The sequence below is a fragment of the Crotalus tigris genome, unplaced genomic scaffold (genome assembly GCF_016545835.1).
Source record: "Crotalus tigris isolate CLP2741 ecotype Arizona unplaced genomic scaffold, ASM1654583v1 scf7180000024455.1231707, whole genome shotgun sequence".
Lineage (NCBI taxonomy): Eukaryota > Metazoa > Chordata > Lepidosauria > Squamata > Viperidae > Crotalus > Crotalus tigris.
The window spans coordinates 390,512-678,869 of NW_024100624.1; positions in this window are offsets into that span (position 1 = coordinate 390,512).

The following is a 288,358-nucleotide window of genomic DNA, read 5'->3' on the forward strand; positions in this document are numbered from 1 at the left end:
TCTTCTTCTCCATTCCTTTAGTTGCTTTTCATATAGGGCAGAATTGCACAGCCAGCAATAGGCCTTGATGTGTTCTCGGAAGTTCTTCATATATTTTTTTTAATATATGGTAAAACTTTGAAGTAAACATGACAGAATTTTTTTTTTTCTGTAGTCTTCCAAGTAATATTATAACCAGAGAAAATTCTGATATCTTGACAATTCTAACTTTGGGAAGTATCCACTCTACCTTCAAAAACAATCTTTTCAAAATAGTGTTCTCTGTTATGGACTCTGTATAATCTGCTGAATATCCCAGCTATTCATTGCAGGTCCTTAAGATATAGTTCTGTCAACAGGCTTTGGGATAGTTTACAAAAAAATGGGGATAGCTTACAAAAAAGCCTACAAAATGGTTGCACTGTAAGTAGAGTTCTGATTTTTTTTATCCTGATAGTTTTGATTATTCTAATTGTGTAAAGGGATTATTTTAATTGTTTTAATTGTTCCTGGTTTCTTTTCTAACTGTGCATTCTGCCCAGCATCACATACATGAGATGGGTGAGTGTATATAAATGTAATGAATAAATAAACAAAACTGGTTAAAACCTAAATTTTCCAGCTTCTACAGTAGCTTTGCAGGAATATATATTTTGAGAATAGCATACTTCCCTTCTTTCCAAATGAGTTGAGAAAAAAGAGAGCAAAGCAGATTTTTTTTATGCATGAGAATAAGTGGAATGCTTAGTAAACAGTTCAACATTCAGCAAGAAATAAGACAAAGATGTATGATATCCCCTTCCTTGCTTAATGTGCTTATAGACAAATGTAAAAGGAATTTTTTTAGATGTTAGAGTAGTGTTGATTGGGGATATGAATGAGCAGATTTTTTTAAAATACAAGCAATGATACATTGTTAGCTAAAAAGCTGAATAATTTGCAGCAAATATTAGATCAATTATATAAAACATTGAGGATCAAGGATCTGAAAATCAATGTATCAAAGACCAAAATAGTTGTGTTTGACAGGGAAAATTGAATGAAGAATTGCAAGTTATATATAAATGATGAAAAAAAGAACAAGTAGATGAATTGTGTATTTTGGTAAAATGTTTACCAAAGATGGGAAAATAGATGAACAAAATGTTAAGTTGTACAAATGCTAGTAAGAAGATAGTTGGACGGAAGAGAATTCCTCTATTTGAAAGTTGGAATTTACTATATAAGGAAAAATGTGAAAGTAAGTTGAATTCATGGAATGGAGCACTCAAAAGTGGATCTATGGTAAAACAAAATGGGGTCAAGAATACTGCAGTATTTCCATGCAACAACACTGCTCTATGAACTACAACAGGTTCCTGGGTGCAATTCAAGATGCTAGTTATCACTTTTACAGACCAACATGATACAGTTTATTGTGGCCCACCTCTTCCCTGTTTCTTCCTGCCCCACCAGATTTGGCAAAGTGGGAGTACTCTGAATGATACTGGTAAAAAATTGTCATCTACCAGGTCTCTAATATTAGGCCTCCTCTGTTGTGTAATCTATCTATCTATCTATCTATCTATCTATCTATCTATCTATCTATCTATCTATCTATCATCTATCTATCTATCTATCTATCTATCTATCTATCTATCTATCTATCTATCCATCCAGTGCTTTTTTTTGTAAAAAAAAAAAAAAAAGGTGCCGGAACTCACACATGTCATACAAACAACCTGCCTTGTCTACCCTACAAGGTTACATCCAAAAAAAGTGCCAGAACTCTGTTCTGGGAGTTCTATAACAAAAAAAAGCCCTGTATATATCTATCTATCCATCCATCCATCCATCTATCCCACTGCTGAAAGTGACCATACATTGGATGTTAGCATGGAAACTTTGTCATGGATGTATGGCTCTAATGTTTGGTATTTTTACTGAAGCTTGAAATATTTTTGTGAGTTTTAATGAAATTCTTTGTTGTTATTTTGTTTATTACCCAGATAAGCAGCCATATAAATTGGATCAATAAATAAAAGCAAAATTAAAAAATATATACAAAATAAAATAATAAAAAATGTAGAGATATAAATAGTGTTGCTATAAATTGGTGTTATCTGTATTTGTTTTTCTCTGATTTTTAATTTCTTTGGCCTATTTCTTAGTCATATTGTGCTAGCGTACATAATATTTCTTATTCCAAAGTGATTGATTTGATAAATAAATATGTATGTTATTTCAGACAATGTTAATAACAAGGTGTTTAAAATTCTGTGAAGTGGGTATCTTCTTTCTATTTTTTTTTTTTTTTAGCATGGAATTAAGTCAGTAGTTATCTGTTCTTAGAGTAATTTTAGTTCTGGCTCCTAAGGTACTTTATCATTGGAACTGCTGCTTTTAAAGACAAATACTGAATTTTAGAAGAATCATGAATGTTGGGACAGTTTGCCAAAATGTCACTGGCAAGATATGTTAACTTTCCATGACAACATACTAAGGCATTTTTCAATTTTATGATCAATAAGCCATGCATATTGTATCAATATGCCACACATTTTAGGGAATGATAAATTGGTGCTTCAGATAAAAACTTGTGCACAACAGCTCCATAAAATGTGTGCATTTTTTCCTGCTCTTCCCCTTCTATTTTCTGGGAAGAATCTCTGTGAGGGAGAGGTGATTAAGACACCAGGCTAGAAACTGGGAGATGTGAGTTCTAGCCCCACTTTAAGCACAAAGCCAGTTGAGTGACTTTGGGTCAATCACTCTCTGTCAATCCTAGGAAGAAGAAGGCAAGGGAAAAATTGAAAACCCTTGTCACAAAACAAACAAACAAACAAACAACAACAACAACAACAAAAAAAAACAATGCTGCAGGGATTTGTCCAGGCAGTCTCTGAATCAGACACAGTTGAATGGAAGGGAAAAGAAACTAAAAGAAGAACAGTTACAAGTTATGGAATTATTTTTTTGTATTTTATTCTGCTAATAGAAGAGAATATTTGTAACTCAGGATTGAACTGTGGACCCTTGGTGCTCTCTGAGCTTGGTTGTTTTCTTGCAGACATTTCATTACTAAACTAGGTAATATCATCAATGCTAGCAGGCAGTGTGGAATGCTTTCATTTTGTATACAAGTGGCTTGCCCTGTAAGTGTTGGTGGGATTCAGCCAGTTTGCACAATTTCGGCAGAACTGGTAACTATTTTTTTTCTTGCCCAGGCCCAGAATAGAGAACTGTTTGTTCACAGAGAACCGTTTGTTCACATATTTGAATCCCACTACTTGTGGGAGTGGTCTTGGTGGTTCCTTGATTTTGCTGTTGCTTACTGTTAGCATGATTGTCTGAGTTGCTAGTTCCTTGCTTGGGGTATTGTTTACTTCTTGATTGTTGGTCTAGTGTTAATCTTTATGTTTGTCTCTGCATCTCTGTAAACAATAGCAATCGTATTAACTCTCTTTTAAAAAACCTGTTCCTTATCATCTGATGTTATAGAGCACAGAATAATGGGTTTAAATTATAGGATAGCAAATTCTAACTGAATGATGGGCGAAGGGTGGAAGAGCTTTTTGTCAGTAAGAACAGAGTAAAAATGCAGCCAGTTCATCAAATTAGTGGTAGGTTCCCTTCACTGGATGTATTCAAGCAAAAGCTCAACTGCCATCTGTTAGGGTTGTTTTAATTCTGATTTTTGCTTTGAGCAGGTGGTTGGGACCGATGTCTAAAGATTCTTTCAGCTGGAAGATTCTCTGTCTTAGAAAACTCATTTATTCTTGAAGCACATCAAAAATGGTCAGGGCCCTATAGACCTGATGGCAGAAAAGAATTTTCCTTCCCAGAAGAACAAAAAAAAAAAAAAAAAAAAAAATGAGGTAGCCTTTTATATTTAAATAGCACATAAACCTAATACATAGCTCATCAGGCAAAGATGCTGTATTATAAATATGTAGAAGCAGATTCTTTTTCCTGCATCAATTTTACATGCTGATACATTTACTCAGTAATGTAGTTGACAAGTGATATTGATAACTGTAGTTGACAACTGATATATAGTTGACAACGTGCCCAGTATATTCTCAGGATTTTCCAAAACAGGATCATTACTAGTGGCTTATACTCTATTGTTATTGATACCATGCTGATTGTTTTTTTTTTTTGTAGCTGTCTTATAACATAGCTCCTTAGGCAGGTCATAAAAATGCCGAAATATTCAAGCAAAACTATCTATGCAATGCAATCTTAAGAACTGAAACCCCAAAGTAAAAGATCAAGAGCCAAATCTTCATTCTATAGCCTGATTTTCCATGGGATAACATTCTGTAATTCAAATGTCATATGAGGCCAGAACATCATGGTTGATGCAGAATACAAACCTCCATGCAGAACATACACTAAACAAATATGTAAGTCAGCTGCCCTCCAAATACAATTCCTTCTATGTGATCTGGTATCCACACAGGTTGACATAATTCCTGAAAATAGCTGGCTATAGTCCTACCTTCTCCAATGTGGTAGACTGTATAGTAGTCCTATAATTTGCTTACTCCATTTTTGACACCACCGATCTATCATTATAATGATCATATTTGGAAACCCATGTGTATTAAAATGGTGCACACGGGACATAAAATGGTTCCATAGTTATAATTTTAATTAATACATATTTCTCCTTTGTATTGTGTCTTTTTTTAAAAAAAATAGCCTATTGTAAATCTTCAGAAAAGGCATGTCAAACTCAAGGCCCATGGGCCATATCTGGCTTATGGGGCCACCCCAGAGATGGTGAGCGAAAGCCTCCGACACCCCGGCCCTGGCCTACCACAGAACGGCATCCCCCTGGGGATGTACATAGGAGCAGCAAGCATGTGGGGGCTGGCAGTGTCTAATAGCAACCTCAGCCCACTGGCCCTTTGGCTGCCCAACACAGGTGGGGCTGAGCATCATGGCCACCAGGCTGGCTCTCAAAGTGATAGGTGGAAGCAGAGGCACAGGGGGGAAGGCACATGATCCAGCCCACTGGAAGCACCAGGTGGCTGGCTGGTTGGCTGCTTCCCCACTGCAGCAGGCACGGGGAAAGATGGAGACATGGGGGGGAGGCAAGCAATCCAGCCTGCTGGATGCACCGCCCCCCCGGGAAGTGATACTGGGCCGGGTCACAGAGTCCCATTGCCCCAGGAGCTTAAGGGCTGGGCCATGACCTCTCTCCCACCACCCAGGACCTTGGGCAGCCTGCACCACCATCCAGGGACCCCTACACAGCCCAAGAGGGACAGCAAGGCTCCTCTGGTGGACCAGGTCCTGGAGCCTGTCCTGATCCTTCTCCCTCTTCCAGATACCCCCAGACCCCCCCTTAATGGCCCCACCTGGCCACCCACAGGTGCCCCCAAACACAAGCAACACTGAGCCAGCCATACTTACTCAACCACACCCACCAAGTCAGCCATGCCCACCTGGCCTCCCAAGGGCAATCACAATGCTGATGCGGCCCACAATGAAATCAAGTTGGCTAACACAATAGTAAATAAGCTTGGAAGTGTTCCTGTGAGTTTATTGCTAAAAACTTCTTTTTTTATATAATATTTTATTAATTTTCTCATTTTACAATTGAGTATTTAAAAAGCAACATGATGACTGGGTTAATCAATAGTTCAATAGCATACATAAGTCTTTAGTATAAATCTCATGTTACAACACCAGATATTTCCTCTCTTTTCCCCTTAATATCTACTATGGGCTAATACAGTTCTTATTATTATCAACTAAATAAAAACATCTTTGTTGCAATTATCAATAATTTTTAGGTTATACTATCTTAATTGCATTTGCATTCAATCCTTATATACAATCAAGGTCCTATTATTGTTTTTTCCCTAAGCTTTAATTTTCCATCAATATTCAAATTGACATTTGCTATTTATGATTTCCAAGTATCTTATATTTAGGTGACCAAAGTTTCCCTTATCTCAACAACTTCTAATAACTTCTGATAAGTGTTCAGGTTAAGTTTCTTGGGTGGAAAAACACATTTTTATTTTCTCTTTGATTTAGTTTTACAAACAATGGAGCATTATACTGCATCCTTAATAATTTTTAATGCTGCATGGCTGTTGCATTTTAAATGATTTGTTTATTTGAATTTATTAGCCACCCAACTCCAATAGACTCTGGACAATCCAATATTGTCATTAGACTGATAAAGACAGAACTATGACATTCATATAGAAGAATTAGCATTTATCATATGGATCTTAGAACAAAATGTTACAATATGATGTAGTAACAGGTGAACAATAAGAGCAGCAGACATTAGGGGTTGGTCAATTAGATCGGAAAATGCAGCTAGCTACTTAGCTACTAAGGTGTTCTTTCAGTGGATGGTTATTATGTCAACTTGGGCTTCTTTGGTAAGATAAGCAAGTACCTAAAGGGTGGAGTTTATGTCACAACATCATGACATTATATTTCATTCTTTCCTTCCCCTACCCATTCATCACATATGCTTGTGGTGTCATCCTGATGAGATGCTGTAGAAGCAGCAGCCCTGAATACATTTTTCATTAATTAATCAGATAGTCTTATGGACTCTTAAGACTGTAGATAACCTGCACATTCATATATGTATTATGTGAACATAATGTGTCATGAATATATTCTTAAATCAAAGTATCCATCCTTTAATTTAAGAATATATTTGTCGATCTGGGTACTGTGGTTTGGTGTGATACAGTAGTTAAGGGTATGGGTGTGGAAGACTAGGGTGAAGATCCAGATTCAACCCACCCTTTTAGTCCAATCCTACCTCACAGGATTACTGTTGTAAGGAAAAAATGTGGGGGAGGGAGGGGGAGCAGAGTGATAGAATGCTAAACTTGTTGCCCTGAGCTCTTAAACGAAAGATATCTTTTAAATTTAATTTGTATTAAATTCAATATAAATGGTCAGTTGCATTCTAGTTCTTGGAGACACTTATCTTGACATAGTATTTTTCAAGGATGGTGGACCTCTTGAATTTCTAACATACTTCTTTATGTAGTATATTTGCCTATATATATATGGGAGAAAGAAAGCAACTAATGAAGTTTTAAACCCTACCAAAATATTTTCATGCATCCAAATACTGGATTAAGCAATTAAGTGTTTAGTCATGGATCTGAAAGGAAGTTTAAATCATCTTTGGGTAGATACATTTAGAACTGTACTACCAATCAGAAATTCAGCTGAATTGGGTTTTCTAATGAAATACAATATAAGATCGTTTGGATGATTATACATACAAATGCATTTCAGATCTTCATGAAAATATCTACCAGCACTATACACATAAGAGATATTAGAATTTTGACTTAGAGTAACGCTTGTGTTCTACGGCTTCCTTGATTCCATCTACAGATGATATTTATTTATTAAATTTATAAAGCTGGACAACTAAAAAAATAGTGAAAAACCCAAAGTCTTCCAGAACAATTAAAAACACTGATTCTAAAAACCAGATCCACCACTTAAGGCCTGGGGAAGAACAATATAGGATTATAGATTTCTGCAGGAAGCTAATGAGATCACTGGTCTTTTCCATCTTTATGATGCTTTACCCTGATACTATTCACTTTTGCAAAAAAGAAAAAAAAACACCTTATTTTGAGGAAAGGCAACTTTAATTGCTAAATGAAGTTATATGCATAGACTAGTAGAAAACCCTGAGGGCTTGATAAATCTTTGTTTGGTTGGCTACCTGCCTGGAAGTTCATGCATACACATATACACATACAAGGTGAGTTCTGAAGCACTGCATAGTTTATCATAAATGGGTATTTGCTTGCACTTGGCTCAGTGGTTCCCAGTTGTGCCAAGCAGTTACAAATGAATATTGAAAGAATGCCCTGCACAGAGCCATTCTAACCTCAGGTCAAGATGTAGAAGCTAATTTGTTCCATGACAGTCTCCAAACAGAGAGAGACAGGGAATAAGCTGAACAAATGGCCTGCTTTAAAGGACTAAATGAAAGCTTTCTTGAGTGTAAGGAAACTTGCTACAAAGTTCTGATTAATTAAGCCTATAGCAATTAATGAACTCACTGTGTGCCAGTGAGAAGGTGCAACTTTATTAGCAGTTAATGCATACAGTTGGAAGAAAAGCTTGAAATTGCATGCTTTTCTCAGCTATTAACACTTCTCCTCTATGTTCCTATAGGAATAATCCCAGTAACTGAAAATGCTATTGTCCGAATTTAACCCAACAGTGTCATCTTCTGACTCAGAAACCATTCCTAAAGAATGCTGTCAGTTCTTACATCAGCCTCATTTCTCCTCTTGCAAACCTGTAATCACTCTGCAAGATTCCTTTCCTACATTTTCCATTTTTACTCACTACTGAAGACCACAGAGTGCTGCTCTGTAATCATTACGTGCATCAGAATTGATAGCTGTATTTGCACAGTGCATATAAACAGGCCTATGAATATAGAGGCGTCTGAATTTTTAGAGGAAAAAAACAACACTTTCCATTGTAGAATTTATTTTATGCAGTCTGTTGAAAATGTGTTGTGTGGGTGAAGTGATATCCATAAGTCAAAACTGTAGAATTTCTATCCCATAACTGTATAAATTACCAATGTAACATATGATCTACAATACAGAATATTTTGTAATACAATTCTGCTGTCTTCTCATGGTCTTTTCATGTCTTTCTCTAATTTCTCTCTTCCAACAATGAATATCCCTCTAGACTATACTTCAACTTACATTTGAAATCATGACACTGTGTTCAATTTATCCCCTATGTCACAGGTGTCAAACTCACCGCATCACGTGACATGTTGTGACATATCACGACTTATTTTGCATTGCCGGAGTAGGGAGGGTGCAGCCTCTGCATGATGCAACCAGCCCGCCGGCCGGCAGTTTGACACCCCTGCCCTATGTTATTGCTGCATAGCATTTTTTCCCCTACTCTTACTTTTGGAAAAAATTAATACTACCTAAAGAACAGCAATAATTCATACAAATCCAGCATTAACCTATTTGAAGAATTTACAATTTACAATCTTTCAGTTGTGCTGAATCTCTCCATCCTATTGTCATTCTGTATTCTTTCATATATGTTTTTGAAAGATACAGCATTTAAACAGATATCTGGAAATTGGGGTGGGGAAAACCTACTTGATCTTGGAAAATAAATATTTCTATTCCAAAAGTACATAAGAGGTTTTTGAACTACCTAGGAAAATAAGGGAAACAAAACAAGAACAAAATTAATTGCCTTTCCATTGAATAATTGGTAGAATTTTGAAATTCCCATGGCCTTGTTAGAGGATTGAAAACAAGCTGAATACACATTTCCTTTACAAATTAATTGTTTGGTTTGGTTCATGGGAACTCTTAGAGCTCTTTGCTCCAAGACATCATTTCTGTCATATCAGTTACATGCCAGTTAAATAACAACAACAGCAATAACATCATTGGTCTGCCACAGATACTGTAAATATGCTAATAATTAGCTTGAGGGCATATTCATTACCGTCCAGCTAATCATATGCAAAATCCTCTCGATAAGCTTTATTAGTTTAATTGAGAGATGCTGGTAAATATCGGATAAATGTCACTGTTTCTGTCTTTCTCTCCTCCTTTCCCTACTATCTCCTCTCTGGATGATAGAAGGAAATAGGGGAAAAAAAAACCTTCCTGGTCTTAAATTGTTCGTCTCCTTCTGAGCTGAGCAATTTTAAAAAAAAGTCTTCTCAGACTTATGGGTAGCACATGTCTTCTTTAATCTTGGTCCTCTACTAGATTTTGCACAATATCTTAGCTGTTCCTAGTATTGCATTCTTCTGGACATGTAGCTCTGATGTTATTCTTGGGATTTATTGTACCCACTCTTCCAGCTTAGGAGTCACAGCTCCAAGTGCTCCTACCACCACTGCCTTTTCAGATTGTCCTTGACTTACAACCACAATTGAGCCCCAAATTTCAATTGCTAAGCAAGACAGTTGTGAAGTGAGTTTTGTCTGATTTTATGACCTTACCTGCCACTGTTGTTAAGTGAATCACTGCAATTGTTGGATTAGTAACACAGCTGTTAAGTAATTTTGGCATCCCCATTGAGTTTGCTTGTCTGAAGGTTGCAAAAGGTGAGCACATGACCCTGGGACACTGCAACCATCATAAATATGAACCCGTTGGCAAGCATCCAAATTTTGATCACTTGACCATGGGGAGGCTGCAATCATTGTAAATTTTAAAAAATGGTATAAGTCACTTGTTTCAGTGCCATTGTAACTTCAATCAGTCACTAAACAAATGTTGGTAAGTTAAAGACTAGCTGTACTTTTCACATACACTTTAGTTCAGAGGTCCCCAACCCCCTGGTCCATGGAACAGGACTGGTATGCCATAAACTGGGCCATGCAAACAAGTGAAGCCCCATCCATGGGATGCAGGCAGCATACAAAACCACCCCCCTCCTGTCCATGGAAAAACCTTTCCCTACAGAACTGGACCCTGGTGCCTAAAAGGTTGGGGGCTCTGCTCTAGTTCTTTCTTCAGGCCCTGTTACATCTCCAGTTTCTCATAATATTTTTCCTGATGTTGCTGTCACTTGGCACCAATAGATCTATCACCACTGCTGTTTTCTGTTCCTTGTCTACTATGATTCCGTTTGATTGGCCAGTACCTACCTGTCCATATGGACCTGGAAGTCCCACAGGATCTTAGCCCTTTTATTCTCCACAATCTTCTGTGGAATCTTCTGTCTGGACTTGGGAGGGTCTTGTCCATATACTGTGCAGATGTTGCCGTACATGATTCCAGCTACCTGGTTATGCCATTCCATGAGTATGCTGTTCTTGCCTTCATCTTACACCCTGCCACTATATGTTGGACTGTCTCTGAGGCCTCTCTGCATAGTCTGCCTCTAGTGTGTTAGATCCCTGCTGGTGTTTAGTGCCTGCTATTGTGTGCTTTTAATCCCACCTTTTCCAGCCAATGGTAGGATTTCCCAATGTCTGCCATCAGAATTCTGTTGATGGTATATATTAATGACATATGATACAATATGATCTATGATCTATGATCTATGATCTATAATCTATGATATCATAACAATTCTATTTCCATTGTGTAATTGGTTTGTTACCATATATACTTCCTTGCACCTTTTCTGATTTTCCATTGAAATTTTGCAAATGCAAATGCCGGCCTTTAAGAAAGCCGTTAAAACTCTCCTGTTCCGGCAGGCCTGGGGCTGATGTCCTCGGCGGGCCGGGATATGATCGGACTCGCGGTATGACTGGATTATTTTATTTTATTGTTTTATGACTGTTTTTAATTTTGTACGCCGCCCTGAGTCCTTTGGGATTGGGCGGCATATAAATATTTGTAAATAAATAAATAAATAAATAAATAAATAAATAAATACACTTGCTCGCTTCCTTATTGTTTTCTACAATATTTCTACATTTTCTACTCCACCCAAGACACTGTGTTATAGTCTGGGGAAAGGATATATGATCCTAAAACATGGATTATAGTGGGCTATTAAAGGGAATATAATGGAAACCAACCAAAATAAAACTAGAGGGATGACAAGAATGATGTTATCTATAGACATGTCATAATAGGGATCTCAGACTACTCTTCTAGCCAGGTCAGAAGCAATTCTGTGTCATTGATTAAAAAAAAGTAGTTGGTCAGTTTTGAGAAGCTAATTTGCTTGAAAAAGTTCTTCCAACAGAAGATGTTTCTGAAATGTATTTATTTATGAGGTCACCAAAGGCTGTTTGAATATCCTACTTTTCAACTGCATAATCAGTTCTAGCAAAGCTTGCACCCTTCTTGGCTTCCCACACTTCCAATATATTCAAAGGGAAAGCATCACTTAAGAAATATTCTTATGAGTAGGGTTTTTTCTGTTTGGGAATTGTGTAGAGTTCGATAAGCTTTCCAATAATAGTGGGATCATAAACAAAAAGAGCAGTTGCACCATCAAGCCAAGAATAAACAAGCTCAGAAAAACCTCTAACAGAAATGGGGGGAAAAGTCTCATTCACACTGAGAATATGGTACACCAAGAGAAGCTGGAATTGTGGAGAAAGACAATTGAAAAATCGGAAAACAATTCTTGCCACAGCATTATCTACTGCATTTCAACAGCATCTTTCTGTTTTAATAGAATAGTTCAAGATGTAATCATACATGGGTTACAACCCTTGCCTTGTTGAAATAGATGTTTATTTTGAACATGGAACAAAAATGTTTTGAGTTCACTGTCCATTCTGTTTATGAACAGACTATAAAGCTTCAGATATTTTGTTTCAGAAACACTATTTATCCCTCTTCTCTTTTCAGCAGTACCAAAGTCTAGAAAAAATAATAATCACAGTTAACTGGCACTGCATTAACATAATGAAGGTGTCAGGAAATGGATAAGAATAACTTAGCATCTTAAAGATGACATGGGGACATGATTTTAAATGTCAGGCTTCAAGTGGGTGAGTAGCAATCACACCATTAATCATCTGTTCAGAACTATAGAATCCCCCCCCCCATAATATTGCTCAGATAAAAAGAGTAAATTCCAGAGAATGCGGAAGTTAGCAGTAGCACATAATTCTCACAGAGAAGGCATGTTCTAAAAGCTAGAGACTTTTTCAAATCTCTAACTTTTCAACTTGGGCTCAACTCTAGGAGTGTCTACTCATGGACATATCAGAATAGTTTTCCTGGCATTAGTACAGAAATGGGTTGTTATTGTTGTCCCAAAGATGCTTTTTCAAATGTCAACTAGACTTTCTTTTTTTTCCTTGAAGATATTTTGTTTCTCATCCAAGAGGTTTTTTCCAGTTCTGATTGAATGGTGGAGTATGGAAGGATTTATATTCATTGCAGTCATCTGGTCATTAGTACTCTCTCTGAGAGTTGCTGAGGCCACTTAGAGGTTTATCTGTGCCGTTAGGGTCACCTGATTAGTGCAAATGGGTGTGGAACCTTCTTGGAACTGCTGAACGTTCCTAAATCCCATGAGGGATTTAATACCATCAAACAGCAACATTTTCTTATCATAGATCTTTGAGAAGGTAGACAAGTATAAAAATCTGATTGACTGTGTGATGAACCGTAATAGAAAACATTATTAGGGTTTGTTGCATTTTGATGGATTGGTTGAAATATTTCTGATTCAGTTGAAATAGGAGATTCTGCCTAGATTATGCATTTCAAGCTTCATATATGCTGATCTTATCTATAGCTGTTATTTGCTGCTTTATTATTTCCAGTGCTTCCTTATTATTATAATAAAATGCATATCATACAAAACAAATTGGTTGTGACATCCTAAAAGATGTGGCTTTTTTTTTACTGTCTTTCCACAAGGCAGACTCATGGGAGACCTGCTCTTTGCCAGGCTGAGCAGGTAAAAAAATAACATGGACCTGCATTTGTATTAGTTCAAATGCATTCGTGTTTGTCTGAGTGGAGGTGGGTCTGAAACATCAGGATGGCAGACACAACCAAATCATTGTAGCTCTGCCCTTTTTTAGGACCATTGTTTTCAAATGCAAGATGGGATGGGATTTTGGTTGCATGATTGAGGATGCCATTTTGACTTCTTTAACTCCTTCTTGCAGACACCCCTGCCAGGATCCATCTGACTTTACATAAAGTCACTTTGCTAACTATAGAATTTGATAGGTGGGGCATCAAGGGGACAGTTTTACACTTATGACAAATTTACTGTGGGTAATTATCAGCTATGTAGTAATGATATTGGCCAGATGACTTGAATGGCCACCAAGAGTTTGATACAATATGAATGCTGGTAACATGGAAGAATCAGAGGCAATTTTCATTTGAGCCCTTATCTATGTATTTTAGAAACTAGAAATAAAAGAATCTCAGCTTAGCATAAGTTACTTATACTTATGTTTCATCCCTTAGAATGTTGTCTAACAGCCTGATCATTATTACTCTTATCTATTGTGTGGGAGAAAGAATTAATTGAATTAATGGTTTTAAAATGATTACACTCTAATTCATGAAAATGAAAGCACATCCCCTTCCCAATTAATTTAAATGTTCTGATACCCAAGCAGGAAAATATCTAATTCTATATATACTTCAGTGAATAATGTTTCTGTCAAGCAATTCAAGATGTAAAAATCTTTTCCTTATACCCAGGAAAAGAAAAATACTCTTGGGCCAAGATTAAATATTCTTTACTTAATATATACTGCGTGTTTTGTTTTGTTTTCAGTCTAGCTTGGAAGTGTTCCAGATGTTATCCTTGTTTGCTTCAAGGTGTGGTATCTTAGTAAAATTCCAGTATTGACAGCTTTCCCTGAGGTGCTATTTTTTTTCCTTAAGCCTGATCATCATTCTTTATGTTTGCAGATTTCCTTGGCAAAACTCAGGGGACCCTGCAATTTTTAATAGCCGTAAGGTGAATGCATCCCTTTTCAGCTTATCTGAGCTTGTCAATCGCTTTGTTTTCTGTAGCCGACTGGAGAGACAGGCTAATCAGTTTTCAGCTTGGGGCTAAGACCTATTTCTTTGTCTCTTCAGCTTGCCATACGATTATGCCTCCACATGTCTACAGCACCTCCAGACCTCCCATATAGTAGAACATACAGTAGTTACAATAATCTGCTGTTACTTAAATAACATATCACAGAATTAAACTAATTGCATTTCTAAACTGTCAACTTCTCAAGATGTTTCCAGCAGGTAAATAGGTATTCTTCCCCATTCACAGGATCTCTGAAGTCATTTCAGGAGAATTATCCTGATGTTTTGCATTTTGCCTACCTATCAAACTGTAGTTTACTGGTCCAGTATTGTGGCTTGATAGTTTTATAGTCTGAAGCAAGCAATGGCATTAGGAAGTTAATTAAATATCTGGTGAGTTCCATCAATTCAGTCTGAAGAATGTGTATCAAAAATTTGTCTTAAGCTTCCTAAACCACTTCCAAGTGTAGCTTTAAAATAAAATACATTCCCATTTTAAATTTCAGAATAGTAGTTATGTTGCATCAAAAACGTATGCTGGTTTCTTAATTATGAATGCATTCAAACTACCTTTCTCCTGTCTATTATGGGGGAAGGAAATCACATCCTCCCATCATACAACCTTCCCACCATTTATCAAGGATAAAAATTACAATCACGATCACAGGTGTGAAATTGCAGCCAGCTAAACACAAAGATTAAGTTGCAGCAGAAGGCACCAGATTATCCAGGTGAATGTTCCTTCCAGCAGATCTTAGCCAGAGCCCTTCCCTAATTAAATAAGAAAAGATCCTTTCCTCTACCAGCAATGCTAAATAGGTGGAAATTGCTGGGTGCCTGACTACACAGTGCTCCCTTCTGGATTGCTGGCTAAGTGCACTTTCATATATAGACTAGACTAGAGGGTGCACTTTTGAGGAAAAAAAATAAAGATTTTCCTATATATGGGAAGAGGGCTCAACATTGAGCTCTTGGAAATAAACCTCACCCTTTGTTCAATCTATTATTTGTGTATTTTATTCCCTACTCATAAACAAACCTGGTAAGATTGCTCCCTAATAGTTTCCACACCATGCATCAGCAGGGTGTCTCCACACCATGCATCAATAGGGCACCTCCACTGAGAAATCTGACCTGAAAGAAGTTTTTCAGCCCTCCAATCATTTTATTATAGTAATGAATATTTGATAGTTCTTGAATATTATCTTTGATAAACAGTTATGAGAACTGCTCAGGGTTGCCTAAGTCAACTTGCTCGATCTATCTTAGAGCAGTTGTGTTCCTCACTGAGGACAAAGTCCAAATGTAGAACAGTTCAAGATAATATAATCATATTTTTACTCATTTGAGCTTGGTGGACAGCTTCAACTTGTCCTAGTCAAATTCAACAACTTTCTAGTCTTGATTTGTTAATTCAGAATTGGGGTAGGGATGAGGGGTGGGGAGAATAGGAAAGGAGATCAATATTTTTATCCCCAAATTAAAAAGATATTCTAATAACTCATTTGAATTGTAGTCTATGGGTGGGCATTTTTTTTACTGGCCAGTCTGAAAACTCAGGGTAGACTGGAGTGGGAATGAATATCAAATTATGATCCCCAGGATTATAGGGACATCAGACTTTGAGAATAACATGGAAATACACTGAGGAAATGGTTCCTGAAGTCAACAGACAAAAATATAGGACAGGATACTTAGAATGAATTGTCACCGACTTGGCCATGTTGCCAGAAAGAATGGCTGAGCAAGCATCAAGGCTGAACTTGAGAGACCTGTAGCAATCTTCTGTTCTTCATATAAATTGTTGATGTGTTTCACCTCTGAGCATTTGGAGCTATTAGTCACATAGAAGGGTCTCTTAAGGGAGGGGGTAAGCCAGTAGTGGCGAACCTATGGCACGGGTGCCAGAAGCGGCACTCAGAGCCCTCTCTGTGGGCACGTGTGCCGTCGCCCCAGTCCTAGGCCTTCAGCTGGGTTTTATAAAACCTTTTCGCTTTAGGCCTCCACCGCCATGTGCAAAAAAAAAAAAAAATAAGGTTCAATCAGTCAATTTCAATTTCTTTCAGGGAAAAAAAAGATCTTGCAAAGTTGGAATTGATTGATTGAACTTTTTAGTCTCACCCAGTCTGCCGTTACCACTGCAGCCATGCCCGCCCAATGGGCCACTTCCACCCAGTTGGCCACACCCAGTCAATGGGCCACACCCACCCGGCACTCGACGGTGCATAAGTGGGTTTTGGGTTGCAGTTTGGGCACTCGGTCTCTAAAGGGTTCGCCATCACTGAGATAAGCAGTTAAAGAATTGAGAGGACTGCTACCTAAAGCACACCAAATAGTCAAACTTAATGATCCTGAATCAGTTGTGGGAAAACCAGGAAAGCTCAGGATAATGAACTAGTTTAAGATGTCAAATAACAGCAAATGACTTAGGCCCCTTCCAACTCTGTTATTCTATGTTCTATGTTCTAAATATTATTACCAAGAGAGCTATATGGGTACATCTGTATAGTCACTAGGGGTTGAGCTTAGCTCAAAAGAATCTAGGTGGAATCAGTCCAAGAAGAAATCAGATCATATGTTACAACTATGAACTAGTTGACAGTCCTGGCTAGACTGAAATGGATTGTTTGAAGATCAATTAGATTAAGTTGACAGAGGATAGGTAGGCTCTCCATAGGGCTAGTAATGAAGGTAGTATGAAAATGATAGTTTTGGTCTCAATTACTTTCCTAATGATACCCAATAGTGAATTTGCTTCTTCTATACCAGTCACATGCTGGGATTAGCTTTTTTTTTGACCTAATCACATAACCCAACATGTCAGTACAGGATCTTGATGATTTTAATAGTTTTATTATTAATTACATAAACTGTCTTTTTATGAGTATTTTCTTGCATTGCTTACCAATCCATTCTTCAATATCATCAATAAGCATACAATACTTTTTGTCACTTCTACTTCCAAAAAGGTGGAAGTTTTTTTTTTAAAAAAATCATTAATGATTGCATGAAGTATATATCTATCTGCTTAAATTCTCATCTGTGTTTCACATTACACTAGACAAAATGGTGAAGCAGTTAAACAAGATTGTGCCACTTACAAAATTCAGTTCTGTGACTTCTAAACTTCTTTATAGTCCTGAACATTGGCATAATTACAGACTATAATTTGAAGGAATTATTCCTCCTGGCTACAGAAGGATATGAGAGTTAGTAGATAAAATCATTCCAAATTTACTAAATATACTTTGAAATGTGTTTGTTTTATATACCACCATAGTCAACAAGGTCTCCTGGCAGTTAATACCAACAGATATTGGTATTATGTATAATACCAACAGATACTGGTATTATGTATAATGTTATATAAAAATAACATTAAAAAGACCATATAAACCCACAACATAAGTATACTGAGACAACTAATAGCATGGCCCCAGCACTTTCTAAATATTCTCCAGAGCATTTCCACCTTCGGAATTTTATCAAGGTTGATGCTAACAACATGGAGAAACTGTTCCATAAAAGAGGAATTGTAACTGAGAACATTGCTTGCCTGTTCCAAGTCCAAATTCCAGAAAGTGGGAGACCACTACCAATATCTCTCAGAAAATCTGCATTGGTTGAATTGGTTCTTGTTGGGAAGGTGATTCTGAAGGTAGGTACTGTAGGATCAAGATGTACAGGAACTTTATAGGTTAAGGTACAGCAAATTCTCAATTGACAATAAACAAAGTACTACATTCTGAAGAAATTTGCAGAAATCTAGGGGCAAAACCATCCTAATACTATTTATAATAACTGCCAAAGTCTGGTTATATTGTTGAAAACAAACTAGTAACTCCAGAAAAGTTAACATTTTTTTTTACATTTTCTTTATTTTTTTCCCCAAGGAAAATTTGTGAGTAATCTTTATAGACTATTTCCCATTTAACAGCTTGTCAGCTCTTCACTCTCTCTACTTTCCATATTAGGTGTTTCAAGTTCAGATAAACTTCATACTGAATATCGAATGAATATGAGATTTCACAAATAAAAATAAAAGTAGCTTCCAGTGTGGGTGCCTCTTGTTACCCTCTTCCTGGAGGCCCTGTCCTTCTCTTATCTGACTTTATGCACTTTGTTATGGACAAATCAGAAAAATGGGACTATATTTAGGAAGCAGTTTAAGGAAGCAGTTTAAGGAAGCAGTTTAAGAGGACCAGGACATTTTGATGCCTGAGGCAGGAAACCTAAAGGGTAGCTCAACTAATAAGAATAAAATAATAAATGGAATGATTGACAATGTGCTGCTAAAATATGCTGCTTGAGGCAAACTATGTCATCATATCTAATGGTAGGATTGGCTCTTTCCAATACTAGTCAGTCATAAAAATTCTTTTACTTTGTCAAGTCTGAACACCATGATTATACTATGTATAATTGGTCAGTTGTTAATATATTTAGAACAGATCCACTGAAATAAATGGAATTTAAATAAGTTACAATGGAAAGTAAATTCTGCTAATTTTAATAGATCTACTCTGAGTACGTTCAAGTACGGACAGGACTTAGTAATAAGAACACATCATTTTTGGCCCATGCATTTGAGAGTCATTAGAGGCAAATGTCCAATTTCTGTTCACAGATGGTAAGAGGATATATATAACAATGTAGGAGCTTGGAACCTTTCCAGAAATGATACACAATACAATCCAATTCCTTCTAGACAAGCTTAGAGAGTCCACAGAATTAAAATGAATGTAAGACAATTTAAGTTCAGAAGGAAGCCATCTGCTAAGCCTGGTATAGAGGGACTACGGAATCACTACCACTAAAATAAAGGTTCTATCATAGCTCAGCGTGTAGCCTTTCCATTTTTTACGAAGTATGATCATTGTTCTTTTATGTTATAATAGCATAATCTTCATTTTGATTTGTCTTCTAAGGTTTATTTTATTTTCATCTTTTTAAAAAGAAATTAGAAATCTTATTGTTTATATAATTTACAGAACAGATTATAGTATCACCTTGAGGTAAGATGGGCAGCTTATAAATTTTATATATAATAACATTAAAAATAAAAGTGTGATTCCTGGGTATATTCATCTTCTAAGCAACCAAAAAAACAAAAACAAAAACAAATGAGCACCAGGAATATTATAAAACTATAACAGTTTAATACAATAAATCACCTAGCTTTCATTGGCAGCTGCCGACATCGTCAGGATACTATGTTAGTTGATGGGAGAGTTTATTTATAGGTAAACCGCTGCTTGCACTCGGCTCCTAGATCTCGTCACCGTTCCTCATTGGCCAAGTTGCATTCTAGTCGTAACTTTCGTATCAGTGACTGTACTTTTCTTGCATCTTCTACCTATGTGTGTGTTGTTATGCTTTCTTCCCTCATGTGATCCTAAGTTAGGGAAACTTCCCCCCCTTTTCTGGTTAGTCAGGAACTCTGTATCTCTCAGCTGCCCTCTCTCCTCACACTTCTCCCCCCTTGTCCGGGTTGTCTCAACTCGCACTTTCTCCCCCCTTTTTCTTGTCCTGCTATGATACATTCTCTTTCCCCTTTCTGCTTTCCATACCTCCCATCCACATCCCAGTTGTCATCCTTTCTCTTCTGGGGTTGCGCCCTTAACACCTCCCATTGACTCCTGCTCTCCAATCCCCCCTTCCATTCACATGGTTGTCATTCTTGTGGCTGCTGTCCCGTCTATCATCTGCTTTCTCCTCTCCCCCGTTTCTAATACTGTTGGTCTCCATATCCACGAAATCTAGGAGCCGAGTGCAAGCAGCGGTTTACCTATAAATAAACTCTCCCATCGACTAACATAGTACCCTGATGATGTCGGCAGACGCCGACGAAAGCTAGGTGATTTATTGTATTAATTTTTTATAATGTTATAATATTCCTGTTGCTCATTTTTTTTTTGTTTTTTGTTTGGTTGCTTAGAAGATATATATATATATATATATATATATATATATATATATATATATATATATATATGATTAGAAATATGAGTAAAAATTCGACTCTTGGGTATGTCCATATTGCTAAAATAACGATCACCAAGAGAATGAGTAAGAAAATAGAATTTAATCAACCTAGCTTTCGTTGATAACTCTCGACATCATCAGAGTTAAAAGGCAAACACTGAGAGAAAACCTATATATGATCGCTAAACGCCTGTTTCCGGCTCCTGGAGTGCGTCACTGGCCCCACCTGCCCCGGGGGGCAGACGGGACGTAATGAGATCTGAAGATGGTGACAAAGATGAGCCGTCTACAAGTGATGCTGCCAGACACATAATGGTAACTCGGTCACAAGCGGACGAAGAGAGACACCCCCCTCCGGTACATTTGACATGGTGACACGTGGTGGAACAACAACTGCGGCTATGACAGAGGAACTCTGTAAAGAGCAAACACGGGGGATTAGGGTCGAACGAGAATGGTGCTCACCAACATCAGACCAAATGGCAAAGTACTACCAATGGAACGATGGTGAAGAATGTTTTAGGTGTATGCAGGGAACGAGACACTGGATCGAACAACAGGCCAACTAGGATGGTGCACGGGAATGAGGACAAGAGGGAGAATGTCACGGGGTGGGGTAAGAGACTCACATTGCAGTCCTGAAGAAAAAGTAGGGCAGATCAAGACGGGATTGGGGCATGCGGAGGTATTGATAGAGACTCGAACACCCCTCCCCCTTACCCTACAGAAGGAGGGATATGCGAAGTAATGGAGGAATTGCATACAAGGAAGGAGGGGGGATTCTGACCCTATCCAACCCTGGGGTTAATGGTGGAATGGTTCGTGATGGAGTGCAGGAAAGGAATAGGAAAGGAACACGCATTGCCAAAAGGGGTGCATTTAGAGTGCAATTCGATCAGCTGGGGCCGGTGACGCGCTCCAGGAGCCAGAAACAGGCATTTAGCGATCATATATAGGTTCTCTCCAGCGTTTGCCTTTTAACCCTGATGATGTCGAGAGTTATCGACAAAAGCTAGCTTGATTAAATTCTATTTTTTTACTCATTCTCTTGGTGATCGTTATTTCAGGAATATATATATATATATATATATATATATATATATATATATATATATATATTAATTGCATAAATAAATAAAATATTAATGGGACTAGAAATAGGGAGAGTGCAAATGCCAATCCCACTTTGAGCATGAAACCAGCTGGACGAGCCAGTCACTTTCTCTCAACCCTAGGAAGGAGGCAATGGTAAACCATTTCAGTATCTTGGCAAACCTTGCCAAGAAAACTGCAGGGACTTGTCCAAGCAACCTGCAAGAATCAGAAATAATTGAACAGAAGAAGCAAAACATTATAGAAATAATAGTATTATAAGGACAGTAAAGAACCAAATCCATGCTTCTCTAATAACTGTATTATTTCTATATTTCAGGTAAAAAGTAAGACAGATTTCTCAAAAATTAATCTCTTGGGGCATTATGATACACATATTCACTGTGCTCTTTTTATATTTTCAGTTAATATGATGTTCTCTGATTATGTAAACAGATTGGTTCCGTCACCCTCAATTCTTCTGTATTCTCATTTTGAATCAGCAGAACAGAGCTGGACATGGTCCTGTAGCCTTCAAGTTCCCTTTCTGAGCTCTTCATAAATAACTGATTACAGGTAGTCCTTGATTTACGACCACAACTGATCCAAAAATTTATGTTGCTAAGTGAAACATGTGTTTAATGAGTTTTGCTCCGTTTTACAATATTTTTTGTCACAATTGTTAAGTTTGTGACATGGTTGTTAAGTGAATCTCGCTTCCTGTTGACTCCACTTGTCAGAAAGTCATAAAATGTGATCACATGATGTCAAGACATTGAAACTGTAATAAATGTGAACCAGTTGCTAAGCATCCAAAATCTGATCATGTCACCATGGAGTTGCTGCAATAGTTGTACTGGTGAAAAATGATCATCAGTCACTTTTTTCAGTGCTATTATAACTTTGAATGGTCACTAAATGAACTGTTATAAGTTGAGGACTACCTCTACTTACATTTGATTTAGAAGATTGCTCTTTAATTCTGGTTATTGAAATCTGGGTAGTAAATTTCTCTCCATTTCAATTTAGAAAACAGGAAAACTATAATGTGAGCTCTAAAACAAATATATCAATTCAAAAGGAATCACGTTTCCAAATTCTGGCTCCATGCATGTTGTGAAGTGGATTTAATCTATTTTACGTCATGGCCATTCTATTGCTTTCCTGAGCTGTCTGCTGAAATCCTAAATGTGCCCCTTAAAATGTTGCTCTTTTGTATTTGACCTTCTGTAGATTTTTTCCCCCTATGAACTGGACTCTTCACTTTGCTTGATACACATATCACGGTAAAGGCAATTTGGCTATGTGTGTCTTGCACTGCAACTCATTTTTCCCCTTTCTTCTTTCCAATGTTAAGGGGGGTTGTCTTACCTGAACGCCTTTTCTCAGCATGATGATGGAGAATCCACGAATGGGTTGTCTTAATCTTCCTGCTCCAATAAGACTAAGTCTGAAGTGTAGATACGCCTCTGCTGTGCCTCTGCACCCCAGTTTAGACTAAGGTGATACACAGACTTTAGTCCGACGTGTCTGCTTTCCTAATATCGGAACCAGGGCCAACTGACCCTAATGGGAGGGAGTGGATTCTCCATCATCATGCTGAGAAAAGGCATTCAGGTAAGACAACGCCCCTTCTCCAGCATGATTGGATGGAGAATCCATGAATGGGACATACCAAAGCCCTGTGTCCCTAAGGGGGGGAATCAGTCTGGGCCTGGGTCCCGTTAGACAACAATGCGTGTTCCAATACCTTGCGACCAAATGAGGCATCGGCGGAGGCATATTTGTCAATCTTATAGTGACAGACAAAGGATGAGGGCGAGGACCATGTCGCTGCCCTACAAATCTCCTCTATGGATATCTGGGTCGCCCAAGCTGCCGAAGTAGCATGCCCCGGGTGGAATGGGCAATGATATGTCTAGGAACTGTCAGTGATTGAGTTTGGTATGCTAGGGTGATGCAAGCCCTAATCCATCTCCCTATTATCGAGGAGGAAACTTTCTGGCCCATGGATGAAGGCTGAAAGGACACGAAGAGTGCCTCAGACCTACAGAAGGTCGAAGTTCTCTTTATGTAATGTTGCAGAGCCCTGCGAACATCCAGTGTGTTCCACTGCATCTCTATGTCATTGGTCGGGTTAGGACAGAAGTCCAATAAGATCACCTTATGGTACAAGGAATTTATCGTGGGCATAAAGAAAGGATCTAGTCTGAGAGTTACCCTGTCATCGTGGAAAACACACAAGTCCTCCCTGACTGAAAGAGTGGCCAGTTCCGAGATTCGCCTGGCCGACATTATTGCAACAAGGAATGCCACTTTCATAGATAACAGCTTAAATGAACATGTGGCAATAGGCTCAAAGGGGGATGAACGAGAGCCTGTAAGACCTGGTGAAGGTCCCATGAGGGGTATCGGTGTACCGTCGGTGGCTTGGCGTTGGTTGCTCCCTTTAAGAAGGAACGAACCATGGGTTGATGTGCCGGGGGAACGGCATTATCACATGTGATTACCGTAGCAAGAGCTGCAACCTGTCTATGGATGGTGTTTAGGGATAGCCCTTTGTCCAACCCATCCATCAGAAATTCCAAAACAATCGGCATGGAGATAGCCGAGAGTTCAACCTTATGACCTGAGCACCAAGTGCAGAAGCTCCTCCAAGTGGCATCATATATTCTATTCATCGAGGGGTGCCTGGATTGTTGAATCATGGCTATCCCCCTCGATGAATATGAGTCTCAGCTTAAGGCCCGCCACTCAAGTGCCAAATGGTTAGCTGGAGTCACTGTGAGTCCGGGTGCTGTAGTTCCCCCTTAGTGAGTGAGATACATCCTGCTGGGATCCTCCATGGAGTGGAGACAGAGAGCTCCATCAGGTCGGCAAACCACGGACGTCTCGGCTAATGTGGTGCAACCAGGAGGACCTCTGCCCGTTCGTGTAAAGCAGTGGTGGCGAACCTACGGCATGGGTGCCAGAGGGGCATTCAGAGCCCTCTCTGTGGGCATGCGTGCCATCACCCCAGTCCTAGGCCTTCAGCTGGGTTTTATAAAACCTTTTCACTTTAGGCATCCGCTGCCGTGTGAAAAAAAAAGGTTCAATCAATCAGTCAATTTCAATTTCTCGCAGGAAAAAAAAGATCTAGCAAAATTGGAATTGATTGATTGAACTTTTTAGTCCCACCCAGTCTGCTGTTACCACCACAGCCACACCCAGCCAATGGGCCACACCCACCAATGGGCCACATCCAGCCAATGGGCCACACCCACCCGGCACCCAACGATGCATAAGTGCATTTTGAGTTTCAGTTTGGGCACTCAGTCTCTAAAAGGTTCGCCATCACTAGTGTAGAGTCTTGGATCATGGCGGGAAGAAGTGGCAAGGGAGGAAAGGCATAAAGCAGTTCCCTGGGCCAGCATCTATCCCTTTTGCTGTCGGAGACAGGAACCTGGAAAAGAATCTTGGGAGTTGGGAGTTGGCTGGGGAAGCAAAAGGTCTAAGGTTGGGGAACCAAACCTGTCCACGATCTCCTTGAATACTCCCGGGTCCAGTTGGCATTCGGCATGGTCCACAGTGGCTCTGCTTAGTGAATCCGCCTGTTGATTGGTCACTCTGGATATGTGCTCTGCCCTGATGAAGGCAAGATTCAATTCTGCCCCAGATCCCAACAACCTGGCCTCCTAGTACCTAGTACCCCCTGTCTGTGACATGGGCCTTGGCAGCAATGTTGTTGGTAAGAACCAGGACATGCTGATCTGCTACTATGCTGCTGAAATTTTCTAGAGCCAGATGTATGGCTCTGAGCTCCAGCCAGTTTATATTGTTTTTCAAATCCTCCTGGGACCACTGACCCTGAGCCCAATGCGACTGGAGATGTGCTCCCCAGCCAATTAGGCTGGCGACCATGGTGAGGGTGATCCTGGCTGGTTCTCTGAATTCTGTGCCCCGTGACAGTGCTGGGGAACCCCACCAATGAAGGGAGTTCAACGCCGGCCGCGGAACTCGACCTTCTGTTTGGAGGTGCTGAAGTGAAGCCTCTGAAATGGACGAGGTCTGACTGGACACTCTGGAAGGAGGAGGACAGTATTAATATATCGTCCAGATAGCACTGGACTCTGATTGGAGATTATCTCAAGTGGGCAGCCAGTGCTGCCAGTACCTTTGTGAACACTCTAAGTGCTGAAGAGAGGCCAAATGGTAAGGCCCTGTACTGGTAGTGCTGTTGGGCATAACTAAATCTGAGGAATTTGCGATGTCCGGGAAGAATAGGGATATGCAAATATGCCTCAGTCAGGTCTATTGATGTAAGGAAGTCCCTTTGTCTGATGCTGGCCAAGATCAACTGTAGTGACTGCATCTGAACTTCCTATACATCAGATAATAATTTAGACCCTTTAAGTCTAAGATTGCCCTCCAGCCCCCCAAAGACTTGGGAACAACAAAAAGATTTGAGTAGAACCCTCGTCTTTCCTGGTCCTGCGGTACCAGCTCTATGGCCTTTATCTGTAAAGGTGAGCTATGGCATCTGACATGAGGGCTGTTCTAATCTTGTTCATGAGAATAGGGCAAGACTGGAACCGGTCCAGTGGACTGGACCAAAACTCCATCATCAGACCTTGAATGTAACTTTCAATTCTAGTTTTGCAGCCAGTTATCATTCTAGAAACCACAGCTCTTCCTGTGCACATGTAACTATAAAATATAGCACCTGATGTGAATGTGAAAGAATCAGGTAGAGGGAATAATAAAAAGAATAGGTGATATTCTCTGGCAATTTTATATGAATCAAACCATTTTCACTGAGGCCGCTTCCTTGACTATCCTTAATATATAATTCCCTGTATATATTCTCAGCTGAACTTTTAGAGCAGGAAGCTCTGTATTTAATGCAGTCTCTTTAGCAGAATCAATCCTTTCAGATAGATGTCTCTTGTTTGACATAAAGGGGACAAGTTACTACAATAAAGTATAGGTATTCTGGCTCATCTGTGTTGCTTCTCGCTTCTGGCCAAACAAAAAAAATGCAAGATAAAGCTTCTGGGAGGTTCTTCATCTTCCCTTAAACCATTGCTGCAATAAACCACCATCAGGTCAGGGTCCAAAAGGAAAACAAGAACACCAGCAAACACAATTTGCAAAAGCTTCTGGTAGCATCTGCCTTCTGCTGATTATCTTGCTTGTCCTTACAGGTTACTATGCAGAGAAATCTTCTGCATGTTATCTTGCTTTTCCTCACAGGTTACTATGCGAAACATATTTTGATGGCTTGTGGTTGATGTTGTTGCTGCTTGGATGAACACACTCCAATTCCCAAAGTCATTCACTAAGTAGCTTGCATTATTTAAACAATTTTTTTTTACAGTCTCTGCACATGAGTAACCCTAAGGACAAACATGAGTTAGTAGCTCAGGTATCTTTTAAACCATCTGCCATCAAATCAAACATATTCTGCATGCTGTGCCTTTGAATTGGTCTCCCACAAGGCCGTCTCAAAACTACAAGCTTTAGGCTAGCTTGGTTTATAAGTTGTATTGTCATACTTATTAAAAAGACAGCAGAGATATTTGAAAAGGGATAGATGAGCAAATGGGGAAAAGATTTAAAATATAGGGTTTTAACGATTTAGCAAATTATTCCAACTTTATAGCCTAGGGTACAGGAGGTTAGTGTTGTCTTGGTTTGTGAGAAGGAAAAACACTGGAGGTCAGACACTGTTTTATATTAATTTTTTTATGTTAAGTTATTGAATTTCATAGTGATGGAGTGGAATTACAAATGATCGACAGCCTAGCTGGCAGTGGGATACTGTTTGAGGATTAATATGTTCAGAAACTTCAGAAGAAAGAACTCTAGTAAACTATGTTAAATCTTGTCCCACATTGTCCGTATAAATAATTCCTTTGTTAGAAGTACCATATGATAAGGAACCAGGAAGCATTTATTTTAGATTCTGATCAACTTTAATGGTCAATTTTTTTGAAACAAGTATACAAATATAGAACTCACACGCATCATTAAATTTATATCTTATTTTCTTCTGAGATCTCAAGGTTGCAAAAATAACTATTTTCCAACCATCACAACAACTCTTTATAAATGGCCAAGAGTCATGCAGTGAGCTCCATGATCAAACTGGAGATGAACATGAATCTAGGCTTTTCTGATCCAACTTCTTAATCATCACACAAATGTAGATGACTGTATGCTTAAATTTGAAAGTGGCAGAATATAGTCCACAAATCTCTAAAGTCATAATGATTAGTGAGCAATTAAAAGAGAAAAAGCAATCCATAAAGCAAATCATGATTAGAGTTGGTGACAGAGGCTCCCTATTAAGAAAGCCATCTATATGTTCTGACAAGTTATAATATTAAAGATCAAAACCGCAACAATTCTACAACGTCAGTACAGGTTCCCAGCCAACAAAGCTCTGAAATCAGAGAACTACAAGTTCATTCTACCCATGACTTGCCCAATATTTACATTTAAACTAGACAACCCTGTGATTTATTGGGTCGTCCTTTGAAAACATGGAACTCCAGTTTGATTTGACCAAAAGGAACATTTAATTTTCCTGAATGGTATTGCTAAGATAATGGAAAGAGGAATGATTCTAATATAGTACCAGAAGCATTGGAACCAAAGGCCATTTTGCTTTATTTGTTTTAGAAAGATATCTACTTTTGTCAGATAGCTGTTTCAATAACAACATTTGAAAGGCACTCAGATGTATTTTATGTGAATTATGTTATTATCTAACAGGAATGAATTCATTTCCCTAAACATTGGAAAATTTTGCTTTATAGGCTGTGAAATTTAGCAAGCTTAATGAGCTAACATCAGAATATCTATTATTGCTCTATTGTCTACTTTATGCTTTGCTGTTTTATATCAATTGGTCAAACATAACAATAAAGAATATTTATCAAGTCATTTGCCACTGAATTTTAATAGGATAATTTCAGACATTTGGGGGATTTTTTTCCCATAGTGACTGGAAATGGAAATTGCCTTCCCAAAGTTTCTTGCTCCTCTTTTTATCCACCGAAGCTCTGAATAACAGGCTTAAAAATATCTGTCTATCCATTTATAGTGAATTAACTCATTTCAGGTGTTAACGGAATAACCTATAGTTATGAAGAAGCAAATTACAGTTCCCAAACCTGGAAAATTTTGGGTAGAATTTTTTTTTTCTATCAAGAGCAAGGTGTTGAGGTCACCAATACTGGCAGACCTCGCACTCATGAATATTGTTGATGTTTCCTAGTTACCTACTGGTTCATTGCCTATTGGGTAATGAAACATCTGTAAGCAAGCAACCAAGTTGAGGGAGCACCAAGCTCTCTCTCTCTCTCTCTCTGTGTGTGTGTGTGTGTGTGTGTGTTTGAAATATCCATTCTTGGACTATATTAACTGTACTATGCCTAAAAATTAGATGATAGATAGATAGATAGATAGATAGATAGATAGATAGATAGATAGGAAGGAAGAAAAGGAAAGAAGGAGAAAGAAAGAAAGAAAGAAAGAAAGAAAGAAAGAAAGAAAGAAAGAAAGAAAGAATAGAATGAAGGAAGGAAGGAAGGAAGGAAGGAAGAAAGAAAGAAAGAAAGAAAGAAAGAAAGAAAGAAAGAAAGAAAGAAAGAAAGAAAGAAAGAAAGAAAGAAAGAAAGAAAGATTCTCTCACACAGAGCCCACTGGAATTCTCTCAGGATTGTACAATTGTAAAACATGTTTTGGAATGATTTCAGGTACTGTGATAAACCCATCTTTGTATCTTTCTCTATTCTAAAGTAGCCTTCCAACTTAAGGAAAGTAGGTACACTTTGGTAGTTTCCTGTCAAAACTGGAACAATTAGTTTAGTTACCTAAGCAAAAGAGGAACTGAGGTAGTGAGGGCAGGAAAGGGCAGTAAAATAAATTAGATGCCTGACTTTGCAGGTGATTAACCATAGTAGAGAAGAAAAGCTGACAAAATTAGAAAATTGGTTTAGTAAAGAATTTTGCATTACTGGAGACAAAAACTTGTCATGCAGGAATATATTGAAATACATTGACTTTCATGAGAAAATTGTGCTGCTAATCTATATTTGTAGGTGTCAGAATCAGAATAGGTTAACCATATATAACCTCATTAAATAAAGAACCTGTGTCAGTATATTAGGGTTGCTCTCCTGTCACTGGTATATAATGTTAATCATTAAATAAAACCATGATATAAAGACATGTAATTTTATGCTATGACTTTGTGTGAATCGAAAGACACTTTGGTCTAATGATTAAGTCACCAGGCTAGAAATCGGGACATTGTGTCTTCTAGTCCAACCTTAGGGACAAGCTCAGGTGGGTAATTCTGGGCCAGTCACTCTGTCCCAGCCCTAGGAAAAAGGCAAGGGCAAAACACTTCTGAAAATGCTGCCAAGAAATCTGCATGGGTTTCTCAAAGGCACACACATACAAGCACACAAAAAGTTTGAATAAGTGCATGCATGGAACATTACAGATCCACTCTGAGCAGAAGGATTTGTTCTGGAAAATTTCGGTCTAAATAGTATGTGAAAAAGAATCAGAATGAAGATTCTGAAGAATCTTGATAGCTTTCATCTGAACTAAGCCTAGAGTGTGAGAAAAGTGCTAAAGTTGTTCTGGGCAAGTCTTGCTGTATGAGAATGTATGAGAAATATTATGCAGAATGACAGTTGACTGTAGGCATTCTGGCTCAATTCTTATGGAACTCTAAGCTCAGTTTGGCTAGTTTTAGAGTTCAAAAGGAATGCTTGCTTGTATAAATGTGGAACTATAGGTTTTAAAAGAGTTTGAAAGAAAAATCTTCATCAGGGTCCAGTCCAAGCCATGGATATGAAAATGGAGACTGCTTTAGGAAAAAAGGTCCAGTTTATTGAGTTGCCAGAAACACAGCATGTGTTTCTGGGATGGCTGACTACATGGAGCTGGGAGTAGTGGGTTTTTATACCTTCTTGGGCTTTTGTGTTTGGAATTGTTCCTGTTCCTGTGACATGAACTTTGACCTGAGGTTCAGTGTGCCCTTTTGGTATTCTAAAGGTGCTGGATTAATTCTATTATGACCTAAAGGTCATGTCCTGTTTCCCTGGGGCTGTGGCTGATGGCTATGTTCTGTGTTGGATTTTTGGGTGAGGGGTTGCTGGTTCTATCAACCTGCTATTGTTAGCTATCAGGTTTGCTGCAAGGTATTTCAAAATATTTTGTCTTGAATTGGCTTATGCCAATTATACTATTTGCTCATGATTGTGGCCTCAGTCTTTCTGAATGAGATTATCAAATCTGCATTTCTACAGAGCTGGTTTCTGCTTGGGGCAGAGAGACTTAGGGGGTGGTGGTTTTTGCCTAAGATTTTCTATTATTTCTTTGGGGAAATATATTCTGCTTTTTTTACTATTCCCCCAAAATATTTCCTTCTCTGGGGAGGGGACTGACTTCCCACAGGAGAATAATAAAGGTTGAGACCTGCATTTATTTCAGTTAGTCTGTGTCCCTGACTGAGAGAGAGAGAGAGAGAGAGAGAGAGAGAGAGAGAGAGAGAGAGAGAGAGAGAGAGAGAGAGAGAGAGAGAGAGAGAGAGAATCAGAATAGAACTGGAAAGGACCTTCAAGGTCTTCTAATCCAATCCCCTGCTCAATACTATTTTAAACAAGTCTCTTCTTAAAAAGCTCCAGATGAAGCACCCACAACTTCTGATCACAAGCTGTTCCATTGTTAATTGTTCTCCCTTTCCTTAATTCAAGGTTGCTTCTGTCATTGATTAGTTTCCATCCATTGTTTCTTGTCCTGCTCTCTGGTGCTTTGGAAAATAAGTCCCCCCCCTTCTTTGTGGCATCCTCTCAAATACTGGAATACTGCTATCATGTCCCCCCCCCCAGTCCTTCTTTTCTCTAGACTAACCAAATCCAAATTCTGCAACCATTCTTCATATTTTTTTTCTTCAGGACTTTAATCATCTTAGTTGCTCTTCTTTGCACTTTTTCCAAAGTCTCAATCTATATTTTTTTAATACTGGATGAGTATTCCAGGTGTGGCCTTACTAAGGTGTGAATAGAATAGAATAGAATGGAATGGAATGGAATAGAATAGAATAGAATAGAATAGAATAGAATAGAATAGAATAGAATAGAATAGAATAGAATAGAAGCTGGAAGGGATCTTGAAGGTCTTCTAGTCCAGCCCCCTGCTCAAGCAGGAAAGACCTATAACATCTCAGACAAGTGACTGTCTAGCCTCTTTTTTAAAAAAATCTCCAGTGATGGGGCAGCTATTCCACTGATTAATTGTCCTCACTGTTAGGAAGTTTCTCCTTAATTCCTTAATTGTTTTATAAAATGATACTAATGATTCATGGAGAGAACATACTGAGAGTCCTTTCTGACCCTAACTGTAGAGAACTGACATAATCAAGGGGATACAACATTAGACATTTCAACTATTTAAGGAGGGAATAATGTTTATAATGACAACCAGTTTAGTATAATGGTTAAGACATCAGGAAGAAATTGGGAGGTTATGAGTTCTAGTTCCTCCAGCATAAATCTAGCTAAATGACCCTGGGCCAATCACTCTCTCTCAGCCCTAAGAAGGACACACTGGTAAACCACTTCTAAAATCTTGCCAAGAAAACTGAAAGAAATCAGTTCTGATTCAAGGGAACATGCATGTAATATGTATGGTAAAAGGGGTTAAGCAAATCTCCATATAAATCAGTTACCAAGACAAAGTTTGGGCAAGATTTTGGCATAGAGCAAATAAATACCTAACTGATAAGGGATGCCTTCAGCTATGAAAAGAAGAAAAATGGTCCATGCTTTGCCAGGCAGTCACTGAGCATTACAATGTAAAACAAATGGATCAATTGTTTGCAGATAATTGTGAAGTGTACTGCATGAATCTGTGGTGAGTTTGCAGGATTCACAGGAGGACCAGTAGCTTTCTGCACAATAGATTGGACGCCTCTCAAAGCACTCAGAAAGATGGCCTGAAGCAGCTCTGTGGAAGATAAAGAGATTTGCAAGATGAATTAATTGCAGCCAGATGGCAGGCCTGCCGTTAAGAAACCCTGATTGCTGTCCAGCATCATGGGGATCAGGAGAAAGACAAAATGCTGTCTGTCACAATGTAATAGCTGGTTGAAATGAAGTAGGGAAAAAGGGGGGAGGTGAACTGGGGGAGGCAACTGGTGGTACTGTCTGAGTTAATAGATTTGAGTAGCCCTGAATGAATGGCACCTAAATGGGACAAAACCATCACTGTTTTTTTTTTTTTTTCCTTTTGGGGAATTGGCCAGCCATGAGGACATTTCTGAAAAAAAAAAACTAGGAAAAAGTTCCTTGTGATCCATAATAAAACAAATGACACTATCAAAAACCCAATGATATCAGGCCCCGGCAACCAAGAAAGATATACAGGGTTACTTCTGAGCAATTTCCTTTAATGCTCCTGACCTGACTTGTTCCCGATCAAACTAAAACAATTATTTGCATCATTATAGATATACTCTGAGAACTGCTGGGGAGGAGACTGCTTAACTATCTTTCTCCCAACCAAACTATCTAAGTTTCATTGCTTTATTGATCTATAGCAGTGGTTCTCAATCTTTTCTTCATCAAAAAATATTGGGTGAACAAGTTGATTTTAAACCTGAACTTTTTTTACTAGGTATTATGCCTGAAAAGACTAATAAGCAGAAATTATATTTAATCTTACACATCACCACAGCAGCGAAAATAATTTTTGCACAATACTGGAAGAATGAAGGATTGCCATCAGAAGAAGAAATGATCAGGAAAATATTGGAATGTGCAGAGATGGACAGATTAACTACGAGGTTGAAAGATAAAAAAGATACAGACTATTATCAAATTTGGGACTTATTTTATTGTTGGCTAGAGGAAAGAATGAAGGATTAGGAATTGAACATGTATTAGCATAGCAAACTCCAGACAACTCGTTGATTGGAAAAATTAACACATGTTTATGGAAAAAAAACCCAATAAAATCTTTATTAAAACAAATCTTTTCTTCACCAGAGAACCCCCTCTTTAAATACCTTTTGTGGCCACGGACCATGACCCCTAAGATTTAAGATTTAAATCATAACATTTCTTCAAGCCTTTGTGGACCCTCTGTGATATCATTGCAGCCCCCGTAGGGGTCCATGGACCACAGGTTGAAAACCACTGCCCTATGGAAAGCAGCCCATCCCTCCTGAGGATCCAGACTATATTCAATCACAATAAGGACCATTGAAGATTTCCCATAATCTAAATTCACTGCATCGACTAACACTAAATAGCTTAGTACCATGGATCTTTTAAAATTATTGGAGACACTGACAATTTTCTCTATCCAGTAGCAACCTATTTTAAATAGATAGTTGCAGCCATGAGAGCATGTTAGCATATTGATTGAGCCTATAGTTGGCAATAACCAAGGAGGCATTTTATGCTCAAGGGTTCAAAGGGCCATAAATTGATAAATTTAGTGTTAATACAGTAGCACTCTGAATAATCTGATGAGAAAACCCTGTCCCTAGTCTTGTCAGCACTACTATTCACAAAATTGGTAGCTTAGCTAAGGAAACTTTGGTGAGAAAGTTGGTTTTATTGCTGGGGCAATCAGGAGAGAGATGAATGGGAACTAACAAATGTGACTTTCCTATTCCTTTCCAAAAGAGAAGAGGGAAGCAGAAGATTGCTTAGAAAATTGATTGGAGAAACAGAGACATCCATGGGCAACTAGGTATAAAAAGGCAAGGTGGTGACTGCACAATTAAAGTCACACCCATTTTTACATACATCAGTTATGACATATGTAAGAAAAAGGGTGAGGCTTTGATTGCAAGATTGTGGCCATCATGTTGACTTTTTCAGTACCCCTACTCATAGACATGATTATGTGCCATCAGTGATCTTAGCCATCACATATATTTTCTTCATGACAATCTAAACTGGTCTTTCAATCTTCTATAGGTGCACACTTGCTAACATAACTGAGTCCATCTACCAGGTGACTGGTCATCCTCTTCTTTTCTTTCCTTTGTCCTTTACCCTGCATTAATCTTCTGCAGGGAATTAATGGGATTACTGTGGGCAAAATAACCCCAAGGAAAATGTGTGCTTTGGATAGAGAAAAAAGAGATAGGTGAAACTTCCTGAGAAATAAGATAAAACTTCCTGAAAGTCCATAGCATGTGGCCATACACACATGCATATATTCCACCCTCTTGTTTCCAAGGGAACAGCCAATAGAAACAACAAAGAAATTGAGTTCTTTTTCTGATTTTTTTAAAAGTCTCTACAGATTTTTTGGCAGCATTTTCAGAAGTGATTTGCCATTATCTCCTTCTAGACTGAGAGAGAATGACTGGCCTGAAGACATCCAGGTGGCATCTTACAGGTGTCATAATAGTTTGCTGCAGGTGATACAGAATTCACATCTTCTGATCCAACTGGTGGAATTGCACATGGAAATTTGCACCTTTCAGTGTCCTGCAGGGCAATGTTCAGTGCACCTAAAAATAAATCTTGACATTAGTTTCTTGAAAAAAATGCATACAAAAACATGTACATAGAAAGTATGCACAAAAATATTACATTAAAAGAAAGGTATATCCTTCCTCTACCCCCTCCCCAAAAGTGAATTATGTTTATTAGAAATATGGAATAAACATATGCAAATGAATTTCATCCATCTTTTTCCTTGGTAGATTTCTAAATGGATGTAGAAATAGACCAGTATGAATCTCCAATGTGGACAATAGGAAAGAATACAAAGATGAATATTAATTGGTTTTTATTCTTCTTCTATCTAGTTTAAAAGGGAAGTGTGAAGACTTGGATTCTTTCTTGCTAGTCATCTGGAAGCCACTGGGGGGAGTTAGGTGAAGAATGAAATATAAATAAAAAGCTGGCATGCTGGCTCATAATGCCCAGTGGTGTCTCTGCATAAAAAATTCCCTATCTCATTATTGTGTATTTTGTTAACCATGAATTTAGAATGGCTGCATTCTCATTAAAATACCCACCACATAAAAATTATCAGGAGAATGATATTTTCTCTCTTTTTAAAAAAGAAAACATGATACTGGCAAATGTGTAATATCAAGTCTATCAAGCTTTTCAGTTTTCAGATAGATTTAGCAGCATGCCTAGATTTAGTAATGCTCTAAATCCTGCTTCTTAATTTAGGGATCATGTTAGGATTTTTTTTTTTTAATTGGCACTCTGAACATTTTGTGCTGCCAGTTTCCATCACCCTCTTCTGTGCATCTGTCAGAGCCAGAGAGAGAGTCAGCAGAAGATTGGTTAAATCTTTCTCTGCCAGATGTGTTAAGTATTATATGAAGTAGTTATGAGCCTTGGTGTGAGTTTTCAACTTCACGCTTTGGCTCATCAACACTACAAATGGCCATCTTGAGAGTAGCAGTACGAAGTATGAAGCAACTATGATGTTGCTAATCATATTGGAATTCTGTAAAGTTCCTGTGAAATTTTGAGGGAAACATAACTTTTCAGTCTGATGTTAGAGTTCATTTTAGGAGGATTTAACAAAAAGGGTGCATGTGTAATGCTCTAGGAGAGCTATACTCTAAAAAGGGAAGAAGAGACAGAACAATGAAGTCAACAGTGTTTAGTTGAACCATCTTTTTCTAAAAGGATGTGATTGCATAGCTGTGTTTTCTTTAATTGATGTAATACTCCCAAATCTTCTATAAAATGCATGTCATTTGTTTAACACATTTTGAGCACTTTATAATGGTATTCTAGGAAAACAGAGCAATATTTTTCATTTTCATTCAGAAAATCCTCCAGTGACTTCACCAAAGCATTGTTTTCATATAAAATGTCTAATGTTCTGATTAGAAGAGAATACATGTAGCTCAAAGTTGAACTGTGAAGTCCTTGGTGCTCACAGAGCTTGGTTCCAATTGCATGATTCCAACATTAAGATTGGACAATACCAAGGATTCTACAAATTTCTAATGTATTTTTACCTTACTGATTCAAATGTTTGCAGTTACACCCAGAAACCCTGAGACTGGGTCGCTAGTTGTGATAGGCCAATTATCAGTACTGTACCAAGTAAGGCTAAAAAATGGTTTGGATTAAAGTCAACACATTGGTTATGGAATTAAGCCTCATTGTAAATTTACATATTACACTCAGCCATAAATTAATGAAACAAGATAATATTAACATGTACATACATTCCCCCCAAAAACTTGACCTAGGTTAAAACAAACCAAGCTTGGGTTATGCAAATATAACTAGACATTTAATTGCTTTAGTTAAGCCTACAGATTCATACTTCTCAAATAAAATATTACATTTCTACTTCCATTCAAATTGGCCAAAATTTCTTGTAAGTTATTAAATATCATTCAATTATTTATAACTTTTTAAATACACCTTATTAATATCATTAAATTATTCATAATTTTTCTTGCAACATTGAAAGTATTTTGGTAATCCCAAGATTGGAATGAGAAAAAAAGATTTAGTTTTCCCACTGAGATGATGGAATTGAAGGCTTTTATTCTGTACAGTATCTAATCTTCTTGCCCAAACTATTTAATCATTTTCTATTTATTTTGGTAATAAAGCAAAAAAAAAATACTTGCCCCCAACTGTCATCATAAGTATAATAACATAAATATACATAGCATGCAAAACTATAATCTTATAAAAGCATAAAAGAAACTCTGATCAGGACATTAACATGTCGGGAGCTTAAGTGTTATATTTTCTTTAACTTTAACTTTCAAATGACTGTATCTTTAGCTGTTTTTATATGTGTTGGCATCTGGAATGAAAAGTAAAAAGAAAGCAAGCGATGTTTCAAAGTAATCAGAATCAGATGAAAGTGGGAAATTAGAGAATATGTGAAATATCTCTAATTAAGGTTAAGAGTATGTGATCCTTTGATTCAGCTGCTCAGGAAGCAGAAGGGAAGAATTTCTTGGTATATAGAAATGTTACTGAATTTTCCATATAGCACTGTGGCAGGAAAGCCTTACTTTTTTTTATGTAGACATTAAGTTATAAAGAGATTTAGTTGGTTTAAATGAGCAATTTATTCTATCCAGATTGAAAATAGCCAGGGAAGAAGATAGATCAATTTAATGTTCCAAATCATTAAGTCTATCTTTAATGCTCACTTTAGCATATCAAGTCCTAAAGCCAAGAGTGATCCCGGTGAAAAGCCATATGAAGAGAATTTAACCATTGGATGTTGGCACTATGGAAATTAGTTGGAATCAGTCAATGCTAAAGGACCAGGACTGAAAGGAGCTAGATATCATTTTCATCCAAAATGAAACTTAGCAGCCCAAATTATTTCCCTAACTCTCAATAGTCTCGTCTACAAGTCTAGATATTATTTACATACCAAAATAACACTTGGTATATAAACTGCATGTAAATGATATGTAAATTATATAAATTTGTACATTTATTTATTTATTTATTTATTTATTTATTTATGAGACTTATATACCACTTTTAAGTGCAAGCACTCTCTAAGCGGTGTACACCAGTAAGCAATGTATATATATATTTACATTGCCCCAACAATCTGGGTCCTCATTTTACCTACCTCGGAAGGATGGAAGGCTGAGTCAACCTTGAGCTGGTGAGATTTGAACCGCTGACCTGCTGAACACAGTCAGCTAAAGTGGCCTGCAGTACTGCACTCTAACTGCTGTGCCACCTCGGCTCTACCACATGATCACTTGTGGTAGTATAAAATATAATGTTAGGTGTCACATAGTAAATGAACATGGTTATTAACCCCAAAGAACCTTAAAGCTCTAAGTATTACATCATCATCCACTGGTTGTTATTTTCCAAGGTTTTATGCTAGAAGGATAGGGAGTAACTCCTTGAAGAGGTGACTATGTTGAGAAATTTTGAAGTTGCCCCCAGAGCTGGCCATAATCTTTCTGATTAGAAAGACCCCTGGTTTTAGGACTGGACTGGCTCAGGAAGTAAAATTATGTGAACTGGAGGAGAGGACTGTTGAAAATCCGGTGGACCGGCCCTTTGGAGGGCCTAGATAACAAGCAAGGAACAGTGAAACCAAGATGTGAGGTGGGGGCAGCAGTGCATGAACAGGGGAAGTCTCCCTCCCTAATCTCCAAAGAATATAAGGACTTAAGGGATGTGTTCAGTGAGAAGGGATCGCACGAGCTCCCACCCTACTGGCCGACAGATTCCTCCATAGAAATATTGTTAAGGGCTAAACTATCTAAGCCCAAAATTTATTTTGATGACTCCAAAAGAATTGAAGGAACTGCACTCTTTATAGACAAAAACCTCAAATGGGGGTTTATTCAGCCAGCAAAATAAATATATTTATTTTCCAGAAGGCTAGTGGAATAACTAAGTGGGAAGAGGTAAGCTAAAAACTAAAATAAAAAAAAGAGATGAGGAAGACATTTGTGCATGAATATGGCTTATACAATGTCAAGGCTATAATAATAATAATAATAATAATAATAATAGTAGTAAAGTTGGAAGAAACCTTGGAGGTCATCTAGTCCAACCCCCTGCTCGGGCAGGAAACCCTACACCATTTCGGACAAGTGGCTGTCCAGTCTCTTCTTAAAAACTTCCAGTGTTGGAGCATTTACTGCTTCTGGAGGCAAGCTGTTCCACTGATTAATTGTTCTCACTGTCAGGAAGTTTCTCATTAGTTCTAGGTTGCTTCTCTCCTTGATTAGTTTCCACCCGTTGCTTCTTGTCCTGCCTTCAGGTGCTTTGGAAAATAGCTTAATTCCCTCTTCTTTATGGCAGCCCCTGAGATATTGGAATACTGCTATCATGTCCCCCCTTGTCCTTCTCTTCGTTAAACTAGACATAACCAATTCTCGCAACCGTTCCTTATATGTTTTAGCCTCCAGTCCCCTAATCATCTTTGTTGCTCTTCTCTGTACTCTTTCTAGAGTCTCAACATCTTTTTTACATCGTGGTGACCAAAACTGGATGCAGTATTCCAAGTGTGGCCTTACCAAGGCATTGAAGAGTGGTATCAATACTTCACGTGATCTTGATTCTATCCCTCTGTTAATGCAGCCTAGCACTGTGTTGGCCATTTTGGCAGCTGCAGCACACTGCTGGCTCATAATTAAGTGATTGTCTACTAGGACTCCGAGGTCCCTCTCACAGTTACTACTATTGAGCATGGTGCCACCTATGCTGTACTTGTGCATTTGGTTTTTCTTGCATAAATGTAGAACCTTGCTTTTTTCACCATTGAATTTCATTTTGTTAGTTAGTGCCCAGTGTTCAAGTCTGTCCAGATCCTTCTGTACCTGAAGCCTGTCTTCTGGAGTGTTGGCTATTCCTGCCAGCTTGGTGTCATCTGCAAATTTGATGAGTTCCCCATCTATCCCTTCATCCAAATCGTTGATGAAGATGTTGAAGAGTACTGGGCCCAGAACAGAGCCATGGGGCACCCCACTACACACTTCCCTCCATATAGATGCAGTTCCATTGAGGACCACTTGCTGAGTACGGCCGATCAGCCAGCTCCGGATCCATCTGGTGGTGGTTCTGTCTACCCCACATTTTTCTATCTTGTCAAGTAGTAGGTTGTGATCTACTTTATCAAATGCCTTACTGAAGTCCAAGTAAATTATGTCCACAGCATTCCTCTGATCCACTAATTTTGTCACTTGGTCAAAGAACGCAATAAGATTTGTCTGGCATGATCTATTTTTGACAAACCCATGTTGGCTTTTAGTAATGACTTTGTTTGCCTCTAGGTGTTCGTTGATTCGTTGTTTGATTATCTTTTCCAGGATCTTCCCAGGTATTTAGGTCAGGCTGATAGGTCTGTAATTTCCTGGATCCATTTTTTTTTCCTTTTTTGAGGATATTCTATGTTGAGCTTTTCATTAAAAACATTTTTTTCATTAAAAACATGTTTTTCATTAAAAACACCACTACCACCATCATTACATGTTAGAAATTAAAGATGGAATAATTCCACTACAGATTTAATGTGGGATACTTTCAGGACAATAGTGAATGGATTTCTCACCTATTTGCACTCTTCTTGTGCAGAATCCTTAAAAACCTCAGTATATATTAAGTCTATCACTAATCCTCAAGGCTGTTTATTTAGTTGGGAATTTTAAATGCTACATCCCCACTGATTGCTATTACTTTGCATTGCTTTTTCCCATTCCCATTCCTAAAAATGTGGGGGGAAATGTGTAAAACATTTCCAGGGTCTTTGCTCTGGTGATGTTAACTAGGAGTACAGCAGCAGCCTTAAAGGTTGAAGAAAGTGGGGTCTTTGGTGTTCTCTGAGCTTGGTTGTTTTCTTACAGTTGTTTCATTACCAAACTAGGTAATGATGTCCTGATAATGTTACCTAGTTTGGCAGTGAAACTTCTGCAAGAAAACAACCAAGCTCAGAGAACAAGAAAAACCCTGAGCTATAAATGTTATCTTCTATTGTTGAAGAGATTATGTCCAGTGAAAGAAAAAAGTCCCTAATCCCTCTTGCAAACAATGAAAATATTTCGAACCACCACCCCAAAATTGATTCAGCCCAAATATAAACATGGCCCTGTTTGCTAACGTCCTCCAAATGTTTTTGTTTTCAAAAGTAGCTATTTGAAGGTTTGAGAAGTTAAGAGAGGAGTTGGATGCAAACATTTCCATGGGGCAGAGTTAAAAAAAAGTCAAGCCCCATAGAAATCAAGACTCTATGCCTAAACATCCCTGGTGAATCCAGTCTGTTTCCCAGAAGCAAATCTTCAAGAGATACTACTGTTTCTTTGCTAATGGTCTGCTTTAGATCCCCATTAAAAAAAAAAAACAAATTCACAAGCAAAAGTCCACTGTGCAGTCATACCTCTTAGATCTAAGTATGGAGATGAAGAGCTGGATTTTTGCTCAGGGCTACCTTTAGCTGAGCAGAAGAGTTTTCTTTTCTCTTGCCTTTGTAATAGAATGTCTTTGATGAAAATACGACAAAAAGACACCGTGCTGTGTGGAAAATACCTGTATGTCTATGCTGTGTCCTTAATGGGAGAATGGATGTGATTCTTCCCTAGCCCAGAGCTTGTTTCAAAGGGCAAGTAAACCAAGCATTCTTTGAACAGCCTCTAATATCCCAGTTCCATTGATAGAAACATTACCACCAGCAGCATAAGTACATTTCTAGACACTTCCAATGGTTTGTATTTTGAAGTTAGCAGGACAGAAAAGTGTTTCCTTGGAAAAGAGAAAAAGCAGCAAATGAAATTCAAAGCATCCCTTGCAATCAATAATAACACTTCAAAAAAAGGGGGACGGGGAAATTTCAGAAGTTAGATGGGGATGTGCTAACATGTTTTCAGGATTTTTTTTTTAAAAGAGCAGTGAAATCTAATGCAAGCAGAGAAATAGCAAGCATTTCTTTTCAGAGGCCAACACAGAAATACAGCATCCCACAGTGAGAAGTATTTCTAGCAGAGATTTGGTAAAGGATACATCGGCATGACAAATCCATTTCATGTAATGGCTTTTTTGTGTGTGTGTCTTGAAAATGAAAAAAAAAAAATCACTTATCCTTAACACATTTCAGTGTTAACATCTCAGATTTTAATTTTGATATCTAGAAAATAACTCTTCCATGAGATTAAAAATATCTATTTTGATATCTAGAAAATAACTCTTCCATGAGATTAAAAAACTGGAAAGAGATAAGTAATGTACATCAATTTAGTATAGTATATTTCTCAATCATAGAGAGCCAGTTGGTCTAGCAACTAGGATACTGTGAGTTCTAGCGTTGCCTTAGCCATTAAAGCTGGCTGGGTGACTTTAGGCCTGTCACTCTCAGCCCATAATGTCAGGCTTGGGTGACAAGATGGTTAGTCAATTCCAATCACAACCACTCAGTTGATCCTCCAAAAGTGGATGATGCTCTTGTAGGAAAATACTAGGAAGGAAAAAAATACATTTCTGCATTCTATACTATCAAGTAATTGGGAAGTTTGTAAGTCAAATGTGGTGCCTACAGTGATATCATACTGTTCTGGATTATCCCTTTATTTTCTAAAAAATACACTACTCTATTCATAAAATTCAATTAACTCATGGCATTTACACTTAAATATATATTGTGAACCTGTATAGACAGCCAGTCTGGTGTAGTGGTTAAGCTCTAGAACAGGGATTCCCAACCCCCTGGCTGTGGTCTATTTGGAACCAGGCCACATGTGCACCAGCACACCCTCTCCACACCCAGCCAGGCCGCCAAGCTGCAAAGGTTGGGAACCACTGCTCAAAAAACAGTAGACCATCAGTTCTAGTCCTGTCTCAGGCACAAAGCCAGCCGGGTGACCCCTATCAGTCACTCTCTGGGAAGTAGGAAAGGGCATGATGGGTGGCATATAAATTTAATAAATAAAACAAAAAAAAAACCTGGATGGATTGCTGGATGAATGGAAAGCCAACTTTGAAAACCCTTACTAAGAAAACTTCAGGGGCCTGTCCAGGCAAACTCTAAGAATCAGACATCATTGAACAGAAACTACTACTACTACTACTACTACTACTACTACTAATAATAATAATAATAATAATAATAATAATAATAATAATAATAATAACAACTTAAACTAAATACCATTGTACACAATAGAATGAATTTCAGAATAGATGTTTTACACGCATGTAACCATTAATCTCATTTACCTAAGGACTTTGGGGAACCATAACTGCTTGAAGACAAAAGAATTATAGTCCTTTCAGGTGGGGGCATTGCACACCCTGCAAGAAATAGCTCCATGTTTCTTTGTATATACGGCATCATCCTCCACATCAACCACTGCAGCAACATCCAACTATGGTTACAGCTCTAAGAAAAAAGCACCAGGATGCAAAATTTCTAGCATTCTATCCCTTCAACATGATTGCTAGCAAGTATAACATTATCATCTTTGCAGCTAAATCTTTACAGAAATTCATCAGATTTTGGATGGAAATGATCAAATAAATGCACACCAGATGTTCAAGAAATAGAAGTGGGACCTATGGACATTAGCATTTTATTTATTTATTTTGCACTGAATTCTGAGATGGATAGTTGAGGATTTTTTTTTTCTTCAAGAACTTGCAATAACTGGGGAAGAACATGTCCCTTCAAGTAGTTCACATTGTTGTTGTTGTTGTTGTTGTTGTTTAAATAGTATTATAAGGCTTCCTATCTTCCCTACCTATAGAATTATTCTTTGAGTTAAATAATGCCAAAATGAATTTAAATAAATAGAAAAATGATAGGGAGATTAAAATGATATAAGACAAGTCAACCGTGTAAATAAAAATACAGTCTATCTATACAGTCTATACAGTCTACAGTTTTTCAATCTTGGCAAGTTGAAGATGAGTGGATTTCAATTCCCAAAATTCCAGTGATGCTGGAAGCAATGTGTTCATTTCCTAGCTGTGTGTTTTCTGATCATTGTGATTCTTGCCTTGCTTTGGATTGACACTGTGCCTTGACTTGGACTGGGCCTTGTGAAATCTGGACTTTTAATTTTGCCTGGTGGTTTTATTTTGATTGGGAAACTTTCAAGCACTTTGTGTACTCATTGGTCATTGCTCTGTGGACTAGCATTGGTTTGCTTGTGGCTGGATTTAATTGGGACAGTTCTGGTTTTTTGGTGAAGGCAGCTGCAGGGATTATTAATGAACTTACTAAACCATAGTTATGTTTGTGTGTGTGTGAGCTGGATAGCACATGCTAATACAACATATAGATAATTCCCAAAAACATTCTTTGAAAGATACAACATGACAAGATGGCATGGTTTTTCATCTTTATTTCAAAAAAAAAAAAATCATTTCACCAGAAAGAAAAGTTGGAACACATCTCATGTTCAAATGTTCACCAAATGAATATAAAAAATTAACAAGGTTGAATTTACATCCTGCTTATATCATTAATCCACTTTTTCTCTTTTTGCCATCAGTTACAACATTCATGCTAAAAAAATAAGGTGTCACATTCTTTCCCTCCTGCCAACAGATCATTGGAATAAACAGGTATGTGGGAAATAAAACATGTATTCTCAGGACAAAATAAGATGACCCATGGAGAAGTTGTGTTATGGGTTACTTGCTTTGGCATTTTGTCCATGTGGTGAAAATGTTCAGGATGGTACTGAGAAAAATAATGTCAGCTGCCAAAGGCAAAAAAGTGATATGCTGATGAAATTATTAGGTGAGAAAATAAAAGTATTTGACCTTGTAGTTATGGGGGCAGGTAAGAATTAGGCAATGCTTTCAACATTTTCTTTTAGCTGATTTACCCTCTGGAGGGTGTCCTGGACATTCTGCTTACATTTTAAGCCAGTCTTTTTCACTGCCATTTTATTATGTTCCCTGTGCTGGCAGTACTCATCATTATTTCTATCAACAATGGAATTCTTTTTGCCCTGCTTACTAGGAGGTGTAGCTTTGGCCCCAACTCCAGGACTAATAGACACCAACCCACTTGTGTGCATTTGAATATAGATGACACTTACTTCATTAGTTTCTGCAGCTGGGTTCTGTTGTGATAGTCTTGGTCATTTGTACAAGCTTTTTTGGAGACCCAGTGTGATTTATAAGAAAAGAAGTTCTGGAATTTCAAGATATTCCACAGACTGTCATGCTAAATCTGGCCCAGGAGGAAGGCGTGGGCCCCACCAGTCCTGACTCGGCTCACCACCACCATCCTTTCTCTGGAGAAGCGGGAGGCAACCATTTATTGATGTTCTTTGTAACTCACACTGTTCAATAAATATATTAATGGTGCTTAAATAAGAATAATGTTTAGTTAATTCTAATTGCTCTTGCCCTATAATTTGCAATATGATGCATTCAGATTTCTGGTCACAATCCACAATATGGAGATCAGAACAATTGGAATTATGTTTAGTGTCTCAATAGTTCAAACCAATCAACTCTATTACAGTATCACTTCCCTATGAATTCCTAATACAATCCTGGGTGGCATCAACAAAGGTATAGCATCAAAATCACAAGAAGTGATAATACTACTTTATACTGCACTAGTAAGGTCATACTTGGAATACTGAGTACAGTTCTGGTTGCCATGATATTAAAAAAAAAAAAGACACCAAGACCCTGGAAAGTGTGCAAAGAAGAGCAACAAAGATGATAAAGGGTCTGGAGAATGAATCATATGATGATCAATTGAAGGAGCTAGGTATCTTACCAAATAGAAGGATTGGGGGGACATGATAACTGTCTTCCAGGTCTTGAGAGTCCACTTGTCACAGAGAAGAGGGGGTCAACTTATTCTCCAAAGCACCTTAGAAGTAATGGGTGAAAGTATACTGAAAAGAGATACAACCTAAAACTAAGGAGAAATGTTCTTACAGTGAGAACAATCAATGGAATAGTTTGCATCCTAGATTTATGTGTTCTCCATCACTGGAAGTTTTCAAGAACAGACTGGATAGGTATTTGTCCAGGATGTTATAAGGTCTCTTCCCCTGAGCAGGAGTTGGACTAGAAGACTGCTGATCTCCCTTCAATATAATACTATGTCTATGTTCTAGCAACATAGACCAGATTCCTTTAATAAAAATAATGATTTTTATTAAAATACTTTCCCAGATACAAAACAAACACATATATAACAAGCATTATAATTAAAGGAAAAAAAGGAAATGAGAAAGTGAGAAAAAGTATAAGAGCAAAAGTACAAATAGAAAAAATAAAAATGAAAATATATAAAGAAGTGACTCTTGATCTTATTTACAACAACAACAACAAAAACCTTCATAACTCCCTCTTTAAAATTCAGCCCCAGCTAGAATCAACCACACCAGCTAGAATCTACCACACAGAAAGGAGGAAAACCACCACACCACCTTGACTCACAATCCTATTGCCTTTAGGCAGTCCAGACAGATAGGATGCTTGATGGTATCAAAAGCTGTCAAGAGATCAAGGAGCACCAGGATGCTTGCACCACACATTCAATGCTTTCCTTCCTAATATTATATAGTATACTATAAATATATATATACAAGGTGTGCAGATGCATACAGTCTACAGCAGTTTCAATCTTGCAACTTAAAAATGTATGGACTTCAATTCCCAGAATTCCTCAGCCAGCATGGAATCCATATCTCTTAAAGTTGCCAAGTAAAAAAAAAAAGCTGCTCTAGAGACATGCATAAGTTTATATTTATTTGGACTTCCAGTTTTGTGCCCGCAGCACATGGCCGCGCAAGAGCGGACCTCTGCTTCCCACGGCTAGTTTCTTCCTGCTTGGGGGCCCTAAATGGGTCCGAAGGTGCCCCGGAGAGGTGATCATGAAGAAAGGGTGCCCCATTGATCATGAAGTGATGGCAATCGCTTCATTTGATCTGGGGAAAGCTCTTCGAATCCAACAGGAGAAAGGCTAGCGTGAGATCAGCATCTAATCCAAGCTGGTTGCAGCCAAAGTCCCAGAGAATGAACCTAAACATCAGTGAACAGTGAAGGATTTAAAGTGGCTCGAAGCACGAAGCTGAAAACACCAGCCTGAAGATGACGAATGGGACTTCGTCGAAACGTCGCCAAGACACTTCCAATTTTACGCGGGAGAAAACCCGAACAACCAAAGACCTACATACAAACACTCGCGAAAACCTTAGAAAACACACACACACATATATATTATTATTATTATTATTATTATTATTATTATTATTATTATTATTATTATTATTATTATTATTATTATTATTATTAAATATTGGGAGGATGTACCTAAATGGGAAAATTTGTTAGATGACTAATATGAAGAAATTATGACTGATAAGAATTGGATTGAATATAATGGAATTTAAATGAACAAAAATTATAAAAATAGGATGTATGCTGAACTAATGAGATGACGGTTATGAGAATAATATAAGCTGAAAAAATGTTATATATAGAGAGATTATTATTATTTGTATAAATATAAAAATGCTTATATTTAATCATTTATATATTGAAAATATTAAGAATTACATTTTGACTAAGGTTGAAGAAGGAGAATACAAACGGGAGAAGGGAAGATCAAAGAAATATATCATTAATTAATATGTTAATTATGGAACTATGAAATTTAATTATTATTGGTTGTTAATTAATTATTGTCCTTTTTTCTTGTTTAAATATAAACTAAGAGAACACGCTGTACACCAGGCACTGGAGATTGTTTTAGTTAAAAACTAATAAAATATCTATTAAAAAAGATTATATTTATTTGCAAAGTGAGATAATCATATTTTATTAGACCAACACAACTCTCACCAACCTAATATTCTCTGCATATATTGGTATTATGCGTTACAAAATCTTAACCATGCCACCTACAAATTCTGGAAGGTACAGTCCATTTATGGCATTGGTCACACTTTTTGATTATCTCAGGCTGGAACCTGATAGGGGTAGTGTGTCTGTCCTTGCTCTATTTGACTTCTCAGTGTCTTTTGATACCATCAACCATGGTTCCCTCTGGAATGGCTTTGGAGGCTTATGCATGTTATGCACGTTTACTTCTTTAGGTTACTTACAAAGTAATAAAAACAGGAGGATAAAAAACTAATTAACTGCTGAACAATATAGCAGAATGCAGAAAAATGATGTTACATGAGGGGCTACAAACATATGAAAGCGCTAGCAAGTCCTTGATTAATGAAGTACTTGACAATATGCTAGGAAAGGTTTATCCAGCTTTACCATAACTGAATGTAGCCATATTTTTTTTCTCCTTAGAAAATAACTCTGAACTTCCTTCTTTTATTTTCAACCGTTCAGAAGCCACATTTACTAAAATGTATCTAGCCAAGGGCCAAATGACTGTAGAAAAATAGCATCACTGTGACCTGCATAATGTTATTCTTGTGGATGGAACCTCTGGACTTAAAAAAAAAAAAACTCTTTCAAACGTTAAAAACTGGTAGCCTTATTTAGCCTTCCTTTATCCAGTTTCTTTCCGAAGTTTCTACCTGAGTTTCTGTCTTATAGTAGTAAATTCCAAAATTTAACCATCTGCTGAATGGGGAATTTTTTTTATATGTCCCAGATCTCCTACCATAAAAGTTCACTGAATAGTTCAGGATTCTCAGAATATTTTATCTATGCCGTATATGATACTGTAACATTATATCCAATCCCATTTTGCTCATTACTTTCCTAAAAGAAGAGCACAAGACTTCTGTAAAGATTTCATTTAGAGGTTTGTTGTAAAGGCAATTTAACTGGATCTCTGAACGAAACTGGTTTTCCCAATTAGATTTGGGATTCAGATATGAATTGTAGAATTGGATGGTGACAAATTAATTGTACAATTTGAAAGATGATTAAACATCAATTTGGAGATAATTATCAGTTTGACCTGTCAATGGATTTGAAGCATTCAAGCAAAGTGAGTTGATTTCCTGAATTGAATCAATAGTTTAAATTCATTCAGAATAATTAGCACAACCTAATTCCCACTCACCCTTCATTATTGTGCTCTTTCATTGTAAGGAATTGTTTCAGCCCTCTTGATAGATGTTGATGTGGTTTTTTTTTTTACACTTTTCCAGTTCGACAATATACATTTTTGCTACATTTTTTTTCAAAAAAAGAAACTAAAATTAGATCAAAATTTGCAATTTCTTATTAGGATGATAAAGATTAGTTACTGATTTTACATTTATTTTTTAAGCTTACCATTTAAAAATATAGCACTTCAGCTCCTTAAACCATTCTTTAAAAGTCTAATGAAAATTAAAAAAGAAAAATGTATTGATGCATAAATGTATATCATATACAAGCAAAACAAATCCTTCAAGAAGCTGATCCAAAATCCTAAAAAATAAAAACAATTGTTCCATTGAAGAACCAGGTATCAGTAATTTGATTTCTGGTATACAATACATATCAAAAATTATGCTGGATACAAACCTATTGCTTTTCTCACAATCGTCTAAGAAGTAGTTATTTTGGTCAAGTTAATCAAGCCATGGGAAATGAACATTACAAAAATTCATAACCTCGGACAAATCTTGACATTTTGTTCAAGATATGGTATGGAAACATCTCCTGTAGAGTTGGTTCTCTAGTGATACTGTTCTCATTCTTAAGAGTTTTTGTTTTAGGAAATTAGAAATTTTAAGGAAATCCAGAAAACTCATCTGTCCAATATATAGTTTTGAGGTCACTTGAGTCCTACTAGATTTGGATATGCATTAGAATATCAAGGATATCTTTTCTGGTAGAAGATGGTAAGGAGTTTATCTGCAGAACTCATGTGTTGAGTTTGCATGATTTCATAATGCCTAAATAGGACTTAAAATGGAAAAGGGATAGAGAGAACTGAACTAGCATTCTGTTTCCAAGGCAACTGGGCCATGTTCCTGGTCTTTCTGCACTATGAGGGAACACAATGAAATGCAGCACAGTGTGGGAAATTAGGGAGCAAAAACTTAGTTTCCTCAGCAACAAGCAGAACCTTTTTGTTGCCACTCAAACTTTCTCACCTTTTGCTTTCTAAAACATAGAAACAAAATTGCTTTGTGGGTGGGGAGTTCTTGAAGTATATAAAGATAGTTTAAACAAAATCAAATTTGAAGAAAGATTGATAGCCCTAGAATAAATATGATTATCAAGGGTGAGTGGCTGAAGAAGTGGAGTAAGGAGAGAACAGTAAGAAGGATGGATAGGTCTTGGAGAAATTACAAATTATCACTAGAGAAAATTTGAATTGGTCTGTTCAATAATCAGGATTTGAGCCATTGATGGTTTCTATCTAATATGTATCAGATAATTACTAAATGTACTAAATAATAATAATAATAATAATAACTGATTACAAGCAGCGGCATGACAAAGTAGCAACAATAGTGCGTTGGAAGATCTGCAAAAAATATCATTTGCTTGTAAGCAAAAACTGGTGGGATCATAAAATAGAGAAAGTCATAGAAAATGATAAAATTAAACTGCTCTGGGACTTCAGAATTCAAACAGACAAGCACCTGCAACATAACACCCCAGACTTAACAATTGTCGATAAGAAAGACAAAAAAGTCTGGATAGTGGACGTGGCAGTGCCTGGAGATAGCAGAATAGAAGAGAAAGAACTGGAGAAGATAACAAAATACAAAGACCTACAAATAGAAATAGAAAGACTGTGGCAAAAGCAAGCAAGGGTAGTACCAATAGTCATAGGCTCCTTGGGTGCAATCCCAAAACAACTGGAGCACCACTTGAACACCATTGGCATTGACAAATTCGCTATTAGTCAATTGCAAAAGGCGGCCTTATTAGGAACTGCTTCCATCCTGCGACGATATCTGTAATACCATCAAACATCCACATCTGCCTATGCCAGGTCTTGGGTAAGGACTCGATAGGTAGACAAATGCCAAATCCAGTCTGAACATCTGGCTGACTGTGCGATGATCAATAATAATAATAATAAAGTTGGAAGGGACCTTGGAGGTCATCTAGTCCAACCCCCTGCTCAGGCAGGAAATCCTATACCATTTCAGACAAATGGCTGTCCAGCTCTTCTTAAAAACTTCCAGTGTTGGAGCATTCACCACTTCTGGAGGCAGGTTGTTCCACTGGTTAATTGTTCTAACTGTCAGGTAGTTTCTCCTTAGTTCTAGGTTGCTTCTCTTCTTAGTCAATCTGTGCTGTTCACTTTTTACATGGAAATCGAAGGAAATAAATTGCAAAAGAGATCCCTGACAATATCTAAGTGTGTAGTTCAGGGGTGTCCTGTTCTGCACATTCTACATTAGCCCTTATGGTGCAGTGATTAGAATGTAGTATTGCATACTAACTCTGCCCACAATCTGGACTTCGATCCTGATGGGCTCAAGGTTGACTCAACCTTTCATCCTTCTGAGGTTGGTAAAATGAGGAGCCAGATTGCTGGGGCAATATGCTGATGTTTTAAACCAACCAGAGAATGCTATAAAGCACTGTGGGGCAGTATATATGTTTAAGTGCTATTGCTATTTCTATACTTACAAAGCAGATAGTCATATGCACTTAAGTAAATCACAAAAGAGAGGGATCTGAACACATTTGTAACCCTGGTGTTCCAGCTTACCTCTATATATTAGAACCTACTATATATTAGATTTTTGCACATTTGCGAAGTTCCTACAACAAAATTATATAAAGCCGTCTGTTAAAAGTGCTTTAAAATCTTCCTTGATCAAAAATTCTGTTAAGTAGGCATCTTAGGTATAGGGGAATCTCTTAGCATTTGAGCCAAAAGTACACTTTAAAGAAGTATGGGAAGATTGCAAAGGAAGTTGATTGCATAAGTATACTGCAGAATGAGGCTTACATGAACATGTATCTCTCCATTTTAGCTTTATTTATAGACAAGGAAATATCTGTACTGATAAAGATTAGATCTGATGCTTATCTTCATATCTGCATTCTACAGAAGGCTGAAGCTTCACATTCCTCACTCAGAAGTGTATCTATATCATCTGTATTTTGCATCTTTTAGGCAAAGACACTTGAAACACCTTGGGTATTCTTTAGACATTGTCATGCCTTAGTCATGTTTGCTTTCTGGGAAAATTAAAGTTGGAAGTTGGGTAAGTAACACAATGCCAATTTTGCATGAAATGTCTTAAAAATAAATTCAATAAAACCAAGGCAACACCCAGATGCAGAATTGCTAGACCTCAGGTAATTAAAATTTCATGTTCAATCCATATGATTTTGCCCTATAAAATTATGCACATACAAAAAAATCTAAGTCCTGGATGTATGTCCTATGTGGGAAGGGTGTGGAGGGGATACAACGTTATTATAATCTTAAAACAACCAAAGCTTTAAAAGTTTTCAAGAGAACCTTGCTTCAACTACTCCATAATTCAGAAGAGTCTCAGCATCCTATACTTATATTTAATCTTGAAATTTGTATTGAATTAATCACCCATCTGCTAACATATCTTAGTATAACACCTGCTGATGCTGTTTGCCTACAGTCTATCCACACAAAAGCATACTATACATTATTATTAGTTTAATATTCAATCATCCTTGGAGTATCAGTTCTGTACCCTCACTTAATTACATGAGCCATCAAAAGAACAGATGATTATTTCTTTGTGACTTTAGATGACTTCAAGAAAACATTTGACATCTTGAAAGGGGGAAATTGCACTTTCCTCCTTCACTAATATGGAATAGCTCCAGGAGTAGTTAAGGTTATCAAAGCTCTTTATAGCACTTTTAAGAGCTCAGGGCTCACTGAGGGATGCCAATCTGGAGAATTCAATGTGACTAGTGAGGTGTCACATTGAAATATTCTATCCTGATTTTTTCTTGCAATTGTCATGTAGATGAAACTTTGAAAAGAACTTTGTGTAGATGAAACAGAACTTCAGTTTCATTATTCAGCCCCAGTGAGTCCCACAAGCATTGTAATAAAGTCTCAAACAACTAAAGTTTGCTACTGCAGATACTTTTATAAAGGACACCTCTAACCGCCTGCATAATTTTTCCAATGCTTAACCGTGATGTGACATGGAAAGCACCGTAGTGAGCAATTTTGAGAGACAGGCTTCATTGTGAATAGCCACACTCATGGCTTTTTGTCTGGCACCTATTATGTACTTCCACATTACAATATTTGTGAGCAAGGGAATGCAGCTAAGTTAGCTTTATTTATTAATGCTTGAATGACTGAGTTGCAAAACTAGAGCAGTTCAGTTTACTGACAAATTCTAGAAGATTTGTCATAAAGGACAAAATAAGACATCCATTAAATGCACCAAGTTTTAAGCAGATGCATATACATAAAAATTGATGTGAGTACCCCAAATCTTTTCTGAACTGATATGAAAAGATTTAGTCTTAAAAAAACCCCTCTGTTAAATTAATGGCATAATAATTGTGGCAAAAAAATATGGAAAAAATGTAGATTTTGGATTCAGCTTGCAATAACTTTTAATGTACATTCATCCTTACTTTCTTTAAATATCTAAATGCATTCCTTCTTTCCTGCTTCATCATTGGTAGCACCACCTTTAAACAACCAAAATAATGCCAGGTGAAGTGAATGGAAATCAAATTGACTACATTACTGCTTAGTGACAGATTTTATCTTCCTGGGCTCCAAGATCACCACAGATGGGGACTGCAGCCAAAAAATTAAAAGACACTTGCTCCTGGGGAGGAAAGCTATGGCAAATCAAGACAGCATACTATAAAGCAGAGACATCACCCTACCAACAAAAATACATATAATCAAGGCCATGGTTTTCCCAGTTGCAATGTATGGCTGTGAAAGTTGGACCATAAGAAAGGCTGAGTGCAAAAGAATTGAGGCCTTTGAACTATGGTGCTGGAGAAGACTCCTGCAAGTCCCCTGGACTACAAGGCGATCCAACCAGTCAGCCCTAGAGGAGATCAACCCTGACTGCGCTTTAGAAGGCCAGATCCTGAAGTTGAAACTCAAGTTAGACTAGATGACCTCCAAGGTCCCTTCCAACTATTATTATTATTACTATTATTACTATTATTATTATTATTTACTTTGGCCACCTAATGAGAAGGAAGGACTCACTGGAGAAGAGCCTAATGCTGGGAAAGATTGAGGGCAATAGAAGAAGGGGACGAAAGAGAATGAGGTGGCTGGATGGAGTCACTGAAGCAGTAGGCGTGAGTTTAAATGGACTCCAGAAGATGGTAGAGGACAGGAAGGCCATGGGGTCACAATGGGTCGGACATGACTTTGCAACTAACAACAACAACGTTACTGCTAAAATAGATAGAAAAGTTCAACTATGCCTCGGGTTGGCAACCCACGGCTCTGGAGCCGCATGTGGCTCTTTGAGCTTTTTCCTGTGGCTCCCAGCCTCCTTTGCCATTTGCAGAGAGAGAGACAGAGACAGAGAGAGGCACTTGCACTTTTCTCTCTTTCTCTCTCTGTCTCTCTCTGTGTGTAAAACAGAGTGGCCTCACACAGTTCTCCGATGAGCTGACAAGCTTATTGGGTGGGGCCCTTCCCTTTGCTGTGTCTCTGCAGGAAGCATGAAACAGGAAGGGCAGGAGAGAGCCAGCCCAATAAGCTTGTTGGAGAAGAGCCTGAAGCCAGCTTGCCAGATGAGCAGAAGATTGGAGAGAGGGAGGGGGGGGGAGAGAGAAAAAAAGATAGAGGGAGAGAGAGAGAGGGAGAGGAAAGAGAGAGAAAGAGAGAGTGGGAGAGAGAGAAAGAGAAGGAGAGAGGGAAATAGGGAGAGGAGAGAGAAAAAAGAGAAAAAGAGAGAGAGGGAGAGAGGGAGAGGAAAGAGAGAGGGAGAGGAAAGAGAGAGGAAAGAGAAAAGAGAGAGAGAGAGAGAGAGGGAGAGGAAAGAGAGAGAGGGAGAGGAAAGAGAGAGGAAAGAGAGAAAAAGAGAGAGAGGGAGAGAGGGAGAGGAAAGAGAGAGGAAGAGAGAGAAAGAGAGAGGGAGAGGAAAGAGAGAGGGAGAGGAAAGAGAGAAGAAGAAAGAGAAAGAGGGAGAGAGAGAGAGAGAGAGAGAGAGAGAGAACGAACTCCTGCACAGCAGCCTCTATTTCTTTTTAATTAAACTGTGTGTGTGCATGTTTTGTGGATCCTTGTGTGTGTGCATGTTTTGCGGATCCCAGTGTTTTCTTTTCTCTGGGAAAACAAGTGGTCCAAGTGGCTTTTTGAGTGTTTAAGGTTGCAGACCCCTGAACTATACTATCAAAGATATGCTTAGGTACTGACAGAACAGATCACAAATTGCTCCTGTATATGTTAAAAGAAGCTAAAGAAGAAAACTTTCTTTGTAGCACCATCCTTTTTCTGCTCAAACTTATTTTGATTACTGAGCATGAAAACCAAAAGCTATATATGTAACTCAATGAGTATTGTGCCTATATTACAGGTGTCTTCAAACTTGGCCCTTTTATGACTTGTGGACTTCAACTCCCAGAATTCCTCAGCCAGGCACGCTAGCTGAGGAATTCTGGGAGTTGAAGTCCACAAGTCATAAAAGGGCCAAGTTTGAAGACCCCTGCTATATTATATGTGTGTTTCTGGAGAATTAGAATCTGAAAAACTGGAGAAAGATAATTCTAAAAAAGTTCTGAAGAAAGTTAAGACAGAAGGACAAAGAGGAGATTCTGAAAAATATTGATGACTGAAGAGAGGAAAAAAAGAAAACGAGAGTTCAGGAAGGAATTATCCAGATAAACTGCTGAGTTTGCATGGATGCATCTAGCATAAAAGGACACAAGTTTGTCAAGCTTGTTTGTATTAAAGGAATCCATTGATTTCTGCCGAGATGAATAAATCTTTGACATAAGTGTGTAAAATTGCAGAAAAGAATTTCATAGAAACAAATAATCATTGGACTGAATTACAAAAGGTTGAGAATAAACCATCACAAAACGTCTTTCCCAAATTATTATTTTTTAAATTAAACAAATTCTTATTTAAAATTAAGATGAGAGATGATGATGAGTATATTGAACAGAATAGATATACGAACAATGTTTATTTAAAAATGGAAAAAAATTAATTGAAACAGCAGTGTTTTGTTGGTTTAAACTTTGACTCCTTAAAATCTCCCAACAACAAATAGAGAGAAATATAAGGTTGGCTTTAAGGAAAAAGATCTAAAGATAATATCCTATTTTGCAACTGGAACTATCTTTGTATGATGTATGTAACCTTACTGCTTTATTCAATAGTACAAACTAGAAAGAGAAATTTCAGTCAACATGAATGTGCTAATATAAGTCTTATACCTACTCATTAAACAGTGAGTAGCAATTGGACTTAGTCAAACCCCCAACCTTTATTACCAGAATACCCAATAACTACTCTGCCTCCCTTCCCTTTGGTGTAATTAGCTAATCTTGAAGTAGCTAATCAATGGAGAGCTTTTATTTCAGCACGATGTCATGCCCTCCATCATCTGTTGTTGAAAGTCAATATAGAAAAATTCCCTACACAGAAAGATAATATGTCAGGTCCACCATGCTGGTGTTCTGCTATTCTGTTGTAGGGGGAGGGGGAGGAAGGTTTTCCTCATGCTTTCGCTTTTGCTGTAACTGCTTGGGAATTAGCAAGGGGGATTGTCTTCAGAGAAGAAACATACTCCTTCTCAACCAGTTCCAGTCCAGTTCCAAGGCTGTCAAGCCATGAGAGTGACCTGTTATCTACCCAGCACCTCAGCGTTTTCATAACATCCCTACAGCATCACGTTGGCTGCTGGTGGACTGGTTAGGGGGATTGGGTTTGGGGAAAATGAAAGAATTGCTTTGTGCTTTGTGCTGGACCTTCAGATTCCACCTGACTTCTCTTCAACCATTATCTCTCAGTAAAAGTTCTTTTGATTAACTTCAATGGAATCAAGAGTTTTACTTTCCTGATGGACCAGTTGGGGCAGGTCCTTACATAATGCCACTATGACTTTGGACATGTAGAAAAACAGAACATGTACAGTGCTTATCTAGTACCTGTATTACAAGACAATTGTACTATACTCATCTTGCCATTATTGCATGATTACCAAGGCACACGGGACAATCTTACATTTCCATGCAGCTTTCAGATACTAGCCCTGTATAAGATATTATATTGTCAAGTTTTGTGCAGCTGCTCTTAAAATCCATCAGATGATGACCTGTGACATAAACCAGCTCTGATGAGCACCCAATTCATTATTCTAGAGTGCTCTGTATTATGATAGATCTAGTATGCCATGCTTTCCTATATCCATATATAATTGTTTGTTTGATGTATCCTTTATGCTTTTTAACTGTTTGTACCATATTCTCATTATTACCTGCCTTTGACCATAATAAAGATTTGATTTTGATATTTTTTTAAAGTTCTATTGATTTTTAAGAATTACAATCTCTAGGCTTAGTAAACAAAATGTCTGGGTTCACTTATTTAACATTAAGGTTCTTCAATATAAATCTATTCAATATTGCACAATCCAGAATATTTTCCCCGATCTTCCTTTCTTCCCATATTTTTTCCATTTGCCCCTCATTACACAATTACAATTCTTGGTACTATTGATGTATGCAAAGTAAGATATAAACATTTTCATCATATTTTACTAATATTATACAAATAACAATAATATCAATTCATAAATCAATATCCTGTTTTTCATGCTCTTGATAAAGTTTGATTTCCCATCAATATTTAAAGTATCTTTGTCAGTTATGATTTTCTCAATATTAATTACATTTATGTAGTTAAAATTTTATTCATACCAGTCCTCTTATTTTCATATTTCCCATATCAAAAGAAGAAAAAATGCTATTTTAATTCTAAATCATATCTTTCATTATAAAATTCTAATTATATCTAAGGGTCATCCATTCTTTTAATCATATTGAAACAAGTATTTAAACACATGATGCCCCCTCTAATAGGTCAAATCTTCTATTTTTTAAAATCTAACTCTCAGTTCTTTCTTTGCCAAGTAGCTTTCCAAGCCAACACAATTAAATTGCTTAGGAATTTTCTTTCTATTTTTATGAAAGTTGCTTGGTATGAGGAAGACAATTTAAATAGGATATTTTTGGGGAGGGGGAGGAATTCCGTCCATTTATGTTCCTTAAACAACTCCCACTTTTCTTCTCCCTCAATTTCTTCCCTCATCTTTTGTCTCTCAAAATGTAGCATTTACCCTGACAGCTCTATGTTCCATTCCTCAAAATCTTCCTTGTCATCAGGTGCATCTTATTTCTTAACATTTTGAAAATGAATTTTCCAATGCATTTTAAAAACTTATACTGTTTCTTAATCACTTTCATATAGTCCCTATATACTATAAACTAGAACTGCAAAAATTGTTACTATTTATTGAGGACTTACTGTATAGTAAGAAGACTGGATCAAGCAGAAGACTGATCCTAGGAACCAGTTTGGGAAATAAAGAGCACTTGGTGCTGTGTCCACTGCTTTCCACAACAGCAAGAAGAACCCAAGAAGAACAAGCAAAGTGTGATTTCCAAATTGTTCTGAAAGCACAAAACTTTACTTAAAACATTCAACTTTTCTTTTTGCTGTCTAGATCATTATGACACCTCAATCTAAGGAATATTTCAGATAAGGATCTTTGCCTATTGTTTAAAGATAAATCTGTTCTTTTAATGCAGATTTTAGTATTTCAGTTTAATTTGGAAGGAATCAAACAATATCTAAAAGGCAATCTTACCCCTTACTCCATTTGTATTGTCTCATTAAATGGGCAACTTTGATATGGATATATTTTTAGGAACTCCAAGACATCTACAGTATGGTAAATTAGTAAAAAGGATGTCTTTGCTCAATAACTTTACAATAATATTGGTTGTCTTTCCTCCATTCAAGTAACACCGCCATTGTTTTATTTTGCATTTTCCATTTTTAAAAATCCTTCCTTCTGCAATTTATAATATAATATACTGCATATCACTATTTTACCATAAACATTAATGCTGTAAACTTCTCAAGATTTTCTGCTAGTGCTAGTTAGCAATGAAGGCTGGCAAACCTCTATTTTATTACTGTGCTGATCTCTTTTCCTCCCCATCTTAAATTGGCTACAAGGCTTGGCCTCAACTGTACTCCTGGGCCCCATTTCTTTAGTTTAGAGGACATGATAGAGACTGTAGAACCTCTGAGAGGCCTCAGAGTTCATTGCTTAATTCATTAACTCATTTTTATTTCCTTTTACTTATTTGTAACCTGGGTTTGATCAGCATCTGTTGTCTTAGTGATTATTTTCCCCCTCCATACAACTGCCAGCTCCTCACGCCCACATCTTTTCACAAAGTGGGAAGCAACCCAACACAGAGAAACATTAAACTTTCATGAGATTCTTTGTTTAAAAAAATAGCAGTAGGCATTAATACTTATCCTCAGCTTCATCTTTTGAAAGAAATGACATTTTAAAGATTTTTAACCTCTAATGAGGCATTATGAAGAACTTTTCCATTCCTGGGTGATTTGGATGACTTTGAACCTGCTCAGCTGAAGAAACATTTCAGTGTTTACAATGATTGTGGAAGGGATCAATGAGTAAAACAAAAGTCTCTGCCAAAAGGCAGTAAAATCCATGAAGAATTGTGTGACAGAGGTCTCTAAGCAGGCATAAAATGGATGTTGTTTAGAAGGCAATTTTTCAGTTGTTTGTATTCAATTTTACTGCACCAGGAAGGAACCCTGAACTTCGGATTTGATCCTTTTCAGGACTACAGACCCAAACATCAGACAACTATTTATATATATATATATATATAAATGTTATTAATGTTTTTCATATCACATAAAAACAATAGAACTAATAGAGCAAAAGAAAGAAAGAAAGAAAGAAAGAAAGAAAGAAAGAAAGAAAGAAGGAAGGAAGGAGGGAGGGAAGGAAAAAGCAAAAGTGCAGGATGAAAGAAGAAAAATAAAAACTTAAAGACCAACTATTGATTTCCCTCAAAATATCTTTTCACAATTTGTCATGTCAATTTAAAAATGGTTGTTTATTTCCTTGCAGTCTCTACCCTTTAGGCAGAGTTACCAGATTAAGAATTAAGCAGAACTATACCCTACCCTTTAAGCAGAATTCACAGGCTATCTTCAAAACTAAACCAATAACAATTCAACTTTCACAAAACAGAATTGTAATTAGATAGCCTAAAGCTTTAATCCAGAAACACATCAGTTTAAAAGAATGAAAACAAAACAAAACTAGACCCCAAATAACCTCCTATCTTTTCATTTGAAATGGTTGTAGGGGACACTTTTTATCCACCATAATTCATGTGTACAAATTCTCTCATAAATAGATATATTCTTCTCCCAAATTGATATTGCAGAGGAATGTAGGGCAATGAAGCCAGATGGTGACAGGTGAGGTGGTGAAATAGTTGGTGTTATTTGATGTTACCATTTGAATTTGAATTCATGCCCATGAAAAATGTTTGGTCTCCTCTACCTGCCTTTCATTGCTGCTGTCTCTCATACTCTAAACTTCTTTTTCTAAAATAGTTCCTATTCTTTAAGTTGGTCTGTGCATAAAGGGAAAAGGTGAAAAGAAGCAATACAGATTAAGTGGTGATCCAATTTCTATTTCTTTCTTATTGTTCTTTTATATGGAAGCCTTAAACTGTTTGCTTGAATCTGGCTTAAAGCAATGCTATCAAGACTTTAATTCATTCTTTAGCTTTGGACATGAGCTTGGCCAGGTCCTCAGTTACCATGACCCTGGTTGGTGAATTCTCCCCTCTTTTCCCCTTCTCCCCCAACCACTTTCTTTTCACAGGCTAGTCTTTCAAGTCACCTGGTTTTCATTAATATTTTTTTTTATTTATGCCTTGTACTTGATATTCATACATTCACTATGTCCATCAGTGCAGTGGAACACCAGTTGGTGGGGGCTAGAAGACATACCTTCTGTTATGGTGGTGCCCAATGGAACATTCTCCCTGTGGAGATGGTCTGGAACCTGCTAGCTTTTTATAAGTTCTTAAAAACCTGAATTTCTACCTGGATCCAGGGCACCAAATGTGTGCAAGTAATTTTTTTTATTATTATTATTATGTTACTGATTATGGTGAAATAGTAACAGAGAAGCTTGCTGTGTTTATATTTATTTTGTACATTCATACTTGTGATGCTCTAGAAGACAAGCTTGGTTGCTATGTATTTTAATTTTTATTTATTTATTTGTTGATCAAATTTCTACACTGTTCATCCCATTTAAGTGATTCTGGGAGGTTTACAACATTTTATTTTTTTATATTGTAATTATTATTTTTCCTTTTCCTTTTAATCTTGTTTGCCACCCAGAATCACTTGTTGAGATGGTGACCATACAAATTGCCTAAATATTCATCTATTGCATTTTGTATTTTATTGTATTACATATTTTGAATATTATATTGAATATTTATCAAATTTCTATGTCATTGCTCTCACTTAAGGGACTTTGTGTGGTTTACAAACAACATGTCAAGTTTTGCATTATTGTAATTGTTTTTATTTTATTTTTAATCTTGTTTGCCAACCAGAGTCACTTATTGAGATGGGCATCCATACAAATTGGATGAATGAATGAATGAATGAATGAATGAATGAGCAGGAAGAGAAAAGATTTAACATCACCTAGGAATTCTAATCTAAAAAAAAAACTCCACTTCACAAGGCCTCTTCCTATTCATTAATTTTCACTGGTGCCATTCAGACTAGGACATTTGCAAAGGGGAAGAAGGTTTAAAAAATCAAATTCAGAACCACACATTGCTTTCTTACATATGTTTCATTGCAAAGTTAGGAATGGGCTTTGATCATGCAATCACAGCCATCATCACATTTTTTGTAAAATTCTCCTTGTGATTTTTTTTCTACTTTTTTTTCTTACTGTTCTTCATTTTAACTTTGCAAATTGCTTCACAAATTCTTTTCACCAAAAAGAATATTGGTGAAATTATCATCAATGAAGGGTGTTTTCATGCACTGATTTTGCTAAAAGGTAGTTCAGGGCTGCATGTAAATCCTCTCTCCATCAGTTTGCGGTCTCCCTGGATTTCCACACTTTCATTCAATTGCCAATTGGAGATAATCAGGAGAAATTTAGAAAACATTCTCAAGCATCCTCAGATTAAAGTTGAATGAATAGAAGAAAGAAACTTTTCCAAAATAGAAAGCAGAATGCAAAGCTTAAGCTTCTTCCCCCCCCCCCCCAAATTGTATTGGATTACTAGCGCAGAGAAGAGCCTTTTCTTTCCAGGAATTCTGATTTGGAATTAATCCATTTCATCCTGATGTAGCACTAAAATCTGTAGGTGGTGACGGGAGTTTTTCTACTGCAATTAGCTGTTATCTTCTATTAATTGCAATTATTTTCTTTTCTCAATTAAGTTATATGGCTCTTTGGACCTTAAGGGGCGAGCCAACTTTATAGATTTCCCATATATGCTTTATATCTTCTTCTGTTTTTTAAAACTGAAATAGTAACAGAGAGGCTTGCTGTGTTTATATTTGTCTATTTTGTACATTCATTCTTGCGATGCTCTAGAAGAGAAGCTTAACAATGCTTTTAGCAAAACAAAAAAGATATCCCAGCTGGTAGAAGCCTGTGGAAGTAAATGTTTGTATATCAGTATGTTCACTTAAGAGCAGACAGAAGAATCCATGTGGTGATTTCAAATAGTAGAATTTCCATTTTGCTTTGTAAATAAATTAGATCATATCCAAGTTGCCACTTATTTTTGCAACTGCATACTTCATTAAGGAAGAGATTTTATGCTCACCATATTCCCCCCTTTCTTTTTTGCACCAAAGTACTATATCAACATCATTCAGAGAACAAACCTGAAACCTACCCCATTCAGCATAATGTGGTAGTCAGGTAGTCAGAGATGGTCAGCAATTACTGCCAACAATTGCTGCTTTAGTCAATCAAATACAAATAGCAACTACTATACTTAAAATAATTGTAATACCACATACAGTGAATAAAGTAATAGTTATGCCACATACAGCACATACTATGCTGTTTGGATATTTGTGTTTATGGTTTCACGATAATATTGATTCATCCCAACCATGTATTTTTTTTAAAAAATGCACTACTATAAATATTTCTTTGCACCTTCCTTCCTTTCCTCCTTCCTTCCTTCCTTCCTTTTTCCCTTCCTTCTTGATTTCTTTAGACAATACCTTATAGTCTTCTTTGTTGATTTAAAAATAACTTCCTCACAGAAAAAAATAATAAATGGACCAAAAAGGAGTTGTCAGATTTCAATAATGATTGTTTCTTTGTCTGCTTCAGCAAGATACAGTTCTAGAGCAGGAATAAAGATTTTATTGAAGGTGGAAGTATCCTATCTCCCAAATGTGCCACTTTGCATTGAGAGGTTATCATTTGACTGCTCTTCCCATTCCTCAGGTTTACTCTCATATAAATACTGACAGTACATACAAGCAGTAATTTACCCATTGATATTGACTTGCTAGAAGAGATTGGCCTGACATAGATCAGCAAAAAACACCTATCATTCCCTATCTGAAGACTGATATAGAACACCAATATACCTAGTCCTGTGTGCCAGTATTCTTCTAAATCTGGATGGATATAGATAAATATTGTTCATATATTCCAGGGGTGTCAAACTCAATTTCATTGAGGGCCGCATCAGCATTGCAGTTGCCCTCAGGGGGCCAGGTGGGTGTGGCCAGGGTGGGTGCAGCCTACTGGGTGGGTGTGGATGGAGTAGGTGTGGCCTATTGGGTGGGCATGGCCAACTCTACGTCGTTCGCGTCAAGGGTGCCTGTGGGGGCCTGGGCAGGAGTGAGACAGATCTGAGGGTCTCTGGCAGGGCAAGTGCCAAGGCATGGTCCACTGGAGGAGCCTCACTGTTCCTCTCAAGCCATGCGGCGGGGGCTGGATAATGGTGCAGGCTGCCCAGAACCCTGGGCAGCAGAGGTCAAATGCCCAGCATCCTCGGCACCAAGCCCAGTCTCACTTGCCTAAGGGGGTGCCCAGGTGCTCTTACCTCCTCCTCAAGGCTGCTGCTGCTGTTCTTGCTCTCCTTAACCAGGTTGCTCATGATGGGTACAAGGGCAGAGGGAGGCCCATTCCCTCTCCATGGGAGGAGACCCGGCTTTGTATACAAAACTTCCTTAGCAATAGGATGGGAGACCCCCAGGATAGGCCAGGAGGAGGGGGCAAGGGGATGGTGAAAGGGCAGCAGGGCAGGACTAACGTAAGAATTCCCTTAGACCCTCCCTCTCCTTTCCTTCTTTCATTCCTTCTTTCCTAAGTACAAAGTGGTGGGAAAATATTTGAGATGAGGGAGGAAGAAAAATAGACAAGAAACACAGCTGGGGAGGTTTCACCCTTTGTGAGGAATGAAGAAATGCACCATTGCCTGGAAGTGGCCAGCACGATGGTGCATTTCTTCATTCCTCACAAAGGTGACACCTCCCCAGCATGCACCCAGGGGGCAGGGCCGATGTGGTAGGAGCTGGTTCCTCGCTGTTTCCAGACGGCCTTGTGGAGCCAAGACTGAATGCATTTCAGCATAGATGGCCACCATAAAATTGTACATTGGCTTCTGGCCAGCCTGGGCCAGAGCCAAGGCAATGGGGGCCATTCCCTCACTGTTTCCAGGATGGCTTCGCAGGCCACATGAAACCACTTTGCTGGCCGCATCCGGTCCCCGGGCCTTGTGTTTGACATGTCTGATATATTCCAATATTTTACTTAACACTTTACACTTATTGAACATTTTATTGATTCAACTCTTAATTTTTCATTGCATCTAGAGTGCACAAAACATGTGCTTGTCAGAAAATCACTCAAGTATTGCAAATAGTTTCATTCACTTTTGAAAAATAAATAGCCAAAAGTATTAAATCATTTTAGCTTTAATTAGTGAGAATGTATAAGATAGGAAGACATGGTGTATTGACCACTCTTTCCCAGCTTGGTAGTTTATTTATTTGCACAGTGAAGAAACAAGAAGAAGAATAAAGAGTAAGGACAACAGTGTGATGGTTATCAGTATCCTATACACAGTGGTGGGATTCAGCCGGTTTGCACCGGTTCGGCAGAACCGATACCTAATTTTTTGTTGAGTTCAGCGAACTGGTTACCATAATTCTGTGAGGCGTGTTGCACTGGTGATGCTGCCACCACCATGAGGCATGTCACTCTGGTGATAATGTCAATGCAATGCTTGTCACATCGGTGATGACAAATATGTGATGCATGTCGCACTGGTAATAACAATTGGTGGTGACGAATATGCAAGGCATGTCATGCCAGTGATGACAACAAACAGAACCAGTTGTTAAATTATTTGAATCCCACCACTGCCTATATAGAACTATGATGGAAAAGGGATATATAGTCCAATATTATGCTGTTACAAGTTGAGAAAGAAAAAGTTTTGTCTTCTTCTTATATGTTCTCTTAGGCCATTCAGTTTGGAGGGGAAAAAAAGAATGTAAACATAATCATGGAATTCTACCTAAAACATTACTTCATATTTCTTTGGTTCATTTATTTTCCTGACAGTGGCCAAACTAAAGTGATCAAATATATTAACACATGTTATTCAAGTCAGAACTTGCTGTGAATGTAAGCCAAAGTGACATAACTGTCAACCCTAAGGCTATTTATTAAATCTGAACACCAGTGCTGTCATTTATCATCCTGCATGCAAGGTGGCAAATTGCCTTTTAACCTGAAACGGAAATATTGCTGATCATACAAAAGCATGAAAAAAAAAAGATCCACAAGTAGAACAATCTTTTTTTGCTTTCATAAGTTGGCAATATTTCCAGAATGTTTCTGGAATAGCACACATACACACATGTTTTGTCTCTCACATACCAAATAAATCAGGTCATTCCATGGAAAAAGAATGACTGTGATACAGAGACCAGAGACATAACATGGTGTAAAACAGCCAATGATCTAATTTCACACCAAGCCTTTTAATAGCATGCTTTGACTGCATTTGGCTAGTTGTATCATCACCCAAGGAGATTGGTTAAAAGGAGCAGATATTGCCTTCTTAAAAGATAACTAAATATTGTTTGAAAGGAAAATGACATTCAAGATGATGGAGCAAGAATCGAAACAATACATTAAGTAACAGGAAGTGCCATTAGAGAACTCTTTTCATATTCTCTGTAAGTATCAATTTATAGAGGAGGAGGAGGAGGAGGAGGAGGAGGAGGAGGGGAAGGGGAAGAAGAAGTCACCTAGTTTTTAATGATGAACTCTACATTTTTCCAATCCTAGATTTAAATGCATATTATTAATGGAAAGTTCAGAATAGAAGCTAAACTGAAGAATAATTTCAACATATGAGTATATTTCTTTGCTCCAAAATTACTTCCTTCCCCAGTTATCAGGTTGAGGTATGCTTGATTTCCACCTCTACCTCATGCAAATGAATTTTGCAAATATCTGGCATAAATGCTTCTGGAAGGCCAGGCAACTTATTTAAAATTGCTGTCATCTATTTTATAGATTTACTATTTGGTCAATGTGGCAGGGAATGAAGCAGGCAATGTTAGTCACTATGGGGCCAAGTAGAAATGTTTTAGCAGTGCTTCCCTGCTTTCAATTTCATGTGCCAGATTAATTCAGCACCTCAAACCAGTCAGTGTTTAACAACAGGGAAAGATATTGCTGGTAATGACTGCACAGTTGAAAGATTCTTAATTTTACACTGCTTTCCTCTTAGTCTCTTTCAAATTAAAACAAGAGCCTTCTCCTCTCTCTTTTCCCCCCATGAGTTCAGGCATTATACAAATTGGAGTACTGTGGATTTATGTAATTTGTGTAAGAAATATGGTGCACTTCACTTCTGCAAATATTCTTCTATGACATCTATAAGAAACTCTTCCATATTCAGTGGTGAATTACATGGCTTCTGATTTATCCACAGAATAATCCTTAGGTTAAAGATCAGTCATTATCAAAATTTGCTCAACAGTCTTCATTACTGAGTGAAAATCAAAACCTGAATCTCATTCATACTTCAGCACTCCACTAGGACATTCTACTCATTTACAACAGTAAACTAAGAGCCATGGTGGCACAGTGGTTAAAATGCAGTATTACAGGCTGAGTCTGCCCATTGTCAAAAGTTTGATCATGACCAAATCAAGGTTGACTCTGCTTTCCATCCTTTCAAGGTTGGTAGAATGAGGACCAAGATTTCTGGGGGCAATATGCTGATTCTGTAAACCACTTAGAGAGTGCTGTAAAGTCCCTTGAAGTGGTATGTAACTCTAAGTGCTTTTGCTATTGCTAACGCTATTACATTAAAGTAATAAGCTAGTCATTGCCCAGAATTTGGCCTTTTTGATTCAAAGTAATGATTTGGACCTGATTTTTCAAACTTAGACATACTTTAGTGAGACCATAATTAATTAATGTCAGTTAAAATGAAACCAAGCTCTTAGGAAGTTTAACTTCCTTTCTATATAAAGGAAGAGACTCAAGTTCCTAAGGCACCATATTGGAACCATTAAAGATAACTCAACTCATAAAGAAAGGGAGTGGGAAGAAACCTCCCACATGTTATTCTGAAGCCTCCAAACTAAAGTAATAAAAGGAGCATAAAGTTTATGTTTCTCTCCAAGCCCTGCTGTTTTATGATTTTTATTGCTTCACTCATGCATAAAGATTTCTGTGGATGGTTCTCATTGGGTAAAGAGTAACCAGTGGGAACCCTTTGCTGCCAAAACATTCTCACTATGCGCTAGTCAGTGTTTAACAACAGGGACAAATATAGCAGATAATGATTGCATACTTGAAAGACTCTTAATTTTTATGCTGGTTTACTTTTAGTCACCCTAACATTAAGACAAGGGCCTCCTCATCTCTCTTACTCCACAAATCCGATATCTTCATAAGCCCTGTTCAGTCTTTGAACAAATTGAATCACTCCAGATTTTTATAATTTGTCATTTGTGTAATAAAAATGACTACACTCCACACCTGCCAATGTTCCACTGATGATATCTACAAGAGAAGCAGCTTGGGTTTTTCCATCAGAGAGGCTCTTATAATACAGATTTCTGACTCACACAGATGTTAATGCACCTACGCCTATACAGATGTGTAGAAACCTAAGTAGAAATGAAGTCTAACATTCAGATAGTGAATGCATGGATAGGCCTAAATCTATTCTAAATAAGCCATTTAAATAGTCTTTCAAAATGGATAGAACTTGATTTCAAATAGAGATATTGTCTATGTAGGGGTCTCCAGTCCTGGGCCATGGACCAGGGCCTGTTAGGAACTGGTTAACATAGTTGGAGATGAGTGAGCAAAACTGCAACTACCCCCCGCCCCATCCATAAAAAAATGTCCTCCATGAAACCAGTCCTTGGTGCCAAAAAAGTTGGGGACCAGTGGTCTATGCAGTCATATATTACTTAGAAGTCAAAAGCATCTGAATATTTTATCAAAATGATGAAAGCTGCACTGAAGCATAATATATTACAGCTAATCCATAATAGTCTTTCAAAATTCTCCTCAATTTCTGGGAAAGAGAAATTGTGTGGATAATTTCTCTGAAATTCTGCCGGGAAAGAAAAACTCACCAACTGTTGATCAAAATCAGGTCATCTCATCACTGGAGGCACCAGAAATGAAGAAAAGCTCATTTCTGGCTTGCAGAAACATGAGAAACTAAAGAGGAAACAAGCCAGTCAAGAGAGGGTTGTATAGTAATCCAGCAAGGTCTCTCTCACACAAACACATCATTTGGCCATTTTGTACTGTTCTCAACAGGGCATAAATCAATCAGGTAGCTTTACACATTACAGCATTTTAATGCATCTATTCAAAGGAGTGATTTGCTTCAACAAACCCTTGTACATAACAGAAAACTTTTTTGTCAAGGGGAATCCAGTCTGCCTCATTCATGTCCACTGTACAAGGTAAAATGCAATTATCTTCAGAAATTTAGACTAAGAAGGATATTTATTTATTTGATTTTTATCCTGCCTTTATTACTTTATAACTAACTCAGGGATTGTAAATACCTAATACTTCTCCTTTCTATTTTCCCCTCAACAACAACCTTATGAAGTAAATTGGACTGAGAGAGAGTGACCAGTCCAAAATCACCCAGCCAGCTTTCCTGCGTAAGGCAGGACTAGAACTCATAGTCTCCAGGTTGTTCAGTCCAAAATCACCCAACCAGTTTGTATGCCTAAGGTACCACTAAAACTCACAGTATCCTGGTGATTGGCCCAAAGTCACCCAACTGACTTTCACATAATTGTCATAGGATATAAAAACACAATAAGTGACTGTTAATTAAAGAAATGAGATAAATAGAATTTTACATCTACAAAGTAATTATCAGATTTATCCATCTCTAAAGTAATGTTGCGTACTATCAGCACAATCAACCATGGACCCCAAGATGGACAAATTTTGGTGAATGTAGTATTCTATCCTATGAAAGAGCTGACAGTTTCTTTGCATGGTGTCACACAGAAATGGAGAGGATAGTAATAGTAGTAAAGTTGGAAGGGACCTTGGAGGTCATCTAGTCCAACCCCCTGCTCGGGCAGGAAACCCTACGCTATTTCGGACAAATGGCTGTCCAGTCTCTTCTTAAAAACTTCCAGTGTTGGAGCATTTACTGCTTCTGGAGGCAAGCTGTTCCACTGATTAATTGTTCTCACTGTCAGGAAGTTTCTCCTTAGTTCTAGGTTGCTTCTCTCCTTGATTAGTTTCCACCCGTTGCTTCTTGTCCTGCCTTCAGGTGCTTTGGAAAATAGCTTAATTCCCTCTTCTTTATGGCAGCCCCTGAGATATTGGAATACTGCTATCATGTCCCCCCTTGTCCTTCTCTTCGTTAAACTAGACATACCCAATTCTAGCAACCGTTCCTTATATGTTTTAGCCTCCAGTCCCCTAATCATCTTTGTTGCTCTTCTCTGTACTCTTTCTAGAGTCTCAACATCTTTTTTACATCGTGGTGACCAAAACTGGATGCAGTATTCCAAGTGTGGCCTTACCAAGGCATTGAAGAGTGGTATTAATACTTCACGTGATCTTGATTCTATCCCTCTGTTAATGCAGCCTAGCACTGTGTTGGCCTTTTTTGGCAGCTGCAGCACACTGCTGGCTCATATTTAAGTGATTGTCTACTAGGACTCCGAGGTCCCTCTCACAGTTACTACTATTGAGCATGGTGCCACCTATGCTGTACTTGTGCATTTGGTTTTTCTTGCCTAAATGTAGAACCTTGCTTTTTTCACCATTGAATTTCATTTTGTTAGTTAGTGCCCAGTGTTCAAGTCTGTCCAGATCCTTCTGTATCTGAAGCCTGTCTTCTGGAGTGTTGGCTATTCCTGCCAGCTTGGTGTCATCTGCAAATTTGATGAGTTCCCCATCTATCCCTTCCTCCAAATCGTTGATGAAGATGTTGAAGAGTACTGGGCCCAGAACAGAGCCCTGGGGCACCCCACTACACACTTCCCTCCATATAGATGCAGTTCCATTGAGAACCACTCGCTGAGTACGGCCGGTCAGCCAGCTACGGATCCATCTGGTGGTGGTTCTGTCTACCCCACATTTTTCTATCTTGTCAAGTAGTAGGTTGTGATCTACTTTATCAAATGCCTTACTGAAGTCCAAGTAAATTATGTCCACAGCATTCCTCTGATCCACTAATTTTGTCACTTGGTCAAAGAATGCAATAAGATTTGTCTGGCATGATCTATTTTTGACAAACCCATGTTGGCTTTTAGTAATGACTTTGTTTGCCTCTAGGTGTTCGTTGATTCGTTGTTTGATTATCTTTTCCAGGATCTTCCCAGGTATTGAGGTCAGGCTGATAGGTCTGTAATTTCCTGGATCCATTTTTTTTCCTTTTTTGAGGATAGATTGTCAGTGTCAGGGAATACAAGTAAAAGAAGCAGCTAAGAACAGCCTACAGCAATGTTTTTGTTCTTGGATGTATTCCAAAATGTAAGACATCAAGATGTAAGCAATACCACAGTTAACATTGTTAGAAACAGACATTCCTTTCTCAGTATGGACAAAACAAATGTTTTCACACTGAATTTCTGTGAAGTTTATAGGATTCTAGTCTTAGCAAGTTTTAATAACACTTGCTCTTTCCTTGTAAGTTGTCATCTGTTCATTCACCTTCATGAAATCAACATGGACCTTTTTTTCAATCCCACAAAATTGTACACATGTAGATAATTTAACATTTCACTTAACTGCCCAGCCCTAGCCTATATTTTTTATTTGTAAGTGATACTATACTGAAGGGTAAGGGGTCCTGTTTGACTGGAGACAGCCTTTGATCAATTAAAATTGTCAGCAGTTAAAACAAGAAAAGGTGTAGCTGAGATGTAGATCATAGGCTTTTCATGCATAAAATAAAATAGAATAGAATAGATCTGGAAGAAATCTTGGAGGTCTTCTAGTCCATCCCCCTGCTCGAGCAGGAGAACCTATATTGTCTCAGACAGGTGGATGTCCAGTCTCTTCTTTAAAATCTCCAGTGATGGAGCACCCACCATTTCTAGGGGTAAGCTGTTCCACTGGATGATTGTCTTCACTGTCAGGAAATTTCTCCTTAGTTCCAGGTTGCTTCTCTCTTTGGTCAGTTTCCAACTTTTGTTTCTCGTCCTTCCATCTGGTGCTTTGGTGCTTTGGCAGCCCCTCAGATACTGGAACACTGCTATCATGTCTTCCCTATTTCTTCTTTTCCTTAAACTAGCTGGACCCAAATCCCTAGCTGTTCTTCATATGTTTTAGTCTCCAGGCCCCTGATCATCTTAGTTGCTCTTCTTTGAATTTTTTCCAAACTCTCAACATCTTTTTTGTGGTATGGTGACCAAAACTGGCTGCAGGTGTAGTCTTACTAGGGCTTTATAAAGTGGTAATAGTACTTCTCGTGATCTTGATTCTATGCCTCTGTTTATACAACCCAGGATTTCGTTAGCTTTTTTGGTATCATCTGCAAATTTGATGAGCTCCCCTTCTATTCTGTTATCTGTCATTGATGAAGATATTGAAGAGTACTGGGCCTTGTGGTATCCCACTACTTCTTCTCTCCATGTGGATGTAGTGCCATTGAGGACTTCTTGTTGAGTACGGTTTGTTAGCCAGTTACAAATCCATCTGGTAGTGATGTTGTCTATCCCACCTTTTCTTAGTTTATGAAGGAGTAGGTTGTGGTCTACCTTGTCAAATGCCTTACTGAAGTCCAAGTATACTATGTCTACTGAGTTTTGCTGGCCTACTAGTTTAGTCACTTTATCGAAGAATGAGATGAAATACAAATTCAGTTCTGTTCTCCCCCCTTCCTCCCCACCTTTCCAACTAGAGTTGATTTTTCTCTTTGAAATGTTGGATTATTGCTAATCAATGGCTGAATGTGTACAACATGTTAATTCTTTTTAGCCGTAACCTTGATTTTTCATTTCCAATATACCATGTACTGAAAATTCTGCTTGGCTTCTTTGTGAATGAGGTAGAATAGATTAATTCAGTAACCAAATTAAGGGTTTTATAGGATTCAGTTATAGTACATTAAGGCCTTTTGGGGGGATGGGGTAAATGATTTGTCTTTGCATACAGAAGCATCAAAGTATGACTATTTGAAAATGATAAATGGGTCAATACTTTACATTCAAGGATAATAAGTTTAGCAGTTAAAATAAGATTACATTATTTATTGCAGTAGTCAGGTTTCCTGCATGGTGCAATTTACTAGACCACTGATTTCAGGAAAGAAAAAAAGAAAGAAAAAAAGAAAGAAAGAAAGAAAGAAAGAAAGAAAGAGAAGGAAGGAAGGAAGGAAGGAAGGAAGGAAGAAAGAAAGAAAGAAAGAAAGAAAGAAAGAAAGAAAGAAAGAAAGAAAGAAAGAAAAAAGAAAGAAAAAAAGAAATGATAAAGCAGTTACAAAATTAGATAATGTTACCTTTAGATAAATTCTGGGGGTTTTTTTAGAATGAAAATATATTGTTGTCTGAAATGGGTGCAACACATATGAAATTTCTGAGTTGTTATAGCCATGATGTGTGAACTTTTGTACAGGTACCAAACATTTTGGTATTTATTTTATGCCTAAGTTATGTTACAAAAAATAAATAAATCTTGATAGTATTATATGAATGAATTTGTGCCATCAAGTTAATCATAAGTAAACTTTCTCTGGGATGATCTCTGTCCAATCTTGCCCTTACAGATTACTATAAAGTAATTATATGGATAATTGCATTAAAGTACTTTTTGTATTGTGTTTTGTCATTTCTCATACAGGCACTGATAAAAAAGTTGCAAAGACTAACAAAAATATAATGGATTGTATGTATACAACTACAGACGGACTCCTAAAGCATGGTATTTTGCCAATTTTCAGCAATGGACATGGACACAAATAAGCAGTAATGCATCTCAAAGTTGCATATTTGCTGCTAAAAATATAGGAATTGGATTGCTGTGGACTTGTTAATGAGTTAATGTATTTGTGTTTGGCTCCCAATTCTGGACAAATCATCTAAGTGCTGCCATCTATTGACTGTATTCAAAAGCAACACCCTCCCTTGACAAACTGTTTTTCTATGCAAGGAAGAAGAAGAAGAAGAAGAAGAAGAAGAAGAAGAAGAAGAAGAAGAAGAAGAAGAAGAAGAAGAAGAAGAAGAAGAAGAAGAAGAAGAAGAAGAAGAAGAAGAAGAAGAAGAAGAAGAAGAAGAAGAAGAAGAAGAAGAAGACTCAATGAATTCAGTAGAATTTTCTTCTAAGTTTGCAGGTATAATATTTCAGTTATGAAACATTTTTTAGAAATCAATCAAAAATATAATTGATTGATATAATTGGAAAAAGGGGAAACTTGAAAGGTCAAGTACCTTCTCTTTCTCTCTTACTCTCTGTATGTGTTGGGTATGTGTATCTAGTCACAAATATATGTTTAGGAGAAGGAAAGAGTGTCAATGAATTATTTCATGGTTTGGAATGAACTATGGAGCGATTCTATGCATTTTCTTTGGGAAAAGAATGACTTCACAATTGTAGGACTAATTTTCTATATTATGTATTCTCAGAGGTAGTCTAAAGTTGTAAAAACAAAAAATTGGGAGAAAATACACTCTTATTTATCCCATTTCTAAACTGTACAGATTTTCAAAGCTCACATACTTTCAATGATTAAGAGGAGGTTAGAACATTGGTATAGTGCAGTCAAAATAAAGACCAGAGATAGTTCTAAAGCAGTGGTTCCCCCCCCCCCTTTTTTTTTTGCACGACTACATCAACAGCATTAATGAATAGCAGTGCATCTCAACTGTTGACAGTAATGGAACTAATTGGAGACAAAAATGCTTCAAGGAAATGTTTAATTTTTTCTTATTGTTATGTTGACTACCAGAATGGAATTCATAGCTCACTTTTCCTGAATTTCAAAGCTTCTTTTAGTACTTTTTAGATTGAATCTCAGGTTTTACCTAGTGACACTTCTCAATAAAAAAAATTGAACTTACTGTATTCAACAACATTTTTACTTTGATAGATAGTGGAGGTTCATATTGTCAGCTTTACAGGAAAAAATAATTTTATTGATTTTGGTTAATGTACAGAACTGTGTATTAATAAAATAGAGAAGGAAGGGAAGGGAAGGGAAGGGAAGGGAAGGGAAGGGAAGAAACATACATTTCTGAAGTAGTAAACAAAACTATTCTTGAATATGAATATATTTAGTTCTGAGATACCACCTTGGCCTCAGATCATATTCCAATTTTGCTAATGGTGCTGCATCGCCAATTAGAGTGCTACTGAGCATAACTTTGGAAGACTTTGAAAGAACAAGTTAGGGATAGATCACCATGGAGAAAATCTATGGTGTCACTAGAATTTAAAATGATTTGATAGCACATAATAAATCGATCAGTCAATCAATCAACAATTAATATATTTAAAGATTTTTTAAAGTTCCTTCATGGCAAAAATCAAACTAATAATACTGTCTGCTTCTATACAAATTCAATGTTTTGAAATGTCCATGAAGTTCTCTATACATTGGTAGCTACTAGGGGGGATCAAACAGGAGGGAAGTAGCATGCAATTCAAGCCCCACTCCCTTTGTTTATTTGACTTTTTTTACACCTAGTCTCCATAGCTGCAGATGCATAACCACATTATTGTGGTTGCTAGTAAGAGTGGAAATTAAAGTGTTTCACTATAAACAACCTTGTTAATGTATAGAAATAATGTATCTGCTTTGCTCTGACTTTTCCCCTAAGTCTTGAAAACCAGGACGTTCTTTAGCTGCTTATTGAGTATAAGCAGTACCTCATGGATAAGATCAAGATGATTATAAATTAATGATAAATTAGTGATAAACATTACAGATTTGTGATAAAGTTTTCTGATCAATTTACAAACGTCTAAATTCAGAAAAAAATGCAGTGAAAGTAGATATAGTTTCTAAAAATAATAATTAGAAAGGCACCCTAGGATATTTTCTGATGTAATCTGAGAAAACAGTGTCAATATTTTATCAAATGAAAACTTCTACTTCAACACAGTGAGAGCTCTTATTGCTTACAGCAAAACCTAGTGATTTTTGTTTTCTTTGCATTCACAAAACAACCCAGGAAGGAGGGGAGGATACAAGACCCTTGATGTGTCTTTTAGGTTTAAGCTTCTAATGATTTCCATCTTTAGCAGATAAAGATAATAAAAGATGATTAAAGAAGCTCATGGAATGATGCACAGAACAGATGTCATATAATTATTGTTGACTAGTTTTATAAGGTTTCTCCATTAGTTGTAAAGTTAATGCTGTAGAGATCTAGTTTGGAGTTTGCCTATGCCTTATAAGTTTATGTATTGTCTTTTTCTATTTCTTGAGTCCATGAAAGTTCAGGTGAGATGTTTGGTTGAATCTATAGTCATCTGTAGAGAAATATACTATATGGTTGGGCATTTTAATCCAACTTTACATGTAGATATCTGTAGGTCTTATTTGTAATATTATATTGTTGATAAATATATTAGCTTATTGATAAATTTTATTTATTTATCTTGCTGATAAATGTTGATGATCATGCCCATTCATGATATATCTGCATCAAGAACGAAATGTTTATAATCTCTCATGAGTTAGTTTTCTTCTTTAGAAAAATAATCTGTTCAAAAAGTTGGTTTGTGCAGAGATGAAAAAATCAGTTCAGAATATTGCTGGGCATGTTAATAATCACCAGAAACTTCACCATATCTTACTATCTGTACAGTTAAACTTTATAATCAATTGAATATGATAGTTATTTAAGCTAATTAGCTTTTTTTAGTGCAATGGGGAAGGGAAGAATATTAGAAAATAAATATCTTAGTGTGATTATGTGACTTAAGAAGAGGATCAACTATATAGAATCTATTTTAAGTCCCGGAACCCTAGTGCATTACAACATTTGATGTAGCAGACAACCTGTTTCACAGTGACAAAGCATGGTGTTTGACAGACCTTGCTGTTTGACAGAAGCTATCAGCTATAACTACTATTAGGCAGTCTTTGATATTGCTTAAGAATTCTTGAACTGTTGGAGCTTTTTTGCCCATGGGTCTACACAGCCAAACTGAAAGTATCATTGAAATAATTATGGTATAAGCTAGTGCTTGTATTACCCATCACTATGCATCAACAATTCAGTGAATTGTTTCCATATTCAGTAAATATTTTCCATATATTGGGATGACTCCTGACACTGCAAAATTATTTCTCTGCTTGCTTTACTGATTTGTAATCTTTCTATCAATAAAAAATAATATTATTCTGATTTATTATCCTGTCCTATCCATAGGAAAAAGTCTTATTAAAACTTCTCCTCTTTTTTTCTCCCAGAATGTCCACATGAAAAAAGATTAAAAAATGAAAGAAAATTATGGGAAATAGTTATTTTTTTTAAATACCACTTTGATAATTGACCAGGCTTACTAAATGCTTTGTCTGGACAGTCAAAACACAATTAACATGAAATTTAAAACATACAAAGAAAGGCAAATAATAAAGACTGCATCAATTAGGTAAAACCAAATTAAGTAACCAATCTTGCACTTTAAAAGAATTAGAATGTCTTTCAATAAAAGTAAAATAGTAACTAAGTATAATTTTACTTATCTTAGCAGGAGGTTCTATGCCCTGAAAGAATTTGATAAGGTTGCTTCTTCAGTTTCCAACAACTGTTGTTATCAAAATTAATAACAGGAGCAGGAAGGTACTTCTTACAAAGAAATTAAAGTCATGAGCAAAGTTATCAAAGAACAAACAGCCTTTCAAATAATCTAATTCTGAATTAGCTAAAGCTCTATGCATCATAACAAACATTTCTATATCTGGTAAATAAATATCTGAAGCCAGGGCTTTTTTTGTCATAGAATGCCCAGAACGGAGTTCCGGCACCTTTTTTTGGATGGAACCTTATAGGGTAGGCAAGGCGGGTTGTATGACGTGTGAGTTCTGGCACCTTCCACACTTACTATCAAAGCACTGCCTGAAGCTGTGATTACAGTAGAACATAGAACCTGACCTCAGTCAATTGTCCAGTCACAAGTGAAAATACTTTAAAATATGTATTTAAATTTAAATTAGTGTATAGAGATATACCTTTTATGCCACAGGATCATGTCATGAGTGAAAGGGAAACAATAGGAAATGGACAAATGTTATTTTAAAGGTCCATATAGATGAGAAAGTGTTTTGGAAATAAGATGTCATCACCAGAAAGACCTTTCTTAAAAGTCACTGACTTCATCTGATTTTTGGTGACATTTAGCAGTAGAAAAAGGGGAGATATTTTAAAAGTGTGATTGCAAGATTGAACAAGTGACAGATGAAAGTAAAACCTGCTCAGGTAAAGGATTGTTATAGAACAAGACTGGATAGCTAAATAGTTGATAATGAGTTAACCTGGTCATCTCATGGATACATACATCCCAAATCCATCTTTAAGACATGTGTTCACATTTAAATATATCTGAAATTGTATATTCTTTCTAGGACACATTTTACCTGTTTCTCTAAATATGCATATTCCAGCAAGGTCTGAATGGGCTTTAGGAATTATGCATTATACTTATGAAAATGATACTGGTAGAATAATTCCTCAGAAGAAGAAAAAACAAATCTAAACAACTTCTCAAAGGCAGAATGCCTATACACACACATATAAAACTATAAGACTCAATTAATTAAAGCATTAAAACAACAAAACTGGCACCAATCAGTTCTATTGATCATCTAATTTTCTCCCAATGCTTAGTCTTCCTCTTTATGGGAGTCCCTGGTAAAGGCACCCATTCTAGTTCCCATCAGATGACAATATTTAAGGGAAGGGACTAGGACTGTGCCCATCCTAGATGAATTGGAAGGATGGGTAGATATCAGTGGTGGAATTCAGCCGGTTTGCACCACTTCGACAGAACCAGTAGCTAATTTTTTGTTGCCCAGTCCTAGAATGGACTTCCGGAAGTGGCATCCACACAGAGAACCGGTTGTTCACATATTTGAATCCCACCACTGGTAGATATTTGCAGGAAAGATGATCCTGCAGAAAGCCTGGCCTGTGCCATATAGGCTTTAAAGGTGATGTGACGCAGGCCAGGCTTTCTGCAGGATCATCTTTCCTGTGAATATCTACCAGTGGTGGGATTCATATATGTGAACAACCGGTGATGATGGAAATGGATGGAAATGTGACATTTCCATGACTTTCACCTTTTCACATGCAGAAGTTACAAGTCAATGAACAAACTGGTTTCAAGTACATCAAATAATGAATTGAAACATGATTTAGTGCAATTCCATAGGGCAACCTTTGTACCAGTTATACTCATTTGGCATAAAATACCACACTTTCTGATAGTTTTTCTAAAATCCTTACAGTTGCATCAGTGTCACTTCATTGTGATATTAAACAAGAAATCATATACAATTTAATTTATTTGCATTAGTAAGTTTCATAGTCAGCTATGTGGCACAGAGTGTTTATCATAAATGTAAAGCAATTCTAGGGAAACGTTTTAGGTTTGAGGCAGATCTGAAATTTTTAGACCAATTGTAGGAACTTTCATCAAATGTCTGTCATGGGATTAGAGGTTTGCTTAGTTACAAAATGGCTGCCATATGGAACATAGCCAGTCACAAAATAACTACTCATCAATAGGTGAACTAACCTCCTGTCTCTTTATCATTCCAAAGGGATCTCTCTGGAGTCCAAAGGCATTCGAAGGTTGACATATTTCTTATTACAAAGAAATAAAATGATTGTATGCATTTTATAGAACGAGGAGGGGTATAGAACCAAGAGCTATGACTGGAAATATAGCATTGCCTATAGGGATCATGTTGCTTCCTCTCAGTAAAGCCCTTTATTTACTCATTTGAAAAAGAAACAAAACACATCTGAAGATGAAGAGAAAAAAATTGAAATGCCTACAAATAAATTTCCTAGTATCTATCATTTTTCAGCTAACAGTTTAGGATTAATAATTAACAGTTTATGATAAAAGGACCACTTATTCAAAAATGAGTGAAAAGAGCCTCACAAATTCTGATTTCTGCATTTATTTTATCAGCAATTAAACCTACTTTCCTGTCTCCCTCCCTCCCTCCTTCCCTCCCTCCCTTCCTTCCTTTCCTTCTGTTTTGAAATTGGTTACAGGAAAAGTTAGAGATGCATTTTTATGCTATGTTTATTTATATATCAAATGTAGAGACTACCCATCAAGCAACTCTAGGTGGTGGATTTGGGATTTGCACTGATCATGATTAACTTCACTTCTATTGAAAAGCATCTCAAAAAAAACCATATGATACTTTGAAACCTATTTACCCATGATGGAAAAAAGCACTCAGATTTGAGGAGATAAATTGTTGTCCTCTCAGATACTCTGAATTAAATTGACAATAGCAGTCAGATATTGGAAAGACCCAACAAAATGGAAGCTGATGATGGAAGCACAGAATGCCAGAAAAAGTTATGGTTTTACTGAGTCCAATGGTATCATTGTGCCCTAACTTTGCTTTATATCAGCAGGTTATCGATGTCAACACATCAACTTGCGGCTGTTCCAATCTGCACATTGCATGACTAAATTCCGCCCCCTTGATTTCCACTGCAGAAAATCAGCTAAAGAAAGAAAAAAAACCCAGCAAGGAAAGGAAAAGTGGCAATGGCACTCCTCACTCCCTTCTGCTTTGTTAATCGGTTGCCAGCAGGGTTTTGAAATTGTTGGAAGCTCTGATGTTGGAGCTCTTTACAACATGTGGTAGGATTGTCCTGCCCATCTGTTTCCAGCCCTGTGGTTGGGTTTCTCATCATATTTTGTATGCAGAACTTGCCAAAATAGCAACCACAAATAAATCATCAAGGAATGGAGGGGGGGGGAAGAGAAACAAACAAGCAGATGGATATATCTATAAAATTTTCTAAGAGGTTTTCACTGATGCATTAATAGAAGAAAATTCTTCAAAAACAAGGCTGACTCCAAATCCAGAATTTATTTAGGATGTGAAAAGAGCTCTTTTTAAAAAAAATCATTTAAGGAAAAAAATGCTGTTAAGAGTGTGGAAAGCGTTGAAAAATTGTAAGCAATTTTTGTGCACTTACTCTTTCGGTTTCCTTTCTAATCCATTTGGTCAACATCTGTGGCAGAGATGAACCTTTTTTTCCCTTTCCTTTTTGCTGTGTCATTTCTTCATTGTCTTAAGAATCTTGGTTAAAATGCTGTAGCAGCAACAACTGTAATTTGATCCTATAATTAGTTTTTCAATAGGCTTTGCCTCCAAACTTTGAATTCAATTGACTGTTGGGGGGGGGACTTCAGTCCTTGTTACTGTTTATATGATATGCCTAACTCAATCCTGTATATGTGGCAGGAAAGCAGCATGTTTTGATTGAACTCCAGAAGTGAATATCAGCTAATTTCCCTATCATGTGAATTGTTTTCAGGTGGGTTAACTGTTACTTTCTATGTTTATGATTGAAATAAAATCCTAGGAACACCCTAGAAAAATAGAGATTTTGTAGGCAATACATTTCTTGGAAGATTTCAATTTCTTCCTTTCTGTTTGTCTTTCACACACATAGAAAAAGAAAGGGAAGAAAAGGGAAGAAACAGGAAGGGAGAAGCGTGAAAAGGGGATAGTGGAGAGTGGAGTGGAGTGGAGTGGAAAGGAGAGGAGAGGAGAGGAGAGGAGAGAAGAGAAGAGAAGAGAAGAGAAGAGAAGAGAAGAGAAGAGAAGAGAAGAGATACTGTTTGGCCAAGCCAGCTATATCTTACTGGCTCCCAACACCTTAGTCTAAAGCAGAAGAATGGATTCCCAAAGCTAACAACTTGGTCATTGTCTGTAGAATATGAACTAAGTAGAATGCCATCATGGCTTTACAGCAGTGGTTCTCAACCTGTGGGTCGTGACCCCATTTGGGGTCGAACGACCATTTCATGGGGGTCGCCAAACAATGCGATCCGCCATTTTTTTCGTCAGCCGGTGCAGGGGTGGCACATGGGGGCAGCGCCGTGCCAGCACGATGCACAGGGGGTGGCACAGGGGACGGCGCTGCGCATGCACGCCGCGCAGGGGCGGCGCATGGGGGCACCGCTGTGTATGCACACCGCGCGGGGGCAGCCCTGCGCATGCATGCCACGCAGGGGGCAGCCCCGCGCATGCGCGCCGCCTGCTTATGACCGGGGTCGTCATATAAAAAGGTTGAGAACCACTGCTTTACAGGAATACAAGATTATAGCTTATTTTCACAGAGATAATAAAACTGTGTCGGAATTAGAATAGATTAGAGCTGGAAGGGACCCTGGAGGTCTTCTAGTCCAGCCCCCTGCTCAAGCAGGAGAACCTATATCATTTCAGACAAGTGGCTGTCTAGTCTCTTCTTAAAAACCTCCAGTGATGGAGTGCCCACAACTATTTTTTCTTTTGTTTAGACTGGCTAAACCCAAGTCCTGCAGCCGTTGTTCATATGTTTTAATCTCCAGGCCTTTGATCATTTTAGTTGCTCTTCTCTGAATTTTTTCCAAGATCTCAACATCTTTTTTTTGTAGTATGGTAACCAAAATTAGTTGCAGTATTTCAGGTGTGGTGTTACTATGGTTTTGTAAGGCGATACTAATACTTCACATGATCTTGATTCTATGCCTCTGTTTTTACAGCCCAGGATTGTATTAGCTTTTTTGGTTGCTGCTGCACACTGCTGGCTCATAGTCAAGTGATCATCCACTAGGACTCCAAGGTCCCTCTCACAGTTACTGTTTTTGAGCCAGGTCTTGCCTAATCTTTACTTATACCTTTGATTTTTCCTGCCTAAATGTAAGACTACTTTTCTCCACATTAAAACTCATTTTGTTGGATAGGGCCCATTGTTCAAGTTTTTCGAGATTTTTTTGGATTCTAGGTTCCTGCCAGTTAAGTGTGATCTACAAATTTGATGAGTTCCCTTCTATTCCCTCATCTAAGTCATTAATGAAGATACTGGAGTCTTGTGGTATCCCACTGCATACTTATCTCCATGTGGATATTGTAACATACTTGTTGAGTATGTTTTGTCAGCCAGCTACAAATCCATCTGGTGGTGATGTTGTCTATTCCACCTTTTTCTAGCTTACCAAGCAGTAGGTTGTGGTCTACTTTGTCAACTGCTTTACTGAAATCTAAATATACTATGTCCACAGCATTTTGCTGGTCTACTAATTTAGAGATATGTAGAAAGCAATACATCCCAAGAAACAGAAATAACATCATTTTCAGCAACAAATGTAATTTACATTGTCTTCTTATCACAGAAGAGCAATTATGTTTGCAATTTTAGATAGAGAATTATTTATTTGATCTTCACCACTTTCTAGATTTAGTTGAAAATGTAAGACCAGTAAACTATATAATACTCTCCCGCAACAGTTAATACAATGCTTGATAATCTTACAATATATGTATATTTTTTAAAATACTGCGAGGAAATAATGCTTTTATTTAAAAAAAATCTTAGCAGCATCTACCATCTACAATTCCTACAGAGAATAGTCATATTGTGACAGCCCATCTACTATTAAGATATGCTTAAAAGTACTTAGAAAAGAAAAGAATTATAAACCCACATTCCAATGAAGTGGTTTTCTGAAATGGGAAAAAAAAAAAAACTGCAAAAAGATAATGTGTCTCCTTTCATGACTGGTACAAAGATTATGGTTTTTAAGCTCAGTGGGAATTGAAAGAGTCTTGGAACTTATTCTTAAAAACAATATTAAAATAAAAAGCTTTACAATGTCTCAGCAATGCTGCCTATAGACAGTATACATACATATATATATATATATATATATATATATATATATATATATACATACATACATACATACATACATACATACATACATACATACATACATACATACATACTTTTTTAGGTTGCTAACAAAGAATAAAGAGAGAACTGGTATAGCTATTTTGAGTTCCATTAACTCTCTTCAGCCAGACTTACTCTTCTGAGATTCGAACCTGGGCTTATCTGCATGTTAGGCAGAAAAAGAAAAAGAAAGAAGATTTCTTTCTCCCATATTTGGGCTGACAGGGTGTACATTCAAGGTAAAAAAAATACATACATACATACATACACATACAGTCTAGGGGAAAACATATAAATGGTATAGTAAAAATATTCTGCAAAAAGTATCAAAATTAAAAGAAAAAAGAGTTATTAGAAATAAATCATTTAGCTAACTGACATATACACAATAAAAAAATAAAGGGCTATTAATAGCAGGAATTTTCTCATGCCTGAAAGCAACATAATGCCAATTCTATATCTAAAACTGCTTTAATTGTATCTTTAAACAGAAGTCCTAAAAGGCAATGCAATTACCACTAAAGGCCAAAGGTCTTCATTTCCCTTTATCTACATCTATTGTTTTAAAATTCACTGCATAATATAAAGTGGTAAACTTTTGCAGAAAAAGAAAATGCCTCCAAAGACTAATATACAAATGTCAGAGATGGGGCGGTACCTATTCCAGTTCCTGAATGTGTCTCATAACTTTAAGTTATAGGTAGTTCTCTATTTATAACCTCAAGTGGGACCAGAAATTCCATTGCTAAGCAAAGTGAGTCAAGCCTGATTTTATGATTTCCCTCCATGGATGTTAAGTGAATCACAGCACTTGTAAAATGAATCACACAATCAATAAGCAAATCCAGCTTTTCCTTTGTTTGTTGGATGTTGCAGGGGAAGGTTGCAAATAGGGATGACATGACCCCTGCATACTGCAGCCATTGTAAATACATGCCGGTTGATAATTGTTTGAATTTTGATTATGTGACAATGGAGATGTTGCCATGGTCATAACTTGAAGAACTGGCCATAAATCACTTTTTTCAGTGCTGAATGATTGCTTTAAAAAAATGCTTGTAAATTAAGAATTACTTGTATTGTGGCAGTGTTTCTCAATTTTGGTGATATTTAGAAATGTGGACTTCAACTCCCAGAATTTCCTACCTACCCATGTGTTGGGGAATTCTGAGAGTTGAAGCCTACAAATCTTAAAAATGACAAGGCTAAAAAACACTATATTAGGGATTAAGATTTAATTCAGCAGGACCACTTCCAAACAAGAGGCCCAGAAATTCTAGAAACAAGTTAGTATATGAATGCTTTTCTACAATTTCAAACATCTTTTTGCTAAATATTTGATGTTCCTGCATCAAATAATCAAGCTAATTAAATACCAATATTTTATATTTGAAATAGATATCTCATATCAAGACTAGTCATTTGATACTGTTAGATATAATAATAATAATAATAATAATAATAATAATAATAATAATAATAATACATTAAAAGATGCAAATACTGCAATAGCAAGTATAAGCACCAATTCACTGCAAGAAACAAACCAATTAATGTACAGCACAGCTGCAGTTATAACAGAATACCTGGGATGTAAAATCAACAAAAAAGAAAAACAAACAAACAGTGCACCAGAAAAATGGAAGGTTAGACTAGAAAATAAGATCAGCAAGTTAAGATCACATGCAAGCAAGCTAGAACAGATGAAAGAAAAGAAGCTGAAGAACAAGAAGACCAAAGAATACCTAATCAAGAAATACCACTTAGAAACAAGGAAGATCAAGGAAGCACTGGAAATAATAAAGCAACAAATAACAGCTATAGCCAGGAAAATCAGTAGATATGAAGCTCGAATTGCAAACTATAGGCAGAACCTCCAATTTCAATCCAATCAGAAACGTTTCTACCAATCCATCAATGGAGAAACTGCAAAGGAATCAGTCAGTACCTGACAAGGAAGAAACAGTGCAGTTCTGGAAGCAGATATGGGATAACCCAAAGAAATACAACAAGGATGCGGCTTGGTTAAAAGAGGTGGATGCAAATAAAACAGAAGTTGAAATGAAAGAACTAGTAATAACAACAAAAATGGTAGAAAAAAGAGCAAAGAAAATCAAAAATTGGTCAGCACCAGGTGAAGATGAACTGCATGGGTTTTGGTTGAAACATCTAACTGTTATACACCCACTCATTGCCAAGCAATTCAACAATATACTACAAGGAGGAGAAATTGAAAAGTGGCTAACAACTGGGGAAACCTACCTAATAATGAAAAATCCAACAAGAGGGGCAACACCAGGTAACTACAGGCCAATTACCTGCTTACCAACAACTTTCAAATTACTAACTGGTGTGGTAGCTGATGCAGTACAACAGCATCTAGTTGAAAACAATCTCTTTCCACCTGAGCAGAAAGGAAACCGCCCCAATAGCAGAGGAACAAAAGATCAACTCCTAATAGACAAAATGATCTTGAAAAACTGCAAGAGAAGGAAGACCAACTGAATGTGGCATGGATTGACTACAAATAGGCATTTGACTCTCTGCCACATGATTGGATAATAAAGTGCCTAGAAATAACAGGAGTCAGTAGAAACATCAGAAAATTTGTGCAAAGATCGATGGCACAATGGAAGACACAGTTGCAGATCAATGGTGAGAAGCTGGGAGAGGTTAATATCAAGAGAGGAATATTTCAAGGAGATTCATTATCACCATTACTATTTGTTATTGCACTGTTTCCTCTGTCAACAATACTGAATAACTCAGGACATGGCTATCAAACATCAAAAACATCTGCTAGACTATCCCACCTCCTTTACATGGATGATCTGAAGCTGTATGGAAAAACATCATCTGAAATAGAATCGCTGCTCAACACTGTCCGTATATATAGCCAAGATATTGTAATGGAGTTTGGCTTGGACAAATGTGCCACACTTACTATCAAACAAGGAAAAATAGTGAAAACTGAAGGAATCAAGATGCCCCACGAAAATAACATTAAGAGTCTGGATGAGGGTATACTACAAATACTTGGGTATCCTTCAAGCTGACAACATCAAGCACACTGAAGTCAAGAAAAAGATTAGAGGTGAATACATCAAGAGAGTGAAGAAGATCTTAAAATCCAAACTCAATGGAGGAAATACCATAAAGGCAATCAACACCTGGGCAATCCCAGTCATTAGGTACACAGCTGGAATAGTGGACTGGACTCAAGCAGAACTAAAAGCAATGGATAGGCAGACCAGAAAAATAATGACAATGAATCATGCCCTTCATCCACGCAGTGACATTGATAGACTTTATCTACCAAGGCAAATAGGTGGGCGTGGAATGCTACAAGTACATCAGATGGTTGAAGAAGAAAAAATGGCTTTGGAAGAATATCTGAAGAACAATGATGAAGATGCACTGAAATTAGTATATCAGGAAGGCTTACTAACTACTGGAGAGACCAAACTGGCCTACAAGAAAGACCAAATGAAGAACAGAATAGAGGCATGGGAAGACAAAGCACTACATGGCCAATACATGAAAAAAATAGCTGGGAAAGCAGATAATAATAAACCTGGCAATGGCTAAGAGCAGGAAAATTGAAGAAAGAGACCGAGGGACTAATTCTGGCTGCACAAGACCAAGCCTTAAGGACAAATGCATACAAAGTCAAAATTGAGAAGACAGCAACAGACAGTAAGTGCCGCCTATGCAAAGAAGCTGAAGAAACAGTGGACCACTTGGTAAGCTGTTGCAAGAAGATTGCACAGACTGATTACAAGCAGCGGCATGACAAAGTAGCAACAATGGTGCATTGGAAGATCTGCAAAAAATATCATTTGCCTGTAAGCAAAAACTGGTGGGATCATAAAATAGAGAAAGTCATAGAAAATGATAAAATTAAACTGCTCTGGGACTTCAGAATTCAAACAGACAAGCACCTGCAACATAACACCCCAGACTTAACAATTGTCGATAAGAAAGACAAAAAAGTCTGGATAGTGGACGTGGCAGTGCCTGGAGACAGCAGAATAGAAGAGAAAGAACTGGAGAAGATAACAAAATACAAAGACCTACAAATAGAAATAGAAAGACTGTGGCAAAAGCAAGCAAGGGTAGTACCAATAGTCATAGGCTCCTTGGGTGCAATCCCAAAACAACTGGAGCACCACTTGAACACCATTGGCATTGACAAATTTGCTATTAGTCAATTGCAAAAGGCGGCCTTATTAGGAACTGCTTCCATCCTGCGACGATACCTGTAATACCATCAAACATCCACATCTGCCTATCCCAGGTCCTGGGTAAGGACTCGATAGGTAGACAAAATGCCAAATCCAGTCTGAACATCTGGCTGACTGTGCGATGATCGATAATAATAATAATAGTGACAAATTCGCTATTAGTCAATTGCAAAAGGCGGCCTTACTAGGAACTGCTTCAATCCTGCGATGATATCTGTAATACCATCAAACATCCACATCTGCCTATCCCAGGTCCTGGGTAAGGACTCGATAGATAGACAAAATGCCAAATCCAGTCTGAACATCTGGCTGACTGTGCGATGAGCCATAATAATAATAATAATAATGTTGGAAGGGACCTTGGAGGTTATCTAGTCCAATCCCCTGCTCAGACAAGAAACCCTATACCATTTCAGACAAATGGCTGTCCAGTCTCTTCTTAAAAACTTTCAGTGTTGGAGCATTTACCACTTCTGGAGGCAAGTTGTTCCACTGGTTAATTGTTCTAACTGTCAGGAAGTTTCTCCTTAATTCTAGGTTGCTTCTCTCCTTGATTAGTTTCCATCCGTTGCTTCTTGTTCTGCCTTCAGAAGCCTTGGAAAATAGCTTGACTCCCTCTTCTTTGTGGCAGCCCCTGAGATATTGGAACACTGCTATCATGTCCCCCCTCGTCCTTCTCTTCATTAAACTAGACATACCCTATTCCAGCAGCCGTTCCTTATATATTTTGGCCTCCAGTCTCCTAATCATCTCTTCTCTGTACTCTTTCTAGAGTCTCAACTTCTTTTTTACATTGTGTGACCAAAACTGGATGCAGTATTCCAAGTGTGGCCTTACCAAGGCATTGTAAAGTGGTATTAATACTTCACATGATCTTGATTCTATCCCTCTGTTAATGCAGCCCAGCACTGTGTTGGCTTTTTGGGCAGCTGCAGCACACTGCTGGCTCATATTTAAGTGATTATCCACTAGGACTCCGAGGTACCTCTCACAGTTACTACTATTGAGCAAGGTACCCCCTATACTATACCTGTACATTTGGTTTTTCTTGCCTAAATGTAGAACCTTACTTTTTTCATCATTGAATTTTATTTTGTTAGATAGTGCTCAGTGTTCAAATCTGTCTAGATCCTCCTGTATCCTAAGCCTGTCTTCTGGAGGGTTGGCTATTCCTGCCAGCTTGGTGTCATCTGCAAATTTGATGAGTTCCCATCTATCTCCTCATCCAATCGTTGATGAAGATGTTGAAGAGCACTGGGCCCAGAACAGAGCCCTGGGGCACCCTACTACACACTTTCCTCCATGTAGATGTGGTTCCATTGAGGATCACACGCTGAGTACGGCCGGTCAGCCAGCTATGGATCCATCTGGTGGTGATGTTGTCTAACCCACATTTTTCTATCTTATCAAATAGTAGGTTGTGAGCTACTTTATAAAATGCCTTACTGAAGTCCAAGTAAATTATATCCACAGCATTCCTCTGGTCCACTAATTTTGTCACTTGGTCAAAGAATGAGATAAGATTTGTCTGGCATGATCTGTTTTTGACAAACTCTTGTTGGCTTTTAGTAATGACTTTGTTTGCCTCTAGGTGTTCGCTGATTCATTGTTTGATTATCTTTTCCAGAATCTTCCCAAGTATTGAGGTCAGGCTGATAGGTCTGTAATTTCCTGGATCCATTTTTTCCCCTTTTTTGAAATGGGAACTACATCAGCTCTTTTCCAGTCCTCTGGTAGTTCCCCAGTGCTCCAGGATCTTTGAAAAATATAGTTTAGTGGTTCTGAGCTTGCATCTGCCAGTTCCTTAAGGACCTTGGGGTGTAATCCATCTGGTCCTGGTGATTTGAACTCTTCTAGGCTGGAAAGGTGCTCACTTACCATTTTCTTGCCTATCTTAACTTGCATTTCTATTCTGTTTTTTATGGCACTATTTTTGGTAGGTTGGTCTGTTTTTTCCCTTTATGTAAAGACAGATGCAAAAAATGAGTTAAATAGTTCTGCTTTCTCCCTGTTGCTTTTCACCTTCTTGCCACTTTCACCCACTAATGAACCAATCATTTTCTTCACTTTTTTCTTGTTTTTTACATGTTGAAAGAAGCTTTTTTTGTTATTTTTGACTTTGGTCGCAAGCCTTAGTTCATTTTGAGCCTTAGCTTTCCTCACTTCATCTTTGCAGGCTCAGGCTATTTGCTGATATTCTGACTTAGTTATGTGCTCTTCTTTCCACTTTCTATACTTGTCCTTTTTATCTTTCAATTTATCAGAGATTTCTTTATGCAGCCATGCTGGTTTCTTTTGAGAGATGTTATTTTTCCTCTTTGTTGGTATTGTGCTGGACTGGGCTTTTATTATCTCACTTTTCAAAATTTCCAAAGCTTCTTGAGTTGTTTTCCCCTTGAGGATTCTCATACATGGAATCCTTCCCAAGCTATTGAAATTAGCTCTCTTAAAGTCCAAGACTCTAGTTTGACTGTGTTCTATTGCTTCTGCTTCCATAATGTTGAATTCCAACATTGCATGATCACTTCCTCCCAAGGTTCCTGTGGCTTCAACACCTTCTATCATTTCATCTCTGTTAGTGAGAATTAGATCCAACATGGCTAATCCCCTAGTTCCCTTCTCTACTTTTTGGGAGACAAAAATGTCTGCTAGGTTTGCAAGGAATCTATTTGATCTTCCACTTGGTGTAGAGTTTGTCTCCCAGTTGATATCAGGGTAGTTAAAGTCCCCCATTACTATTGTGATGTGCTTCCTACCTACCTTAGTTAGCTGACTAGCAAAAAGTTCATCTATTTCCTTTGTTTGGTTGGGTTTTCTGTAGTATACACCTATGGCAATGTCATTTTTTCCCCCTTTTATATTGACCCAAATGCATTCAAGGCAGTTTCTATTTCTGTAGAGATGTAGTTATTTCTTACATATAGAGCAACTCTACCTCCTCTTTTATTTGGTCTGTCTCTTTTAAATAATTTAAATCCCTCTAGCTGTGTGTTCCATGTGTGGGTTTCATCCCACCATGTTTTCGTAATGGCAACAATATCATATCTGTCCTCATTAACCTGAATTTCTAGTTTGCTGCTCATACTCTGTGCATTGGTGTATAGATATTTGAGTCCTTATGACTGACCCTGTGTTTTCTTTCTACGTAACCTGTGTGGTGCCTGAGTTCCCCTATTGTCTTACTACCTATTTCATTAGTGCACTTTGTGTGACACTTGCTATTAGAAGATTGATTTTGCTTGACAGCAAATATGCTGTCAAGCAAAAAATGCATGAAATGCAATTTTAGTTAATATATAGCAGGGATGCTCAACTGTCAATTCATGGACCAGCACTGAGCCACGGCATACCAGAAATTGGGATGTGTAAACAAGCGAAGCCCCATCCACAGGATGCAGGCAGCACACAAAACCTCCCCCTCCAGGAAAAACCTCTCTCCAGAGAACTGGTCCCTGGTGCCCAAAAGTTTGGGGGCTGTTTGATAACAAACATGAAGTCATTCTTAATATGTCACAGCATTAAGCGAACAGAAGAAATTCATCAGCTGACATCAATATCTCATATTGCTTGTTCACAGTTAATGTAGCCAATAATTATTTTCAGTTGCTTAATTGTTAAAAAGTGAGTTACATCCTGCTTGCTTTTACACTCTTTATTAGGATTGTGTAATTCTAAAGCAGTTCTTCACATTGCTGAAGCTACAAGTGAAGCCTCCTTCAAAACAAAATGACCCATCTCTTCTTATCAGTAGAATTATTTTTATTATAAAGAAATAGGCTTTGAGCCTGCAGACCCATTTAAAGTTACAAACTCTACAGTTTAAGAAGAACAGTGACAAATTACAGCAAGTTCATATAAGGCCTAGTAAGACGGTGAAAGGTCTGGAAATCAAGCCCCGTAGAAACAGTTAAAGGACACAGATACATTTAATGACTGAGGGGGATATGACAGCATTCTTTAAAATATGAAGGACTATCACATGAGAGAAAGTCTGGACTTGTTCCTATTATTCCAGAGGGCAGGTCAGAATTTAAATTTCAAGGAAGCAGGTTCAGATGCAACTTCCTGATTGATCAAGCTGTCACCCAGTGAAAGAGGCCACCTTATGATGTGATGAGTTGTTCTTCAATAGAGATCTTCAGAAAGAAGCTGGATATATATTTTTTTCTAACTCATTTTTCTAGCCATTGATAGAAATTATCCCATGTTTTAAAATACACTGAGTCTTCTTTCTCTTTTATCTTTAAAGTCAATCTATCCATTTCTACACACTCTAGAATTTTCTTAATTAGTACTTCTTCAGCTGGTAAATTTTCATTTTTCCAATGTTGGAAAATACAATTCTTGCTGCCGTTAGTATATGTAGTATTAAATATCTGCAATCTTTCTCATAATTAGCTCCTATTTTTCCTAACAAAAATAATTCTGGCTTAAAGTCTATTTGTTTTTTAGTCATTTTCTCCAGCCATAAATGTATTTTAACCCAAATTCTTTTTGCTTTAGGGCACGTCCATCAGATATGATAATAAGTACCTGGTATTTGTTTGTATTTCCAGCAGTTGTTTGAAGTATTTTTTTTTTTTTTGCTAATCTCACTGGTGTCATATGCCATCTGTAAAACATTTTATATAAGTGTTCTTTATATGCCACTGCTTTAGTTAATTTAATATTTCTTTCCCATACCTTTTGCCGGTCTTTTAATTCTATATTATATCCAAAGTTCTTTGCCCATGTTATCATTGTTTCTTTTACTTGTTCTTCCTCCATATTTAAGTTTAACAGAAATCTATACAGTTTCTTAATCAACTTTTCATCTGTTTTTAGCAATATCTAATCAAATTCTGTCTGTTCTTTATAAAAATCCATTGTTTAAACATCTTTTTCATCTCTCGTTTGAATTTACAGATATGGCCACCATGCTAGATACCTTGTTCTTGTAAATCTTGTCTGTCTTTCAATTTTCCTTCATTGTCCAAAATATTTTTATAAGTCACAACTTTATCATAGTTAATTAAATTTGGGTAAGCAAAAGCTTCCATTGTTGAAAGCCATTCAGGTAACAATATAATTTTTCTCTCCCCCCCCCATTCTGAAAGAAGTGCATTCCTTATAAAATGATTTTGAAAGTATTTATGTATTTTATTCTTCCCATACCACAGAAAGGCATGCCAAGCAATTTGTAGGTCATGCCCCTTTAGGTACAATAGTCTTTTGTCTCTAAGCATTATCCATTCTTTAAGGCATGTTAAAATAGTTGCTTGGTAGTATAACCTCCAGTCCGGCAGTCCAAATGCTCCACTTTCTTTCACTTCTTATAGCATTTTCACTCTAATTTATCCTTGCCAGATAAATTTCCATATTGTTGTATTCAGTTCATCAAAAAAGGCTTTCCCCAGCCTTACAGGAATCATTTGAAATAAAAAGAGTATTTTTGGTAAGATACTCATTTTCACTGCTACTATTCTCCCCAACATTGAAAGTTGGAAGTTTCCACTTTTCCAAATCCAATTTTATTTGTTTTAGCAGGCTTACATAGTTATCTTCTTTTATTGTTACACATTTTGCTGTTAGATAAATTCCCAAATATTTAACTTTTTCAACTATTTGCAGATTTTTTTTTTTTTGTTAGTTGATTTTTTGTTTTTCTGTTAGATTCTTTGTTAGCACTTTAGTCTTTTCTCTGTTTATTGTCTACCCTGCCACTTCTCTAAATTTTATTTTCTCCAGAAGTTTAGTGCTTGTTTCCAATGGATCTTCCAATATAAAAACCAAATCATCTGCAAATGCTTGTAGTTAATATTTTTCATGTAATATTGAATATATAATAGCAAGAAGAAGGCTATTGAGCAATTAATTAACATATTGTTTATGATAGTTAACTATTATCTATTATTGTTTGTTAAACACATGAACCCAGACATTATGCTGTTTTGCTAAATATTGAAAATGTTATTTGGAAAAACCCCAACCCCAACCCTAATTCTAACCCTAACTCAAATCCCAACCCCAACCCCGAGCCCATCTTATTCCTAACCCTATAAAAACTAATAAAATCTATACAAAAAAGAAAGGAAGGAAGGAAGGAAGGAAGGAAGGAAGGAAGGAAGGAAGGAAGGAAGGAAGGAAAAAAGGAAGGAAGGAAGGAAGGAAGGAAGGAAGGAAGGAAGGAAGGAAGAAAGGAAGGAAGGAAGAAAGAAAGAAAGAAAGAAAGAAAGAAAGAAAGAAAGAAAGAAAGAAAGAATTATTCCTCTTCAGTTTTATGTAAGGAACTATTACAGAGATTATGGTTTATATAGTTTCAAATATCCTAAACATGCAATATTAAGATAAAAAATATGAGTTCTTGAATTTTCAGTTCTAGTTTACCATTTTGGAACCAGTACATGAATTCACACATTATCAAGCTGTTCTTCAAAATTCAGATGTCCTAATTTTGTGATGTAGTTCTTCAATTAAAAAAAAAAAAGATTACACATCTGAACATCAAGAAAAGTGTGCAGTCACACATACATAAGAAAAAATGTCTTATAAATATCATCAAGACAATTGCTTGCTCATTTTAAAAAGTTGTTTGCTTATAATATACACTCAAAGAAATGTACAAAGAAAAATCCAAATGTGATTTTTTTAAAATGCAAATTAACAGGACAATTCCACCTCAACAATGGCAAAGGGGGAGATGGTGAGAAAACTATTTATATATGTCAGTTCATCAGCATTGTTCTCCAGGAATCTGCTGTAATGATTATGGCATTCTTTCATGGCTAACATCTAGTTCCAGCAATGTGGTTCAAAGTCCTAACTTGGTAGAGCACAGTCTATGCCTACTGTAACTAAAGTAGTTAGAATTTCTGGACAGTTAAACTTGGCTCAGCTCCCTGCATAAAGATATATATAGAGAGAGAGAGCTGTGGTGGCACAGTGGTTAGAATTGCAGGCTAACTCTGCCAACTGCCAGGAGTTCGATCCACACTGGCTCAAGGGTGACTCAGCCTTTCATCCTTCCAAGGTCAGTAAAATGAGGATCCAATTGTTGGGGGGCAATATGCTGATTATGTAAACCACTTAGAAAGTGCTGTAAAGCACTATGAAGTGGTATATAAGTGCTATTGCTATATGGAAGCAACATGGAAGAGTTGGTTGGGATCTGTGTCCTCTCAGTAATCTAAGCTTATGCTATTGACATCCAACAGCCCAGTGGAAGCCCATATCATATGCAGGTAAAAAGGAATGGGGTTTCTATCATAAAGCTGTCTTCACCATCTTGACTTCTCTTTGGCTTTAAACCACAATGGAAGATAGCATAAGTGAACTCTGGGTCTGATCTAAGAAATGCGGGAAGCTAGGGAAATCAGAGTACCAATAAAATGTGCAACAGAAGGCAAAACCATTGGCCATCTTCTTCCAGCCTGCAATATTATTGATAGAATGATAGAAGCTGTGCTCTACTGAAGCTTATACAATAATTTTGTTTTATGTAAAGGGGCTACAATACATTTTTGTTTTGTTTTTTCTATTTTTGCAAAATAGTATCACAGCTCTGAAAGGTCTTCTACATTTTTATTTCATAGTATGAACAGAGTTCACATCAGTACTTATTTATAAGTACTGCTTCAGACCTGGGAAATTTGGCTTTCTGGTAAGTGCCCTCAGTCTGAGATGCTTGTATAGTAGGGAATAATTGTCAGGGAAAGTTAAGGCCAACCTTATCACAGTTAGGATGTTGAAGTGCTAGTATCTTTTCACCCTTATTGTATCTGCAAGTTGCCACTGCACAAGCCTGTTTTGTTCCACAAAAAGGGATCCACATGGAAAAAACCCCTTTTCTTGGTCCCACTAGATGGACCTTCTTAATTGGGGAGGAGACCTATAATATTCTTGGTCTCTGGTGGGTTGGATAGATGTAGCTGGGAAAAGATGGTCCTTCAAATAATACATTACAAATAATATAATGTAACATAATATAATGTAAGCCTAACCTCAATACAATATAACATATTATTTCCCTATCATTAAGGAATTACTAGTGAGAGACATATATCTGTTTTCTATGCCTGGTCCTAAATCATAGTGTAAAAGAACTGTTCCCAATCTTGTACAAAAATATGTGAGTCTTCTAATGTGGATGTATAATGTAGCTGTACTGGCAAAAGATATAATAGAAAAAAAGGGGAGAGAGAGAGAGAGAGAGAGAGAGAGAGAGAGAGAGAGAGAGAGAGAGAGAGAGAATATTGAAGTAAAAAGGATGTAAAATGGAAAAAAGAAAAGCTGGCTTGAGGCTGTCTTTGACTTTACTTATTTATGTGATCAAAATAAGATTTCTGATATGGAAACAACCCGAGCCTATTTCATATTACTATGACAAGTTTAAGATGTCTTTCTGGCTGAAAATCACCTGGCTGATTAAATTTGATAGCCTTGTAATAGAATTTTATAAAACTTCTGCAGAGATGTACAGCTTAAAAAGAAAAAAAGAAAAAATTCTACATGCTGGATAAGTTCTTTTCTTCTAGGTTTATTAACACCCACTTCCCTTAAAACCACACTTACAATTTTTTTCTCCTGCTAAATATAATGTGTAGAGAAGGAACAGCAAATAGGCACCCAAATGGTTCTGATACCTGAAGAAGCAAACTAATAAAAATGAATTCTACAAACCTAAAATATACATATATGCATATATACATGTATGCATATGTATGTATACACACACACACATACACATACACATATACATACATGTATCCATGCATTCTGTGTGTGTGTCTGTGCGCACGTGTGCGTGTAAAATCTTATCTGTAGAATAGTGCTTGCAGATAGAAAACTCTATCACAGCAGTTGGTTTCCCAGGCAATGGTTTTGATCAGTGTTAACATCTTCCCCTGCAGTTGCTGAGAAGCATATCAAATCTGCATGCATAAACAAATGACAGAGTTCATTTGCAAGCTAAATAGCCCTGGGAAAGACACCCATACATTTTCATTTACCTCTGAAAACAAAAGATGTTTTCTGTTTCCTGCCATTAAACTTAAAATAATTTTATTTTCACATTGTTATTTTCTGCTGTGTGTAATCTCCCTCCCCATCTCTCTCCCTACCCTCTCTACCTGTCCAGTAGAAATCTCGCTGCAGAGAAAGTTAATGTACAAATACATTTAGCATGAATTTAATAAGCAACTGAAAGTTTGGGGTATCAATTTTTTGTATGATAATGTAGTATAGAAGGAGAATTTAGAGGCAACTGCACAATTACGAAGATGTTTTGGGGAAACTGGGCATTTGTTCAGATATAAGATTTAAATAAAATAAATGTTTTTTATCACCCCCAATGTGATTTCTTCTTTAGAAAAAAGTGGAAGACTACATAGTATGCAAATACTTTTCTTTATTTTCTTTACAATCTATTTTGGGTTAAACAGATGAAGCTAATATGGATATCAGTATATTCCCTCCCCCTGGCTGAGCTTTTGTTTAAAAACTGGAACTCAATCACACAAACACTTTAAAAAGAATAGAAAAATAATGAGTTATTGCAGCCAGGGTTTTGTTTACACGTAGGCCAGCTTGCTCAAAAGAAGAAATAATAGTAGAACCATCCCAAGATGCTAATATCCCAAAACCATGATTTCACTGCTTCACTAGATCTCAAAATCAAACCATAGTGCAATTGTTCTCCTTAGATTGAGGCTGCTGGCCTCTCAGCTGATGTATCTATCCTTGGAATTCCAAAGTCCATCCTTCAGACAATTCCTGGTTTGCTTTTCTAAGACAGCTGGCTTCTTTCAAAGGCCTCTATCTTGGAGATGGAAGCATATTTTGGTCTCAGTAACTGGGACATGTCACGCCCCAAATCTGAAGGACTACTTTGCTGGTATCATTCCTGGCCATCTTTGTTTCCCATTTTCTTTGGCTCCATTAGTTCAGATTAGTCCCTCAGTAAATGATTGTCTCTCTTCTTTTATCTTCTTTATTGTAATTGTTCTGCAGTCTTCCATTTTATTCATATAATGGTATTCATTCTTCTTTGATTCAATAATTGCAAATTAACAGGTGTTATTTTACTTGGACATGACTTTTTTTAGGTGTGTGGGAGAGGGAGAGAAATGGAGAGGGAGAGAAATGGAGAGGGAGAGAAAAACTTACAAAGATCTGTTTGCAGCAGGTTTGAAGTAGGACAAGAATGGAAAAAGTGCTGTGTTGAATGGCATGGAGCACCAGGCATAGTGGGATTCTGATGGAACTGGGAAACTGTAACCATACTAGACCAAGCCAACTCCAAAAACTTTAGGGAATATCTAGAAGCCTGGCATTCTGACAAATTAGCCATCAATAGACTCATAAACATAAACAAAATCTACATACTACGCAAAAGAGATAATCAACCAGCCAAAAAGGAACAAAAAGACCAAAACATCTCCCCACCAACAATCAGTACCCAGATAAGCATAGATTAACTCCAAGATCAGACCAACAATCAAGAAGTAAGCAATAAAGGAATATACCCCAATCAAGGAACTATAAAACAGACTAACAGTAAGCAGTTGAACTAAAAAACCTCCAAGATCACTCCCACCAACACTGACAAGGCAAGCCATTAGAATATAAACCCCACTACTTTCTAGCACTGATGATGTTACCTAGTTTGGGTAATGAAACATTGGCAAGAAAACAGCAGCACCAAGGACCTTTTACTATGGGAACCTAAATCCTTGCTAAGAATCCTATTGTCATGGTTCTGACAGACAGAGACAAATAAAGCAGAACTCTGAGGCTTGCAAGTTCCTCAAAGAACATGTTTATTGATACAAAGTACAATAAATAGACACGTAACAATTCCCAATACAAAGTTAAGAAATCCCACCTCTAAAGCTATGCAAGCTACTACATTCCCCAATACATCTTCTTGGCGGGCTTTTCATGAAACGTCCAGTCTGCAGTCCCGGGAGCAGCTGATGACTTTGGTTCCCACGGGAAAAAATCTGTTTAGTCTAGTGAAGCACCTGGTGAACCCCCTCCCTCTGTGCTATGTGTCAATTGAAAATGAGTAGAGAAAATGGCTGCAACCACGCTCATTTTCAAAGTTGACACCTATGTTTTGAAGAATGACCCTGATTTTATTTCCATTTCATTTTTTATTGAATGTTTTTACAATAAACTTCTTATCTGAGAATTCCTTCCTTCCTTCCTTCCTTCCTTCCTTCCTTCCTTCCTTCCTTCCTTCCTTCCTTCCTTCCTTCCTTCCTTCCTTCCTCACTTAATGGAAGTACAAAGACTTTATGGCTAATTTTTAAGTCATACCATCCATATTCCCTGCTGAAGTTTCTGTCTTTAAGAAAATAAAGAGCTGGGTTGACTTCATTGGTAGCTGCCCCTTCATATTTCTCCATGTACATTTTTCATAGGAAAGGTTGGAAAACAGCATCTTGTTTGTAGTTAAGGGTGAAGAGTCTGTCAGTTTTGTTTTATCCTTCATTTGAGTTTTCAATATCTCAAGTTTTTTCCATCTCATTTATGAGGAAACTAGTTAATTGCTTCAATGCGCTTGGAACACCTTGAAGCATCTTGTTTGTGAAGAAGCAGCTTCCTTTTAATTGCAACAATAACAACAAAGGAAAAATTATTTGTGTTTATGAATAATGAGCTGGACCTAACTACCATATTTGCAACATCTCAAGTTCTTTTCATCTCATTTAGGAAGGTAGTTGTGAGTTGCTTCACTGTAACTGGAAAAACTTAAGGCAGCTGTTTCTCAGGAAAAAGCTTCCTACTCATCACAGCATCAGGAACAAAGAAAAATGTATATGGACAACCTACAATATATATGAAAAAGAGGGAGGTAGACCTGTCTATTTGTTGAATGCAACCCATATTATCACTCTCTGCAGTCCCTAATTCTGCAGGAAACTAATATTTTTTTAGGGAATCTTTACTTCTTTGCGCATACTCTGAGACTCTTGAAACTTCAAGCAATTAAGAAAATAATTATCTAAATTAAACCTACTTTTTTCATTTTGTTTGAAAGCATAAGCATTTTATTTTTTTGCTAGTTTTACTATGTTCAGCTATTCTTTACGTGAATTCTTATTTTTAAAAGGAATTTCCTCGAAATATTCTAGCATATATTCCATACTTTGTGAAATGCACAGTTATGATGTATCATACGATATAAGTGGTACTGTATTTACATCATTCTGAGGAATTTTGCATCCTTTCAGCTTGGAGGTATGAAATAAAAGCTCTTTCTTTTTAAATGGGTAGGGAATTTCAAATATCTGGAGTGACACTGTTTTTAACACTATACTCATCTTATGAGACGACAATTCTTATGACTATTTTTGGTAGCCATTCCAAAGTAGGAAGTCCCATTCAGACCCTTGGAGCATCTGTGGGGGAGAGAAGGTCAAAATGTCCAAGATGGTACTTCTGACCATGTGATCAAAATCCTGCACCATTTTATCTGAGTTGTGAGACTCCATGACCTCTCCCCCATGGCTCTATCAGGCACTCCTGCAGCTGAATGGTCATAAAAATACTTTAATTCACACAAGTGTCCTTATCACAAGTGTGATATGTTCATTTGTATAGGAGATGATCATGCTGAGTCCAAGGGAGGAGTCAAATGCATTACAAGTCCCTGCATGCCTGCAAGAGATATAAGTCCAGCCTGCTTTGAATGCCTCTTAATTCCCACTCATTTCTCTTGACCATAAGTAGTTCAGATTTTGTAGAGAGCTCAGGCTTACAATCTTCATACTCATTTGAACTGCCTGAATCTCCTGATTTCCCTGGCACTTGACAATTCTGTTAGACAGCTTCAGCACTTACACTCCTCAAGCTTGCTTTTAATAGCACTAGCATTTAGACTTACACTCACTGGGATTTACAGCCGTCTCTAAACAGTTTATAAAGTTAGCATATGGCCCCCAACAACCTGGGTCCTCATTTTACTGACATCAGAAAGAAAGAAAGCTGAGTCAACCTTGAACTGGTCAGAATCAAACTCCTGGAGTGAACAGTGAGTTAGCCTGCAATAGTGCATTCTAAAGGAAAGTCTGATGCTGTAAAGATTTTTTCTCCATAGGAACCTGGAATGTAAGATCCATGAATCAAGGCAAGCTAGACGTAGTCAAAAAAGAGATGACAAGATTGAACATCGACATCTTAGGAATCAGCGAACTAAAATGGACAGGAATGGGTGAATTTAACTCAGATGACCATCAGGTATACTACTGTGGGCAAGAATCCCTCAGAAGAAATGGAGTAGCCTTCATAGTCAATAAAAGAATAGGAAAAGCAATACTGGGATACAATCCCCAAAATAACAGAATGATCTCAATTCGAATCCAAGGCAAACCATTCAATATCACAGTAGTCCAAATCTATGCCCCAACCACTGGTGCTGAAGAGGATGAAATTGACCGGTTCTATGAAGCCCTACAGCACCTTATAGAATTAACACCAAAAAATGATGTCCTTATCATCATGGGGGATTGGAATGCTAAGGTAGGAAGCCAAAAGATAATCGGAATAACAGGCAAGTTTGGCCTTGGAGAACAAAATGAAGCAGGGCACAGGCTAATAGAATTTTGTCAAGAGAATACGATGGTCATAACAAACACTCTTTTCCAACAACCCAAGAGACGGCTCTACACATGGACATCACCAGACGGTCAACATAGAAATCAGATTGACTATGTACTCTGCAGCCAAAGATGGAGAAGCTCTATACAGTCAGTAAAAACAAGACCAGGAGCTGACTGTGGCTCAGATCATGAGCTTCTCGTTGCAAAATTTAGGCTTAAATTGAAAAAAGTAGGGAAAAGCACTAGGCCACTCAGGTATGAACTAAATCATATTCCTGATGAATATACAGTAGAGGTGACAAATAGATTTAAGGAATTAGATCTGATAGACAGAGTGCCTGAAGAACTATGGATGGAAGTTCGCAACATTGTACAAGAGGTAGCAACTAAAACCATCCCAAAGAAAAAGAAATGCAAGAAAGCAAAATGGCTGTCTGAGGAAGCTTTGCAAATAGCTGAGGAAAGAAGGGAAGTGAAAGGCAAGGGAGAAAGAGAAAGATATACCCAATTGAATGCAGAATTCCAGAGAGTAGCTAGAAGAGATAAGAATGCCTTCTTAAATGAACAGTGCAAAGAAATAGAAGAAAACAACAGAATAGGGAGGACCAGAGATCTCTTCAAGAAAATTGGAGATATGAAGGGAACGTTTCATGCAAAGATGGGCATGATAAAGGACCAAAATGGCAGAGACCTAACAGAGGCAGAAGAGATTAAGAAGAGATGGCAAAACTACACAGAAGAACTATACAAGAATGAGCTTAACATCCCAGATAACCACAATGAGATGGTCATTGACCTCGAACCAGGCATCCTAGAATGTGAAGTGAAATGGGCCTTAGAAAATCTGAGCAACAACAAAGCTAGTGGAGGTGACAGTATTCCAGCTGAGCTATTCAAAATCTTAAAAGACGATGCAGTAAAAGTGCTACACTCAATTTGCCAGCAAATTTGGAAAACTCAACAGTGGCCTCAGGATTGGAAAAGGTCAGTTTATATTCCAATTCCAAAGAAAGGCAATGCCAAAGAATGTTCAAACTATCGCACCATTGCACTCATTTCACATGCTAGTAAAGTTATGCTTAAAATCCTACAAGCTAGACTCCAGCAGTATGTGGATCGAGAACTACCAGAAGTACAGGAAGGATTTCGAAGAGGCAGAGGAACTAGAGATCAAATTGCCAACATACGCTGGATCATGGAGAAAGCTAGGGAGTTCCAGAAAAACATCTACTTCTGCTTCATTGACTATGCAAAAGCCTTTGATTGTGTGGATCACAACAAATTGTGGCAAGTTCTTAAAGAGATGGGAGTACCAGACCATCTCATTTGTCTCTTGAGAAACTTATATGTGGGTCAAGAACCAACAGTGAGAACTGGACACGGAACCACTGATTGGTTCAAAATTGGAAAAGGAGTCCGGCAAGGCTGTATACTGTCGCTCTGCCTATTTAACTTATATGCAGAGCACATCATGAGTAAGACAGGGCTAGATGAATCAAAAGTTGGAATTAAGATTGCCAGGAGAAATATCAACAACCTAAGATATGCAGATGATACCACTCTAATGGCAGAAAGAGAAGAGGAACTAAAGAGCCTCTTGATGCGGGTAAAGGAGTAGAGTGCAAAAGTTGGCTTGAAACTCAACATTAAGAAAACCAAAATCATGGCATCCGGCCCTCTCAATTCCTGGCAAATAGATGGGGAAGAAATGGAGGTAGTGACAGATTTTATTTTTCTGGGCTCACCTCAGATGGGGACTGCAGCCAAGAAATTAAAAGACGCTTGCTCCTGGGGAGGAAAGCTAGAGCAAATCTAGACAGCATACTAAAAAAGCAGAGACATCACCCTGCCAACAAAAGTGCGTATAGTCCAGGCCATGGTTTTCCCAGTTGCAATGTATGGCTATGAAAGTTGGACCATAAGAAAGGCTGAGCGTAAAAGAATTGAGGCCTTTGAACTATGATGCTGGAGAAGACTCCTGCGAGTCCCTTGGACTGAAAGGCGTTCAAACTGGTCAGTCCTAGAAGAGATCAACCCTGACTGCTCTTTAGAAGGCCAGATCCTGAAGTTGAAACTCAAATACTTTGGCCACCTAATAAGAAGGAAGGACTCACTGGAAAAGGGCCTAATGCTGGGAAAGATTGAGGGCAATAGAAGAAGGGGACGACAGAGAATGAGATGGCTGGATGGAGTCACTGAGGCAGTAGGTGTGAACTTAAATTGAATCCAGAAGATGGTAGAGGACAGGAAGACCTGGAGGAACGTTGTCCACGGGGTTGCGATGGGTCGGACATGAGTTCGCAATTAACAACAAGTGCATTCTAACCACTGCACCACCATGACTCTTTAAGCCAGGAGTGTCAAAATTGCCATGACGTGTCATGATGTATCATGACTTTTTTCTCCTTGCCAGAGCTGGGGTGGGCACAGCTTCTGTGTGATGCATCCAGCCTGCAGGTGGGCAGTTTGACACCTCTTCTTTAAGCATAGAGAACAGAATGGATAGAAGAAAAACAACTCTTTTCTGAGCTTCTTGGAGTTCCAACCCCTTCCTCAAACTGTCCTCAGTGATGTCTGGTCTGTCCTTTCAAAATGCTGCAGGCTGTTTCCACTGGCCTGATGGCTCAGCAAATCCCGCTGGGTCTTCAGCTGCAGATTCCTCCTCTAGCTGTGATTCTCCTTTGATTCTTTGGAGAAGATTCCTTCTCCAGCTGTGCCTGGATTTATACAGCATCTGCAATTAGCACAACACAGACAGTCTACTGGTAATTTCCAACTATCTCCTCCTTTGCCTAAGTCACCTGCTCTTTTATTTATTTTCATCAAAAAGCAGGCAAGTCTTAATTAAGAAGAGAGTTTTTAAGTGTCTATATTACAGTTTGCCTGATGCCAGCATGAAGAGAAAGAAAGAAAAACATAACCCTTTTAACCATTTTGTAATGTGTGAGCCCATCACTTCATCACATCTTGCCACATGAGCTGAAGTTCTAAGAGCTAAAGTTTTAAATTTCTCAAAAGGAATATTTTGCAACTTTTCACTGAAAAACATATATAAAGGTATCATAGTAAAAGAGGCTTCCCTAATTTCTAGATCATGCTTTAAGATATTAAGACACAAATTCTAGATAACTGCTATTATATTGCAGTGTTTCTGAACCCAGCCAGCAAGGGGAATACAGGGAGTTGAAGTCTTCAAGTTGCCAAGGTTGAGAAACATCGTGTCATAGAATAATACAGAATCTGCATTATAGATTAATACAGGTAAAAAAATATATATAGAATAGTATAGATTTTGTTGGAAAAAAGAAAAAGCCAGTGAGGAAACAATAAACCAGGTAACTCCCATTTTATAGCTCAGTGCATTTTATTCACCTTCTGCTGAAGAGAAATATGTTCCTCATCTGATATTTGATTTTGTGTCTGTTTTTTCATGGGGTAATAAACAACGCTGTCAGGCCTTTTCTTTTTCCCATGTATATTTTCAATGCCTTTGGTCAAACTGTTGGTAGTTAATATAGTTCTGTCTGTAAGAGCAAAGACTTGTATGGGTTCTTTTTTCACCTCATGCTTTCAGTATAACAGCTAAATAAATGTACTTTTCTAAATAGAATCTCTTCTGGCCTCAAACTTCTGCTGTAAACTTGTCCTTAGAGCCTAGGAGAATCCAATTTTCTCCACAGAGCTGATTCTTCTCTTCCAAGTTGTCCAGTTAACTCTTTGAGAAAGAGGTGTCACTCCCAGTTTAGTCTGAAGAATAGCAAAGTTATTTCCTCCATTGATAAAAGAGTTGATGACCAACTACAGTTAAAGGAGAAGAGTAAATGCATGTATTTCAATCAGCTGTGGTTAATCCAAAGGTTAATTTTGAGGTAACCCAAAGTATCATTCCAGTATTTGTCCTATTCATTTACATTGGTCTGGGTAGAAATATGTAAGGCTGAAATCTCTCTCCCCATTTCTCTATTTTTTTAGAAGGGGAATTGTTTTGTTTTGTTTTTATTAAGATTCATTAATATTCATTGTAATTTCAGTACTTACCAGAAGCTGAAAAAGACTAGACATCCTAGATTTTCCAACAGTTCTGTAATTGTAAATCTTTTTCTTGGGAGACTAAGTAGGAAGGGCTGAATAATTGTTTCACATTTCGCTGGATTCTAGAGTTTTAAGGGATCCAACTGGCCAGTACAGTACTTTGATCAAAAACAAGATTATACATGATTTGGGATTAGAGCTGTCTCCCAGCATACAGCTGACTTCTCATGATCAATATTCTTAATGCTATGGGATTGAAATACTAACTATAAATAGAAATTATTGTTATATTAAACTCAGAGATATACTATATACAAGTCCCTTGTAAAGACTAGAAAAATCATTGGTGTTTATATACTATCTACCAACCTATCTATCTACCATCTCTCATCTCCCATCTCTCATCTCCCATCTCCCATTTCTCTTTCTCTCTCTCTCTCTCTCTCTCTCTCTCTGTCACTTTCTGTTTCATGTGTCTGCCTATTTATATAATCTTCTGTCTGTCAATCTATCATCTATCTATCTATCAGTCTATTTATATATCTATCTGTCTATCCCATCTATATCTCATCTTTCTATCTCACCTATATTTCATCTTTCTATCTCTCTATCCATCCATCTAGCTTTACTCATTCTTTGCAAGATGGAATACCAATTTGAAGTGCCTCAGAGCCAAAACAAAAACAAAATAATACAAGCATATATCTGAAAGAGAATAAGGGAATAGCTTTCTCCAATGTTTTATGATGACAACAACACATAGAAATTATGCTTGACTGGAAAGGTTTGTTCCCAATACACTTAGCAGCCACCTGGTGGGAAATGGAGTCAGTAATAATGAGAGGTAGGTTTTTCTAAGAGTCCCAAGAAATATTTTCCTTTGATTAACATCCATGCATGACAGGCAAGAATTTAGACTTAACAAAGCACTAGAAACTGTATTTCATTTTTGTAACAATATTTTTTCTTCAAACATTATGACCCATAAATCTAAAACATATTGCTTCTAAATTAAAAAAGAGGGGGATGGTGGGAGACAAAGTTCTTTATGGTCTGTAGGAGTAATGTGTCACTTCAAGTGAAAATTGGGCTGGTTATAAACTCTTAATGTCAGTCACAGCTTCTTCCTTCCTTCTTTTCTATTTTCACCTGGAAAGACAAAATGTATTGCAAGTGGCTTCAATTTCTGTTCAAAACTCGACTGGAGAAATATCTAGCAGAGATAGCCAGAAGTTATAGTTTTCCTCACCATGATTTAATTTTATTTTTCATTGTCAATCATTGTCAAAAAGGAACATATTACTTATATTAACTTGCTTATGTCATGGTTCCGACAAATGAATCTCTTCAAAAGAACTTCAAGATATTGTTTTCCTTAAAGAATCTTTTATTCGACAAATAAAGTACTACATAGTTGTAGGCAAAAACTGAATTCCTCTCCCCTGGCACAAAGTAGCAAAGCACAATTCCCTCCTCCAATTAACAGTCATATTCCCCAATTAACTTGAAGCATGGGCTTTCTCCCCAGCTCTCCAGCCTGCCAAATCTTTATCAACTCTGTACCTAATAACCTTGGGTTCCCACGGCTGAGTTATTATTGTTATGACTCTCATCCACATCCCCCCTCCCAGCATCAATGAACTCTAAAAGCGATAGAGAAAAAATGGCTACATTTCTATCTGTTGTCAAAGCAAGAACATCCACTGTTAGCAGCATTGACATCTTACTGAAAAAGAGGAATGTATATTGGTATATCATTGTACAGTTTTCTTTTAAATGTTAATAAAATGACTTAAACAGCAAGCAAGGGGGAAAGAGCAACATATTTCATCAGATTTCTCTGCAAACATGTTTGTCAAATTCAGGAGATGGAAAATGAAGACTTGAAAGATGATTTGAAATTATGTTCTGCATTAAAATAGGAAAAAAGAAGATTTTGAAAGTTGCTGAGAAATGAAACAGATTCTTGCCAGCATCTCGAGAATCACTTGTTGCTGTGTCAAATTATTTTTAATGGTTTACTGCATGTTGAATGCTCAACTTCATTTTTAAATCTCTTGGCTCATTATTAAAAAGTAAAGGAAGGATAAAAGGTTCCTGATATGATGTTTTGTTACTATTTTCAGTTATTCTATTGGGTATAACTATTGGGACTTACTGAAAATTTTGATCTTTTTCTACACTGCCAAGTAATGCACAAAAATAAGACAACATGCATAAATATGGTCCTTGGGACACAGATTGTCCATCAGAATTCCTTTGATACCTTCAGAGCATCCTGGAAATAATATGTTGAAAAAATATAAAAAACCTGTGGGTATTTGATATTTGTCATGATTTCAAGAGACCAAATAGGTAAGTGGAGTTATTCATGGGCTTAAAGTATTCATTTCATGTCTTAAAAACTCCAAACTGGATCCACTTAAGGTGTTGGCCCCATCTACTGAAATATAACATTCAATATTCTGCACACAACTGCATGCAGTGCCAGACCAAGAGCAGTTGTATGCATCTAATTTAGGCTTTAGGGGTGAATTAATATATGACTATTTCATATATTAGGAAAAAGGGAAATGCAAGGCTAATGAAGAGATTGTTAGAAATATAGAACATAAACAAAATCAATTTCTAAAAATCAATTAAAAAATTAGTGAATGCAGAAGAAATTTTGAATTGCCAAACAGATTTCCTTCTGACTTTCATTTCTTATGGCAGATTAAAAGTGACAACAAAGTTTCTCCTTGGTGTTTTGTTTTGCTTCTTTAAAACATTACACAACAAAATCTTTTCTGAAAGCATTTAAAATTAAAAGATAACTTACCATGATCGATTCTCCTCTTTCCTATTTTCCAATGCAGAATATATCACCCAGAAGCTATTTGGATATTCTGGTGTATTTAATTCAGTATACGAATAGTTCTCGGAAGTAAATCTTGAAAGAGAAAAATCCATTAATCTACAATATATATATATTTCATATATATATGCAGGTCTTGGTACGAAAACACACACACACACACACACACATATACTTTTGCTTGATTATTATTTTTTAGCTTATCACTTACAGATTGTTTTTGACCTCTGAGGTCCTAAATTATTACTGCTGGAGGTGGTGAACGCCAACAGGAGTGAATGCAATATTTTTGACTGATAGTCCATTTCTAGCATAAATATTACCATAATGCTTCATGCTTTGAAGGATTAGCTATTTTCAATTATATTAAAAGGTAATGGAAACTTTGCTTACAGTTGCTTCAGTTATTAGGAATAAAGTGTACTAAAGTATTTTTGTAGGCAGCACATGAAGCTGCAGCTGCAAAGACCCTTCTCAATATAATGGTCAGGTATGAAGAATCAGGATTACATATAAATTCCATAAATAAATAAAAATATAAATAAAGAGCAAAAGATTATTGCTCAAGCCCATACATAAGACTCCAGTCTGGAAGAAGTACTATTATAGGTTAAATTATAAAATACCAATTTGGGGGATTCCTGGACATGCTATAGAAGGGGTATCTAGGGGTGTGAATTTGGACAGGATCTCTTATAAGGAATTACTTCAATTGGTAGGGAGTGATTGGCAATTAAAATCTTTAGTTGAGCTAAAGCAAGAAAATATTATACAGTCTTGGTTTCAGTATAATCAATTAGTGGTTTGGTGGAGTTTAGATCAAAAGGTTGGTATTACTTTAGGGGATAAGATCTTTAATCTGGTAAAACAGATTAAAGATCAAAATCGGGCCCATATAAAAAGAATTTATAATGTTTTAATAGAATTGGATTCTGAAATGGATCTAATTAAAGATGGTATGGTAAAGTGGGCTCAAAATATTCAGGAACCGATCCCGTTGGATACATGGGAGATAATTTGGGTTAGAAATGTAAAATTTACACAGGCTCAAAATTTAAGAGAAAATTTTTATAAAATGTTTTACAGGTGGCATTTGGATCCCAGAAAGCTGTCTTGTATGTATTCTAATTTACAGCCCAAATGTTGGAGATGTGGTAGCTTGGATGCAACCTATTTTCATATTTGGTGGACTTGTAGAAATATAAAAGCTTTTTGGATTAAAATTTGGTAGAACATTCAAAAGATTTTTAAAAGAAAGATAAAGTTTACCTCTCAGTTATTTTTGTTGGGTATTATTGTAGATTTTGATGTTAAAGAAACTAATTTGATGTTGAATTTAATAACAGCAGCAAGGTTATCGGTAGGGCAATATTGGAAGAGAGAGTCCTTGCCTACTATAGAAGAATGGATGTTTAAGGTGTCAAATTTAGCAGAAATGGCAAAAATTTCTGCCTATTTGAAGGATCATACACAAGAAAGATATATTTCGGTTTGGAGAAGATGGATAGATTATATTCAGAATAAATATGGGATTAAAAAATTTCATCTAGTTTATGAGTAAATTTTAGATTAGTATTGATAGTATAATAACTCATTTTAGATTTGGTATTACTATGGTTTAATTAATATTGACTTGTTTATATTATTCTTTTTGTTTTAATTTGCTTATATTTAACTTAAATGGGAGTTAAAGTATTTTATGGATTTGGTTACTTATATAGTTGGGTAATGTTAATTAGAATTTGATTATTAATTTGTAACCCTGTACTCAGTTCTGGGAAGTGGGGGGAGGGTTAGGGTTGGGTGGGTTTTTGGATATTGTATACTGTATAAAACTTTTTAATTAAAAAAAAGACTCCAGTCAACTAACGGTCACCAGTAAATTGATACTAGATAAAAGTTAGTGGAATTTAAGGGGTGGGGGCTGATTTGGAGCCTTTGTGGACAGATAACAATTCTAGGCTGAGTTCTCTTTTGACTCCATCCCCAGGTTTTCTCTGCTCTTCTCCTACATTAACAGTGGAATATTGATGGTGGTACCACTGGCATCATGCATAATCATGTCACTCTACCTACTCTACTGCATGGCAGAACACAGAAACTTATTCCTTGGCAGACTCTATAAAAAGCAAGAGAAAATAATAAAGACAAGCAATTTAATTTCAATAACTTACTTTCAAATACATAATAATAATAATAAGTCCAAACAGTAAAACTTAAGGAGCTACAAACCTGGTCAAGCTATCAATTTCAAATTCTAAATGCATTTTTTTAAAATAATAATATTAAAAAGGAGAACATTTGACTTTTCAGGGAAGGGCTATCTCAAGGGTTGTAAACCATTCATGATGGTTAATTTAAAAAAAAACTCTGAAAATAGTATCTTGGCAAACTGTGATTTTGTTTTAGGATTAGGTTTAATGTAAACTTTGATAACTGATCTGCAGGGTGCACTTGATAAGTTGTCCTCAATGGCAGAACCGTATAGAATGTGCTACAGTACTCTAAACAAGGTGATCCCAGAACATTCATTACTATGGCCTGATGACATCCATCTATGAAATTTCAGAAGCATGTACTCTGGGAACTATTAGGGAGGGGTTGACAAACTATCTGAACTGAGTTGTCTCCTACTTGTCTGAAATATATCCCTCCCTCCTGGGAACCCAGCCCAATACATTCCATTAGAGCAGTGGTTCTCAACCTTTTTAATGCCGTGACCCCCCAACCGGTCGTAAGTCGAGGACTACTCAACTGGTGCAGCACCGTTTGCAGAATGGGACTTTTGGCGGGCTCAGCAGGGCAGAGACAGCCTGGACAATTCCTATTGGCTTTTGAAAGCCAATAGAATTAGACTCTATTCAAGAGAGTCTATTCTATTGGCTTTCAAAAGCCAATAGAATAAAAGGGCACAGCTAAGGAAAAGGGAAAAAAATGGCAGACTGCGTTGTTTGGCGACCCCCGTGAAATGGTCGTTCGACCCCAAATGGGGTCCCGACCCACAGGTTGAGAACCACTGCATTAGAGAGATGAAATATAGGAAAAACTATTTTGCTGTATTTTCAAAGAAAGTGATCAGTTACTGTGTTAAAAGGAAAGAAAAAGAAATCTAAAGATGGTTTATTTGATTAAGGTTAAAATATGTATGTATTATTTCTGGTAGCTCTTAATGGACTTTTTTATTAGGACTGATTAGCTTTGAAGTATCTGTTTATAGATGAGAGATGAAATATGGGAAGAAGAAATCTTTTGTGATAGTATCAAAGGTGATAAATTATTGAAATTGTACTTCTTTATATATTTCTATCTCTTTTCTTTTTTCTCCACTATTATCATTCTTTTCCTTTTTTTACTTTTTTCACTGCACTTTTTGTGTTTTATTTTTACTCTTTTATTTTTTTCATACTTTGCATTAGTTCTTTTTACTTTTTGTATATACGTTTTAATAAAATTACTATTTTTAAAAAGAGACAGCAATGATTAAGGGACTAAAACTGAAGTCCTGAAAATATTTAGTGTTGAAAAGAGTGAAGGAAGATAAAATAACACCATTCTGTGTTATTTGAAAGGATATTATCCAGGGAATCAAGACTCATTCACGATCATTCTAGAAGACCAAATAATGGATTTAAGCTGCAGAAAAGCAGATTTTGATAGAAAATTAGAAAAAGGACAAAACTTTCATCTGTTAAAGGAGTTTGATAGTAGAACTAAATATCCAGAGGATATTTATTTTATGTTCAAGATTTTTTATCCTCCTTTTAATATGTTACAAGTAACTCAAGGTGGAAAATATATATAATAGTCAATTTTCCCTTCAACAACAATCCTGTGAGGTGGGTTGGGCTGAGAAAGAGTAACTGGACCAAAGTCACCCAGCCAGCTTTCATGTCTAAGGAAGGACTAAAACTCACAGTCTCTTGATTTCTAGGTCAGCAGCTTAACCACTACACCAAAACTAGCTATTATTTAATGGATGTGTTCACATTGAAGTAGAATCATTTATAAAGAAAAAGGGTGCTTTAGTTTAGATTTTCTCAATGGACTAAATGCCCTGTTCCAACTCAATGGCATTACAATACATCAACAATCCCAGGGCTGAGTTAACTATGAAGTAAAATAAGGACACATTTAGGGTACCAAAAGAATTAGAAGGTTTTTTTGCTATCTGGCCTTTCACTACCACACTTAATTTTAGTTGCATTTTTTTTGTAATTGTCTTTATCTGCCATGTTCCACTTTATCTGGGTTGTTAAAAACAATGTCTTTGCATAGTGAGTGGTTGAAGAATTTTCAGAATTAAAAAGTATGCTTTTAAGGTCAGATAATTTCAATAGAGATAATATCAGCCATTATTTTGCCTTATAATCTTTAGGACGATGATTTAAAATAGTTTTCAGTAAGCTGAACAACTTTGACCTATCTTTCTGGCCTAAGACCAAGCCAGTGGTATCTGTGGGCTCTGAATACTTTAATCAGAATGTTGAAAAGATTTTTCAACCAGAATATTTTAAGGTGTCATGCCAGAAACATTTCCTCTTTAGGACATGCATGCAATAGTGTGATACACGTTAGGAGTAGGATGGGAGACAAGGATTGTATGGTGATGCTGCAATGCTGTTTTCATCACTCTGAAGGATGCTGGTAGATAGTCTTCATGCTGTTCTCTTTTGTGTGTGCACATAAGCTTCCCAAAGAACAGAAACATGGTCTAAACAATGATTAGAGAAGCAAATTACAGATTTTGTGCTCCAGTGTGTTGGGGAAAATATAACTAATTACTACTACGTGGACCAGCAGTCCCCAACTTTTCTGGCTCTATAGACAAGCAGTGGTGGCAATGGCAGGAGGGGGAGGGAAATTTTGCACACGTGCATCATTTGTGTAAATGCATCTTCATGTGCTTAGATGCCACTTGCATGGCCCAGTATCAGGCCATGGCCCAGGAGTTAGGGACTCCTGACTTAGACTACAATTAGAAACCTCTTAGATAAAGAAAAGGCAGAATGACAGGCAAAAAAGAAACATACAGTACATCTGTAAGTCTTCTATCTCCACCTCATTCTCCTTGTTGTCAGTAGGTTATGAGATGCCCAAGAATCAATGTCATTGGAAATTCTCCTCCAATGCTAGCAAATATTGGAGATTTAGAGAACCAATGCAAACAAAAGTTATGGGTTATGAGGTACTAGAGACTGTGGTCCAGTGTTTGGATAGGCACCGTTACTTTAAGAGGACTGTTGTGTTTCAGATACTTTATTTTAATTGAAATGGACATTGCTTCATTATATTATTTCAGGGAGAGATGTCATTTTATTTTGTCTGATTGAAGCAAACATTGCTTTATTATGTACTCCAGAATGCAGAGAGATTTGATTTGCCGGTTAGCTGTCTTTCCCTCAGATGTTATTTGGATGTGTGTGCAGTTAAGATTAGGCTTAAAAAGCAGATAAAATCAAATAATATTTTGAAAACAGGCTCTGTTTTTTGTAACATCTTCCCATTGGTTGAAAACATTTTATTTAGGTCATTGTAAAAAGATAAAATTTGATAAATTCTCCTTTTAACATACAACTTTCTTTGATAAATATATTCAAGAATGCATCATTTATTTTATTTTATTCAGCCGACTATGCCTCTAGACTCAGTCTGTGGACCAGGACCAGTCCATGGTATGCCAGCAACTGGGCTGCACAAATAAGCAAAGCCCCATCCATGTGACGCAGGCAGCACACAAAACTACGCACCTCCAGTCCATGGAAAAAACTCTCTCCACAGGACCGGTCCCTGATGCCCAAGACTTTAGGAAGAGTTCATTAACCATTTACCTTACCTGGAATGATACACATTAATACAGATCTTTGTGTCCACCCCCCTAATAATTTGAGTTAAAATCCAATCAGCCCCAGGTAGCAGGAGCAGAGATCAAAGATTATAGCAGTTAGAACTCATACATGCAGTTTACCAAACCTTGATTTAAACTCTTCAAGTTTGAAGTTTTGAACTTCAAATACCCATCCACCCCTCTATAAAACCACAAATACTGCAAAACATGTCCGTAGCACTGAAGTTTTTTTTTCTATTTGGGTATATATTGCATAAGGCAGGGAAAGAAAAAAAATTTACACTCTTTTCAGCCTAATTTTTTTTCTTTCTTTCTTTCCAGCAAACACCAAGCTCCTACTAACTAAATCAAGAAGTCAGTAATGGCTTATCACTGCTAGGAAAACCACAAAGTTGCAATTATAAAAAACTAGAAGTTCATCTTCTCACTTTGAATAAGTCTTTTCATTAGCTAAATGTGAAAGTGTGAAACAGTCTTTGCGGTCCTTCTTAGCATAGTGAGGCTTTTTAATATACACATTAAATAAGATTATTAAATTATTTGTGTTAATTAGATGATAGAAATACTGCATAGTAGTAAATATGAAAGTATTTTCAGAAATGCATAAATATTAGGGCTATACAGTGCTTCAGATCCCACTGCAAAAAAAGATCCAAATGGCATATGGCAATGCGTGCCTGAGACTCTTAAAAATAATTGTGTCTTAATCAGGGATTACACAACAGCTGAAAAGCCTGGGTAGTCACATGATCCTAGAAAAAGCTACAAATGCTTTAAAGAGTTTCAGGTGGGTATAAGATGCCTTTTCCTGAATGCCCCAAATCACTGCATGGTTCAAAAGCATTTAGTGCAAATAATACATAAACATAAAAGAATACAACAACCAATTAAGCAGAAAAAAAGAAGACTGAAGCATAAAAATGAATATAGCAAATTAAAAAAAGCCACATATCCAACCATTTCTGGAGTATTTGTATCATATGGGGTATCCATATCATCTTACTATCACTTTGAAATCATACCTTTATTTAAACATCTGCACAATAACATAACACCCTGTAATTCACTCTGAGCTGTTAAAATTCAATCCTTGCTGAACACACACACAAAAAATACAAGATATAGAACTGTTTTTCACAGCTGGTGAAGGCACAGGATTAAGTTACATTCAAGTGCTCTTCCTACAGAAATTGAGTAACTGGCATTAATGTTACACCTTAGTTAAACTTGGCTTTCTGTATTTTGAAAAACAGACTGGCTATGTTGAAGTAACCACAGTAGAATGTTTTTAATGACATAATATGAATACATTTCTGTTCTTAATCAATAGATTGCATTAGGGATCTTAGGAAATTTTATGTTTGTGAATCCCACCAGAAACAATCTTTGCAAACCTCAAATTTGGAATTTTGAAAGAATGTTGGAAACACCAAATGACGGCGATCTGAGGATTCATTTTCACAAAATTCCTGATGATTACAAAATATCAGATTTTGTATGTCATACCATATCAAAAGGCTACCTTGCTGGGATTGCTCCCTTCCTTTCATTGGTCCTTTCAGTTTTTTCCGCCATAAAAAGGTCACAGAGCATATTCTTGAACAAAACAAGTAGGTATCCATTTAAATATACTAAGGATGCCTGTAATACAACTATTTTGCCATAGGCGGGTAAAGGTGGAAGACACATTTTTGTAAATAACAGTGATTTTTTTTCCTTTTAGCATGCAAGTTTCTGTTCAATTCTTTCTTTTAAAATAACAAAATGTTTATTAAAAATAGATGTTGAGGAAAAGGAACTATGCAGATATCTTGATAAATTTATGAATGCACACTTGTTAAAGCTCTTTTTCTTAAATACACAAACCCACAAATACTAGCTATATTTGACCTCCCATTTTACAATTTTTTCCCACCCATGGTTTAAATAGCTTTTCCAAAGAAAAGGGTAAAATATTTTGTGTGATGGGTGGATGAGTTTATTCATAAGTAGGATAATTAATAAAAGGATCAAGTCACTTTATATTAAATAGCATATGTCTATATGTCTAAATACGCACATACAGATTATATATATATATATATATATATATATATATATATATATATATATGCATGTCAATGTCTGTAATTTTTTTAATATTGGTAAACTATTCTTTGAACAATATGATAGATTATAGAATTGATAGAAACTCTGCCTTTTTCTGCAAAAAAATCCCATCATTTCATTGATTCTAATCTTGCTTAGGAAGATGGCACATAGGATCTGGATGTAACTTAATGTTAGTGTGAAGGCCAATGTGAAAATATATCATTTATAACTTATAATTCTAGTCTTTGTTGTCATCTGTCCACTTCTTTTGCTAATGCTCATGTATGCAATTCCTGAAAGGAGTCCTCTAGAGATAGCTAACCAATACATTTAAATAAATAAAAGCTTGAATTGGAATCTTAAAGTTTGTATAAAATACAAATCTTGCATTGAACTCCAGATAGCACCAGTTACCTTGAAGCAACCAAATTGATTAAGCTTTTCTGGATTGATAATTTATTTTGCTTTGCAAATAGGCTATTTGAATGCAGCAAAATGATCATTGCTCAGATTATCTGATTCAACATATCCAAAATTCAATATATGGAATTCAGCCAGAGATAGATTTTTGCCCCTGGAATTTCATATCTGCTCATTCAAACTAGAAGGTGTAGAATCTTACTTTATGTCCTACTAACGTGGATTATGGATCCATTTGTCTTAATGCTGGATGAACATATTAAAAAGGTATAAAGCTCTGAAGGGTTTTTCCCTTCAAACAAGGATTGAGTGAAGCATCAGAGTAAATGGTATAGCCTTGAAGCATATTCCTGTTACTCTTAAGAAAATGGAGAAGTTATTTTCCATGTAAAGTCATGCTGAAATCTGTCTTCTTTTCCCTTCTGTGAAAAAGTGTTCTGTGTTTGATATGCTTCTCAGTGTGATGGAGGACTTTTGTTTTCTGAAATTCTCCTAGTCATTTTTCTAAACTTACCTTACTTTGGAAGGGTGGCTGTTAATAATGTGAATTTTATATAATTTTTTTGTTTTTCATGGTAAAGTGTCCCTGTTTTCTCTTTCTTCACACACAGAGTAAGTCAAAGGGAATGAATTGTGAAATTCTTTGGGGTTTACTGAGAACCTATAAACTGGAGAGGCCACATACTCTAGAGAAGTAATTATCCTGTGAAATGCAGGACATTCATGTACAGCCTTTGTCCATGAAATATAATAGCCATAGGTTTTCTCTCTGATTTAGAAGAAAAAGTTATTTCCACAATTTAGATCCTATGCAGATACTTCACTTATACTTGTTTATGCCTCTGATCCCTTAAATTAGATGGAGATCAGTGCATGAATTATTAATGTTTCAAGTTCTAATTTGAACTTTCCCTCCTATTAGAGAATTGAAAGAAAATCATTTATGAACCAAAATTGTCTCACTGGGAATGAGTGGGAGGTTGATATACAGTACAAAAAAAATGATATGAAGGCTGTGGGAGGACATTTTTCAACATTAAGGGTATTAACATATAGCGATAAAAATGACTAATGCTTTAATAGCTGAAAAGAGATATTGTTGTTGAGTCATTTAAGAAGTACCAGAAGTGTTTGATAGTTAGCTGGGAGATGCATGAAAATGTATTCTCTTTAGTATCATCTAGAGTTAGCTGACAGCAAAGAGTTGTTTCACTTATATACCATGATTCCATATCTATTTGTTAATTGCATCGTGATCATTAAATCTTCCAGTTAGAAAGGGCCATGGGTCCAATCACTTCCTCAGTGCAAGGATCCAAATTTAACCAACCCAGGCAGATGACTTTCTAGTTGAGGCTACTCTTTCTGAGTAATTGATTTCATCAACACTTGATTTTCTAATCCAATTTGGGATGATTAACCACAAGCTATAAGTAAAGGAAGAGTATAAAATGCTTCAGGGTCAATGCAAAACATTTTAATGTCTGAGAAAAATTACAGGATAGCGTTTCTCACCCTATTCCTTATACACTAGGCAATTTAACTGGCAGTTCAAACATAATTCATCATTATTAATTATGGGGCAGCATCTCCACTGCATCAAAAGGCATCAGGGAAATTTAGCAAGCTGCATATATGAAGCTTTCTCCTCTATCACTTTATTTCTATATCCCAAAATCTGGTGCCTGAAACAGTTACATTGCTTTAGTCAGTGATAAGGTTAGAAATGAGATGGATTAGAATTAAGGATAAATTCCAAGGTTAAATATGGAACCAGAGCCGCAGGACAAGCAACAAAGGAAGTAGATGGACTTCAACTGCAAAACTTCAGAGTGGAGTTACATTTGTTTCTCTGAAACAGTTAGAATTATGAGTATGCTGCACTGTCGTGTGATACAGAGTGAAGTTTTAGGTGCATTTTGTTAAAATTATTTATGCCTACATGCACTTTTGTACTCCTGGTGACAGTAAAGACATTTTGCACAACCCCGAAGTGGCAAAGGGTCACTGGGAGAAGGTGGATGAATAAATTATCTAGTGGATGGAAGGGAGATGAGTGGGTGGGAGCTTAAGTGCTTTGAATTCTATAATTTGAACAGAATAAAATTATACAAAATAAGACTTGTGCAGATTTTTATGGAATGGCAAATTCTGATGTTCTTGGCAACATAGTGGATCACCTTGTGGCTTTGACAATAGCATATTCCCTGGTATACTGTCTCTGTGTTGCTAAGTGGTTAGAGAAGATGAAAGACTAGCTTTATATTTTTGATGAACAAGTATTCCTCTATAGGAAAAGTGGCAGTCTGAAGTCAAAACTACTGAATTATCTATAATAGAAAAGGAAAGAGATGAAAAATGTGAAGTCATAAATCATGCTTTCCTTATGCTAACATTTATAAATTAAATGAGAAACTATAAATACAAAAAATCCAAAGCAGAAATATTTTCAATAGGACTGTAACATCCACAAAAGGTAACACAGTCACTTCCCAAATGAACTTTTCACCTCTTTCTTTGCTTTGGTACTATTGTTGAATCTTACATTTTGTTCTCTTTTGTAGTGTTAAGAATTATCTAAAGACTAGGATAATGGCTACAACTCATTCCTTAGTGCTCTGGTGGAATGCTTTTTTCTTTCTTTTGTAGGAAAGAATTTCATTTCAGCTGCTGGATTTAAATGTAAAGCAACAAAGACAAAATCCTATCTTATTAAAAAATGAGAAGCAAAAAAAGCATATATGCCAGAGACAAAAAAAAAAAAAAAAGCTTAGGAAGAATAAATACACTTCCATCTCCCAGAGATAACAAAGTAAGTAGGGAGTAAGAAACCAAGGAGAAAGAGGCATCTTAATTTTAACCCATAATAAGTAAATGATAGAAACATGTTATCAGATTTGTATGCAAGCTGTTCAGGATGTCTATATTGATTTTATTGTACATCTGGATTCTAAATAGGGTTATACATAAAATCCAGTTTGAATCCATATTAACTAGAATCTGAATATTATCTGAATGAACAAGTTAAACTGGATCAGAACTAAGTCTGACCCATCAGCTATGGAATGCCCACTGTTGTCCTAAAATAATATTACATTAGAGACATTATTGAAAATCTAAAAAAAAAAAAAAAAAGTTCCCAAGCTCTATTGTTCAAAGACCAACAACTGAAAATAGCTCCATCAGAGAGCATACTGAAAACTCACCCTATTTCATCCTGTGTGACATCCTACCCCAAATGAGGTCTGCAGGGAATTAGAAAGTAAATTTTAAAAAAAGATAAAATGACCAAAATCGTGTGTTAACATCAAATCTCATCAGACTTTTTCGTTCTTAAAAATTGGAAAAATCAAATAAAGATTTGTTAATCTCTTTATATTTGGGGCATAAAAAAGGAATGTTATCTTGCCAACTGCAGCTAGGTCCATTTGAAGGGTTGTCACAGACCACTAATGCTCCCAAGTTTAAAAACATATGTGTCATTTACAGTATTGAGCATGTTCATAATAGTCTAGGACAGAGGTCCCCAATCTTGGCAACTTTAAGACTTGTGGACTTCAACTCCCAGAATTCCTCAGCCAGGAATTCTGGCAGTTGAAGTTCACAAGTCTTAAAGTTGCCAAGGTTGGAGACCCCTGGTCTAGGAAATAAGTAGGATTTATACAATGAATTAAAAAGTTGTATCCATTAGGCCAGGATCAATATATCATCTCACTTTTAGTTAAGGTTATCACGGCATGGAAGATAGGCATTTAGGGAGGAAATTGAGTGAGACATTCATGAGAGAGGATATCCAGAGTTGTTTCCTATCTTTGGTGCTCTCTGAGCCTGGTTGTTTTTTAACAGACATTTCATTACCCAAATTAGGTAACATCATCAGTGGGTAATGAAATGTCTGCAAGAAAACTACTCAGCTTAGAGATCAAGGACACTAATTTCAACCCTGAGCTACAAATATTGGTTTTTCAATATCTTTTTAATATCCTCTTTTCAAGTGGGATTCTCTAGAGATAATCTCTCTCTCTCTCTTTTATTCTATTCTTTTCTCCTTATTCAAAGGAGGCAGCCACTTCACATTTACCCCAAACTTGTCTGCCATGTTAGCTTCTCCCATCCCATACTTTCAAGATATTTTTAGTTTAGAAATGAGACCAAATGCTTCAAGCAACTGTCAGTGTCCAAAATTATATATCAGAGTACTGTAGAGTATTAAGGGCATTCTCAAAGGTTTGCTAAAAATACTGATAATTGTGGATCGATGATGAGTAAGAACTTAGGATAATTTCTATCATTATTAAGACCTCCTCCATAGACTTTAAGACAGTGGTGGGCACCATTTCAGCAGAACCGGTAGTTATTTTTTTGTTGCCCAGGCCCAGAATGGACTTCCAGAAGCAGCATCCACACAGAGAACCGGTTGTTCACATATTTGAATCCCAACACTGCTTTAGGAGAATCTTCTGACCCACAAAATAGTTAAACATGGCCAAGTCACAGTAATTGGTTAGGAAGGTGATTCTGAATTTAAGATGAAAACATTCCCACGCTTCCCCTCCAACCAAAAAATAATAGACAAAAGAAAAAAATGTAACATGGAAAAAATGTATACTGCTCAGCTTTCCTACTTGGATTTCCAACTCTTAATATTAATTATCCAGGCAGTCCCTCTCTAATAAAAAGTATATAACACCGTTGTATTATAGATAGATAGATAGATAGATAGATAGATAGATAGATAGATAGATAGATAGATAGATAAAGAGATTATAAATATACGCAAATGTGTATAGTCTATCACATACATAGAAACATAAACATATGTTGATCAGAGGTCACATTATAGAAAGAACACCCCCAAACAATACACTTGAATGAATGAATGGTTAAAAATTCATTGCCAGTAAAACTAGGCATTACATTCATGAAATGAAGTCATTTCCCCATCTGCAAATGCATATATTCTGTGGTGTAAACTAAGTAGCCACATGCTGAGAAGAAGAGACTAGAAATCTCAGCTCAGCAAGCATAAACTTATTGCTTACTGGAATAGATCCAATTGACTTCAATGGCTTTTATTCTCAGTTGTATCTATGGGCTACTGTTTATTCTTGGATTTATTTAGCCCAGCTTATTCTGTGTAAATTATAGTGGAAACTAGAGGAAAAAAATCCTTGATCAACTGAGCTGCTTCTGCTATCCTACTTACCATGTGAGAACAGACAGAGACATTGTGACAGAGACATTGACAGAAACATTGTGATTGCTAGCAGATGAAAGACAGTGAAAGAAGGACAGGGCTGTGTACTCATCTCAGAGCCTTTTGAAGTTACAGTGGAGGCTTCCTCTCTCCTGCCTTTGTTTCAACCATTTGCTTTCATGATTTGTGCAAGCTACCTATTTACTCCTTTCAAAAGCATTTTCTCTGGCTGCATTCTCAGAAAATGAGGAAAAAAGCATAACTGGCATCTTTGGTCCCTTGAAACAGTGGTTCATTTTCTACAACATCTTCCTCTGTTACTGTTTTATGAGAGAACCCAAAATGTGCTATTAGATTCAATTGCCCCCAGTAGTTTCTATCTGAATTGGCTCAGATTATGCGATAATCTGAAATTGTGGTAAAATTACAGACTGGTGATTTGGAGACTGCCCAGATGTCTTGATATGCCAGCCTGGAGTCCCTCAGCATTCATTGAAAGTATTCCAGGCTGGTACCTTCTGCAAAGACTGGAGGCCATCCTGACATTACCCAACATTGGCCAATGCTGTGGGAGAACCCTTCTTCTGCATCAATGGTCAAAACAATTCCAGATAACACAATCTGTTTCATGGAGGCAAAGTGGATGACCTCTATGTTTCAACAAAGTGAACTGGACCACTTCCATGGCTCAGATCATTTCATTTAAATGAAACTGTGTTATTGTCACTGGCCTGGTTGTCAGCACTGGATGGTTTTACATTTGTATCTCTGACAAGTACATTTATTCCAGTTGCTTTGCTATTCAGTCATATCATGATTTGAATAATGTTTGACTTCAAAGCTTGGCTTGTTGTAGTTGAGAAACTATTCGTTCAAAGAAGCTTTTCAAAAGGTGAGGTTGCAGTTGGAAATCAGGAAGAAATAAAACATCTCTCTGTTGAATAGCAAAACAGTCACAAAATGTAAGAGAACCACTGTAAATTGGATAAACATAAATATTAGATTTAATATGAGTATTAGAACATAGGGATGTAGGCAAGAAATTACCTGAAACTCTATAAAGCAAATAAATCTTTTCAAGGGATTACTAAAGTCGTTAAGATCCTCTGATGAAGTCTTAATCTAGATTCAATTATATAATGCTTAGATGCTAAATAAATTTTCCACCCACTGTCATAGAAATCTCTATTAGTTTAGCTTTCTACATTATGTTTTAGTCTACTCAGCTGCCTTGAGTAGACTCATTTATTCAGGGATTTATTTCTGTGGACTTCAAGGAAATAGACTTACCAAATAGTTTCCTGCCTAATCTTTAACTACTGTAAACTTTGGCAGATACAACCTCAAAGTGTTTATTATATCTTGTGCCTTCAGATTATGCCCTTGTTCATTGTGAAAAGGGCACCAGAAAAAAAATCACAGAGCTGCTGAGAACCATAGAAAGAGCTTAACTGTTTTGTCCAAGGTTAAATGAATTTTGTCTGAAATGCAGCTGAGAATATCTGTCTGAAATGGAATCACCAATTATTTGCTTAATCTCAAATTCTCCAAAGGAACTTGGGCAAAACCACAAAAGGATAACACAGTAGAAAATGGTTATCATGACCTTTGTTCTATAGAATCCAAAAGTCAAGTTGATTTTCTATTTGGAGAGCCATGGCTAAATTAATGTTACATGTTGCAGTCAAGTGCTTGAAATTTTCAAGTCCCTCTGCATTACCTACTAGTTCAACTATGAAGTAGAAATGTGTCTGTTCTTGCGATCCATGCTAAAGAAACAGTAAGGACTGTGAAAATGTACATTTATTGGATATATATAATCTGTGGTTTAATGAAAACTACCGGCAATGCATGATGGTACGTCAGGGCTTGAATATCCTCCTCCCCACCATGACCCTCAATTTATTTTCCTGCCTAGCTGAATGTAAAAACAGGATTATCAGTGCTTGGCAGTCCACAATGCATGAACTATAGCAAAGGAAATATTTAAATTTCCTCCTCTGAATGAAAAAACAGACCTGCCTATGCATGTATGACCTGCACCTCTTTGTCCCAACATTAGAAGATACTTAAATTGAGATTTGTATGCTCATACCAGCTTTAAGGCTGCAGAAAATCATTTAGTTTTAGAAATAATAAACTAGTTAATCGATTCTGGGAAAATACTGGACTCTGAGGATAAATCAAGTTCCTTTAATTCAGTTTTCTGTTTGGATTTTAAGCAAATATTGAAGCCTATTAAGTAGCTATCTATTCTGTGCAATCAAGATTGTGAGGAAGGCGAATCTTACTTTCATATTGTCAACACATTTGTGGCACATTTAGACAGTAAAGGTAGTATAAAACTAAAGGAAAATAAAAAAATACTGCTGTTCTATGAATAAAATAAAGTTTTTTTTCATGTCAGACTCAATTTCCAGCAGGATAACCCAAGTTGCTGGATTACTCCATCTGCCCATCTGAAGCAAGATGAACTTACACAGCTCTGCAGCAATATAAGAAGATTCTGGTGACAGAGTTATTATATTTATTTACAAATGTGTATGACCGTCCAACTCATACATGGTAACTTGGGAAGCTTATCAGTTGTATTACTTTAGTTACAAGGGCAAAGATTTAATTCATATTGCACAGGAAAGCCAATGGTGTCTTTTACCAAGATAACCACCTGGACAGAAATTATAAAATGACTGATGATATATTACTGGATGGTGGCCCCTGAAGTTGGATATTATTCAACATACTAACATGGAAGTCCTAATGATATCTTTTGGAATGATAATGATATTTATGATGTGGTTAGAGTAAAACCTTTGAGAGATCTACTTGCTAATATTGCCATTCAGAAAAGGAAAATTTGAACCTGCCATTACAGAAATACAGAGGGAACATAGAATATATTAAAAAAAAAAACCTTTGGGAAAACCCAACACAGTGAAAGATGAAATGAATTAACTAAACACTGAGATCTTTTCTCCTTCCATTCAATCATGCCTGATTCTCAGAGTCTGCCTGGAAAAGTCCCTGTAGTTGTCTTGGCAAAGTTTTTCAGAAGTGGTTTGTCATTGCCTCCTTTTAGAAGTGGCTTGTCATTACCTAGAAGATGACATCCAAGGTCCCTTCCAACACCATTATTCTATGCATCTACATTTCCTTCCTAGAACAGACAGAGTGATTGATCCAGCTGACTTTGTGTCTAAGGCAGGACTAGAACTCATAAACTGTAGCCTGATGCCTTAAAACCTCTACACCAAACTGGCTCTCATTGGCATCTTAGTTATCAGCAAATTGAGATGGACTGGGACTGGACACTTTCAATCACACAAATTACTACTCAGAATATGAAAAAGAAGGAAGGAACAGCATGGCTTTCATAGTCAATTTGGAAGTAATCAGTATATCTTGTCATAATGTTGAAGTCCATGGTTATGTGCTCAGATCTAAAGAATGATTCCAGAGCTTTTAAATCTCCTTCCAGTGCTTTTTTTTTTTTTTAGCTAGAAATTTAGACTGGATGGTTGTTAGAAAGTGAGGGCAGAAGACTATCCTTTTTGAATTAGGACATAGAGCACACTAGGCATTAAGGAAGAGAACAAGGTACACTCAGCAATATTGTTTTTATAGGAGAATATGTAATTGAGAGGAATGTTAATCTTGTTAAGCGTTAAGATTGCTTTGGAGTTCTTTATGTTTTAATAACAACAGTAAAAAATAGCAGAAGCTATTGTGAGTTGCTGGAGAGAACAATACTTTATAAGGATGTCAGTCCTCTAGGAAATCTTCTTTTCATCTGCTCACTCTATGAACTTTTCAAATATCCATACAGAAAATACTGGCTTAATTGTTTCTGAACCATTGGCTTGGGAGGAAGACTTTTCTTTCTTTTACAGTCCCAAGTGGCAAAGTAATTCCAAGGGAAATAGCACAATCAAAAGGAAAAATGGGAAAGCATATTGTACAGTGGAGGTGGGAGACAGCATTGCAGAGAATGAACACAGAGCAGTGATTTAGATAAACAAATTACGAGAGTAGAGAGAAACCGGTGTGGAATAAAGTCCTAGAGAACATATTGCTTTGCATCCAGTGATGGAATTAGTTATTACTATATTATAACTTTGTTTTGTAGTCCTGGAAAGTGCATTGGCAAGGTTCACTTGACTTTCCAGTCATTCATTTCATTTATCAGTTATACTACCAACTTTATTACTTTCCGATTGAATAATATATATTCAACAACGTTGAACAAAACAGTCAGCACAAATGGCCACTGTTCAAAGATAAAGGGATGTAGTGTCCTATATCTATGGAGACTACTAGACACTGGAGATGGTCTCTGCTCTGGAGGTTCAAGCATATCACTGCATGATAAAGTGAGCTCCTGTCACTTGCTTCAGGTTCTGCCCGCTTGGCAATTCCAAAGCATGCTACATGTGAGTAGATAAATAGGTACTACTTTGGTGGGAAACGTGGCAGCATTTCTTGCAGATGATCGGACCCTTGCTGGTGCTGGACCTGCTGGTGCTGGACCTTGCCCAACTGCAAAGTTACATCAGTGGTGAGAGAAGCCCCCAGAATACACTGCAGGACACCACTTCTCTTTCTGGTGTGGAGTTAGTTCACCCCCTATGGTGCACCCTGGATAGCATATGAGCGTGAACAAAAAGGACTAGCACTCTTCAACAGCCAAATATCTACCATGTACTAAGATTCTAGTTTCCTGGCTAATCGTACCATCACCATGTGCTAAATAAAATAAATTAAAAATATGGAGACTACTGGATTGGGAGAAGCTAATGTATAGTATCCCATGCTTTTCAAGTGACCTCAGCTGAATCTATTATTGGAGAACCAGAAGAGTTTATGAGGTCTGAAATTAGCAGTTGGGAAAACTAGAGGAAGTGATAGTTGGAATATATAGAACGCAAACAAAAAAATTCAGATCTCTAAACACAGTATGTAAAAAAAGAACTCCTGATTCCTACACAGTATGTCAGAGACATCCATCACAGGCTTTTTTTTGTTCCTATCATTTTTAGCAGAAACAAATCACACTCATACATATATCAAAACTTATAATTCTACAGTCCAAACTTTAGGGATCTAATTATAGTGTCTCATTCTACAATTTGCCACCAAGTTAAGATCTCTTTACCCTAAAGGGAGGAGGGATATTATAGTGAATAATAATAATAATAATAATAATAATAATAATAATAGTAGTAGTAGTAGTAGTAGTAGTAGTAGTAGTAGTAGTAACAGGAGTCAGTAGAAACATCAGAAAATTTGTGCAAAGATCGATGGTACAATGGAAGACACAGTTGCAGATCAATGGTGAGAGGCTGGGAGAGGTTAATATCAAGAGAGGAATATTTCAAGGAGATTCATTATCACCATTACTATTTGTTATTGCACTGTTTCCTCCGTCAACAATACTGAATAACTCAGGACATGGCTATCAAACATCAAAAACATCTGCCAGACTATCCCACCTCCTTTATATGGATGATCTGAAGCTGTATGGAAAAACATCATCTGAAATAGAATCGCTGCTCAACACTGTCCGTATATATAGACAAGATATTGTAATGGAGTTTGGCTTGGACAAATGTTCCACACTTACTATCAAACAAGGAAAAATAGTGAAAACTGAAGGAATCAAGATGCCCCACGAAAATAACATTAAGAGTCTGGATGAGGAAGAGTACTACAAATACTTGGGTATCCTTCAAGCTGACAACATCAAGCACACTGAAGTCACGAAAAAGATTAGAAGTGAATACATCAAGAGAGTGAAGAAGATCTTAAAGTCCAAACTCAATGGAGAAAATACCATAAAGGCAATCAATACCTGGGCAATTCCAGGCATTAGGTACACAGCTGGAATAGTGGACTGGACTCAAGCAGAACTAAAAGCAATGGATAGGAAGACCAGAAAAATAATGACAATGAATCATGCCCTTCATCCACACAGTGACATTGATAGACTTTATCTACAAAGGCAAATAGGTGGGCGTGGAATGCTACAAGTACATCAGATGATTGAAGAAGAAAAAATGGCTTTGGAAGAATATCTGAAGAACAATGATGAAGATGCACTGAAATTAGTATATCAGGAAGGCTTACTAACTACTGGAGAGACCAAACTGGCCTACAAGAAAGACCAAATGAAGAACAGAATAGAGGCATGGGAAGACAAAGCACTAAATGGCCAATACATGAAAAAAATAGCTGGGAAAGCAGATACTAATAAAACCTGGCAATGGCTAAGAGCAGGAAAATTGAAGAAAGAGACCGAGGGACTAATTCTGGCTGCACAAGACCAAGCCTTAAGGACAAATGCATACAAAGTCAAAATTGAGAAGACAGCAACAGACAGTAAGTGCCGCCTATGCAAAGAATCTGAAGAAACAGTGGACCACTTGGTAAGCTGTTGCAAGAAGATTGCACAAACTGATTACAAGCAGCGGCATGACAAAGTAGCAACAATGGTGCATTGGAAGATCTGCAAAAAATATCAGTTGCCTGTAAGCAAAAACTGGTGGGATCATAAAATAGAGAAAGTCATAGAAAATGATAAAATTAAACTGCTCTGGGACTTCAGAATTCAAACAGACAAGCATCTGCAACATAACACCCCAGACTTAACAATTGTCGATAAGAAAGACAAAAAAGTCTGGATAGTGGACATGGCAGTGCCTGGAGATAGCAGAATAGAAGAAAAAGAACTGGAGAAGATAACAAAATACAAAGACCTACAAATAGAAATAGACAGACTGTGGCAAAAGCAAGCAAGGGTAGTACCAATAGTCATAGGCTCCTTGGGTGCAATCCCAAAACAACTGGAGCACCACTTGAACACAATTGGCATTGACAAATTCGCTATTAGTCAATTGCAAAAGGCGGCCTTATTAGGAACTGCTTCCATCCTGCGACGATATCTGTAATACCATCAAACATCCACATCTGCCTATCCCAGGTCCTGGTAAGGACTCGATAGGTAGACAAAATGCCAAATCCAGTCTGAACATCTGGCTGACTGTGCGATGATTCATAATAATAATAATAATAAAAAGTTGGAAGGGACCTTGGAGGTCATCTAGTCCAACCCCCTGCTCAGGCAGGAAACCCTATACCATTTCAGACAAATGGCTGTCCAGTTTCTTTTTAAAAACTTCCAGTGTTGGAGCGTTCACCACTTCTGGAGGCAGGTTGTTCCACTGATTAATTTTTCTAATTGTCAGGAAGTTCCTCCTTAGTTCTAGGTTGCTTCTCTTCTTGATTAGTTTCCATCCATTGCTTCTTGTCCTGCCTTCAGGCGCCTTGGAAAATAGCTTGACTCCCTCTTTGTGGCAGCCCCTGAGATATTGGAATACTGCTATCATGTCCTCCCCCATCCTTCTCTTCATTAAACTAGTTTGCATTTATGAAATACAAATTATGAAATTATGAAAGTTTATTTTATTACAGAATTCCTTTATGGCTTCCATACCCAACATCCTAGATCCCACTGACAACATTCCATCTATTTTTGTGGTGGCTTCCATTTTCTTAGTAAATCATCCACTAGGATAAACATTGATTCATTAATTTGGTGAAGACTTAATGGGATGACATTTGCCTACTTCATAACTGTGAATCAAAAGCTAGAAATGAAATAGTTGTGATACATATTCTGAGTTTTTTTATTGTTGGATGTCACTCAAGCTGATATTCTGCAAAATGAATCCTTATTATACTGTGATTTAACTAGCTCTCTATGACCCAAACTTCCAAGAGTCACATTGTCATCTTGGTAAGGCCACACTTGGAACACAGCATCCAGTTTTGGTCACCACAATGTAAAAAAGATGTTGAGACTTTAGAAAGAGTACAGAGAAGACCAACAAAGATGAATAGGGGATTGGAGGCTAAACCAGTGATGGGATTCAAATATGTGAACAATCGGTTCTCTGTGTGGATGCCACTTCTGGAAGTCCATTCTGGGCCTGGGCAACAAAAAAATCAGCTACCGGTTCTGCAAAAGTAGTGCGAACTGACAGAATCCCACCACTGGCTAAAACATATAAGAAACAGTTGCTGGAAGAGAAGGACTAGGAGTGATATGATATCAGTGTTCCAATATCTCAGGGGTTACCATAAAGAAGAGGGAGTCAAGCTATTCTCCAAGCACCTGAAGGCAGGACAAGAAGCAATTCTAGGTTGCTAATCAAAGAGAGAAGTAACCTAGAACTAAGGAGAAATTTCCTGGCAGTTAGAACAATTAATCAGTGGAACATCTTGTCTCCAGAACTTGTTAATGTTTCAACACTGGAAGTTTTTAAGAAGAGACTGGAAAACCATTTGTCTGAAATGGTATAGGGTTTCCTGCCTGAGCAGGGGGTTGGATTAGAAGACTTCCAAGGACCCTTCCTACTCCATTTATTATTATTGTTGTTGTTGTTGTTATCTCACAGTCCGCCAGATGTTCAGACTGGATTTGGCATTTTTGCCTACCTATTGAGTCCTTACCAAGGACCTGGGATAGGCAGATGTAGATGTTTGAATTGATGTTATCACAGATATTGTTGCAGGATGGAAGCTGTTCCTAGTAAGGCCGCCTTTTGCAATTGAGTGATGGTGAATTTGTCAATGCCAATGGTGTCCAAGTAGTTGTTTTGGGATTGCACCCAAGGCACTTATACTTATCATCATCATCATCATCACCTTGCAAGGAACTGTGACCTTTATTCTGAGCAGGTTGCAATCATGTAATTGCTTTTGAAACTGATTTTTCCCATAACTAAGGAAGAATTAGTCTGTATTCTTCCATTCTACCACTATCCTGTTAAACTGTTTGCACACCTCTGAACTACAGTATATCATTTCATTATAAATCCAGACCATGGCTGATGAAATTCTACAGATTAGTCATGAGTTAAATCAATTTGAAAATTGAAAGGGAAGAACCAGAATATCAGTTTAATTCTTCTGGTTTTTTTCCCAATTTCTTCACCATCCTAGAAAAACTGACAGCACTAATAAATTGTTTGGCAGTGCCATGCCCACGTTCTGGGAAACCACATGTTCCTCTTCAACATCTAGCACAAACAGCGTGAAATCTAGCAAATCATTCCAAGAAGATTATGATGCTTTTCTTTTTTGTGATTTTATTTATAAGTAAATTATCAAGGAAACTTAAAGCTCAGCAGCAAGGTAAAATGTTGATAATCCATTTTACAAAGAGTTTTGGTTCATCATTAAAAATTAAAAATATAATATTGTATACATTTTTACATTTTTACTGGATCTGATAGACAGAGTGCTTGAAGAACTATGGATGGAAGTTCGCAACATTGTACAAGAGGTAGCAACTAAAACCATCCCAAAGAAAAAGAAATGCAAGAAAGCAAAATGACTGTCTAAGGAAGCTTTGCAAATAGCTGAGGAAAGAAGGGAAGCGAAAGGCAAAGGAGAAAGAGAAAGATACACCCAATTGAATGCAGAATTCCAGAGAATAGCTAGAAGAGATAAGAATGCCTTCTTAAATGAACAGTGCAAAGAAATAGAAGAAAACAATAGAATAGGGAGGACCAGAGATCTCTTCAAGAAAATTGGAGATATGAAGGGAACGTTTCATGCAAAGATGGGCATGATAAAGGACCAAAATGGCAGAGACCTAACAGAGGCAGAAGAGATTAAGAAGAGATGGCAAAACTACACAGAAGAACTATACAAGAATGAGCTTAACATCCCAGATAACCACAATGAGATGGTCATTGACCTCGAACCAGACATCCTAGAATGTGAAGTGAAATGGGCCTTAGAAAATCTGAGCAACAACAAAGCTAGTGGAGGTGACAGTATTCCAGCTGAGCTATTCAAAATCTTAAAAGACGATGCAGTAAAAGTGCTACACTCAATTTGCCAGCAAATTTGGAAAACTCAACAGTGGCCACAGGATTGGGAAAGGTCAGTTTACATTCCAATTCCAAAGAAAGGCAATGCCAAAGAATGTTCAAACTATCGCACCATTGCACTCATTTCACATGCTAGTAAAGTTATGCTTAAAATCCTACAAGCTAGACTCCAGCAGTATGTGGATCGAGAACTACCAGAAGTACAGGCAGGATTTCGAAGAGGCAGAGGAACTAGAGATCAAATTGCCAACATACGCTGGATCATGGAGAAAGCTAGGGAGTTCCAGAAAAACATCTACTTCTGCTTCATTGACTATGCTAAAGCCTTTGATTGTGTGGATCACAACAAATTGTGGCAAGTTCTTAAAGAGATGGGAGTACCAGACCATCTCATTTGTCTCTTGAGAAACTTATATGCGGGTCAAGAAGCAACAGTGAGAACTGGACACGGAACCACTGATTGGTTCAAAATTGGAAAAGGAGTCCGGCAAGGCTGTATACTGTCGCCCTGCCTATTTAACTTATACCAGGGCTACATGAATCAAAAGTTGGAATTAAGATTGCCGGGAGAAATATCAACAACCTAAGATATGCAGATGATACCACGCTAATGGCAGAAAGTGAAAAGGAACTAAAGAGCCTCTTGATGCGGGTGAAGAAGGAGAGTGCAAAAGTTGGCTTGAAACTCAACATTAAGAAAACCAAAATCATGGCATCCGGCCCTCTCAATTCCTGGCAAATAGATGGGGAAGAAATGGAGGTAGTGACAGATTTTATTTTTCTGGGCTCAAAGATCACCTCAGATGGGGACTGCAGCCAAGAAATTAAAAGACGCTTGCTCCTGGGGAGGAAAGCTATGGCAAATCTAGACAGCATACTAAAAAGCAGAGACATCACCCTGCCAACAAAAGTGCGTATAGTCCAGGCCATGGTTTTCCCAGTTGCAATGTATGGCTGTGAAAGTTGGACCATAAGAAAGGCTGAGCGCAAAAGAATTGAGGCCTTTGAACTATGGTGCTGGAGAAGACTCCTGCGAGTCCCTTGGACTGCAAGGCGTTCAAACCGGTCAGTCCTAGAAGAGATCAACCCCGACTGCTCTTTAGAAGGCCAGATCCTGAAGTTGAAACTCAAGTACTTTGGCCACCTAATGAGAAGGAAGGACTCACTGGAGAAGAGCCTAATGCTGGGAAAGATTGAGGGCAATAGAAGAAGGGGACGACAGAGAATGAGATGGCTGGATGGAGTCACTGAAGCAGTATGTGTGAATTTAAATGGACTCCAGAATATGGTAGAGGACAGGAAGACCTGGAGGAACGTTGTCCATGGGGTCGCGATGGGTCGGACGCGACTTCGCAATTAACAACAACAACAACAAATACATTTTTACAGATAGCATTCTACTCCATCAAATATATAATACAATTTGTTATTAGTGAATCATTAAATATAAACATACAAATTATTTATTACTTATACGTTTTCTTCTAAGAGATCAAAATATACAAAGATTCACACAAATACAGAGACATGTACAGTCTATACTTTGTATAGAACAGTGTCATTAGATAGCAACATCAAGACAAATTTGCCTTGGAAGCTAACTACAGTTGGATCTGCTCAGTATTGGATCAGTAATTACCAAGGATATCATGATTGTATTACTAGGTTGGAAATAAACTTTATAGAAGAAGAAGACAATAGCAAAAAAAAAAAAATTGAACTATTTCCAAGAAAACTGAATAGACCTGTCTTTAAATGGCCTGCCATATAAGGAACAATTCATGGATTGCATCCCTAAAAATACTTGGCCGGGCTACAACAAAAGAAGCAAAAACTAGATTTAATTAACTGAGATGTAATCAAGATGATTATTTGGTGATGCATTTCTCTGCCATCATTTAAAATTATGATTACCTAACAACAGAACAACAAAACTGATATAGTGTTCTGTATGATATTAATGTTTTCACTGTCAATGAAGCTTTTCTGCTGTATCCCCTGCTTTATAAAATATCCTTCTTCCAAAGTGAGTTTGGCTTTATCCTTTTTAACTCTCAAGTCTGGTTGTGTCATTAGGCCTGGGAACCTCAGGGGACTAGAAAAATATTGAGATTGCTCCAGTAGTAATGAATAGTAGTAAGTAAATAATATCTGCTGTTCACCCAAACTCTCTTTATTTTAGTTTTGTACTTTTTATAATTTTAAAATGTTTAATACTGATAACATTAATATATGTGTGTTTGTGTGTGTTTAAGTTTCTTGTATGTCATCCAGAGTCATTTGATTATGAGATGGGCAACCATATAACTATGACAAATAAATAATTACATACACTAGAAAAATAATTGTGCAAATATGTCTCTGGAGATTCTCAGTCATCCAGGTCATAGTTTTATCCAAAGGCGTTTTTTCACGAGGCAACTAGACTTTCTTGTTTTTCTTTTGAAGATGTTTTGCTTCTCATCCAAGAAGCTTCTTCATCTCTGACTTCCCCACTTCAGTCAGAGCTGAAGAAGCTTCTTGGATAAGAAGTGAAACATCTTCAAAGAAAAACAAGAAAGTCCAGTTGCTTCATGAAAAAGCACCTTTGGGATAATTGCGCAGGTATGCTTTCATTTATTTGTTTTGATCACTGATTGTAATAAAGCAGCTAACTCAAATTTAGCCATGCAGGTTCTTTAATTTAGTGTGTAATTGCTTATATCTGTGTGAAAAGTGGTTCTCTCCTATTTCCTAAAACAGGAAAATGCACAATGTTATTCAGGTCAAGTAACACTCTTGGCATAAAAGGGGCAATCCATGAACTGCATTCTTAAAAGTGCAGCAGTTGGCAGGACTACAGTAAAAGAGACAAAAAAACTAAATTTAATTTACATGTAATTAAAATTAAATATAATCAAGATGATTACTCTCTGGTAATACATTTAACTCAATGACCAGAAATCAAGATAGAGAGATTCTGGGAAAACCGACTTTAGGATCCTAGGAAAATCCCTTTCCACATGTACTTTTCCAAATTAACTGTACATCATGCTACAGATCTTTCCTTTCCTCTCCATCCCCCTCCTCTTCCCTTCCCTTCCCTTCATCGTCTTGAGTAAATGAACTCAACTTTTTAACAGAATAACAGAATAACAAAAGAACAGTGAAATGGTGGTGAGGTACCATGACATCTTGAGTTTGGAAAGAAGTGAGCAAATGCTTCAGTGCTGAGAAGGTGGAGTGAAGTGGAAGTTTTTATCAGTTGCAAACTCTGTGTCTTGAAGTTTCAACTCAGCTATAGCAGAACTGTAAAGGTTTCAGAGGACATGAGCAAGGCACAGGATCAAATTTCACATATCAATATGTTCTTGGCTTTTGATAGTTCAGTTACTGAATAATAAAAGGCATGTATGATAGCCATCTGGTGTAGTAATTAAAGGCACCAGGCTAGAAACTGGGAGGCTGTCAGTTTTAGTCCTGCCTAAGGATAAAGCCTGCTGCGTCAGGCCAGCCACCCTCTCTCAGCCCAAGGAAAAAAGCAAAGGCCAACTATTTCTTTCATACTGTCAAGAAAACTGTAGGGACTTGTCCAGGCTGTTGCCAAAGCTTAAGAGTAATTGAAAAGCAAAATAAAATTTAGAAAAACCACAACACCTCACAACCCTATAATTCAGATCTAGCTAAGATTTATGATAGACTCCTTACATAATGTTGGTTTTCTCATTTGCTTAAATACAATGCTATCCTTACTATGCAAAAAATTAGAGCACTTAAAGAAGGTCCATTTTAAACCCCAATGGAAGCAATTATGATAATCTGCCTTTATGGCAGGCAGACCCCATAAAGAGTATCTGATTCTTTAATCAAGGTCACTACTGTGTGGAATATCTTTAAACAAAAGAATGAATGAATAAATTCCCATTCTCGGTCTTTCCAGTTGAGTTGCACTTCAGGATTTCCATCCCTCAACCTTGCTGAGGAATTGGGAGAACTGAAGTTTGGTACATCTGGATAGCACAAATTTCAGAAATCAATTTAAAATATTACAGTTAAATACCAAGTACAATCCTCTTTGCATCTATTCAGACATGCACTTATGCCTAAATTCAAACAAAGAATGACAAAGAGATTGGTGCTTCTAGAGATAATATTTGGATGCCAGGAAAGTCCCATGTGGTTGTTTATTTATTTAATTAATTTATATGCCACCCATCTCACTTTATAAAGCAACTCTGGTGGCTTACAATAGAATGAAAATACATATCTTAAAAACATCAACAAGAGTTAAATAAAACCAAGTACATAAGCAGTATGGAGGTAGAATCTATGCTTACTCTACTAGCTATTTTCAACATAGAGCACCCCCACTGGGGCCCCAAACCAATTGATTGAACCATGTTTCGAGGCCCTTCCAGAAGGCTAAGTGAGTGGGGGTGGCAAGTTGTTCCTAAGGGCAGGGGCCGTGTCAGAAGAGGCTCTTCTCCTAGATCTCACCATGGATGAGAGGCCAAACGTCTTCACACAAAAACAAAGGAAGTCCAGTTGCCTTCTGAAAAAGGACATTTGGGACAACCATGACCTGGATGACTGAGAATCTCCATAGTTCTTGATTGATTGATTGATTGATGGGGTCCACGGCATACCCCTTCTGCTTCTTCACTTCTTTTAATTCTTTTAATTATACAGTTCTCATATGCAGAATAATTCATTTACTGCAATCCTAAATTGAAATGCTATTTTTTCAAAAAGAAAATGAAAAGCTGATCTTACAAAAGGATTCCTGAAATAAATACTGTCTGCTGTTAATACTGTCTCTCTTGCTGAAATGGGCTCACTCTAAAAGGATGGTTACAAATGGGTTATCACACTGTACATGCTGTACGAGAGAATTATATCTATCCTTAAGGAGACTCAAAGTGAAAGTCGTTGCAATAGTTATCTCCTCGGGAGTCGTCATTTGTGATATTTGGAAAAATTGGAACTATAGGCCATTTATAGTTTTCTACTACACAGTAAGAAAAGTGGGCCATTCTCATTTCTGCAGATGGAAGTCAATTTCAAACAAATCAAAAGAAGACAGCTGCCCAGTGGGGATGAGTGGGTGGGTGGGGGAGAAGTGGTGGGTGGGGGAGAAGTGGTGATCAAAAGAACATTGCTGGAAGAAGAAGAGCAACAAAGATTACCAAGCACTACTAAAATATGATTGCAGTTACATGCATAACTTGAAGTCTGAGTTGGGTTTGCTCTGGATTTTTCCTCACCTGAAGGATTTTATCCTACATGTGTGGCTTTGTGCATTATGCGAACCAAAAGATATTGTGCTTCTAAAATTTGATGCTAAGCTTTATTGCAGGATATATTTTCTTTAAAGGCAATAAACATAAAATGAGAATTTTAATCACTGTATGATTAATCCCACCATATCACGAATCTACAGCAAAAGATTGTTAGTGATGAATGTTGGTGAATAACATTTCCCTTGTTCAATTTTTATACAAACTGGTCAAAATGTTGATTCCTTACACATGTTTCAAAATGAATATGGCATAAAGCAGGCAATCAATCCATATTTTGAGAGTCTCTGGATGATGGTTATATGCAAACATTTTCAAATTTTAAAAACCCCAAGCAAGTCCAGTTGCCTTTTGAAACAAACATCTTTGGTACAACAATGACCTGGATTATTGAGAATCTCCAGAGACATTGAATCTTAATGTTACAAAGATACCAACCAGATCACACTTAATGAAAGCTGAAATGTGAAATATGAATATTCAGTGAAGTATTCTCTCATTCATCAGGCACCTTTCCTAAGATGAATCTGTCATAGTCAGTGGCAAAACTTAGTTGACCTTGTTGGATCACCAAAAAGCTAGCTGGTTAGTACATGGGAGGAGGAACACCAGGAAATTCTATCTAAACTAAATTTGAACAAAAGATAATATATGTAGCTCAGGACTGAACTGCACAGTCCTTGGTGTTCTCTGAGCTTAGTTGTTTGCTTGCAGATATTTCATTACCCAATGAAGTAACATAATTACTACTTATGATAAATAACCAAGTCCAGAGAGTACCAAGGACTCCACTCACTGGAATGAATCAGAAGCAAATCATTTATGTATTCCTGCCAAAAAAAGGTACATAGATGTGTCCAGATAGTTAACCATAGCTAAGCATAATCTGAGGAGCTTTTTTCTTTGTTCTTCATATATCATGATGTTTGTTTAGTATTTTAACCCTCAAGTCAATCTTGACTTCTGGCAACTGTCTGGATTAGTCCCCTACAATTTCCCTGACATGTTTTCACGTTCTCTTCTCCCTACAGCTGTGAAGAGTTGTGAGAGAGTGACTGGCCCAACGTCACCTGCTGGCTTTCTGCCTAAGGCCAGACTGGAAGTAATTTCTCCTAGTTTCTACCCAAAGTCTTTAACTTCTCTATCAAATTAACTCTCACACATCATGTTATCACCCTTTGAGTCAATATTTCATGTCCAAGATTCCTAGTATTTACAGCTGAATTAATCATTCTCTTGGATAGAATGTGGCCTATAAACATTTTAAATGTCATATGATAGTGTATCAAATACAGTATGTGTTCTGTACTCACTACATGTTACCCTGTGTGTAGCTCAACATTCAGCTAAACCCTCCTATCTTTTAATGAACCGGACAATGTACAAATATTCTGATGCTTTATTAAAGAACAGTATAAGGTAAATGATGCTGTGCATTTTGTTTTCACAGTGTCACAGACTTAGCTGGATTCTTCTAGATGTTTCTGTTACCTCAGAATATTACAAAATGGCTTCTCAGTACAGTATGGGTACTCAGTAAGGTCAAAATGTTACCAAAACCAACATTCTAAACAATGAAGGATTGTATTTGGCCACCAAATAGAGCTCAAGACACATTAAAGAACAATGGCAATAAAAATACCCAAATTATATGCTAGAGACATGACACTATGCAAAGAAGATGATCTTTTACAGCCAAGTATAGTAAGCATTTAATAAAGTAGACCACAACCTACTCCTTAGTAAGCTAGAAAAAGGTGGAATAGACAACATCACCACCAGATGGATCTGTAGTTGGCCAGAAAACCATACTCAATGAGTAGTCCTCAATGGCACTATATCCACATGGAGAGAAGTAAGCAGTGGGGTACCACTAGGTTCTATCTTAGGCCCAGTACTCTTCAATATCTTCATAGATGACTCAGATGAGGGAATTGAAGGGGAACTCATCAAATTTGCAGATGACACCAAACTGGCAGGAGTAGCCAACAGCCCAGAAGACAAGCTCAGGATCCAAAAAGATCTTGACAAACTTGAACATTGGGTGCTATCCAACAAAATGAGTTTCAATGTGGAAAAAAGCAAAGTTTTACATTTAGGCAGGAAAAATCAAAGGTACAAGTACAGATTGGCCAAGACCTTGCTCAAAAACAATAACTGTGAGATGGACCTTAGAGTCCTAGTGGATGATCACTTAACCATGAACCAACAGTGTGCTGCAGCAACCAAAAAAGCTAACAAAATTCTGGGTTGTATAAACAAAGGCATAGAATCAAGATCACGCGAGGTATTAGTACCATTTTATAAAATCCTAATAAGATCACACCTGGAATATTGCAGCCATTTTTGGTCACCATATCACAAAAAAGATGTTGAGAAGAGCAACTAAGATGATCAAAGGCCTGGAGACTAAAACATATGAAGAACAGCTGCAGGACTTGGGTTTGGCTAGTCTATAGAAAAGAAGAAATAGGTGAGACATGATAGCAGTATTCCAGTATTTGAGGGGCTGCCTCAAAGAGTGGGGGTCATGTTATTCACCAAAGCACAAGAGGGCAGGACAATAAACAATGGTTGGAAACTGACCAAAGAGAGAAGCAACCTGGAATTAAGGAGAAACTTCCTGACAGTGAGGACAATTAACCAGTGGAATAGCTTGCCCCCAGAAATCGTGGATGCTACATCACTGGAGATTTTTTAAAAGAGGCTAGACAGTCACTTGTCTGAGATGGTATAGGTTCTCCTGCTTGAGCAGGGGGCTGGACTAGAAGACCTCCAAGGTCCCTTCCAGCTCTACTCTATTCTAAGAACTACTTGTGGATGAAGATCAAAAGATAAACACACAAATGCATTATACTGCAGCAAAAATAGGGCCAGTTTTATTATGCTTCTTTATTAGAAATAAATTTAGAATCTGAATACTGTATCTCAAACAAGTACAAATTGTTTTACCAATTAACTACCATAAAATAGATCAAACATAACAGGTTTTTCTTCAACATGTTGCTGAGTACAAACTAAACTGTAAATCATAACATTTAAGGTAATAATATTTAAGATAGATGGGGAAAATGAAGAAATTAACCTTTGTGGAATGTGCCAGGAAAGATAATTTAAAACTCTTCATCTAGTTCAGAAACATTTCTTATTATTCATTTCTGTGTCTCTGTCTCTCCAGTTACACTGGAATCCTAAAAAAGAAAAAGAATGCAAACACACATCCTAATGGTACTGTTCCATTGCTTATGGTTTATCAGATTAAGCTTTCAGAACTAAAGTTTATATTCATGCAACAATTCTTCTACTCGAAATGCCATACATTTTGCACCAAATCTGTGTACTTTTCAGCCTTTCACAAAATTTCTGTGAAAAGAAATATTATTAATTGATGTTTGGCTTTATTTCATTCATTTTATTGTTCTTGAATTGTCTGGGACAGCATTTTTATACAGTGTTGATGTATGCTGTGATTGCAATCATTCCTCCATGTTTACATTTTTTTTTAAAGGCTGGACCTGGATAACACCACATACTAAACTCAGATTAATAAAATATGTTAATATAACATGAACAAAATAGCACGGCTTAAAGAGCAATATGATTATTCTCACACAGCATGCTAATGGCAATGGCAGATTGCCACATCTTCAATCTCACTGTATCCTAATTTAGGATGTTGCCTGAACTCAGTCAGTTAACTACTAGCTATTTATTTCAAAAAAAGATCTAGTTTGACAGTTATTTCTTATGGAACATAACTTACTTATTAGATTCTGAAATTCTAGATACCTAGATTTGCACATTAACTTTGATTTTTGTTGGAGTAGTTTCTCTTTCAATGAATAAGTTTTCTCTTCCTCTTTGGTGGCATAATTGCTATTTATTGTGAAGCTCTTGACTTGAGAGATTCACAATAATTACAGGAAGGAAAACATCCTCTCCAGCTAGGTGAGCTCCTACTATGGAAAAGCAGCAGACAAATAGGTTGAAAATGGAAAGCAGATTAATTTAAGCAGTTGATTAAGATTCTAGACCTGACTCACTAGACTTGATGACTGTATTTCTTTCCATGTCAGGATTTTAATATAGTCTGATGACTTTTAGAATGAACAAATCAAGTAACGTATGCCATGGAATTGTATTTAACATGTTCACAACTAATATAGAGTTATGTGAAATTCCTGAACAATTTCTTTGGTTTACTGTAGCTCTTTAGGTTAAATGTTGAAGGATAACCATCTGATGTTTTATTGCATAATCACTACAATAAGCTTATAGTGAAATCTTATAGATGCATACTCAGAAGTAAGCTTTTCTGGGTTTATGGAGTTATAATAGATTTAGTGGATATAGCCATAATTGATTTATTGATCACATGCTATTTTTTTATCCAGCCTTTTTATTTTTATAAATAATTCAAGATAGTAAACATACTTATATGAGCTATCATATAATATTCCTTCCTCCTCTCTTTTCCTCACAACAAATGTCCTATGAGGTAAGTTGGGATAAAAGAGAGTGACTGTTTCAAAGTCACCTCTTGGCTTTCATACTTAAGGGGAGATTAGAACTCATAGTTTCTTTGTTTCTAGAATGATGTCTTAATCACAAGACCAAATATCCACAAACTTCAGTTAATGCAGTTTGCTTCCTTGCATTAACTAAGTATACAACAGTTCTAGACATACTTACCTGACATTTCATTGAGTGCAGCTCCCTATTCTTGAGTTACTTTGTATTGCATTTCCAAACCACATTTAAAGGGAAATATGAAGATATCTTTTCAAAGATAATAAATTTGTACTTATTCTATAAAACAAGTTCAAAATGTATTTATAGATCTAAAGACATTTTTATTTTACAAACTACTATGATTAGTGACATACAGATGGAAAGGGGGAAAAGGATAAAGAAAAATTAGTCCGTCAATCCCATGTTAATACTAAATAGAGTTATTATTAAAGTTTCTTTTGAAATCCAGTATAATATTTAGTACAAAATCACAAATATGTTACACTTGATTCATTGGTTTGGGTTTTTTTTGAAAAAAAACCACAGCAAAAATACAAGCTGCTTTCAAGTAACTGCTCAGTATAAATAACTATGTTTTTCATTGGTGGAAGAAAAAAACAGAACTAAGCAATGTAATTAAGGAATTCTTGAAGGTTTCTGCCTCTATTTTTATAGTCTAATAGAAATTCATGCAGAATTTAAGATAACTTCATAAATCAGTTCACTTATCACCAAGCCAGGCCATAAAATTGTAAATGAGACCATAGACTTTCATCAATGTTGCAAGGAGCTGGGTAAGCACAGCATTTAGAGTTCCATCAGTTTGACATCAAGTTTTCAGAAGGTGAGACATAGGCAGTGATCAAATATAGATCAATACTTAGATCAAGGAATCATATAAGCAGCAAGAAATTCTCTGTAACAAAGATCAACTGTTATCAAAAAAATTTCCAGCTACTTCTGCATAGACTTGAATGTTTGTCCCTTGTTATACCCTATCCAGCATTAGCTGAAGACCTGAAGACTTGATTTTGCTGGCCCGTGATCATGCAAAGATTCACCTCTTATTCTAAATCTTCTGTGATAGATAGCCATTCCTTCACTATGCATCTTCTGGCTCTCTATGCAGCATCTCCTCCATTCTTGGATGCTAAGAGAACTTGCCTCTAATTCCAAACATCAGACCAAAGGAATCTTGAGCCTAGACTGCAAACATCTGAATGGCAGCAAAAATAATTTGCTGTGGGTCTTTATTGCCATCTAACTTTGTAATATAACTGTCAAAAATAAACATAGTACAATGGTAATTGTTAGCACATGATTTTATATATGTTATCCATCCTTTGGCCCATGTATAAACAAATTATTATTTACTAGTAACATGAAAAAGAGAAATCATTAAATCTTAAGTGAAAAAAAATCATCATTAGTCACTTGGAAATATATTGATATGAGATGTTAAATATGTTGAGACTTTCTGCAAAGCATTTAGGCTTCATGGATACATTAACATGATTTCTGGTCTATGAAAACAGTCTCTTAATTTGGCAAGATACTTTGCTACCCAGAATATGAACACTAAAAGTGGAGATTCGTTCACATCAGGCTCAAAAAAGAAGTATATAAAATTGCTGGCTTATCCAATTTTTAGTTATCAATTCATATTCTATATCATTCATTTTAATGCTTACTTTTTAATGTGGGTTTTAATTGCATTAATATTACTCATTTTACTTTAAAAAAATGGTTGCTATTTTTGTTTGTCAAATGGGAAGAAAAATGGTATACAAATCTAACAACAAATAATAAAACAGAGCATCAGATTATATTCCAGTTAATTAATCTAGTCCACTATCCCTCCAAAAACTCTTCTCTACATTAAATGTTGTTCTACGCTAGGAAAATGTAATGGGATGTTTAGGTTTTCAAAAACAAGAGGGAATTGTTACAAACAAATTCCAAAAAGTCATACACTGAAATCTGCTGAGGCATGTAGGATCAGATATCTGTCAGTGGTGGATTCTTCAAAAAAACAAGCAACACGATACAAAACATGCAATGCTAAATCAAGTTACGGTACCACAATATAAATTCCAGTCACAGGCATCATCTGACAGTGAGCACAATGAGGGAACTGTGTCACTGGCATGAATTACATGCTTGCATCATTTACCTCATGCACCTTGTATGCTATTTATACAATGACATCATGATAACTATGATGTCATTTTGAAATCTTTATGGCTTCTCCCATACACGTATGATTTCAACCTGAAACAGTATTTTCAATTTCATATAATAGTTGAGTTCTCCTGCCCGCCTGGCCCAGTTTTTTTTATTATTTTTTATATAATAACAAATTATAAATTGTTGTACACTTTAGGGAATTTTTATGCAAAGCAATACCTTTGTTGGTTACCTTTTTTGAAAAATGCATTTTCTTTCTTTTTTCTTTATCTGCCATGTCTAGTTAGTATTATTGCAACCTGTGAATCACGTCCCCCCTCCATCCCATCCCGATTAGCCCCTTTTCAAAGAGCTCTCTCTACTGACTGTAAATGACGGTACACCATCGCTTCTGCTTGCTTGCAGCTTCTTGAAAGAGCATCTGTCTAAGTTCAGGCAGAAGTTCATTTATTGGCTGACGCCTTTAGAAACTAGCCAATAGAAATTCAAACAGATTTTCTCAGGAAATGAAGATTCCATGTTATTATGGAAATTCAGATCCACATTCCAGTTTCTCTGGGTTTCCAAATGAATGCTTGTAAAAGTTTTCAAAATCAGGAATTTGTGATGAAAATGGAACAAACCTATATTAGTTCTTTCGGATTGGGAGATAAAATGTATTTCAAATGCAGTTGGACATAAATCAACACTTTCCTCTGTCTTCCAGGATCCGGTTGTTTTTTTTTCCAACTTGGAATCTTAGATATTTGATCAGAGTTTGGTTTTCTTCATTCCTTCATATTTCTTTAACTGTAATGTTTTCAGATGTCCATGAGCTGCATTTCTGTCCCATCATATTTCAATATAAGCACGATCTCTTTTGTCAATTATGCTGAAACTTTCTTTTCACGAGCTGAGCATAACAGCCATTTGTTTCCTGCCTGGGAGGGGGTTGGACTAGATGACCTCCAAGATCCCTTCCAACTTTATTATTATTATTATGGATCATCGCACAGTCAGCCAGATGTTCAGACTGGATTTGGCATTTTGTCTACCTATCGAGTCCTTACCCAGGACCTGGGATAGGCAGATGTGGATGTTTGATGGTATTACAGATATCGTCGCAGGATGGAAGCAGTTCCTAGTAAGGCCGCCTTTTGCAATTGACTAATAGCGAATTTGTCAATGCCAATGGTGTTCAAGTGGTGCTCCAGTTGTTTTGGGATTGCACCCAAGGAGCCTATGACTATTGGTACTACCCTTGCTTGCTTTTGCCACAGTCTTTCTATTTCTATTTGTAGGTCTTTGTATTTTGTTATCTTCTCCAGTTCTTTCTCTTCTATTCTGCTGTCTCCAGGCACTGCCACGTCCACTATCCAGAGTTTTTTGTCTTTCTTATCGACAATTGTTAAGTCTGGGGTGTTATGTTGCAGGTGCTTGTCTGTTTGAATTCTGAAGTCCCAGAGCAGTTTAATTTTATCATTTTCTATGACTTTCTCTATTTTATGATCCCACCAGTTTTTGCTTACAGGCAAATGATATTTTTTGCAGATCCAATGCACCATTGTTGCTACTTTGTCATGCCGCTGCTTGTAATCAGTTTGTGCAATCTTCTTGCAACAGCTTACCAAGTGGTCCACTGTTTCTTCAGCTTCTTTGCATAGGCGGCACTTACTGTCTGTTGCTGTCTTCTCAATTTTGACTTTGTATGCATTTGTCCTTAAGGCTTGGTCTTGTGCAGCCAGAATTAGTCCCTCGGTCTCTTTCTTCAATTTTCCTGCTCTTAGCCATTGCCAGGTCTTATTATTATCTGCTTTCCCAGCTATTTTTTTAATGTATTGGCCATGTAGTGCTTTGTCTTCCCATGCCTCTATTCTGTTCTTCATTTGGTCTTTCTTGTAGGCCAGTTTGGTCTCTCCAGTAGTCAGTAAGCCTTCCTGATATATTTTCAGTGCATCTTCATCATTGTTCTTCAGATATTCTTCCAAAGCCATTTTTTCTTCTTCAACCATCTGATGTACTTGTAGCATTCCACGCCCACCTATTTGCCTTGGTAGATAAAGTCTATCAATGTCACTGCGTGGATGAAGGGCATGATTCATTGTCATTATTTTTCTGGTCTGCCTATCCATTGCTTTTAGTTCTGCTTGAGTCCAGTCCACTATTCCAGCTGTGTACCTAATGACTGGGATTGCCCAGGTGTTGATTGCCTTTATGGTATTTCCTCCATTGAGTTTGGACTTTAAGATCTTCTTCACTCTCTTGATGTATTCACCTCTAATCTTTTTCTTGACTTCAGTGTGCTTGATGTTGTCAGCTTGAAGGATACCCAAGTATTTGTAGTACTCTTCCTCATCCAGACTCTTAATGTTATTTTCGTGGGGCATCTTGATTCCTTCAGTTTTCATTATTTTTCCTTGTTTGATAGTAAGTGTGGCACATTTGTCCAAGCCAAACTCCATTACAATATCTTGGCTATATATACGGACAGTGTTGAGCAGCGATTCTATTTCAGATGATGTTTTTCCATACAGCTTCAGATCATCCATGTAAAGGAGGTGGGATAGTCTAGCAGATGTTTTTGATGTTTGATAGCCATGTCCTGAGTTATTCAGTATTGTTGACAGAGGAAACAGTGCAATAACAAATAGTAATGGTGATAATGAATCTCCTTGAAATATTCCTCTCTTGATATTAACCTCTCCCAGCCTCTCACCATTGATCTGCAACTGTGTCTTCCATTGTGCCATCGATCTTTGCACAAATTTTCTGATGTTTCTACTGACTCCTGTTATTTCTAGGCACTTTATTATCCAATCATGTGGCAGAGAGTCAAATGCCTTTTTGTAGTCAATCCATGCCACATTCAGGTTGGTCTTCCTTCTCTTGCAGTTTTCCAAGATCATTTTGTCTATTAGGAGTTGATCTTTTGTTCCTCTGCTATTGGGGCGGTTTCCTTTCTGCTCAGGTGGAAAGAGATTGTTTTCAACTAGATGCTGTTGTACTGCATCAGCTACCACACCAGTTAGTAATTTGAAAGTTGTTGGTAAGCAGGTAATTGGCCTGTAGTTACCTGGTGTTGCCCCTTTTGCTGGATTTTTCATTATTAGGTAGGTTTTCCCAGTTGTTAGCCACTTTTCAATTTCTCCTCCTTGTAGTATATTGTTGAATTGTTTGGCAATGAGTGGGTGTATAACAGTTAGATGTTTCAACCAAAACCCATGCAGTTCATCTTCACCTGGTGCTGACCAATTTTTGATTTTCTTTGCTCTTTTTTCTACCATTTTTGTTGTTATTACTAGTTCTTTCATTTCAACTTCTGTTTTATTTGCATCCACCTCTTTTAACCAAGCCGCATCCTTGTTGTATTTCTTTGGGTTATCCCATATCTGCTTCCAGAACTGCACTGTTTCTTCCTTGTCAGGTACTGACTGATTCCTTGCAGTTTCTCCATTGATGGATTGGTAGAAACGTTTCTGATTGGATTGAAATTGGAGGTTCTGCCTATAGTTTGCAATTCGAGCTTCATATCTACTGATTTTCCTGGCTATAGCTGTTATTTGTTGCTTTATTATTTCCAGTGCTTCCTTGATCTTCCTTGTTTCTAAGTGGTATTTCTTGATTAGGTATTCGTTGGTCTTCTTGTTCTTCAGCTTCTTTTCTTTCATCTGTTCTAGCTTGCTTGCATGTGATCTTAACTTGCTGATCTTATTTTCTAGTCTAACCTTCCATTTTTCTGGTGCACTGTTTGTTTGTTTTTCTTTTTTGTTGATTTTGCATCCCAGGTATTCTGTTATAACTGCAGCTGTGCTGTACATTAGTTGGTTTGTTTCTTGCAGTGAATTGGTGCTTATACTTGATATTGCAGTATTTGCATCTTTTAATGCTTGTGCTAGCTGTTTCTTTGGAACAAGCTTCAATGCAGGCAGCCTTATTCTGTTGTTTTGGTGCTGTTCTAGATGCTCAATTATTCTTTGTTTCAATTCTTTTATTTCTTTAGTTAGAGGGTTTTGTTCTTCCTGAGGAAGAGGTGCCTGGTTTCCAAATGAGAACAGTTGTATAGCTCTGCTGGATTCCTTCACTGCCAACTCCCCCTGGTTTGCCTCTACATTCTGGATTAATTATTATTATTATTATTATTATTATTATTATTATTATTATTATTATTATTATTATTATTTTGAGGGATATTGCCAGTTTATTGATTTAAGTTTGTTTTCCCTTTTCCTGAATATGTCATGAAACTAAGCACACGTCCATCATTTTGACATAAGGCAGCCTCCAAGCACTTTTAATATTACACTTCATTTTCAATATGTGTGTGTGTGTATATGTGTGTGTGTGTGTGTGTGTGTGTGTGTGTGTGTGTTGCCTATTTCCAATGGACTCTGGGTAGTGCACAAAACCAAATAACACTTTAACACAGCTAAAAATGTACAAGCAGTCCAGTGAAAATCCAGGTGTCATCTACTCTAATCTTCAGCTATCTGATCTTAAAAAAACTTGCCCTCCTCTGGAGTAAAGGAATATTATTTTGCAACAGATCATTGTTACTGTTTTATTTTTTCTCCTCATTTCTATTAAATATCTACTAATTTATTCTCTGACTAAGTGTTGATTCTTTTTTTTTTTTGCTCCTCTGATTTCAGGTCTCCTGAAGTGTTGATAACCGGCTTTAATTTTGTTAACTGAACCAGATTTGATCTCATGGTTCTAGCTTTCAAAAAGCTAGCTTTAAAAGGAATGCCCATCCAGTGCTTATTCTGGACTAACAGAAGGTTCATATTTACAACTGTAAATGAGAATAGAAATATAGAAAGATCCCATTTACTGACAATGCAGTTTCCTTTCATAAAGCGCTCAATTGTTCCTTTGCAATGCTAGAACAAGCCAAGCAATTTTGTTTCTTGTAATTGAATCTTCGTTCAGACTAGGTCCCTAGGCAGCTTTTTGGTATGCTCCAGTCTTCTTATCTTCATCTTTGCCAGAGGCTATTGAAATTTATTCTTTTATGTCTGATGATTTTGGAAGATACTTTGTGGCCAGTGTTGAAATGCTTCAGGCTTCTTTTCCTATGCAGGGCTCAAGGGGTATTTCCATTAATCCAAATATGTTGTTTTCTTGTTTTTCACTTTTTCCAGTTACTATTTTTTTCATTAGCTAAAATAGTCTCACAGTTGAGCGGCACAGTGGACTATAGGTGAAGATGCTACCCTCCCACTCGGATGGTTCAGCTGAGAGTTCAATCCTAGGTGGTGACAGATCTTTCTCTATCAGGGAACAAAGAGAAAATATCTGCTGCAAACTCCATGTAGGCATCAGGAAGGGCATCTAGCCAGTAAATGCTCAGCTTCAATCAGTCACCCTGATTCCAATCTGATAAAAGGGTTTACAGGATCATAAAAAGAAAAAAGTCTCAAAGTTCCTACATAACTTACCCTGCCAATCCTTTTCTTTCCTTCCTGTGTGTGCCTATTCCTGCTTCTGTTCTAATGTTCTTAACTAAGATGGTGATTTTTTCTTTAATGGCAGCATTTTTACAGAGTCTCTGAAATATGCAGAGATTATATATATATATATATATATATATATATATATATATATATATATATATATATGGAGGTCTTTGATTGTTGCTTGAAGCACGAAGCTGAAAACACCAGCCTGAAGATGACGAATGGGACTTTGTTGAAACGTCGCCAAGACACTTCCAATTTTACGCGGGAGAAAACCCGAACAATCAAAGACCTCCATACAAACACCCGCGAAAACCTCAGAATATATATATATATATATATATATATATATATATATATATATATATTATATATATATATTTTTTCTGAGGTTTTCGCGGGTATTTGTATATAGGTCTTTGGTTGTTCGGGTTTTCTCCCGCGTAAAATTGGAAGTGTCTTGGCAACGTTTCGACGAAGTCACATTCGTCATCTTCAGGCTGGTGTTTTTAGCTTCTTGCTTTGAGCAGCAATGTGTGGTTTTAGCTGTTTCTTCCTTTTAACTGCCAGTGAGGGTATGAACTGATTGGATGGGAGCTTGGCTGTGTTCTGATTGGGTGGAGGTGTGTTCTGAATGGTTAGGGGCTTGGCTGTGCTCTGATTGGCTGGGGGAGTGTTCTGTTTGGTTGTGCTCAGGTTAGTCTGAGTTGCAGAGGGGTTTAAGATTTTGGGGTTAGGGAGTCGTTTGTCAATAAGGGCAGGTTTCCAAATGGCTGGTAGGCGGGAGGTATCATCTCGCTTGTTCATGCTGTGTGGGCGTTTTTCTATCTCGATGGCTTCTCTGATTATTCTGTTATTAAAATGTTCACTTTTGGCAATGGTTCTGGTATTTTTAAAGTCAATTTCATGTCCTGTGGCTTTAAGGTGTTGGACCAGGGAAGATGTTGGTTCCTCTTTTTTGACTGAGTTCTTATGTTCTTCAATGTGTTAACTTAACCTAACCCTAACCCAAGACACTCATCTCCAGAACAAAACGCTTAGCTGACGAACAACACCTAAAACCCGAACTACACACTCTCACCAATGTACTAACATCCAATGGATTCCATAGAAATAAGATTACAAACCTAATCCAAAAAGAAACCCCCACTAAAATCCAAGACAAAGAACAAGAAAACGGCAAAGCCCTCCTCCCATACATAAAAGGCACCACAGACAGAATCAGTAAGATCCTCCATAAACACAACATCAAAACAGCATTCTGCACAAACAGAAAAATATCCACCATCCTTAGAAACCCCAAAGATAAAATTGAATTAGAAAATCAAGGAGTATACGAAATCCCATGCACCACTTGTCCCACCACATACATCGGACAAACCAACAGAAGAATAAGTGCACGCATTGAAGAACATAAGAACTCAGTCAAAAAAGAGGAACCAACATCTTCCCTGGTCCAACACCTTAAAGCCACAGGACATGAAATTGACTTTAAAAATACCAGAACCATTGCCAAAAGTGAACATTTTAATAACAGAATAATCAGAGAAGCCATCGAGATAGAAAAACGCCCACACAGCATGAACAAGCGAGATGATACCTCCCGCCTACCAGCCATTTGGAAACCTGCCCTTATTGACAAACGACTCCCTAACCCCAAAATCTTAAACCCCTCTGCAACTCAGACTAACCTGAGCACAACCAAACAGAACACTCCCCCAGCCAATCAGAGCACAGCCAAGCCCCTAACCATTCAGAACACACCTCCACCCAATCAGAACACAGCCAAGCTCCCATCCAATCAGTTCATACCCTCACTGGCAGTTAAAAGGAAGAAACAGCTAAAACCACACATTGCTGCTCAAAGCAAGAAGCTAAAAACACCAGCCTGAAGATGACGAATGTGACTTCGTCGAAACGTTGCCAAGACACTTCCAATTTTACGCGGGAGAAAACCCGAACAACCAAAGACCTATATATATATATATATATATATATATATATATATATATATATATATTCAAGAATATTGGTAAAAATGCGACTCCCAGGCATAATTATGAATAAAAGAATAAAATACGATCACTGGGAGGGTTAAAATAAGAATACTTTACTAAAAATATACTTATACTAAATAGTTGCCAAGCTTTCACTGGGGGAACTCCCCAGCATCGTCAGGGCTAAAAGGCCATTACAATAAAGGTGGTTTAAGTAGGTTCAAGTAACGTTTGCGCATGGCTCTTAGACTGTGTTACTGGCCCTGATTGGCCAGCTGATAACCAAGATGTGTCTATAACGTTATGTTCTTCTCTTCGGATGCCCTTCCCTATCCCTCCACTATTGGTCTTTGGAGGCGTTAGTAACCTTGCATCCCCTCCTCTTCCGATAATACCAACACCTGCCGTATCGGGGGGAAGATTCAATCTGATGTTTTCTTGTGTCTTGTGATGGGGATAGGGTTCCACTAACTGTGGGTTAATATCCCTTCCCAATTGTATACCTCTTTCCTCCTTTGTCGTGTCAACAGCTCTTATCTGAGTATGGTATGCCTCAGCAATCATGTCTTTATTCCCCACCCCAGTCCTCCTTACATCCGTTCCCTCCCATTGTTTGGCACTCAAACCGCTCTCATTACTCCTCCCCTTACTGATCGAGCGGGTTGTCATTCTATGCTTTCTCTCCCCTCTCCATATGGGACGCTCCTCCTCGTTGCTATGGGCAAGATTTTAACAAGTCTTTTAGTTGTCCAGCTCCACTGGTATCGCTTCCTCCCTCCTGGGGGGGTGTGAGCCTCACATGGAGTTGTTGGGCAGTGCGTAGATCATCCATATTGGGTGCCCCCTCCCTTTCTTTTTCCGTGCACGGGGAGTCCGTAGCCTCTATTCCAGCGTCCACATGTTGGGGTGGGAGACTCTCTTGCTGCACTTTTTAGTATAAGTATATTTTTAGTAAAGTATTCTTATTTTAACCCTCCCAGTGATCGTATTTTATTCTTTTATTCATATATATATATATATATATATATATATATATATATATACATACATACATACATACATACATACATACATACATACATACACACATACATCAATGATATCCAAGATTATTCGAACTTAGCCTTGAATGATGCAATATGACCTTCTCTCTCTAAATGCCTAACTGCAATCTTCAATTGCATTAATTTAAGTTAAACTTTTATAAGACTGAGGATTTTTCATTCCCATCCTCCTCCTCTATTACCTTCAAGTTTCTTTTACTTTTTAGAACTGTCAGGTAAAGGAATCTTCTGTGGTATTTGATTTTGGGGTTCTTTATGATGGGAAACATACTTCAGAGGCTTTCATCAATAAAATCATAAGAGTGTGTATTTGAATGATGCATGCATAACTTTTAAAATGGCTAAGCAGCTGTTGATGATATCCTATTTCCTGTAGTTCATTGTCAGACCTTCCTGATTCTGTTTTCCATCCACTGATTCAGGCACAGGATAGTGAATGTGGTCATAGTCCTTTCTTGATTCATCACTATATCTTCTTTTTAGCCACATCTACTTTGGCTAAGTCTTTGGAAGCAATTTTTAATTTAAGGGTCCAATAAATAAAAATATTTCTGCTACTATGATTATCCCAAGGATGCTTTTTCAAAAGGCAATTGGTCTTTCTTATTTTTCCTTGAAGACATTTCACTTCTCATCCAAGAAGCTTCTTCAGAACTTTGGAACAACCATGACCAGGATGAGTGAGAATCTCTATATAAAGCTACCATGATTAATACCAGCTCTCTATCCTTTGGAAAGATCAGTGATGTTGCATTATGATAGGTTAGACAATTGGACCATTAATACAATTTTCTGGGCTAATGGGTAACAGATTTCCAAGGTATTATGCGAATGTCTTTCTCGCCACTAGCAAACTTCTGGTTTTTTAACTGGAAATGCACCTTGGCTGTTCTCTGTATAAGATACACAATGACCCACTAGGTCATTGCTTTAACAGTTCAAGCCTTAATTAAAACACAAGCTTTCATTCATACAGAAAGCCTGGGGACAAACATTAAGTGTTGATTTTGTTATCAAGACTTTATTGGTAATTAGGGCTGGGCAAATATTTGAGTGGGGTTTTTTTGTTGCCTCAGATCAGATCAGTGGTGGGATACAATCAATTCACACCAGTTCGGCAGAACCAGTAGCTAATTTTTTGTTGTCCAGGCCCAGAATGGACTTCCAGAAGTGGCATCCACACAGAGAACCAGTTGTTCACATATTTGAATCCCACCACTGCATCGGATCCTTTTAGTTTCAAATCCCAGATGATTCCTGCAATCCAAATAGTTACTGCTTGTAAGTATATACCAATTTCCTTGTTAATATGTTGCAGCAAAAACAATCAGAACTAGAACTTTTAAGACAAATATACTATGTCATGAAGTTTTGTAAGCTGCATCCAATGGTGAAGTAGATATAGTTGATAAACATTCAGGCCATATTACAGTGAATGCTGTTTAAGGTTCTACAAGACTTTTCTTTTCCCTAGTTCAAAAGTATTTCTACATAGCTGTCTAAAATAAAATGTTTGGTTCTAAATTTGTACATCAGAGATCTTGAGCTGATCATATTTCTTTCATCTGTAGTTGTTCCTTTCCACTGATCATAACTGTAAATAGTTTATTAAAGAGTTATGAATATTTTCTTTGGAGACAGGAGAAAGTAATGCGCCATTAGATAGTTTTGCAATGGCATTGACTGATGTAAACTGGGCTATAATCCCATTTTTGAAGCATCCAGTTCCCTAAGTTCCATAGTTATGTAATGGTTATTTATGCCTTTACAGCAGGATACAATGAGATGTAAAACAGCCCACTACACCATGCAATGCAGCTGAAGATGTAACAGTGCAAAAACACTGTGTCTTTATAATGAGCCATAAACCTGATTTATTAAACAAACCCCATTAATGTTACACCAGGGACAGAGTGATTACAGAACCCTTTACATTGTAAGAATTTATAATTATGACTCCTCTTTAAGAAGAGAGCCTTATATTTACAAAATGCTCACTAGCTATTTCACATGCTGGGCTGGGTAAAAACTGATAATGAGTTGAAAATTAAGACTGTCAGCAGCATATCTCCCTTGCAAACATATACATAGTTAAATCCAAACACAATTATAGGTACTCATTCATCTTCCTTCCTTTCTACTTTCCTCCCTTCCATCCAGTTCATTAAAAATATGGAAAGCTTTTCAATAAGTAGACAGATAGAATGAAAATATCACTTACAAATTGAATACTTAATAATGCAACAAATAATACAAATAGTAAATATTTAATGGCTAAGCTAGGCAACAATTGAGAATACTTCTGCTCTAAATTGCAGCAGAAGAAATGGGAAATGAGATTTTTTTCCTTAGCATCACCAATACAGCTTCATTTACATAGCATAATGTTAACCATGATTACTTAGAAATAATTCCCACTGATTTCATTGGACTTTGCACTTAAGTGTTCTAAATATTGTTAAGTGAATGGTGTAAACCCAGTTCATTTGGTTTATTTGTGATTCAATATAGTAACTGCAAAAGTGGGTTAATTCAATAACTTGGTTGAACATGTTATTGGAATGAAACAAAACAAAATTCCTAGTCCACTTGATTACCTAAGCTAAATAATTAAGTGAGGGCTTGAATTTGGCTCATTTAAGTCTCAGATCAACACCAAATCATGCTTAGTGAATACATAGAAAGTCTTTTAAAATGATTTGGAAACTTTGAATTATGGGATATGTGTATCCTGCTAGCATAATTATATGAATGGAGAATGCTTTCTGCCAATTTATACATGGACTATAAATTTTAGATTTTATATATGTTGGTTCAAGTTTCATAACCCTAATAAGGAACATCTTGAGGAGAACCCAGATTAAAGCAATGTCCTTACTGATAACCATGGATTAGATGGATTAGATGGGCCATTTGATAGGCTAGATAAAATCTATAGGTTGGAGGTTCCCCATGCCTATCTCTCTGGGGATCCTTGGAAAATTAATCAATGTTAGCCTCTTCCTTGAAAGTCAGCTCCCGGACCACAAGTAATTATCTTTTCATATAATTCATAGCTGAGGATGAAATGGATGTGTTTATAAGGGTGCTTAACACACATGAGACTGAAGAAGCCTGGTTAATATTTTGTTTGCTAATTATGCATGCAAGTCCAGAATCCTCCACTGGAAACAGCTGTTATTTGAAAAATACACAGACTGTTCTTCCAGATATGATACTGTATTTTTTGATAACAAAGAATTTTCAAAACTTTGCCTTAGACAATAACCCCCAGTAGTTATTTAACATAATGAAAGTAATTGTCACTGGCTGGAATAGGATTTTAAAATTAAGTCTTGTGCTGACTTATGATTATGAACTCTTCAGTGTGTACCATACAGACAAGGGGACTTTCTACACACCTGAAAAGAGCTAATATCTACAATCAAATGAAAGCCTGAGCAGGATGTCATAGATCAGGCATGTCAAACTGCTGATCCACGGGCCACATGTGTTACACCAAAATTGCGCCCACCCCATTGCTGGCACTGGGGAAAAAGTTGTGCAACATTGCGCAATGTCACTTGACGTTGGGAGTTTGACATACCTGTCATAGATGAACAGGGGAGATGTAGTGTGTAGGAAGACATCAGAAGTTTTCTTTATTTACTAAAGAAAGGTCACCTTTGGCAAAGTTTTCTGCATATGGCCTGCATTACTTTAAACTGATGTTTCAGCAGAAATACACAATCCAGGATTTGGCATAATTACAGATCTGCTCTATCAGCAGAGATGCATTTTGCATCTGTTTTTTTTTTTAAAAAGTCCTTCCTTATGTACAATCAATAACAACCATGTAGATTTTTAGAGTGCTATGGTTTAGATTCCCCTTAACACATGATTTAAAGAAAATCTATTTTGAATTAAACACTGAATGTATGGTATTTTGTTTTGTTTTTTAAAAAGGCTTTCGATTAATGTGAGTTTTTGCTAGTATGCAGAGGAATGCAGATTCTCAATTTACTGTTGAGAATGAGAAATTGGGGTTTATTGATATAACTTCATAATTAGAAAAAGTATTTTTAATGTTTTTACAAGGTTGCTGTATCCATCATAGACAAAAAGAGAGGAAACTTAATTTTCTAGGGAATAGGAAATTTGAAGATGGTTTTATCAAGTACTGGTAGTCCTTGACGTACAACCACAATTGAGCCCAACTTTTCTGTTGCTAAGTCAGACAGTGGTTAAGTGAATTTCACCCCATTTTATAACCTTTCTTGCCTCCATTGTTAAGTGAATCAGTTGTTAGTAATACAGTTGTTAAGTGAACCTGGCTTCCCCATTGACTTTGTTTGTCAGAAAAGGTGATCACATGATCAGGGACATTGCAACCACCATAAATATGAGTCAATTGCCAAGCATCTGAATTTTGATTATGTGATCATGGGGATACTGCTACAATCATAAGCATGAAAAACAGTCATAAGTCACTTTTTCAATGCCATTGTAATTTCAAACACAGGCATTAAATGAACTGTTGTAAGTAAAAGGCTACTTGTATGAACTAAATGAAAAAAATCAAGCAGTTGGGTGATTTCTTTAACAAAAGACAACATTATCCAGTAATTTTTCAAGGGAAAAATACCTCTTTAATAGTGAAACCTGTGACAGAAAACACCAATAGCAGATAGCATGGCAAGCCAGAAAATTCAAAGATTGCTGGCAAATGAATTTCATTATAAAAGAGAGTCTCTCTTTCTCTCATCTCCATTTGCTAAATAAAGCAGCTAAATAAAGTAAGGGTTATCTGGATGCCTGATAAATTAACAGATTACCTGGATTTCTTCCAATAGGGATTCAGTCCTGGATAAGAGACAGAAATAGCATTGATTGCTTTGGTTAATATTGTACCCATTGCATCTCTCAGCAGTATTAAATGTAATAGTTAGACCTAACAGACACCCTTTGAGGGGCTTCTGCTCCTTATAAAGAGAGCAGTTTCATCTGGTGGTATATGTCTGGGAGGAATTATTGAGTCATTCATTATTGAGTGTGGTATGTTACAGAACTTTATTTTTTCCCTTAATTTAACTCATCTTCTGCATAAAACTCCTGAGAGAGGCCATCCATTTATTTGGAGCCAGGTGTCATAATGATACTCTAACATATGTTGTCATCTCAATGATACTACATTCCTCTGTGGAGATTCTGACTGCTGTTTATATACTTTGAAGACTGGATGGGATATAATAAGAAAACTACAAATCCTGCATGGCTGAGTGCCTGTTCTTAGCTGAGCAACACAAATTGATTCTGGTTGAATAAATGAATGAATGAATGAATGAATGAATGAATGAATGAATGAATGAAAGATCCATGACTTGATGATGTTGGAAAATGGAGGCTGAGGCCAAGGGAGCTTCTCCCATCCCTGACAGGTTTGCCAGCTGCAGACTGTTGCACTGGATAAACTTCACTGTAATGACTCACATCCTTATCACCCTGTGTTTAAAATAAAGCAATACTTTATATGTGAGGTTGTCCCTGAAAATGACTCAGAAGCTGCAATTGGTTCAAAATGCAGTTGCCTGGTTCCTCTTGAGAAGGAATAGTGTTATCAGCATTGCAGTATCTTTGTTGGTTGTCATTCCTTAATTTTGTTGTATGCTGATTGTAGTTGGCTTTATCTTTGTCAACGTTGAACAGATCCCCAAGCCTTTTGAGATGTATGCTGCAGAAATGTTGCTATACATGAATAAAACTGCAACTTCAGTCTTGAAAAGAGTTCATCATTTCCTATCCATATATTTTCATTGAGAAAAATATTTTAATTAAATGTGAGATTCCCCTCTAGATCTATTGCATAGAAGAGCTTTGGATTACTAGAGATAAGCAAGAACATAATATTAGATAGCTGTTGCTTAACTGTGTTATGACCCTGTTGGAAGCCACTAGGACAGAGATAATGAAGTAATAATAATAATAATAATAATAATAATAATAATAATAATAATAATAATAATCCCCCAGTGAGGCACTACCTTGACGTGGTTGTGGGGCTTGTGTACTCTGAGGAAGATGAGAGCTATGCCAGAGGTTCAACCATACTGGACAGGTCTCATCAGAGGAGTCAGACAAAGAGTGTCTCTCCCATAAAAAATATGGTGAGACGTAAATTTCAGAATGCCATACCGGCTCGGACGTCGCCCGGGTTAACAAGGTCCGCACTAGATATTGGAGTTCCTGGATATCTGGTGAAAAATGGGTTACAGGACTCAGGACTGTTGGCTGAGCAACCAGGGCCAGCAGCTGCAGAACTACTGGAAGAAAAGGTGTTTACCCGTCGCAGATACACAGTGATGGAAAACAAAGAAATAATGATCTGTTACTACAGATCAAGTCCAACAAGAAGAGGATATCTAAAACGAATGCACCAATTCTGGAAAGAACAACATCCAGAATCAGAAATAACAGAACAGAGACTAGCAGATCAACGCCGATTTATAACACGAAATAAAGTATTCACAGAAACAGAATTGGACGAACTGCAAAGGTTTACCCAGGGCAAAGAAATCAAAGCCTTACCAGAAGTAATTCAGAATGTAGAGGCAAACCAGGGGGAGTTGGCAGTGAAGGAATCTAGCAGAGATATACAACTGTTCTCATTTGGAAACCAGGCACCTCTACCTCAGGAAGAACAAAACCCTCTAACTAAAGAAATAAAAGAATTGAAACAAAGAATAACTGAGCATCTAGAACAGCACAAAAACAACAGAATAAGGCTACCTGCATTGAAGCTTGTTCCAAAGAAACAGCTAGCACAAGCATTAAAAGATGCAAATATTGCAATATCAAGTATAAGCACCAATTCATTGCAAGAAACAAACCAACTAATGTACAGCACAGCTGCAGTTATAACAGAATACCTGGGATGCAAAATCAACAAAGAAGAAAAACAAACAAACAGTGCACCAGAAAAATGGAAGGTTAGACTAGAAAATAAGATCAGCAAGTTAAGATCACATGCAAGCAAGCTAGAACAGATGAAAGAAAAGAAGCTGAAGAACAAGAAGACCAAAGAATACCTAATCAAGAAATACCACTTAGAAACAAGGAAGATCAAGGAAGCACTGGAAATAATAAAGCAACAAATAACAGCTATAGCCAGGAAAATCAGTAGATATGAAGCTCGAATTGCAAACTATAGGCAGAACCTCCAATTTCAATCCAATCAGAAACGTTTCTACCAATCCATCAATGGAGAAACTGCAAGGAATCAGTCAGTACCTGACAAGGAAGAAACAGTGCAGTTCTGGAAGCAGATATGGGATAACCCAAAGAAATACAACAAGGATGCGGCTTGGTTAAAAGAGGTGGATGCAAATAAAACAGAAGTTGAAATGAAAGAACTAGTAATAACAACAAAAATGGTAGAAAAAAGAGCAAAGAAAATCAAAAATTGGTCAGCACCAGGTGAAGATGAACTGCATGGGTTTTGGTTGAAACATCTAACTGTTATACACCCACTCATTGCCAAACAGTTCAACAATATACTACAAGGAGGAGAAATTGAAAAGTGGCTAACAACTGGGAAAACCTACCTAATAATGAAAAATCCAGCAAAAGGGGCAACACCAGGTAACTACAGGCCAATTACCTGCTTACCAACAACTTTCAAATTACTAACTGGTGTGGTAGCTGATGCAGTACAACAGCATCTAGTTGAAAACAATCTCTTTCCACCTGAGCAGAAAGGAAACCGCCCCAATAGCAGAGGAACAAAAGATCAACTCCTAATAGACAAAATGATCTTGGAAAACTGCAAGAGAAGGAAGACCAACCTGAATGTGGCATGGATTGACTACAAAAAGGCATTTGACTCTCTGCCACATGATTGGATAATAAAGTGCCTAGAAATAACAGGAGTCAGTAGAAACATCAGAAAATTTGTGCAAAGATCGATGGCACAATGGAAGACACAGTTGCAGATCAATGGTGAGAGGCTGGGAGAGGTTAATATCAAGAGAGGAATATTTCAAGGAGATTCATTATCACCATTACTATTTGTTATTGCACTGTTTCCTCTGTCAACAATACTGAATAACTCAGGACATGGCTATCAAACATCAAAAACATCTGCCAGACTATCCCACCTCCTTTATATGGATGATCTGAAGCTGTATGGAAAAACATCATCTGAAATAGAATCGCTGCTCAACACTGTCCGTATATATAGCCAAGATATTGTAATGGAGTTTGGCTTGGACAAATGTGCCACACTTACTATCAAACAAGGAAAAATAATGAAAACTGAAGGAATCAAGATGCCCCACGAAAATAACATTAAGAGTCTGGATGAGGAAGAGTACTACAAATACTTGGGTATCCTTCAAGCTGACAACATCAAGCACACTGAAGTCAAGAAAAAGATGAGAGGTGAATACATCAAGAGAGTGAAGAAGATCTTAAAGTCCAAACTCAATGGAGGAAATACCATAAAGGCAATCAACACCTGGGCAATCCCAGTCATTAGGTACACAGCTGGAATAGTGGACTGGACTCAAGCAGAACTAAAAGCAATGGATAGGCAGACCAGAAAAATAATGACAATGAATCATGCCCTTCATCCACGCAGTGACATTGATAGACTTTATCTACCAAGGCAAATAGGTGGGCGTGGAATGCTACAAGTACATCAGATGGTTGAAGAAGAAAAAATGGCTTTGGAAGAATATCTGAAGAACAATGATGAAGATGCACTGAAATTAGTATATCAGGAAGGCTTACTGACTACTGGAGAGACCAAACTGGCCTACAAGAAAGACCAAATGAAGAACAGAATAGAGGCATGGGAAGACAAAGCACTACATGGCCAATACATGAAAAAAATAGCTGGGAAAGCAGATAATAATAAAACCTGGCAATGGCTAAGAGCAGGAAAATTGAAGAAAGAGACCGAGGGACTAATTCTGGCTGCACAAGACCAAGCCTTAAGGACAAATGCATACAAAGTCAAAATTGAGAAGACAGCAACAGACAGTAAGTGCCGCCTATGCAAAGAAGCTGAAGAAACAGTGGACCACTTGGTAAGCTGTTGCAAGAAGATTGCACAAACTGATTACAAGCAGCGGCATGACAAAGTAGCAACAATGGTGCATTGGAAGATCTGCAAAAAATATCATTTGCCTGTAAGCAAAAACTGGTGGGATCATAAAATAGAGAAAGTCATAGAAAATGATAAAATTAAACTGCTCTGGGACTTCAGAATTCAAACAGACAAGCACCTGCAACATAACACCCCAGACTTAACAATTGTCGATAAGAAAGACAAAAAAGTCTGGATAGTGGACGTGGCAGTGCCTGGAGATAGCAGAATAGAAGAGAAAGAACTGGAGAAGATAACAAAATACAAAGACCTACAAATAGAAATAGAAAGACTGTGGCAAAAGCAAGCAAGGGTAGTACCAATAGTCATAGGCTCCTTGGGTGCAATCCCAAAACAACTGGAGCACCACTTGAACACCATTGGCATTGACAAATTCGCTATTAGTCAATTGCAAAAGGCGGCCTTACTAGGAACTGCTTCCATCCTGCGACGATACCTGTAATACCATCAAACATCCACATCTGCCTATCCCAGGTCCTGGGTAAGGACTCGATAGGTAGACAAAATGCCAAATCCAGTCTGAACATCTGGCTGACTGTGCGATGATCGATAATAATAATAATAATAATAAAGTTGGAAGGGACCATGGAGGTCATCGAGTCCAACCCACTGCTCAGGCAGGAACCTACACCATTTCAGACAAATGGCTTTCCAGTCTCTTCTTAAAAACTTTCAGTGTTGGAGCATTCACCGCTTCTGGAGGCAGGTTGTTCCATTGGTTAATTGTTCTAACTGTCAGGAAGTTTCTCCTTAGTTCTAAGTTGCTTCTCTCCTTGATCAGTTTCTATCCGTTGCTTCTCGTCCTGCCTTCAGGCGCCTTGGAGAATAGCTTGACTCCCTCTTCTTTGTGGAAGCCCCTGAGATATTGGAACACTGCTATCATGTCCCCCCCTCATCCTTCTCTTTGTTAAACTAGACATACCCAATTCTAGCAACTGTTCCTTATATGTTTTAGCCTCCATTCCCCTAATCATCTTTGTTGCTCTTCTCTGTACACTTTCTAGAGTCTCAGCATCTTTTTTACAGTATGGTGACCAAAACTTGATGCAGTATTCCAAGTGTGGCCTTACCAAGGCATTGTAAAGTGGTATTAATACTTCACGTGATCTTGATTCTATCCCTCTGTTAATGCAGCCCAGCACTGTGTTGGCTTTTTTGGCAGCTACAGCACACTGCTGGCTCATATTTAAGTGATTGTCTACTAGGACTCCGAGATCCCTCTCACAGTTACTACTATTGAGCAAGGTACCCCCTATACTATACCTGTATATTTGGTTTTTCTTGCCTAAATGTAGAACCTTACTTTTTTCACCATTGAATTTCATTTTGTTAGATAGTGCCCTGTGTTCAAGTCTGTCCAGGTCCTCCTTATCTTAAGCCTGCCAGCTTGGTGTCATCCGCAAATTTGATGAGTTCCCCATCTATCCGCTCGTCCAAATCATTGATGAAGATGTTGAAGAGCACTGGGCCTAGAACAGAGCCCCGGGACACCCCACTACACACTTCCCTCCATGTAGATGCAGTTCCATTGAGGACCACACGCTGAGTACAGCCAGTCAGCCAGTTACGAATCCATCTAGTGGTGATGCTGTCTAACCCACCTTTTTCTATCTTATTGAGTAGTAGGTTGTGATCTACTTTATCAAATGCCTTACTGAAGTCCAAGTAAATTATATCCACAGCATTCCTCTGATCCACTAATTTTGTCACTTGGTCAAAGAATGCAATAAGATTTGTCTGGCATGAACTGTTTTTGACAAACCCATGTTGGCTTTTAGTAATGACTTTGTTTGCCTCTAGGTGTTTGCTGATTCATTGTTTGATTATCTTTTCCAGAATCTTCCCAGGTATTGAGGTCAGGCTGATAGGTCTGTAATTTCCTGGATCCAATTTTTTTCCTTTTTTGTCAAACTGCCAGCCCACGCGGAAACCGCACCAACCCCATTGCTGGCAATGGCAAAACTGTCCTGATACGTTGTGCGACGTCACGTGATGTCACGAGTTTGACATGTCTGCACTTGGAGATAGGGAGGATGGTGGGAAGACAGAGTCAAAAGCAACCAGAAATATTTGTTGATATGGGAGGCTATAGAAATCAAGTAAATAAGTAGTAACAGTTTTGTTGGAGATACCAGCAATACTGGAGCCAGCGATCCCTACTCTGACTTTGACAAACCCATCAAATTCACAGGATCCCTCAACTGCACCCCCACTGACACTAATTTAGGATGAGAGATTCAGCCACATAGCCCTAGACAAAGCACTTCATGATGATCCAGAACTGAACTTTGTTTATCTGAAAGGCTAGTCAAAAGGTATGTGAGTACTAACAGGGGAATATACTCTGTAGCTGAGTGTTTGATGTGTCTCAGCTATACACTGGGTGTGGCTTATTTATTACCCTTACTTCCTAGAGACAATGATGGGAACAACTTATCAAAACCTCAACTCTTGGGTATTAATATCTTCTGTTGCTTTCTCTGGTCCTTGGACTTTCTTTGACCTTGTGTCTTCTCTTTTGGATTCCTCATCTGATTGATAGCTCATGGGTCTTGATCTCTGCTTGTCTGATTCACTATCCTCAAATGGCTTCTTTGACTCCAGCTAACTACAATAAAGCTTATTTATTTATGTCTAGCCTGCTGGAGATTTATAGCCTGCTAATTTGCTTCCTGGCAACTTGCCCTGTTTGCCCAGGAAAGTGAGCCCTTAAGTTATGGTGGAATATAGGTTTAAATAAATAAATAAACCAGCATGTAGATTTGCAGAAATCTAGCTAAACGCATTATTATAAACTAACAGTGTACAATATTTTTTCTTGCCCTTCTAGGCAGCTCACTGCTAAGTGTAATATGCAATACTGCCAGTACATTAAAAAGTGGAGTTCTAATAGCATATAAAAAAACAATATACCGGTTTTTATTAACTTCTCCAAATTTGTTTGGGTTGTCTACTAATCAAATTCTAAAATCCACTAAAATGTTATTTTAGTTTGCATTTTTCTTTTTTAATGTACAAATTCATTTCACTTGAGATAAGAGAGCCATTAGATGGCACTCTGTGTAAAGTTGAAGGAATTATTTAGCAAGGCTGGTGTAAGCTTCATTATTTGGGCAAAACTGAACAGGAAGAAAACTGGCAAACAAATTAGTCAGCAAATAAAAAAAGGGGGGGGGATTCTTTCTGTTTCACATTTTAACAGCTTGGCTCTTTGAAACAGATTTTAGAACCAATCATTAGCTCAATTTGTAAGGAAATAAATTCATTTTTTAAAGGAAAGGAAATACAAAGACTTTAATGAAGCTCTTTGTGTACAAGGACTGCATTCCTTCTTCCTATTTTCATTTTTGCCAGCTCTTTGAAAAATAGAGTAAAAGATTAGCTTAATACAGAAGGTCAAAAGAAAATAGATTGAACTTAAAATACGCTGTTGTTACAGAATAACAGGAAAAAGTGTTCGTCTACAGTGTATTCTATTGTAGTTTGTTTTCTTCTTTCCTATGCAACATGGCAAATGTAAAGACTTTCAAACACACCATTGTACAATTTCCTTCAACTTGACTTGTTTTATCAAGTCAGTCAGTGACTCAATGGAATCAGTGCCAAATAAATATTCTGCATTTTTTGCAACATACTGATTCAAGCCGATAGGAAACAATTATATTTAAAATGTAGTTAAAAGAATGGGCAAAGAATGAGATTTTCATTTTCTAATGATATGATCAAGAGCTATACTGGAGAAACAACATTTCCCTCTGAAAGAAAATAGTCTGTTATCAGATTTGAGCGTTCAGATATTGACATAGATTCATAGGGTTGGATAAAATCTTGGACATCTTCTAGTCCAACCGTTTGTCCAAGGCAGGAGGTTTTATACTATCCTGGATAAATGGTTGTCCAACATTTTCTTGAAAACCTCTAATGATGGAGTACCAACAAGCTATTCCATTAATTAATTATTCTCATTGTCAGGAAATTTCCCCTTAGTTCCAAGTTGGCATTGATTCCATTGACTAGTTTCCACTGATTGCTTCTTGTCCTACTCTTCAGGTGCTTTGGAGAATAAGTCAACCCCTTTTTTTCTATGAGAACTCCTCAAGTACAGTATTGGAAAAGTGCTATCATGTCAATTCAAAACCTTTTCTTCATTAAGCTAGATATACCTAATTCCCTTAATGGTTCCTCCTCTGATTTATCCTCCAGACCCATTATCAACTTAGCTGATCTTATCTGCATTCTTTCTAGGACTTCAACATCTTTTTTCTGTATCTTGGTAACCAGAATTGGATGAAATATTCCAAGTGTAGCCTTATTAGTGCAATATAAAGCAGTATTATCTTATCTTTTTTTACACTGATGAAAACTATTGATTTCAATGGGCATATTTTCCCTGCAGGGAAAAAGCAATCGAAATATATGCTGGACTCTGTAAGTAATCAGTGAAGGCGATTAGTCCAAAAAGTTAATTTTAGTCTGAATTTAATAATAGCATTTACAGTGTGCCTTGAATAGCATCTCAGGAATATTTTGTTTATGTGGACCTCCTTACTGCTGCTATCCATTAAATGGAACCATCAACCCATAGTTGGATTTATGTTCCCATTCATTCTTCTACCTATAAAGAAAACAGCCAAGGAGAAATAACGGGAAAAATCTCTTACAGTAATGAAAAAGAATAAATGGAACATAATAAAACCCCATTAAAATAAGAAGAATCATCAGCATCTTTTGCAACTCAGCATCTTCAAACTGCTTACATATGTCCATAAATATAAATTATCTTGCCTGTACAGAAATATAATAAAACAGAAGCCAAACTGATCTCCTCTGGCAGATACTGTTAATACACAATAAGCCAGATGCTTAAACTGAAGTCCACAAATAGATAATAGCACCTTTCCACCTGCATTTTGTTCCAACAAATGGTATTCATTGAACTATTGATTGTGATATTGGGGACAATATATTGTTATCATGACTAGTTCTGAAATAAAATCCTTCTTAACCGTGGATTTATCTAATCCTCATTTGATCAGCCATTGCTATCACATATTGTGGTGCTACAATTAAACTAGGTATTATGTGAAGACATACCTATATTTTTCCCGAATCTCTAACTCCTACATTCTAGTACTTTTTAGAAAGTACTAAACCAAAACTAAGCAGCTTAATAAGGTTCTTGATAAGGGATGTCTCAGGAGTTACTCTTAAATCAGTAAGAATTGGTTGACTTTTATTTTACCTATAGATCAATAACAACAATACAAATATCACTAAGCTGAAAATTGTCATTTCAATCTTATTTTCCTAGATGATTTTGCAACACTGGAGAATGTCCATATGAAGGACAGGTCACAGAAGAAATCACCAAGCATATGGTCTGGATGTGGAAAAGTAGACATTCAGATCTAGCAGTAAGGTCTTGGTGGAGATGGCCACCTGAAGTAGCTGAAGCTATTGATGATGATGATGATGATGATAATGATGATGATGATGAAGAAGACAGACAGACAGACAATTTCTTTATTGGCCATTGTGTAACGTCTCAGTGTACATACATGAAACAAGTGATAAATCATTATCAAGATCATAATGGAGGAACAAGTGAAAGAGACAACGATAAAATGGACAAGGAATTTTGGATATACGATTGAATAAGATGGCAACAACTATGGAAAAGAAACTATAAACTGACAATGGCTACTGCGTATAAAGAAAATATGTACAAAATGTTTTATAGATGGCACATGTCTCCAGAAAGATTAGCTAAAATGTTTAAGGACAGATCTATGAAATGTTGGAAATGTCATCAAATACCAGGTTCTTTTTATCATATCTGGTGGACATGTGTAGAAGCTAAAAATGATTGGAATATAATTAGAACATGGATAGAAAATATGATACAATAACGTATAGAACTAAGACCAGAAATATTCCTGCTGGGTATTTTACCAGAGAAATATAATAAAGAGAAAATATATTTGATTATTCATATAATTACTGCAGCCAGGATTGTGTTTGCACAAAATTGGAAAGCACTGAAAGCCCCCCCCCCCAGAGGGAGAGGTGATTGGGAAAATACTGGAATGTGCATAAATGAATAGACTAACAATGATAATTGAAGATAAGACAGAATCAGAGTATTATGAAATTTGGGGATTTTTTTATGATTGGGTGAAAAGAGAATATGGTTAAAAGATAGTTAACATCAATTTAGATGGAAGAAAAAGAAGGAGATAAGGAGGGAGACCCAGGCGACAAAGTATTGAATAACTGGAGGTCGTATAAATATTTATAAAAGTATATACCAAGAAGGTCAGATAAATAGAAATATTAACGTAATAGAAAATTGATCTTATTATATATAATATAGAGAAATTTAGAGAGAGGAGTTGCTCGGACACTACCCCTGATTGTATCTAAAGAGGAATGAGAGGGAAGAAAGGAGAGGAGAGGGGAAAGAGAGTAAAGGAGGGGGAAGGAAGTAGGAAGGTTGGAGGAGAAGAGGAGAAGTGGGGAGAAATGGGAGAGGAGTGGTAAGGAAAGAGGAGAGGACAGGAAGAAGAGAGAAATAGGGAAGAAAGAGAAGAAAGGGAGAAAGAAGGTAGAGAAGAGGGCAGAAAGAGTAGGAGTGTGGATACAGTGAAAGGAGAAATGGGCAAACAACACCAAAATTTATTTATTTTATTTTATTAAGCGTATCTGATAGTTAAGAATGTAAAAAGAATGTATGTTAATACGTGATAAAACATTGCAGTATATTTGTTTATATATATAGGGGAGAGTTGGGAAAAATAAAAAAAAGTTCTTTAAAAAATCATAAAATACAATCATCATAAATCATAAGATACAAACTCAGTGATAACCATAGGATATTAAATAAAGCAATCAACATAAATCATAATAGGATACCAAATAAAAGCAATCAACATAAATCATAAGACACAAACAACAAAGTTATAGTCATAAGAAGCTAAGGAAATAGGTAATAGGAAAGATGAGAAGAAGAAGAATACAGCCCAGTTGGGTGATTTGATATCCCAGGCCCAGGGCATATGTCAGTGTTGTGGGAATTAGTTGTTTAGCAGAGTGATGGCATGGGAGAAAAAAAAAACTGTCCTTGTGTCTAGTTGTTTTAACATGCAATGCCCTATAGTGTCGTCTTCAAGGAAGAAGTTGAAACAGTTTATGTCCAGGATGTGAAGGGCCTGTAGATATTTTCACAGCCCTCTTTCCTGCTCGTGCCAGAAAGGTCTTCAATGGAAGGCAAGCTGGCTACAATTGTTTTTTCTGCTGTCCTAACTATCCACTGAAGTCAGTGTCTGACTTGTTTGGTTGCTGTGCCAATCCAGACAGTTATAGAGGTACAAATGAAAGACTCAATAATTCCTTTGCAGAACTATATCAGCAGCTCTTTAGGCAATCTAAACTTTCTGAATTGGTGCAGGAAGAACATTCTTTGTTGTGTTTTTTTGATGATGTTTTTGATGTTAGGTATCTATTTTAAGTCCTGAGGTATTATAGATCCTAGAAACCTTAAGGTATTTACTGTTGATACTATGTTATCTATACTCCAACACAGTAATAGGTAGTAGAATAAGATAAAATCTACTATCATCTCTACAGGTTTGAGTGTGTTCAGTTCAAAATTATTCCATCTGGATGCAAGAGAAGATGCTACTGTATACTTACCGTAGTATTAAGAATTGAATTGTTGCTGCTTTCGTATATGGGTTGTTCTTCAGTTTAGACATAAGATGATATGAAGAACAGTGCTGGAGGAAGCCATAGGCCGGTTAGATAATGGCCATTTGGATACATATTGGGAAGTTCAGAAATCTATAGTGAACAATAGTACTTTGTATAATTGCTTCCTGTCAACCAATATTTAAAGTGTATTGTCTAGGTGACTCATGAAGCTGCATAGTCCACTTCATAAGCTGCTATGTCCAAACATCTGGCAGCAAATCTCAGTTTAACTATATATTCTATGAAAGTCTATTTTCTTCTGTCAGCCCTAAATCTCTGTGCATTTAATTTCAATCTCAAGTTCTAATATTTTGAGGAAAAGCAAGGACATAAGCAAAAACTCTTTCTCTCCCTGTGATCTAATACATTCATTAATAATAATAATAATAATAATAATAATACCCTTTATTATCAAAGTATAACATGTATACAGTGAAATTGGCTGAGCCTCCCTCTGTGCCCCCCCTCACCACAAACTCATGGTGACTACAACCCCCCAACTTATTTCACCCTATGAACTAATTGCACATCACACCGGCCTCACGAGTCTGTCATGCATAAAGTTATAAAGTTATATCCCACTCAGAAGCCTGACAGCCCATGGATAAAAGTTGTTCCTCAGCCTGTTGGTATGGCTGGCTATGTTTCTGTATCTCCTACTCAATGGTAGGAGAGTAAAAAGGTACCAACCAAGGTGTGAGTCATCCCTGAGAATTTTCCTCACTCTGCCAAGGCAACGGGCCCTGGAGATGTCATCCAGTGGAGTTGGGGAGCAGCCCATGATGTCTTGTGCCATGCTCACCACCATCTGCAATATTTTCCTGTCTGCAGCTGTCAGGCCAGCATACCAAACCACAATACAATATGTGAGAATGCTTTCAATAGTAGACCGGTAGAAGGTCATGAGTCATCATTCTACCCTGTTCTTCCACAAAACCCTGAGGAAGTGGAGTCTCTGTTGGGCCTTTCTGGCCACCTGGGCTGTATTAGTTTTCCAGGTAAGATCTTCACAGAGGTAGACTCCCAGGAATTTGAAGGAGGAAACTCTCTCCACACAGTCCCCTCCAATGTAAAGTAGGGCAGGTTCCTCTCTTTTCCTCTGGAAGTCTAGCACCATCTCCTTCGTCTTGCCAATGTCCAGTCCAGGTTGTTCTCTAGGCATCATCAGGATAGTTTTTGTACCTCCCCTGTATGCTGTCTCATCTCCACCTGTAATGAGACCTACCATGATGATGTCATCTGCGAACCTGATGATCGCAGTGGATGGATCAGATGATACACAATCATATGTGTACAATGAGTACAGGTAGGGCTAAGCATGCAGCCCTGTGGCGAGCCAGTGCCAAGCTTCAGGAAGGTGGATAAGACAGACCCAACCCTCACTGTTTGTAGCCAGTCCCTCAGAAAGTCATTAATCCAATCACATAAAGGGATGGAACTTCAAGTCGGTCAGCTCTTCAATAAGAATAGCTGGCAGAATAGTATTAAAAGCCGAACTATAATCAATGAAAAGCATCCTGATATAACTTCCAGGTTTCTCCAAATGACTTGCTACAGAATATAGGCAAACTGGTGTTTATCAAAATCCGGTGGGAGGCATGTCCTAAGATGTTGGAGAACCAATCTCTCAAAGCATTTCATCACTACAGACATTAGTGCAATAGGTCTGTAGTCATTTAGGCAACTGATTGCTGTTTTCTTTGGAACTGGGACTATGGTAGCTGCTTTCAAGCATGACGGTACACAGGCTGTTCACAGGGAGATGTTAAAGATCCTTGTCAGGACCCCTGCTAATTGATCAGTACAATTCTTTACCACAGTCCCCAGTACCCCATCTGGGCCTGCAGCTTTGCTGAGGTTCACAACCTTCAATACAGCTCTCACCTGATGTTTGTGCAAGATGAGTGGCTGAGAATCAGAAGGCCGGCCAGCAGGGGCTATGTGGTCTGGTTCATTCACCTCATAACGAGCGAAGATGTTCAGTTCTTCTGCCAGCAAGGCATCGGTGTTCACCGTGTTTCTCGTATTGCCCTTATGGTTGGTTAAATGCTGCAGTCCTTGCCACACACTCATAATTGTATAGATAATAGAATAACAAATTTGGAAGGGACCTCGGAAATCTTTTAGTCCAATCCCTGCTTAAGCAGGAAACCCTATACAATTTCAGGCATATTGTTGTCCAATCTCTTCTTAAAAACCTCCAGTGTTGGAACAACCACAACTTTTGGAAGAAAGTCATTCCACTGATTAATTGTTCTGTCAGGAAATTTCTCCTTAGTTCTAGCTTGGTTCTCCCCTTGATTAGTTTCCATCTGTCGCTTCTTGTCCTGCCTTCAGGTGCTTTGGAGAATAGATTGACCCCATCTTCTTGTTAGCAGCCCCTTATATATTGGAACACTGCTATATAATTTTTATAATATTACTGGGAAGATGCTCATTCAGCCTGCTAATAGTTTTGGATATCCTTTCTTTTGTAGCTTCACCCTTTTATGTTGAGTCAGTTCTGGCCAGAAACATTTTAAAACTCCAGTACTTCCTGGAAATACTACAATTTTATGCTTGTGAGACTTCTGGTCCCTTTCTCTCACCCTTCACCTCAGATTACCAGGTCCACATTGTCTGAAGAATCATTTTATCTCACCTCCATTCATGCTAGTAGAGGGGGCCTGCTGCAGACCCAATCAGTCAAGAATTTTTCAATAGAGAGGTCTAGAAAAAGAGCCATTTTTGCCATGGTTTCTGCCCTTTGGAACATCACATCTCTGAGATTAGATCTACACTCACCCTTCTGATCTTTTATAAGAACCTGAAGTCTTGTTTCTTCCAGTTGGCCTGGAGCCCCAATGGAGATGCACCATTCAGAAGTGCTATTGTATTAGAAAAGACCACACTCTCCTTGTGTGCTTAGTATTCCCCTCCTCCAAATCTTTTAACACAGTATTTATTATTGTTTTTATTTATTGTTTTGTTATTTTAACTTCTAATAATTTAAATGTTTGCAAGTCACCCAGAATCATCTCTGACAAGATGGGCAGCACATAAATTTAATAAATAAATATATATAGGTGACCCTATTTTTCTTGGGGAAAAAAATAAAGCATACAGGCTGAAAAGTGGCTAATCTAAAAGGGGGGATGAATATTGTACGTTTATTATTTTGCTTTACAAAGGAAAATTCAGAAGAAAAACAAAGAAAAAATGATAGAAATGCATGTTCTAATGAAAATATCCAACAGTATGTGTAAATGTATTTAAAAGAAAATTCAATTTTCATATTTTTCTCTCAAATGTGAAAGATTATACATTAAGTGGCATCATTGGTAGGAAAGATAAATGACCAAAATAAAGAAGGAAAATAAGGTTTTACAAACAAACGAACAAACAAATAAATCTAAAGGACAGTTTTCTGAAATAAAGGACTGCCCTTTATTGTTATGGATATATGTAGCTGTTTATTCCTTGGAATCCTGGCATACTTTAATAAAATAGGATTATACTATGTGTACAGGTGGAGATAAGAGGATAGGATAAGGGCCATATGGAGTGTGAGGTATGGAATGGGAGATAATTCTAATATGCCAAATTTATCTCATTTTAGTTCCTCTGGTGGAACCATATTGTGCCCTGACAGATGACCAAGAAATTGCTGCCTTAAATCTGCTTCCAAGCTGCTGTTCCCATGTAATGCTTCGCAGAACAGCAATATTTTTGGAGGTACCTGGCTGCTATGAAATAACAGTGTTTACACATTCCCAAATTGAACAGTGATTCTGCGCAAGTCATTCGGCTTTGCCACCAATAGCCTGCTGTTTTCAGAAATCTGAAAGCAGCAAGGAGTATAGCGGAAAAATGGACCTTGAGCCTCTTGTTGCTTTTCCTAAAATGAAAATGAAGGTTGATTTTGCTTCACACTGCAGAAGTAACTGAAGATGAGAACAACCAGCTGCAAGTCAAATGATCACATTTCAGAGAGAATCCATTCCTAACTGAAAGGGAAAGAAACACCTTACCTGCAGAAAGTTATATCAACTCACTTTTCTATGAAAGCTTAATATACATAGAATAAACTAGCATGAGGGGGGGAAAACAACAGTATCTGCAATAAGATTCTGGGCTCAAAATACAACACGGAGTTTTTGTTGGGGTCAATTTTTAAAGAAATAAGTGCAAAAGGCACACATGCTTCCTCAAGAATATCACAATACTTCTTCATATCATTAACAAGAGGTGATAACCCAAAATTCTTCCATGTAGTCATCTGCATTGTTCTTTGATTTAGCAGCTTCCCATCCATCTGTATGTACATGGATGCCATGCTCAAACTTTTTAATAAGCAGGTTTTTAATTCCAAAATAAAACTGCTTTTGAAAACTAAAACTAATACTGTACTTCTTTGAGATACTGAACTAGGAATCCCCAATGTACTCAGACTTATGTATCCTTTCTAGACAAAAGAAAATCTCTTTGAACTTGGACTATATTTCAATGAAATTTGCTTGTTTCATATATTCAGTAGGATGAGATTTAGCTGACTTACTTTGCACACATACATATCAAGAAGAGCTCCAATTCCAACTGACAAACTGTCTGAAGGTGCCAAAATTCATACAACTATGTAGCACAGCAATTCAAGTCCCATAATTTTTCTCTGATGTCTCTGCAAGAAAGGTATCCCTACTCTGAATCACCAGCATTAGGTAAGCAGGCTGTGTCAATTGAATGTAATTCCACAATCCTATGACCAGAATATATTCTTTTAAATATATTTGTACATTAACAACTTCAAAGTTAAATAAGAGCTAAACACTGAAGTAATATTATCAGTCTTCTAGTAGCAAATTCAATTCCCACATTCAGCCAGAAATAATAATGACCCACTATAGATTATCAAGAAACAAGTGGAAGAGATCAGGAATTGTAAGGCAAAATTCATGTCTTGCTGGAATTGAGGTCAACCTCTCTCTCTCTCTCTCTCTCTCTCTCTCTCTCTCTCTCTCTCTCTCTCTCTCTCTCTCCCTCCCCCACAGAAACACACATAATTTATATATCAAATTTGGAGACCACCCCATCTCACTCACAGAGCAAACATGTTAAACAATGCAAACACTGCTAAAATGATGCAGCCTAAACCTAAAATAAAAAGCCCACTAAAAATATCACATATTTTTTAATAGAAAACTTTGCAGAGATATTTTAAAAATGATAACAAAAAGAATTGCTGAATCCTATAAACTACCATTTTAATATTACATTGCAATTTGTACTTAGACTTGGAAGCTATTTGGCCACAGAAAGTACAGAAATTTAATCTCTGTACTTCACAATTCATGGGATAGTTGTTTAAATGTCCCAGGAGAAGGACAATAAGAAGAAACTTCCTTGTCTGGATAAAAATAGCATTTTATTAGTAAGACATAGAACTTTTTCTGTGGTAGAGGTTTTTGAAACAGAAAAATAATTTCCATGTGTACTGATGACACATAGTTTTAGGCAGCAGATCTTCAAATACTTCTTTTGAGGCTAAGAACCTATGTGGCCCTATTAAACAGAAGATGAAGAAGAAACGAGTCATGAACAGCAGCTAGTCCATTCTGGCATCTGACATCTATAACATGTCAGATGCCAGAATAGAAAGATGAAATGGGATGGAAAGAAATGCTATAATTTCTTAGCCTGCATTTCTGAAACAGCACTTAGTGCTGCTACAACATTATATGGCTTACAGGATAAATTTTCGGGTGAATAGAATAGTTAAAGAAGCTTTCTTCCCCTATTTCCTTATCTTTTAAAAAAGAAAACACAATATATCAATATAATGTGCTGGTAAACAGTGTGCCCCTACACATGTGAGATGAGTCAACTACCAAACTTAAGAGATAACCACTTCTTATACTTGTGAACTGCTCGAAGTGCACTTGTAAAATATAATGTGTATTCTCCCTGACCATATCTGAGAGCATGCTGACCTACTAGGAAGGGATAAATAATGAGAAATATTAAACAAATATTTACTAAAAGTCATGTTAAAATTTCCACTGCGTCTGCCATTTCCTTGGAAATATTGTAGGCCAAAAGTATATAAGCTCCGGTTCTGCTTTTGAACAGGCTGCTTGCTATGCTTTGCTGGGAGCTCAGTATACATGTTAATTGCTTTCATGCTTAAAATATTTATATTAAAAAATACTTCAAAGTAATTTGGTTGTTTTAAGTAAACCAAGTTTTACACACAACGACACCTAGTAGGGAGATGGCAAGAAACTGAGATGATGCATCATAATTAGGTCCAAATAGATTTGAAAGGAAATATTGCAGATGCTGTCCCATTTCCTCCCAAGATCAGCATATCCTGATTAGATTAAGCTGGAGAAGGAGTATAATTTTTCAGCTAGTAGTTTTATCAGTAGAGCTGTGGTGGCACAGCATGGAAATGTAACTTTGCAGGCTAACTTGCCCACAGCCTGGAGGTCAATCCTGACCAGCTTGAGGTTGAGTCAGCCTTCTATCCTTCTGAGGTTGGTATAAAGACCCAGATCAGTGGGGCAATATGCTAACACCGTAAATTGCTCAGAGAGTGCTATAAAGCACTATGACTGGTATATAAATCTAAATGCTATGGTATTACTAGGACTTTCATATTTAATCCTAATGGTAGGGTTCTTGGAAATAAATAAAAGGCTCTTATGATTTCTTTCCCACATTTATGTCCCTGTACGTTTGTAGTAGCAGGAGCAGAAGCAGCAAGAGCAGCACTGGTGTGCACTTACCTGTCTGCAGTGCTATCTTCCATTCCATATATGTTTTTAAGAAGAAATTGAACAACCATTTGTCTGAAATGGTATAGGGTAGCCTGCCTGAGCAAGGGGTTGGACTAGAACAGAGATCCTGGAGAGAAGGGAGGGATAGCTGCCTTTACGTGTTCATGCGCACACGTGAACGGGGCCACAAGCATGCATGCAATGATCCCACCCATATGACGCTCACAGAGATGCTAGCACTTCTGTGATGCTAGCAGAGACGCTGATGGGAGTAGGAGATGAGTAGGTGCACACATACGTGTGCACTGGACAGCCACTCATGTGGCACGGTGGGCAACAGGCCATAGGTTGGGAACCCCTGAACTAGAAGATCTCCAAGGTCTATTCGATAAGATAAGATAACCTTTATTGTCATTTTTTTTACTATGGGCACAACAGCACACATCAAAAATGAAATTTAGTTGCCCGCTCTCAAAGTGAAACACATACATGACACACGTATAAAAATACTATGTACAACATATGTATAGACCCCCACCCCACATACAAAGCAAATAAATATTAAATACTGTCCATCTTGAATATATAACGGAAGGAAAAGGCTTGAGAGTTCGCAAGGTTAATGCTGTATGGAATGAAACTATCGCTGAATATGGATGTTCTGCTACGGATACCATGAAGTCTCCTCCCAGAAGGTAACAAGGAAAACAGGTTGTGAAGAGGATGTGTAGTGTCCCAGATAATCTTATGGACCCTGCTCAAGCAACACTTCTGTGCTATGTCCTGGATGGGAGGGAGGGAACAGCCAATGATCTTTTCGGCCATTCTCACCTTTCTCTGCACCACCTTCCTGTCTGAAGCAGTAATGCTTCCAAACCAGACTGTGATGCTGTATGACAGGATGCTCTCGATCATCCCCCTGTAGAAAGTGGTTAGGACAGGGGAAGGAAGATGTGCCTTTCTCATGCAATGCAGAAAATACAGGCGCTGCTGCATTTTCTATTCTATTCTATTCTTTCTCAACCTAGGACTGAAAATCTAAGAAAACTCTCCTAGCATTCTGATTGTCATGCCAGTGACTGAACTTAGGAAAATAGAGGAATGTATTTAGAAGAATTAATTTTACCACTACTGGTAGTAAAAGCAATTATCCCAATGATGTCCCCAACTGACAACCTTAATTGATACCAGAAATTCCATGGCTTCGCAAGGTAGTTGTTAAAAGAGTTGTACATGACTTTACAATCTTTTTTACATTGGTTGTTAAGTGAATGACTGTGATTAAATGAAACGTGGCAGTTAAGAAATTCTGGCTTCTCCCATTGGCTTTACTTGCTGGAAGCTGGCTGGGAGATGAAGATCATGTGATCCCAGGATGCTGCCACCATCATAAATACATGCCAGTTGCCAGGCACTCAATTTTATTTTTTTTTTGATGTGATCATGGGGATGCTGCAACTATCATAAGTTTCCAGGCCACTCATAAATCACTTTTTCCAGTTCCCTTGTAACTTCAAATGGTTACTAAATGAATGATTGTAAGTTGAGGACTATTTGTAATGTCTGGAAAGGCTGATATTTTTTTGGCTGAGAATCATACCAAGCCTAATACTTGTCATTCATTTATTATCTCATTTATTGTGTCATTCAATAATTTCTCATTTATAAGTGATATATAATAGGATCTCAATAGGATGCAAAAATCTACACATTCATACCAATGCTGACAAATTTGGGAGGAGTTGTCAGACCATTCTTTATTATAAAGGAAAGCAGAATAGTTAAGTATTCCACTGAATCATCAGTGGCATAAACATCTCTGGCAGCATGTTCCTCTGAGACTATAATTCCTTTGAATATTTTGCAAGAGAAATAATAAAAAGCTATAAGAGGGTCACCTGAGGCACAAACTCAAGATTCCTTAACAGCCCTGGGAAGATTCCAGAAGAACTTTGTTACAAGCTGGCAGCAAGGGAATTTTTTTTGAAAACATAACTTTTTACCACACTAACAAAATGTACAAATACCATTGACCACAGAACATTAAGAGCAGACATGTCAAACTGGTGATGTATGTGACATCGCGCAACATATCAAAATTTTCCCCCATTGCCGGAAATGAGGTGGGCATGGTTTTCTCGTTATGCATTCAGCCCACAGGCCGGCAGTTTGACACACTGATTAAGAGCAAGGATTTTTTAAAAATCATTAATTAAAATGAATGTTAGTGAATTCATTAACTAATCAAAGTAGTTTTGAGATCAAAATATCTGGCTATTTTTGAGGCAAAACACATTTGTAGTTTGTTGCTGTGATGCAAAGATCTTCACAAGTATGACCAAAAGCTTCAAGATGGCAGCACAATGTTGCAATACTTTTGCTTCATCTGCTTTTTACATGCAGCACTGCCATCTTGAGGTTTTTAACCATAACCTACCAGCACCTCAGCAGATGCCTTCTCCAATATTTTATTTCTTCCTCAGTCATTCAACAATTGATATTGAACTCAATTAAGTGGTAGCCAATATTGGCTAATCTCAAAAAACTGTGTCTGGTTAGTATTTGATTAGAAGACCACCAGACTGGAAAGTTAAATAAATATTTTTTTTAAAAAAATTGTAAAAGTCAATAGTGAACCATCTCTGTAGACATGAAAACTCAGTAGACAAGTCCATAAAGTTTATAGAATACAAGCTTAATTCAAAATGTCAGTTTTACTTGCTATTGACTGTTATATATGTGTGAGTCATGGAACAACTTTATTTTTATGTGCAGGGTTTCTCTTTTTGTCCATTTCACATGCTATCACAGAAAACCATTTTCAATTTTATTACCCTGCAGTTTCTCTCCTAGTTTATCCAATGGCATAAGTAGCAGCAATCATATTAATGCCAACAATACTACACTGGATATAAAATGTCTACTTTTCATTATTAAAAAGCCAGGTTTTTGAGAAAAATCAGACCAGGATAAATGACTTCACAATTTTTCCACTTTTAATTTAACATATAAACTGTACGAATCAATTAAAAAAACTTTTTTAGTGTTTGCAAGCTGTGAAAAGGATAATACTGCCATACATCAAAAATATCTCAGAAACCACAAACAGACTATTACAACCATATAGCATTAGCATAACACACAAGCCAACTAAAGCCTTCAAAACATTCTACATAAACTAAAAGACCCAGCAGCTCCAGAAGAAAAAATCAGGAGTAATTTACAACATACAGTGTAAAGACTGCAACAGCCAGTATCTAGGAGAAACAGAAGACTAGCAGAATGCATCCATGAACACCAACTAGCAGTTAGAAGACATTATTAAAACTCCTTAATTTCACAACACCTGAACAGACTTAATCATAGTGTCAACTGGGAAATTGTGATCATCCTAGACCAGGGGTGTCAAAACTGCCGGCCCACGGGCCGGATGCATCACACGGAAGCTGCACCCACCCCATTGCCAGGAATGACAAAACAGTCCCAATAGGTCACGTGAGGTCACGTGACGTCGCAAGTTTGACATGTTTGTCCTAGACCAAGCCAAGTAAAAAAATGCTAGGGAATTCCTGAAAACCTAATACTCTGACAAATCAACCATCAACAGGCACATAGGTATAAACAACATTTATATACCATTAAAAAAAACAATCAACAAAGGGAATAAAAAAAAACCTAGAACACCTCTCACCAGCAATCAACACCCAGACGAGCAGAGATTAATACCAAGGTTAACATTAGACCACAATCAAGCAGCAAACAATACCCTGATCAAGGAACTGCCAAACAAGCTAAAAGTAAACAGCCCAACCAAAGAACCACCAAGACCCCTCCCACCAACACTGACAGGGCAAGAATTTAAATAAGAGCAAACCTCACTCCCTACTGTTGTTATTGTTAATTGAGAAGTCGTGTCCAACCCATGGACAACATTCCTCCAGGACTTCCTGTCCTCTACCATCTTCTGGAGTCCATTTAAGTTCACACCTACTGCTTCAGTGACTCCATTCAGCCATCTCATTCTCTGTCGTCCCCTTTTTCTATTGCCCTCAATCTTTCCCAGCATTAGGCCCTTCTCCAGTGAGTCCTTCCTTCTCATTAGGTGACCAAAGTATTTGAGTTTCAACTTCAGGATCTGGCCTTCTAAAGAGCAGTCGGGGTTGATCTCTTCTAGGACTGGCTGGTTTGAACGCCTTGCAGTCCAAGGGACTCGCAGGAGTCTTCTCCAGCACCATAGTTCAAAGGCCTCAATTCTTTTGCGCTCAGCCTTTCTTATGGTCCAACTTTCACATCCATACATTGCAACTGGGAAAACCATGGCCTTGACTATTATGCACTATTGTTGGCAGGATGATGTCTCTGCTTTTTAGTATGCTTTCTAGATTTGCCATAGCTTTCTTCCCCAGTAGCAAGCGTCTTTTAATTTCTTGGCTGTAGTCCCCATCAAAGGTGATCTTGGAGTCCAGGAAAATAAAATCTGTCACTGCCTCCATTTCTTCCCCATCTATTTGCCAGGAATTGAGAGGGCCAGATGCCATGATTTTGGTTTTTTTAATGTTGAGTTTCAAGCCAACTTTTGCACTCTCCTTCTCTCCCTACTAGCAATGATAATGTTACCTAGTCTGCAAGAAAACAACCAAGCTCAGACAACACTGAGGACCCTCATCTCAACCATTGGTCTGATTTATTTTTACATCTCCCAGACCTGGCATTTTAACAGGGGTGTGTACACTTCTTATATCCTCTGTAGTTGTTAATTAGCAGTTACTAAGCTGATAAATAATTATTGATTTTTCATTTCTCTGATTTTTTCTTACCTTTCTGTTTATAGATAGCTTAAAATTAAAAATAGAACGAAATGTTACTGTTAATGTTAATGTTACAACAGTTAAAGCCAACATCAAAACTAATAATAATAAAGTTGGAAGGGACCTTGGAGGTCATCTAGTCCAACCCTCTGCTCAGGCAGGAAACCCTATACCATTTCAGACAAATGGCTGTCCAATCTCTTCTTAAAAACTTCCAGTGTTGGAGCATTCACCACTTCTGGAGGCAATTTGTTCCACTGGTTAATTGTTTTAACTGTCAGGAAGTTTCTCCTTAGTTCTAGGTTGCTTCTCTCCTTGATTTATTTCCATCTGTTGCTTCTTGTCCTGCCTTGTCTCTAATTCAAATGGAGATCAGGTGGTTGAAGAGGAAAGTCTTCATTCCATTCTTAACAATGGAGAGCGGGAATTTGAAAGGTAGGAGAAGAATGAAGCTATTTTCTATAATTAGGAGCACCTGAAGCATTTAATAATGATGTTCTGGAAATGGGTCATTTCTTTGCATGAGTCATTGTACATGGTTCAGTACAATTCGGTCATCAAGAATGATCCCATTTGCCATGTCATCACCACAATGAATGTCATAGATTGTTCAGCAGCTCAGAAGACTATTTCAAAAATATTTTCCAATTTTTCAATTGTTTTCTTCTCTTGAGAATGAAGATTGTTTTTCACTGTACAGTTGGAATGGACTTTAGAGGACTCTTAATCCAATCCCATATCCAAGACATGAATTCTCAAATAATTTTGTCTTAGTGCTTTGAATTTATTTGTAGTGGAAGCTCTGTTGTTTGTTTGTTGTTGCAGAGATTAATTGTATGGTTGCTGCTGCTATTATCTGTTTCACAATCTGCAGCTTCGCTGTTTGCCGAGCCTTCCAATCTGGATAAAAATAAATCAGAAATTCCCCTTACGATATTGATAACATGGCAACATATAAAAACATTTCAAATTCAAATCTTTTGCTCATAGCAAGAGCAAGGGCTTTTTAAGGATTTTCTATCAAAAGTATAATCAATAACGTTTATTTGTTTCTTTAGTAGAATAGCTCAGAATCAATAACCCCTAAATCAAATCCAAAATCGTTTCAGGGTATTGCAATTTTGGTATGTGGAATATTTTCAAAGAGGTACGCTGACAAAATTCTTAACAGAAAATATTTTACTGGTTGTAAAGATTATAATAATTATGATAGAAGCTATTTTGTTTGCAAATACCTGTGCGTATCTGTGAATGTGTGTGTATTTACATAGAGGTACATGTGTGTGTGTGTGTGTGTGTGTGTGTGTGTGTGTGTGTGTGTATGTCTGGGTGTGAATCTATATGTGATTAGAACAGAACAGAATAGAATAGAATAGAATAGGAAGGGACCTTGGAGGTCTTCTAGTCCAGCCCCCTGTTTGTGTGTGTATGTGTGTGTGTGCGTGTGTGTGTGGGTGTATCTGGGTGTGAATCTATATCTGAATAGAATAGAATGAATAGAATAGAATAGAATAGAATAGAATAGAATAGAATAGAATAGAAAGGGACCTTGGAGGTCTTCTAGTTCAGCCCCCTGCTCAAGCAGGAGAACCTATGCCATCTCAGACAAGTGACTGTCTAGTCTCTTCTTAAAAACCTCCAGTAATGGAGCGCCCTCGGTTTCTGAAGGCAAGCTGTTCCACTGGTTAATTGTCCTCACTGTCAGGAAGTTTCTCCTTAATTCTAGGTTGCTTCTCTCTTTGGTCAGTTTCCAGCCATTGTTTTTTGTCCTGCTCTCTGGTGCTTTGGAGAATAGTTTGATGCCCTCTTCTTTGTGGCAGCCCCTCAAATATTGGAACACTGCCATCATGTCATCCCTGTTTCTTCTTTTCTTTAGACTAGCCAAATCCAAGTCCTGCAGCCGGTTCTTCATATGTTTTAGTCTCCAGGGCTTTGATCATTTTAATTGCTCTTCTCTGAACTTTTTTCAAACTCTCAACATCTTTTTTGTAGTATGGTGACTAAAATTGGCTGCAGTATTTCAGGTGTAGTGTTGCTAGGATTTTATAAAGCAGCATTAATACTTTGAGTGATCTTGATTCTATGCCTCTGTTTATACAAACTAGGATTGTATTAGCTTTTTGACTGCTGCTGCACACTGCTGGCTCATAGTCAAGTGATCGTCCATTAGGACTCCAAGGTCCCTCTCACAGTTGCTGTTTTTGAGCCATGTCTCACCCAATCTGTACTTGTACCTTTGATTTTTCCTGCCTAATATAAAACTTTGCTTTTCTCCACATTGAAACTCATTTTCAAACTTTGTTATTCAAGTTTGTCAAGATCTTTTTGAATCCTGAGTTTGTCTTCTGGGGTGTTGGCTACTCCTGTCATCTGCAAATTTGATGACATCCCCTTCTATTCTCTCATCTAACTCATTGATGAAGATATTGAAGAGTACTGGGCCTAAGACGGTGCCTTGTGTCGTGATGTCCCACTGCTTACTTCCCTCCATGTGGATACATGGATACAGATATTCCTCAACCTACAACCTCAGTTGGGACCAGAATTTCCATTACTAAGCATGTCAAATAAGTGATGCCTGATTTGATTACCTTGTTTTGCCACAGTTGTTAACTGAATCACTGGAAATGTTAAGGGAATCATGTGGTTATTAAGTGAATCCAGCTTCCCTTGTTGACTTTACTTGTTAGAATAGCAATAGCACTTAGACTTATACTCCACTTCCACACCCTCTCTAAGCAGTTTACAGAGTGAGCCTATTGCCCCCAACATTAGGGGTCCTCATTTTACTGATCTCAGAAGGATGCAAGCCTGAGTCAACCTTGAGCCAATGTGGAAGTAGTCTAACCACTGTGCCACTAGGGCTCATAGTCAGCTAAGAAGGTCACAAATGGTGATTTCATTATCCCATGATGCTGCAACCATCACTAATGCATGATGGTTGCCATCACCTGAATTTTGATCATGTGACCATGGAGATACTATGATGGTTGTATGTCCAAGAACCAGTCATAAGTCACTTTTTAAGTGTAAATTTGAATAGTTGCTAAAGTTGGAGCCCAGAAATTGAATAAATGAATGGTGTGATTATCCATTGGGCACTTTGGTTTTCTTTATTTGTTTTATTCATTTTCTTTTCTTTTCATATTGTTCTTATTGTTTGTGTTGTGTAACCGTTATTAGCCACCCAGATTTATGTGCTACAAGATGGCATGGTCACATAAATGAACATAAAATAAAACAGCAAAACATTCCACAAAGTCTATTTTTCTAGGTGATTTTCAATTAGGATAACCAATATAGCAAAATAACAATAATGGGCCTCCCTTTTATATCCAAGTATTCTCTGCCAAACATTGAGGGCACAGTAGAAGGAAGAGGATAAGCTATCTGTGGGAAGTTTGGGTTGAAAAATTTGACCCCCATACATCCATGCTGATTACTCTGATTTCTTCAGAGAACAGATTTAATAACCAATGGCCCTTTTCCAAAAAAAGTTCTATCTCTTACCCTGAGCTCTTTTTCTGGAGATTGACAGTTCCATTTTTCCCAAGGAAATTAGTTGTCAGGAAAGATCATGATCTTGGAGAAGGGGTACTTTTTTATACATCTTGGGCCAGTCCCAGGGAAAAGTTTAAGAGCAAGTGTCAACTTTTTAGACATTGATCTCAAGTAGAGAACCAGAATAAGAAGTAAATAAAGATGCACTCTGAACAGGCTCTCTTGCCAAGCGGGCAAGCAACTATGCACCCAATAAAAGTGAACATTTTAAAGGTCAACAGCTGTTTACATAAATCACAATATAAAACATAATACAGAAATGTGTGTGTGTGTGTATGTGTGTGTCTGTCTGTCTGTGTGTATGTTTGAGTGTGTAGTATATGTATGTGTGTATGTGTGTGTGTGTGTGTATAAAAGTATGTATATTTATGCTTTAAAATAAAAATGTTGAACATTCAAACCAAATTATGAAAGGTCAGAGTTTTTTCTCTCCCTTGATATGAAAGGGAGAGAAAAGTTCACCAGGAAAGCGGCCTTAAAATTAAAATAACACACATATTCTTCCCTATCCTGAAGATAAAATATAATATAATGGATAAATTGGAATATCATGATATCAACATGTATGGCTGTAACTTTATTGCAGTTTATTCCAAAAGGAAATAAGTTGTGATTCTCCAGCTATGATCTATAGCTTGTCATATTCAGTCCTAAGTGATGCAAGTGTCACAACAGATATTGAACTAGACACTACAATGTCTAAACAGAAGACATGTAGTCAATGGAGAGAAGGCGTTCGATAATGGTGTTTCAGTTTTTCAGGTCCTGCACTATGTAAGATGGCAACATACTAATTAACAGAATTCAGGGCATGTTGTGTTGCCAACATAATTTCAGCTTGGTCATACATCCTCAGACTCTCCTAACTTCATCAAATGATACCACAAACCATGAACTGTAACTTGAAAGGTGCTTCATATTTTCCCCAAAAGTCTAGTTGAGCAGAGACCCTGAAGATTGTATGGTATGGTATGGTATGGTATGGTATGGTATGGTATGGTATGGTATGGTATTCTATTCTATTCTATTCTATTCTATTCTATTCTATTCTATTCTATTCTATTCTATTCTATTCTATTCTATTCTATTGTTGTCCCATAGGTGCTTTCTCAAGAGGCAACTGGACTTACTTGTTTTTCTTTGAAGACATTTCATTTCTCATCCAAGAATGGATGAGAGCTGAAGAAGCTTCTTGGATGAGAAGAGAAATGTAAGTCCCGTTGCCTCTTGAGAAAGCACCTTTGGGTTTTCTGACAGTTAGAACAATCAATCAGTGGAACAAGTTGCCTCCCGAAGTTGTGGGTGCTACATCACTGGAGGCTTTTAAGAAGGTCTGGACAGCCACTTGTCTGAAATGGTATAGGGTCTTCAGCTCAAGGTCCCTTCCAATGTTGTTATTTGGTTTGGTTTAAAAAATGCTGCTGACATTCATTAGCAACATAGCCAAATTTCAGCAAATATAGGGCAATGGAAGGGGAGAAGTTTTATTATATAAATAGAAATAAAATACTTTTTTAAATGTGTGTGTATTTCAAGATCTTTGTACTTTCATTCCTAGAATTATTTCTGTGATTTGTTGTCATTCAGTTGCTAAGTCATTTTGACTGTTCATGTCCTCATTGACCATAGCACATCAGACCCCCCGTCCTCCACTGTCTCCCAGAGTTTCCTCAAATACACGTTCATTGCATTGATTACACCAACTAATCATCTCATCTTCTGCTGTCCCTTTCTCTTTTGCCTTCAATCTTTCCCATTAAATACCATCAAATTCTAAATGCAACTCACTCCTAGTACAAGGTGGTACAGTAAGAAACAATGACATCAGTAAGAACAGGTTAAAATGTGTGGATGCTGGATCTTGCATTGCAGTACAAACCATGTGTCTGACTTTCAATGTATGTTGTATGTTTTCCAAAAGGTGGAGTTTGCGTTTTATCCTGCCTGTTTAAATTCTCCCAGTCATCATTGTAAACATAGCAGAAAAGCACATGTAAACATTACAATACAGACTCTGGCAACAATAAAAGTATCTTACATTCAGGATTTTTGAAGGGCTAGATTTCTTGTGTATGAATTGTAATTGTTTATGATATTATAGAAGAAGAGGCAACAACTGCAGTTGGAACATAGGTATTTAAATACATAATATTTGGTGAAAATGGAGAGCAAAACTAAAGGGCTCATCTCATTAGTTAATATGTACATTTGGGACAAAGTATAGATTTCACCTATCTCTCTCTCTGTCTTTCATAATGGAAAAATTTGTATTCTTGGCTCTAAGTATATTAATTCAGCCTCTCTTCCTGAAGGATCATTAATAATTCTCTGACATGTCCTGCCAAAGGAAGACTGATATGAACAGCATGGATGCCCTTAACAAGACCACAGACATATTCATCCTAAATATGTCTCAGATCAACTGGAAATACCTCAGTGCCAATATTCTAAATACCTTCATTTCTCTTCTGAAAGTCCAATCTATTTCTGATAACCTTAACACTGCAGTATATAGGCGGTTTAACCATATTATTCTTGGGAGATAACATTCATGTCTACTTAGATCACACACGTACACAAAGACATATGTGAAAGACTGGTATTTAAATCAAGAATATACAAGAATGAGAGCCATACCTTGTATTTCAATTAATATGCTGGGAGAAGAAATAGCGAATTGAAGATGGTTCCACAAAAATAGAGCTGACAACCTCAATGAAGTGAAGAAGCTGGAAGTCGACCAGCTCTTCATATTTTCTCTCTGGATAAGAAGAGGACTTGAGATCACCCACAAATGTTTCAGAGAGTTGCTTCTCATGAGGATATTGCAAAATAGCAGTTTTTGGCAGGTTTAGAGTTCTGTTCAAACCATGGTTTGTATCTTCAAAAGGACACTGGATTTTCATATTTCCTTTTCTAATCGCTTTTAGAAATTGCTTATAAACTGCTTTTCAGCTATTAGAAACTTTTGGATTGACAAGTCTGAAAATACTAATGAGTTTCCTTAAGTTCTTAATGAAAGACTAATGCAAAGTTTAAAATTTAAGAACATTTTTTTTATTAACCAGCAGAAGTGTGATTAGAAGTTTGATTTTAGAAAGTAACAAACAGATTAAGGGTCCAGATAGAATTTGGAATTATAAGAATCTTCCTGTTGGAAAATGTTTTTGTTTTGAATTCTTTTAGGAAAAAAAAATGAAAAGATGGGACTTTGAATGCTAAACACTGGAGAGAACTAGAAAGAAAAAAATGTTGCAATTAAAAGAAAAGAGCACTTAAATTTAACTTAATTCAGAATGGAGCAAAATATTTTAACATTGGACATATTAAAGGATATTTTTGAACAATGGGTCCAGAAGTTAGGAAAGGAATGTTTAATTGTAAGTCTGTTTTTATCTCCATTTTAAACAGCATTAACTGGGCATGACTCAAGTCTATTGTTTTTCTCCATTTTAAAATTATTATCACAGATTCCTCTATTTTTTTTCCTTTAAAAGCCATTTCAGTTCATATTTGCATATAGAGGACACTGAGGTTAGAAGTATAATTTTTTTGACTGGCAGCTATTGATTATTTTTTTTAAAAAAGTGAATTTAAGGCAGAATATGAAGCTCAACCCTAATATACTATATTGTCTGGACTTAAATAAAATTGATTAACCCTGATCCAAAAGAAAGCCTGGTCCAGGGATCTCCATTCTCTTTTATTGCACATGGTACCTCTGCATGGAAAATTATCCTCATGGTCCAATTTGTCCCTGAATCTAACATGTGCAGTGACGAAATGGCAATTCAATCAAAGCTTCAGAAATGAGCAATCATTCTTTTCTTGTACTCAGATCCAATTCACTTCCTGGATCTGAATGGAAATCTGGATAACAAAATTCAATTTTCCCATCTTTTTTCCCCATAGCTATAACTAATTGGGTTTTTCAGCAGAATGGGACAAAATGTTCAGGTAAACTAAAGCTTAAGGAAGGGATGTACCCTGTCAGCAATTATAGAAATTAGTGTAGTGGTAAAGAAATATTGCTGTGTGTTTTTACTGATTTCTTTTTTTTTTTTTAAGGAAATAATTTTGTTTAGGAACAAAATATGGTGAAATTAGCAGCTGTAATAACTTCCAACCTTGTAGGAATTTCAAAAATGCACCATGCCTTTTTGTCTGCTTCTTTGTGTATAGTTGTATAAAAAGCACCATCAATTAATTTTCCTTTGATATCAACATAATTCCTGATGTTTTCTTTATGATGTCATCTAAGTAGCTTTCTTGACAACAATACAGAAGTAATTTGATACTGCCTTCTTTCAGGATATCTTGCTAGCTTCCCAATATTCTCTGTCAGTCTTCATCAAAATACGAATTAGCCCAATCCTATATAATTTTTGAATCCAGGGAAGGTCAGACAAAGATGGTCACCAGTGGAGATATAACTATATACACATAAATTCATAGATTCCACTCCTGCATGTGTCTATGTTCATGAAGCAGTTAGAAGGGCCTTTTATATAATTGTTGAGTGTGGGTATATTTTTGAAGAGGGGGTGAATCTATGAAATGTTCTTATTCTTTATCTTCTACGTGGAGAGATTTGAATTTATAGCTCTACATTTATTCTTGACAGACTTCTTGATATGGGTTGGGGTATAAATAATGGGCAAATAGATGATAGTGTAATTTTTAAATTATTTTTCCACTGCAAGATGGGTGTCAAATACATTTAACAAATAGATAAATAAGTAAGTAAACAACATATATGGGTTTATTTTGTGATAGAATAATTACTAAAATAATATACTACATAAACCCTGTATATGGCCATCATCTTACTATTTAGCCAAAGAGTTAAAAATAAAGGCAGCTCTAGGCAGATGGAGTATATTTGTGTTTGACATGTTTGAAGGAAGAGTGTAAGCTAGTGTTAATGGACATAGTCTCAAAACAGTATAATGGAAATTAAAAAAATGCAATCTGGTATAACCTGAAGAACTGAATCAATAATTTTAGAAAACATAACTTTATAAAATATTTTCTAATTGCCTAGAATTTTAACATAAACATATTTTCTCCTTGGGCAATGACTTAAAATGTGAGGTTTTCAAACATTTTCATATGTTTAAATTCAATATTACAAAGCACTTTATAGATAGTGTCAAACTTAGGGAAGTGTTTTGGGTTTAACAACTGAGAAAAGGATAAGGAAGAGGAGAAGCTTTACTTGAAACCTAGTGGAGGGAGAACAAATAATACACAATCTTTCCCATCAGAGTATGTTTGTGTGTGTGTGTGTATATGTGCGTGCACGCGCACATATACACATACATATATACATATTCAGATAGTCCTTGACTTACATCCAAATTTGAATCCCAAATTTATGTTGCTAAGCGAGAGAATTGTTAAGTGACTTTTGCCTCATTTTATGTCTTACATTTGTAACACGGTTGTTAAGTGAATCTGGCTTCCCCATTGACTTTGCTTGTCAGACGTTTGGAAAAGGTGCTCACATGATCCTAGAATCTGTAACCATCATAAATATGCCAAGCATCTAAATTTAGATTATATGAGTATGCTGCAACAGTCATAATAATGTGAAAAACAGTCATGTCACTTTTTTCAGTCCCATTGGAACGTCAAATGGTCATTAAATGAATTGTTGTAAGTCGAGGACTACCTGTATATACTATATACAGGTGTGCATGTGTGCTGTGGCCATGTTTGGTAAAATCTTTTTGTTACATAACTCAATAGACAAGAATCTATTAAAGAAGATGAAGAATTTCTCAGTTCCTGAATTAATAGAAGAGATCTGGCTGCAAATTAGCCATGGCTCTCCAGCCCCTTGGTTATATGTGGTCTATCTAAGTTAAAATCTTGTTACCATAATAATTAGCTTGTTTACGTATTTCACTTTGTTTCAGTTCAAGAGAAAGAGAAAAAAACATCTTTAAAAAGAGGACTGACTTCTTCAGTTGTGAATGTGGTGTAAGGAGCAAAATAATATGGCTACCTTTGTCTATACTCAATGCCAGTTTCACAGGGACTGTTCAACATAGAAGTGACATTGCATATACTAGAATTGATCTATGATAGAAAAGTGTACATTAAATATAACAGCCAGCATTGACTATTTTGCGAAAGTAATCTCCTTGAGTAGAATTAGAATTAGGGGTGAATTCTCCAGCAGTTTTAAAGAAATGAGAAAAACAATGTTTTCAGAAATATTTCAGAGAATTGAAATACACAAGCTGAGAAACAGCTTGTGGCTTCAGGTTAGACCTATATGAAATTTAAATGTAATAATGTTTTAAGATATTCTCATAGTATAGCTACATCTATAGCCTTCACAAAGTAAACCCTACCATATTTATTCTTAGGAAGGATTAAATAACTTATTAAGGAATTAAGAATATATAGATACAGTTTACTTATACTATATTATAAACTTGTTCTGCCTGCCTGCCTGCCATGCATGCATCCATCCATCCATCCATCCATCCATCCATCTATTCTTTCCAGGTTTTCTATTTATTCAAAGAAAGCCTCATTGATTTCACATGCTGTAGTTGCAAAAATAATCTCAACTAGCAGGCACAAAATGTCACATCAGGACTGGACCTTCCCTCTGCTTTTTCAGAACAGATTGTGACTTTTCTAAAGGATTGCCATTGACATTTGATAGCTTCTAATTAACATGAAGCATTGTCAGAGGTGCTGCTCAGAGAAGGCTGAAAAGACTTTTTTGACCAAACAGGAACAGGGCCAGAAGAATTAATTCTACTTTACTGTAAGGTTACATTAACAGAAACTTGCAAGAATAAAAGTACAATTTTCCCCTGTCACCTTTACAGCCTGTGAAAGGAGGGAACCTTCTGAGATTTTTTTTCCCTCCTATGTTCTTGCTGTATCTGACTATTCTTCACTTTGTCTCCAAAGCTCAACTACATAGAGTTACAAAGACTAACTGACTTCAGTAGTGAACTTATTATCCAAGTATCTATCCTTTCAGCGTGAAGATGATTCAACAGGGATATCAACAAAAGAATGGAAAGACTGTCATTTACAGATAGGGTACAGAAAGATCTAAAATATCAGAGGGGGAAAGAATAACTGATGAATGAAGGGCAAAGAAGAAATAGAAAAGGTGGGGAAAGTTAATGGATTGCTTGGCTGCCTAGCTGAAACTTTGAAAACTTATTAAAATGAATATTAGGAATCCAAATTATGAGCAATGAAAAGGCAGCAAAGCGATCTTCACCTATTACAGGATTTACTTTAATATCATGGCATAATATTACAACAATGTAATGGAAATGGTACAGCCAGAGAATGAGGTATACATACGCTCTAATGATTAAGTTTAGAAATGTATTAGTGTAAAAGAGATTTGGAGCTTTGTTTCAAATTTCACATGTTAAGAAGCAACATAACTGACATTAGAAACAAGATAAATGCAGAAATTGCAGTTAGATCATATATAAATTCCATGAAGCTGTCTTTGGAATAATCTGTAAAGCTCCATTCCTGATTTTAAAATGCTACAAAGATCGAGAAATCTTATCATAAAGAGTAACCTATGCATCAAGAAATCAGAGAGCTTCTTAATCTGCTAAAGAAATTGGGTATTTTCTTTCTTAGAAGAGAAAGAGCTTAGCGAGAGACCTTACGGGTAACATATAATAATTTGGCAGAGAACAGATAATGACAAAAGGCAATTAGCATTGGTTGAGGCTCTGAATACAGCCAGGAGGACATGAACATATGTTGCAAAAGGGCAACATCTTCTTTAGGGCTCAATCTTGTTTTGTTTTAAACGTTGTGCAAAAATAATTCATATATACAATTATAAAACAAGCTACTATATCTGGATATGCAAGGACTGTCATTATGAAATATAATGGCTACTAGTTCGTATCTTAGCCCAATTATGTGGTAAGATCACAGGAGAAACTGCTGAGGGCAGTCCATTTCAAAATAGACCTTATGCACTGAGGGATGGGCAAGAGACAAACCTTTGTGTGTTTGATCTGAACCATTAGAAATATTTTATGGGGTTTTTAATATTCCTGAAAGCTGAGAGCTTCAGGGCTTCAGGGGACAATATAAAGAATCAAGAGAAAAAGAAGCAATTCTTGAAGATGAGGAAGATGAGGGGGAAGAAACATCACAGGTGGTGTAATATCTAACCTTTTCATCCCACAAAGACACAAACTTAGCAGCAAACAAAGTTAGTAATGAGCTTTAGACTTCACTGTATTTCAGCCCTAGTCAGTATAATCAGCTGAAATTTAATCTAAACAAAACAGGAAAAGACAAAGAACATGGGGAAACACATTTCAAGTTTGTTTGCTAGTTATATTAGGAAACGGAAGATATTTATATTTCTTTCTTGTTTTATTGATTACTAGCTGGATATTTAATGGTGTCCTGGAAGAGGAAACCAATCAGACACATAAAAATGTTTCAATATTGCAAGTAAAATTGAAGCAATATTTGTTTTATGGATGCTGGTGTTAGCCAAAAACATCCCTTCATCTTTCTTGAGTGCTTCTTACAAGAAATGGCAGAATTGTTAGGTGTTGTTGTTGTTGTTGTTGTTATTTCTTCTATGGCTGCCTATCTTCAAATAATACTAGGCAGCTCACAACAACTTTCTGTGCCCCAGTTCTTTTACTGCTAATCGGATCTCTTGCTTATCTGGGGACCAACTTCCCTACCATTGCTAGGAATCAGTTGGGAAATCTATACTTGTTAAGACCTAATGTTTCTGACTTATCCCTAGGGTTGAGTTTTAGCCAATTCAGAAGAAAGAGTCTTTTATCAAATCTGTTAGCTTGTGCGTCTTATTAGGCGATTCTTCCGACTTGTAAGATTATTTCAGTCAAACTACCCTCTGCCTCTCTCTTTGTGTGATGCCAGACACAAGGTGCATGGAGACTAAATTGAATCTCACAGCATGATGCTTTGGTTAGTATCCACCATATGTAGACCTCTATGACTTCAACCAATTTTCTCCCATTCACCTCACAATTTCTATTAAAGAGTTGTCTATTCCCTCCCTGTTACACCACACCATTCTGGCAAACAAGGCATATACTCTGATGTAAAATCCTATCGCCACAAAATTTCTTCTTTAATGTTAAATATTCTGTGCCATTATCTGGCACGATAATTGAGGTGTTTTTCCTTTTGCCATATTTCTGATCTGGGTTGTTTTCTTGCAGACATTTCATTATCTGACTAGACAACATCTAGCACTGATGATGTTATCTAGTTGGGTAATGAAACATTTGCAAGAAAACAACCAAACTCAAAGAGTAACAAGGACCCAACAGTTCAACCCTGATCTACAAATATTCTCTTTTATTAGTTTGACAAATTTGTTGATTAGCAAAGCCATGTGATTTTAGAATTTCTCCAGTTCTCCATTCTTTTCACTAAGAAAGTAGCAAAATGCAAACCAAACCATCTATTGATATTTGGTACCTCTATCAATTAGCATCTGGTTTTGCTTGATGCAGCTATTTGCGCTGAACCATAAATGTTGGTGGATGAATTGTAGAGATTGCTTTTTCTCTTTGCATGCTCTCTCTGGAATTGAAGGTCTGCTTCTTTTTTCTCTTTATATCACTGGGCTACACAGGGCTGAATTCAGAGTCCTTTTGCTAGATTCTCTAATTTCTCATTTGTTTTGTTGCGGAGAATTACAACTCCCAAATGCTGAGCACATATTTCCTCTACTGGAACAAATCAGATATTCTGTTTCTATGACTTCATCTCAGCAGGTCACAGCAAAAATTTAATGCATTAGTATTTGTAAGTGACTTCTTCACCTATGAGACTGCTTGAATTATGCAAACAATTATGCAGTGCAAATTATCATTATTAATTTTAGTTATTCCAAAGTGTCTGTATGCAAGCCAAGACTGTAAAATGGTTGGGAGCAGCAAGTCAGTTTATTTAATCTGATCTATTTCCACTTGGCTGTGAGATGTCCTGAAAGCACCTTATGCAGAAGCCATCAAACTCATATTTAATTTCAGCTGTCACTGGGAAAGAAATCCCTCACTAAGCAACAAATGGTCTTTACTATTCATGTCTTTCCCCTAAAATTCAAATTTCAAACTTAATATATTACAAAAACACACATACTATTTCATGTGTACAATTAATTTTGACAGTGGTAATCATAGACAAATACACCAAGGTTTTCTCAATTTCCTTCTTCTTAAATTTAATATTTGTCATTACTTCAATTATCTCCTTTTTATAAGTAAACCTTTTTATACTAAACTTGCAGAAAGATACCAGACTGCAAAGCCATTTGGCTCATACATTTTAAATAGCCTATAATTGTCATCTATAAAATTCCAAAATAATCAAGATGAATTGATTGTTAGTAAGAAATATTGAGTCATATTAATATAGAGAACACAGATATTACTGTATTATTGTACTGGGTCATTGGTAAACCCATCTTCAGTTTTAAAATTATTCTAATTGTGTAAAAAAAATAACAGTATTGTAGACTTCCTAACACCTTGTCAAAACTGGAGTATACACCTATTAGTATTTCCTTAAATCAAATGTATCTTATTTAGTTATTGCACATAAGGACAGTAAAAGGTACAATTTGTTTAAGAACCCACTACAAATGTAACATATATTTTCCAATGTATATGTCAGGAGAAAGCAATCAGAGCCATTCACATGAATAGCAAATATATTACTATACTTCTCTCCAATAACATACCACATAGCCATATAGTGCTGATACCACAGTGTTAAAACTGTAGAAATGGTCTGCCACTTTAAGTATAGTAACAAACATGTCTAAGTTACTGTGATAAAATATTGCCAAGCCCTTATATTTTATTATATTCCTGACAATAAGGTTATGTTTCCTTCAACAGGAACTCAACTCTAGGTGACTAGATGGATACAGTAGTGTAATTTTCTTAGCAACATTATAAATATACTTTGTCATTCCTTTCTTCTAAAATAGTTTTTGACATCCCAAGCTAGTCTAAACTCTGAAAGTAATTTCTTATCCAAGTATCATTAAAATGTGACCCGGCTTAGCATTTGAAGATCAGCCAAGATGTTCTGTTTTATTTTATCAGGACAATTTATCCAGAACATCTCCAGTAGTCTCCTATCCTTATATTTTTCAAAATCAGTAGTTAAAACAATGACTTAATTGGCCTTCAAAGACATATTAAAATGCAGCAATGATTCTAAAAGGTCCTATAAGCAGCCAGTGTATAGTGTATAGCAGCCAGTGTATAGTCTATTATTTTTGCATAAAAAGATGTATAGTGAATTATTTGCAACCTAACAAGTCATTTATAAAATTATGTATTCATTAATGATAAACATGCACATAACAAAAGTTGCAATGAAGCAGAAATGGAAATGACACAAAGATCCTAATATATGTTGAAGATAGAGGAGGTTTTAGTAATTTTAGTAATGCTTTTTAAGGATTAAATTTGGTACTTTGGTACTTCTCTAGAACAAGTTCTTAATAATGGCTCCATTCTCTGTAGCTGGCTTACTTCAACTTGGCTCTTTGCATTTTAGCAGAATAAGAAATGACAATTTTTAAAACATTTATTTTTAAAGGATGGCAAGAAGGCTTTAATGATAGGATAGTAGTTGAAAAGAAAACAAAAAAAAAATGGATCAAGTGAACAGCAACAAAACAGAATGGTGTTTCTTTAAAGAGAACAATTGCAAACTTTGTTATACTGAGATTCATTTTTTTTTCATTAAGACTTGAAGTGCTTCCCAATTGGAAATTATACTTTTTTAAAAAAAAATGTCAGAAAGCCAATTTTGCCTTTCATATCAGCCAAGGACTTAAGGATGAATAGATCCTGGCTTTACTTCCGAAATAAATGTTCTTTCCTTCATTCTATTAATTTGATTTGAATTAATCCTGCTCTAAGAAAGTGAAATCTGATATAGAAGGCAAAGTTAAGAACAAATGAGAGTGTAAGATCAAAATCACGTTTCATAAACAATAGGGATGCCATTGAAAAATTAATCTTCAGGTCATTTATTTCCCTCTACACTATAATCTGTTCAATCATAGATTTGATAATTTAAGGTTATCCTTATATAATCTTTTTCACATCTACTGGTGAAAAATAAAATCCCAAGAGGTGAAAATAAGAGGTGGATGCTCAAGCTTCTGTAAATGGGTACAGGAGAAATGACTCAATCTATGGTATGATTGGGAAGAGAAAATTTCACCCAGTAAAACCTTGACTTAAATTGCTTTGCAATTAAAAATGGGAATTGTTTACAATTTCAAGAGTTCTGGAACATTGCCATTTCTTAAAGTTCTATCATCATGAAATTATTCCCAAAATCTTCTCTTAAGTGTTCAAGATCTTTTGTGTAAACCTGACTAGTACCTTTTACCCATTCTGTTTGGAAATCTCATCCAATAACCTCTGTATCAACATGAATGTATCAGGCTTCTACAAAACTAGGTTTAAAAATGCAGACAGAGATACAAAAGCCACATGGGTAATTTATAACCAGAGACAAAGTTCAAGGTCTTTCTATCTATTGCTTTTGATGAAGAAGCAGCTAATGTCTTGAAGAGTACTGATCACATAAGTCTTTGTCTGTTATAAAATGGCTTAAGCAGCTTGGTGCAGTAGTTTAGGAATCAGGTTAGAAACAGAAAAAGTAATTGACCCAAGGACACTCCACTGGTTTTGTACCTAAATGAAACTAAAACTTAGGTACAAAACCAGTGGAGTGTCAATTACTCTCTCAGCCCTAGGAAGGAAGCAATGGCAAACTACTTTTGAAATCTTGCCAAGCAAACTGCTTGTCCAGGCAGTTACCAGGAATCCACACTAACACAAAAATACACATAGGCACAAAAACACACACAGAGGTTCCCAGCTCAAAATCAAAAGTGATCACTTCAGTAACAAAAGAACTTGAAGAATCTGGATGGTGAAGGAAAGGTTGTGAATCAGAAGAGCACCTTATCTGGTAATGTAAGCCACCAACAGAATATTTAGTTGCTGACTTGGCAAAATTTGTTGAACAATTCAACCATGCCACAGAATAGCTTTAGACTGGTCCTTACATTATTTGATCAAATGGGAAAAAAGGAACAAAAAATTATTTTCCTGTTTTATTTCTGCTACTCCAGAAATCATAGTAATAGAGCAGGGGTGTCAATCTGCTGGCCCGTGGGCCAGATGTGGCATGAGGAAACCCTGCCCACCCCATTGCTGGCAATGGAGGAAAAGTTCTGATACATTGCGGGACGTTATGTCTACAATAGAGGATTTCTCTCTCTCTCTCTCTCTCTCTCTCTCTCTCTCTCTCTCTCTCTCTCTCTCTCTCTCTCTCTGTGTGTGTGTGTGTGTGTGTGTGTATGTGTATGTGTTAGAAACCTATGGATATATTATATGATGTGATCTCTTAGACCAAAATTTCCATTTGTCTACTTCCTTTCAAAATGGAAGCAATGAAAGACTTAATCTCAAATAATAACAACAGCCTTAAGACTGGAATTAATCTTTCCTTCAATAAATTCCAGCCCTTTCTGAAAGAGAAAAGTAAATTACTTTAGGACTATTTGTCAATTCATCATCTAGATTTGTACTTCTTGCTACGACTTGAAAAGTATTGATATTCACCAAACTAGACCTGGAGAGACTTCTAATCTGCTATAAATTGACAAGGGTAATGAGTGGAAAACTGCTTTTCATACCTTTCATGTCCACTTTAAATACTCTGGGATGTTGTTTGGTCTTTTCAACGTCAGGTTCTTTCAGAATCTGATGAATGAGACCTTCCAGGATTTCATGGCCCAGTTTGTCTTTTTTTTTTTTAGATGACATTTTAATTGATTCTTCCTTTTCAAGAAGAAGTAGAGGTTCTCCGGTAAATGTGTAACTCACACACATTTGAGTTCCTGGGCTACTGCATTTCATCATCATCATCTTTGCATGAGGGTTGCCAGCCAGAGGTTTGAGTGAGCCCAATTCAGGAGGGCTTAGTCAGCAACTCATAACCTTGTGCAAAGGGTATGAATGCCAAGGGCAGAAGGACAGGAGAAGAGGAGTACAGATATGTTGGGAGGCTTCCCAGACAGTTGGATAACTTGAAACTATGTGATGGACAACAGGGACCATGGATCTGGTCCAAAAGTGATGTTACTAGACTGTGCTTCTAGTTTTTTGAGGATTAACTGCGGATAGAGTTGTTTTTTAGGAAAGCTTGGGGTGATGAGAAGGCATCAGCAGCTGAGAAAAGGAGCAGTGGGAGGAGAAGGTATGGATGTGGTGGTCTTCAAAATGGAGACTTGCTTGCCTCTGGAAGTTGCTGATTGTCCATTGCTGGAGAATTTCAAGAAGAGCCTGGACAGCCATTTATCCAGAATGGTAAAGGGTCTCATGCTCAAGCAGGGACTTGGACTCAAAGACTTCCAAGGTCTCTTCCAAACCTATTATTCTATGTCCCTGAAGATAAAAGTGGAAGCAACCTTTCTTGGAGTCATTGTTGAAAGCTTCAGTCACTCAATGACTGGTATAATATCTATGGCTGTTTATTTTCTTGGATCAATCAGTTATAAATTCTATTTGAGAGTGATTTACAGAAAAAGTATCTCAGGACTCAAGGGGAAATATGCAATAAATTTCTCGGGACTTCCATTACACTTATCAGACAAAGAACTGGGACGCTATAATTTAAAACTGCCATTGCTGCGCCTATAGCTCCAGGATGTTGCAATTCCTGCTGGAAGCTGATTCTTCCACTAGGGCTCATCCATTGGTTTTCTTGGGTTACTGCCTGGTTTGAATGCTAGCCATTTTATGTTCATTCCCCTACTGTTATTAACTTTGATTATGACTCAGCTTTGCAAGGTATAATCCATACAATTCTTGAGACTGAATTTTGGATATATGACTAATCTTCACTAAAATCATTATTAATGACTGTCACATGCTATATTTTCAAAAAAGAAAATGACCTTGCTTCTTAACTGTTTTGTTGATGCGCAGAAGAAAAACAATACTGTTCTATCAGCTTTTATCTATCTATCAAATTTTTAATTTTCATTCAGAGGATTCAGCCCCAACTTCATTTCCATCAATAATCTTTACCACATTGCTTCCTAGTTATTTTAAATGTTATGGGTTTCTGTATCCTACATGTCTATCAGGTAATGATTTTAGGTGACCTCCTTGAGCAAAAGGACTTCTTGCAAACTATGCCACCTAAGCCTTCTGAAGACATTTCAATGCAACTAATTACATGTAAATCAGCAAAGACACTTCTCAATGATACCCTTGCTAAATAATTCATGGGAGTTCTATAAAGCTTTTTTGATTAAGAACATTAACATCTCTCTTACAGGTTACAGAGAAAGTAGAGGTTTGTGTACCAACAGTGTTTTAGCCTAAAATATCCAGTGAAAATTTTAGGAGCAGTTGATTGTGGAATTCTAATTTTAGAGTATCTCTGGACAGTGTGATTGTTCCATCACTAGACATTTTTAAGAAGAAATTGGTCAGCCATTTGTCCAGAATGGTATAGGGTCCCCTGCTCAAGGGGTTTTTGACTAGAAGATCTCCAAAGTCCTTTCCAACTCTGTTATTCTGTATTTCATACTGAAATGCCAATTATGAGCTTTAAGATATTATCTTATGTTAGTGCACTTCATGAGGCTTCATGGTAATTACATCTAGCAATTTAATCTTAACCCAAAGAAACAACAGAGTGAACAACAGAGGAAAGGGTATATTACCAGCACAATTATATAGATATATAAAAGATATAGCTTGATATATTTAAACATCTCTTCATTGAACTCTCAAGAATTCTATGCAACTTCAGGAAAATACATTTATGGTTTACTGTGGTGTTTTATGAGAATTTCAGTGGAAATGCATTAAAAATGAAGAATCAATAATACCTCTAAAGATAAAAAAGATGAAATGGCAATTGCTTTTCATCAACATTTTAAGTGGTTAGTTGAATTGATCTATTCACAGTTTCTAGGTTAATGTATTATTACACATTTATTCTTTTGATTTTATACTTCTCTGCAAATGCAGGACCCAGCTCAAAAACTGCACATGAAATAGGTACATAATGAAGAGCTATACACAAAAAAGTTCTAAAAGGGAAAATTGGCTACAAGTTGCATATAAAAATTTCATAAGAGAATTAATGCAAACCTTAATTAATTCATTCCTTCTTAAAATCTCATGCAGAGTGATACAGACATTTTGTAGAAATCTCCATGGGACTGCCATACCAAAAACTGTTATGACTTTCTTTTTAATATTTGGAAGATCTTCCTTTTCATGTGATTGGAATGATCAAAATATTCTGGACAATTCTTCTGTTGACTGTTTTATCTTCCTCATTCCAATTTTGGCTCATATTCCCTTTTTTGCCCATGAGAGAGTTTCAGCTGTCTCAGATGCATTCAACATGATATATTTGTGCAATATTCATGTAACTGAGTTGTCAATTAATAAAAGTTTGCAGAATCTGCCTGTGCGAATATATCTGTCATTGGGCAAATAAATAAATAAATAAATTTTGAACATAAGATTTTATCACTAGTGGCAGGCACAAGAGCCCTAGGCTTTTCTCTTTCTTAATTAATTGGTTCAACTCATTTCAACAAAACACATGCCACTCATTTCTAAGACTCTTATTGCATTGCATGACAGTAACTCATAGAGGTAGAGCTACCATATTTGGACTGCAAATCCAGACAGCCAATCCTTTTCAGGTATTTAGGATAAGCACATGATGATGTATAAGTAATTATTGGAATTTTATTCCATGAATGGGTATGAATAGGAATAAGAATATTCTTAATTGGCAAAGTGTAATTGGACATACAAGGAATTTGTGCCTGATGCATAAGCTCTCAGTGTACACACAGTACAAACAATGAAGTGATAATTCACAGCTCATAAATCATAAGATGCAATCATAAGATACAAACAAATGATAAATCATAAGGTATAAGAAGGTATTAGGAAAGATGAGAAGATGAGAAAGATAAAAGATGAGAAGATATAGAAAAATAATAGCAAAACAGCCCTACTACATGCATAAATATATTTAGGCATAAGACAGTGTTGTGGGAATTAGGGGTTTAGCAGAGTGATGGCATTGGGGGGGGGGAACTATCTTTGTGTCTAATTATTTTGGCATGCAATGCCCTCTAGCAGCATCTTGAGGAGAGAAGTTAAAACAGATGACATCCTAGACATCATGATGTCACATGGAAATGGTGCAAATAATACTAAATGATTTGCATCACAAGATTATGATATGTCTGGTGTAACCAGTATTTTTTTTGTAAAAAAAAAAAAAAAAAGGTGCCGGAACTCACACATGTCATACAACCCGCCTTGCCTATCCTACAAGTTTCCATCCCAAAAAGGTGCCGGAACTCCATTCTGAGTGTTCTATGAGAAAAAAATCCCTGGGTGTAACATAATTACATAATTTGCATCATGCACAATGACATCATGACCTGTGTGATGACATTATCATTTTCCTAAATGCTTATGATAGTTGTTTCATCTCTGTTACATTTTATTTGATTTTACCATCAACCACGTGAACAGATCTATAATTCCAGAAGTGTCCAAAAGTTATTTATGAATAACTACATAATTTACCAAACTTGTAGTAAACACAAACTTTGTATGGTAACAACGTGCAGTCTTCACCCCATGTGTAACTTACAAGATACACAGGGTAGTACAGAAAATACGATGGAGCAGAGAAGCAGTCGAGAAAAGGAAAATCTACTTAGTAATTGAAGTGGTGATAAAAGAAAAATAATAATTTCATTGGTTTGTTTGATTCCTGTACCCTTTATGAAGCAGGGTTACAGTTGTTTTTCTTAACTCTGAAAACTCTATACACACATACATACACCCTTCATGCTGTTCTATACAGAGCACAGAAAATAAGCAGTAAATTATAAGGGAAATAAATTATAGGCGAGAAGAATGAAATGAAATATACAGCTGAATCTAGTTTGTATATTAGGTATAGCTCTCTTTACTTTTCTATTCATAGAAATACATAGAATAGGATATGTACATATCCATCTTTCTTTGTTTCCATAAACTCATAAACTAATTCAAAGACTGCCCTTTGTTCTCTTTTTGAGGATTTCACCAATTCTTTCCATATGCATTTTTCTCAATTTTCCCCTTTCTCTCTCTTTCATTCATATATTTGTTCTCTAAATTCAATTCACATTCATCATGTGAATATGGCCAAACTATCTCAATCTACTTTTTTTGTACTGCTCAATCCATTTCAGTCAACCTTTATTCAGCATTCACTTGTTCTTGACCTTCTCTTATTGTTCCAAATATATGGTTTTTCATTTAGATTGGTCTACCCAACCTTCAGGTTTTATAAAAAGTGCTGCTATTTTTACTTTTTTCTACAAATATTCATTCCTCCCAACAGATCATTAAACTTCCCTATTGATGTTTCATGCTATGGTGAGTATCTAACCTTGAATATTTCAGTGTATTGGGTATTTATTTCTAAGTAACATTTTGACTAGAGATAATTGCACTTTTGTTTCTAAATTGCATAATAGCTTTTTTTTTGTCCCAGCATATATCTGGTTTCATTTTTAATATGAAATAGGGAAATAGAGACATGATAGCAGTGTTCCAATATCTCAGGGGCTGCCACAAAGAAGAAGGAGTCAAGCTATTTTCCAAGGCGCCTGAAGGCAGGATGGGAAGCAATGGATGGAAACTAATCAAGGAGAAAAGCAACCTAGAATTAAGGAGAAACTTCCTGACAGTTAGAACAATTAACCAGTGGAACAACCTGCCTCTAGAAGCGGTGAATGCTCCAACACTGGAAGTTTTTAAGAAGAGACTGGACAGCCATTTGTCCAAAATGGTATAAGGTTACCTACCTGAGCAGGTGGTTGGACTTGATGACCTCCAAGGTCCCTTCCAACTTTTATTATTATTATTATTATTATTATTATTATTATTATTATTATTATTATTTCCAGCTAAAACAGTGGTTCTCAACCTGTGGGTTGCGACCCCATTTGGGGTTGATCGACCATTTTACGTGGTCGCCAAACAACGCGATCCGCCATTTTTTTTCTTCAGGCGGCGCAGGGGGCACTGCCGCGCATGCATGCCGCGCAGGGGACAGCACAGGGGGCGCCGCCACGCCTGCGCACCGCGCAGAGGCGGCGCCACACCTGCACGCCGCGTAGGGGGTGACGCATGGGACGACGCTGCGCAGGGGCAGCGCCGCGCAGGGGGGGCACATGGGGCAGTGCCACGCACACGCGCCGCGCGTTTGGCGGTGCCGCACATACGCACCGCGCAGGGGGTGGTGCCACGCATGCGCGGCGCGCAGGGGCGCGCGCATGCATGCCATGCAGGGGGTGGTGCCGCGCATGCACGCCGCCTCCTTATGACCGGGGTCACCGGTATAAAAAGATTGAGAACCACTGAGCTAAAACTTTCCATCTCAATTAATCCAATTCTAATGGGTCATCAAAAGCACAATACACATTTTCAAACAGACTTTAGATTTTTGAAAACAATTTACATCAGCCTATATGTTGGCAGCAATTTATTGAACAGTGATTGAAATTTTAAAGCTCATTTTCTTATTTTCTAATTTGGATTTCATCAGCATGTTTTGATCTGAATGAATATATGGGTTCAGCACTTCCATAGTTTTTAATATTTGTAACTCTACTTACTATCCCCTCCTTTGTTGGCACAATAAAAAATTGTACAACAGATTAATGAAGGTTTAGTCTTTAAACCTGTAGCTATGTCTGTTTGGATTCAATGAAGCTTATTTGAAGTGTTGAATGTATTTGGTTGTACTAAAAAAAAATCACTTAAATCTTCTCTTTGTGCTAATCTTCAGGGCTGACCTCAGCAATTGATAAAACTGAATCAGATTACACAGAGACATTTAAGGCCTACTTAAATAAATGTGAAGTAAAGAAGACACTAAAATAATATAAGAAAAGATAATGGGCTGGAAGTAGACTAGATTTGTATTTATCAGAAATGAATTTGGTTATATCATTGTACTGGGGGAATGCATTTAATTAAATCTGAGGAGACTCACATAAGACTGCATTATTGATCTTTGCTACTGAGCCAAACTTTGAGTTGGAGAACTTTCATCACTTTCCACCTTATTTTAGAAAGCTCTGGCAGCAATAGCAATCACCCATCATACCCTCTTTAAGTATTACTATTATTTAAATCTTCTTATGTGGAAAATGATAGAGTAAAAACAAGTCAGTATTTTTTCTGCTGCTGACTTTGCGCTAATGAAGCTTTGCGATGACCCCATGCATGCCTCTTCATTATCAAGCAAGTGTCTTTATTGTCAAGCAATTCAGAAGGAAAGCCAAACAGGAAATCATGCTTCCTTTCTTTAGATTTGTGTTCTCCTCGCTAGGAAGTGGTAACAAAATTTAATGGAAATATTTCCCTGTGAAAATAGGGATTTATTTGAAAACAGGGATTGATTATGGTGGGGATGGGGGATGGGAAATGAAGAAGATTTCACCAAAGGGAAATCTGGATACCTGATTTGGCTCTATGACTCAGTTGAAGGTTTTCCAGTTCTCCCCTTGCTTTCAATTTTCATTCAGCCCTGTTCCATTTAAAGGCAGATGACTGTCTCTTCAAATTTCCAAGGTTGTACTTCTTGAAATGCCTTGAAAGTAAAGTGACTCTCAAGGTATTCCATTAAGTACTGTCAATGGGAAACAGAAACAGAAAACAGAAAAGCTTTCCATTTCCGAGGATACCACTGTAGGAGAGCAACGTGACATGATGACTCTTCTAAGGCCATTCCAGAAAGATAGACTGCTGAAAAGTTCCAGAGAGCCTCCTTTATTATTTTATGAGATTAATATTCTCTTCTGACATTCTGAGGATTTCATTCTTCTGAGGCGGTAATGGTAGCTATGAGGAACAAACTAACAAAGAAAATTGCTAAGGAATATAAACTTTTTATAAGTGACCATTGGTTCCAGTTCTGTTCAGTTTATGCCAAAGTCCCAGGAAGTCAATAGAACACAAGCATGATGTATGAAGACTATATAAAAACAAGAACTGAACATGAACATCTCGTATTAAAAAAAAATCATTTTTTTGAATATTTTTGTTCTTGGAAATGAGAAATAGCAATAAATATTGAACAGTAAAATAACCGTAAGAGATAAGTGTTCCTTTTCCCTTTAATTATATGTATGTTTCACCATACAGATTTTATTTTTCTGGGCTCCAAGATCACCTCAGATGGGGACTGCAGCCAAGAAATTAAAAGACGCTTGCTCCTGGGGAGGAAAGCTATGGCAAATCTAGGCAGCATTCTAAAAAGCAGAGACATCACCCTGCCAACAAAAGTGCGTATAGTCCAGGCCATGGTTTTCCCAGTTGCAATGTATGGCTGTGAAAGTTGGACCATAAGAAAGGCTGAACGCAAAAGAATTGAGGCCTTTGAACTATGGTGCTGGAGAAGACTCCTGCGAGTCCCTTGGACTGCAAGGCGTTCAAACCGGTCAGTCCTAGAAGAGATCAACCCCGACTGCTCTTTAGAAGGTCAGATCCTGAAGTTGAAACTCAAGTACTTTGGCCACCTTATGAGAAGGAAGGATTCACTGGAGAAGAGCCTAATGCTGGGAAAGATTGAGGGCAATAGAAGAAGGGGACGACAGAGAATGAGATGGCTGGATGGAGTCACTGAAGCAGTAGGTGTGAATTTAAATGGACTCCAGAAGATGGTAGAGGACAGGAAGACCTGGAGGAACGTTGTCCATGGGGTCGCGATGGGTCGGACATGACTTCGCAATTAACTACAACAACAACATGTTTCACCATGTATGCTACATATATGTTATTTGTGTTCTTTTATTTTAGTGGGTGAACATAGTTGTTCTTTACCTCTGCTTGTGTTACAAACAGAAAATATCTATGAATATACTTGTTCTTAATATTTCAGAGAACTGAAATATTATGGAACTAATGTCCAACACCATTACTGGGTACTTTTTCTTGCTGTTGAGTGGGAGAGAATCTAGCACAATAGTGAAATAATTTCCTTCTATTTGCAAGTTTCAAAGGTTGGCACCCAATGTTTATAATAGGTGTTTATTGATTATGCTGTATCACAGTATCTTGTATTTTATTTTTTCCTGACTTACAGAGGAAGAATTGTATCCTCTCCAGAGTCAGCATCCCACTGAGCAGCCTGTAAATCATGCAAAAGACGTATATGAAGAAACAAACTGCTCCAATCTTAAAACTCTAGACAGTGTAAAAGAAACTCAACTACACACTTAGCATATATCATCCCTTTGAGTAGTCAAGTCAAGAAAGGGTCTTGGCAGAGAGTTCAAGAGTGGTCTTTATTGCTGTAGAATCATGGTCTCTTCCCCTAGAGCAGACATGTCAAACACAAGGCCCGGGGGCCAGATGTAGCCCATGAAGTGGTGTCATGTAGCCCATAAAGCCATCCTGGAAACAGTGAGGGAACGGCCCCCACTGCCTTGGCCCTAGCCAAGTACCTAGTAAAATGTTGTGGTGGCCATCTATGCTGAAATGCATTCAATCTCACTCTGACTTTGTTCTGGTGCCCATCATGAACAACCTGGCTAAGGAGAGCAAGCACAGCAGCAGCATCCTTGAGGAGGAGGTAAGTGCAGCTGGGTGCCCGCTTGGGGAAGTGAGGCTGGGCTTGGCGCCACGGGTGCTTGAGGGCCAGGGTGGGCATTTGACCTCTGCTGTCCAGGGCTCTGGGCAGCCCGCACCACCATCCCCCCCCATATGGCCTGAGAGGAACAGTGAGGCTCCTCCGGTGGATCATGCCTTGGCACTTGCCCTGGTCCCACCCCCTTCTGCCAGAGACCCTCAGATCTGTTCCACTCCTGCCCAGGCCCCCACAGGCACCATTGACACGAACAATGTAGAGCTGGCCATGGCCACCCAGTAGGCCACACCCACTCTCTCCATGCCCACCCAGTAGGCCTCACCCACCCCGGCCTCACCCTCCCAACCTCCCAAGGGCAACTGCAATGCTGATGCGGCCCTCAATGAAATTGAATTTGACACCCCTGCCCTAGAGGCTAAAACATATAGAGAATGGTTGCGGATATTGGGTATGTCTAGTTTAATGAAAAAAATTGATTTGGGGTGACATGATAGCACTGTTCTAAAATCAAAATGGCCGCCATAAAGAAGAGGGGATCAACCTATTCTCCAAAGCATCAGAAGGCAGGATAAGAAGCAATGGATGGAAAATAATGAAAGACAAAACTAATCTAGAACTAAGGAGAAATCTCCGGACAGTTAGAACAATTAATTAGTGGAACAACTTGCCTCTAGAAGTTGTTGGTACTCTATCATTGGAGACTTTTAAGAGAAGAGATTGGACAACGATTTGTCTGAAATGTTCTAGGGTTTCCTGGACTAGAAGATCTCCAAGCTCCCTTCCAACTCTATTATTCTATTATTTATATCCAGGAAAATCAAAATAGTATTAGCTTTCATTTTCCTCAGGACTAAGTTTGTTTGTTTTCCCCTGAGAATTCTCCTTTATAGTTTGCTCATCCCTTCCCTTATTCCTAAGGTTTAGTCAATATGGAATGTGTAAACATATGATCAAAGTTCTGCCTCCCAAAAAAGAGAGGGTTTCAATTGCTCAGATGCAGCCACAATCTTCATCCCATCAAGAAAAACAGATATAGAATTTTTTTAAAAAACCTATCTTTTTCATTGGGCAAAAAGTCATCAGAGACCAACTCAATAACAATTTTCAGAGTTTCCTAAAACCCATAAAGGAAGAGGGCTATCCTGTCTCCATAATATATTCCAGAGGGGTTTTTTTTTGTAGGCCATATCTTCTCATTTCATCTTATTGTAAAATGTTAATAAGCAGTTTCCATTCTTTTTTTAAAGAATATGTTGCTTTTTGGAAAACAGATACCACTGAAACAAAGTGGTAGGTTAAATATGTCTTTGCAATTAAAATGCATGCTTAAGCAAGAAAGGAAGGTTGTTAATGACCAAGTAAGGCATTATTAGTAGCGTCAAAAGTGGATTTATTCCTAATACAAATAGGAGGTAAAATGAAGTCATATTGGAAAGCAGAAGAAAATTGATAAATTTCCTTTTTTATATTTTTTCTTCTTCTCCCTATTAGGTGATACTGTTAACATTTTTTAAAATGTTTTTTTAGAAAGCAATTCTTTTTTTAAAAAAATGTGCATATTAAATATAAAGACATCTTTAAGGACATTAAACTTTGTTTGGCACTTAGGAAGATATAAAGGAAGACTCCAGCATAATTGTTAGAATGAAGATTAACAGACAATCAGAATCAAGATCAAAGATCTCTTCCCTGACATGTGAAAGTTACAAAGACAACAGAACAGAACAGAACAGAATAGAAACTTTATTGTCATTTGAATTTTCACTAATCAGCACGCATTAAAATGAAATTTCATTGCATACAGCTCTCAAAGGGTGACCACCTCCAATATACATGCATAAATATGACAAAAATAAATAAACACAGAATTATGCATATACTCGCAGATATTATATGACACAGAGAAACAACACAGTTTAGTTGGGATTAGGTATACATGTGCATGGTGAGAAAAACAAATCTTGCGAGATTACCAAACTGATGGCATAGGGAACAAAGCTATTACAGAATTGGGTAGTCCTGCTATAAATACTTCAAAACCTCCTCCCAGAGGAGAGCAACAGAAACAGACCATAAAGTGGGTATGTGGGGTCTCTAACAATGCTTTGAACTCTAAGCACATAGCGCTTATAAGTAGCATCCTGAATACCAGGAAGCGAGCTTCCTATGATCTTCTCGGCTCTCCTTACCAATCCCTGTATGGACTTTCTATATGAGGCACTGCTGCCACCAAACCAGATAGTGATGGAGTTTGCAGATTGCCTCTGATTTTAAAGGTCATTCTATTTGAGAGGAATTAAATATTTTTTAAGGCTGGATCATCATTTAGCTCTATAGAGGACGTCAGATTGACAAACTCCATTAACTCACCTACTGTAAAGAGGTCAACAAACCATAAATAACATGATTTGACCTTTTTGTGGTTTGGAGTCAGTCATCATAACTAATAGAATATTTGAAACAGAAAAAAACTTTTCTAAAAAAAAGGGGAAATGCTTATTATAAAGGATTTTAAAAGGAAGCTGTGATGATGTTATTCTCTCTGTGAAATATGTATTGCATCTTCCCACGAAAAATTGCCCACTCAATGGAAGGCAATATCATACTGCTGTTGATAAATATTTTTGAAATCACCAGGATTTACAATCAGTTTGAAGAAGTCTATAAAGTTTGATCTAATAGTTAAGGCACTAGAAAGCAGGAGACCATGAGTTCTAGTCCTGCCTTAGCCGTAGGTGGGTGACTTTGAACCAGTCACTCTCTCTCAGTCCAATTCACTCCATAGGGTTGTTCTTTGCCTTGAGCATTTGTAAAAATAATAAAAGTGGGATAGAAATAAATAAATAAAAAGAAACATTTTGGAACGGCTGGAAGAATTGTTTAAATTATCTGGAGAGTGGCATGGATCGGTGATTTATTCATTTATTTTTATCTAATCTATTTAACTAGTTTGTACATTTCTGCATAGATTCTGGGAGGATTACATTCATAAAAATAAGATTTAACCAAAACATTATCATGAAATCATAGTACAATAAGAGAAAGATACAGATGACAGCCATTCATTAGTACTAAAATGCTCTTGGAACTATTCTGTTTCTACTAACTTCCTGAAAGTCCTCAAGAACCTAGCCCCAAGAAGAAAGCTGTTCCATAACATAGGGGTTCTAATGGAAAAACATTACATGTTATCATTTGTCACTTTCAATGCATGGAACAACTAATTGATTTTGTCAGGGAGCTCATACTGGATAAGTCTCTTTTTTTCCCATATGGGTTTTATACATTAATACTAGCACTTTAAACTGCAGCCAGAAACCTACTGGCAATCAATGTAATATCCACAATACAGATGTGACATATCTGTAACAATTCTTGTTTGCCAACAAATGACACACATGATTTTATACTATTTTTGGTGTCTGAGTGCTTTTCCAAGTTGCCTGGTATAAAGTGCATTTCAATAATCTAAACTGGTGGTGATAAGAGCATGTCACTGTTGCCAGGACCTCCTGTTCCAGATAGAATTAATTGTCCTATCTGTAGACTCAAAGTACATTTTGAATGAGTCAAGGACTTGGTCATTGACCTGTTCCTTGAAGAAAGGGATACCCATCCAGAGCTGACAGCTTTTCTAATCAGATGACAGAAATTGGCCGTTGGGAACAATAGCATCAAGCACCCAGATCGCCTTCAAGTCCCAGAAATCTACCAGATGGTATACGGACCTTATTGTCAGTTCATTGAAAAACTTCCCCAGAAATGTTTGGAACCCATCTAGATGTATGAGGCATTCATTTGTCCTTCCAACAGCAAGATCACTGGATAGGGAGAAATCACATTAACACCAGGAAGTGACCTAACCTCAACACAAGACTTCCAATGTCTTCCACATCTAGATCACATTCCAACTACCTCCAAGATGAAGTATATTTCCACCTGTGTGTGTTGGGGGGGGGGAGATATTATCTAGGAAAACCTCATGTTGTTGTGAAAACAATTAATGACTGCTCAAGGTTGACTCAGTCTTCCATCCTTCTGAGGTTGGTAAAACGATGACCCAGATTGTTGGGGGCAATATGCTGACTCTGTAAATCACTTAAGGAGGGTTGTAAGGCATTATAAACCTGTATTTAAGTCTAAGGGCTATTACTATTGCTAATGCCTGATGTTCTTTAGAATCCACTTCCAAAATATGAATGTTGAATTTTCTTGGCTGCACCAGCTAAGACATCTTTAAAAGCAGTCCAACAACAAAGTTCAGGAAATGGTCTTGGACCTATGAATGATGTATTCAGGCCAGAAGCAGATACAAATGGTTCTGATGCCTCTACACATCCCCAAATACATTACCACTGGAATGTCTATGAAATTCTCAGTCATCAAGGTCATGGTTGCCCCAAAGGTGCTTTTTAAAAAGGCAACTGGACTTGGAAAAACAAAGTGCAGTTTCCTTTTGAAAAAGCACTTTTCAGATTGCCACTGGAATGTGCTCATCCCCTTTCCTCATCAACAATATTTCTCCACTTTCCTGGTAAATTCCATACTCCCAAACACCATGACCCATAATGTCAACTTCAAATAACTCCCACTGTCCAAGTCCTGGTCCAATAAGCCTTTTACCTTGCTCAGGACCACTCCAGTTGGTTTATTAGGCTTCTACCAATCTTATATCACTATTCTTCCCAGATTTGCTAGACTCCTAATCCAACACACTGTAGCTTAAAATAAAATGCCATCCAATCATCCCCACTAAAGCATCCCTAAGAAACTAGATTTCACCAAGTTTCCCAGTTATAGAGCTAATGTTAAGAAGTGGATACAGAGCACACACACTCTCTCTCTCTCCCTCTCTCTCTCTCTCTCTCTCTCTCTCTCTCTCTCTCTCTCTGTGTGTGTGTGTGTGTGTGTGTGTGTGTGTGTGTAGGGTGCTTTTTGTTGTCCTTGAAGTAGCTGAAACAGTTGGCTGAAAAATGCACAGCAAAGCGCTCTTCCACATTCATCCAATTAAAACAAATCAGAATGAACATAGCATAATGAATGAACAAGGTACATCTACTGATAAATATACATTATTATCTTATTCCAATGGCAGCAGTTTCTCTTTTCCCAAGTGAAAGGGTATTTCTGCAAATCTGATCTCTTCTCATAACATATACATGCATTCCATTATTGTTATATTGGATTGTAATATACAACATTATTGTAAGTTGCATAGAGTGATCCCATAGTGAAATAGGTGACAAATAAATTTAATTTAAAAAATAAAAAAATAAAATCACATATAAAAGTCACATCAAGCTCCAATTACAACGTTACAGACTCCATCTTGAGGACTTTTTTTAAAAAAGTCATATTCTGCAGATACCCTTGCTTGGCACAATTTGGAAGTTCCCTAAGATTTTTTCCCTTCTTCCTTCAACTAGGATTGTCTTATTACTCTGCCAATTAAAATATACTGTCATAGTTTGTGTTGTGAAGAATAAATTTGCCTTGACAGGTAGAGCTTGTGTTATGCCTTTTATTTATAAGTGATTAAAGTCAGTTCAGTATGGATAATTTAGGAAGGGGAAAGTGACAGGTTCTTACTAAGATCTCAGTATGCTCGTATGTTTCTGGTATACTGTCTTGTTGGTTGCTCACAAAAAAGGTTTCATAGACTGGAAAATGGTTATCAATTAGCTGTTTGTATCTGGAGTGAAGCCATTAAGTTCACTGAATAAAAGTGGATTGCTCAGTAGGCAAATTAGAAAATATTTAATACTAAATTCTGTTTCAATTCAAAATATATGGGAAAGAAAAAGGCTAACTATTAGACATGGGGTCTTGTATAGTGTGGAACTATATGGATCAATAAATTAGTCCTGATTATCTTCTTCCAATGATTACAAACTATTTCAATTCTTCATTTGCATAAATTACTTAGGACTGCGCCCTAAGACAAATAGGTCAGTTCAGGATGAATTTTTAACTCACATGTGGTAAGCAGAGAGATCAAGCAAGAATCATTATATCTATATCTATCTTATATAAATATCTTGTTTGATCCATACAGTATAGATCTGTAGTGTGCTGCATCTGCCAAAAAAGCCAGCACAATACATCTGTAGTGCTAGGCTACAGAGGGATGGAATCAAGATCATGTGAAGTGTTAATACCACTTTACAATGCCTTGGTAAGGCCACACTTGGAATACTGCATCCAGTTTTGGTCACCACAATGTAAAAAAGATGTTGAGACTCTAGAAAGAGTACAGAAAAGAACAACAAAGATGATCAGGGGAGTGAAGGCTAAAACATATAAGGAATGGTTGCTGTAATTGGGTATGTTTAGTTTAATGAAGAGAAGGACGATGGGGGACATGATAGCTGTGTTCCAGGGGTTGCCACAAAGAAGAGGAAGTCAATGTATTCTCCAAACAAAGCACCTGAAGGCAGGACAAGAAGCAACAGATGGAAACTAACCAAAGAGAGAAGCAACCTATAACTAAGGAGAAATTTCCTGACTGTTAGAACAATTAATCAGTGGAACAACCTGCCTCCAGAAGCTGTGAATGCTACAACACTGGAAGTTTTTAAGAAGAAACTGGACAGCCATTTGTCTGAAATGGTATAGGGTTTCCTGCCTGAGCAGGTGGTTGGACTAGATGGCCACCAAGGTCCCTTCCAACCATATTATTATTAGTAATAGTATATCCACAATTTTCCTTCCATTAATTTATTCACTTTCCCCCCCTTTTCAATTCCTTCCCTTCCTTCACAATATATGAATTATTCTTCTCCTTTTTCTCCTTGTACTTTAAGTCTATATGGAGAGCTTGGAGAATGTGGGACATGTTGCTGTAACCAAAAGGCTACATAATTTGGAAGTCTTGTACTACAAACTTTCATGCAAAATTTTGACATGAAATTTCCTCATAATAATGTAACAGTTTGGGTATCACACTGTCAGACAGATTTTGAGAGGTTGGGACAAGTTTAGATGAGTATGATAAAAGATCATACAGGGACTTAAGAATGTTCTATATTTGGACAGAGTAAAGGAACCTGAGATATTCAGAACAAAAGACTGAAGACAAAATATTGGTATCCAGGTATATAAAAGGTGCCATTGGGAATATGGTCAGGAACCATATATATTCTCACAGAAAGTACAACCAGAAATAATGAGTATAAGTGAATTCAATAAGATGATCCTTGTGGTCCCTTTCAACTCTGAATTTCTACGTCTGAACTTTTTAGAATATTTTATCAAAACAAAAACAAAATGTTTCTCTTTTTTTTCATATAAGGGAGGAAGAAATCCTGATTCAAAATCCAGACTGAAAACAAGCCAAGATTGGCTATTCCCTGAATTGAACAAAAAGAACAGTACTAATTCCAGGGTCAAGGATTTTGGTTGCTATCCTGATGGCCAGGTCAAATTGAAGGCTCTGCAGCTATTCATTTTGAAATAAAATGAGTCATGGTGGTACAGTGGTTAGAATGAAGTATTGCAGGCTGACTCGCTGCTCATTGCCAGCAGTTCGATTCTCACTGGCTCAGAGCTGATTCAGTCTTCCATCCTTCTGACTCAGATTATTGGGGCAATATGCTGATTCTTAAAGCGCTTAGAGAGGGCTGTAAAGCACTCTGAGCAGTATATAAATCTAAGTTATTTTGCTATTGCTAAAATAAAAAAGGGTAATGCCATTGCCCATTAACATTTTCACTTACAAAGAAAACTGATTATCCAATTATACAATTGTTGCTATTTATGTAATTCTCCAATTATGAGCTGAAAATCAATCACTACCAAAAATCAATCATACTGTATTTTAATGCACAGTGATAAGCAATTCTTCACTGTGATTTTCATATACTTAAGCATGAGTCATATTCAAGTTTAAAGGAATTGTGCATCAGTCTTGTTCCTAAGCAGTTTGACATAAACTTGACAAGATAGGTTTAAGAAGATGTTGTGTTCTACTTTGAGAAAACAAGATAAGCTGACAGAAGGAAGAACATGGTGTGACCTTCTTGTACTCATTTGTGTTGTTTTCTCTGCCAATACCAATTTCTTAGCAGAAATAAATGAGATTTTGTGGTTAACCCTTCAAATGAAATTCTAGGTCCATTTTGGCTACTACTAGACATTTCTTAGAGGTTGTCCTAATTAATGAAGTATTCACGCAATGAAAGAACTGATAGAATTAAATAATCTTGATAAATAGACCTTGCTACAGAATTATAAAATCCTTATAATTATGAAGGCACTTGGTGGCTGATAGAACTCTATCCATATAATGTATGACTACTGTTAGACAGCTGACTAATGAACTAATCTACATATGCAAAGCTCTCTATCTTCCTGTAGCTAAAATGACATTATTCATGACAAGGAGAAATGCTAGCAGGTTTGGAGGATCCCTGCATTTTTCCCAAATACACACAGGGGGATTAAAAATGTCCAGTGAGAATAAGCAAATGCCATGGAAAAAGGAAATTGTGCAGTGTCTCAGTAGCTTAATGACACTGGAGATTATTTTTGCTCAAGTGGTTCAAGTCCTAGCACTACATGGCAATGTGATCTCCCACCACCCACCTCAGCTTCTGCCCACCTAGCAATTCAAAAGCATGTTATACGTGAGTAAATAAATAGGTACCACTTCAGTGGGGAGATGAGCCAATGCTTTGCGTGGATGGTTAGAATCCTGCTATCACTGGACCTTCTCAGTTGCAACTCCTATTTGCAAAGCAGTTTCAATGGAGGGAGATGATGCTGCAGGACACCATTCATGTTTCTTTCTGGTGGGCAGCTAGTGCAACCCCTATTCCCTATGGCATACCTTAGAAAGCACACAAGCATGTATCAAACAGGGTTAGGAGTCTTAGGCAGCCAAACTACTATCTGTATTAGCATTGTAGTCTCATAGTTAATGTAACATTGCCACACGCTAAATAAATAGATGACAAAAAGTGAGCAGAAATACATGAATAGAATATTTTGAGAAGACATGGTTAGCTTTGTCAAAAACCAAACAGGAACCTTCTTACATTTTGTGGCAGATTATATGGGATTTGTGTTTGTGTGTCTGTGTATATTTATCTTTGTGTTATAATTAAACATTAAAGTAAGTGGGATCAAGTGCCCAATGAGCAAGATTTTTCAAACTTAAATATTATTACTAGAATCAGAATGCTACTTAGCAATCATAACTGCAGTGGCAAATTTCTGCATCAATGCTAAATTAAGAGTGATGAAATCTGGGATGCAAAGATGCAGACAATCACTAGGGGCAAAAAAGATATCCCAAATGCCAACTTTTTATTGCTATCCAGTTGCCATCCATTTCTTTAGCCTAGAACTGATAGCTTGAATACTTGAACGCAGAAACATAGGAGTGAACTGCTAGATGGCAGCACTTTTTCTGATTGATAAAGAATTGCACTAGTACATGTTCATATCCACTTTTTTTCTGCTAATTCTCTTCCAATTTAATGTGGGATAGATTGGAAAAAAAATAGATAATATCATACATGCCAACCCAATTGATTTAGTTCTAAAGTCTGGTACAAGCAGCTTTTCAAAATTATCTAGCAGAATGTTTGGACAGAGTAAATGGGTAGAAAATTCCTTAATTTCTCTAGGGAAGGAGACATTTTCAAATTATTTTTCAAGGTCTTGAGGTTCAACTGAAAAGAAAGCAAAACATTGTAGAAATGGTTGTACCATGGAAGACAGACATTTCTGATATATCTCATGGGTTACCTTGCCACTAAATAAATGCCAAAATTCCACACTCAGTTCATGAGAATTTCACCAAAGTTTTCTTCTCCTTTGAAATAATGTCTAAAACAATTTCTTTCTGTCACAAATTGTGTTGGGTACATCTAGCATGATTGATATCAGAATGAAAACTAGTAGGCAAATATTTCAAATTAGACTCAAAATCACCAAAATCCTCTGCACCAGCAAGCCATCCAAAAGCAACTTACCCAGGAAGAACAGACAGCACTACTTAACCTGAAAGAAGACACCAGCAAAATAATCCTACCAGCAGACAAGGGCAACACCACAGTGGTTATGAACACATCTGACTACCAAACCAAATTAACCAAGCTACTCCAAGACTCCACAGAAAAACCCCTAAACACAGATTCCATCACCTACTTGGAAAAAACCACTAGATCCAAAATACAAGCCTCCTCTATTAGCGAAGAGATCCAGAAAAGAATCATTCCCAGAAAGAAATCATCCAGATGCCCTGAGCTCTATGGTCTCCCCAAGATACACAAAGAAGGAACTCCACTCAGACCTATAGTCAGCTCCATAGGCTCACCTCTACAAAACCTAGCCAAATTTCTCACCAAACAACTACAGCCCTATGCAGAATCCATCACCTCACATGTAAAAAACTCATCCCAGTTCATAGAGATCATAAAGAAACAAAACTTACAGCCCAGTGACCTACTCGTGAGCTTCGATGTCATATCCCTCTTCACCCAAGTGCCAATCAAAGAAGCCTTGATAGCTATCCAAAAGAAATATACCCCCCCCCAAACACATCCTAGATCTGACCAACCACTGCCTATCCAACACACACTTCATCTATAACGGACAAAAATACAAACAAATAGAAGGAACACCCATGGGATCACCCCTCTCACCTGTCATTGCAAACCTCTACATGGAACACTTTGAAACCCAAGCTCTAGAAAAATCTGATCACAAACCCAAACTCTGGCTCAGATAAGTAGACAACACCTTCATAATCTAGCCACATGGGAAAGAAAAACTGGACAACTTCCTCACACACCTCAACAGCCTACACCCCAAAATACAGTTCACCATGGAAACAGAAGTTAATAACCAACTTCCCTTCCTGGATGTCTTAATCTACAAGAAATCCAATGGCTCCCTAGGACACACCATCTACCAGAAGAAAACACACACAAACCGCTATCTGCACACACTCTCACACCACCACCCAGCACAGATCAACTCCGTAGCCAAGACATTCATCTCCAGAACAAAACGCTTAGCTGACAAACAACACCTAAAAACCGAACTACACACTCTTACTAATGTACTAACATCCAATGGATTCCAAAGAAATAAGATTACCAACCTAATCCAAAAAGAAACCCCCACTAAAATCCAAGACAGAGAACAAGAAAATGGCAAAGCCCTTCTCCCATATATAAAAGGCACCACAGACAGAATCAGCAAGATCCTCCACAAACACAACATCAAGACAGCATTCTGCCCAAACAGAAAAATATCCACCATCCTAAGAAACCCCAAAGACAAAATCGAGTTAGAAAATCAAAGAGTATATGAAATCCCATGCACCACTTGCCCCACCACATACATCGGACAAACCAACAGAAGAATAAGTGCACGCATTGAAGAACACAAGAACTCAGTCAAAAAAGAGGAACCAACGTCTTCCCTGGTCAACACCTTAAAGCCACAGGACATGAAATTGACTTTAAAAAGACCAGAACTATTGCCAAAACTGAACACTTTAATAACAGAATAATCAGAGAAGCCATCGAGATAGAAAAACATCCACACAGCATGAATAAACGAGATGATACCTCCCACCTACCAGCGATTTGGAAACCACCCTTATTGACAAACAAGTCCCTAACACAAAGAATGACACCAGACCCACACTCACGAAAACCATACAGGATGTCACCACCACACATCCACGCAAAAAGCAAACCCAAACCCACACCGATGATGAGGCAAGACCACAAACCAGAAGCCAGACCACAGCTGCATCATTAGCCACTTTAAACCCCTCCAATACATACATGAAGCAAACTGACACCCACCATGAAGATGAGGCACGACAACGAACGCAAAGCCAAACAACAGCAACGCAGCTCATCATCTCTAATCCCCCTGCAACTCAGACTAACCTGAGCACAACAAAGCCCCCACCCAAACAGAACACTCCCCTAGCCAATCAGAACACAGCCAACTCCCCATCCAATCAGAGCACAGCCAAGCCTCTAACCAATCAGAACACACCTCCACCCAATCAGAACACAGCCAAGCTCCCACCCAATCAGTTCATACCCCCAGTGGCAGTTAAAAGGAAGAAACAGCTATGATCACACATTGCTCCTAGAAGCATGAAGCCGAAAACACCAGCCTAAAGATGATGAATGGGACTCCGTCAAAACGTCGCCAAGACACTTCCAATTTTATATGGGAGAAAATCCGAATAACCAAAGACATATCTGAGATTCGAACCTGGGCTGTCTCCTCCCCTGTTTCTTCCCTCCCTAACACAGCTGGCAAAAGTGAGAAAGAGCCTGTGGCCTAGAGGTTTAATACAGCTGCCTAACATGCAGACAGCCCAGGTTTGAATCTCAGAAGGGTATGTCTGGTTGAAAAGAACTAAAGAGTTCGAAATAGCTATTCCAGTTCTCCCTTAATTCTTTGCTAGCAATCCAAATTAGATAGATAGATAGATAGATAGATAGATAGATAGATAGATAGATAGATAGATAGATAGATATAGATAGATAGATAGATAGAGATAGATAGATAGATAGATAGATAGATAGATAGATAGATAGACAGACAGACAGACAGACAGACTGACAGACAGACAGACAGACAGACAGACAGACAGATAGATAGATAGATAGATAGATAGATAGATAGATATCTGTGTGTGTGTGTGTGTGTGGTCTTTCAAAATAACCTTCCTCAGCATAAATCCATGATATTGCTTAATATTCTGAGAATGAATTCACAATATTGCATATCACTAGTCAGAACCCTGAACCATACCAGGTCATGTTGATCCTTACAAACAATAAGTTAGAAACTGCCCCATGAAGGACTTTGTGTTTGTATCTAAGAAATAGACTGTAAAGGTTGTTTTCAACTACACATATGTTCTGGAGATGGTATTATATGCTCATCATTTATTTACAGGTTCTAATGACAGAAGATAAAAAGAAAATTAATCTCATTCCTACATATTATTTTCATAAGAAAGTCCCTTTGCAGCCTTTAGCAATTGTTCTATTACTTGAGATGTTAAGAAACTGTAAATGTCTTTCTTGATTTAATGTGTTTTTCTAATGGCTTAACGGTGCATAACTCAAAACAGTATTAACAATTGCTAATGCACATTCATATAACATCCTTCTAGTAGCATCTTGGAAATGTGCAATGCATTCCTTTCTAAAAAAAATAACCCTATGAATTTTAGACCAATCTGTCTAAAAACTAATAAATATTAACCATCATTTTGATATTAACTTGTGTCTTGATTTCATCAGCTTGTTTTGTTAAAAATCTAGTTAAGATTGGCCTGCTTTCTGCTAAAATGTGTTCAAGTACACCTTTGCTCATTTTTGGCTTGTACATAGATGAGTGAAATCTATCATACACATCCAGGTGCTCTAACAGCTGCAGTTGTCACCTAAGACTTATTCTCTAGGAAAGAAGCCAAACATTGCAAAACAGAAATAGACACCAGTGTATAATTACAAAATACTTTTTTTAAAAAAAACAAGCTTGATGTACTTAGTCAATGCCATTTTTGCAGAAACTCTGTAATACATATGCATCAGCTGAAACTGTTTTATAGCCAAACATTCTCATCTGTATCCAGATTAGATACCACAGTGAGCCTTCCACAATCCATAGGTCTTTAGTGGCCACTGCAATCAACAAAATCTCTCTAGTAGAGCTACTAAACTGAGAAGCAAATAGAGTCAATAGTAATTTTCGGCCAGATTTAGGCACAAAAACAGATACAAAGTCAATCTTAAACTGCAACCACCACTTAAAATAGCAACCATCCTCCCCCCCCCCCAAAAAATAAAATCAATGCTGCCCAATTGCATATCATTATTATGTCATGATGAGGTCCCTAGATTTAAATATTATTATTGAAAAGTGCACAACTTCACTTTTTATTGAAGGATGATTGAAGAGTACAGCTTTACAGGAAGGCTGATCCTAAAGAAAAGAACTTGTTTCTGTGTGATGTGATCGTTTGATTGTATACACAATCAAACTAAGCAGAATATTTAAATTTATTATTGAAGACCCATCTAGTGAGACAAGATTCTAGTGCCAATATATATCACAAGTCACTGGATATGAAGACCCTGTTCATTAAGTTAAGGATCATCTGGATTGTTTAACCAGGCTCCCAGTTACATAGTGATTGCCCTGCCTGAGCTCCTTGATGCTGTTTCTTTGTTGGCAGTGGAGTTCTGTAGACTTGAAGTCTTGTGGGTCATCAATCTGCCTTCTCTAGGAATGGGATCTGAGTTGGCTCAAGAGATCATGGAACCATGAGGGCCACTGACCTATCCCAGATTATTAGAGCTTATATCTGAATATACCCTGTATCTAATGTACCTGTTGTAGCAGTGATTATGTTGGATTTTAGTGTCTTCCTTGCCATCATGCAGAATCCCAATCATGGTGGGATTCTCTAAACCACTAACCACTGCAGGAAAGCTAGACTCATTAGATTGATCTACACCCAAAGACTAATGACCTAGATGGATTCCAAAGGGAGCTGGGTTTTGTTCCTACTTGTCTATTGCATAGTCTATCTTGGTTGCCACTTAGAAAAAGGGAATGGCTGAGGATTTGGATTAGATCACCCCCATGCAATCTCTTTCTTCTAGGGATCCTGGCACTTTCAGTGGTTTATGGAATTGCTGAGGGGGGGGAGAAATGAGAGAAGAGATATCTAGAACATTGCTGGTACTAGTGAGGAACAAACTTGACTGAAAATGGAATAGAGTTGCAATTAAGGCCTATATAATGATGATAAAGGTGGTTATAATAATAATAGTAGTAAAGTTGGAAGGGACCTTGGAGGTCATCTAGTCCAACCCCCTGCTCGGGCAGGAAACCCTACACCATTTCGGACAAATGGCTGTCCAGTCTCTTCTTAAAAACTTCCAGTGTTGGAGCATTTACTGCTTCTGGAGGCAAGCTGTTCCACTGATTAATTGTTCTCACTGTCAGGATTAAGCATCCTTCTTCTTCCACTTTTGATTGTGTCCACCCCATGGTCCTGGATAGGCCTGAATGCCCCTTGCAGGAGCATGCAGAGGGATTTTCCCAGCAGCTGTTGGATAAAATTGCTTGGATTCATTTTCACCTGGATACTGACCTTGTTCCAGGTCCTTAGGTGATGCCTAAGGAGGACTCTTATCTGGGAATGGTTTGAACTTGTTGGACTTGATAAAATGGACAGAGTTCTCAGTGCTGTGATCCCAGACACTTGTTCTTTAACTCCATGCTCCTCTTGGCACTGGTTAAAGAGGCCTGGGGTGAGACTGTTATGTGAGTGGGGTTCTAGCAACAGTTAATGCTTCCTCAAATGAGGGGGTTGTTCCTTCACTTCTTAAGATGGCTTTGGCTCACCCCTTCTCAAAAAACCATCTCTGGACCCCACTATACTGAACAATTTTTACTTTGGAGGAAAAGTGATGGAAAAGGTGGTTGTGCAACAATTTTAGATGACCTTGGAGGCAGTGGATTATCTGGATTACTTTCTAGTTGGGATTGATCACACTTTTAAATAATCTGTGACAAGGGTGGGGGTAGTGCATCCATCCTTACTCTGTTTGACCTCCCTGTGCTTTTGATACCACTGACCATTATTATATTCTTCTGGATTGCCTCAGAGGATTAGTATGTGTGGCATAATGTTGTGCTGATTTACTTTCCTCAAGAGCTGATTGTAGTTGGTGATGACTAAGGAGGAGAGATCCCATTTATGACCTTTGCTATGTAGCTTTCTTCAGGGCTTAGTACTATTTAATACATCTATTTAACATCTGCATGAGGTCACTGGATAAGCTCATCAATCACAACAGGGTAAAGTATCATCAGTATGCTGATGATATCCAGTAGTACAGCTCTCCCCCTGTTGAAATAAGTGATGCTATGAATGTCTTATTACAGTGCCCTGAGGCTGTGAGGGTCTGAATAGAAAACAAAAAGCTCCAGCTCACCCTAACAAGATTGAGTGGCTTTGAGTCTTGGGCTCTTCTGATTCTAGGGCTATGCCATCTTTGGTACTAAATATGGTGGCAATGACTCAGATAGACCCTGTGTGCACATTGAGGGTCATCCTAGATTCATGACTCCTACTCAAAGAGTGGGTAGAAGACTTCTGCACTGCTTTGTTTTGTGCCTAGTAGCACCCCTTCCTATTTTGGGAGGGGGGAAAATCTGACCACAGTCCCTTATGCCCTAATCACCTCTAGTTTGGATTTCTGTAATGCTCTCTAGAAGAAGCTTCCCTTGAAGAGTATCTGGAATAATGGAATAAAAGAGTTGGAAGGGACCTTGGAGGTCTTCCAGTCCAATCCCTGATCAAGCAGGAGACCCTATACAATTCCAGACAAGTAGCGGTTGTCTCTTCTTAACTTCTGGAAGTTTCAGATGGTGCAAAATACAACAGCACAGGCAGTTATGTGTGCCCCTAGAGTAATATACTTACCTTTGTTTCATGAGCTATATTTGTTGCCAGTCTGCTTCTGAGGCAATTCAAGGTGCTGGTTTTGACCTTTAAAGTGCTTCATGGCATGGGCCCTGGATTATCTGAGGATCACCTCTTTCCAATTGTATTTGCCCATCCCATCAGGTCTAGTGGAAAAGGCATGCTATGGTCTGATCTGTAGGGTGTTATATGTTACAGGAAGTGGGCCTTCTCTGCTAAGGCACTCACCTTGTGGAAACTACTCTCCCTGGAAGTGAGCTTAGCTTTATCCCTCAAGATCTGACCATGTTGTCAACCCTGGGGATCCCAGGGGATCAAGGAGATTTTGTGAAGGTTCCCTTATTGTGGTTAATATCATTCTCTTCTCCTTTGTGTGTCTTTTTATAGTTAATTTTAAAGTATGTTTGCTTTTTTAAAAGTATGTGCTGTGTACTGCCCTCTTGTAAGATGGGCAGGTATAGAAATATGACAAATAAATAAATAAAATATGCAATTATGTAGTTGACCCATAAAAATAGCTGCACAAATACTGCCTATTGATTTGTTTGTGCTGCTTTTAGTTGGGAAAACAATGAAATTGTGGGTTCAGGATATAGCCATAGGAATGCAATGGACAGAGGCCTGATTAGTGTAGGACCGTTTTTTCTGTAATAGACAACCATTGCAAATGTTCAAAGACAATAGGAAGGCTTTCAGTATTATTCCCCAATGATTGCTATTCAAAGGCATGATTTCTAACACACAAGATTCAGCGTCATAACAAGTAACCACTAATAGCCTAACCCTCCATGAATTTGGTTGATCCTGTTCTAAAAGCCTTCAGGTACTTAATTCCCTGGAGGTTAATACCTTGGGTAAAGCATTTGCACTGAAAAATGAAACATTACCTTTTTTTTTTTTTTTTTTAACAGTGAACTGGAACGATCAGCATGTAAGGAAAAGGGATGTGTCAGATACACCCTTGCCTACCACTTTGCTTTCATCCTACAGGACTGGTATATTTTTTCAAATAACATTTACTTTGTCTTGGCACCAAAGCAGATCAGCTGAGAGATGAAATTGGCTCCCTGTTAGGAATTAATCAGAGCTTAAATAGCTGCCTTTATTTTCAGCATATACCATGTCCTTCAGACTATCAAGTTATGTTATGCATGGAAATCTTAGTCAGAGATTTTCTTTCCAATAGATTTATAATATTACTGAACAGAATCTCTCCCTCCTTTCCTGTCTGTCTGTCTGTCTGTCTATCTGTCTATCTATCTATCTATCTATCTATCTATCTATCTATCTATCTATCTATCTATCTATCTAATATTAGCATACAATATGTGCTTCTTCTTATATGGTTTTAGCAATCAAATCCTATTATTTTCAGATACTCAAAGAATTACACCAGAGGAAAGCAGGTAAAAAACATTCAAGCAAATAATCTTGCATCTTTAATAAGATGTTTGCATTTTCAATTTCTAAAGTCTTTGAGGAAAGCAAATAAATCAAAAGGAAAAAAAAACCCATATTATACATTGTTGAGCTACAAGTGTAATTTTCTGACAATTTAAATATTTAAGATGGATCAGAATAAGTATTAAGAGAGGCTTATTATGCAGGAAGATGATTTATTCTGAATAATTGTGATTGAGCCTGGAAAGGTTTCTTTTTTATTTTAATGGGAGAGGAAGCACATGTAAGAGATAGGATGGCAATCCCAGAAGCAATATTGCAAAATGATGAACCTGTGACAAAAATATGAACAGGGCTAGGATATAGTAGATAGATAGATAGATAGATAGATAGATAGATAGATAGATAGATAGATAGATAGATGATAGATAGATAGATAGATAGATAGATAGATAGATGGATGGATGGATTGATGGACAGACATGGTTGGATGGATGGATAGTTGGATAAATGGATGGCAGATGGCTAGATGGATAGATAGATGTATGTTTAAGGAAGGGTTGAAAATTCTTTTTGATTTTGCTAAGACTACTGCTACACCACACTATTTATGTTTCCCATAACACATGAACTACAATGTAGAAACAGACTATCAGAATATCTAGAACAGTTGTACCCAACCTTTGCGGTTTGGCAGCCCTGCTGGGGGAGTAAGAGGAACTGGGCTGCACAAGCGATGGGCGAGCATGGGTGCACATGTACACTCAGCCGCACTCACACAAGAGAGAAGAGAAGTCCTTGGGTCATAGTTTTGTGCTCCTTCAGGCTTCTCCATGCCAAAAACTTTTGCAAAGGGATGGAAGGTTTGAAGCAGCATGAGCCTCTGCTCTCACTGCTCAGCTTTTGGAGTATCAGGAAAAGGCGTCTTGGCAGCCTGACTGGGGGCTGGGGAAGAGGAGAAGCAGGCCACGTAAGTGCAGCTCAATTCATGCAAAAGAGGAGAGAAGGGAACTGCGCATGTGCACCAGCCTGCCTCTCGCACAGCCTGGTTTTGAATAGGCCACAGCCTGGTAGTGGGTTGTGGCCTGGGAGTTGGGGGCCCCTGATCTAGAATATCAGATATTCTATCAGAATATGTTCTAGTCCAACCTACTACTCAAGTAGGAGACCCTATAACATTATGGCTATCCAGATGGCTATCCAGTTTCTTTTTAAAAGCCTCCACTGATGGAGCACTCATAACCTCTGAAGGCAAGCTGTTCCACTGGTTAATTGTCCTCACTGTCAGGAAGTTTCTCCTTAGTTCTTGGTCTGATCTTTCTTTGTTTAGCTTCCATCCATTGATTTTTGTCTTGCCTTTGAGTGCTTTGGAAAATAGGTTGATCCTCTCTTCTTTGTGGCAGCCCTTCAAATATTGGAACACTGCTATTATGTCACCCCTGGTCCTCCTGTTCACTAAAGTAGCCATACCCAATTCCTTCATATGTTTTAGTTTTTTCTAATCATCTTTGTTGCTCTTCTCTTTTTCATGGTCATCCACATTGTAATGTAGGGTTTAAGATGTTGGACTAGGAGTAGAGAAATTGAGGTTCAAGTATATCCCCAGCCAGAAAAAAATGACCTACTTAATGACTTACTCAATACAGTCCATCTCACATAATTGCTATTGTGGGATTTATCTTTTCTTAAAAAAGAACTTTCCTATGTAAGTAATCTTGAACCCTTGGAGGAAAGGCAGGATATAGGACTAATTTTACAAAAGGCAAAAAGCCCTTACATTATCAGTCACTGCATCCTACACTTATTTTTTCTCTCCTTCATTATAAGCAATTGAATCAATCATTCATTTAGGCTTACATTCTTTTCTTTTCTCTGTATGCATATTAATATTTATGCTTGTATCAAATAATCAAAACAAGCAGCTCTTTTTCAGAGCAGATTATCACAATTCAGCATTTTTCTTTCTTTTTTCTCTTCTCTCTTTTAATAATTTTAATTGCATTAAAACAATGACAGAGAAAAAAGGAAAACAAAACAAGACACAGAAATACATACTATACATAGTAGAAAAATACATCTCAAGTGCTTAAAAATGAGTGGAAAAATAAAACAAAAATATGTCATTGCAGTAAAGAGTTACAAGTCTGTATATAATTATCTTTTTCTGTCTCTAAACACATACCTTACTTTCTCATGTGGTTCCAGCCATCCATTGGTGCCACATAAGAGAATAATTTTTCATCTAGATTCCACTTATTCACAACGTTGCATATTTTCCCCCAAAGTAATATAATACATGGCTTTCCCATTATCATCATTCATAAGCCCCCTACACAATCTAAGTCCACAACCAGTTCATAGTTTGTGGCATACATCATAGCCCTTCATTCATTATTCAATCTTCCTCTTTAGTTCCATGCTAGCATTCATCAACTTTATTCCTTAAGAGAAAAACATCTTCACTGAGATCTATTACAGGTAATCCTTGATTTACAACAGTTCATTTAGTGACCCTTCAAAGTCACAACAAACTTTAAAAAGTGACGAATGACCATTCTCCAGCATGATTGGATGGAGAACCCACGGATGGGTTGTCTTAATCTATCTGCTCCAATTAGACTAAGTCTGAAATTTAGTACCGCCCCCTCTGTACCAACTGCACCCAGTTTTAGACTTAGTCTCTTTGCTCAAAGACGCATTTTTTCTTCGCTCCTGGAGCAGAAGACTGTGTATTCCTATTTTATTTCATCCCAACCTGTAGCCTAGCAGGCTGACAGGCTGACAAAACCCGGACCTCCTTCAGTCCACGATAGCCCAGGCTGTGGCTCAGTTTATGGCCTCCAACACCCCACAGCCACCCCCCCCAGGCCACGTATCATCCACAATCTCCAGATTTGATGGAGGATCCCTCATCGGATTTGGAATCTACAGGGGCTGAACAATCTGGCCTGATTTTGTTTGAGGACGAGGGCATCACTCCCTCTGACCCCACCCCTCCTGTCGGTCTCTTTGACCATTCATTCTTTAATTCCCTGCTACTCAGGGCCTGCACTACTGCAAACCTCCCCCAAGAACAGGAGACCCCACCTACAACGTCCAAGGGTCCCCACGCCATATACACCGAGCCCTCAGTCTCGCAGAACAATATTCCCTGCCCTCCCCTTTTTCTGAATATAGTTCAAGAACAATGGGAGAACTTAGGATCCTTCTTAAGCCCCGGTGCAGTAGAGGGAACATTATTCAATGTTGCCCGTTCTCTGGCCTCCCTATTGGAGATTCCTGAGATTGATGAGCCTTGAACTCATTGTTTCCCAATGCTAACATCCCTGGGGACATAAATGAGGCACTTAGGGCGGAGGATAAAAAGATTGACTCCGCATTGTGTAGTTCCCATCTGGCATCAGCCTGGGCAACAAAGGCGGCAACGTCCATGGCCTTCTTCGCCAGGGCTTCAGCCCTTGGGTTACGTGAGCTCCAGGACAGGATCCCTCTGGACCAGCTCAGAGCTCACCAAAATCTGGGTAAGTTAGTGGCTACATCCCAGTACCCAGCCGATACTTCTCTGCACATGGCTAGATACACTGCCAGACCATTGCTGCAGACATCTCAGCACGAAGGCTCCTTTGGCCCAGGAATTGGCGAGCAGACACCAAGACCAAGTGGCGTCTGGCCTCTAAACCTTACACAGGTGGACATCTCTTTGGTAAGGCACTAGAACCATACTTAACTGAAGGTAAGGACAAACGTAAAACTCTGGTTAACTCATGTCACAGAGCAGTTACAGGAGGCTGCCTTTCGACCAGCTCCATCCTGGGACTGGGCCCAGGCATCCCTCTATTCCTTTCAGAGACAAGAACGACAGCAGGATCGTTCAGCATGCAGAAGCAGACCACAGATCCAGGCCAAGCGGCCCCTTCAAGGCCGAGGGGCCGTTCCTCTAAACGAGGCAAATGATCTCACAGTCTCTCTTCCCATAGGAAGCCAGCTGGCCCCTTATTCCAGCACTTGGGCAGTCACCACTACAGATGCCGGCTGGCCCCTTATTCCAGCACTTGGACAGCCATCACTACAGATGCATGGGTGTTAGACACTGTCACGCAAGGTTTGAGACTAGAATTTTGTTCTCAACCACCTGACAAATTCCGCTCTTGCCCTATCCCAACGAGCAGGTCCAGGGCTGACTTTATGTCAGAGGCCATAGCTCATTTATTACAAATACGAGCAATTGAACCAGTACACAAGACCAAGAAGGACGAAGGTTTTACTCAAACCTCTTTGTCATCCCTAAGACTTGGGGGGCTGGAGGGCAATCTTAGACTTGAAAGATCTAAACCTTACTTGAGGTATAAGAAGTTTAAGATGCAACCACTTCAATCAATCCTGGCCAGCATCAGGCAAGGTGACTTTCTTACCTCAATAGACCTAACTGAGACATGTTTCCTAACCACCGCAAATTCCTCAGATTCAGCTATGCCCACTACCAGTACAGAACCCTACCATTTGGCCTCTCATCGACACCGGGTATTTACAAGGTACTGGCAGTGCTCGCAGCCCACCTTAGACAAATTCCAATCAGAATTCAATGCTATTTAGATGACATACTAATTCAGTCATCATCATTCCGAAATGCTCAGTCAGACCTCGCCCTAGCCATCAAGGTCTTTCAGGAGCACGGGTTTTCTATTAATTTCCAGAAAAGTCATACAACAACCCGGCTCCTCCATTTGGGCGCTGTTATAGACATGGATAATTGTACGGTCTACCTATTTCAGGACCGAAGGAACTCTATTCAGACTCTTGTACGTCAGATCCAAAGGGCCAGAGTAGTCACATTGGCCTCCCTATCACAGCTACTGGGGAAGACGGTGTCCTGCGTGCAAATTGTGCCATGGGCACGCCTCCATGCCAGAGAATTACATGGCTTCTCCTTCCATTTCAGAGACTTGAACTCCCTTCAATGGTGGGACTCCCCGGCGCTGTCACGGGGAGCAGTATTAGAACCAGACAGGATTACCATTACCACAGATACAAGCCTGTTTGGGTGGGGGGCACACCTCCACACGCACTGGGCTCAAGGTCGGGGGTCCAAACAGGACCTAAAGAACAATATAAACTGGCTGGAACTCAGAGCCATACATATGGCCCTAAAGGGATTCACCGATATAGTACAGGGCCAACATGTCCTGATTTTAACCGACAACATTACAGCCAAGGCCCACATCAACAGACAAGGGGGGACAAGGTCCAGGCCTCTCATGCAGGAGGCCAAATTGCTGGGGTCCTGGGCGGAACTGAATCTTGCCTCCATCAGGGCGGAGCACATATCCGGAGTGACCAACCAGCAGGCGGACTCACTGAGCTGAGCAACCATGGACCATTCCGAATGGCAGCTGGATCCGAAGGTGTTCAGAGAGATCGTGGACAGGTTTGGTTCCCCAACCTTAGACCTTTTGCCTCCCCCACCAACTCACAACTTACCAGATTCCTTTCCGGGTTCCCACCTCCATCAGCGGAGGGAACAGATGCGCTCCGCAGTCCCTGGCCCAGGGAACTGCTCTATGCCTTCCCTCCTCTGCCATTTCTTCCTGCCATGATCAGGAAGATCTTTCAAGGTCCTCCTGGTTGCGCCGCATTAGCCGAGACGCTCTTGGTCGTCGACCTGATGGAGCTCTCCGCATCATCTCCATGAAGGATCCCAGCAAATCACATCTCCCACATTCAGGGGGAACTACGCCATCCAGACCCTCAATGACTCCAGTTAACCGTCTGGCACTTGAGAGGCAGGCCTTAGGCTGAGACTCATATTCGTCAAGGGTCATAGCTATGATTCAGCAATCCAGGCGACCCTTGACGAATAGAATATACGATGCCACCTGTAATTGGTGTTCAGTTCGAAAAATTGACCTTTTGGCGGTTTCAATGCCAGTTATCTTGGAGTTCCTGAGGGATGGTCTAGACAAAGGGCTTTCCACAAGCACCATCCGCAGGCAGGTAGCAGCACTTGCCACAGTTATTTCCTGTGGCAATGAATCCTTAACACATTACCCTATGATACGCTCCTTCCTAAAAGGAGCTAACAACGTCAGACCATCAACTGTACATAGATACCCCTCGTGGGATCTTCATCAGGTTTATAGGCTCTTGTTTCGCACCCTTTGAACTATTGACACTGGTTTGTTTAAACAGTTATCGATGAAGGTGGAATTTCTTGTTGCTGTAACTTCAGCGAGAAGGATATCTGAACTGGCTACTCTTCAGTGAGGAAGGACCTGTGTACATTCCATAAGGACAGGGTAACCCTTAGGCTAGGCCCCTCCTTCGCACCTAAGGTCAAGTCCTTGTATCCTAGATCTCAGGAAATAGTTTTGCCGGACTTCTGCCCTAACCCATCTAATGACATAGAGGTTCAGTGGAACAAATTGGATGTGCGCAGGGCTTATATTGTTATATACAGAGAACCTCATCTTTCCACAGAACAGAGGCTCTGTTTGTGTCCTATCACCCTTCATCACTAGGTCAGAAGGTTTCTTCAACCACAATACGCAGGTGGATTAGAGTTTGTATTTCTCTGGCATACCAGTCTCAGTCACTGCGAGATCCCAGGCATATCACGGCCCATTCAACCGGGGCGCAGCTACTACAGCTGCCTGGTCTACTCAGGCCTCCGTAGAGGGAATTTGTAGAGCAGCAACATGGGCATCGCCCTCTTCCTTTGTCTGTCACTACAAGAGGGATGTATATGCATCTTCTACGGCTTCATTTGGCCGCAAGGTTCTAGAACACGCATTAACGTTGGATGGGACCCAGGCCCAATCTAATTCCCCACCCTAGGGACACAGGGCTTTGGTATGTCCCATCCGTGGGTTCTCCATCCAATCATGCTGGAGAAAGGGGCGTTGTCTTACCTGAACGCCTTTTCTCAGCATGATGATGGAGAATCCACTCCCTCCCATTAGGTCAGTTGGCCTGGTTCCCATATTGTTCAGACGCGTCGGACTAAAGTCTGAGTATCGCCTTAGCCTAAAACTGGGGTGCAGTTGGCACAGAGGGGGCGGTACTAAATTTCAGACTTAGTCTAATTGGAGCAGATAGATTAAGACAACCCATCCGTGGATTCTCCATCATCATGCTGAGAAAAGGCGTTCAGGTAAGACAACGCCCCTTTTTACACAGTTACGGCCATTGTGGCATCTCCTTGGTTAGCTGATCAAAATTCAGATGCTTGGCAACTGACTCATACTTATGTCCGTTGTAGTATTCCAGGGTGGTTTTGATCGCATTTTGCAGCATTCTGACAAGCCAAGCCAATGGGGAAACTCAATTCAGTTAACAGCCAAATTACTAGCTTAACAACTGCAGTGATTCCCTTAACAACTGTGTCAAGAAAATGAGGCAAAACTCACTTAACAAATGTTTCACTTAGAACAGAGATTTTGGGCTCAATATTAAGTCATAAGTTGAAGACAACCTTTCTCTTTTTTCTTAGTTCTATAGACACAAAATATTTTTCTTCATCCTTCCTTTTGTCCCTCCTTCCCTCTCTCCATATTATTTACTCATTTTTCCTTCCATGCTGCAATCTTCCATATCCTTAGCACCAGATAGTTTAAAAATATTAATCTCAATTGAGACTTTCATATGACTAGTACGCACAACCAAAGCCTATTTCTATTTCTTGCATGTTTATGCCCTTGTATACAAGGCAGGATCTCTAACCTAGACACTATTACTTGGTTTGGAGAAAATTTATATACTGTAGATGAAATAAAAATATTTTGATTAGATTTTTTTTAAAAAAAAGAATTCTCAGAAAGATTTCACATCCCTTCAAAAGGAGAGAAATTATTTCTAAAAAAAACAAATATTATGTTTTATATGTAAAATAAATATTTCACAGAAAACTAACATTCTGTGAACTAATTTTATACTATATTAGGAACTATAAAATTAATTGAGACATAAGAAATTACAGATTGCTATTTCATTTCTTACATTTACTCAATGAAGATAATGGCTTAGGAAATTATATTACATTTTTTATAATGATTATAATCATTTGTAAAATATGATTATCAGTAATTAATTCATACAATGAGCTTAACCTTGGTTTGCTTTAAAAGTGTTAAAGTCTGAAGGAAGTTGATGAATCTTTGTTATAGCTTAGTAATTGAGATTTATTCAATGCAATTTCCCAAGGAAATTTTAATTTGCTTTTGTATCATATTCTGTGGATGAGACCCAAGCTGATCAAGGCAAATAATATTTGAATTTCAAGCAAAAAATTTTACATTCAGAAATTGTTAGGAAGATAAACTGCAACCTTCTGCAAAAATTATATTTAAATATAGTTCTAAGTACAAATCTTACTTATCGCCAAATAGAAAAATTTATAAATCTTTGCTGAAATTAATAGCAGCTTTGTCTTCTGAAGTCTTCAGCAATTTTAAATCCCATCTACTTAAACTTTGTATTAGGTCAAGCTTAAATTATTTTTGTTAAGTCAAGGTGATATCAAATTCACTTATTTCATTTAGCCCACCATCAATCATATATTTTGAAATTGATAAGCATACTTAGGATGGTACTATCACTGACACAATTAATTTTCAATAAATATAAAAATAGCATAGATGGGCTTGATATATCTAGACCTTTCCAAAAAGCCTAGTTTATCTACTTTCCAAGATGTAGGAAGATCTGTGAGAGATATTGACAAATCTGACTTTTCTTTTCTTGCCAGTTTAGAGATGAAAATTGAGAGTATATGAACCATGGAGGGGCAATGATTAGAGTGCAGTATTGCAGGCTAGCTCTGCCCACTGTCAGGAGTTAGATCCTGACCTGCTCAAGGTTGACTCAGCCTTATATCTTTCTGAGTTTGATAAAATGAGGACCCAGATTTGGGGGGCAATATGTTGACATAGTAAAGCATTCAGAGAGTGCTGTAAAGCACTGTGGAGCAGTAAATAAGACTAAGTGCTATTGCTATATATCATTATTTCTCAACCTTGACAATTTAAGCTTTGTGGACTTCAGCTTCCAGGGTTCCCCAGCCAGCATCAAGTGGCCAAGATTGAGAAACACTGATATATATGATTTACTGGCAGTGAATTTTAAATTTTAATAGGCCACTTTGGGACCTTAGCTTTGGATCATCTAACTTTCTTTTCAAATAAGCATTCCAACACAGCAGATTGTTTGTTTGTTTGTTTTCTGTTTGCTTGTTTATTTATTTTTCCTTTCTCTTTATTATTTTTATAAATAGCTTAAGGTGGTGAGCATGCCCAATACTCCTTCCTCCTCCTATTTTCCTTATAATAACAACCCTGTGAGGTCAGTTGGGCTGAGAGAGAATGACTGGACCATAGTCACCCAGTTGGCTTTCAAATTTAAGGCAGGTCTGGAACCCACAAATCTTCTTGGTTTCTAATCTGTTGCCTTAAATACTGGACCAAATTGGCTAACTATATAAATAGGGGCTACTCTTTAATTATGTGATGGACATTATGTTTTTTTTCTGAAGGTCCCAGTCAAGATGTTTTGTATGTACCAAAAGCTTATTGCTGTTTTCATAGTGGATTTGTTTTCCCCTAGGAAAAGACTAATGCTAACCAGATTTGTTCCTTCTAATGTTTCTCTCACTTGGATATATTGGAGGAAAGCATTTATTTCCATGTGAACTGTGACCAGTTCTTTGAAATATCTGTGAAAAATCAGTGGGGATAGAGGCTATTTTTTTTTTCTCATTTTGTTGTTCCTTTTCTATCCCATCAAGCCATTTAAGAATTCTGAGCAAAGCACAATTATTTTGAGGTTCATGTATAAGGATTAAATTTCTGTACTGAAGGATTTTATTCCTTGCTCTGTTTGAAATGGTTCCTATTGATTTTATAGTGGTGCTTTATCACTTTATTTCTTTGTTTTCTTTTATAGAGAGCTGCTAGCACTCAGCGGTTCCTCTTTCTGTCCCTAACTCTGAAACTAAGCTGGAGGCTGCAAGCTGTATAAACTATTCTGTTTACTTATTAAACCTTTTCCTTCTCTCTCTGAATATATGTGGGTGTAGTATATAATTTTGAGAGGAGTTTATGGTGCAATTTTAATTGATGTTCTTTGTTTCCTCATTCTAAATAATACCATATTTTTCCTGCAAATTTCAAGGAACTGCACCAAAAATGAAGACATACAGCTGCTTTTTTCCATCCTATCAAAGATTTCAAACCAGATTTAAAAGTGAAACAAATGCTTCTGTCTATCCTTCCAGCTGCCTATCTGCCTTTCCAATTATCTAGTATAAAAAGATCTAAGATGTTTAGACTATTTTATACTTGTAGAATATTGGTCTGCTGCACAAATAAACTCACCTGACTGAAGTATGAGGCAATGTATATTTTATGCCTCAATTTTAATACACACACAGAAAAATTCTGAAAGCTAAAGTACATGTTTTTATCACATATTCAAAAAAAATATTTTTTAACATGACTACTGTCGTATTGAAAAATGAAGAGCTATGCTATGGCATTCTAGACTGAAATATATTTCTGAACTATTTGAATTCCCTCTCTCGAGTTGCTTATCTAATATTGTTCACAATTGTTCACAGTTTAAGCACAGTTAAAATAAGAGTTTCATTACTGCTGTAACTATATGTAATTACTACAATACATAATTAATTTGGTTATGCACTCTAAGTAGAGTGCATTACAAAACATGAGGAAGGGATGGAAGGAGGAAGGGAGGGAGGGAGGATACAAAAAAACAACAACAACAAATGCACAGGTTTAGAATAGTTGGTACCTGGCTCATTAACAGTGACTTTAAGAGCATTCTAGGAGTCTCAGTGAACACCACTTTATGAGCCAGTGGTGTACTACAGCTGCCAAATAAACCAATACAATCCTAGGCTGCATTAACAGAGGGATAGAATCAAGAACATGTGAACTTTTAGTACTGCTTTATAATGCCTTAGAATATTGCATCCAGATTTGGTTACTAGAATATAAAAATGATGTTGAGATTCTAGAAAGAGTGCAGAGAAGAGCAACAAAGATGATTAGGGGACTGGGGTCTTTGAATATCTAGGGCACCAGGGACCCGTTATGTGGAGAAAGGTTTTTCCATGGACCAGAGTGTGCGTGGTTTTGTGTGCTGCCTGTATCCCACAGAGGGGCTTTGCTTGTTTGTGCGGACCGGTTGATGGTATGCCACGGCCCGGTACCGGTCCCTGGATGAGGGATTGGGATCCCCTGATCTAGAGGGCTGCCACAGAGAGGAGGGAATGGTCAACCTATTCTCCAAAGCACCTGAAGGCAAGATAAGAAGCAACAGATGGATTCAATTTGATTATTTTATTATTCTGTAAATAATATACAAATCTACCCCCCCAATCATTCCAATCATGTCTTTGATTATAATCCCAGCTTCTTGAGAGGACTAAAAAATAATTAGGAATAAAATGATATGCAATTTACTTTATATGATATAGTGTGTGTGTGTGTGTGTGTGTGTGTGTATTATATAGCATATACTATAAATACTATATGTATAGTATAGTATATACTATATGTACTATATGTGTAGTATATGGATATACTATGATATAATATAATATAGTGTGTGTGTGAACACACACACACACACACACACACACACACACACACACAATCTGATCTAATTTAAGGAATTAAATAATTAAATAATTTATGAAAATGACCAGTGAATGACAATAACTTCCATCGCATTCAGAAAGAAAGTCAGGGTTCCTTCCTTATAAATATCTTTCCCTGTTCAGAATATCAATCTGAAATGTTTATACCAATGTTCCCCACATTAGTACATTTAATTAATTTCAGTTACAAGATTAAGAATCATTTTAGATCATATTTTAGGAAACAGAAAGGTTAAAAATGACAAACTTGATAATCTTCCTCACCTCATAAAACTTTTCACTATCCTGTAAATTGTCTCATGTTGTCACAAAAATCAAAATCTGACAACCTGTAATGGTTTCCCATTATACAGAACAGAGCACCCCCCCCCCCGGGGAAATTTGTGCCAGAACTGAATTTCTCATCAGATCAAGTTGCTTCTTGACTGACCTGGACCACTCCCAAATCATAGTCTAGGTTCAGGAACAGAAGCAGATAATCTCTGCCAAGCCCTCATTTCAATTTTGGAGTGGTTCATTGGAATAAAAATGCCAAATTAAAAGACAAGCCGCTTGCAGTGTCTTAAATGTAGCATTGCTTCTCAAAATATCACTCACTCATCTGCTAACAGTTTACTGGTAACATTTCACCTTTGAAACTTTACACTTTCCCAAAGTGTGAGGTGTTAGACTATCACTTTTTTCTATTTCAATCAACCCTATTCTCCTAAACATATGGTTTAATCATGAACATGAAGTATGCAAGGTAAAAATGATTTATTGGCTGACACAGAAATGTGGTTACCCTAGAGGATGTCAATTCATTTGTCAATAGCTAAGTAATACCAATGCAATTACCTACCGTAAGTAATATAAACTTTTTTTTCTTTCTATTTTGTGATAGTTCTAGAAATTAAAACTTCTATTTCTCCAAGGGAGCCAATGGCATTTTGAATTATTAGTCTGTTTGTAATGTAGGGCTAAGGATTCAAAGATATAAAGCTCAGACTAAATTAAAAAGAATAGGTCAGAAGTGAAATTGTAAAAAGGAAATCAATTTTCTACATTAGAGACTAAGATGTTTTACAAATTAAATCACTTCCTGTAAGTGAAAGGACACTGGAATAATCACTCTAAAAAGACTTTCACTCTCCTACTGCCAACTACTTTATAACTTGTAGCAGCAACCCTGAAAAAGATCTAAATAAATGGCTTTAAAAAGACTTTTGAATCTGATTAAAAAATTTTGTAAGACTGCCCCCAGTACCATAAAAAGATTATATTATAATATCTCTTTTGGTATTTTAAACTTGGAATCGGATGAAGAATGTCAAACATACACAAACAATAATTGATTAAAATGTTTCACACATACTCTCTCTTTTTATGCAGTCCAGGAAAAACAATATATTGTTAGGTGGTACCAGTCCAATATTTATTTATTTATTTATTTATTTATTTATTTATGTATTTATGTATTTATTTATGTATTTATTTATGTATTTATTTATTTATGAGACTTATATACCGCTTTAAGTGCAAGCACTCTCTAAGCGGTGTACACCAGTAAGCAATGTATATATATATTTACATTGCCCCCAACAATCTGGGTCCTCATATTATTATCCAACACCCACGAGCAGCTGCCAGGAATCACTCACAACAGTGAGAACCAGCACTGAAAGTAGGGAAATAGATGTAGAAGAACAGGCAGGGCTGGGGGGGGGGGAATTAAACAAGTCATTAGATGAGAGTCATTACATTCTCAGAAACAGTCTAGTTCCAACCCCTCTTGAATTCCATTGACACTTATCTGGTGATAATTTAGTGCTGAACTTTAGTAGAGTAGATTCTTGTCTATAGGTTGCAATACATCTTCTGAACTGCAAAATGGTCTTAATTCTTTGGGCCTGACATTACAATGGTGCTTGATAAGAGTCCAAGGAATTTAAGACTGGTTGGAGTTAGACTGTGGGAACATAATGATTACTTGTTTAACTCCACTCCCTAGGTCTGCCTGTTCTTCTCTTACAGTAGAATCAAATAAGCACATCATCTTTTTCATCTGTGCTATCAACTATCTTTAGCATTTTGGAAAACAAAATAAAATGTCCAAATTTATGCAACACATTGCATCTCTTTGCATATATTTGGTAGTCTGGAAAATATGAATCAAGTCAGATCACTTAAAATTATAAATCTTTAATTTCAGGAGTTTCCTTTTGGGCTTCAGATGGCATGAATATGAATCACAAATTTCCTTGCCAGAATGCAGTTCACCACAGTTTGTTCATTTGAAGACATTGCCAGAAATAAAATATAACACATAGGAAAGTGAAAGAAATCACTGTTTCAGATTTGTCTTATGGTAATATGTTTTGGATTTTTCCCCCCTTAAAATCCCATAGTTTTCAGATTGGACTCCACATTGAAACTATTAACAGAATCTGGTTGTCATGCATTATTTTCAAAGGAAATTCCATAAAAATTAATAAGCATTACAGGAAAATGCACAAATTTGGGAACAGTTTTGTGTAGTATAAATTGTTTTCTTCCGCAAAATTAGTACAAATACCTGGTAGGAGTGGGACAGTATGTTGGGGTAATTTATTTTTAAAAAATCATGGAAATGTTGTTCTTTTCTATGTTTGTCAAGGATCATGAGAACTCAGATTGGAGTGATTGTCAGTGGCTTGAAGAATATGTAACTTTGTTGATGGAAAAAGGGAAAATCAACTTTCTCTCCTGGTTGTTTACCTCTGTATGGACTGCAGAGATGCAAGGCAGCTGCTTGCTCTCTTTAATTATCTTCTTCATTGTGGTCAGGAATGACAGTGGTAAATTAGTTATTAAGTAAGAGCAATATTGGCCTCTAATACAATAGGACTGGGTGGTTATTACATGACTACCTGATCATTCATTCAGTATTTGATAATTTATATTTTATAATAAGAAAAATGTATTTATGTGGTTATAAGGAGGCTTCCTATTATCATATTTGGTGGTCATGCAGAGAGATAAAAGCATTTTGGATCAAAATATGGTGGAATATCCAGAGAATTTTTAGAAGGAGGGTAAAATTTACTCCGCAATTATTTTTGTTAGGTATTGTTACAGATTGTGATACAAAGTAGGTTGTATTGATGTTAAATTTGATCACAGCCGCGAGGCTGTTAGTTGGACAATATTGGAAGAAGGAATCTTTGCCTACATTGCAGGAATGGTTTTTTAAAGTAGCTTATCTGGCGGAAATGGCAAAGATTTCGGCTTTCTTAAAGCAACAACCGCAAGAGAAGTTTTTTGCTATCTGGGACAAATGGATAAAATTTATACAATTTAGATTGGGTATACAAAAATATCATATAGCTTTTTCATAAGTTTTATTTTTATATATATTATAGATATCTTTTTTGTATATATAAATATAAAGTTTTTAATTTAATTTTTATTTTTTTTTTTATTGCTTAAGCCTATATTCTGCTCTGGGAAGCTCAGGGGGGGGGAAGGGAGGGTTTTTGGGAGGGGTGTGGGGTGGGGGTTTTTTTTTATATGTATTGTTTAATTTTTTTTTTCTTCTGTATATGTTGTTTTTTGTTCTGTATTGTTCTTGTTTTTCTTGTAAAATTTATAAAACTTTTAATAAAAAAAAAAAAAAGAAAAGAAAAATGTATTTGTAGTTTATGTTGAGGCATTTTCAAAAGAGAGTATAGAAGGGCTTTTACAGCTATTTTTCACTATCCTTGGTTTGTTTGTATAATTTGTATACATTGTTTGTATAATAACTTTTATCTTGCCTTTACAATTTTATACGTAACTCAAGGCAGTAAACATACTTAATACTCCTTTCCTCTAAGGACCCACACCACTTTGCATCTTAAGAAGACAGAACTCTTGGAATAATTCTTCCAACAGGAATCCTTTATTAAGAGAAAATGGTTGCAGGCATGCTAGACAGGACTTGGGGTCCAAGCTCTCCCATTCAAGGTTGTAAGGGGTTCCCCAGTAGTCCCACCCAATCAACCCCCCTTCCAGTGATAGTTTCAAGTATCACAATTCCACCCCCTTTCTTCTTTCTTCCGTCTGGATGGAGACTTCAGATAACTACATGAAAGGCAAATACCCTTCTTTGGTATGCTAACGCTTGAGGTTAAAATAAACACACATTCAGCATTCAGCTCTTTGAAGTGTACTGAAGGAAGTGAGGGCCATAAAGCCCCTTTGTTCTCCCCCTTCTCTCCCTCTTATGGCAGAATCCAGAGAAGGCAGAATTGGGAGTTGCTATATTTGATAATTAAAGATGAAATATAATTGGATTCTGACATTTCCCCTCCTATTTTATCCACCATAGCAACCTTAGTAGATGGACTGGATTGAGAAAGAAGGACTGACTCAATTTCAACCCATCAGTTTTCATGCCTAAAGTAGGACTAGAACTCACAGTTTCCTGGATTCTAGCCTAGTCTCTTAACCACTACACCAAACTGGCTCTCTTTTATCCCAGTGTTTTCATTATTTATCTAAGGGGAAAAAAGGCAAAACTTAAATAAAAAATCTTGCTTTTTTTCTTTTGCATATTCTCTGAATGCTAAGCCTCCAATTTACTTTAAAAAAAAAGATAGCATAGTGATTTAAAGAATCAATTATTAAAACAAAATGGTAAAATTATATATATGTATATATATATCCAAATTTCTTTTTCTGACAAAGAATTAAATTGGGAGACTAAGATGGCCATTTCGAGCTTATTCTGCTCTCTTCAGTTAGCCACACCCTTTACGGGATTCGAACCTGGGCAGTTTACATACTAGGCAGTGATTTAACCACCAAGCCACAGGCTCTCCTCTCCTCCTCCAGCTGGCAAAGAGAGAGGAGGAATGAGCTCGAAATGGCCATCTTAGTCTCCCAATTTAATTCTTTAATTCTTTAATTCTATATATATGGTGAGAACAAAATATGATCACCAGGAAAAATTAAAACATTAAAAATTTTAATATAAAACAGAAGTTTTAAATAAAAACATTAAAAGTTTTAAAAATTAGCAACCTAGCTTTTGTTGGCTCCTGCCAACTTCATCAGGGCGTACATAAATCAAAGGGAGTAAACATTTATATGTAAGTTAACGCCTGCGCTCGACTCCTGGATCGTGTAATAGGTCCAGGTCGGCCAATCATAGCATTCGTTGTAATTGCTGCGTGATTGAGTGACTCATCTACTTGTATCACGCGTCTCTCATCAGAGTTTAAACAAGCCTCCGACTCTCTACTCATCCATATCTGTGGTCTAGGCAGATCCTCGAACTTGTTCCAACCCGAGGTGTCATCCCCACCACCAAGTCGTCTCCCCCTTCTCTCTTCCTTTGAACTCTCCATGAGTTTAGTGCCCTCCTCTCCTCCACCATTCTGACATCTACCCTTAACATCATGATGTTTTTTGCAATGAAGCCTCACTCTGGGTAATGTACTTGTGCTCTCACTGCATGGTTCTCCCCCATGCACCATTTTCCCAGCTTTTAATATCCAGTCAAATAGTCGACGGCTTGAGACCCCCCGGAGCACCGCAATAGAAACGCGATCGCCACACAAAGAAACACCTGCCGGGGCCAGGGGTTTAATCCCCGACACGTTAGGCATCTTCTCTGCCTCCTCAGAAACGCCCGTGATGACTAACCCGTATGTCGGTCGATCGGAGATACGCTCGCCTCCGTGGAGTGTAACGAGAGCTCGGATTGACAGTTTGGCCACACCCCCTACAGACACACAAGGAGAAGGCTACCGTAAATCCCCTGACGAAGGAATAATCACACGATCTCGGAAGGCAGCTTTACTAGCCAGAGTGAATGGCAGCATGTGCATTTCACCAGGATCCGCATCGTGCTTTACATCACACCCCTTTTGGGGGAGAAGCGAGGAGAGCCGACCCACTGGAGTTGGCAAGCAACCATCTTTGGGGATTTTGACTGCCTCGATGATCGGTCAACATGATTTACAGCCTAATCCCCACAATGGGTTGGCAGTTGTCCCAAAAAAGGGGAGAACAACTGTTACGGAGCTTAGCGAGGCTGGAAAAGCTGGGAAAATGGTGCGTGGGGGAGAACCATGCAGTGAGAGCACAAGTACATTACCCAGAGTGAGGCTTTGTTGCAAAAAACATCATGATGTTAAGGGTAGATGTCAGAATGGTGGAGGAGGGGAGGGCCTAAACTTACGGAGGGTTCAAAGGAAGAGAGAAGGGGGAGACGACTTGGTGGTGGGGATGACACCTCGGGTTGGAACAAGATCAAGGATCCGCCTAGACCATGGTGGAGGCTTGTTTAAACTCTGATGAGGGACGCGTGATACAAGTAGATGAGTCACTCAATCATGCAGCAATTACAACGAATGCTATGATTGGCCGACCTGGACCTATTACACGATCCAGGAGTCGAGCGCAGGCGTTAACTTACATATAAATGTTTACTCCCTTTGATTTATGTACGCCCTGATGAAGTTGGCAGGAGCCAACAAAAGCTAGGTTGCTAATTTTTAAAACTTTTAATGTTTTTATTTAAAACTTCTGTTTTATATTAAAATTTTTAATGTTTTAACTTTTCCTGGTGATCATATTTTATTGTCACCATGTACACACCCAGGAATCATGCTTCTATTTTTAATATTCTTTTTAATATATATGTATGTATGTATGTATGTATGTATGTATGTATGTATGTATAATATTATCAACATGCATGGCTTTGTTTAGCTGTTCGTTGATCTGTATATCCCTAGCAGCTATATCTGTATTCATTCTCCGAATCAAAGTTTGATTGAAATAATCCCTTTCATAATTTGATACTCCTGTCATATTCAATTGAAGTAACTAATTCATCAAGTGGTTCAATGCACTAGCTATGCATCAATGGAAAATACAAGATTTTAAAGTCTTAGCATGAGGGATTTAGTTTATCAGGAGCTACGACAGAAACTTGTGATGCCTTCACATATGAAGAGTGAAGAATAAGGATCCAAATTCTGCTGTTGTCACAAAATTCTGTAGAGAAATAATTCTGAAATAGTGCTTGTTGTTTTCCAAATATCTATAGTAGCAGAGGAATGAGCTGATGAAAATCTCTACTAATACTCAGTTGAACAAAATGTATTTAATGGTAGTTCTGAAGGAATAGCAATTTGGGTGAAAAATTGAGCTCAGAAGAATGTTTTGTAATCACCCAACTTCTGTTTGTCTTCTTTATCTTTTATTCCTATCCAATAAATAATCTAATGCTGTTTTTGGTTTATAAGATGAAAAACCCTAGATAAAGACAACAAATAAAAAATTGAAATTATAGCACAGCTAGTGAATAGCAGAGATGGAAAGCAGAGTTTGGTATAAAACAAATGATCAAGTAAAACCATAAATTGAGGAATAATTTGGCACAGAAACTGCCCTCGAGTGACCCATGGACCAGATCTATCCCCATAATATTTCAATTATCTTTTACTCATCCTATGAAAAATGTTAACCCAACCCTTTTATATACTGAGAACATTTGGTTCAGTACATTAAGGGAAGTAAGAGATTGGAAAAGCTGAAAGTTACAAGTAAACAGAAGCATTAGAAAAAAATACTATGAAACAAACACAACTGCAGTATCAAATGCTTGCATTTTCTCCAAATATTTCTTAGTTGAAAACTATGCACAGCATTGTATATTTGCAGAAGGCCCATGCAAAAATATCCACACACTTTGCATTGGATAATTTTACTTTTTTATTTAAAGCCTTCCTTTATTATTTTTATAAATAACTGAAAGTAACGAACATACACAATACTCTTTCCTCTTTCTTTTTTTCCCCCAGAACAACAGTGTAAGATGACTTGGGCTGAGAGGGAATGACATACAACTGGCTTTCCTGCCTAAGGTACGACTAGAAATCACAGACTGGTTACTTCTAGCTTGGTGCCTTAACCTACAAAAATACATGTAGTCAGTCAGACAGACAGACAGACAGACAGACAGACAGACAGATAATGGATGAATGCATCCATCCATCCCATTATCTATTTGTTTGTCTGTCTGTCTGTCTGTCTGTCTGTCTCTCTCTCTCTCTCTCTCTCTCTCTCTCTCTCTCTCTCTCTCTCTCTCTCTCTCTCTCTCTCTCTCTCTCTCTCTCTCTCTCTCATCATCATCATCTTATTTCCATCCATCCATCCACCCTTCCATCCATATGACAACACATTCAATATAAAATATTTCTGGTTTTGCATTTGCACATTTAAAGATAACTGTTTAAACGAATAAATGAATATCCAGAAAATAGCATTCGTTTGGCACACATCACTTGCTGAGGTGCTTAGTCCATTTAAAATCAATAATGTTTATTTCTTTTCCAAAATGCTCAGTTGCTTTTCAGTTGGCATAGTCAAGTCTCCAGTTTAAATTGCTTTTCTCCAGAGGACAGTCCATTAGTCACACAAACTGAACATTCTATAAGCAAACAGACACATTGCATCTCACATAATGGACTTGGGTGGATGTTCATTTGCTAGACTGTTTCCAATATGAATGAACAGGTTTATTTGTTGTTTCTCATCTCAGGCATGAACAGGATATTCTTGCAAAAAATTGATTATTAACAAGGGAAAAAGAAATTAAAGATTAAGTTTTCTGCTTGTTTTTTTATGAAGTTTATTTGAAGAGCTCCTAATGTCATTTACTGAACCCATACTCTAGAAGACAGATTTATGTGATCACTGAAAATGTGCATGCAGAAAAATGTGATCATATCACATTGCACTGCCTTCAGGGTACATCCAGGTAAGTATTTATTTTAGTCAGTTTCAGAAAATCATATTTTTTCTTTTAAAAAAGGAACATATTTATTATACACATAGGGTACACTGCTTCTGTTAACCTCAGTCTGCTACTGATCAATTGAGTCAATTTATTTTTGTTTAGAAGTGGCTCAGGAAAAAAAATGTAAAAGCTGCATTTTAAATTGCAAATGCTGGAGCTCCCTAGAACTTAGACAACAGTTATTTTTCTGCTGCACCTTGTCTCCCAGATCCTTGACTGTCTCCTGTCTTTCACCATTTAAGCTGCCATAGTAGTATGGTGTCCTTTTACCAGACTTCCTAAATAGATCAGATGTATCCATTCCATTGCTGTATTCTCCTTGACAGTAACAAATATGATGAAACAAGGATAGGGCAGGAGCATATACCTGGCTCAGTGCCAGTTTATATATATATATATATATATATATATATATATATATATATATATATATATATATATATATAGAATATTAAAAACAAAACAGTGATTCCTGGGTAGACTCATATTAAACAATAAAATATACGAACATCAGGAAGTTATAAAACTATAAAAAGTTTTAATAAAACCAGAATAAAACCAAGCTTTCGCTGGCATCTGCCAGCATCATCAGGGTAGTCTCCAGTCGATGGGAGAAGCTATTTATAAGTGTGGCATTCTTTGCGCCCGGCTTCTTGACCTCGTCATGGGTCCCAACCAATCCACCTGCATTTTGATCATAGTTTCTGTGTTACAAGCTGTAATTTCCTCACTTTCCTTACTTGTGCTGGTACGGTAGATCTTCCTCCCTTCTTTGCATAACTGTAAGTTCGGGGGGACTCCTTAATTCCACATAATTAGATGTGCACTGTCTGTGTTTATGTTGTTTATTCACCTCATTCTCCTTCTTGGTACTCTCTATTTCTCTTCTCCTCCCCCTGTTTCTCTGTTTATGATCCTCTTTCAAAACTATATCCTCATTGTTTGTCTCTGTAGCCCAAGATTCCATTGTGTTTACATCATCCTGTTTCCCGATCCTTTGTATCACTTTATTAACTCCCCTTTCTATTTTCTCTTCAATGGGAGTGATTTTAACACCCTCTCCAGAATTCGTGGCACCCACAAATTGATTGCTGAGCCCTTTTTCCGAGGGAGCTATCCCTTCACTGTTGTTTGTGTATTCGTTCATTACTTGGGGGTATGCAATCGTCCTTAAAAGGAGAGGGGCGAAATCCTTACGGTCGTGACTTGCATCTCCTGGTGCATTCCTACGGGGAGTCGTACCTCTCAAATGTTTGTAGGAGTGTGTGGAAGCTCTAAGATTATAGCGAACAGGCTTCTCATCTCCCCATTGTTCTCCTGCGTTCCCAAGGCAATAACAATTCAAAAGGGGAATGTCATTAATAAAGTTAGTTGCAGGATCACCGGTGGAATTACACGTGGCATTCCAATCCTTCGAATCATGGTTGTTTAATAACCCAAAATCTATACCAGATCGCTTTTTTGTCAAACTCCTCGCTGTTCCTTGGGAGACCCTCAATTTATCGGCACTTGGCTCTTAGTTGTCAATCCACTCTTGTGTCCATGAGGGAGGGGCATATGTTTCAGCAGGTGGGGAGTTACTCTGCTGCTGGTTATTCCCTGTCTGGGTGTTTCCAAGGCCCGTCTCCTCCGTCAACCCTCTTTGCTGACGGCATGTAATGTTACATTGTTTTTCTCCGGAGGGACGGTCGCACATTGCCCATGCTCTTAATATTACATGTGCTGGGCATAGGTCCACATGTCTGTTGATGGATTCTTCATTAGAGAGCCACGCCCCTTCGTGCTGTCACTGGCCATCACCTGCACATTGCTAAAATCAAACCTATGCCCAGATTCTAGCATATGCACCCCGATTTGGGAATACTGGTTGCCTCTCCTTACCGCCAACTTATGCTCGTGAATTCTAGTTTTGACACGTTTGGAGGTCTCCCCCACGTAATTAGCAGAGCAACCTTCACAGTTGATCCTGTAAATGACATTGGACTTCTCTATGGTGGGGAGTGGATCTTTCAATCTCATCACCTTAGATCGCAGCATCTGGTTGGGGTTATGTGCCACCCTCACATCATAGGGTGCCAATATCCTAGCTGTAGCTTCTGAGACGGTGTTAATATACGGAAGAGTGATACGAAGTATCTGTGATGTATGTTCTTCTGTTTGGGACCTGATGGGGAGGGAGGGTCTGGATGATAGTCCATGGCGCCTGATGAACTTCATAGGGTAACCATTGTGCCTGCACACCTTAAAAAGGTGCTTCTTTTCTTCCGTCCTAGCCATGGCAGTGCTGCAGTGGGAGCCTACTCTCTTGAAGAGTGTTCTAATACAGCTGGCCTTGTGGGCCACTGGATGGTTGCTATCATAGTATAGAATTCTATCTGTGTGCGTGGACTTGCGGTAGACCCTGGTCTTCAGGGTTCCATTAGGTTGGCGGTGGACCAGGACATCAAGAAATGCCAACTCACCCTGGTGCTCTTCCTCTTCCGTAAACTGCAAATCCACGCACACCGAATTGAGTATGCCCACAAAGCCAGCCTTTTGGCTCCTCTTGATGATGACAAATGTATCGTCTACGTAGCGAGCCCAGAATTTAGGACAACACTGGGTCATCGCTATGTGCTCCAATTGCTGCAGCACTGCCTCTGCTATGATGCTGGATATTGGTGACCCCATGGGGGTGCCCTTAACCTGCTCAAAGGTAGTGCCCTGGAATGTGAAGTATGTTTTTAAACATACTTCTAATAGATTTATGAGGTCCTGAGGCCGAAGGTGGTCCTGCTGGTGACCTAAACCTTTTTTCTCGAGAAGGTCTTTTATCGTCTTGATGGCCAGATCTTGTGGGATAGAGGTGAAGAGGGAGACGACATCAAAAGATATCATCACCTCATCATCCTCTATCCTCAAAGTCCTGATCCTGTCAAGGAAATCCTCAGCAGATTTGACAGTAGTAGAACCACCCTCAACCAAATGGTTGATGCGATTACTCAGCCATTTGGCAAGGCCTGAGGTCGGAGTGTCCCTAAACGCCACAATCGGGCGAAGGGGGACCCCCTCCTTATGGACCTTAGGAAGGCCATAAAATCTGGCCATTGCGGTGTCACTAGGGCGCAGCTTTCTAAGAGTAACCTCATCAAGCCTCTTACTGTGTTTGAGGTTGTTAAGTAATTTATTAGTATGGTTTTTAAGGGCCGTCATGGGGCCTCCGTCTACCATTCTATAAGCTGTAGTGTCATAGAATGGTAGACACTAGTGTTATAATGCCAGCAGATAAGGGGAGGGCCACTGTCATTATGGACAAGGCGCAATATATTGGTAAGGCATTGTGCCTGCTCAATGACACTACAGCTTATAGAATGGTAGACGGTGACCCCATGACGGCCCTTAAAAACCATACTAATAAATTACTTAACAATGTAGGTGGATTGGCTGGGACCCATGAGGAGGTCAAGAAGCTGGGCGCAAAGAACGCCACACTTATAAATAGCTTCTCCCATCGACTGGAGACTACCCTGATGATGCTGGCAGATGCCAGCGAAAGCTTGGTTTTATTCTGGTTTTATTAAAACTTTTTATAGTTTTATAAGTTCCTGGTGTTCGTATATTTTATTGTTTAATATATATATATATATATATATATATATATATATATATATATATATATATATATGTAGGTCTTTGGTTGTTCGGGTTTTCTCCCGCGTAAAATTGAAAGTGTCTTGGCGACGTTTCGACGAAGTCCCATTCGTCATCTTCAGGCTGGTGTTTTCAGCTTCGTGCTTTGAGCAGCAATGTTTGGTCTTAGCTGTTTCTTCCTTACATGAAGCAAACTGACACCCTCCATGAAGAGGAAGCACAACCACAAACGCAAAGCCAAAAAATAACAAGGCAGCCCAAAATCTCAAACCCCTCTGCAACTCAGACTAACCTGAGCACAACCAAACAGAACACTCCCCCAGCCAATCAGAGTACAGCCAAGCCCCTAACCATTCAGAACACACCTCCACCCAATCAGAACACAGCCAAGCTCCCGCCCAATCAGTTCATATCCCCACTGGCAGTTAAAAGAAAGAAACAGCTAAGACCACACATTGCTGCTCAAAGCACGAAGCTGAAAACACCAGCCTGAAGATGACGAATGGGACTTCGCCGAAACGTCGCCAAGACACTTCCAATTTTACGCGGGAGAAAACCCGAACAACCAAAGACCTACATACAAACACCCGCGAAAACCTCAGAAAACAAATATATATATATATATATATATATATATATATATATATATATATATATATATTATATATCTCCAATGGTCATCCATCCAATGGGTGACCATTGGATGACTCAAGAAAAGCTCTTAACAGATGCTTGACAGAAAACTGATATCTAAGATTTGGTAGGTGTTTGGAAAGTGATGGGATTGGCTTTGTAAAAGTACCTTGAGTCATATGGGAGCAAAATTTCACAGAAAATGACATAAAACCTACAACAGAGATAAGTAGTTATAAATTAATTGTAAACCCAGTGGTGGGTTCTCCATCACTGGAGGCTTTCAAAAAGAGACTGAACAACCATTTGTCTGAAATGGTATAGGGTCTCCAGCTCAAGCAGGGAGTTGGGCTATAAGCCTTCCAAGGTCTTTTCCAAGACAATTCTATGATCTGTGAAATTTTTATATCTGAACAAATAAAAACTTATTTCTAACTAACAAGTTAATGTAAATTCCCATAGAAAATTGGTATCATTAATTTATTAGTCTCCATTTAATAGTTTATGATATGAATATGAAATATGATTGTATGTACAACATTAATTCCACTATACGTGTTAAAGCACATAGATACAGCAGCTATATTTTTATCTTTGTTCTTTCATTGAAAATCTGAATATCTGCTATACACTTGCTTTCTAAATAATAATATGTACTGTAGCTGGAATAATTTGATATTTGTTTTGGGGTTGTTTCATCTTTTGAAAGCCAATAATTTCTCCCCACCTTCCAAACCTAAAGATGAACAAATATTTTAGAATAACTTTGCTATTTGACATGAAACAATTGTTATTACAGAGCCAACAATGGGGCCCTGTATTTAGTGAAAATGCTCTCATTATTTTCAAAATGGTTCAGATGTCCTGCATCTGGCAACTTGTTAAATTTTCAGATTATTCCAACAAGCTTTTCAAATTCCATGGCAATCTAATTTGATTGAACCATATAGGTGAGGGTCTATGTCATTTCAAAGTTCAAGGTAATGCAGAAGGATTGCTAGTCAACAGTTCAACAGTGAAATGAAAATAATGTAAAGAAGATTAGGCATGCTTTTTGTTGTACGATATTCTTAATAGTCCACCTTTTCAAATAATATTCTAATAAAACATGTTGAATAGATGGCTTGTTCCAAATTTCTCCCTTCCTTCCTTCCTTCCTTCCTTCCTTCCTTCCTTCCTTCCTTCCTTCCTTGAACAATTCATCATTTTTTATTTTCGTGGCAATGACATTTGTAGCAATGATTTTAATTATTACTTGAAAAAATATATAATAGACATTTAGACATCCTAACTGTGTGAGATCTAGGGTTTTTTTTTTTTTTGTCTTTTTAGAAGTTGCTGTAACCAATGAGAATTTCTTTGTGGCAGATCTAAATGTGATATATAAATAGACTATCAAATTATTTTGTTAAAGGAACTTGTATATCTTTGTTTCTGCTTACACAAAGAAGAGTTCATTATTAAAATTTGAACTGAAGCAAATGGATTTGTAATCATCATATATGGTTGACCTATCTTTTGAAATGTTTGCCTTTGCTCGTTTTAATGTTCTAACACCTGCACTTCATCATGATACTATCTGTTTGACTTCAACAAGGCTCTACTTGACTTCATTTTTAAATAGAAAAGACTAACACAGCTGGAGGAATGGATTGTGAAAATGTCAGCTTTTGCAGAAATGGCAAAAATTGACCTGTTGGTCAAAGGAAAAAACAACAACAAAAACTTTTTTGAAAGAGTGAAAACTGTATAGGGAGTTTTTACTGAAATAAGAAATGAAATGATGATTTATAGATTTGAAGCTTTATAAAGGTGTAGAATAAATGAGGGGCTGAATGGATTTATTATAACAATGAGATTGCAATGACCTCTTTAAAAGAAGATTGGAAGTCAATTATATATTTCTATTCTTTCTTTCTTTCTTTCTTTCTTTCTTTCTTTCTTTCTTCTTTCTTTCCTTTTTCTTTCTTTCCCTTGTATGTAATCTCAAAACAATTGGAGCAGCACTTGAACATCATCAGCATTAATAAACTCACCATCGGTCAATTTGCAAAAGGCAGCTTTACTCACAACAGCTTACATTCTGCAGTGTTACCTTGAACACCATTGAAAAACAACATCTTATCCCAAGTCCTTGGGAAGAACTCAATAGGTGAACAAAAATGCCGAATCCAGTCTTAATATCTGACTGATGAACCATAATAATAAATAATATTAACACAGTTTTTATGTTTAAATACATTAGTTCTAATTCTGAAAGTCATCTTCAAAATTTCCTGGAGATTGGATCATGCTGCCAAAAGAGGTATCCATTTTTGCTCAGTTTGCTGTGCTATAACATAAATGAATGTAGTTCAGGAGTCTGTTTTGGGTAGCAATCTATATAACCCCTGGTAAACCTTTTTTAGGGGAAGAATCAGGTTGATTGATGAAGCTGAGCATTTACTAGCTGAATGGCCTTCCTAATACTACGTGGAGTTCGCAGCAGATATTTTTTCTTTGTGCCCTAGGAGAGAAACATCTGCTGCTATCTAGGATTGTAGTCTTAACCTTCTGAACAGGAGGCGAGTGTCTTCACCACTTACAGTAGTCACTCATAGCAATCTATATAACTATTCCTTTGGATACAGCTATTCTAATGTATCAAGTAATTCTGAATTCAGAATCATAAATCTCAAATTCTTGCAGATATTTTCAAATTGGTTTTCAGAAAATTCAACAACTTTGAGGCAAAATAGAAAGAATGAAAAAAAATACAAACATCTTCTTCTAACAGAGAAATCATTCCTTAGGGTAGGAAGTGCAGGAGAATTGGCTCCTTGATCTTTTTTAAGGTTCATCATTTATATGTAAAGTATTAGAAAATACTTTGCAATACAAAATACTGGGGTCCTGCTGGAGGTGACTGAGGGAGTAAGAAGATATCATCTCTTGTGGATGTGGTTTTAAACACAGTTTTTAATAATAATGGTTTGTTTTAATAATGGTTTGTTTTAATCTTCTATTTTCTACTTGTTTCTATAATTTGTAAGTCTTGTCGGGGAGATGGGCAGCATAGAAATATTATAGATAAATAAAATAAATATTTTATTTGTTATTATTTCTGTACCTGAGTTAAGAGAAAGCTTTATATATTTTGAACTATTATTTATCTAAAATGTTATCAGATGAACATAAGATTAATGGGAAAAATAAGTGTCCTTCAAAAATGAAGATAGATACAATCTGATTTCCTAAATGTTCAAATTTGTCTCAAGAATTAATAATAATAATAATAATAATAATAATAATAATAATAATAATAATAATAATAAAATTGGAAGGGACCTTGGAGGTCATCTAGTCCAATCCCCTGCTCAGGCAGGAAACCCTATACCATTTTGGACAAATGGCTGTCCAGTTTCTTCTTAAAAACTTCCAGTGTTGGAGCATTTTGATGAACAAAAATATATGGCATAAAGTTTGAACAGTCTATCTTACTTATGCATCCCTTGGAAGGACTTTTAGACTTTATTTACAGAAAGGAAAATGCATAGGTACATAAACTGACAGAATCATGTATAGCATTACCTTGAAGAGATTAAAGGCATTCTTTATACTGTTGGAGTTAACAGAGTTTTATAGAATTGGGGTATAAATCAGGGTTGGTACTTCCGGCACATTTCCATATTGTGGTTTTAAAAACATTATGGGATATTTCATCTTTTCTTCTATGTGACTGATCCATAAGGAAAATATCTACTCATAAATCAATATTTTTTCACACCATACTTTAAATCTTGACTTCTATCATCAGTGACCTCTTTCACAACAAGAACAAAGCATACAAACACTAACATGCTGACAAATTTGACAAGTAAGCAGAGGAAATCTTTACAGAAAGTCAGGTCGACAGGAAGTTACAGCAATAGCTGCTGCTGAGCACTAGATTGTAGTTAAGAGATAAGCTGTACAATATCACTTCTCTACCATCTACTAGCTACATGGATCAATCAGTCAATTAGAATACAGCTGGAAGAGGCCTTGGGGGTCTTCTAGACTTCCACACAACTGATTGTCCAGTCTCTTTTTAAAAATCTCCAGTGATGGAGCACCCATGATTTCTGAAGGTAAGCTGTTCCACTGGTTAATTGTCCTCACTGTTAGGAAGGTTTCCTTAATTCCAAGTTGCTTCTCTCCTTGATTAGTTCCCATCCATTGTTTCTTGTTCTTCCCTCTGATGCTTTGGAAAATAAGTTGACCCCCTCCTCTTTGTGGCAACCTCTCAAATACTGGAATACTGCTATCATGTCACTCCTAGTCCTTCATTTCTTTAGACTGGCCATTCCCAAATCCTGCAACCGTTCTTCATATGTTTTAGTCTCCAGGCCTTTAATCATCTTAGTTGTTCTTCTTTGCACTTTTTCCAAAGTCTCAACACCTTTTTTGTAATGTGGTGACCAAAACTGGATGCAGTATTCCAGGTGTGGTCTTACTAAGGCTTTATAAAGCAGTACTAATACTTCATGAGATTTTGATTCCACGCATTGCTTTATACAACCAAGGATTGTATTAGCTTTTTTTTTAGATGGCTGCTGCACACTGCTGGCTCATATTTAAGTGATTGTCCACTAGGACTTCAAAGTCCCTCTCACAGTTACTGTTTATAAGCCAGGTTTCCCTTAATCTGTACTTGTACCTTGCTGGTGTTCCCAAGCAGGTCCATAATCTGCCTTTTTTTGGGGGGGGGTACATTTTAGAAATACTCTCCTTCTTCAAAGTACATATCCTTGTAAGAAACTCAATGGAGTCTTTGAGACAAATGTTATTTCATTAGTCTTTATACAGGCAATCCTGGACAACTTTATTTATCCTACCTTGAAGAAACTATTGATCAAATAGCATGGCTTTCATTTCCATTTCTATCTGACCATTGTCCAGCTACAACCTTTTATATTCTTCTATCCTTGGATCTTGAAAATCTGTGTTAATTCTTCTCCCCGACCTTTTTGGCTTTTATTTATCTTCAATTTTCCCTTTTTTTTTTGTGCTTCTGACTATTAGTTTATAATCTATTATTTGTTTAATGAGAAAAAAAGAGGGGGTAGCCTCCTGTCTTTTAAAATTGCATTACAGCACAGGTTCAAATAGCCTCTCTTTATTTGCTGGAAAGATGATGACGGTGATGATGATGATGATGGTGGTGGTGGTGGTGGTGGTGGTGGTGGTGGTGGTGGTGAGCCTTTGAGGTAGTCTTGACTCATGGCAAACAACCTAAGTATTCTCATGCAATTTTCTTGGCAATATTTTTTGGAAATGCTTTGTAATTGCTTTCTTTCTAGGTCTGAGAGGGAGAGACTGACTCCCTGACTAACTCATAGGCCTTTAATTACTTACCAAACTGGCTTTCATTGAAATTTATAATCAGCCATAAATGAAATAAAGTTGTTATTGAGTTGAAGAGACTGTAAGATTTTGAAGATTTCAATCTTCCCATATCTCCTTTGCATGTTTTAACTTGTGAGTTTATTCTTAGTCTGAAGGAAATTCTTTCCCAGGGCACTGGAAATGATTTTTCTCAGGTTGCAGCAGAGATCAAGTGCTTTGTGCTTTGTTTGCATCTGTGCAAAGGAACATGGAGAAGACTGAGCTTCCATGCCTTCCATAGATATGTAAAGCTGGAAATTGAATTATTACAGGTAAATACAGAAAATGTTAGAAATGAATTTGAATTGATATAGTGTGTTTGTGTGTGTGTGTGTGTGTATGTGTGTGTGAATGAGAGTGGTGTGGTGGCCTAGTGGTGAAGACACTCACCTGTCACTTGGAAGGCTGAGAGTTCAATCCTAGGTAGTGTCAGATGTTCCCCTCCTAGAGTACAAAGAAAAAAATATCTGCTGTGAACTCCATGTGGCATCAAGAAGGACATCTGGCCAGTAAAGGCTCAACTCCATCCATTCTACTCCGAATTAAGGGATTACAGGATTATAAAAATTATATATATGAATGATACTTCACAATAGTTTGGAGTTGATCTAATGTCTTATTCAACTTCAAAATCTGTTTCCAATACAAGTTAGAAATTCTTGTCACAAAAATTACTTAGTCACTGAATTGGTAAACTTCTCGACTTTTATTTGCAACTGAATTTGATTTAATATATAATTTGGCAAATTACATTTTCCATCCTACATAATCTTAGTTCCTGCCTATTATTCATCTAAAATTTTAACCACTGATACAGACTTCATTCATACAGGAATATGAATTGTATGAAGTTATCAAGTATGTAAGAAAAAACAGAAAAAAACAGTTTTTGAAGGCATAGGATAATGTAAATAAGTTCATAAGGCCCATTAATTTATTTCCTAGAATCAGTCTTGTAAAGGATTATAGTCAGTGGTGGGATTCAAATATGTGAACAACCGATTCTCTGTGTGGATGCTGCTTCTGGAAGTCCATTCTGGGCTTGAGCAACAAAAATATTAGCTATAGGTTCTGCCAAACTAGTGCAAACTGGCTGAATCCCACCACTGATTATAGTTGCTCCAAGCCTTTGTATTCATCATATTGATATTGCTGTTAGTGAACATTGTGTTTTTCAGTCCTGAGTGAATCTCCAGATTCACTTGAACTGATTTTGAATCTTAGTTTCTTCCTCTGAGAGGTGACAATTCAGCCTTTTATTCTTCTGAAAGAGTGGAAAGAATGAATACATTAATACTGGAATATGCTAAATATATATGCTTTGCATTTGCAGGGATATTTCCTGTATGAGTAAGCTTTAAAATTAAATGCTGGATGTCTCCAAACAGTTTCTTCCATAATATTTTTATCTCCAGCTTTCCATAATTGTTCAACTTTTTTATCTGTTAAAGGTAGACTCCCTTTAAAATATTCTTTGCACTGTCAGGCTCTATTGGGAGACGTATGCAAATAGGAACAGAACAAAGCAAGTAATCAGGGAAACCAAGGGAAGTGGTTGGGATCAAATCTAGACTAAGTCCCAATAGACACTGTTCTAGGAGTGCCAAATATTATAAACCGCCAGAACTGAAAAAATAAAAAATAAAAAGGAAATAATGATAATCAGACACTGTGAGCCTGCATACCAATTTGAGAGCTGAATATAGGTTCACAATGTGAATTGGGTGAAAACATCCATAAAAATGAAAAAAGATGTCTGGGGCTAAAAAGCTTAAGGGTAAAGATCAAAACTGTGAAGCAAAAAAGAAACAGTTGGGTGCCATTTTGAAATATTGAATAAAATTGGAAGATAAACAAGACCATAGGAGGTACTAGAGCAGTAGTTCTCAACCTTTCTAATGCCACAACCCCATAATACAGTTCCCCATGTTATGGTGACCCCCAAACACTTATACATCACTGGGTGCCAGGGGTGTGGCCAAAGAAAAGGGGGGGGAAATGGCGGACAGCCTTGTTTGGTGACCCCCGTGAAATGGTTGTTCGACCCCAAATGGGGTCCTGACCCACAGGTTGAGAACCACTATACTAGAGTGTCAAAAGGCCTAGAGACAACCCTAGTGTAGGGTCACCTACATTCTCTTCCTCTGATATATTTTTTTCTTCTCTCTTTTTTTTATTCCCTCTTTCTCTCCTATGCTTTCTTCTATCATTTTCTCCCTTTGCCAAGTTGCCGAACAATCCATGGAAGAAGGACATTTGCAGCACTATAGCCACAAGCAGCATTATTCTATCTATATCATTAGTCTTCTTCTTCTTCTTCTTCTTCTTCTTCTTCTTCTTCTTCTTCTTCTTCTTCTTCTTCTTCTTCTTCTTCTTCTTCTTCTTCTTCTTCTTCTTCTCCTCCTCCTCCTCCTCCTCCTCCTCCTCCTCCTCCTCCTTCCCAGAGATGCAGGGGCTGTTTTTCAGATCAACAAATGCCATTTCAGTGTCCTGCCATGACATTGTGTGTGATGTTGATCTATGGGTTGCAACAGAAATTAGCCAATTAACTAGCAATTGGTCAGTGTTCAGCTCAGTGCTATCCTAGATGAAGGGCAGTTTCCATCAGCACCAAAGAAGAGCAGACTTCAATGCCTATAATACATTTTCATGTCATATCATAATATTGAAAGATAGTATCATCTTAATATCATACTTCAATAAAGTCTTAATAACATTGTGAATCCTAAATCCTAAACACACTGATTAGGAGAAGGCATTACAATTACTTCTATGTAAACATGCACTAGCTGATGTTATAGATTTTTTACAAGGTAATTCTGTCTGTATACATTTTAGCTGCACAATGAACAGTTCCTTTAAATGCAAATAAACTCCCCTTGTTGCTTCCATATGTACTTAAAATACTGTTTACCTTGTCATATTTCTATTTATGCTATTTATTTATACTGACAATGTTAGACTTTCATGTTTTAGTCATTCCTCTAAGAATCTGGAAATGAAAGGCACTTTCCATCCAGTAAATCAATGTTCTGAGTAAAATATGCCTCGCTCCTCTTAGTGTTTGAAGGAAACCCATTGACAAAATGACTTAATGTCCTGTTCAGAGGAAACAACAACCCTAGGATATGTTAACTGGAAAGCTTCACAAATTATACATGATTCACACAATGCTCCAGCATTGAAAGATAGGCAGTTCAGATTTTCTAATTGGGCAAGCAGGAAGGCATTTTGTTTATTTCACAGTAGTTTGATAGCTATGTAGATAATTCATCTTATCTCCTTTGCTTGCTACAATATCCTTGCCACTGAAAGCTGCAAATTGTCCTCTCTTTCTCTCTCTCATATCATTGAAAGGATCCATCATGAAAGGGGAGGAGTGGAAGTTAACAAATTAAAAGAGGTAGTTTACATTAAACTTTTGAGGTGAGTATGTAACAATTAAAAACCAACACCTTATGATTCCATGCAGATAACCTCTGCAGAAATCATTAAAAGCTTCTTTTGCTTAAGAAAGTTTAAGTAAGATGGCCTTAGACTATTATCAGACATAAAGTACTTAGTGCATTTCATATGAAGATTTAGTTTGAAGGCAATTTGATTTACATAATCGAATCACTTTTTCAAATCAATCTGAATCATACAATTAAACTGAATCAATGATCCAGTTAAGAGTAATGATCTGGTGAGATAATGGCTCTATGTGATTAATAAGTAAAAATAATAAATGTGGATCAAATCAGAGTCTATTTCTACATCTCTAATATCCTTTAAATGAACTCTAAACAGACTGAAGAACTTCTTAGCAGAGAAGGCTCCTCCCACTCTGCTTATTTCTTCATTGTTGTATAGATTATCTGAAGGATCTATTTTTAAAAAAGTTTTTTTGCAGTGAAGAAAGTATGATCCATTTATAAACTAATTTTGTTCTGCTAGTCATTATATGCACTTATTCTTTCAAGACTAAGACATTCCTGCTTGTGCTTTTTTTCCTAAGTCAATAGATTCATGTACTTGTTAGGAAGTGAATTATTACTTGTTTGTAAGAAAATTCAAATTGCACATTTATCCCATAAAAATAATGAAGAAAGTATAATTTAGCAAGGGGGCACAAAATGCCAAGAGGAAGGGAGATTAATAATAAGGTTTACACCCTTTTTGTTAATTTGACCCAGGTAGTACTTGAATGTGAGATTTTCTAGAATCTTTGGAACTAATTAGCACTTTTGTAGTTAAAATAGCAATTTGGAAGAAGAAAAGGCCATACCATTTCCATATTGTTGCTAAGAAAATTACATGGATCTATCTATGAATTTATCAAGAAGGTGACTTTATCTTAATATATATATAATTCAAGCTTTTTATCTAAGTAATTGTTAGAGACAGGGTAGAGATTAATGTTATTTTCTGACATAAATGGAGGTGAAATGATAGGTCCATTGAGGATGAACATTTATAGAACTCTTTTCATAATTGAAAACTCTAACGGAAAGTATTGATAAATGTAACGAGATTGAAAAGGAAGATTCATTTGTAATGCCTTAAGTTACTAAAGAAGTATGAAGGAGAGAACCAGCTGGATGATACTGAGTGTTAAAACCCAATACAAAAGGAATAAATAACTTTAACAATCTATTTGCTCATTTCCTAGTCTCCAAGGAAGTTTTAGGATTGAGTATAAACAGTAAAGGAGCCAATAGTGAGAATTAATCTTCAGATTAAAACTTGGTGGGAGACCATGTCACAAATGTCTACAAAGATTATAATCATGCAAGACAGTGGTTTTCCCTACATCATTCAATGGTTGGGAAAGTTAGACTTTAATGAAGCAGTATAAAAAGACTATTGATGCTTTTGAACTTTGGTGTCAGAGAAGACACTTGAATATACCCTGGATAGGAAGAAAACATATAAATCCAGAGTTCTTACTTGAGGCATAAATAACCCAGCCCAAATTATCATATTTTGGACATTTATGAAAAGACATAGCTTTCTAAGGAAACATAAATTTCTGGAAAAGATGGAAGGAAAGAGAATAAGTAAACAACTAATAGTAAAATAGATGGACTCAATTGCAACAACGAGGATGAATACAGATCATCCAGGCTCAATTTTATTTATGGTTTCCAAAATCTGACAACTCTGTCCTGTTACATGAGATAGTCAATGGCTATAGTGCAGTTTTAAAACCTTTCAAAAATGTTATTCTAACATTTAAATCTTTGGCAGCAAGAAATGTTCACTGCCTTGGACCACAAAAGAAAGCCCATGAGCAAAAATATAGTGCCAGTTTTAAATGCCCAGTTGCTTCAGTAACTGATCATCAACAGGATATAAGATGAGGTTTCCACTTACTCACATACTTCACATAAATCAGCTGTTCCTCTTTACCACACAAGACAAAAGCAATAACACAATGCTTTGCACACAAGTGATTGTTTCCCCTGCACATATTGTACATACCATTACCCATTTCATTCTCAGCTGTACCAACATAGTGACTTCACTTTCTTCATTTTGCTTTCATTCTAAAATGAATAACTATGTTCCACATTCTGGGATTAAGTTCATTCCAGATAATCTTGAGGTAGACAGATCAGTAGACCATGCTACTAGAACAAGTAATTAGAATCAGCAACTAACTATGCCATTGGCTATACAAGGGGTAGGCAACCTCAGCTCTTTTATGATTCATGGACTTCAACTCCGAGAATTCCTGGGAGCATAGCTGACTCAGGAATTCTGGGAATTGAAGTCCATGAGTCATAAAAGAGCCAAGGTTGCCTACCCCTGGGCTATACAATATTGAAGCCATATTCCTGACTTCAAAGCAGTTGAGATCCCAGCAAAGGACATTTGGGAGTTTTACTAATTCTGTTCAGAAGGATGAAAGGGCTCCTTTGCAAAGTAAAAGATTTCTCAGATGTATTGTTAAGCTTCAATTCCTGCCAACTATGATGAATTCCTATTGGCCAAACTTTGTAGGGTTGAATGAACAAAAGCATATACTGTATGTATGTTGATTATAAGAGTAGATTCAGGTGAAAAGAGTGGATATGCATGGATGAGATATTAATTGAATTGGTTTATGCATGCATTTTTTTTAAAAAAAACTCTATCTTTTACAGCTAATTAAAGGATGACCTTTTTATCCAAAAGATCAGTTGTGTGCTCCAGCAAAATTCTTCATGTTCATAGGAAACAAAGAATTTCTTAGAATTTTGGAACAGGACCAAAATCCTTTTATAAGAGAAGAAAGAATGGAACTAAGAAGATGAGAAAGATAAAAAACATGAAAAAGTAAATCATGTCATCCATGTTCAGATGTTTACTAATGGGTTTAATGGTACATTAGAGGAAAAACTGGAAGAAAAATTGAACTTTCCTTTAAAATTACAGTGAATTTTGATATCCTACAAGGAAGGGAAAAATTTTCCTCCCTACCAAATTATGGTGTTATTTATTTTATTTATTTTTTGCCTGTTGCTATGGCAAATCTAGATAGCATACTAAAAAGCAGAGACATCACCCTGCCAACAAAAGTGCGTATAGTTAAGGCCATGGTTTTCCCATTTGCAATGTATGGTTGTAAAAGTTGGACCATAAGAAAGGCTGAATGCAAAAGAATTGAGGCCTTTGAACTATGGTTCTGGAGAAGACTCCTGTGAGTCCCCTGGACTGCAGGGCATTCAAACGGGTCAGTCTTAGAAGAGATTAACCCTGACTGCTCTTTAGAAGGCCAGATCCTGAAGTTGAAACTCAAATACTTTGGTCACCTAATGAGAAGGAAGGACTCACTGGAGAAGGGCCTAATGCTGAGAAAGATTGAGGGCAATAGAAGAACGGGACGACAGAGAATGAGGTGGCTAGATGGAGTCGCTGAAGCAGTAGGAGTGAGCTTAAATGGACTCCAGAAGATGGTAGAGCACAGGAAGACCTGGAGGAACGTTGTCCATGGGGTCACAATGGGCTGGATACGACTTCGCAACTAACAACAACAAATTTTGTACATGAGCCTGAATTACTTAGGGATGTATTTATTTCCTAGGAATGTAAGCAACATGATCCTTCACTCCTATAAAACTCTCAGCTGTTCAATCCCATCAGGTCAGATATAAACCCTGGAGTGTTGCAAATTATCTTGAATTTTTCAGCAATGTGCATGTTTTACCCAGGTTTGTATGTTTAGTACAGCTTGTACAATGGTTACAAAGTCCATCAGTAATTCTGCAAGCTTAATTCTTGAAGGAAAACTTGACTTGGAGTCTGTTTTAAAATGAATAAATTTTCACAGACTACTTTAAGAAGCAGGGAGATGATGCTTGTTTGTTCACTGCTATTTGGGGGATGCTGATGAATTACATAATGAAAAATTTTGGTTGTTGTAGGGGATCATTAGGAAAAAAGCTGAAGTAATATATTTCAAACCTATAGAAGAAAATTATATATTCTGTCCATTACATCTCAAAATAGATAGTATAGAACTGGAAGAAATATAGAAAAGGGGAGTAAAAATAACACAGGGGCTGAAGTAATTTTTATATCATAAAATCGTAAACTTGTAAGGGATCTCAGAGTTCCTCTAATCTGACTTCTACATGGTGGAGAACCTCCTACAGATTTTTATTTAGCTACTGTCAGTAGACTACCAATGAGAAAATTTCATGAGACAACCTCTTCCACTGGTTGACAATTTTTCAACCAATTAATTATGTCCTTCCTTCCAGGGTGACAGAGAACAAGTCTACCTTTCTCTTAAATGACAGGCTTTTTAAGTGTTTGAAGATTGCTATCATATATCCCCTCAGTTATCCCTTCTACAGCTTAAACATATTCCTTTAATTGTTTCTCATAGGACTTTATTTCCAACATCTTTTAAACTTTAAATTGCTTCAGATTCTCAGTTTCCTTTTTTGTGTGTGTCTGAGATGGTTTTTGTTTTGTTTTGCTTTTTGTTTTGCTTAAAAAAGAAAGAATCAATGAAGATACAATACAGATCCATCAAATTATGCATAATGGGGAAGAAAGTGGTTACTTAGTCACACACTTTTCCATTCAATTTTTTTTAATAGTAAAATGTCTAAACTTTATAAGTGTCTTAATAATTACAGCTGCTTTTTTTACAACTTTTAAAGTGTAACAACAGAAACATAATACATAATACAGAGCATGAGTATGCTGCAAACATGCCAGAAGGCATTGTGATAGGGGCAATTTGAATCTTATAATCTCTTCCATAAATTACTTTTCACTGCATCTACAAACTGGGTTGGCAGTTCCCCTTTGATATTCCCCACATTTCCAAGATCAGTTTCAACTCTCCTTAAGAAGAGACTGGACAGGCACTTGTTTGAAATGGTATAGGGTCTCCTGATTGAGAAAGAGGTTGGACTAGATGACCCCCAAGGTCTCTTCCAACTCTGATATTCTATGTTCTATATCAATGTTTTTCAACCATGGCAATTTTAAGATGTGTAGACTTCAACTTCCAGAATTCCCCAGTCAGCCATATTGGTTGAGGAATTCTGGGAGCTGAAGTCCACATGTCTTAAAGTTGATAAGATTGAGAAACATTGTTCTATGTTCTATCTTCTCCTGCTTATTCAGCACCAACCTGAATCCCTTCAGAGTAAATGTGAAGGCCAAATTTTGTTCGTTTAGGATGTCAATGTGTTTCACTTATAGCAGGGATGTCAAACTGCCGGCCCGTGGGCCAGATGAATCATGCCGAAACCGCGCCCACCCCATTGCCGGCAATGGAAAAATAAGTCGCGATATGTTGCAACATGTCACGTGACGTTGCAAGTTTGACCCCTTTGACTTATAGTTATGATTTCCTACTTATGTCACATATTGATAACTTAAGTATAGTACTTTCATAGAACTAGACCAGTTTTTCCTCTGATATATATAGCCTCTGGACTTTTCAAAGGAAATTATGGAAACAACTTTTCCTCTAATGCAGGAATCATGTGACAATTTACCAAACTGCTCTTTCATAACAGCTTGGAGGAATTCTATCATGAGGAAGGGTTATATTGAACAGGGAGGGGAAGAGAAAAGAGCTTTTGATTTCTATTTCAAGCCTCAGTGCAAAGATTTCATTATCATCACAGAAGATACCAGGCTATTCCTCTGTTCAGGTTTAGAGCTGCACAAGGTTAGAAAGTAAGAAAGAAAACTAAGCACCCTCTGGGGTGCCATTTCTTTTGATTAGGATCAGAGGGATTAGCACCAAACTCTATTGCTGGCTAGTGTTATTAGAAGTGGTGTCATTTCTTCACCTATTAAGATGCTTTGTGGAACTCATCAAGGTTGTCCTTTATCCCTTCCTATATTTAATTTGGTATTGAAACTATTGGGCTGTGCAATTAGACTATTAAAAGAAATGTTGGGTATCAAGATGGCTGGTTTGAAACACAAATTGTTATTGTGCGCAGATTATATTCTGCATATTATTGATTCTCTCCTTAAATTTATGAATGTGAGACCACAAAATGGTAAACCATTACCTTATTCAATTACATTATTCAGTTTGTTTTATTGTTCAAATTGGAACACTCTGAACATCTTTATATAAGAGTTTGCAGGAAGATATATTTGTTGGCCAAATTAAAAATTGGAAAATGATATAAATAGATGGTTGAAAGTTCCAATGGATTTATAGCAAAGAGTTGATGCAGTCTAAAGTATTATTTATTGATCAATTTTGGTATTTCTATGGTAATTGCTTTACTATTGATAAACTCTTGTGTATCTTTCTATTGAATGAATAATTCCCCGATTTTGTCTGATAAACTTAGGCTTTCTTGCAGAAAGGTTATATCTGGGGTTTTATATGTATAATTATCATCACTATCTATGATACGCTCCTTTGAAAACTTGACAAACTTACTTTTAAGTGAACATAAAATTACTTTTCCTGCTTTAAAGGCAGCAGGACTCTTTTGGAAATATTTGGTTCTGGTGTCCTCTCCCAATGAAAAACATATTGTTGGTAAAAGTTTAATAAACTGAAAAAGTGATTAATCCTTTAAATGATCATTAAAGATTCTTTAAATATTTTGACTCATTATAACAAGAACTTCCACTGGCCTAAAATGCTTAATGGGAACTTGCCTAATTAAAACATTTGCTTTTCTCTTAGTTTGGACCTGACATGTTGATAGCCTTGCAAACTGATAACATATTTGGGATAATAGAAAATGTCTCAGTGTAACATAATTCCACAGCTCAGTTACATAATAAATTAAATTAAGAGTATCACATTGATTACTGCAAGAATTTTGGAACTAACAAGTGGAATATCCTATTTTACTAATAAAATAATTACTACAATTAACATTGCATTCTAAAGAGTACTACACATGCTTCTGGGTCAAAATCTATGGCAGAAATGTTTTTCCTAAAGAGCAGGGATAGCATTACAGCAGAGATTGGCAGCCTGATAGCAAATTCTGAGTGGCATTCTCTTTCCCAATAAAGCAGAGATTGCCCAGTTGTACTCTGGATAGCTGCTTCTCATGAGGAGACACCAGGAACTGAGGTTTTTGTGCTGGACTTTTAATCATGCTCATTAGCCATGATGCAGCCTACATGGACATAAGGTTCACACAAGGCTCACTTCCTTAAACCTTTTTGGATGTAAGTAATTTACAGCTAGAGAAAGATTTTCTGAGCAACAGGATAAGAGAATCCACTTGGTCAGTCAACATTCTTTCTGGACTAAAAAGAAAAAAAAGAAAGTTTAAAAGATTTTAAAACTTTTGGCAAAAAGCTTAACTGGTGATTGGAATTAACTAGTTGTACTGCTATTATTAGAAAGATTTGAAGTAGACAAAAGAGTTTGTCGTTTTGAAAATTGTAAGCCTAAGTTTAAAATGGAATTATGTACAAATTATAAGAATGTGATTAAATATGTAAATGTCTACTGAAATTTGAAGCAGAAATAGAACTGAAAGAAGGTAGGTTAAAGTAGGCTAAAAAGTGATTATATAATACAGGTGGAACATTGGGAAAATATGTGGCTATAATATTTGAAATTTACACTAAAATGATGCAACTTTGGTATGTGTCAGCAGAGAAATTGTATGTACAAAGGCACTCAAATACATATTCAAAATGTGAACAACAAAGGGAGGAACTTTTAATCATATAAAAAAACTTTTAATCATGATTCAAATGCACACTTTGATTCAGAGGATGTTAAAGATTAATGTACTCTTGAGATCAGAAGTTTTCTTTTGGGGTTGATGGATAAATAGTTGGAAAAAAGTAATGTAAATTTGGTTCTGTAAATGATAACTGCAGCAAAATTATTGTATGCATAAAGATGAAAAGATTTAGCATTACTCACATAGTAGGAATGGTTGGGGAAGATGATGGAACTTCCTGAGATGGACCTTACATTATTGAAGGCACTTTCTGTTTTTCATGTATTTTAGTTTTAGTTCTATTTTCTTCTTTTTATATTTAAAATATTTAACAAAAATATATTCCCATAATAATAAGCTGTTTAGCTTCAGTTAAGATATCAGCAAAGTTTGTAAATAATGCTTTGTTTCTCATTCTGTATTATTGTATACAATGAAAAACAGCACTTTATATACACTAAATTTGTTGGTTATTTGTTTTCCTGTTAACATATATCCTGCTTCCAGCTTTGTATCATATTTATATTCCTATTTGATCAAGGTGTGTAATAAATATATTTCTACATTTAAATTAAATATTAAGTAAGCTGGTGCTCATTCTTCACTCTTGGCTGCTCTAATTCTTTTAGCTTCAGTAATATGCATGGATTTGTCTGTTTTTGTCACCCCAATTCATCTAGGGCCCTACACATTCTGAACCATTTACTCATATCCATTTCTAAGTCATATAAGGTTTTGTGGCTAAGTGACCTTGAGTGAAAAATAGACAGCTGTCAGGGCCCACTGGGACATATCATCTTCATCTAAAGATCTGCAAACTGAACAACCTGTCAGCTCAGAAGCAGAGAAGCTGGGCTCAAGTACCAATGGGGAAACAGATTTAGGTCTTGCCATCTCAAATCCTGCTGGACCTGCCAGTTCAGACTTCAAACTATATTCAAGGCTATCTAGCCCTTCGGAACATCATTGTCAGCAAGTGGAAAGCCCCAAAATATTACAAGACAAAGAAATGGCAGTTTGCAAGTGGTTGCTTGCTCCTGACTGAAGCCAAGATTCTGTAGAGTTTGACTTCAATAAATAGATATTTTCAGTTTCCAATGTTACTTCTGGAAGGGAATGAAGGAACCTGGGGTATTGATGGTTCTATTGGACTAGGATTTAGGATAAAAAGACCTTCTGTATTAGTCCATACATTGAAGCTGTAATGGTGTGCGGGGATGACTTTGAGAAATAAGGCAAGGAGACACAGCCAAGGGAAGGGTCAGATAAAAGGCAGCTTAGCCCACAACAGAAATGTGGGCGGGGTAAGAGGCTCAAAAGAGATTTCACTTTTGTTCTTTGGACTGTAAAGGTCATTGACTATAAAGGGGGAGTGAGAAGTACTTTCAGACTTGCAAGATTCTGTTAATATCATCTTAAAATGAAGTAGAATTAGCTCATCTGGTCATGTTTCCTGTCTGGTCTATCTGCTAAGTCTGACAGATGCCTTATAATGTTCTTACTGCTTCATATCCTGATCTTCATATTGTCCATTCTGAGGGTCCAGTTGTGAAGACGTAAATGCATTACAAGCTCTTCTACCATAACTGTGTCTTCTTGTTTACTAGAATTCCAACTCTGGGTTTTATAATTTCAACATTATTATAGCATTATTGACTTTCTACAACTTAGATGGAAGGTTTGGATTTATGATTAGCCAAGCAGTTACAACTTTGAATATCTCTGTGACTAACACCCCAGACTGTTTACATTTTTGCAAGCACTGAGTTAAGCCATGAAATCAGTCAGCCACATGTTCACTTGTGTGACTGCAGTCAAAGTTTGTATCTTTATTTATATGTGTGCATAGATGAATGAAGAACAGATGCTTTAGCAAGCATTTTAGCAAGGGGAAAGAACTGCTCTGTATAAAACTAGGCACCTCTTCAAAGGAAGAGATGAAGAACCAAATTTAATTAAATTCCCCCCCCCCAAATTGACTGTAGGGTATTTCAAGATACTTTTTCTTTTATTCTGCAAGGAATGGGTTATCCTAAAAGAGATTGAGACAGCTGTTGGTGGGCATAATAAAAGTGGAGAAATAACAATATTTTGCCATCCTTTCACCATGAAGTAATGCAGAATATGGGTTCTTGATCATCCTTGATCAGATTTACTCTTCCTCCAATGATATTTCTGGAATATTTTCTTGACTTCATGCTCATCCTCTGAGCTTCTTGGAAAACCAGGATGAACCCTGGGATTGGCACACAGAAGCCACATAGAAACAATGAAATCTAAGGCTTTTGCCACATGTTTATCCCAGGTGGTGGTCAAGGCCTTGGCCAAACTGTTCATAAAATTCTCAAGAAAAACCCCAAGTTTTTCTGGAACCCAGTAGGACCCATAAGTCACCTCTAGTCAGCTGACCTAACAAATGCTAATTCCCTGTGGGGAGGGCTGATACTAGAAAGTAATCACAAGACTGAAAATTGATTGATAGTAATATACTCCAATACAAGATCACACCTTAAGCCATAACAACATACATTTGCCAAAATGAACAAACTCAAACCACAAGATGGATGGCATATAAATTAAATAAATAAATAAATTGCAAACCGCAATTGTGGACTCATGCTTGCACTCAGACAAATTAAATACTTTATTTATTTATTTATTTATTTATTTATTTATTTATTTATTACAACACATGCATCTAAGCAATGTCTTTTGAATGCTACCAGAAACAGTCATCCATTTTGAAGTATCCTGAGAGCACACATACGAAGATTGGACGGCTGAATCTGCTGAAACAACAACAACTTCATGTCACAGGTGCCAGATTGCAAGAAAAATTAATAAAACAGAACTGAAATGAGAGTTTGTCATAGCTATATAAAAGTTATCATTTCCTGATTCAAGGGTCATCTCTGTAGGATGTCCCATTAAAGCACGGGTGTCCAACCTTTTGTCTTGCCTAGGCCACATTGAGTAAAGAATAATTATCTTGGACTGCATATAAAATATATAATAAGTGATATGAATTGTGTATAATAGTGTCAAAAGTTTACTATGTTGTGGTATCACATTACTAACTATCCAAGGCCTTATGAGGCCCAAGGGCTGTGGGTTGGACACACCTGCATTAAAGGATGAATACAAGATTTATTATCTCTATCCTGGAGATGTTAATTCTCTCTGTCTCTCTGTCTGTCTCTCTCTCTCACACACACACACACAGAGAGAGAGAGAGATGGGGCGGAGGGAGGGAGGGAGGGAGGGAGAGAGAGAGACAATTAACATCTCCAGGATAGAGATAATAATAAATAATTTACATGAATTAAGGACTGCATTTGTGAAAAGATTTGTGAGCCCATCAATTTCAGTACTGAAATTAAATGCAAAAGCATTCTCAGTTGATATAGACACAGTTTTGCAGCTGCTTTTTAAATCTTTGTTAGCAAGATTCCAAAAACCCACTTTCTCCTTCCAAGGGTACAGTTATTTTGTCTGAATCTGTTTTTAAAAACTAACAACAAAAAGTTTGTTTCTCCTCATACAAAAAACAAACATCAACAGGAGTTCTCTATTTACCACCATCCCATCAAGTACTTAGAAGGTGAGGGCTGGGCAGCACAAGCAAACAATGAGTTAAAAGCCAGCCATCAACATACCTCAATCAACATCTTAAAAGCCACATACAACAGGCACTATAAATACATACACAGAACAGCACACACACTGCTAGACAGAAGTTTCCTGAATATGGTTTCCAGCATGAGTCAGAAAGCTTGGAAGACAAAATTTCAGGTCCCGGTGGGTGACTGACTTAGATTGAATCCTGCAATGTTATCCTGGGACACGTATATCTGCCTTCATTTGTGAAAAAACAAATCGCTTTATTACTCTGCATTAGGTTTTGATTTAGACTGGAATATTGTACTAAAACTCTGGTCCATACATGTATCAGATTTTTGCCCAGATTATCATTACAACAGCATCAAATCAACTTATTTTATATCATTATTCTGATGCTCAAATATATGAGGGTGATGCAAGATAAGCTGTCCAAGATGTCAAAATCAAAGTTATGACCTCAGGTTGATATCTGCTTTATTCAGACAATCACTTCTGTCTCTTGCAGACAGAAAAGCATTTTATTTGATTCTTTGTCAAACCCACATTTCTTTGTAACCCTTTGGATGATGCAGTGATGCCCAGTTGCACTAATTGAAAGAAAATAATATTTCTTTGGAGACTCACGTATTGGCTGTAAAATTCAGGAAGACAAATTTATTTACTGGGAAGCTTGCAGTGCCTCACAGCAAATGATCAGATGTAAAACAATCAATCTGTCTCTGCCCCTGTGTGCTAGTAAGTATTTAATCCCTTCTTGAAAGCCTTATAAATTTCTGGCATCAAAGCAGGCAGTAATGGGACAAGAGAATGTGATTATTGAGTTGCTGTTTTAAATCAAGGGCAGATAGGGCTGGATAAGATTTCCTAAGGAGAACCTACTATTTTGATTATTCTTTTGGTGCTCCATTATTTGCTATAGACATGTTGAACTGTCCTCCAGAGAATTAGCTCAGCGTATTAGAGTTTGCTGTTTATCACCAACATCAGCTAGGTTAGCAGAATGTTTTCAATAGGTATTTATAAAAGGCTTTTGAAGAGACGAAAGGAAAACTGAATTGGAAATTGAGGGTAGGACCTGAAACATTGTGCCCTCAACTTTCTTTTATTGGGAAGGTTGATACAATGGGCCACAATTACAGAAGAAAATCCCAAAACAGTATTTCTTGATAATTAGATTCTATGCAGTCATATCTTACTTAAAAAGAAGAGAAATGAAAAAAACTGAATAAAATCTAAGATACAAGAAAGCTGGGACATAAACATCCCAGAGGGTGATAGAGGCCTTACATATAGTCAAAATATAAATACTGCAGGTCATTCTCCTGTTTGTATCACCCATTTCTTCTTTAATTCAGTCTTCAGAGCAGAATTCTATCCCATCCCACCAAAAAAATAATAATAATAAAATATGGTATATTTCATAGATCTTTGGCCCCTTCCCACTAGCCACTATTCAAACAGGTTCTGTTACCATCATTTTTTTCTTAGAAAAACACCAAACCTTTATTATATAGTCCTATCTTTATTTGACTCCAGCCAATGTTACAAAAAAACTGAGCTATAAACTCTAGCATGGATAAATCTGAAAATATATGACTTCAAAAACTCTACATTGATATCATAAATTATAAATTTATAAATTACAAATTCACTTTTGCTGTTGAAGGTTAGAGGGAAGATCCCTGTACTACATAATTCAAAAAAGTTTATTCTTAAACTCAGAATACACAGGGCCCTTCTATCGAGATAGAAGTATAGAATCAGATTGATGTATCTGATTCAGAAATAAACTCATCATAAATTGAGTTTTTGGACTGGCAAGTCTGTCAGGTAGAAGTAGATAAAGAGTTGAGAAAAGCATCAGTTTCCATATAGATAGAGAGCCTTTTTCATTGTGCACTACTGCATGAGGACACTACACAACTCACTGCACAACTCAAGAGAAACGTCCCCTCTCAAAACAAAGGAGGAGGAGGAGGAGGAGGAGGAGGAGGAGGAGGAGGAGGAGGAGGAGGAGGAGGAGGAGGAGGAGGAGGAGGAGGAGAAACTGTTTTATGTAGTTAAGCAAGCAAAATAAAGAGCTGGATATTTTGGTAGCCATACCTATCCACTATGAAACTTGTTTCATACAGTACTGTGAGCAAAAAAGCTAATGACTGGTTTTGGACAGACAATCATACTCTTAGAAATATCCTCCACTGTTTGGATAACTGTGGTGGATTTTGATGGACTGTGAATATGCCTTTCTCAGTTGTGTTCTGTACAAGTTATTTGTGCCTCCAAGGATGCAGGAAATAGTAATCATTGCTTTGGCTTTTATTTTATTGATTAAATCATTAATGAGATATGTTGAAACATAGCTATGAAGCTTCCCCCCAACTATTAGTTGGCTTTGATTGAGAAAGTAGATCTATGTTTATGCTCAATTCCTGATACGTCTAGTGCTTGTGATAACTTCTCCAATGTGATGTCTTCCATGTATACAGGGACTGCAACTCTCTGAAAGTAGCAGTCAAATATATCTAGGAGATGCCATCTTGAAGGAAGCTATTATGTAGAGTTATTTCCCCTTTCATCATCCCACAAATATGTTTAACATGACCTTGCAGAAATTGCCCATTTAGAAAGCAAAGCTGTTGTCCCTCTCCTCTGACCCTGTCTGTCATTTGAAAAAAAAATTACCAATCTCTGGCATGTAATGGATGAGCAATTTTTTCTACCATAGAGCAAATTAATAAAGTGAACTGTGGTTTCAGAAATTTAGACTAAGCACATAATTGTCCCAGTGGGGTAACTTCCTCAGCATCCTTTTTAGATAGCCACTTTATTTATTTTTAAATTAACCCTAGGGCTTAAGTAGTTGATTTCAAACATTCACAAAATTTTGGAAGACCAGCCAGAATTTACAGTTGCCAGAGGGGTAGTGCATGCATTTCCCAGGGAGATGTAGCAGGAAGATGAATTGCCCATGAAACTGTCTTAGAATAATTTCTTTGTCTAGGACTAATCACAGAGGAGAAGGTGGATTGTTTGATAAACAAAGGGATTACAATTAAGGGATGTCGGAAATTTTCCCTGACTCACCTTTTGATTCTGCATATCTACTGTAACTTCATTTTTCCATTTAACGCTCCTGTCATCTTCTGCTTCCCTTGCGGCCATGTCAAATTAAATTGCAAGTTCTTTGTACTTTGTAAAGTACTATGTGTCTTGCTATCATAGCAATAATAATATGTAACCTTGAATTCAGAACAATAACCATAGAAGTGTATGCTACAATATATCTTTCCTGTCTCTTCCTCAATGTTGTTTTCTGATCAAGAATTGAGTCACTTCTTAAGGAAGAATATTCCATGGGTGTATGCATATGTGTCCAGCAGAAGTCATAATGACATCACACATGTCCTGATATAACTAGGCAAATAAGTATGCCATTTGCTTCAATCGCATCAGGCAACCATGCCACAAATGACATACTTTGCATCATTTATGCCAGGGTTGGAGAACTATGACATTTTATTTGATTTATGCAATGACATCACATAACAGGCCATTTGCCTCTCTCCCCCCCCCACCCCATCTCCTTGTTCCTAGTAAGATCCATGTGTGTGAATTTCTGTGAGCTTTAATTACTGCAAAGCAACTGTGCTCTGGAAAGCACAGGACCTTACGAAAGGAATATTTACCTAACTCTATTACTTTGCTATTATAAATAAATGTTAGGGCCCTTTTACAGCTCATATGATTTGTTCCCAGTGTCCAAAGCTTGGAGACAATAGAATAATTTAAGCCTGATTACACCCACTGAAACCCATATTATTAGTGCATCTTTGTGCTACTGGTTTATAATGGATCTATTCTAACTCTAAGTATGCTAAAGCATTAGCAGAGCAAAAACCTTTTATCCACCTGCTATATTATCTTTCTCTTGCTGGTCCTAGCTAGCCCATGGCATCTTAAGTTCACACTATCCCACTCTGTGGGCAGTCTCATCAGTCAGTCCTCTAACTCTGCATTAAAACCAACTCCTGTGGAGCACAAGTCAGCAGGGTCTGAAATGTAGCATGCTCTTCAAGTGGTTTTGCTACACACATTCCTAAGATTATGGTTCCAGGCACAAATTGTAAAATGTACAAATATGACAAGAGTAAAAATGATCACTGCAGATAAAGTTAACAGTAATTACTCATTAACTAAAGATCTTTACCCTTTCTTGGCTTATTAATACACAGACTTTCAGCTGATAGTCCTAACATCTGCACAATAAGTTCTGAGTATGAAAAATGAATCTGAGCGTTAATCATACAGTCGATTTTAACTTAACACTGTTGACTGATTGCCAAATTGAATAGTGTGTTTGTTATTGTCAGCTGATGCTGTCAGAAAGTAGTTACCATATTTCTTTTTGTATTGTTTTATAATAGATTTTTCATACACTCGTGATTTAACTGTTAATTTCCCAGTGCCTAAAGGATGTGGAGACTGTAATTGTGGATCAAGAACTGTGGAATATGCTTGTAGAACAATGTGCTTAGCACAAGACATGATAATATTTTTAAGGGAGATTCTGCTGCTTATATTGTTCGCAGCAATCTAGAATTTCCTTAATTAAATATTGAATAACTACAGTATAAAGATTCAAAACATATGGTCAAAATATTTTTTTAATTTCACAATAGTGATACGTTCAAATGAGTATGGATTCATTTCACAATAGGTTGCTCACTTGCAAGCCTTAATATTCTTAATGATACTAAATTCAGAATATTCAGAAGCTTTTATATAAAAATCATACAGTCTTACAAAGACAAAATCAGTTGCTTTTAACAAGATCATAAATATTTCATCCATCTTGAATTAAATGGATAGATACAGAATTTACCATGTTAGAGTGGCGAAATGGCATTGAAATTATCTGCAGTTTTAAACTTACAGATGCCATGAAAGAGAGGAAACCAGAAATATTTTGATATCCCATAGATCTGTGCATTGATGTGGGTAAACAGAACTTTGATTAGATAATCTAGAATTTTGCTTCCAATTCTGTTCACACAAAAAGTGTGTGTAGAAGATGACCAGGCTGACCTGAGAGAGGAATCAAATGCATCATAAATCATGAGTCCCTGCACACCCGTAAGAGATTTAAATCCCGTCCACCTTGAATGCCTTCTTATTCCCACTCATTTTCCTTGACCATTAGTAGCTCAGATTTTTGTAGAGAGCTTAAGCTTGCAATATATCTTTATACTCATTTGAACTGCCTGACTCTCCTGATTTCCCCAGTGCTAGTCAGATGGTCATTAGCATTCGGAACTGTTAGAATGCAGATATGACAAGTGGCAAATAACTAATTTACCAAATTAGCAACTTTAGTCACAAGTGTACTAGCTGCAACCTCATTTCAAATTCAGGCAGGAACTTTCCACCATGGGTGAGGGAACAGAAAAGTGTCAGAAACCAAGCAGCAAGTAATATACTGTAGATAGCTTGTATAATCCTGTTATGTTATGTTATGTTATGTTATAATTACTCATGCCATTTACGTGATGTCATGATGATAGCAATGACCACTTGTACCCCCACAAATATCCAGAGCTGTCCTTTTTTTACTTTGTACATGTCCATATCCAGAAGGAATATAGCCCATGCAGGAAAACAGTTTTCTTTTGTGAATATTGTCTTTGCCTATGCAAATAAATGGAAAAAACAAAACCAATGACTATATACAGGAGAGGATGGAATCAAGTTACTTTGCTTCACTGTTAGAAGGGAAAAAGTTATTACAAAGTTGATAGATGTTAATTCCATTTACAATTGCTATAGCTTTGGATTAAAGATTCTCAGTATTTTTTTTTCTGCACTGGGGAAACAGATATTTAATCACATATAAACTTTCAATGATAGTATCCATTAAAAAAACTAATTTCTAAGTGATGCTGTTTCATCATTTTATACTTAATGATCCTGAATTTCTGCAAAAAGGGCTAACTTAACCAGCTGTGTATAGCAGGAAATTTGTATATAATGAATAGTCTTCCAAATGACCTTCTAAGCAGCAATGGATTTATAAAATTTGGGACACTATGATTAGGTGCACATTTGCTCAGCTTCTACAGAATCATTTCCAAACCTTTAAGAAAACAAGGAGTGGCATTGCAGCATCTGTTTATTGTCTCTATGGAAGTCATGTTCTGTTTAAATTCTACTTAACGAAGTCCATTGTTTTATTCTCTTAATCCGATGATATCCAATCCAGGTTACTGATGTTTTTTCACCTATCATTGTACTCTAATAATCCTGCAGAAGTCCCGCTTGTCCAGGATTGTGCCATTCTTGACTCTTTCTGGAGTTGAGATCCCCAGCAAAAGCAGACTCGTAGTCCGAGGGTCATCCTAGATTCATGGCTGATGTTCAAAATGGAGATTGTGGCCAGTTAGGCTTTAGAACAGCTGTAGCTGCTATGCCGGTTGTTGACTTACCTTGAAGATGATGCACTGAAGATGGTCATTCATGCCTTTCTTATTTCTAACTCATTTTACATAGGGCTGCTCTTGAACTCTGCCCAGAAACTTCAGCTGGTGCATATACAGAGATATGCATGCCCAGTGAAACCACCACATTATACCTCTTTTGAAATGTTTACCAGTAGGTTTATGAATGCAGTTGGTTTACCAGTAGGTTTATGAATTCAATTCAAGTTGTTCATTACCTATATAGATAATAAAGTATGGTGGGACAGTCCACATAGAAGATATTTTATGTAGCAACCTCTCTCAATAGCTTGCCTGAAACAAGGTGACTCCTATGTATCATGTTGGCCTTCCAGAAATAGATAAAATATGATTGTATTATAACCAGTAATGCTATATCAGTTCATAGTTTATTTTTTTAGCCATTTACAGAATCATATTGCATCCAAGGAGAATGTACGAAATTCTCCATATTATCACTTGTGACTTCCATTCCTTCCTTGTTCTATCAGAAAGTAGGAATGCTAATAATGCTGTATTGGTGGTAATGCAACCTTCTCATTTTTCTTTCAGTGAAGAGAAAAAATTGGGATGAAAAGGAAGCTGTGAAAAATAAGGCTGAAGTGTTCTTGGAAGCCATCAAGACTTTGAAAGGCACCATTCACTGGTGCCTTAAAAGGGAAGAAAGCAAAAGTGGATAAAAGCATATAAATGCACTCAGAGCAAGTAATGACACAAAAAATTGAAAGTCTTTAAAATCATTTTGAAATTTATTCTTTCCCATTTATGTTAAAGGTAGAATAAAGAAGGGAAATATACTGGTCAGATATCCACTAAGTATCCTATGGCACAGTATTTACCGAAAAAGAGACATGTAGGGAGAAATTCCAGCCATCAAATAATTCAGATGCTTACATAGAACACACTGTGGACAGGTAAATTAAAGGAAAAACAGTCTTATAATTTAAGTAGATCCATTTATGATATCAGAATTGGTTATATTTAAGGTTAGATTCAGAAAACACATTGCCAGATCAAGTGATTCTTTCCTTTCTGGACAGTTTCATTTCTCCTCAGATGGAAAGAGCTTGTTTTCAACTAGATGCTGTTGAACTGTATCACTACTAGGCCAGTTAGCATTTTGAAAATTATTGGTAAGCAGGTATCTTGCCAAGTCTTGAGCATTTGAACATTTCACATTGAGGGAAATAGCTTCTGCATATGTCCTCTGTGCTTATAAAGAACGCCACAGAAGAGTCAGAAAAGCAGCTAATTTACTCTAAATCAGTGCAACCATGCAGTCTGATACGGAAAAGTGCTTCACTGATTTGTAGTGTAGATTGGCTTTGATGGAGTGAATCATCTTCAAATGGAATCCCCCCAGACAAGATTTGTGCAGACATAAAACAGGCTTTGAGAGAATACACTTTTTCACAGGCAACAATGCATCCTTGGCCAGCTTTGATTTTTACAACTTCCTGAGATTGCCCAACAAACTCAGTCTTGATATGGTTGATATGGCAGATTATGTATTTGGGAAGTCCCAGATGGGGGATTTCACAATCAAGGTGTAAGCATATAGAATTCCTTCCTTGTAGTTGGCAAGAACTTGAGTTCTTAAAATCAAAGATTTTAAGACTGAGGTTTTAAGCCATATCAAGACTGAGTTTGTTGGTTGTGCTTAGCAAGTCCAGTTTACTTGCTCCCAGCTGTTAAATTGAATTTTAATTCTTTTGCCCAGAAAAGAAGGGGAAATGGGTGGGGTAAAGTTATGAATATTCCTTAAGGTCTTGTCTTTGCAGGAAGTGAGACAACATGAAATGCAGACATTTTGATAATAAACAAACAAACTAACAATATGCATCTTGAATAATATATGTCTCCTCTAATGCCTTGGTGGCTGGTGGGGAGGGGCAGGATGAATGAAGAGTGTCATGAGTGTATGTCAAGGGTATATATCAATACTCTTTGAGAATATTTGTAGCTCAATGTTGAAACAAGAGGTCCTTGGTGCTCTCTGAGCTTGGTTCTTGCAAGCATTTCAATTGATAATGAAAGATAACCAAATTCAGAATACCCCTCAAGAGAGTATATTCCCAGCAGGGTCACACAAAGTGTGACGGTCTTCATCCCAGCTGCTTAGCTAAAATAAGGGATCACCTATATTGGACAATTGTGATATAGGAAAATGCTGGAGGCAGAGGATCAATTTAGTGACAATGGCAAAGGCATCAATTCATAATTTGTGGGAGAAAGCAATGGTAAACTACTCCTGCATTTTACTAAGAAGCATGAACATGGAGAAATATAACATAATGAAGGATGAACTATAGAAATTATAGATTAACAACATAGACATCAAAGTATTGTCACTCTCTTATGAGAGTAGAACAGACTAGTGGTGTCATGCAAACTTGAACACTGCCCTGATTAACAAGTCTGTCTCTGATGTTGATGAATCAGGATAACCAGTTGATAAGTGGATATACTAGAACAAACCATACATGGACAAGATAAGAGAATGGGGAATTGATGGAATGCTACTACAACAGAAGCTGTGTATATGTGCACAAAGAAATTTTGTAGGGCAAGTTAATACACAATCTTGTACACATTTATCTAGAAGTAAGTGCTACTGATTTCAGTTTTTCCATGGAAAGGGATGCAAGCACACTTTAATTTGTTTATCCAACTATCTGGATATGCCATCTCTCCAAAGTATCACAGATGGCACATACACTCTTTCTCTCCTTTCCACATCCTTTTCTGTTTCTCAGATCTCTTGGATCTCAGATCCAAACTCAGAGAGTACTAAGGACTCCTCATATCTCTTTCCCAAGCCTCTATTTCTCTTTTGCTTTCCTTTTTTAAATAGTGATCAATTTTCTTTATATCACTCTTCCTTTGAAACCTTAGAAAATGCTAAGATCCTACACAATAAAGGTCTATGTGTGTCCAGCATCATGACTTCAAGATGTATGAAGATGTTAGCTAAAACTGGTAGCCAGTTTGCTTCCAGCTTTAATTTAATGTGCTGCTGCTGATCTATAAAGACCTATATAGCATGAGATTTGAGGTCTATGGAGATTCTCAATCATCCATCTTTAATTGTCCCAAAGGTGCTTTTTAAAAGGCAACTGAATTTTCTTGAGTTTTTTTCACTGAATTGAAGAAGTGGATGAGAAGTGAAACATTTTCAAGGGGAAAGAAGTCCAAGAAAGTCCAGTTGCCTTTTGAGAAATACCTATGGGAATTATTAGAGGAATCACTTTTCCCAATTACATCTGCCTATCTCATCAGGTTCAGCAAGAGGGGCACACTGCAGATCCCATCAGCCAGGGAGTGTTCTGATAGGATTCAAGAAAAAGAACCTTTTCTGCACCCACCTTATGGAATAACATTCCCCAACAGACTAACATGTTGCATGACATTGAAACCAAGGTTTTGTCAATGGGCATCTGGTAGAATTGATACAGTGTCTGTACTGAGTGTTTTCATGGATATGATTGCCTCAGCTGTGAGTTTTATATATTTTATGATACTTTTTAATAGTTTTTGATAGTTTTCCTTTTTAAAAAATGTTGCACTGTTTGTTGCTCTTTTATAAATATGTCTCTAGCTGTTTTTAAGTATGAAATGGTAGCTATATAAATTTGAATAATAAATATCTAGAAAAATTAATATATATAATGTGGGTTTGTGTGCATTTGAATCTGGGTATTAGGTATTAAATAGTTATCTTCCTATAAATATCAGGTATAAAAATAGACTTGCCAGCCTCATTTATATTCAGACGTATATTTAACTTTTGCTTAAAAACTTCATTTAAGATAGATCCACTTGGAAACTCATAACATCTCTCTCTCTCTCTCTCTCTCTCTCTCTCTCTCTCTCTCTCTCTCTCACACACACACACACACACACACATACACACACACACACACACACTAATTTCATGATAGTTTCTTGTTGATTACCACAAATAGTGAAAAGATGGCTCTTTTACAAAATTGGCAATTGTAAATCATTGCAATGTTGATATTTCCAAATTTGTTTCATTAGTGAAATAATATTTCAAAGAACCCCAAAACATAGAAGCTGTACTAGTTGAACAAAACTAATCATATTTCAAATTAGATACAGCAAGAACTTTCAGTCAATTTTGTTGCATTTTGTTGGAGCAACAGAAGAGAAAGGCTTATGGCATGAGTTAATGCTATTAAATCATCTCAGGTCATAAAAATATCATGGAGGCACCTCCAATTATAACAAAACATGGCTGCTATTGTGGATTAGTTATTTATGAAAATGCCCTGAGGCAAGTCTTTTTTTCCAAATGATTAAAATATAGAAATCTAGATTTAAATATTACCTAAATTTACAATATATACTTAGTTTGCAGTTATGAATTAAAAAGAATTCAGCTACAGACCATGCAAAAAAACCAAAATACAAACAAACCACAAATCCTTTGTGAGGACAGATGGATATGTACAAATTGCAGGGCTATCATATTTGAGTTGCAAAAATCCAGATGGCTAACTCAAAGCCATAAAAAGAGATGCAGAAACCCATAACTCTTTTCTGCTGTGTAGTAGAGTTCAGATTTTTACAGTCCAAATACATATAGTCCTCAACATATGACCACAATTGGGGTCAGAATTTTCATTGTTAAGCAAGGAAAGTGAGTTTTGCCCAATTCTATGATCCTTTTCACCGCAATTGTTAAGGAAATAGCCACAATGAGTCACATGGTCATTAAGGAATATAGCTTCCCCCAATTGATTTTTCTTGTTGAAAGACTGAAGTGAAGGTCATAAATGGCAATCACTGTAAATACATGCTAGTTGGCAATTGCTTGAAGTTTGATCTTATGACCGAGGGATGCTGTGATAGTTGTAGCAAAAGCAACAGCATTTAGACCAGTGGTTCTCAACCTGTGGGTCAGGACCCCATTTGGGGTCAAACGACCATTTCACAGGGGTCGCCAAACAACGCAGTCCGCCATTTTCCCCCCTTTTCCTTAACTGTGCTACTCCCTTTTATTCTATTGGCTTTTGAAAGCCAATAGAATAGATTCTCTTGAATAGAGTCTAATTCTATTGGCTTTCAAAAGCCAATAGGAATTGTCCAGGCTGTCTCTGCCCTGCTGAGTCCGCCAAAAGTCCCATTCTGCAAATGGTGCTGCACCAGTTGAGTAGTCCTTGACTTACGACTGGTTGAGTAGTCCTCGACTTACGACCGGTTGGGGGGTCGCGGCATTAAAAAGGTTGAGAACCACTGATTTAGACTTATATACTGCTTCACAGTGCTCTACAGCTCTCTCTAAGCAGTTTTACAAAGTCAGCCTATTGTCCCCAACAATCTGGGTCCACATTTTACCTACCTCGGAGGGATAGAAGGCTGATTCAACCTTGAACCGGTGAGAATTGAACTGACAAACTGCAGGCAGTATAAATAACCTGCATCACTGTATTCTAATCACTGCACCACCACGGCTCTTGTAAGTGTGAGAATTGGTCATAAGTCACTGTTTTCAGCACCATTGTAACTTTGAAGGTTGCTAAACAAATGGTTGTAAGACAAGGAGTATCTGTATAGCAGTGATAACAAAGTGAGAAAGAAATGACTTCTCTCTTTAATTTTTCAAAAATCCCCAAAATGCATGGGTGTCAAATTCATCATATCACGTGACATGTTGTGACGTATCACAACTTTTTTGCATTGCTGGGACTGGGGTGGGCGTGGCTTCCACATGATGCAACCAGCCTGGGCCGGTAGTTTGACACCCCTGTTCTAATGGAAGACTTGATTTCTGCAAAATTGAGGTATTTTTTTTCTGCTGCTTCTTGCAATGGAAATCCCAAGGAGACACATTTAAAATAAAAATAAAGAAAGAAACAAGATCAATAAGCAAAACTATTCCACCCTTATCTTGTTGCAATTCTCTTCGATGTTATCTTATTTTGGGCTAATGCTAGTCTCGATATGAGTGAGATCCCTACTGTCATTCTGCACCTGAACTCACTTAATTTGATCTTTCAGGAATAAAATAGTTGGAGTGCGGTGGTATAAATGTGAACAGAAAAAGTTATTGGCAATGAAAGAGTTAAGAGTCCTCTTCTCCATTTTTTACACAGTCTGAAATCAGCCACAGCTGTTCTACTTGATTTTTTCAAGCCATTAGAGAAAAAGATGGCAGGGAGGTATGCATAAAATGTAATTTGATATTACATGTAAGGGAAGTGGTTAAGGATTAAAGTTACTAATGTTTTGTTATATCTCTCAAATCTGGACTTTTTCAAACTCTGAAAAATTTTGAATATATCTAGTTTGGGTGGTTACAAAGCTCATGGAAGAAAGCTTATGTGCTAAACCCTAAATATTGACTTAATGCAATTTGTAAACTTTCAGCCTTTTCATCAGTTTTATAGCAAAAGAGAAACAACAGGGCAATATGATACCCTGTGGTCTATGTTGAATTCATTGTTTAAAATTTAAATAATAACACTGAAAAGGTTTAAGAAAGTTTTTTTTATTTTTTAATACTCTTGAGATATATGCTCTTAAATATATATTTTTCTCTCATTCCCACTCTTACATATTTTTTCTCCATTCCTGGAGGAAGGAGTAGAATCACTGCAATGCAGTGTCTCTGACTCTCAGCTGTCAGAGATAGTTCAGAAGCATATCATGATCAAAGATATTCAATACTGCTAAGAAATCAACAGGATCATGAGTTACCCTGACCCCGATGCGATTAGAGATCATCCACAAGCATGATCAATACTGTTTCATTGCTATATCCAAACCTAAATCTTAAGGGTGGCCCAGATAACCTACTTGGTAACCCTCTGGAGTTGTAATATCTCACCTTGTTCATAAAGTTCCTCAAGGAGGAAAATTCAAAAACTCTCCAGCATTAATAGGTCAGCAATGAGAGAAGATGATAGTTGTAGGTCAGTAACACTTGTAAAGTCACATGTTCCTACATCAGCACTAAAACTTTAGTAATTCCTGCAGATTGCAGGTGGATTCTCTTCTTATGGAAGCCACCTTGCCTCCTTCCCCATGGTAAAAGTCTGGAAAGGACAGTGTGGCAATCATTTGGGGGGCATTAAATCTATTAAACATGGATGGATGGATGATTGATGATTGGCGAAGTAAGTTTTAAATAGTGGAGGCTTTTCTCCTGGGAGAAAGCTAGGGTTGGGGAAGGTGGTAATTTGGGTGGTTGGTATGGTGATTGTGATTGGAGACTATCTTTGTTAGCCTGGTGAGAGTGGCTTGTGTGGGGGAGAGATTGAGAATTGTAGAGGAGGGTGGGTTTCAGAATTACCCTGAGACTCTAAGGACTTAGGATAAAATACTCAGGGGATTTTGTTTCTTTGTCCCTCTGGGGTATGTGTTGGTTTGTTAGGATTCCCTCTCTTGGGACCCACAGAGAAGAGGGTGGGGGACAAGGGTCAAGTGGGAACAATACAATATTGGAAGGTATGGGAAGATATGACAGTCACCTGAAGACAAGGCAAACCCAGTGTCCTGCATCACTTCCACATGCCAACTCCCACATTTGACCCCATTTCCTGGTCAGCAGGCCTTGAAAAGAACTGGCTTTTGCTGCTGATGTTAAATGCCAGGTTGGTCTATAATAAAGACTGCTTCATCTGTGATTTAATTCCAGATTAGAAAGCCAAACTAGCATGTACTATAGTCCATGGAGTGGGGATTTTCCCATTCAGAAATCGTTCAGGATGTAGCATCAGCCAAGTTTCTCCAGCAGGAGTAGGGTGTTGCAGTTGTAATCGGAGTCTCTTATGGCTTTCACATGCACTACTCCCTAAAGTGCTAGATGTGAGACCCTTTTCATTAAATTGGATTCCAGTTGGGATTGTTCCTTCAATACTGGCTCCCTGCTTTGTAACAGCCTCCTTGCCTGCACTCCTTGACTTAGTATTGGGGTTGGCAGTGGAGTTCCCCAGGCTTATGGTTCTGGGTGACTTTAATCTGTTTTCCTTGGGGGAGAAATCTGAAGTGGCTCAGAAGTTCATGACCACTATGAAAGTCATGGGTCCATCCCAAGTCATCTAGGACCTTACATGGGACAATGGTCATATCCTCACCTGCTTTTCTTGTTGGAGGAGTGGCAACTTAATCTTGAGCTTTGAAAGTTATTGGTGTCTTCCCTGTTATGGTCAGATCACACCCTGGTTACCATGAGATTCTCTGATGCTTCCCTGTGCTGCAGGAAGACAGGACCTATTCTTGGCTTTGTTTATTTTTTTGGTTTACTTTTATGTTTATTTATTTTTATTTTAAAATTGATCTTAAATTTTTAACTGTTGTTATACACCATCCACAGTCATGTATTTGTGAGATGGGAAGCAATATAAATATGCTAAACAAAATTAAGATAAAATAATAAAATAAAATAATATCATAAAAATAATATTCTCCAACCTGTTTCTTAGATGTGCTGAATATACAGCTGAGAAGAGATGGAACCGGTGGTCCAAAATATCTGAAACAGGCTTATTTGTGAGATTAGGCACCAATGAGTGAGCTAGACATTTCTTCAAAATAAAATAGAATGTCAAACTCAAAATTCTTGTCACCAAAATTGTTAAATCATTCGTTTGAAGCTTGAAGGTAATAGCACTGAAAGATGTTTATAATTCATTTGCTTTTCCTTTCTTTTTTTAAAAAGATAAGCTGATTCACCAGCTCTCAGAATAGGAACGTAATGAATAGAAATTGCTATGGGTTTTACATATTAAATATCCTCCTAAATTCTAAATTTAAATGTAATTGGGGGAAAAAAGTTTGAAAATTGGCTTCTGTTGAATAAGTGATCCAGATGAGTTGTCATGGATCTGAATTTGTTCTCCTGGGTTCCTGTCCTTTGGCTGAACTACAGATACTCAAATCATTTGAACTGAAATGCATATTAACCTGAAAAAGGGCTTCTCAATTATAGTGCTTTAAAGTTTGGACAGTATTTTCTAGGAGTGCTTATGAAATTTTAAATATCTCTCCCCCTACACTCCACAAATTTTACTACTTTACATTGTTGGTTATGCTCACATTTTAGTAATTATCAAACTAAACTTATTTTAGTTATATGAATAGGGCCATCTGCAGGGAAGGTGGGAATAGAATGCATTTAAAATTATAGGTTATACATTTAGGCAAGGAAAACCAAGTGCACAGGAATAGGTGATACCTGGCTCAATAGTAATCATTCCAAGTCCATGTTCAAAAATGCCAGAGAATTTCTAGAAGCCTGGCACTCTGACAAATCAACCATCAATAGACACATAGACATTAACAACATCCATAGACTCTGCAAAAGAGACTACACCCAGCCCAAAAAGAAACAAAAGGATCCATAGGGGTTGGACTAGAAGATCTCCAAGGTCCCTTCCAATTCTTTATTCTGTTATAGATAGAGAGGGCTTAACCCTATATTTGTGCAGCATTTTAATTCAGAGAGCCCTGAATTATTGTAACTGATGTGTCCAAATCCATGGAGATTAAACAAAAGCTAGTCCATTAAGCTAATTTAGAGTTTGGTTATGTCACACAGATTATGGTGTGCATAAAATTGGACAATGAAGTAAAGCCATGGTTCTTTGTCTTAAAAAAATGCATAAAACAAGAAGTGCAAGCTGGCCACCATAGATAAGGAGAAAAACCAACTATAATATACAAATATCAAAAAGCATGCTCTCATTGTCACAGCTGCAGTCTTAGCCTTTTATCCTCTAACCATCTAACCCCGATGCCCCTGGCTGGATCCTGTGATCCAAAGCAGCTTCCATTATGAAATCTCTCCATGACAGTTATTGATAACGCATAATATTGGTCACTTTATGAATTGTCATGGTAAACACAATAAAGTGCATTGAATGAGAGCCGTGGAAGCACAGTATTGCAGGCTGACTCACTGCTCAGTGCCAGGAGTTCTATTCTGATCAGCTCAGGGTTGACTCAGCTCTCCATCCTTCCAAGGTTGGTAAAATGAGGACCCAGATACTTGGGAGCAATATTCTGACTCTATAAACCATTTAGAAAGGGCTGTAAAACACTATGAAGTTGTATATAAGTCTAAGTGCTATTGCTATTGCTATTCAATGCTATGAATCTTCAATAATTGATCTATTTTTGTGATATTACCTCAGGTTTGGGTCCTGTTTCAAATAATCTCACCAGTTCAATTGGGATTCAGGGTTCTTGTTTTTTTAACCTTCTAATTTTACTCTCAAGGACTAAAACTTTACTTGCCTTTCTCCTAGGTCAATTAATCTTCTTGTTTGTAGAAAACATAACTGGAAACTTTCTGAACAAGTCAAATATTCTATAGTACAGAGTTGAGTCTGATGAATTTATCAGCACCACTGTTAAGAGAAGCCTCAGAAGTCTGACAAGACAAATGCCGCATGTCTGTACACACCTCTAACTATCAGGTTCTCCAAAATGAATTACTTTCATCTGTACAATGGAAAGCTATCTGAAGATTTTGTTGTGGAAATTATATAATACATAATCTTATCTAGTGCACAGTTCAGAAAAGTAGAGAAAATTGATAAAGAGCAGTAGTAAACTGATAAATGGCTCCTTTGTCTTCATAACATTAGGAAGAACAACGGTTGGTGAAGCTTTTTATCCATTTCATCAGTTCTAAAGTAAGTGTTTCGCCAGAGCTCAAGAGCATGGTCATTTCAGTATTTTTTTTCTTCATCTGAGTGAAGTATCTGTGACCATTATTGCTCAAAGAAGTTATGGAAACGAGATGATTTTAAGTGGACAAGAAGATACCATAGAAAATCAGGAAACTGTCTTCACAGTTCAAAGCTGTTTTTGTATTTTGTAAAATATTTTTAACACTTGTTAATGATAATGATTTTAGATATTTATTGTTTTAGTTTTGTTATATGCCCCCCAGAGTCACTTGCTTGTGAAATTGGCAGCTATATAAATTAATTAAATAAATAAATACATAAACAAACAAACTGTTAAGGAAAAAGCTGACAGACCTGGCAAAAATGTGCACATCATGAATATGACCTTCAGAATCCAGAGGGATCGGAGCAATGTTGCTTTTAATGCCAATTCTACACAGTTGTTTAATTTTCTAACCTCTATTCCTCATTACTAGCCATATGTCTTTTCAACTGATTGGTGCCATGAAATCATGACCATTTGCCAAATCTTCATTTTAGAGGTTACTGATGCTCAAATATTCTGCACAGATGGCAATAAGGCTTTTGCAGTTGTGTTGTGTGCTCTAGCTTATGTCTTAGGAGGCCTAATAGCGATTTCAGAACCCAGTAAATGCTCCTTTTTAAACATTGGTTTAAAATGCATGCCACTATTTTGAACTTAAGGATAATAAACAGAAAGAAAATGGTTCCTTGTGCTAAGCGTGTGTGAAAATTTGCACAGTAAATGAGACTGTAGGATCACTATCATGTTTCAGTTGAATGGAAGGAAAGAGAGTTTTCATTTCAGTTTTGTTACATGCTGCACTAATTCAAGGCAAAAGAAGAATTGTTCTTTTGACACAATATCAGTTTACTATTTATCCTTCACTGCTTGGGTGAGATGCCTGTTCAATTGGTCTCGATAGTTAAGTAAAATGGGCAATTCTTTTCAGAACAGTTAATGTTTGCTGTGTTTTGGATAGTGGTCTGTTCAGTGATAACATCTGTACCTTTCCTTGTCATCTTGTACAAGTAAACTTTAGCTGGAAATGGAAGTTTAAGGAGAAAAATGTGGGTTATTGATTTTTTTTTTTCTTAAGTTGCACACACAACTGCTTCTGTTATCTTCTCAGGATAGGTCACATCGCCTTGAATCCTTCCTGATCTTGTCCTTTCTTCTGTGCGATTGTCAGCAAAGTGGACTAAATGAGTTTTTGAATTTTCTCTTTCATCAGAAATAAGCTTCTCCAAAGTCAGCTAATGTTTACAGGACATAGCAATATTGGACAGAAATGAATACACACTAACAATAAATGGTGATGTGGAATAAAAAGAAAAGCTTTATTATTTTGTTTAAGCTGAGAAGAAATTTTGACGATATCAAGTATCTCTTGTTATAAAGGATGAGAAAGTATCCAATATTTCCTATCTGCTAATACAGTGGTTCTCAACCTGTGGGTCGGGACCCCATTTGGGGTCGAACGACCATTTCACGGGGGGTCGCCAAACCACGCTGTCTGCCATTTTTTCC